Raw genomic sequence first — 288,358 nt, 5'->3', positions numbered from 1 at the left:
GCTAAATTAAATAAGCCAATTCCCAAAACCCAAAGGCCAAATGTTCTCTCTTCTATGCAAATGCTAACATACAATAAGAGGGGGAAGAGAAGAACAGAAGCTTGGTGAATGAGGCAAAGGGGAATGAAGCGAAGGGAGGGGTGGGTGGAATAGAAAAGACAGTGGAAAGAATCAGACGTGACTTTCCTGTGTTCATACCTGAATCCACCAGCAGTGAAACTCCACATCATGTATAACCACCAGAATGGGGTCCCAATATGAATGAGTTCTATTCCATGCATATATAACATGTCAAAATACACTCTACTGTCATGTACACCTAAAAAGAACAAGTAAAAAAAAAAAGTTAAAGAAGGAAAATAAGTCAGGACCAACATAGGAGAGAGGTGAAGGGAGACCCCAGGCACTGGAACAACCAGTCCAGAGAGTTTGCATGAAGATGAAAGAGGTAAGATATTTGATGAAAATGAGCAGGTTGGGAAGGGAACAGAGTTTGGAATTGAATTTGTCACATCCACACTGAAAAGTAAGTGAGTTAGGGGCCTGAGGTTGTAGATCAGTGGTGGAGTGATTACCCGGCAGGCCTATGGCTCCATCCCCAGTAACACACACACACACAAATACACACAGAGCACGCGAGCACACACACACAAATACACACAGAGCGTGTGCGCACGTGTGCACACACACATACACACACACAGAGTTCATTTTAATTTAAGCTACAACTAATGGCTGTAAAATAGACGTAAACTGTAACTTTACAGAGGATGAGGGAGAAGAGTGAAGTTCAAATGTGTGAACGAGAGCTAAATTCTCAACTTTCATAGAAGAAAGAGAATAACTAATGCCTTAAACTGAAAAATAAAGCAACAGCAATACAAGCCTGCATATTAGAGTTTAAAATGTGGCTGGGGGTATAGCTCGGAGCTGGAGTGCTTGCCCAGGATGAGTAAGGCCCTGTGCTCCATCCGCCACATCACACCCACAGAAAAACGGCTATCAAGGAAAATGCCCAGAGGATCAGCCAAAAGAACACAAATGACAGTAGCAAAGGAGAAACTGGGGGAATGGGTGCAGCGAAGTGGCCTGGGGCTTTTTTCCCCCTTCAGTTCCAGTGACTGAACCCAAGGTGCTAGCATGGGCCAAGCAGGCACTCCACCACGGAGCCTCGTCTGCAGCTCTTTATATTTTTATCTGAAACAGAGTCTTGCTAAACTGTCCAAGCTGGTCTCTGGCCTCAAACTTGCCATTCTCCAGCCTCAGCCTCTCTAGTAGCTGGCATTAAGAGTGTGAGCCACAGAGCCCAGTTTCTAGGGTGCTTATTTTTGTGGTGCTGGGGAATTGAACTCGGGGGTGCTTTATCACTAATCTACACTCCTGTACTTTTTCCTCTCTCTTTTTTTCTTCTTCTTTTTTTTTTTTTTTTTTTTGAGACGGTCTCTGTAAATTGCTAAGGGACTTACTGTAGCACTGAGTGGGGCCGGGTGGGTTCTTTTTCTCCCAAATTTGAAGAATGAAATCCACAGACACAAGGTGAGGGCAAAGTTATTAGAGTAACAAACAGAAAGAAAGAGAGTTCCCAGAAGAGAAGGGTCTCAAGAGCAGGTTGCCAACGGTGTCTATTGTCTCGGGGTTTATATGAGTCTTCAGGGTTAAGGAAGTTAGCCCCCTGGCCCAGTCCTGGGTAAGGCGCTCTGCAACCACACAGCTCCCCATGTGCCCTTTGGTCCAATAAGGCTACCTTTTCACAGGGGGTCTGGGCACTAGACAGCAGAGGGCTCACGGTCAGGTAGTTTTTCTGCTTACACAGGAATCATCCGGACCTTGATGAGTCCCGGCCTCTCATGTCTGTAAACAGCCCAGCTGCACAGAAAACTGACTTCAAGGGGCCCACGTTTCCTTTCTGCCTATTTTAACTCTTTCTCCTGCCTCATTACTAAGTTTGGCCTCAAATTTATGAGGCTTTTGCCTCAACCTCTCAAATCACTGTGACTACTAGAACTTCTTTTTTAACTTGATGATTTAATTGAGTTTTAGAGGTAAATGCGTACATATACATACATTTGACAAAAGAGTAAAGCAAAGAAATATGGGGTTCATTTGCAAGAGAAAAAATGGTTATTCTAAACTAAAGAAATGTATTAACATAAAGTTCAGACTCCTTTACTCTATGGCAGCCTCCCATATGTAGGCCAGGGCTTTACCACTGAGCTATATCTCAGCCCTTTTTATTTTCTTTTCAGACAGAATCTGGCTAAGTTATCTGGGCTGGGCTTGAACTTTTTTTTTTTTTTTTTTTTTTTTTTTTAGTTGTAGATGGACATACCTTTATTTTACTTATTTATTTTTACCTGGTGCTAAGGATCAAACCCAGTGCCTCAATGTGCTAGGCAGGCACTATACCACTGTGCTACAACTCCAGCCCTGGTCTTGAACTTTTGCTCTTCCTGCCTCAGCCTCCTGAGTAGCTGGGATTTCAGGTATATACCGCTGCACCCAGCTCATGACACATTTTGAGAAAATTAATACTTACATGAAATATGCACCATGTAAGTCATATAGAAAAGAAGCATACTTACAATGCTTGTTGCAGAGCTTAAAAACATCTTTCTAAAGGCCAGCTTCTAAGAGCTAGGGTTGTGGCTCAGTGGTAGAGTGCTTGCCTAGCATGTGTGAGGCCCTGGGTTGGATTCTCAGCACCACATATCAATAAAGAAATAAAGGCCCTGTTTCCCAGTATGCATATACAATTAGAGTGGTCCTCAGAAGGTTTTTGACTTTGTAAGAAAACTTCTCCTCAAATCTTGTCCTCATCAAGTTAAAAATGAATTTTCAGGATCAGAGCATTAGAAGGGTGAGAAGCACACTCTCCTTTACAACCCCCCAAATGGACTAGAGACACAAGGTTTAGCAAAAAGTGAGGCTTTACGTACAGTCTTGCAGATCAGATGTCTGGGGTGAGCAGGCATTTTATCCCCGAGAGCACAGGTTCTGATTTAACCCTCTGGTTCCTCACTGGCTGAGGACTGTAGGTTTTACTGTCTCCCACTGGGTTATTTAAAGAAATATACCTCTGGTTGTTCCCACCTCCCTTTGTTCTCCTATGGTGGGAAAGCCTTCTGGGATTGAGTGATCCCTCCCAGGTCACTATGCTGGTCAAGCCCTTCACCCTCACCTCTTGTTTGTGGAGGGGCTGTGAGTCTTGACACTCTGCTGTCAACTGCTGGTAACTTTCTCTCCCCTCCATCCAGTTGCCTTTCTTTCACCCCAGTTTGGCATTTAAAGCCAAATCCTGTATTCAGAAAACAGACCATCAGACTTTCTATTTCTCACAGAAGAGCCAGACTTTCTGACTCATCAAAGTCTCCCAGCCAAGTTTTGGACTTGTAGAAACTCATAGCAAATTTGCCAGCCATGCTAGACCACATAGGAAATGAGAGCCTTGGGGTTTTGTTTGTTTGTTTTTGTTTTGTTGGGGTTTTTTTGTTTGATGGATTGATTTGGGGTTTGGGGTTTGGGGTATGGAAAATTGAACCCACAGGGGTGCTCTATCCATTGAACTATATTTCTAGCCCTTTTTACTTTTTATTTTGAGGCAGGGTCTCGCTCAATTGCTAAGGCTGGCCTCAAACTTTCAATCCTCTTGCCTCAGCCTCCTGAGAAACTGAGATTACAGGTGTGCGCCACCACACCCACCTAAGGCAAAAAAAAAAAAAAAAAAAACAAAGGATTTATTGAACCGTTATGGATGCTAGCCAGAAAAAAGGATGAAGCCCAGAGACAAGTTCTCAATTTGGAAATAGGTCCACTAGACCTGGAGCCATGAGGGAGCCAAAATATGGGGAAGGAAAGCATAAGTTATTTCTGTGGAACCTACATGGGCTGCAGATAGCAGGGGCAAGAGAAAGCTCTGCGATAGAAGGCTAGCTCCTAAGGAGAAGGAATCATGCCTCTGGATCGGTTGGGGTTGTAAGCTGGTGCTGGTGTCTCCTAGGCAGCACAATGCCCTCCGAGTTAAGGTTTTAACATGCAGTCAGGACTGTTGAGAGTCTTCTGTTGAGTTTGACCTCTGGCTGTTGACTCAGTAACCTCCTCCCTCCCTCCTCTGGCACTCATAATTTAATATTGAACATCTCAGAATTTTTCTCTTCTCACGTGTTAAGCTGAGCTTTGGGCTCCTTGCTCCCCATCACTCCTCTGAGCTTAGCGACTGGATCTCCCCTCCCTCGGCCACGTTCTGCTGCTGTTTCTTCACATGCGTCACCGCCATCCGCACGGCCTCCCTCATTTCCCTGCAGGCTGCTCTCACTTCCACAGCCCACAGATGCTTACCCGGGACTTCAGGCTGCCTCTCAGACATGCAGCTTCTGGCACAGGACCCAGAAACTACAGGGGACTATTCTCCTTCTCCCCCGAACCCAAAGCTGCCTCTGGGACTGTAAGAACACAACACCTGTTCTGGGGCCCACCTGGTTCCCCACATCCAGGTCTGATAACTCTCCAGTCTCTTCCAACTTAATGCCTCCTGCACAAATTTACAAGGCAACTGGAATCTCTGAAATGTTCGCATTCAGTATGGGAGTCCAAGGGCTAAGTAGGCTAGTTGTTTCGGTGAGTTTCATCATTGGATGATAAGATCTGCTTTCCCTATACACCTCCGTAAGGGTAAAAGAATGCCCATGAGGTAGGCATGGTGGCACACCCCTGTAATCCCAGCAGCTTGGGAGGCTGAAGAAGGAGGATCACAAGTTCAAAACCAGCCTCATCACCTTAATGAAGGCCTAAGCAACTTAGTGAGACGCTGTCTTTATGAATCATAAAAAGGTCCAGGGACGTGGCTTAGTGGTTAAGCACCCCTGAGTTCAATCCCCCAGTTCCCCCCCCCAAAAAAAAAGAATGCCCCTGAGAACTGGACATGGTGGCGCACCCCTGTAATCCCAGCAGCTCAGGAGGCTGAGGCAGGAAGATCGAAAGTTGGAGGCCAGCCTCTGCAACTTAGTGAGGCCCTAAACATCAGTGAGACCCTGTCTCAGAATAAAAATAAAATGGGCTGGAGATATAGCTCAGTAGTAAATGGGTTCAATGAGCAGTACCCACAATAAAAATAAAAACATTTTAAAAAGGGAATACACGCAAGAGGCAGAAGAGAGCCACCAAAGAACTGCACTTCTTTACTGTTGAAAAGATGGACACAGTGTGGGAAAAGCAACCAAGTGTACTGTTTAATTAGGAAAAGGGGAAATTTTCACTTTGGAAGCCGACTGGAGATAAGGTAGAAGGCGCAGGGGACTGTTCAAAGCAGGTCTCTGTGGAAACACCCTTGGGCCTTGGGAATGCACCACTTCAGCACTGGCAGAGATGGGGTAGGCAAGGGGCAAGACCGAGTCAGGACCCTGGGCCTGCGGGCTTCTGCTGTGTTTGGCTCAGGTTAATCACTGACTCAGCCAAAATGAAATAGCTCCTAGAAGTGGAGGAGGGAGGATGTGGGATCCCCGGCTTGGCAGAACTAACCTGCTCCGGTGTGGGGGTTCTCAGCAATGCCCAGCCAGTGTATTTAAAGGCTGCCTGTCCTGGTCTGCAACAGAATATCTGGGAAGACTGGGAAATTCATGAAGAAGAAAAATTTACAGCCTGATGGTTCTAGAGGCTGGGAAGCCCTAGGTCAAGGTTTCTGCATCTAGAAGGGCCTTCTTGCTGCATTGGAACAGGGAAAAAGGGGGAGAAGTGTTTAACACCACCTCTTACGGGGCCCACCTCCCCACACTGTCACCTTAGGGGTCACTTCTGACACGTGGTCATTCAGGGACATATTCAAACCATAGTGCTACCCAAGATTTCCCCCAAGTGACCGAATCACTGTTTCCGTAATGATGGACATCATTACCCCAAAAAAGAGTTCCAAGCAAAGTGTGTTTGACAAAAACAATTTTATCCCAAAACTGAAATAATAACCAAACAACAAATTTTTCTTAGAATCCCACTGAGATGAACAGTGGACTGCAAACTCCGAGGCACCCCATGAAGGTTGCACGCATCCCGGAGTCCCATCTAGGTGTTACCGTCTAGGGGTGCTGGGTTTGTTGTCTCCATTCAGCAAAGGATTGAAGAACAGGACAGAGAGTCAGCAAGCAGAAGAAGTAGGGTTATTCAGAAACACCACGTCTGTTAGAAGAAAAAGTAGGCCCAAATCTCCATCATGCTGGGCTATGCCCCAACTTCCTTACTAAGACTCCTATAGCACAAGAATTAATGTCAAGAATCAATAAATGGGATGGATTCAAACTAAAAATGTTTCTTCTCAGCAAAAGAAGCAATCAGTGAGGTGAACAGAGAGCCTATAATTTGGGAACAAATTTTTACCACATGCACATCAGATAGAGCACTAATCTCTACGATATATAAAGAACTCAAAAATCTTAACACCAAAAAAACAAATAACCCAGGGCTGGGATTGTGGCTCAGTGGTAGAGCACTTGCCTAGCGTGTGTAAGGAACTGGGTTCAATTCTCAGCACCACATAAAAATAAATAAATAAATATCCATCAACAACTAATAAAATATTTAAAAATAAATAAATAAAAAACCCAATCAATAAATGGGCCAAGGAACTGAACAGACACTTCTCAGAAGAAGATACAAATTAATCAACAAATATATTAAAAACTGTTTAACATCTCTAGCAAGTAGAGAAATGCAAATCAAAACTACTGTAAGATTTCATCTCACCCTAGTCAGAATGGCAGCTATTATGAAGACAAACAACAATAAGTGTTGGCAAGGATGTGGGGATAACGGCACATTCATACATTGCTGGTGGGACTGCAAATTTGTGCAGCCAATATGGAAATCGGTATGGAGATTCCTTGGAAAACTGGGAATGGAACCACTTTTGACCAACTATCCCACTCCTCGCTCTATATCCAAAGGACTTAAAAACAGCATACTGCAGGGACACAGCAATGTTTATAGCAGCACAATTCACAATAGCTAAACTGTGGAAACAAACTTGATGCCCTTTAGTAGATGAATGGATAAAGAAATTGTGGTATATATACACAATGGAATACTACTCAGCAATAAAAGACAATAAAATCATGGCATTTGCAAGATGGAGTTGGAGAATATAATGCTAAGTGAAGTTAACCAGTCCCAAAAACCCAAATACCGAATGTTTTCTCTGATTTAAGGATGCTGATTCATAATGTAATGGGGGGAGTATGGAAGGATTCAATGATAGGGCAAAGGGGAAAGGGGGAGGGAGGAGAAAGGAGGGGGCATGGGGGTAGGAAAGATGGTGGAATGAGATGGACATCATTACCCTAAGAAGACATGATGGTGTGACTCTACTTTGTGTACAACCAGAGATATGAACAATTGTGCTCTCTGTGTGTAGAATGAATTGTAATGCATTCTGCTGTCATATATAACAAATTAAAATTTTAAAAATGAAAAATAAAAAAAGAACTTGGGTTACTAAAAAGAGACAGAAATAGAGAGATGGTCTTCTTCAAAGAGAAGGGGCCCCAGAGCTGAGAATTAGGTGGAGAGTTCCAGTTGGTTCTTTTTATGGGCTCTGGCATTTCCTCCTCTCCTCCTCTCCTCGCCAGTCCACACTATTATTGATTGGTGCCCCCTCTGTCCTTAAGTCTGTTTTAGCGTCTCTGTTGGATCCCCCACTTAAGAACCTGAGTACAGAGGTGTCTGTCTAATTGGGTCCCCTGCTTCTGTACCCGGACACTTTTGTCAAGCAGGAAGTTGATCTCACCAGAAGACCCTCTCCCTGCTCCTTTGTTCTGGCCCTGCCCCCAACCTCCTCACTCGCCATCTTGCCCTGAGTGCCTAAGCCCTTCTAGTTCTCCCTCAATACGTCTTCTCAGAGGATACCCCATCTACTGTTGGGAGTTGGGGCAACGACCACTCTAGCTAGTTCAGGCTGACAAGGGGCGTCATTGGACTAACTGGGATACCCTTCCGAGGAAGGTCTATGGCAGGCGGGAAGCAGTCGGTTGGTCTAGAGGCCAACACTGGTGACATACATCGGGGGTCTGTCAAGGGGTCCATGGTAGAAGTCTGGAGGGCTGTCTATTGGGGGCTCCATTTGCAACACCATCTGAAGTTTTGTGGTCTCTATATAAGAGGAAACAAAGCAAAAAAGCAAATCGATAATCCAAGGTCCAAAAATAAGAATAAGCACCAAGTCTGCCAGAGGCCCCAGGAGAGGTTAAAACCATAAGGCAGATTTCACAACTTTGGATAATCCGTTGGACTGTGTCCTTCAGGCCTTTTCCTGAAGATGTCTCATGTATTAGAGTATTATCTCTTCCCAAAGGGGAGAGTTTGTGGAAAGACTTTAAATTCTCCCATTGGGATGCTTGGGGAAGTAGTAGGATGTCCTCAGGAGAAACCCGCCATCTTAATCCTCTATGATCACGTTGGTGTCCTTGAGGTCCAGCTTGTTGAGCCTCTTCCATTGAGTACTGGGGATGTTCAAAGGACAGAAAAGAGTGTTCCCTTAGGAGTGGGGACCCTGTAAAGCAGCTGCCTTGGCTGCTACATCTTCAGGCCTGTTTCCTTTAGCTACTGTGTCCTTTCCCTTCTAATGTCCAGGAAAATCAATAACTGCTACCTGAGAGGGCAGGAATATCGCCTCTGGGAAGCGAAGAATCTCGTTGGTGTGTTTAACAGAAGTGCTGTGGTAGTAAGCAATCCTCTCTCTTTCCAGATAGTTGCATGAGCATGAAGTATGGCAAAGGCATATTTAGAATCAGTAGGAAGTGGCCCCGATTCAAGAACCTCAAAATCTGTCACTATTGCGGATCCAGATCTCCAGGTCCCATCAATTACCGATGAATTCCCATCAGTGTATAGAGTGAGATCGGGATTATCTATAGGATGATCAGACAAATCTGGTCCTGCAGCATAAGTTTCCATTAAAACTTTCTCACGGGACTGGAGAGGTTTTTCCTCTCTCTCAGGTAAGTGGTTGGATTGGGGTCGTGACAAGCCTTTAAGATAATTTCAGGTCCTTCCAAAAAGAGGGCCTGATATTTGAATATATGGCTGTCTGTTAACCAGAGACTATGCTTAGAATTTAGGGTTCCTCCCATGTTATGAGAAGTAAGTACAGTTAGGGACCTTCCCAGAGTAAGTTTATTTGCCTCAGGGACCCATAGTCCCACTGCAACCATGCCTCTGGGACTTGCAGGTCACCCATTGGCCACTTTGTCTAACTCCTTACTTAGGTATCCCACCAGCTGTAGGGTGGCCCCTAATGATTGAATAATCATGCCTAGTGCTATTCCATTCCTTTCTGTAACATATAATTGAAAAGTTGACTGAGTGGGCAGGCTAATAGCTGTTTGGCTTTCCTCGCCTCTGCAGTCCGATTATTAACTGCCCACAAAGCCCCTGTGCTTCCTTAAGGTACTCATAGCGGGGTCTTGCCTTCTCAGCCTATCCAGGGACCCACATTCTACAACATCCAGTTGTTCCCAGAAAGGCCCTCAGTTGTTTTACTGTCTGAGGAAGGGGATATCAGAGTGAGGATTGGATTCTTTCTGGGCCAAAAAGTTTTTGAGTTTCTTCTTCCAGTCTCATGCCCAAGTAAGTAACCTGGGGTAGGCACAACTGAGCCTTCTCTTGGGAGAACTTTAAATCCCCCAGTGGCCAGGAAATTGAGACGAGAGACAGTGCAATCAGACATTATGTTTTCTGAAGAAGGTCATGTACAAACTGAAGGAACACTGTATAGGGTCTGACCATCCATGAGGTCTTGTTCCAGTGCCCATCCAGACAGACGGGGATGGTCTCTAAATCCTTGGGGAAGGAATGTCCAGATAACGGGTCCATCCTTATGGGTAGGATCCTCAAAGGCAAATAGAGGTTTTGGGATCTAAAGGATGCAGAAAAAGGCATCCTTCAAATCTAGGACAGTATAGTAAGCAGTTCCCTTGGGGATTTAGGTAAGGCGAGTATATGGGTTTGGAACAACTGGATGTAAAGGGACCACTGCTTCACTGTACACAGAGGTCTTGAACTAATCTCCATTTATTGGGGCTCTTTGGAACCCCCAGTATAGGAGTACTCCAAGAGCTAGAGTACTCTACCAAAAGTCCCTGTTTCAAACTCAGTATAATAGGTATTAGTCCCTTCCTAGCTTCAGGTTTTTAGGGATACTGCTTTTGGTGAGGAAAGTAGGAAGGATCTTTAAGGTGAATTTCAACAGGGTTGTAGTTCAGGCCCTTCCCACTGTATTGTCATCTGACCAACTGCGGGGTCCACCTCTGACTCTGTTAAGGGCAGCCAGCTACACTCCCCACGTGGCAACCACAATGTGACCCTTAGTTGAGTTATAGGTCTCTTCCTCAGATAGGGGCTGGGGTCTCTGGAACAATGAGAAAGGGGTGACAGAGGTGGACATCCCCCCAGGAGCCAACAAGAGGTCCAGTAAAGTGTCACTCACGGGGCTGGCCCGACATGCCCTGAATGGTTACCGGATCGTGGGACCTAGGTCCAGAAGAGAAGGACAGGACTGAGAATTGTGCTCCCGTGTCCAGAGGAAGTTTATCTGGTGCTCGTCCACAAGGAAGGTTACCCGGGGCTCCTCAAGCTGGACCTCAGTCACGGGAGCCACAGAGGAAGGCCCAGGAGCCGTCACTGGGAACTGGTAGGCAATGGCCCTGATTCCCTCAGGTTCCCAGGACATCTAGCCTTCCAGGGCTTCCCCTGACCCAGAGGACAAGGTGTGGGAGGCGGTCTAATAGGTGGCCCACACCTCTGGGGACAATCCTTTTTGAAGTGGCCTTCTTTCCCAGGAGAGAAACAGGAGGTGGAGGAGGATGCCTGGGCACCGGCTCCTATGGCTGCCATCAATTCTCGGTGTCCTTGGTCCTTGTTCTGCTTTTCGGGGTGTCTATTATAAAAGACTATTGTAGCACTCTGGACTAATTGGTCCAAAGTTTTGTTCTGCAGCCAGTTTTTGGAGCTTCCTCCATATTCTGGAGCAGATTGGGTCAAGAATTCATCTTTAAGAATGGTCTCCTCCATCTGTGCCCTGGGCTCCATATCCCTGTGTTGGCTAAGGGCCTCCCGGAGCCTCTGTAGAAAGGTTCCTGGGGGCTCCGTTCCCCCTTGAATTATGGTGGTCAGTTGGGCATAATTAAATGCTTAACGTGGGCCGTCCTCAGTCCTTCTAACACCCAATACATCAAGTGATGTCTGTCCCTTCATCTTTATCTTGCCAGCATCCCAGTTTGGCTCAGTGACTGACTCCCCTGGGGAGGTCCCCACTCTTGCCAGCCAGGGTTACTTTCCCTCCCGCTGCTCCTGTTTCAACAGCATCTCCAACACCCTTTGTTTTCCCAAGGAAGTTAAAGTTTGACTCAAAAGCAACATAACCTCCTTTCCTGCTAAGTCGTAAAGATTTGATAACTGCTGGAAGGTTTGAAGGTGTTGATCTCGGTTTTCAGTGTAGTTCCCTAGGTCTAGCTTTAGGTCCTTTAATGCAGTTAGTGTAAAAGGGACATGTACCATCTCAGGTGCAAACCCCCACACCCGCATTGCTCTGAGAGGAAATATGCCCTTTGTAGCAGGTTTCCTAGCAACGCTGGGATCATAGGTAAAATTCGTCCCTGGATCAGGAGAACTGGGCTGCAATCCTTTTAAACCTGAACATAAAGGGGAAGCAGTCTTAGGACCTATTTTTCCTTCATTTGGGGCTGAGGGAATTCCCTGTTTAACTGGTAAACGTCTCTTTTTCCTCTGACAATAAGTTTTTCTGTTCTGGGGACTTGGTGTCTGGCTTAGAGCAACAGAGTGCCGCTAGGGTCCGAGAGTCAAGCTTGCAATCCTTTGCTGATTCGGGATGATCCCTTCAATAAAAGAATAATTCTACATAAGGAACTTCACTCCATTTGCCCTCCCATTGGCAGAAAAGGTCTAATTAATTGCGAAATAGTACTATGATTTAGGGTCCCCTCGGGCGGCCACTTTTCTCCATCTCCTAACGGGTACGGAGGCCAGGCCTCAGTGCAAAACAAGATCAAAGGTTTTTTTCTTTAATTGGGGGGGTCCAAATTATCCCAGTTTTTGAGCAGATAGGAGAGGGGTGAGCCTCTTGGGATCTTGGAAGAATTGGATTCCTTATGGGAACAAAAAGAAAGAAGAGAGGTCTTGATGGGGGTCGCCCAATCCTCATCTCACTCTTTTACAAATCCTGAGAGGTGCAGCTCTGGCCTGTCAATTGGGTAGACTGTGTTAGCCCAGAATCTATCGGAGGGGGACCGCGTCCAGGAAGGGACTAGCCCAGCTTACCCATGGCCTGTGGTCCACGTCCCTGATACTTCTTTTTGTAACCCGGATCTCTCTGATGCTTTCTTTCCCAGAAAGCAACTCCTTCCCGCCTTATTCCTGCCGAAGAGGGATTCAGAATTCTCAGGACCACAAGAATCTGGAGTCGCGGCATCTGCCTATGCTGAAGTCTCTGAGATAAGAGAATCCCCTGACCCGGTAACATGGCCTCTCAGCCCACATTTATGTGTCTTTTTTTTTTTTTCTTCTTCTGTGCTGCTATAAATCAACCCTAGGAGACGTCCTGTGGTGGTCATAATAATATCCCCCTTTTCCTTTCTCTTCCTTTTGGAGGGTCCTTAGAGCCACAAGGAAGGGGGGGGTGGTTATTTCTAAAATGTCTCAAAGGACAAGGAGTCTCTCTATTTTGGGGTCTTTTGATCAGGGACAACGATCCTGACCAAAAAGACAAGGTTTCTGCATAAGGTAAAGATGAATAAGGAGCGACCTAGTCTTAACCCACACACGGTGTTCCCAGAAGAAGGAAAAGAAACGTTGCTGATTCTGTCACAGACTGCGGGTCCTGTGACTCGTGTTGTTGCCGAGAGGAGAGAAAGAGAAGAAAACCTTCAGTCTGGGAATTCAGCTGTGCTAGTCCTGGCTGGGAGCTCCCTGGCCTCAGAGAGCCAAGGAAGTGCCAGACGATCAATAGTCTCTTCCCAGGTCTCGACAGCTGTTTAACATGACGGTTATGAACCTTTGAGTCGATGGTTTCAATCCCGGACGAGCCCCCAATTGTTACCATCTCGGGGTGCCAGGTGGTTGTCTCTGTTCAGCAAAGAATTGAAGAACGGGACACAAAGGTAGTAAGCAAGAAGAAGGTTTATTGAAAAGAGACAGAGAGCCGGGCAGGTACAGTAGCCCACACCTGTAATCCCAGCAGCTCGGGAGGCTGAGGCAGGATTGTGAGTTCAAAGCCAGCCTCAGCAAAAGTGAGGCACTAAGCAACTCAGGGAGCCCCTGTCTCTAAATAAAATACGAAATAGGGCTGGGATGTGGCTCAGTGGTCAAGTGCCCCTGAGTTCAATCCCTAGTACCAGAGAGAGAGAGAGAGAGAGAGATACAGAGATTGACTTCTGTGAAGAGAAGGGGCCTCAGAGCTGGGAATCCAGTGGGGGAGCTTGGGTCTGTTCTTTTTATGGTCTCTGGAATCTCCTCCTTTCCTTATCTCCTCCCCTGTCCAGGAGCCCCTCACTATTCTGTCCATGTATCTGTTTTTGTTTTTTTTTTTTATTACATCCCCTCCCTGCTTAGGAACATGAGTACAGAAGTGTCTGTCTGATTGGGTCCCCCTCTTGTGTCCACAAACACTTTTATCAAGCAGGAAGTTGATCTCTGTTCTGGCTCTGCCCCAACCGCCTCACTCGCCATCTTGCCCCGACTGCCTAAGCCCTCCTACATCTCCCTCACATGCACTGGGTAGATCCTCAAGGCCAGATCCCACATCTCCAGGTACTGCCTGGCTTGGAACAGGAGCATCTTCAGAGGGCAAAGCTGCACATCCATCCCCACATCAATATGTGCAGTGCGGACAGCACAGTTTCAGATAGAAGCAATGACCGTTGTGTTTAGCATTGATCACCCACCATCAATGAAATTGGAAACTCACTCTGAAACTCACACTGACTCTGGGTCAAACACATTTATCAGAGGATTCTATCCAAGTTCCCCTCTTCCAGCTCCAAATGACTGGAACAGTGCATGAGGCAAAACTTCTAGAGAAACCAGTAAATAAATGGGGGTTTATTTTCTATCACTGTAACAAAATACCTGATATAATCACATTAACAAGAGAAAAGGTTTATCTTGGTTTATAATTTCAAAGTTTCAGTCCATGGTACTTGGTCCTGTTCCTTTGGGCCTATGGAAGCACAGTACATCATGGTGGGACTTCTTGGTTGGGGAGCCTAGGAAGAGAAGATAAAGAAGAAGGGGCTGTGGTCACACTATCCCCTTCAAGGTCACCCCCACCCCCCACACCTGCATGTTCTAATTTTATTTTACTAGGCTCCACCTCCTAAATGTTCCACTCCTTCAAATAGTGCCCTAAGCTGGTGACCAGGACTTTAACATACGAGCCTTTAGGGACATTCAAGATCCAATCTTCATCAGAAAGCACCAATAACATCAAGGACAAGAGCCAACATCTAACCTTGTACATCTTCCAGTAGCATATCATTGATGGGCTTAGAATAATATTCAATTAAGAAAGAGAGAGTTAATGAACTGTCTGGCCTCTGCGGATTTTCACCACTTTTCATTTGCAGGTGTTGGGAGGGGAGCTTGTCTTTATTTTTGGTGGAGGGATGCAATCTAAGGTTTGCAATCGGCCCCAACCTCTGTTCCCTTCTCTGACCAGGTTCCACGGGGTGAAAGTCTTCTTAAGGTTCCTCATGGAGAGCTGGGCGTGTGGCTCAGTGGTCGAGCTCCATCCTAGCATGCACGAGGCCCTGAGTTGAACCCCAACACCTATTAAAAAGAGGACAAAGAAGGCCTCCAAGAGGTGGTTCAGAGGATCCTGCGCCACCCCATTCCCGGGCTGGGTGGCCTTCTTCATGCCCCAACCTTCGCAGGCATGTAGTTTTCCATGCACAGTTTCCAGGTGAGCTTGGCTCTAGCCAGCAGCACCGGGCCTCTGGCAGCCCAGCCAGCCCCACCCACGACTGGTCTCCACCTGCAGTATCCAAAGCCCCTCCTGGTGTGCTGATTTTTTTTCTCCCTGAAAATCATGTGGTTCTGGAAAACAAACTCTTGTGCTCACCAGGATATTGATAGTGGCTGATCCAAAGCCCACCTAAGGGGTGAAGGCCCAAGGAGCTAACAGGACCAGAGAGAGCCTGACTTAAAGATCAAAGCAACTGAGCTGAACACCTCCCCCACCATACAATCCTGCCGCCGTCTTTTCTGGACTTGCCTTCTCATAAGGGCTTGTTCTTTATCACAAATGTTTTCCCATCGTTAAGATCTTTGAAGGATCCCCCCCCGTCCCCCCCCTTCCAGGACCATCTTGTCTGCACCAAACCTATGCAGTCAGAGAACTGGAGTTTGTCTTTGTGACACCTTTAGAAACTTCACCTCTCAGTCCAGACAGCTGTCCCCAGAGAATCTACTGTTGGCTCCCCACCCCCAGCTTCCAGGGGCAGGAGCATTTCAGCCTCCTCTGGGCCAACCAGGAACTCAGAACTGATCCTCAAAGTCAAAGGGATTTTTGTTTTGTGTTGTGTGGTGGTTTGGGTATTGGGGATTGAACTCAGGGGCTCTTTAGCACTGAGTCACATCCCCAGTCTTTTATTTTTTATTTTGAGACAGGGTCTTGCTAATTTCTTAAGGCCTTGCTGGGGCTTGTCTAGAACTTGCAATCCTTCTGCCTCAGCCTCCCCAATTGCCAGGATTACAGGTGTGTGCCTCTACACTGGGCTCAAAGGCATTTTTTGGAGAAATGATGGGAGGTCAATGTCCCCGGTGGACTCATGGGTTCTTTGGTGAAGAACACTTTCTTCCCTGGAGGACAGAGGTTAAAAGCAGCAAGCATAAGCCATACAGTTGGCCCTCCACAGTCACAGATTCTGCAACTACCAATGGGTTCAGATTGAAAATATTCAGAAAGAAAGTTCCAGAAGGCAAAACTTTAATTTGCTGGACTGAGCACGATGCTGAATCCATGCCGTCTCTCCAGCACTTAGGCGTGACTGTCCTGTACTACATGGTTAGGCCTACAATGGGGTGGCTGGGTCTGCACTGAGCTGTGCTGAACATGGGTACACTTTGTCTTTTGTCATTTTTCCCTAAATACAAGAGTGAAACAACAATTTACATAAGTGATCTAGAGATAATTTAAAGCATGCAGGGGAATGTGTGTAATTTATGTGCAAATACCCTCAGAGAAGGGACTTGAGCATCTGTGGATTTTGGCATCCGTGGGGATTTCTGGAACAATCCCCCTTGGATACCAAAGGTAGACTGTGGTTCATGAAGTGAAAACGCAGCAATGAAGCTACTGCAGTAGGAAAGGGGGACCCCTAACCAGAGCTGGGCTTCTGCATTTCCAGTACTGGGGATTGAACATGGGGGTGCTCTACCACTGAGTGACATCCCGGGGCAGGGGGTGGACAATGTCTCACTAAGTTGCCCAGGTTGGCCTCAAAGTCACGATCGATCGTCATGCCTCAGCCTCCTGAGTGTCTGAGATTGTGGGTGTGGGCTGCTACACCCTGGGTTTTCCAACAGAAGGAGGAGCTCCTATTTTACTTTACACAAAGCCAGGTAACTAGATGCTCCAAAAGGCTACCACAAACCCAAACCAAACAGAACCAAATATAAATATTCAAGAAAAGTAACAACAACAACAACACAAATCTCTGGCTCTCCTTTAGAATCCCACGACTTGGCTTCCATAGCAGGGGAACACTGGGGTCTCAAGGTGGGGAGGAGTCAAACGCTTGGCTGACGTCACAGGCTCTGCAGCGTGGTCACGCCCTCTGGATGAGCATGCACCCATCAGCTAATTGGTAAACTGGGCCTGGAGCTCCCCGTTCCAGCTCCACCGGAGCCTGTAAGCAGTAATGTGGTAGACCTGTGCCCCAAAACAGGGAGTGGCTTCCTAAGAAGATGGCTCTGAACACCAGCCAGCTCCTCCTGCTGTCATGGGCCAGCCCAGGGCTGGGCTGGTCCCAAAGAAAACCGAGCAGTCAGTAAGTTTGGCTGTGGACCTCCCCACCCTCCCCTCTCCACGCTTCTCTCCTCACTTCCCACCACACCCCTCCGGGCTCTCAGCTGCCCGGCCCAGGTCAAGATCTGATCAACAGAAATGAGCACTTGACAATTTAGTGTGAATTTATCTCCAATTGAAATGAAAGCCCTCACTTGTTCTTGACAACTCTTCCCAGCAGCAGAGTGTTGAAGTAAAGGTCATTTCTCTCTCTTCTTTCTCCAAGCATCGTGCTAAGGACTTAATTGCCGGATCTCTGTTCTCCAGACTAAAGGGCTCAGGGGTCACTCCAGTTGAACTGGGCTAACTGGGCTGCAGGAAATAACCACACAAGAGACACAAATACCTTTTTCTTTGGGGTTGCTGTGACTGCTCCTCTGACCTTAAGGGTCTGCAGGAAGAGAGAACATGAGCTGATCCCTTTTATTGAGGAGAAGCTATCCAAATGAGGCAAGGGGTCAGGTTTCAGGGGGCTGAGTCTATCTTCATGATGTCCACTGTCAGCAGGTTGACTGACACCTGGGTAGGCCACACCCAAAGGCACAGTAAGAGAAGGGGACACACACAAGGCACTTCCATGGAAGATTCTATCCTAAACAGGGCAAGGGGTTATATTACAAAGGAACAGGTGAGCGTAGCTCCACCCATGGGCTATAAGGAAGACAAGCCTGGGCAGGAAGACACAAGTCACTCAAACCCTAGAAGAGTAGGGCAGGCTAGCAGCACGTGCGTGCGAGGTTGGTCTCCCACACTTAATAGCATGTTGGGGGTGCTGGGGATATAGATCAGTTGGTAGAGTGCTTACCTTGCATGTACAACACCCCGAGTTCAAACCCCAGCACTGCCAAAAAAACCAACCAAACAAAACCAAGTTGATCAGGGGTGTTGTTTTCAAATTCCAAATCTTGTTCATTAAGGAACACTCATTTTGGAAGAGGGTGACAGCAATAAAAATGACATAGCAAATGAAATTGTATTAGAGTCCTAGAATTATTTGGGAAAGCTAACATAATTTTTTTGTACTAGGAACTGAACCTATTGACATTTATCACTAAGCTACATCTCCAGCACTTTTTTTTTTTTTTTTTTTTTTTTTTTTTTTTTTTTTTTAAAGAGAGAGTGAGAGAGGAGAGAGAGAGTGAGAGAGAGAATTTTTAATATTTATTTTTTAGTTCTCGGCGGACACAACATCTTTGTTGGTATGTGGTGCTGAGGATCGAACCCGGGCCGCACGCATGCCAGGCGAGCGCGCTACCGCTGAGCCACATCTCCAGCCCCAAGGTTTTTTTTTTTTTTTTTTTTTTTTTTTTTTTTTCCAGCACTTTTTAAAAATTTTCATTATTGTTATTATTTTTCATTTTTGAGGCAGGGTCTTGCTAAGTTGCTTAGGGTCTCACTAAATTGCTGAGGCTGGCCTCAAACTTGTGATACTTCTGCCTTGGCCTCTGGAGCCCCTGGAATTCCAGACATGTGCCACTGTGCTGTCCAAATTAAGTACTTTCTAAGTGCCAAGCTTTGAACTTTCTCTGTCATCACATTTGACATTTGCTCCTCATTCCAGATAAAGGAGTAAGTTCAGTGGGTTCAGTTCGCCAATGCTCATCCAACTAGTCAATACTGGAGGAGGCCAAACCTCCTCCAGTAGGAGGTGAGCAAAGGCTAGGTAGGCAGTGTCAAATGACTTCCCCAGCTCACTGCCGACCCTCTGCCTACTAGCTCAGGAAACCGAGCCAGGCAACTAATGTACCAGCCTCCGAGGGTTTTGCTATATAGTAATGCCTCCTGTCCTCTAAACAGCTTTGATCTTTTTATTGGTAGCTTTGAATATGTTGCTTAATGAAAACCATTTAAAAATTCTAAAAAGGCAGGTTATACATTATTAAAAAAATAAATAAATAAACAGGAGTGCAGATCCTAGACAAGAATTCAGGTTTTCCTAACTCAAATCTAGCCATGGTGTACACTTGTAATCCCATCTACTTGAGAGGCTGAGGCAGGAGGATCAAAAGTTTGAGGCCAGCCTGAACAACTCAGTGAGACTCTATCTCAAAATAAAAAGGGCTTAGGAATGTAGCTCAGTGGTAAAGCATACCTCTGATCAAACCCCAGAGCTCAAAACAAAACAAAAAAACAGAAACTTATTTAAAATGAAGTGAAATTTTTCCTTTTCCTTTCTTTTTCTTCTTCTTCTTCTTCTTTTTTTTTTTTTTTTTTTTTTTTTGTAAGCTAAAATAAAGTGATGTGGCTAGTAGCCACTACCCTGAAGAGTCCTGCTCTGGACTATCAGAGACTTTATACATTAGTTCAACATCTTCACTTATAGATGAAGAAACTGAGACTCAGAAAGATGAAGTGAATCTCTGCAAGTTTAGAGCATGCCAGACACTTAGTCTATGTCCCTTGCAAAGCTTATTTTTACTGTTGCTATTCTTTTACTTAAGTGTATGTATTATTTTAAACATCTCTTGCTTAAATGAGGTACAACTTCTGGAAAATGTATGTTGAGAAGTTGCTTCCTTAAAGAGCTCTCTGGTGAGGATTAATCTAAAAACCAACAATCAAACAAGTGCCCACTGTCATCAGGGTCCCCTTTCCAACCAGAGAAGTCCTGCCAGGCAGGCTCCTGGAAGGCTTGTCAATAATCAGAAATCAGTGGCATATCTCCCTCTAGAGGAGCAAAAGTTATTGCAAGGACAGTGACGGTATTCCTATCCCCAAATTAAAACAGGACACAGTAAAATTTGCCTTATGAGATTATGATTCATATAAAAAGCAAACCTGACTTCTGTGGTAACTGGCACCTTAAACCTACTTACTTTATTCATTTTGGTACTAGATACTGATGCCAGGGACTTGCACATGCTGAGCAAGTGCTTTACCACTGAACTACACCCTAGCCCTTTTAAAATTTTTATTTTAGTGCCTTGCTAAATTGCTGAAGCTGGTCTTGAACTTGTGATCCTCCTGCCTCAGTCTCCCAAGTAGCTGGGATTATAGACATGTACCTCCACACCCAGCCATTTTATTTATTTATTTGTTTGTTTGTTTGTTTATTTATTTATTTATTTATTGTGATGCTAGGGATTGAACCCAGGGCCTACCAACTGAGCTACATCCCCAGCCCTTTATTTTACTTTTAATAAACAATTTCTTTTAAAAGATATAATTCTGGTTGGGCATGGTGGTGCATACCATAAATCCCAGCTACTTGAGAGGAAGACTGGGGCAGGAGGTTTGCCAGCCTGGGCAATTTAGAGACCCTGTCTCAAAACGAAAAATAAAAAGGGTTGAGGACATAAAGAGCCCCTGGGTTCACTTAAAGTAGGGGAGGATGAGGTTGTACATCAGTGGCAGACTGCTTGCCTAGCTCCTGGGTTCAATCCCCAGCCAGGCAGAGTGGCACATGCCTATAATCCAAGAGGAGCCTCCTGTAATTCAGGAGGCTGAGGAAAGATTATGAGTTCCAGACCTTTCTAGGAGACTGAGACACTAAAATAAAAAAAAAAGTTAATAATAAAGGTCTTATTTCTAAGTATGAATCTTATATCTACTGATTGATTGTGGTAGTGGATTGACCCCAAGGCCTGTGCATGCTAGGCAAGTGCTCTACTACTGAGTTGTATTCCCCAGTTCTAAATAAGAGAATTTTAAAGAAGACATTGGACCAATTCCTTCAATTTACAGAGGAATAAAATGGCTTACCCAGGCTCCCAGCAGTTTACCAGCAACAGCTGAGAAGGACTTGGACAAGTTGCCCTCAGTAAGCCTGGACAGTGTTTACATGCTGAAGTAGCCTGAGACAGCCAGCCAACATTACTGCCAAGTCCTGATATCACTTAAGGAAAAGCTGGGTTGGGCTGCTCTAAATACCTGCCACACCAACCCCCTGGGGCTGGGCTACTGTTCTATACCCTGTTGAAGAAAAGGAGGATCACAGGTGTCACTGTTAAGAGTTTGTCAGCTTTTAAGGTAAGCAGAGGTCTTGTTTAAACTCAGGAACACCTCTCGAAATCATACAACACATTTTTAAAATTGTTACTCTAGCCAGTTGCAGTGGCACAAACCCAAAGTCCCAGCTATTTGAGAGGCTAAATCCAAGAGATCACTTGAGCCCAGGAGTTCAAGACCCTGTCCCAAACAACCAAAGTCTAACATTGGTAAGTAAAGAGCAAAATGTGCAAATATTTTTTTAAAACTTTCTCATTTTCTCTTCATTGTGGTACTTTGGGATTGAATAATTCATTAGTAAGCTCATTTTTCTGATTGTTTTGGATGATATTCAAATAGTTTTACAAAGTCAAAATGGAAATGATTGTTACTTCCAACTGTTGAAGATATATCAGTTTCATTGGCTTTGATTCCATCCATGCAAAGGGTTCTAATGCGAGGCAGGCTCTGCGACCCCACCAACTCAGGCTGGGCATCTGAAAACATGCACCACTGGTCATGGGGTAGGCTAAAGGGTGCAAACCAACCCATATCACCTAGTTTTCATTTTGATGAACAGTGGTACATTCAATTGACTCAAGACTCGTGTTTATTCAGGAAACACACACATATTATTCACTTAAATATCTCTGAGAGTTTATTATGTTTCAGGCACCAATCTAGGTGCTGGGATACAAATCAGGCCAAAGACAACAATCCCTGCCCTACGGAACTTACATTCTAGTCAGAGGTTAGAAGCAGACGGAAGATATACAATATACGTAAATAAATTCAATGTTAAATTTGTTAGAGCTACAGAAAAGTAATGTAGTGAAAGTATAATAAGCCAAGTGGGGACAGGCGCAGTGAAGCACACCTGTATTCCCAGTAGCCTGGAGGCTGGGGCAGGAGGATGGAGAATTCAAAGCCAGCTTTGGCAACTCAGTAAGACTCTGTCTCAAAGTAAAAAAAAAAGCGTTGGGGATGTGGCTTAATGGTAAAGCATCCTGAGTTCAATTCCCGGTACCAAAAAATAAATAAGTAGAAGTAAATGGGGGCTTTCTGGAAGTGAGCAGACTGCAATTTCAAATGGAATGGGTAGAATAAGTCTCACCAAGAAGGTAACATCATATTTTAAAATGAGGATCAGATTTGGCATCTATCAGCATTTGTTCAACTTCATCCACTGTGTGATTTGAATTTTTGAACCCAAAGGGCATTATTAGTAAGCCCTGTGATAAAACGCTTGAGATAAAAAACTTAAAAAGAGGCAATGTCAGGGCTGGGGTGTAGCTCACTGGTTGAGCGCCTGCCTACCTGCCTGGGTTAATCCTTAGTACTGGAGGCAAGGAAATGTTTACTTTGGTTCAGTTTCAGAGGTTCAGTCCAGGGTCGCTTGCCTCTGTTATTTTGGGGCCTGTGGGGAGCACATGGCAAGGCCAAGTCATTCACCTTATGGTTGCCAGGAAGCAAAGAAACAGAGGAAGGAGCCAGGGTCCCAATATCCCCTTTCAAGGACATGCCCTCAATGACCTGCTTCCTCCCATTATGCAATGCGCCAGCCCCCACAGCTCCATCAGCTGAGGACCAAACCTTCAACACATGGCCTTTGGGAGACATTTAAGATACAAACCGTTAACACTGAGCTAGGCCAGCACCAGAAGGTATTACCATTCTGCTGGCCTTCCTTGCTAGCCCATGGGGTTAAATCTTGATACCTGAGCAAAAGAAGTTTAGTTAAAAAGTGAAATAACAAATACACAGACACTGCGTAATGTAGTACTACTTACAAAATCCCTGTTAAGTGCTCATTATGCTTTATCTCTTTTAAATTAATTTTTTCTTACAGGAACTCTTACACACAAAAATCATGAAAATAGTATAATGACTTCCCACATAATCACTACCTAGCTTTAGCAGTTAATGATCTACCAATTTTGTTATCTATCACCACTTTGTTTTAGAAAGAGGGATGAAGTATTTTAAAGTAATTCCAGATATTCACAATTTAAAAAAATAAGACAATTAAAAAAAATCTAACTACAGTATCATGTATTATACAAACAAACAATTCCCTACTGTCATAATACCTATTTCATTTTCAATTTTCCTTCTTGTATTAAAAAACCATCCCAATTTTTCATAATTTGGCCAGGATCAAAATAAAGTTTATAGCATTTAGATACATGTGCCTTAGACTTCTGCAGCTTTTAAAATAATAGTTCCTCTTTTTCTTTTGGTACTGGAGATTGTACCCAGGGGCTCTTTACTACCAAGCTACATCCCCAGTCTCATTTTTAAAATTTTGAGACAAGGTTTTACTAAGTTGCTTAGGATCTCACTAAGTTGCTAAGGCTGGCCTTGAACTTGAGATCCTCATGCCTCAGTTTTCGGAGTTGCTGGGAATCACAGGCATGAGCCAACACACCCGCCTTTCTTATGGTCTTTCCCTTATTCTGAATTTGGTTGACTGTATCCTCCTAGTAACATGTACCCTGTTCCTGTATCCTATAAACCACTGGCTACATCTAAGTACAGAGGTACCCCTATCTCCACAGTGGTTACAGCATCCTGAATGGGATTAGGATCTGAGAAACTGATGCACCCAACCCCTCTAAAAGGATCTGCAATTCAAGTTAAGTAAAAAACAGACTTCCTTTCCTATTCTTCTAATCCCTGAAACTACTCCACAGTCCTCTTCCAACTCATGGTCAGACACTAACAAAAAGCTTTTTATCCCTGCATTTTCTGATAGTTCCCTTTCCCCTGGCTCTCTAGCAAGTAACCTGTGTCATATCCTCAGGGGCCACTCACTTCCCTTCTGCACTGCAGGCTATCATGCTGCCCCTCCCCCACCTACTTCCTCTGACTCCCAGGGTCTTTCAGTGACTCTCACATCATGCCTATGAGAACACAGATGCCCTTTCCAACCCCAGGCCAGGTGTCTGATTCTCTTGCCTTCAATGTGCTTATCTGTTATTCCACCTCAGTCACTTGTTCCTGACCGATCCCAGCAAGGGCGACCCTCTCTTTGTACTTTTGTACAGCAACTTTAAACCCCTATTCTGACCTCCTGCTTCTCTGGCTTAACACTGGCAATCTTGCTTCTCTAGCTTAGCACTGTAGCAATCAGACTCCAACAATGTTTTGGCCCCAGAGGACCTGCCATCACTTTTCACTGCTGAATTATAGGGCTCCAAGATGACTGCATAATGTGCACAGGCTAAAGGTTCATCTGAAGATAAAAGCTGATCAGTATTTAAGCAGCACTAAAGACATGGAAACCCTATCTCAGAGAATTGGAAATAGCTCTGCTCATGTCAGAAGACCCCCTTGCCCTCCTGAAAAAAAAAGGACTATGTGGCAGTGTGGCTAGTCTCACTTGCACAGGGCTATCTCATGACCACGACCAACCAGCAACCAAAGCAGAAAGATGTGGAGTGGCACAGAAAATTAAAGCAAGCTGGAAACCAAAGTCAATAAATCCACAAATGCAGTCCCGGGTTTCCAAATTCTAATCCAGGGCCTTCCACAATCCCACCAACTGGGATTAAAATCTCTGTAGGCACAGATTTAACAACAATCTCTTCCTTAGGAAACCAGCTTAAACATCTGATACCCAACATTGTAGTTTCCCCTGGATCACTTCTAGAAGTCTTCATATTGAAGGAAATACAAACTCAAAAAGTACAAAAATTAAAAATTCCAGCTGAAATGTCAGGAATATAATAACCCAATCTATTTGAAGGATAGAAGAAGTGGAGTGCTCTGGCTTATGAGCCCCATAGGTGAAAACTTATCCCTTCTATGTGGCCACAAAGTCTTCACAGGTAGCTACACTCAAGTAGAACCTGATCTTGTTGCTGATCCTTACAACTCTTCCATCGTCAACCTCAGAAATCAAAGCAAGTTCTTCTGTTCAAGATCTTTATTAATGTGCATAGACAACTGAAAATTAGAAAACCTGTCAAGGTTTTGAAAATGAAAAGGTTTTGCATCTCTTATTTCATCTCTTCATTTTCTGAGCCAAAAGTTTAATGAGATCACAACCATAAAATTGGATAGGCCAAGAAACAATCTCCCTAGTACAGAATTAAACAGAGTACTCATGGAGAGAAGTTCTCAAAGAACTCTTTGTACCACACTATAAAGTTTTCAACATCTTGAGTCCATCTTCATTAAGTCATAAAGCTGAAGAAAACTTGATGTGAGCCAAGAACCACAGAATCATGCTTGACCAGACTGCAGCAAAAAGCTGCTCCATTTCCTCCCTCATCCCCGCTTCACTCAAAGATCATACTCAGAGGACGGAACCTCCAGACTGAGCAAAGTTCTGTCCCCAAACTGCTTTGTTGATGGAAGAGTGAGAATGACAGCAGCATAGGAAAGTTGTGTGACCTCAGGCTTCAAAGAAATTAACCAGATTTCTCCTAGGAACTTTTAAAAACATCTGCATTATTTGGAGGAATAAGAAATTAGTAAAATATGATAGAAAAAATCAGATACATCTGCAATTGGCAAAATTATGTCCTTAACATTGCACCCAAAGACCCAAACCTCATCCTTCCAAATGGACAGTACAGCCAACAATCCATTAACACCAAAACCCAATGGCCAAGCAATCAAAATTCAATAGTAATCAAAGTCAACAAGTAGGCTGTATCAGTAGTTTTGTTTGCCTACAAATTAGGTTCCTATACCCAAGCCTTCTGATGAGCACGAACAAGGGAAATTTATCTTCAGACAAGTTTGGCAACACTAATATCACTGCTTATCACTCAGTCATAGTCTTCTGGCTCAGAACACAAACGGAAACAGCCACCACAGTGGCAGGTTATCAGAAAAATGGCTCTCAGGTTGGAACGTCCCTGCGCTTCCAAATCTTGATGTTTTATAAGCCATTTCCTCCCAACAGCAATGTAAGACAATGAATTGCTCCCTCAATCCTATTAACTTTTGGTCAAGTGGAATTAATTCCACTGAGAAAGCACATTAGATTGAGCAAAAGGCAGCCTAAGAAATCACCCACTTGATGTGAACAACCATGTTGGAATCATAAGAACGGTAAGATCATGAAGGTGAACTTCCCAAATGTGTGAGTTGCTCAGACTGTTCTTGGATTTTCTTGTTATGTTCACTGTGGACTATTTTAAAGGAGCAACTTTTTTGTTTCACGGAAATTGTGTTTCATATTTTGAACTTTCGGGTCAGGAAGGGAGGATTATTTTGAATATAATAAAATTGGACTTCAATTTTAAGAGCTCCATTGATTCCCCCTCAATAATCCACCATCAAACAAACAGGTACAGGTTTAAGGGGAAACTAACTTTTATATAGAAAGTTTCTGAAAGCAATGTTTAAAATAGCCCTTTTTAATTTAAACATGAAGTATGGAAAAATAAATTTTTGAACCTGATGAATTTCAATATTTGCACAGTGTTGAGATATAAGATTTTTTCTTTCTCTCTCCTATCCCAAGCTTGCTCCACCTACATTTCTTCCCATCAATTAAGTAGCAACTACAATTATCTCAGTGGCTTCTTAGGTCATAAACCCCAAAGTCACCCTTCACTTTCTCTCCTACTCCTCAACTGTTCCCATAGCATATCCAACTCCTTCTCTCCATATCCACTGCTACCATCCTAGACCCAGCCATCAGCATCTCTTACCTGGGTTACCACAACAAACATACCCAACCACCTCCCACCCTTGCTTCCTGATCTGGCTTCAAGAGGCCAGAGTGATCCTTTTAAGACAGAAGTCAGATCATACCATTCCTCTGCTCAAAACTCTCCTATAGCCTTACACTACCTGAACTCATCTACTACTTTCTCCCTGTATCTTCACTTTGTCTGGAATGCTTTTCCCTCCTGACATGCACCTGATTCAGATTCTTTTAAGTACTTGTTCAAATATCACATCTCAATAATATGGCCTACCCGTCCCCACTTCTGTTAGTGCTTGGAATAAAACTCAAGGACTCACACATACTAGGCGAGCTCTACCTCTGAGCTACACACCCCAGCCCCAAAGTCACCCTGCTCCCTTTCCATGTGGTACTAGACAATGAATCCAGGGGCACTTTACCATTGGGCTATATCCCCAGCCCTTTTTATTTTGAAACAGGGTTACTGTTGTCAAGGCTGGCTTTGAACTTGTGATCCTCCTTCCTCAGTCTCCCAAACTTCTGGGATTACAGATATGCACCACCACGCATGACCCAAGAAACCTATTTTGAATTGCAAACCCTCACACCTCCACAGGCTTTCTCTCTCCTATCCAAGAACAGAGTTGCAGTGAACGATTACATCAGTGGTCAACTGAATTTTCTTATGAGCAAAGCTCCCTTTTATATAAAACATGGCCTTATAACCAAATGATTTCAGATATTTTTGGCAAGTATAAAGAAAGCAAAAATGATTTTCCCAAGTTTGTCTAAAGTGCCTTTATACTGACATAAAGGTCATGGAATATTTAAATATTTTATGATACTTCTAAAAACAGATTTGCAAGAGAAAAAATATAAAAATAAAAATGTACCAAGTTCTTCATTAAAATAGTAGCTTAGACAAATCCTCTGTCAGTACCAGACAGTGTCAGTGACTGGATCTAGACATGAGAACTTAGGGCTTTTTACATAATTACAGGAAAAACATTCGAATCAGTCTTCACAAATGGTGCCATAATAACTGCTCGGTTAAAATCAAGAAGCCATCTTCCAGCTGCAGCTCCGAGCTCAGGTGAGAAAGCAGCTGAAGGAAAATGACTACACGATAGAGCTCTCACTCTATTTGCCTTTTTTGGTTTTGGCTGTCTTCTCCTTTCTTTTTTTCACATGTTTAGGGATTTTGTTTTTCCTTTTCTCTCTCTGGGATTCCTTTACCATCTTTTTTCTTTCCTGTAACAAACAAAAATAAACTTCATTCATTTGGAGTATGCATATATGCATATTATTATTACAACTAAATAAAAACTCATGTGAAAGGATAAAAGTGAGTATAGCTTAAAAAATGAAAATGATTATAGGTTGGTGGTGGAACTTTGGGTAAAAATTGTCTTTGAGCTTTAATAGAAATTTAAGACAACCTAACAAATATCTTTGTGGATGTTTCTAAAAGTTTGCAAGGACTTTTCTTTTCAAGCTCCATATTTTAATGGAAATAAACATTGGAAAGAGATGTCTTCTTTATATGCAAGGAGCTCCTAATAGCAGCCTGGTCTCTCTAACCCTCAAAAGCAAAGTTCACACCTAGTTATTGAAAAGTATCATTAGAGTTACTATCAATATTTTCAGTCATCATAGTCTAGCTATATCCTTAACAAAGAGAAATAAGAGCAGCTGTGCTAACACACTGAAGAAAAGGGGAATTAAAGTTCTTGGCCAACCTTCTTATCAATGTCGGGGTCAGTGGGGTGCTTTTTGCAGTGAGCACGGTCTCCCTCCTCTTCAGAGTCTGCGTCAGAGCATTCAGAGCTTCCAGTATCTTCTAAATCAGAACAAGTCTTCTCCTTAACTTTATTTTCTAGGAGTGCCGGAACCTTGAAATTAATATAGATTGATGTAATTCAAAGCCAATTAACATGCTAATACCAGAATTATTTATTTATTTATTATTACTAAACATGCTAATGTTAGAATTTGGATTTCAGCTTTGCAAATAGATCATAAAAAATAATATCTTGTACTAAAACATCAAAATCACAGAATCAACATTAAGGAGAAAGAAGAGAAGAAGACATTCCAGTTGGGCTCAAAAAAAGACCAAGTGAAAGCAGTATGGCTTTACTGGATGACCTAGATCAACAGCAGAACTGTGCTGCTTCTAGCAAATCAACAGCAGAACTGTGCTGCTTCCAGCAAATCAATGTAACAATATAATTTGACCAACATACCTCCCCAGCACTGAGCTGAGATCTGGAAGGATGTGGAACAGGGGTCAAAAATAAATATTTGGATAACTTCACAGTTTCTTTTTTTTTTTATTTTTTTAATATTTATTTTTTAGTTCTCGGCGGACACAACATCTTTGTTTGTATGTGGTGCTGAGGATCGAACCCGGGCCGCACGCATGCCAGGCGAGCGTGCTACCGCTTGAGCCACATCCCCAGCCCACAGTTTCTTTTCTATGAAACACATTTCTAACAATACATTAAAAAATATGAATGACATTTTAAACAGAGAAAATTTCATTTTCCTTGAAATTTAGCACACTTATTTATTTTTGGTTTTCTTTTTTTTTTTTTTTTGAGATTTTGAGACAATCTTCTTTGTCTAGACTGGTCCCCCAACTCCTGGGTTCAAGTGACTGCCTCAGCCTCCCAAGTAGCTAGGAAATAAGGTATGTGACACCATGTCAAGCTTAGCAGATTTTTAAAGCAGCAGGGAGCAGGGGAGTTTCCCCCCACAATTTTTTTATTGGTGCATTATAGTTGCACATAAAGATGGAATCTGCTGTTACATATTTATTCATACATACAATGTAACAATATAATTTGACCAACATACCTCCCCAGCACTTCCGTACTCCCTTACCATCTCCCACTTGGTGGTCCCTTTACCTCTCCTGATCTCCCCTTGATTTTCAGGAGATCCACCTCCCATTTTTCTTTTACTTTTTCCTCTCTAGCCTCCTCAACCCTTGACCTTCTGAGTTTGACTTATTGTATTTAATATGATATCTAGTTCCATCCAATTTCCTGCAAATGACATAATTTCATTTTTCTTTATGGATGAATAAAACTCCATTGTGTACATATACCACATTTTCTTTTGGCTATTGTGAATTGTGCTCTTATAAACTTGGGTATGCATGTAACACTGTGGTAGGATGGTATCACTGTAGTCGGATGACTTTAATTCTTTAGGATAAATACTGAGTGGTATAGCTGGGTCATAAGCCAAGTCTTTTGAGAAACCTCTGACTGATTTCCATAGTGGACGTACTAATTTACAATTCCACCAACTGTGTAAAAGTGTTCCTTTTCCTCCATATCCTCTTCAACATTTATTGTTATTTGTATTCTTGATGACTGTCATTCAGTCTGGTGAGATGAAGTCTTGGTCCAGTTTTGATTTGCATTTCCTAATTGCCAATAATATTGAAAATTTCTTCATATATTTGTTAGCCATCTGTATTTCTTCTTTTGAGAAGCATGTGTTTAATTCATTTGGCCATTTATTAATTGGGTTATTTGTTCTTTTGGTGTGAAGTTTTTGAGTTCTTTATATATTCTAGATACTAATCTAGTCAGAACAGTAGCTGGCAAAGATTTTCTCCCATTCTACAACTTTTCTCTTTACATTCCTAATTGTTTTCTTTGCTGTACACAAGCTTTTACTCTGATGCCGTCTCATATATTAACTATTGTGGCATTATTTCCTGAGCTTTAGGGGTCCTATTAAGCAACTGTCTGTGCCTATACGTTGGAGTGTTGACCCTACATTTTTTTTCTAGGAGTTGAATAGTTTCTGGTTTAATTCTAAGGTCTTTGATCCATTTTAAGTGTTTTTTGCACAGGGTGAAATTTCATTCTTCTACATATGGATAACCAGTTGTCCCACCACCACTTGTTAAAAAGGCTGTCTTTACTCCAATGTTTGTCTCTGTGTCTTCTGTACCACTGTTCTATGTGTCAGTTTTTTTGCCAATACCATTCAGTTTTTGTTACTCTAGCTCTGTAGTGTAACTAGAAGCCAGACATTGTGACCCCTCCAGCACTGCTTTTTTGGCTTAGAACTGCTTTGGCTAGGGCAGGGGTTGTGGCTCAGTGGGAGAGTGCTTGCCTACCATGTGTGAGGCACTGGGTTAGATCCCCAGCACCACATAAAAATAAATAAATAAAATAAGGGTATTGTGTCTATTTACAACTAAAAATAATATTTAAAAAAAAAGAATTGCTTTGGCTATTCTGGGTCTTTTATTCTTTTTTTTATTATTTTTATTTTTTTTTTTTTTTAGTTCTCGGCGGACACAACATCTTTGTTGGTATGTGGTGCTGAGGATCGAACCCAGGCCGCACGCATGCCAGGCGAGCGCACTACCGCTTGAGCCACATCCCCAGCCCCTGGGTCTTTTATTCTTCCAAATAAATTTTAAGACTGTTTTTCCTACTTCTATGAAGAATGATATTGGTATTTTGATGGGGCTTGCATTGAATCTGTATATTGCTTTTGTTTTTTTAACAGTATTAACTCTGCCTACTCATGAACATGGGAGGTCCTTCCATCTTCTGAGGTCCTGAATTTCCTCCTTCAATTTCTATAGTTTTCATTGTAAAGGACTTTCACCTCCTTGCCTAAATTTATTCCCCCCTTTTTCTTTTTGAGGCTATTGTGAATGGATTTTTTTCCTGATTTCTTTCTCAACAGATTTGTTTTGATAAATAAGAAATCTATTGATTTTTATATGTTGATTTTCTAACCTTCTACTTTGACAAATTTGTTTATTAACTACATCAAAATTTTCTGAATCTTCTAGGTATAGAATAACATATTATCTGCCAACAGAGATAATTTGACTTCATCCTTTCCTATCTTTATTACTTTTATGTTCTTCTTTTGCCTAATTGCTCTGGCTAGAATTTCCAGCACCATATTAAATAGAACTGGTAAGAGTAGACAACCCTTGTATTGTCGCAGATTTTAAAGAAAATGTTTTCAGTTTTTTTCCTACTTACTATGAGGCTGGCCTTTGAGTTTTTCCATACATAGCCTTTATGATGTTTAGGTAGGTTCTATCCCTGGTTTTTTCAATGTTTTTATCATGAATGGATGCTGAATTTTGTCAAAGGCCTCTGCATCTATTGAGATAACTAAGAGATTTTTGTATTTAATTCTATTTATGTGATGAATTACGTTTATTGATTTGTGTATATTAAACCATCCTTCTATCTCTAGAGTAAAACCAACTTGGTCATGGTGTACAATCTTTTTAATATGCTGTTGAATTATATTTGGTAATATCTGATTAAGTTATCTGTCTATAGATTTTTTTTTCCTTGATGTATCTTTATATGGTTTTGGTATGAGTGTGACAGTGCCTTCATAAAATGAATTTGAAAGTGTTCCATTCCCTAATGTTTCACGGAATACTTTGAGGCATACTGGCATTAATTCTTCTTTAAAGGTTTGGTAGAATTCAGTTGAGAATCCATCTGGTCCTGGGATTTTCTTTGTTGGAAGGTTTTTAATTACTGCTCCTATCTCATTACAAGTTATTGGGTTGTTCAGGTTTTCTATGTCCTCTCGATTCAGTTTTGGCAGACTGTATTTATCTGGAAATGTATCGTTTCTTCTAGATTTTCCAAAATTAGAGTATGAGTTTTCAAAAATAGTACCTAATGATCTGCTGGACTTCTGTGATGTCTGTGGTTATTTCTCCTTTATCAACTCTAGTTTTATTATTTTGGTTTTTTTTCTCTTTCTCTAATAGAGAGCAATTTTTAAGAGTGAGGTTTTTTGCCAGGTATCCTGACACAATCCCAGCAACTTTGAGGCTAGGGCAGGAGAATTCAAAATTCAAGGCCAGCTTCAGCAATTTAGTGAGGTCCTAAGCAACTTAGTGAGACCCTATCTCAAAAATTAAAACAAATAATAAGGGCTGGGGATGTAGCTCAGTGGTAGAGTATCCTGGGCTTAATCCCATTTCCACCCGCTCCCAAAAGAGCAAGGTTTCCTTTATCAAAAGGTAATCATACAAAAAGATTTTTTAGCAAGTTTTATCAAGCAAAATCTTCATGCTTTGGAATTTAAAATACAACTTTCCCATAGCATCTGGTACATTTATCTCAGAAACAGAAAATACTGGAATTCCTCCAATTCAATTCTTCTCACAGGACAATCAATTTTCAAAAAGTGCACTATGATCCTTCCACTGAAGTCTTTATGTAAGGAAATGAGGGGCGGAGGGGACAGGGTCAAGACCAGTCTGAGCAACTCAATGAGACCCTGTCTAAAAATAAAAAACACCAAAAGGCCTCAGAATGTAGCTCAGTGCTTAAGCACCCATGGGCTCAATCCCCAATATTAGAAAACAAATAAATCCCTGCCTTTATTACTCTCTAAATTAGAATTACTTAATCCCTACCCTTCGAAAATGCAAAATAAAAAGAGCACTACAGGAATCCAGCACAATAAGCCTGCTGAACTCATGAGACTGCTCTTCAGCAAATTACATACTTACAAACACTCTCCACAGTTTTTTAAGTCACTGTAAAAAATACCAAGAAGTGGGCTGGAGATGTGGCTCAGCGGTAGCGCGCTCGCCTGGCGTGCGCGCGGCCCGGGTTCGATCCTCAGCACCACATACCAACAAGGATGTTGTGTCCGCCGAGAACTAAAAAATAAATATTAAAAAAAAAAAAATTCTCTCTCTCTCTCTCCTCTCTCTCTCTTTAAAAAAAAAAAAAATACCAAGAAGCATTTGGCTATCATTAATAACCTCACAAATGAAGAACAGGATACAAAAAAAAAGATAAATGCTTCTCCTAGAACAACAAAACAATTTAAGGAGAGAATGAAAATATAAATAATTTCCAAATTTTAGTATTACGGTTATAAATATCACAAAAAAAATCATTTCTGAAAATGTCTACAGACGAAAATTATTTCATTAAATAGGCCATTTTAAAAGTTTTGATATTACTTTAAGTTTTATATCCTTTAAAAGATTTTTCACAAAAACAAACAGTAACATATGTTCTCCATACCTTCTGAACTCCTGACAAATCTTTCTTCATTCCAGTGACAGTTTGATATAGAATCTTTAAAAAAAAAAAAAAAAAAAAAGAGAGAGAGAGAGGGAGAGAGAGAGAGAATTTTAATATTTTTTATATATATATATACACACACACATATTGCCTTACTAAACACCATGGACTAAATGGTATCTTTTGTGATAATAAAAAAGTACTTAAAATTCACCTCATAGCAACACAGAAAGTATATTACATGAGTAACATGGGTAATATTCTTATCCACCAGATATCTCAAGCCCAGAGGTCAAATCCAACCAGTTATCTGGTAGTTATGAGAGATAAATATTTGCAATCAACCTGACAACAGCAAATAATAACTTTGATTTGAATCCCATTAAGTGAAATGTTATCTTTTCCCCTCAATTCCATTCTTCTTTCATTAATAGATCTATAGTAAAAAAAAAAAAAGGTGGATTTAATTCTTATTAAAGTGTTTTTAATATCACAAATAAAAATCCAGGGACTATTTATTTTCACTTATTATAAAAAGACCTACATATATTTTGCTTCGTAGCTGGCAAAACTTAAAATATTTACTATTTTGATTCTTTAGTAAAAAAATTTTTCTAAAATGTTAAGGAAATATATATGTTAATGATCTAATAAACTTTCATAGCCTAGACTTCTATATGATTCTTTTTTTTCTAATTATAATCTGTTGGACTCATTCAAAAGTGTCACTCCCTCTCAAATATCAATCAAATTCCCTTTATATCCAATATGTAGAGAAGACATGTTCAAAAACATTCAAGATTAGAGGAACTCAATCTGTTTGGGATAGTCCCCTTCTTCTTTAGACCTGCTTGCTATATACAAACCACACTGCTCACATTGTCCTGTTGAGCGTTCATGGCCATGTCCTCTTCCTTCAGCTTCATCATTATATCCATATCCCTCTCATAATTTTTTACTTCATTCAAGGTTCTAGGAATATATGCTCGCTTGAACACCTAAGAGAGGAGATAAGCAAAATAGAAACTATTATTCATATACTTTTCACATTCACTCAGCTTCCTTATCACCATCAAGTCATGGAGGAATCTATTCTCAGACATGCTGTCTAAAAACATTGGTGTTGGGCTGGGGATGTGGCTCAAGCGGTAGAGCACTCGCCTGGCATGCATGCGGCCATACAAAGATGTTGTGTCCGCCAAAAACTAAAAAAAATAAATATTAAAATTCTCTCTCTCTCTCTCTCTAAAACAACAACAAAAAAACCCCACTGGTATTGCATCTGCCATGTGATGTGCCAAAATGTGTTACTAATGAAAAAACACTACATTTTGCATATGATTTATCTTAAGGAAGAATTATAGCTGATTCAAGGTTATCCTTCAAATAACATTTCTCTTGTTGCATCCCAAACAGCTCTTCTGAGTAGGAAGGAAAGGGATGAACTACAGTTAGAAGCACTACCTGGCTGTGCCTTACAAAGGAACATGTTCTTACATGGGAAGATCACCTACCTGGCTTCTACAGTGAAAACAGGTTTAGAACTGCTGAAGAGAGGGTACCTCATATTCAACTATCACATTAAGACCTGCAAGAATTAGGCCTCAGGATGTGACACAAGTGGGAATTCCTTTAGCCAATGCTCTAGCCTCATTCACCACCAAAAATGTCATGAAGGGGCCTCATGAAAGCAATAAATTTAGAGAAGTCTTCAGCTCAAGGTTCAACAACTCCTGAAAGTCCACACTTGATAAAGGCCTTAGACCTGTACGGAATGTCTTCTTTTTCAGAGAGGCTTTGTGAAGGAACCATCTGCCTATAGTTAAACATTATACTTCCTAACACCCACTGGCAAGATGGTGAGATGCCATGTGTTCAGACATGGGTGAGGCTTTACAGGAGCTGCCATGCACACTCAAGACTGACTGGGATTTGGTTTCTCTGGTAGAAGGGCTCTTCCTCTACCACCATGCACAATGCTTACTCCCTGGAGGAAGTCAAATAATCTGGCCTTTCAAAGAGAATTCTTTTCCTTTTCTGACTAATTAAAGCATTCGTATAACCTACTCTGCAGTCTGCTGGAGGCTTACAGGAATGACTTACTTTCTTCATGGAGAAGTTGTCTCATCATTAACCCACATGACAGGTGGGTTAATTTTTCCAGCCTTCTGAACACCAACTGGTAACTGCCTGCCTCGAATTGTTCTTGATTGTGTGCTAATACATACCTTATTGTTAAAGCTACCTTTAATCTTCAGGTTTAGCTTACTATGTGGGGAGGCCAGAAAACACTGCACTATTTATCTGAAAGGATGGATAGCTTTCATGGGTGTACCAACTTTGTGTGCCTCTTCAAGGACAGTAAAATGAGTTCTCATTTCAATTCTGATCTGATTTTTATTGCTGTCCAAGACAACACGAAAAACAATGCAGGGATTTTGCCTTGATTTGTGACTTGGATGCTCACACTTTTTTTTTTTTTTTTAAAGAGAGAGAATTTTTAATATTTATTTTTTAGTTCTCAGCAGACACAACATCTTTGTTGGTATGTGGTGCTGAGGATCGAACCCGGGGCCGCATGCATGCCAGGCGAGCGCGCTACCGCTTGAGCCACATCCCCAGCCTCTCACACCTTTCTATGAGACTTTAAGTCATCCTGAGGAGAGGCCAGCTGTTAGGACAAGTTTCTATGATTGGGTGAATGGAATTAAAATCTGCTCTATTGTTCCCAGAGGACGTCACTTTATAATACCCAGCATGTAGAGTAGAAAATGTTCACAGGGCTTTACAAGAAGCCATGTGCCCTGACACCAATCATGACTGGAGCCAGCAGTGAACCATAATTGGTTTAGAAATCAGAAATACTGTACTGTAGTTTTAACTGCATGTTTCTGATATCTCATAATATTGGGCATGTATTGTTTTGTTTGCCACCTATGTATCCTCTTTGAAAAAACATTTGCTTTTTTTTTTGGGGGGGGGCTATTTTTAATGGGTGTTGGTGAAGTGATTTTCATTAACAAATAGAGATGTATAACAAAAGAAAAAATATCCTGACTTCCTAGACTAAAATAATTTTTATCATAAATATTTAAAATTTATAGTATTTATGAAATATTTAAGTCACTTAAAAATTTATATTTGCAAACTAAAAACAGACTTTTACTTCAAAAAGTTTTCTCCACCTAAGACAACGAGCTAATAACATAGGTTGTCAAGTGGAACAATAAAATGTAATATCAATTATAAGACTCAGTTCAGCTGAATTATGTGCCATGTATCTATTAAAACCATGTTCATTCCTGGGTTCAATACCCAGAAGAACAACAAAAGAGTGGACACTAAAATCAAGTTCATGGTTGGCCAGGCTTTAATCTCAGAGAGTTGAGAGGATGAGGCAGGAGGATCACAAGTCCAAGGTCAACCTCCTCAATTTAGTGAGTATCTGTCTCAAAATGAATAAAAAAAATCAAAAAGACTGGGGATATAGCTCAATGATAGAGCACCCCTGGGTTTAATTTCCTATTGCCACAAAAAGTAAAAAAAATCAAGTTGATTAAAAAATACATATGCCTCCTACAAAAACAAACAAAAACCCTCAAAATACAAGAATTTCCTAACGCTATTAACATATAATAAGTCCTACCTCTTCATCCACATGATCTTGGTTAGACCTTTCTTCCTTGGTCCTTTGAGATGCTACTTCCATGGCCTTTGAGAGAAAATAAAAATAATTTTTCAACCTAGAGACAATGCAACCATTTCTATGGGGTATTTGTTTTTGTGTTTGGTGGTGTTGAAGATTAAACTCAAGGGTGCTCAGAGTTGGGAGCCACATTCCCAGCTCTTCTTAAAAAGTTTTTAGAGCTAGGGTCTCAATAAATTACCAAGGCTGCCTTCAAACTTGTCATCCTTCTGCTTTAGCCTCTCAAGTCACTGGCATTACAGCTGTGCACTACCAAGTTTGGCTATTTCTGATTTAGTAAAAACTTGTTCTGATCTTTTCAGGTGTTACCTGTCCACAGTTATCAAAGTGCTTAGTGACCTAATGGTGCAGGCTCTCTCTCTACCACAGACACTAAAAAAGTTGTCATCAACCCTCAAAGAAACAGAATATACTCTCCTAGCTTTAGAGAATCCCTAAATCCTCTTCTTCAAAAGTAATACTAATCTGGGGTGGGGTTGTAGCTTGGGTGTAGTGCACTTGTTTTGCATGCATGAGGCCTTAGGCTACATCCCCAGCACTGCAAAAAAACAAAAGCAAAAGGACTACTACTTGTAATATAATTTTTGAGTAGCAAAAATATTTACTACAGGAAAACTGAAACCTAAAGAATGAAAGAACCAGCTGGGTACGGTGGCAGGCTACTCAGGAGGCAAGGCAGGAGTGTATCTTGAGTCCAGTAGCAAGGCCAGAATGGGTAACACAGCACCCCCCCCCCAAAAAAAAAAGAAAAAAAAAAAGGAATCATTCCTTAGTTCTGGAGAAGTCTGTCATACAAGAAAGCTGCAATATGGCTCAAAATGATGCTATATTATAGCCACCAAAGAAAGCTCTTTGAGCAAACAACTGCTGAAACTAAGGTGATAAAGATGCTATAAGGTTCTTGGCTTATAAAACTAAAGATCTATTCTCAGATTCTCACCATGGCAGTATGATTTTCTTTTCTTTTCTTTTTCTTTTTTAAGTACAGACACTAAAATCAGTATTGAATTAAAGAATTTAAGAATAAAAATGTGATAAGTTATTTATTCAATTAACATATATGGTCACCTACTGTATGTCATGTACCGATCTGGTGCTGGAAATACACAAATAAAACTCCTGTACCTTAAGAGTTTATAATCTAATAGAGGGTGAAAGAATTAAAAACAAAAAAATTAGTATAGGAAGAAGTAAAGCAGTGACTACTTTCTATTACAGTCACATAATATGAAAATATACCTATGAAAACAATGATTTCTACTGAATTTCTGCACCAGAAAGCATCCTGAACTAGGCAGAACAAGGTGAGCAAAGGGAACAATGAGAAGGCACCCTGGGGAAGAGGAGGATGTGAGAAAGTAGGATCAAACCTGAAAACCTGTGTAGGGATGGATATATGTGCCATGTATTCAAAATCCTGTGATTCAATGTAACAAAAATAAAAACAAACTGGATCACATCAAAATTAAAAACTCCTGTGTATCGAAGGATGCAATTAAGTGAAAAGGCAACCCATGGAATGGGAAAAATATCTGCAAATACCAGAATGTAAAACACCACCTTTACAACTCACCAGCAAAAAATCAAACCCATTTAAAAGTGGGCAAAGAACTTGAATAGACATTGTTCCAAAGAAGATAAACAAATGGGCAACAAACATATGAAAAGATGTGCAACATCACTAATCATTAGGGAAATGTAATCCAAAACAATCCTGAGATACCATTTCACATCCATTTGGATAGCTACTACCAAAAAAGTAAAAAAAAATAATAAGTGTTGGTGAGGATGTAGAGAAACTGGGACCTGTACACTCTTGGTGGAAAGGCAAAACAGTACCGTTGCTACAGTAAAAAAGTATAGTTGTTCCCTAAAAACTTAAAAAATAAAATTATCATAAAATCTAGAAATTCTACTTGTGCCTATGCGTACACAAGAATGAAAAGCACAGTCTTTTGTGTGTGTGTCTTCCAGGGACTGAACTCAGGGGCACTTGACCACTGAGCCACATTCCCAGCCCTACTTTGTATTTTATTTAGAAACAGAGTCTCACTGAGTTGCTTAGTGCCTTGCTTTTGCTGAGGCTAGCTTTGAACTCACAATCCTCCTGCTTCAGCCTTCTCAGCCCCTGGCATTACAGGCGTGAGTCACCAGACCTGGGAAAAAGCAGGGTCTTGAAGACATATTTGTATACTCATGTTCACAGCAGCATATTCACAAATAGCCAAAAGGTGGAAGCAACTCAAGACAGATGAATAGATATATAAAATTTGATGTACCTTCACAGGGAAAGAAATCCTGTCATATGCTACAACGTGGATGAATCTGAAGGACACTATGCTAAGTTAAATAAACTAGTCACAGGAAGACAAGCATCTTATGATTTTACAAAAGCAGCCAAAAGTCACAAGACAAGAAGCAGAATGGTGGCTGCTAGAAGCAGGAGAATTGTTTGTGGATAAAAAAGTTCTGAAGATGGATGGCAACATCTGCACAATGATATGTATGCAGTTAATGCCACTGAAATCTACACTTAAAAGTGGCTAAAATAGTAAACTTTATGTGTACCTTATTACAATTTTAAATAATTCTAAGATTCAGAAATAATGGAAAAGTATCAATGACAAAAAAACCTAACAGGTTTCTTACTAACTACTCAAGAAGGCTGATAATCTATGTAATCCTGTCAGACAATTAGAGTCAAGAAACTTGAATTTACCATTGGGTGTTTTGCTATGTTTTAATTTCCAATCTGGGAAGTCAGGAGGCCGTCAAAATGAATAAATTATACTTAGTAATCCAAGTTCCTCAGAAGTGTCATACAAATGTAAATTACTACTGCTATTTTCAACTTTTCCCCTTTCTCACCCCAGTTTACCTTTGAGAGATAATCATCCATATTCTCAGGTGTAATGGAAGGGTCAGTGATAAATTCAAAGAGCTCCCGCACAGTCATGATAGCAACAGCATGCTTCAAAAAGAAATCTGTTGGAAGGAAAAATGTTAATGATAGACGTATAAGGGAAGTTATCAAATCCAACTACTGTATAGAGAAACAAAGATAAAAAAAACCTACTGTCTCTCAGCAAATGGTTTACATATCACTGCAATGAACAAGATTTTATGCCACCAGTTCAAGTACAAAACATACACATACACACACACACACACACACACACACACAAATTACCCTTTCTACTCACCATTGACATTGGCACAGTCTTTCCTCAAGAACTCCAAGGCATGTGGGTGGTCATGCTCCACAGACTGAGAAACATCAATGATGTACACATCTCCACCATGGTACCTTGTGGGCCAGAAATACAGCAGCTCTGGGGTACTACTACTTAACTATTTTCTGTTTTAATAATTCTATTCTTGGGGCTGGGGCTCAGTGGTAGCGCACGTGCCTGATATGTGTGAGGCACTGGGTTCAATTCTCAGCACCACGTATTAAAAAATAAAGATCTATCAGCAACTAAAAAATATTTTTTAAAAAATTCTATTCTTAAGAGTAAGGGAAATCATTCATAAAATAATCAAGATAGATAAGAAGGGGCTTGAGTAACGAGAGAGAAAAACAGAAAATTTCCAAAGCCCATTAACTCTAAAATGATCTGTCTGTGACTAAGGCCACTGAAAGCAGGACAACATGGTAACTGTTACCACGTGAAAGCCAACTTTACAACTTTATAATTCAGTATGACTTCTGGGATTGGGCTTTGTCTATTGTTTCAAAGAACATGAAATGACTTGGGGGGGGGCGGTCCTAAGAGACAAAACATACTCACAGCATGTTAAATTCACTGAGATCTGCATGGACAAGTCTGGCATCCTGATACATTCTTCTCATGTATTGAATAACTTGCAGATACAACTCCCGAGCCTTAGATTCTGATAACTGGACATTTTTCAAGAGTGGTGCAGGCCTCAGATAAAAATAAAATGAACAAAGATAAATGACCAAGACTAAGATATCCTGCTTCACATTACACTGATACTTCTCTACAACTCATCATGTGAATTGTACGTGGGACAGTTAGTCTCACTACAAATATTCCACTCCAAAGATACTTTTCCCATGCACTGAATAAAACATCCCTCAAAAACAGATTAACTTTGTTCTTCTGAAGCATCTTCAGACTTCAAAAGGTAAGCTGGTAACACATATGCCTAACACAGTGAAAAGGATTCAGGAAAGAACTATTCAAATGGAAAATATTCATATTCTGTATAATTTGAAGCATTTTAAAAAATACAGTTCTGGGTATAAAATTCTAAGGCCTTCTGTATACTTACATATCATCTTTACCAATGAAACCCATGACAAGAACATGACTTCTTAGCATTATTGGTTCTGGACATGGTATCTCTGCTGTGTTTAACCTGTGACATTGTAACAAAAAAAAATGTAAACTGAAAAACTGAAAAGGCATCTAAACAAACTACAACAGCTATAGTCTACAATATCAATACTGCTGTTGGGAAATAACATCCAGACCTCACCATTATGTACCACCAAGAACAACAAAACTCTTGACAACTAAACGATTATATCCTATAGACTTAGAATTGATGAAATATATTAGAGAAGTCTATATTTGTCTTTTTAATTGATCAGCCTAAAAAATGTTTAATACAGGGCTGGGGTTGTGGCTCAGTGAGAGGGTACTAGCCTAGCACAGGTGAGACACTGGGTTCAAACCTCAGCACATTTTTTAAAAAATGAAATAAAGATATTGTGTCCACCTACAACTAAAAATTAAATATTTAAAAAAATGTTTAAAAATGTTTAATATAAATCATTAGATTCTCACCTAAGAGCTAGTTGAACACAAGAAGATTACAGGACTTTCAAAAACAAATAGTACATGTTTAAATTTTCCAATGTATAATACCTTTATATAGCATATAAAAAGTTAAAAGACATTGGAAAAGAAAGAGGGGGGAAAAATTTTTCAAAATTTGCCTCAGTGGTCCCAAAATGGATTGTTACCTAGTGATTTCAGTTATGTGCTATTTCTTTATCTTCATTAATGCAAACAAAGAATATAAAAGCTGGGCAAGATGGTACATACCTATATCCCAGCTACCTGGAAACTGAGGAATAGGACTACTTTAACTAGGAGACAGATCACCTTGGGCTAAATAGTGAGAACTTGTCTCAAAAACAAACCAAAAAAATAAAGACTATGTAAATGTGTCCAAAATTGGAACAAAATCAAAAAAGGAAACAGATACATAGTTGAGAACTTCACAAGATTTGTTAAAACACCAATAACTTATTAAGGAGAACACATTATCATCACCAACTATGTCACTTCCCAGTTTAAAATCCTGTAACAACTCTTTCGTCTTCCTTTGTACAAATTCTAATTGCTTTCATATAGCTTACAAGGCTCTTCAAGCAGGGTGTGGTGGCGCATGCCTGTAATCCCAGTGGCTCAGGAGGCTGAGGCAGAAGGATCTCAAGACTCTTCAAATGATTAGCTTTGATAAATATGAACTGTGGTAGAATGCTTCTTCAACCCATTCTTAGAATACACAACAGGTAATTGCTATTTGTCCAGAAATCTGTTTCTTTTGCTTAGTTCAGCAGACCTAATAAAACTAAACAGCCTCAATGAGTCCTTCCCTTTGGGGAGAACCACACTGAGACCTGCTGGCAGAAAGGCTGACACACACATCCCAGTTACCTGATTAAGTTCCTCATTTCTTTTTCTGCCCATGTTTTCACCATTTTCCTAGGGTTTCCTTTACAATAGCCACGACGAAATCTTGAGGGAAAAAACTATTGGTTATTTCAATCATTCCATTATTCTGTTTCAACATTTTAAAAACCAGAAATTAAAGAAACTGGGGAAAATAAATTTAAGCTCACCTGAATTCCCCGCTTACATACTTATCCCGATCTTTAAACACCAAGATAGAAGTTTTATAAATCTTGATTGCTCTACTTTCCCCATTTATTGTGCTAGCATGGTATACATTGGCCTATTTAAAGTCAAAAACAAAAACAAAAAAGTGTTAAACAACTACTGTGTTTTACTTTTCCAATCTATTTGACTCTAACCTCAAAAGTCAAGTGAAATAACATGCACAAGAAAGATGTGAATTAAAACAGGAAACATCATAAATCTCCTAGATACAGTGACATACCACATTAAAAATTTAGTCAACACCAGGCTGCATATGCCTCAGTAGTCCTAAAATGGATTGTTACCTAGTGACGTCATGGCTGTCTTAGTTTTATATCGTACACTCTACAAAGTTCTCACACCACCACATTTCTCAGAACATATCCCACTGTTAAGTGGCTAATAACTATGAACACAGTAAAATCCAATTTAAATATATGTGAGAAATTATTTCACAATTTTAAGTCTCAAGTATGTGAAAAATATTAAGAGATATTCTTGCAACTAGTAATTCCCACACAATGAGTTGCTAATTGAAAAACACCATGTTTATCTTTTTTGATGTACTTGATGTACATATATAAAGAAAATAATGAGAACAAGTGACTCATTGAAATGAGACTATAAGCCCCCATCTCTATTAGCAATTTATTGGGGCTGGGTAGGTAACCAGGGATTGAACCCAGAGGCATTTAATCACTAAACCACATCCCCAGCCTTTTTTATTTTTTATTTTGAGATAGGTTCTTACTAAGTTGCTTAGTGCCTAGCCAAGTGGCTGAGGCTGGCTTTGAACTTGTAATTCTCCAGCCTCCCCTTCTCAAGCACCTAGGATTACAGGCATGTACCACCACACCCAGTTCCCTATTAGCAATTTTTAAATTAAGACTCAGGATACCACAATAATATGATCATCTAAACTGCTGGGCACAACTAGATTGAAAGATAAAATATAGCAATTATAGTGAGAAAACAGTTTCATATACAATTTCCTTTTTAGCCATAACTACTAATAAAGCCAGTTTCAGAAACATTTATATTAAACTATCCTAACCCTTTTTTCTTTCTTTTTCCCCACCAGTGTTTATGTTCAAATCCAGGGCCTTCTACATGCTAGGCATGCACTCTACCACTGAGTTACACCTCCAGCCCCCTTTTCCTTTCTTTTTAAAGGCACAATTAACATATTAAGTGCCAAAGTTTCATTGTTATTTGAAATAAGAAAACTAACATGAAAATAATCAGTGATCCAAAGAAAAGCTCACTTCTTTTCCTGTGCTAATGCAGCCATTTATTTCTGATATGATTCCTCTAGTCAACATCTTGAATAAAATCATTCTTGTTCTGGGATCCAAAACCTAAAAAGAAATGCAAAAAACACAAAATCTAGAAAGATGGTTCCAAATCTTCCTTATTAACACATGTGAGAATAAACAGAAGAGCCAGGTTATTCTGACTAAGTAAAGGAGAGTCACTGTCATGGGATTTTAATTCACTTTGATTTTTAGTCATTTATATATGAAAAGTGAGGTGACAGCAAAACAAACCAGAGGCATCTAACCAAGAAGTCCATCAAGTCATGGAAACCAAAGCCAACAAGCCTGAGAGAAAAAAATATGGACTCTAGACCAGCATTAGCTAAGAGAAATGCAATGCAAATCACCTAATTTAAAATTTTCTAGCCACTACACATTAAAAGTAAAACGGTGAAATTATTTTAACACATCTTATTTAATCCAATATATCTAAAACACTACCATTTAAATATGTAATCAATATAAAAAGTCATTAAGATATTTAATATCCTTTTTCTTACAATAAGACTTCAAAATCCAGTATGCACTGGAAGACAACTTTAAACCAGGGGGAGTGCTCACTTCATAGCACATATACTAAACCAGGGGTCAGCATCCTAGGCCCTATGGGCCAAATCTTGTCTAAAGCTTGTTTTTCTACAGCCTGAAAGCTAAAAATGGTCTTTACATTTTTAAGCGCTGCTTTTAAAGGCAATTCAATATACACTATAAGTGACCTGCACTGCCTACAGTATTTACTGGCCCTTTAAGAGTCTGAAGACCCCTGCAGACTGTGTAAATCAGGGTAAAGGTCTCCTTCAGAGTCAGAACAGTCAGTCTTGTTGAAAAAGAATTTTAAAGTCCTCTTAAACAAACAGACGGTAAGGAATTTACAGCCTGTTTTTGTCCATCTATGACACTGATGCAGCCCAATATGTTTATACAGTGTCAAGGGAGACCAGCAAGGGGTCCTTATGGCTCAAACAGAACTTTCAGTGCCAGAGAGAGAGTATAAACTGGCCAAACGTCACTAAATACGTCTAAGGGTCTAAACTTTAATGAGGCGACTGGGGTCACACCAGAAACTTAAGGTTAATATAAAAAACACAACCTTGGAAGACTATAGGACTAAATGCAACCATTATAACCGACAGAAGAGTGAAAGGAAAGAAGTGAAGACAGAAGAGTGAAAGGAAAGAAGTGAAGAGCACTAATTTCCATTCTTTCTCTATTGCACAGGTAAAGACAAAAAGGGAAAAACTGGCTGTATATAGGAATCTAAATGAGACCTGCAAAATTAGTAGGTAGACAAGGGATACAGGAAGGAAGGAGCAACACACCAAATGGCTCATGAAACAAACAAACAAAAAAAATAAGAAAAAAGACAAATTAAGACTCAAGCTATATACTCCACCATTCAAAATTAATTTTGAAAGAAAAAAAGCAAAAGATTTTCTAAGTTATTTTACAGTCTTTGAAAATTAAGCCTGCCTTGCCTCTCTGAGCTGGACCATACTTTGCTTTTAAATACAAACACAAATCACACATAATAAACCAGAGGTCAATGAAGAAATAGACCCAGACCCTGTTCCCTCCCAATGGTGGAATTATTTGATTGCACAAATGGTTCTGGATCTCAGAATCATCAGGAGAGGTGCATGATGGGAGGGGTGCATATGTCTTAAACCAAGCCTGGAGGGCAAAGAGACTTCCATTCTAAAATCTATTTGTGTATGGATGGAGAAGGGCGGGAAGGTGGTAATAATAGCAATGTTTTGGTCCTTTTGGTTTTGTTTTTTTTTTTTTAAAGAGAGAGAGAGACAGAGAGAGAGAGAGAATGAATTTTAATATTTATTTTTTAGTTCTCGGCAGACACAACATCCTTGTTTGTAATGTGGTGCTAAGGATTGAACCCAGGCCGCACACATGCCAGGTGAGCGCACTACCCCTTGAGCCACATCCCCAGCCCGTTTTGGTCCTTTTTATCACTTATTTCTTATTGAAAGCATAGGCCAATACTAACATGCAATCATATCCCTCTGCATATGGGAAAGTTAGAGGTTAATTTTCCTCCCTTCTTGCAAAGAAAGAATAACACACACATAATTTCTAATCAAAGAAAAAGATTTTTAATGAGAATTTGAAAGCGTTACCTCTCTTTCTTTCTCCACACAAGCACAGTTGCACTCACACACACACACATGCCCCTAGCTCTGTGGCAGATAATCAACCTATTTGCTAGGAAAAGTTCATAAAATTCCTATACATAGATAACTAGAGTCTGAGAATTCATTTCTAAGAAGGGGAAAACATCACATGGTGGCTTCACAAGGCCACAGCAGGATGACTCTAATGGTCCTATTGTAAAGCGAAATGTCAATCTCAAAACTATAGAGAGTAATTTTAGGTAACATTAGTATTAAGCAAGAAGGATGAAAGCAAACTATAATTCAAAGAGGAAAGAAAGGCTTTTTAAAAAAGAGTTTGCAACACATTTAAATTATACCTGTTCTACAGTTGCTCTGTCTGCCTTATCTTTGATGCGATACCTATGGAAAACAAAAAAGAACAGTTGATACACTCAAAATTCTGTGAAAGAAGCCAAAATAAAGATTTTAAATGTATGTACATCATTTTGTGAAAATTCTTAAGTTTTTCTCATAAGAGATTTCAGGTAAATTTCATTGCAGATTTTTCACTCAGAGAAACTTCCTTTATTTTCCTAAACGTGGGATTCAATACTCGAGGGCAGTACATATGCAGTATGAAAAAGAATCCCCGTGATACAGAAGCATGAAATAAAAGAGCAGCTGGATTAAGATATAAAGTGACAAAACACAGAGTACACTATCTTTCAAATTCTGAATTAGAACAGTACAGAATTAAGTCTTTTATTTATAAAGTTTTCTCTTTAGAGATATCTTTTTACAAAGCCACAAGATCTTTCCATTTCAAGATAGTATTCAAATGCAGACTGATTTTGTTTTAACTCATATATTAAATAACTCAGCCAAGAACACTAACCCACACTAATAAAGAGTCAAATAGAATCAAGATGGTGAAATAATAGGTTAAAACTACAGCGGCTCTCAAAAAAGCTGAGACCTTTTGGTTAAAGCAATAAATCACAGGAAAATGGGGTTTTAAGTTCAGTTCTAACATTGCTAGTTGTAATAGATCAGTTATTTCCCATAACAGTGATCGTATTAGAGTTATCAACAGAGATAGAGCTTAAACAATTAATTGACTTTGAAAACAAAAGTGCAAACCAAAATAGTTCTCAATTATATCATGATTTTGTTTTTAATCTTCCCTTGGATTTTTAAAATTACTTCATGGAAGGAAACAATTTTTAATAAATTCTAAAAAGGGAACATTTTTACACATTTATTCTCAAACTGTTATCCTCGAGAGAGTACATTTGTGAATTTCACAAGATTACAGATTTACCATGTATTTCTTAAGACTCATTTGATATTTTCAATTTACAAAGGTATAGGCTACCCTTATTTATGCCAGAGATAAAAAAGGATATAATTTAATATCCTTTGCAAAATAATTCTTTTACTTAATCTAGAATCTCTCTCTATCACCCGTTTTTTATAATTAAAATACTACTTACATATCTGCTTCCTTTTGTCTAGATTTTTCCGTGACTTTATTTATGACAGAATCAGTAACATTTAGCTTATCTAAAAATACAAAAAAGCCATAATGTAAACAATATGTAAGAGGAAAAGACATTAATCAGACAATCTCTGAATAAGAGATTTCTTTTCCTTCTCTTCTGTTTTCTAAATATTTTATTATAGTTAGGATCTTAGATCTACACAATGAAAAAAAAAATGTAATGTCTTTAAACAACATTACATTTAATGTTAAAATTTTAAAGACTTCGAGAATATATAATGTCTTCAAAAGTAAACTATTTCTTGTATAATAAGCATTGTCACTTTTATCACAATAGCTATAGTTTTTGAGACAGAATTCTATAGAATTCTAAATATAGAAATACTTCAAAAATACTGTATCTGCATATTAAATTCCAGACATTTGTTAATATTTTTGTATATTATAGATAATATAACTGCCACAATTCCAAGTTTAATTCTAAAAAACTTTTTCTCCTGCCTCAGCCTCCCGAGCCTCTGGGATTACAGGCATGCAACACTACGCCCAGAAAGTTATAGGTTCTTGATGGTGATGAGGATCCTTTAATATTCATATTCATTGATTCAGCATTTATTGAATTTATAGGAGAGATACCATGTTATATGTTTTTAAAGAGTCAAGGATCTACAAGAGGAGAAAGATGCTGGGTTTGGTGGCGCATGTCCTTAATCCCAGCCATTCAGCAGGTAAGACAAGAGGTTCGCAAGTTTGAGGCCAAACTAAACAACTTACTAGACTCTGTCTCAAAAATAAAATAAAAAATAGCCAGGGATGTAGCTCAGAGGTAGGGCAACCGTGGGTTTAATCCCCAGCAACCAATCCCCTGAGCACACAAAGAAGTGGTAGTTCAAATCAGCATTGATTCCTTGCATTCACCAACTTAATAATTAACTCTTTCATAAAAACTGTAGTAAAACAAAATGGTATTTTCAACATGCTACTATGAGATGATCCTACTACAAAGTCTAACACAGAACACACAAGAACTTCATATTCCCACAACGAAACTAAAAAAGTAGAAAGTCATGACTTCAAATCACTAACATGTTTTGATTTTAAGTAGTGTTATTGAATTAGCAACACTTGAATATGTTCATTTCAATAAGACTGCATAATACTTTATGGTTTTTGAAGAATTTCTTCACAGTCCAGTGAGGTAATGTATTTTATTAACTCACCTAGATTAATTTTATTTTCAAATTTCCGTAAGACTTTGTCAGCTGGAGTAGACATTCTGGCTGAACTGTAGTTGGAAATCTGTCGATTTGCCTATAATAAAGAAATGTAGAGTCTAGGACACAAGTTGTAAATACAAACCTAAGATTCATCAACACATGCTTTTTTCCTTTGTTCATAGTTAACTATTAGACCATTAATAAGGAAATACATTTAGGAAAAGAAAATATCACCCTTGGGGCCACCACAGATTAATGTGGAGCAGGACCCAATGGCCCCATGAGTGCCACCCCCGGGGGGTGGGGGGGGTAGGGGTGGGGCACTTGCGAAGATTGATACAGCAGGAGTGGGAGCCCTAGCTTTCTTTTTTTAACTTATTTATTAATGTAATTTTTAATTTATATATGACAGCAGAATGTATTACAATTCTTATTAGACATATAGAGCACAATTTTTCATATCTGGTTGTATACATTGTAATGATCATCACATTCCACCATCATTAATTACCCCCTGCCCCCTCCCTTCCCCTCCTACCCCTCTGCCCTATCTATAGAGTTGTCTATTCCTCCGATGCTCCCACTCCCTATCCCACTATGAACCAGCCTCCTTATATCAAAGAAAACATTCAACATTTGGTCTTCTGGGATTGGCTAACTTCATTTAGCATTATCTTCTCTAACTCCATCCGTTTACCTGCAACTGCCATGATTTTATTCTCTTTTATTGTTGAGTAGTTTTCCATTGTGTATATATACCACATTTTTTTTTTATCCATTCATCTATTGAAGGGCATCTAGGTTGGTACCACAGTTTAGCTATTGTGAATTGTGCTGCTATAAACATTGATGTGGCTGTGTCCCTGTAGTATGCTGTTTTTAAGTCCTTTGTGTATAGACTGCTTTTTTAGCTTTCTTAAAAAAGATAGTTCGTTATTAAAAAAAAAGGCATCACAGTCAATGTTCAAACTGCTTAAGGACTCCAATGAATCAATAGAAGATTACCAAGACAAGAACACAGTAAGTATAAAATTTCTTCAGTTATTTTAAAAATGAATGCAATCTGATTTATGAACTATTTTAACAGCCAAAGGAATAATGTTGAGTCTTTTCCCCTTCATCTCTTTCAGTAACCTTAATACACCATTTTAATCTATGGCTCTGAAAACTCCTAACATATTCATTTAGTACTTTCAAGTTAAGAAGTCAGCTCTACATGCCTCAGTAACTTGTTTTTTGCACATGTAGATCATGAATATATTTCAACCTCATTAATATAATCTTATAATCTTCCATTACAATATATGTTATGGCTGCATAGTATCCCAGAGTAAACTTAATCAAGGTTGTTTCTAATGTTCCTGTCCCACAAGCAACCTTGGAGACTCTGACTTCTAAATAAGTTTGGGCACATCCCTAGAAGAACTGCTGCTCAAAACATTTGTAAGCTTTTAAAGTTTTTATCATATACTAGTTAATTATACCTATTAACTGATCATCAATTATGTATTTTGTGTCTTTGTCAGTTTCATAGGTGAGAAGTTGGTATCTCTACATATTTAATCCACATTTCTTAATTTACTAAGAAGTTTGAACATTATTTCTTAATAACTACTGCCTATTCATGTGCTTTTTTTTTTTTTTTTTTTTTTAAAGAGAGAGTGAGAGAGGAGAGAGAGAGAGAAAGAATTTTTAACATTTATTTTTTAGTTCTCGGCGGACACAACATCCCTGTTGGTATGTGGTGCTGAGGATCGAACCCGGGTCGCACGCATACCAGGCGAGCGCGCTACCGCTTGAGCCACATCCCCAGCCCTCATGTGCTTTTTTATGCACATTTTTAAGCTTACAATCTTATGATACTACATATTTATTTATTTACTTATTTAAGTACTGGAGATAGAGCCCAGGGACTCACACATGCTGCAAATGCTTTACACTGAGCTATATCCCAACACTTTTTATTTTTTATTTTGGGACAAGGTTTCACTAAGTTGCGCCCTGATCTGGAACTTAAAATCACCCAGCTCTTATAACACTTTAATAATTTAACATTTTCTGATTATGGAAATAATCCAAACTCAGGAAACTATGAGAAATATGAAAAGATACAGAAAGAGAATCAATCAAGGCTGGGGCTACAGGACAATATAACTTGAAAAAACTCCTTCAGTTATTCAATTCCAGAACCACAAAAAGTCTTTTTAAAAAATACAAACAGGCTGGGGATATAGCTCAGTTGGTAAAGTGCCTGCCTCGTATGCATAAGGCCCTGAATTCAATTCCAAGCAACACACACACACACACACACACACACACCCACGACAAACAGAAGCCAGGCATGGTATCCCATGCCTATAATCCCAGTGACTTGGGAGACTGCAGCAGGAGGATCTTAAATTCAAAGCCAGCCTCAATAAGGTAGTAAGGCCCTAAGCAACTTAGTGAGACTCTGTCTCAAAATAAAAATAAGAAGGGCTGGGAATATGTCTTAGTTTTTAAGCATCTCTGGGTTCACTTCCTAGTTACCTGCCCCAATTAAAAAAAAAAACAAAGTTATACAGAATCATTTAAATACCTGTGGGTTACTCCCTCCATTCCAGACATAACCCTTGGTGAGTTTTCCAACTCCATCATCCCAATCCCAATCACTGTCATCATCATAGTCCTCCTCTTCTTCCTCTTCAACTTTTATCTCACTTTCACTCTTCTTAGTCACATTGTTTTGAAAGTCTTCAAACAGAATGCCATCTTCCGCTTTGATTATCTTCAAATTTACATTTTCACTAGAAATAACAATGTTTTAGCATGTTTACAAATCCTCTACCTGGATTCACGTATGTATTTATTTATAATAGACTAAATAATGCTGATAAATCTGAAACATTCCTCACAACATATCTCCAATAAGTTCCATCTTCCCAAAACTGACTTCTCCTGTGTCTCAGTTCTTTGCAATTGCTTATTCTCCACACCCAAGTCCCACTAGGGAAGGAGTATAGCATGTGATAAACCTGCTCCTGCCTTAGTGAGATTAGAATTTACATTATCTTCTCTTTTAAAATAACTTACTCTGATCAGTGCACCAGACCTGACTATAAAATCATTCATGGAGCTCCTCCAAGATTAGAAAAAAAAAAATCTTTCGAGCAAAATTTGGGAATAAGTCTAAAGCAGTCTTACTTTGAACTCAATACCACTTTGCAACACAAGGAGCTATATTATATTAAGACTAGTGAGACACAAAGAACTTCAAATCACTCTTGTTTATAAAGGGAAAGAATGGGGACTATGTGTGAGTCAAGTTGGCTGAATATAAGACAATAGAAGTAGGGACTGTCAAAAGAGAGAGTCTAGGGGTAAAAGCAGCACAACTAATAGGGCCATCTTTAGCCATGTGAGAATTCAGAACCTGTGTTATTAGATTGTTTTGGTTTTTCAAGAGAAGCCAGAAATATAGATGTTTCTGTAAAATCTTTCATGTCACATTCAATTTTTATAAAATAAAATCCATACCAAACAAAACATGTCTATAGGCCTGAAATTCAATACAGGTATTGCCAGTTTTGATCTTTCATGTAGAGAATAAGGACAGAAATCATATGGACAAACTAGTAATATGCACTACTTAAAAATAGTCACACATGAATTTAAGTAAATTCAGATACCAATCCCAATTTATTAAGTAGCTATGGCCCTGACAGCTCCAAATCCCCATGGGCTTGGGTAGGAACAGAATCCTTCAACACCTATAATTTAGTAGAACTTCATAAATATAATCTACTAATCTATAAATTAATCCTTCAGTTACCAATAACCTAAAGAGGCATGTCAAAGTTAAACTTTGCTCCAGGGCTTCTCAACCTCAGTCAAGTAATTCTTTGCCATGACAGACTGTCTTGTACATGACAGGATATTTAGCAGCATCAATGTCCTCTATGTACCACTTGCCTTTAATGCATACCCCCACCCCCACCCATCCTTGACAGACAAAAATCTCTCTAAAGATTGCCAAAAGTCCCCTGGGAGTAGCAAAATCATCCCCAGTAAAAGAACCCCTGGTTTTATCCTCACAATACCCCATGTGGGTGGTAATTTTTATTTTTTTTTAATGGTACTGGAGATTGAACCCAAAGCTGCTCAACCACTGAGCTACATTCTCAGCCTTATTTATTAATTCTGATAATGGGGACTGAAGCCAGGGACACTTTACCACTGACCTACATCCCCAGGGTTTTTTTGTTTGTTTTTGTTTTTTTTTTTTTGAGGCAGAGTCTCACTAAATTGCTGAGGGACTCACTAATCTGCTGAGTCTGGCCTTGAACTTGCCATTATCCTGCCTCCATCTCCCAAATTGCTAAAATTACAGGTGCATACAGAAGCACACAACTGCCCTTTTATTTTCTAGACAGAATCTTACTGAGTTGCTGAGGATGGCCTTGAACTTGTGATCCTCCTGCCTCAGCTTCCTGAGTAGTTGGGATTATAAGCAAGCACTATTGCCTGGTTTGGTCAGTAAACTAGTGCATTCTCATTACTATCATCTATTCACCAGCAAGCTGCTTTGCTTCTTCCCACTTAAATTCTTCCAAAAGGTCTTCTGTATGTTGATCTGTAATCATAAGACTGAAAAGCCCTTCTCATTTTTTTTATTCATCCTTCCCATATCAGCTTGCTATCTATCACTTGCTCAAAGAAGTCTTCCTTATCGTTCACCCATTTTTCCTCCATACTAATAAATCAATTCTAGTATAAATAATTTGTCTAATTATTTAATACCAGTTTTCCTTGCCAGAATACAAGGTCTACATCAATTAGGATAGTGTTTACCAACACACCCCTATCACCCAACATAACACTAGATCTGACTCACAGAAAATAGTATAAGTTTATTTATTGAAAAATGCCTCAATTGGTCTGGGATCGTGGCTCAGTGGCAGAGTGCTTGCCACGAAAATTCAATCCTAGCACCACATGAAAATATATTGTGTCCATCTACAACTAAAAAAAATTTTTTTTAAATGTCCAAATTAATAATTAAAACCTACATTGTAGGGGGCTGGGGATGTGGCTCAGGCGGTAGCGCGCTTGCCTGGCATGCGTGCCGCCCGGGTTCGATCCTCAGCACCACATACCAACAAAGATGTTGTGTCCGCCGAGAACTAGAAAAATAAATATTAAAAAATTCTCTCTCTCTCTCTCTCTTTCCTCTCTCACTCTCTCTTAAAAAAAAAAAACCTACATTGTAACAAATCCTTATCATAAAAAAAGGAATCCTTTTCTTGAATTTCAAAATAACAGTTTCATTTTCCTTCTGAGTAGGAGTGAGTCTTCACTGCTCCTTCCCTAGAACCCACATCCAATTTATCAATAAACCTGTCATTTCTATCTCCAAATCATATCTCTAAAACTCTAGCTCTGGTGCCCATCTTATTTGAACCTGATTTTTCAAACTGGTCTCTGTTCCATTCTTATTCCCCATGACCATATTCTACACAGCAAAATGACTTCCTTCAAATCATAAATCAAATTACATCATTCCCCTGCAAAAATCCCTCCTCTGGCCTTCTAAAGAGTTTCAAAGATATCTTAACTCCTTGCCATAACTTGTAAGACTCTACATGATCTGGTCCCTTCCCGTTTCTCTTTCTCAACCACTTCCACTGCCTTTCACAACCAAGAGGGATTCCACCAGTGAGACCTATGCACTTGTTCTCTCTGCCTGGAATGATATCCCCTTGTCATTTAAATGTGGACTGTAATCGTTCTCTGACCATTAATTAGCGTATTAACCTATTTCAATAATTTGTATGATACATATCATCATCTTATTGTTTACAAATGGTCTGTTCTCTCCACGTCAAGTTCCATCACAGTGGACCTGGGTTTGTCTTGTTCATGACAATTTCCAGCCAAGGATAAAAACCTGGCCCACAGGAAGTGCTCAATAAATACCTGAGGATGTAGTTACAGTACAAACACCTACGTCTGCCAGTTGCTATCCCCCATTCTGTTTTTCGGCTATGCTGACCGTCCAGGGAACCAGTCTTTGACAAATGCCTCACTGAACTCTGACCTAAAGTAGGAAGACTCGGAGGGATGCAGACGAAGCCGGCTGAAACACCCTATGAACTACAAGCAAGGAGAGAGCAGAATCTGAACAGAGTGGGAGTATTCTACGGCCGCTCACCTGTCGGAGGAATCGGCGTCGTCGAACTGCCCGGGGACCACCCGGCTCATCAGGAGCCGCCGGTAGTCCATGATGGAGGCACCGAGCCCTCGACACCCGCGGAGGCCTTCCGCTCTGCGCCGGGGCGGAAACGGCACAGGAACGGTTTTACCTGCGGCGAATCCAACGGCCTCTCCGCGAACCCCGCCTCGCAAACGGCTCAGAAGCCCTCGCACACACTCGGCTCCGACCACGAGGACCCAGAGCTCTGGCACCCTGCGCCAGAAGCCGACCGGGAAACCCCGCCCCCGGCGGAAGTCCGATCTCACAGGAAGTCCCGCCCCTGTGCCGTACGGAGATCCGGGAGCTCGCTAGGGACGGTGCGCTAGAGGGACAAACTGCATTGTCGGGGGAGGAGGTTGATTCCGCTTTGCGGCTTTCAGCCTGGGGCTTTTCGTTTCTTCCCGCTACTTTGTGGTTATTCTCGTAGAAGGACGCTCCAGTTAGCTCACAGGCTGTTTCCGTGGGAGTCCACGCTCATTCTGGAACTGAGTGGGGTCTACCCCGCGCCGAAGGCGTCGAGCGCGCCGGTGCCCTTCCCCTCCGAGAGTGGCTGGCGCGGGCGGACGTCACACTGGGACGTTCCAGCGCGCCTGGAGCCCGCTGCCTGTTTGCAGAAGCCCTCGGTGGGAAAGGGTGGACAGGGGTTCTTGCTCCCTCAGGGCCAGTGTGGGGGTAGGAAGATCGCAGTTCTTAGCGTGGGTTCCAGAAGTTCTCTGGATCATGGAATTGAGCACACTTAGGTGTCTCACAAAGTTTGGTGCATGGTTTTGAGGTGAAAATGAAATACGTGCTTTTAAAAAGTTGAGGTTTGTCACACGACTGAAAAATATTAAAAAGAGTTTTATAATAAGAGTTTCTTGACATACCATCTACTTTTAAACTGCTTTAGCGTGTCTGCGAAATAGCTCTCCAAACAGTTGAGTAAGTATTTTAAAAATCTAATATAAATATGCTCAGGACAGATGTGGAAGATGGAAAAAGTAGGCCTGACTTAAAAAAAAAATAAACTGGCAGATTGTGCAGCGACCTAGGGGGCATGAACAAAGTTATGTATTTGAAAGTTACCGACTCACCAAGAAAAGAAAAGAGGCCTTTATGGGTTTTGGAATTTGGAAAACAGCAAGATAGGTTTTTCAGATCCCCCTCACCACAGCGCAGGCGGTTTCTATTTGTTTGGAAGACTTAGAAGAAGTGAGGATAAAGTTGGACCTTTCACAAGTCCTATGTGACCTTCCTGGCTTACTGTTTTTATATTTTACTAAGTGATAGCATAAGTTTGAACAGAATCTTCATTAAATTGATCATTAATTCACCAATTCATCAAAATAATTCATCCAGGCAAATAAGTAGTGACTGCATATTGAGAGGATTTGGTAGAAATAAGTCACTGGAATGCAGGATTTATTCAATCGTTATTTACTGTGCAGAAAACAGTGGTCTGCCTATAGTAGGTTGTACATACAGGCATAAGTTGACTTCCCAAAAGGCAATTGTAATCTATAAATAAAAAACACGAACACCCTTGGAACAATGGTGAAGACTAAGGCAGTAGGATGAATTGTGAGAGCGTTGCAGACTTAAAACATAGTAAAGATTTTTAAAAACAGATGAAGGTTTTAAGAGAAGTGAATGCCAGGGCCAGTTGCCAAAGTGGTAGAAAGCATTATCTATTTGCAGGAAAATGAGCCTGATCTGACTAGATTTGGAGGGAATATTGGGTAGGTGATGTCAGTACAGGCTGTGAAAAGCCATGAAACTCAAGTAGAAGAATCAGGACTCAGTGATTTAATATCTTTCCTCCTCCCATCTTCTGGCAGATGAGTATGTCAGGATATGGATCAGAGTGATGGCATAGGGGATGGAATGAAAACATGGGTGATGGAAAAACAATTTTAAAGCAAAAACAGACAGGACTTGGTAACGGTTCAGCTGTGGATAATGAGGTGGATGCCAAGATGCCTCCAAATCTTCAATCACAGGTGCCTGAGAGAATCCATGTGACATAGGGAAGTGAGGAAGGCTTGGTGTTGGTCTTTAAAGTAACAGAGATCCCTTCACTTTCTAGGTCATAGCCTTTAGGGAATTACGGGATAGTAGCAAACAAAGTTATCATGGTATACTTAGACTAAATTTTTAAATTTTCTAATAACCTAAATGGCACTCTTATAACATTTAGGGCAGTGAACTTTGCTGCAAGTATGAGGAAGAGTAGGGGAACCCTTCTTTATTTGCATATATTAATAGATACTAAAATTATATGTGTTCATATAATTTTTATTTGTTTGCTTTTGTTTTTTGAGGAGGCTTTCCATCATTCAGCACAAAGGAACAAGGACTCCGAAAATTTTTGGACATCATCCCTGGCCTTACAAAAAAACAAGTTTTGGTCATTACCACCAGATCCTGTACATTTTGGAGTGGAGACGCCTCATGAAAAATTAGAAAGCATGTCAGAATTGGATGCCTTGAATTTCAGTGGTCTTTCTGAAGATTTAACTCACTCAGATTTTCCCTGCTGTATGGAAACAAGCCTCAGTGCTTCAGACTTGCCTCAGGTGTGCATTGCTTATAGGTTCTGGAGGTTCAGCTTTGTTCAGCATTCGCACTGTCATCCAGATGAACATATCTTCAAAAATATGAAAAATAATAGGAGAATTTCTGGTGGACGCACAAAGGAGGGGAATGCAGCCTGGTTTTCTTAGTCCCTTTAGTGTTTGAAGAGAAAATTTTACACATAAAAGTGTCAGAACTGCTACTTTCTATCCTGCTCATGGAGGCCCAAAAGTGCAGTTAGGGGACAAAGCCACAATTCAGTCACAGAGGCAGGGCATGTGTCTCCCACTGTGTCAGTATGCAGATTTAGTTGTCATTCATAATGACATTGACAGTACCCTCCATGTTCATGGCTCCCATCCTTTATCTTCATGAAAATTCCTAGCACCCTTTCTCATAAAATATCCCAAGATCTTCAGAAGTGTTGTTCTAAGGGTTTGATAATTGCTAACATGAGTATAGAGAAATAATAGGAATGTATTAAGTTAGGCCATATAAAATTGCCTTTTGTAGTTCAAAAATGAACAAATATTGAAAATTTCATGTGATTCAGTTTATAAATTGGCAAAGCCTTTCTAAAGGGATATTTAGAGATATGAAATTAAGAGTTCAACCGCATTTTAAAATTCTGTCTACAACTCCAGGCACCATGACTCACACCTGTAATCCCAGCAGCTCAGGAGACTGAGGCAGTAGGATCAAAAGTTCAAAGCCAGCCTCAGCAACTTAGCAAGGCCCTAATTAGCTTACTGGGACCCTGTCTGTAAATATAAAAATGTCTGGGGATGTGGCTTTGTTTAAGTTCCTCTAGGTTTGATCCCTGCTACAAAAATTAAAATTCTCTCTAGAAAATATTCAGATGTTTATATAATTATCTATAGTAATTAAATATTGGAAACTAAATTTTCATCAATGGGGGGCTAGTGAAATTATCTGCACAGATGTAGAGTTGACCTGTAGCTTTATGTATTATGGTGAGCTTTCGAATACTTTGTGTCTTCAATGACCAGCATTTTTAAAATAATTATTAAAAACTTTCTCATTTTGAAAAAATAGATCATAGAATTTTAGTGTTGATCAAGGTCTAAGATACTATATTCTACATTTGGAAAAACAGATATCTTAAATTACATAAGGAGATCCTCCTTGGATTTCACTGGACATTTTATTCTTTTTAATAAATTTATACACAAAAGGCACATTTTTTTTTTCAGTTAACTGGCCATTTTAATAATGTTTATACCTGGATCAAATAGTGGTTCCATTCCATGTTTTCTGAGGAATCTCCATATACTGCTTTCCAGAGTGGTTGCACCAATTTACAGTCCCATCAGCAATGTATGATTCTACCTTTTTCCCCCACATTCTCGCCAAAACCTATTATTGCTTATATTCTTGATAATTGCCATTCTGACTAGAGTGAGATGAAATCTTAGTTTGCATTTCTCTAATTACTAGAGATGTTAAACATTTTTTTCATGTTTGTCAATTGTACTTCTTTTTATCAGAAATTTATTAATTGCTCAAAATATTACATTGATCTTGACATATATCATACATTTGATTCAAATGGGGTATGAATTCTTATTATTTCCACGTGTACAGATTGCAGGATCACATTGGTTATACAGCCACGTTTATACATACTGCCATACTAGTTAGTGTCTGTTGTATTCTGCTGCCCTTCCTATCCCCTTCCTATCCCCCTCCCCCTCCCCCCTCCCCTCCCCTCACCTTTCCCCTCCTCTCCCCTCCCCTCACCTCTCTCTACCCCATCAACCATAATTCATTTCTCTCTCTCTTTTTTTCCCCTTCCCCTCACATCCTCTTATATGTATTTTAAAAAGCACATTTTAGTTAAAAATAGTACTATCAGAGATGACTAGGATTGAAAGTTATCTGAAATTCTATGAGAAGTAGAATCATAAGAAGATTTGTGAAATATAAACGCAAGTGAATCATGCTTATTTTTTAGATATATTCTTAATACTTTTAAAATGTAATTAGGAGGAATGGTCTAAATTAGTAACAAGTCTAAAAAACAGATTTTAATAAGCTGTATCTGTTTTTATTGTAACTTTCAAGTACATTCAACACATGGGACAGTTCTTAAAAAGTATTACTGAAGGGGCTGGGGTGGTGGCTAGGTGGTAGAGTGCTCACCTAGTACACACAAGGCACTGGGTTTGATCCTCAGCATCACATAAATGTAAAATAAAGATATTGTGTCCACCTAAAACTTAATAATAAATATAAGAAAAAAAGTATTACTGAATAGAAGTTTGTAGTCAACTGACTGTTTTTGGTAGTGCTGAGGTGCTCTACCACTAAGTTACATCTCCAGTTCTTTTTGAGACAGGGTCTTGCTAAGTTGCTTAGAGCCTTGCAATTTGAGGCTGGTTTCTAACTTGGGACCCTACTGCCTTGGCCTCCTGAGTCACTGGGTTAATAAGCACCCACCACCACACCCAGCTAGCTAACTGACTTTAATAAAAGATAAGTGGATGTTTATTAGGGTACAGTTTATATCCACATACTTGATATACTATTTATTTATTTTGGTCTTGGAGACTGAACAGAGGTGCTCTACCACTAAGCTACATCCCCAGTTCTTTTTTATTTTATTTTTGAGATAGGATCTTGCTAGGTTGCTGAGTCTGGCCTTGAACTTGGGATCATCTTGCCTCAGCCTGTCATGTCACTGGAATTATAAGCCACCATGCCTACCATTTGATACACTATGATTAAACCAATATTTTCCTCAAAAATTTAAAATAGTTTCTTTTTATTTTATTTATATTAATTAGTAAACCCTTTCTTAGATAATATTGAAATAACGGAATAGTCCTTTAAATTTCAAAAATTACCATTTAATGGAATCAGATGTCAGCTCATTACTAGAGCTCTGATTTATATATCTTTAATGTTAAAAAAACTAGACTAACAACTACTCTAATGCTATTTAGACAAGATTTAACATCAAAGAATTATCAGTAATATGCATATATATGTACTCTCAAGTATTCTTATGTTTATAGTTACATGATCTGACTTATAAAAACACCAAAATATTGAAATAATAGTAGGCTATTTGTCAGTGTTGTGACTCAGGAAAGATACTAGTGCAAAAAAAAAATTCACCTGTGCAAAAAAAAGCTCATATAATAAGAAAATTATGTAGCAATGAATGTATATCTTTAGAAGTTTACAATGTTTGAAGTGTTAATATTAATGCCCTTTACTTTGAATGCAGAATGAAACAAAAAATGCAAAGAGGGAAAATGAGTCTAAACCCACACTTTCTGAAGATATTTATAGCACACAAGACAGTTTAGGTGGTAAGTATCTCTTTGTTGGCAACATACAAAACAAAAACAATTTTTGTACCTATGATAATAATAATAATAGGTACTATGCTAAGCAGTTTATATACATTTTTTCACTTTATATATATTTATTACATTTAATTTATAAACCTATGAAATAGGAATTTTAAAAAATTCAAACAAGGGCTGTTTTTATCTCCATTTTACAGAGGAAGAGAGTAAGATTCAGTAACTTGCCTAAGGTCATGTAGCTTCAATTAAGCTATGACTCAAGACTATTCTGACCCTAGAATTATAGACTGTACAAGTATCTTAAAAGATATATGTTGATATAACTAAAAATCTCTTATTCTAGCCTTAAATTGATAGATGAAAGCTACAGAGTTAATCATATAATGAGAAACATAGATCACATTTAGTAAAGCAAACCCAAATGCTGTATAGAAAGGTCTTTTTATTTTTAATAATTATGACTAATACTAAAAAGATTTGATTTGTCTCTTTATTTTTAATAATTTTGCATTATTGAAATTATAGAATTCAGTAGGTGCAGTTGTAAGAATAAGAATTAGGAAGGAAAAGAAATTTTTTGTAAATATGTGATTTTTCTACAGAGAAAATTAATAAGAATCTATGAATATTGGAATCAATACAAAAGTTTAGAAAAATTGATGTAAAAGAATAAATGTAAAACAATAAGCAATACAATGTACCAGCATCAACTTATTTAAAAAATAATTTTTAAAAAACTTGCTAGTAGCAGCTCAAACTGAGGTACCTAAGAATAAATCTAAAAAAATGTATAAAGATTTCTCTAGAAGTTATAAAACTTTCCTGGAAGACAAAATATAAATGTTTCATGTTCAGTTTTATGAAGATAAAATTTTACATTTTCCTCAAATATATGAATTAATGCCATTTCATTTTTTTCTAAGTTGGTCCTAACATTCCCATTTAGAAGTGAAAAAAGTTTTTAAAAAATAAAAATAATCACAATTTTGGAAAAGAAGATGTAGGAGACTTGTCCTGCCATATTACAAGATTTATTATAGAAGTTTTAGTAAATTTAACAATATGTTATAGGCAGACAAGCAACACAACAGTGAAATAATAAAAAGTCCAAAAATAGATCCGATTATGAAAAATGGACACTTGGTATCTGATAGAGGTATTATTATAAATCAGAGAAAGAATAGATTAGATCATCAATGGATTAGATAATTCAGTTCTCCTCAAACAATTGACACTTTAAAAAATGTAGGAAATGATTAGAACCTTAACTCACACCAAATACAAAAATAAATTCCACATAGATAAAGACCTACATGTGAACTAAAAAGTTCTAACATCTTAAAAAAAATTAGAAAATGCCATTATGACAATAAGAAAAGAAAATATTTCTTTCTTATTTATTGTTATTATTTTTGTGGTACTGGGGATCAAACCCACGGCTTTGCACATGCTAGGTACTGTACCACTAAACTATGTATTCCCAGCCTTTTTTTGTTGTTGTTCTGGGGATTGAATTCAGGGGCACTTTACCACTGAGCCACATCCCCAGACCTTGTTTGTATTTTATTTAAAGACAGGGTCTCACTGGTTATTTAGGCCTTGCTAAATTGCTGAAGCTAGCCTTGAACTTGAGATCCTCCTGCCTCAGCCTCCTGAGCTGCTGGTATTACAGGCATGCACCACTGTGCCTGGCTCCCAGCCCTTTTTAAAATTTTATTTTGAGACAAAAACTTCCCTAAGTTGCTGAGGCTAGCCTTGAACTTGCAGTCCTCCTTCTTCAGCCTCCCACCTTGCTGGAATTACAGGTGTATGCCACTACACCCAGCTTCTTTCTAATTTTTTTAGACATGTATTAAAAATTGGCAGTATGTCCCACTGAAAAACAGTATAGCATTTCATTTAGAAGTAGTATTCTAGAATCTGAGCTCTGTGACCTTAGGCAAGTGACAACATCTCTTGCATCTCCATTTCTTATTATTGTTTGATCTTATTTACAAATAATATTTGAGTTTCTGGGCTGGGGTTGTGGCTCAGTGGTAGAGTGCTCACCTAGCATGCATGAGGCACTGGGTTCGATCCTCAGCACCCCGTAAATGTAAAATAAAGATGTTATGTCCACCTAAAATTTAAGAATAAATATTTTTTAAAAAATATTGAGTTACAAATAAGATCAAACAAGTTTTTTTAAATATGTTTGCTGTTATTGCTACTCCATGTGATTTTGATCCTTTTGAATCATTTTGTAATTAAAATATTTTAAAATTATAACAGAGAATTTTGAAGATATCTTGGAATTTTTTGTAATGGTGTTTGACCAAAATGATAAAAAATAAAAATCATGCTTTTTCTGTGGCATTTAAGGACTTCTTTCCCCCATGTAAAAAGTTACTGTGTTTAGTTTGCGAGCACAGTCATGCTTGAAATCCATGCAATTGAATAAGGTTGAAAGATATGTAATTTCTAAAAGGCTTCAACAATTTATTTGTTAAGTATAACATTTATCACATGAACTTATGGTCAATCATTCTTCTTTCTTTCTAATGAGATATCAACATTGGAAGTTACTCACAGAAGATTCAAATTGAGCCTATTAACACCTGCATTTCTTCGTTGAGACAATTTGAACCCATTTGCAAATTTCATCAGCTAGAAGCATTTAATGATGAAATGACAACATTTCAAAATCTAACAGAAGGCTTTTCTTACATGGAGGAGCCAGAATTGCAAAGCCATGTGTATAATTATGCAAAAGATACCAATATAAAGCAAGATTTATGTAAGGAAGAAAATCCAATGGAAACTAGCATTTCTGCAAATAAAGACCAGCTTGCTCAAGAGTGTGTCAGACAGTCTCCTCAAAGTCCACATCTACTCCAGTGCAATGGAGAGACACTGCAGTTTGTGGAAAAGTCACTGGCTAAAAGCACGGCTATGGAGTCTGCCCTCAACCCTAGTCAACCTCAGAGCTTTTTGTATAAAGAAGGTGTCCTCAGAAATTATGAAAACCCATTTTTTAAGGAGAATAGCTTTAGGCTGCTTGATCAGAGAGTTAATTATAAAACAGAAGAGGTAAGATTGTTAAAGATAGTAAAGACTGTGGAACATTCAAGGATGTTCAGGTTTTGGTCTGTTTTTAAAAACATATAATTTAGGCTTTTCCAAGTAGCATTAAATATTAAATCAAAGAATTACATAGAGCCTATAGCATTTCATAGGGAAATGAATGTAATATATTTTTATATCATTTGAAACAAACTAGTTGAAACTCATAGTTTGCATTGAGGGAAAAGTTGAGAAAAGGCAGGCATGCAGAAGTATTGACTAAATTATTTGACAAGAAAAGCTTAAGATTTTTCTATATGTTGAACTTTTGTGGACAAGCAAAGAATACTAACTTCTACCAGAGTGAAAACATTATCTTTGGTTTATTGATTCTGGCACACATGTAGTATCCCCAAAGCACTGAAGATACTAGGAGTATAAATTCTACATACTGTCTGAAGAAAAAATAAGAGTTGTAAGACCTTGTGTGGGTAAATAGAATCCAAGCATAATATTAATATATAGTATTAATAGCCCCCCTTTCAGTATGAGTTTGATAAGAAAAGCTGTGACTGTTATTTCATTTATAAGTATGAACAGTGTTTTGTTTTTCATTTATTTGGAAGTAGATGGCTACATTTGAAAAAGGACTTTCCTGGGCTGGGGTTGTAGCTCAGTGATAGAGTACTTGTCTAGCAAGCTTGATCCCCAGCCTTCCCACAATTTTCCCATATTGATTTCTGGATAATAACATTTAAAAAGTCTGCTTAATTAGGGTTTTTCAAGATTGCTCCTTCCTCTTTCTGTTGCATTGTCATTTCTCAACCATTCAACAGATACTCGGGCATCTTTTTTGTACCAGGCCCTGGCCTATATCCTAGTTATGTCCTGGTTACAAACAAACAAGAAATATATTTGGTTCTTGTCCTCATGAAAATAATGTCTTAATAAGGGCTGGGATTGTGGCTCAGCAGTAGAGCGCTTACCTCGCATGTGCGGGGCCCTGGGTTCGATCCTCAGCACTACTTATAAATCAATAAAATAAAGGTATAAAAAAAATCTTAGTAGAAGAGATAAGCAAATAATCACACAAATAAAGGTATTTTTTATCGATGATAAAGAGCTGTATTGAAGTAGAACAATAGGACACTGACGTGGTCAGGGAGTCCAAAAGATGTACCTGAAGAAGTGGTCATTAAGTTCTAAAGAGTGAGTGGTGGGGTCCATTAGCCTACCATGGGTGGAGAAACAGTCACATTCAGGTAACAACATCTACAGAACCCCTGTGGCTGCAGGGAGCCGGGTACTTGCTAGGACTTGAAGGAAGCCCAGTCCAGGAAACCCAGGGTTGCAAGGGCAGGAAGGGTGTGGTGGATACGGACAGAGGAGTGGCAGGTCAGGTGTCCAGGTCATTTAGGTCTCAAAAAGTTACTTGTCTTTATCCCAAGTAATGAAAATTCACTGAGTCAGGGGTCCAGTTGGTCTAATACCACTTGACAGGTATCTTACTGAGTTTTTAATGTCATATTCATTTTAGTGTTTTTTTAACCACAATTTACTGACTATTAACCTCTTCCCTAAAACCTGGGTTGTGGCCATAAAGTCAGTCATGAGGTTTGTTTGCCTACCATTCTCATGGTCACAGAGTTGTAGCATAGTGAGGTGTAATCGTCTATATATGAGGAATTTTAAAATCTATTCAAAAAGGACCTTGTGTTCTTTAGGGAAATTGATACACTTCTTTGTTTTATTCATTTAAAGTCAAAGCATATTATATGTGTTAAGAGAAGTTTGCATGATGGAAAATGGTGAAAGTTTCAAAGTATAATTTTTTGTTTTGTCAAAATAAACACAATATATATCTGTACCATACAACTACTGCTTGTGTTCTGTTGTGCTTTAGGTGCAATACATATATTTAGCAATTCATATTTAGGAGTTAACTTTGTTAAGTAGATATTATTGGAGGTAGGTATTATTATTGTTATTTTATAGTTGAGGAACCAAACTAGTCATTAAGAATTCAAGGCCTGCACATCGATGTTCATAGCAGCACAATTCACAATAGCTAGACTGTGGAACCAACCCAGATGCCCTTCAATAGATGAATGGATAAAAAAAAATGTGTCATTTATACACAATGGAGTACTACACAGCACTAAAAATGACAAAATCATGGAATTTGCAGGGAAATGGATGGCATTAGAGCAGATTATGCTAAGTGAAGCTAGCCAATCCCTAAAAAACAAATGCCAAATGTCTTCTTTGATATAATGAGAGCAACTAAGAACAGAGCAGGGAGGAAGAGCAGAAGGAAAAGATTAACATTAAACAGAGACATGAGGTGGGAGGGAAAGGGAAAGAAAAGGGAAATTGCATGGAAATGGAAAGAGACCCTCATTGTTATACAAAATTACATATAAGAGGTTGTGAGGGGAATGGGAAAAAAAAAACAAGGAGAGAAATGAATTACAGTAGATGGGGTAGAGAGAGAAGATGGGAGGGGAGGGGAGGGGGGATAGTAGAGAATAGGAAAGGTAGCAGAATACGACAGTTACTAATATGGCATTATGTAAAAATGTGGATGTGATTCTGCAATCTTTGTAATGTTTTGAACAACCAATAAAAATAAATAAAAATTAAATTAAATTAAAAAAAAAAAGAATTCAAGGCCTGGGCTGGGGATGTGGCTCAAGCGGTAGCACGCTCGCCTGGCATTTGCGGGGCGCTGGGTTCAATCCTCAGCACCACATAAAAATAAAGATGTTGTGTCCACTGAAAACTAAAAAATAAATATTAAAAAATTCTCTCTCTCTCTCTCTAAAAAAAAAAAAAAGAATTCAAGGCTTGCTCTGACTCCGAAGCTTGGCTGATAAAATGAATGCAATGGAAAGAGGGGGAAGACTCAATCTTGAGAAACTCTAACATTGAGTAAATTTTTAAAATGCTGTTTTCCAGAAATCAGCGTGGGAAAATAAAATTTCCCCCCACTTCTCCCGGTCCTGGGTATCAAATCCAGGGCCTCAAGCAAATGCTCTACCACTGAACTATATCCCTAACCCAATAAAGTTCTTTTTCAAATGATGCCATCTACTTCCGAATAAATCAACAACAACAACAACAAAACCCTCTCATACTTGTAAATGAAATAGCCATAGCTTCTCTTGTCAAACTCATGCTTAAAAGGTGATTTATTGGGATATTTGTACTTTTTTCATATTTTATTTACTATAATTTACAGACTGAAGTTTCTTCAAAAGAAATACAAAATCCTGAGGAGAGTCCTGAGATGTCAGTCAGTCAGCAGGAAGAAGCCATAGCAGGAAATGCGGAAAGCCCAGTGGCTGTCTTAAGTTGGTCTCCAGGCATCTCCAAGAGTGGGGGAAATTCTTGGGAGAACCGCCTGACACCTGACACAGAGCAAAGCTTGGAAGGCTTACAGCCTTTAGAAGAGGACATGGCTTTAAATGAAGCCTTAAGGAAATTGAAATACACAAACAAAACACAGCAGGTGCAGATCCAGGACTTCCAGTGTAAGAACCTGCATTTAGAGAAGAAAGTTAAAGAACTAGAGATGAAGATTACCAAACAGCAGGTGTTCATTGACATCATAAATAAGCTGAAGGAAAACATCGAAGAATTAATTGAAGACAAATACAACATAATCTTAGAAAGGAACGATATTAAGAAGAAATTACAGAATTTGCAAGAGATTTTAGCTAACACCAAAAAACGACTTCAGGAATCCAGGAAAGAGAAGGAAATCTTACAGCTAGAAGTTAAAAAAGTCAAGGTCGGTTATATTCGTTTACAGGAAAGGTGCATTACTGAAATGCAACAAAAAAATAGATCTGTAAATCAGTGTATAGAGATGGACAAAACGTTAAGCAAGAAAGAAGAGGAAGTAAGAAGGCTGCAGCAACTTAAAGGAGAAATGGAGAAAGCTACCACTTCTGCTTTGGACTTGTTGAAAAGGGAAAAAGAGACCAGAGAACAACAGTTCTTGTCTTTACAGGAGGAATTCCAGAAACATGAAAAGGAAAACCTGAAAGAAAAACAGAAATTGAAATTGAGAATTGAGAAATTGATTCCTCAAGTTAAAAATTTGCTATTCACATGTGAAAAAGAAAAGGCCAAGAATTCACAACTCCAGCAGCAGATCAGTGGAGTAAAAAATGAAAATGCAAAACTTCAGCTGCAGGTTTCAAAGAGTGTCCCTAAATTTGAGAGAGCTCAGCTAATGGAGTCATTAGAGGAAATAATGGAGCCAGTTGTTAGCAAGGTACTGATGCAGATTCAGAATCTCCTAACATAAAATTCCAAAAGTCTCTAGTGGTATATTGATTGATGTACATGTAGACATGGTATTATTTATATATAGTATTTGTTTGCAGAAACAGTTATTAACGAAAAAGAGAAACAGGAAAATGCATCACAGGTTTGAAGAAGGTTTTTTTGGCTTATAGGTACTCACCTTAAAGAGTAGCCATTCTTGTCTTCTTCTGAGTATTTTGGTAGAGGTGACATCCTGGGAATTTTGCAGGTACCCATAACCAATCACCTGAAGCATCTCTCAGAAGTTACCTTTGAGAAAGGATTTTCTAAATATGCTCTCAATCCTAAACAGCTATAAAATGAAATAATTGCATGTTTGGTACAAGGTAAAACAAATGTTCTAATTAAAACATCACATATTTATTTTTTAAAATTATAAGGCATTTAAAAATACCATCAGAACCTCATATTAATATGTGTAGAGATGTAGTTTTTTTAAATATCTGCAGTTAAAAAGACTTTTTTAATAGCCAAGAACCTGAAAGCACATCCAAGGAAAAGATAATTTTCACCAACTGGAGCAAATCATAGGCCTACCTTAAAGTATACGAATCTTTACTAAGTGTAGTAAAATCTTAGTAATTCTAACTTCTTAAAAAGCTAATTAAACTAGGGAAATGTATTTTTAAAAATTTGTTATAACAAATATAACTGAGCTGAGCTGATATGTTGCCTTGAAGATGTCCTCAGCTCACTTTCTCATATGAATCTGTAATCAGTCTAAGTGTTTGCAAGTAAATATATATTTTGTTAATGCTAGTGGAGATTGAACCAAGGGCCTCACATACATGAAGCAAGTACTTTACTACTGAGCTACTACCCAGTCCCAAATAATTCTATTTTTAAGAATTCTTGTGTTTTAAAAATTCTAAGATTATCTAAATCAGTGGTTCCAAACTTGGAAGACTTATTAACATACTGCTGGTCCTTGCCACAAGAGTTTCTGATTCAGAAGGTCTGGGATGGGGCTTGAGAATGTGCACTTCCAGCAAGATCCCAAGTCTTAATGCTGCTATCCAGGAATCCCATTTTGAGAACCACTGACATAACAAGATGACCTTAACTTTAGCTCCTAACCAAATCATGATACCTTTTGGATTCATAAACTCTGAATTAGTTTAACTATATAGAGGTTTAACATTGTATACAATTTTTTCTTAAGCTTCCTCTAAAAAAAATCAAGTTCCTTTTGTTATCTTCACTAGTGAATTTATTTAATATCTGAAATTTCATACTGGGCTTTCTTTCAGTTTTGCTTCTCACTAACACTAGGTTTGTTTTTTCAAAGTATAGTTCAGGATCATCTGTGAAAGCAAAAATATTTTGTTAATAATATTAAGACATTATTGCCTTTTTCATTCACTTTTTCAGTATAGGTTTTTCCAGAAGCTATGTGACATGGTATTGTATTTGTTCTCAGGGCTGATTGGGTATGTGAAGCAAATATGGGAATCCTGCTGTCTTATTAATATAACATTAATATATATACATATACTTGCAGAATGGGCTAAGGTTGTAGCTCAGTGGTAAAGAGCTTGCCTAGCATGTTCAAAGCCCTGGGTTCCATCCCAAGGACCACACTCACACAGAGAAAATTGGCAAAAATGTAAAATAACGCCATTCTTTTCAATATTTGTTTTTAATTTTGAAAATATAATTTTAATTAAATATTTATGTTGGTACACATGAAGTGTTATTAGTTAAATCACCAAACAAATATTCTAAAATATTCTTAGTTATAATTTCTAATACACTAAATATTTTTTTAAAGAGAGAGAGAGAGAGAGAATTTTCAATATTTATTTTTCAGTTTTCAGCAGACACAACATCTTTATTTTATTTTTATGTGGTGCTGAGGATCGAACCCAGTGCCCCGCACATGCCAGGCGAGCGCGTTACCGCTTGAGCCACATCCCCAGCCCCTACACTAAATATTGATAGCTAGAAACTACATGATCAAAAGGTTTTGGGGGTCTTCAATAATTTTTAAGAGTACACAAATGCCCCAAGGAAAAAGAGTTTAAGAACATCGCTCAAAGTTTTTAAGAGTGCTATTTTATTTAGCATTTTACTGGGGCTGGGGTTGTGGCTCAGTAGTAGAGTGCTTGCCTAGCATGAGTGAGACACTAGGTTTGATCCTAAGCACCACATAAAAATAAAGATACTGTATTCACCTAAAACTAAAACAAAAATATATTTTTTAAAATTTTACTTAAAAGGTAATTCAGATTCTTTGTCTTTCTTGTGACATATCTGAATTGTGTACATGTAGGATGCTGAGATGATACCTTGTAATTTGTTACTGAATTGCTCACCTTGTGAAGAAGAGGGCTTGAATACTGCAGATCTGAAAACTCCTCAGCTGACCTCCAAAATTCATAGTCTTCTGACTTTGATGGTAGGACTTCTTACATGTCAGGTAATTTTAAAAATCAGATTTTAGTTGGAAAGAAGTATTGGGTTTGGACTATACAAAGAGAGACAATAAAATAAATAAGTTTAGCTCATAATGGACTCTCAACAAGTAGTAGTACATACTCAACAAGTATTTACTAACTTCCTGACATGTCCTTGGAGATAATTATATTTATTGTCCTTGATTTTTATGGATTGACTCATTCAATCCTTATGCCAATCCTTATTAGGCTTTTTCATGAATGTGTAAACTTGCACACGTATTATAATGAACATTAACAGCTTGGCAGTTATATTAATCTGTCCCAGTAACAATGTATGTACAAGTGTGAATCAATATAGGTCCTTCCATATTAACTCTTTATGAGATTTTGTGAAGAGTATTTGAAGAATGGAGTTCAAAATGATTTTATCTCCTTTGGTTTGGCCACTTATTTTGGAAGGGAGAGTTGTTTCATTTATTTTTTTCCTCCTTTTAAGTTGATAAAAAATACTTTAATCTGTTTCTCAAACTCTACTACCCTTAGGACATCACCAATCCTGATGCAGACCATTGCAAAGAAAGTGAGAAAGTTAATGACATAATGCTGCAAAAATTGGAGAGCCTTCATCTTAGGAAGATAGATTTAGATAAAGAGGTATTATATTTATTCTTCATTCTAATATTGTATTAATTTAATGGAAAAAAATGAGGGTCACAGAAAAGTCACTCCTAAAATTCATTTAAGAATTGTTTTAGGAGACCAAATTAGCTTTACAAATTAACTAAGTAGATAAAATGTTCAATATTTGACTTGTTTCTTAAATTTAGTTTCTATTAGAAAATATTCATCTACAAAAATATTTGGTATGATTATTTTTTCAGTTTTACATGGCACTATTAATTACTGAAGAATAGTTTATTTTGATATGGTTGTAGTTTTAAACTTAATCACTTGGAGTAATGGAAACATTAAAAAGAAATAATTTTATTTCTCAGGTGGGAATAAGAGTAAGAGCAGAGGTTTTGGAGTTTCTTCAATTCTCTTGGTATGGTACAATGATTGAGGGATAAGAATAAGAGAGTGAGTTAAATAGGGAAGATGATAACAGGATGTTAAATTGTGCCATTTTTAATCTGAAAGGAATAAAGAAATGACAGTTTTATCTGGCTAAGGGAGTAAAACATTCAGATATGAATTTTGGTTAGCAACAAAGTTTTGCACTTCTTCTCTAAATTAATATGGTAGAAAATATGCTATAGGTATTCTGTGGAATCTCTGTCTTCTAGCTAATCTGTAGAAAAAAAGGATCAAAGAATAGCACAGCCCTGCAGAGGAAATACTAGCCTCCAATTCTGTACACCAGGTCTTCAAAAACCTTAGTTTTGAATTAAGAATGTTATGAAAATACAATCTCAGATATTTATTTTCTTTTGGTGAATTTCTGTGTAACTACCGAAATACTGACAGGTGTCATGATATAATGTCTACAGTTTGATTCAGACAAAGGTGGAAGGAGAAAGAAAGAGGACTGGCTGGGGATAAAAATGATGCATGATTGACCATTAGCTATTAATTGGTTTGTTTTTGATTTTGAAGGACAATTTTTATTATTTTTAGGTACAGAAACTCAGCAGTCTAATGTAGTTTCTTTAGCTTCTGCCTTGTCCATTTGGATCCAGGATGTTGCCTCTCCAGAGATGGTAGATCTTTTTTTTTTTTTTTTTAAAGAGAGAGAGAGAGAGAATTTTTAATATTTATTTTTTAGCTTTCAGCGGACACAACATCTTTCTTTGTATGTGGTGCTGCGGATCCAACCCGGGCCGCACGCATGCCAGGCGAGCCAGGCGAGCTCGATACCACTACCGATTGAGCCACATCCCCAGCCCGAGATCGTAGATCTTATCACATATTATTGTAATTCCACCAGCTTAGCCAGAGCTTTTTGTTTACCTGTGTGAAAGCAACAGTGGTTGGTGCCCATCTTCCTGTGGGCTCCGTGTCCCAGCTTGGCCTTCCTCTTGATGCAGTTAGGGAACTCCTGACTTGTAACACAGGGCAGACAGGAAGAAACCAGCTGGACAGCATCCATGGCCATGTGCAGTCACCACCAGCTGAGCCTTCCTGTTCTTCCCCAGTGCTGTGGTGGAAGGATTAATCACTGCTAGAAGGACTACAGGTTGTCTTTTTAGTGGAAACATCCCTTTTGCCAGTAGCTTTCTTCTCAGCTCAGGCCAACAGTCTGCTTCTTCTTTTGCTTTGTGTCTGGTCTGCATTTGTGGGCAGCCTAAGCAACTGTGCAGCAGGTTGGCAGTTCAAGGCCTGGTGAGCTAGTTAATTGCAGGAGGCACTATGAGCTGCATATAAAGGAGGGCCCTTTGCTGTTACAGCTAGATGTAGTGGGCCATTCGACAAAGTGGGAAAGTGGGTGAGATCCTTTTTGAGCTGGATGTCTGTCCAATGCCAAAGTTCTTAGGACTTTTCTCAAATAAGATTTACCACCTTCTTGGTTCCCTGCTTTTTGCTGATATCACGAATTGGGGCCATTTTCTTCCCCTTGACCTTTTTTTGGCATCCTAAATGGTTGGAGGAGAGAGCCAGTAGCTATTGTTAGTTACATAGGGGCTCACTAAAGTTTTTTCTCTATTTGTTGTAAATAATGGAAATATTTAATAATAAAAAATGAAAATTTGGACAGCTCTACTCACTGATATTTGAAGAGTTTGAATATTGAATATTAAGATTTATTATTGCTATACTGAAGGAACAAATGAACAATTAATAACCATCAATTACAATCCAGACAAAATTGTTGTTTTTTTTTTTTTTTTCCTTTTCTTTTCATTTTTTTCTTGGGCACCAGGTATTGAACCAGAATCTTGCACATGCTAAGCAGATGTTGTATCACTAAGCTATACTCCAGTCCCACTTCTTTTTGCTTTAAAAATTTTAATGAGGGAGGGAGAGGGGATGTGTTGGGGACTGATAATAGCTAAATTATATTGTTATATTGTGTGCAGGAACATTTTGTACAACTATAATGCACCAATAAAAATGTGGAAAGAGAAGAATGAATGGATGAATGTCTCTTAATGGTCAGACGTTAATAACAATTGAATATTAGGATGAGTCCTCCATGACCACCCCTAAATTTAATGATTTGCCAAAGATCTCTCAGGACACAGTGTCCAGTCATACCCACAGCTGTGATTTATTAGGGCAGGAGGCTGCAAAGCAAAATCAGCTAACAGAAAGCCCTCTATGGGAGAGCATAATGTAGGGAATAGACTAAAGCTTCCCAGAGTCCTCAGGAGTCACCAGGAAGCCCCAACAATGAGTTGTGACTACAGGTGTAAAGTGTTATCTACCAAAGAATCTCATTATAAAGAGCCAGCCCTGGGATTGTTGTTTATTTTCTTTTTCTTGTTGGAGCTGTTCACATGGGCACCCTCTGCCTAGCACATACTGAAGTTTCAACTCCCAGCAAGAAAGCAAGTATTCAGTTTAAACCACAAGCTTTGGACAAATAGGTTAGATACAGTGAGCCATTCACATCAGGAAATGGTGGAATCTCCCACACTCCAAGATCCCAGATGCCTTGCTGACAGGCCTACATAAACCTAGCAGTTTTTAGGCCTAAGTGTGAACTCTTTTCCTCTGAAGAGCTGTAAAAACTGCTTATTTTTTCGAGACCAAAAGTTAAACTGTGCAAGGTTTGATGATTTTATCACAAATACTATAGAATGCAGTTTTGTTTTCTCTCCTCTGAAATATAAAATGCTTTTTTTTTTCTTAGCTACTGAAACATAAAGACAGAATTACAACCTTTAGAGAGTTAATTGCTAATGAAAAAGCATTTCAAGATCATCTTATTGAGGTGAGTTTAACACTTACTATGCATTTACTTTAACATACAAAAGTATAATTTCAGATATTTGTGTTCTCTTGGTAAATTTGTTGAATTGAAATCTTCTTGCTTTAAGTTCTGTGCTCTATGATTCCAGCCATTCATCAGTCATCTTTTTGAATTTTAAATTACTAAAGCACATATTGTTAAATGTTCCAAGGATTGTGTAAGTTTTGAAAATGAACACAAATACATTAAATCCCAGGTCACAGATTTTGATTCTGATGAAGCCAAGAATATCCAAGATGTACCTCTCTTATTGGGAGTCAAACTGGATAAGTACCACAGTCTAAATGAGGAGCTTGACTTCTTGGTAAGAAAGACCTTTTGTTGCTTTCCTATCATTTTTATATCCAACACTGCTTTATTCCTAAGTTTAAAAAATTATCAACCTTCAAAAATTTGCTTGTTAAAATGGTCATGTATTGGCACTGTGACAGTATTATTCACCCATAGAATTAATGTATTTTCATGTTCTAGTTTTAAATGTCCAACTTGGTTTCTGTTTAGACTTATCAGATTTACATAAAATGCAAAAAACAAAAAATATATGGATGAGGCATATTTATGTTGGTGTATATGCTACCATAATAGCTGTGTACAATAATCATAATTAGGAAACAATTTTCATAGTTTACTTCAGGTTGCATGAAAAAAATAAAAGGAAAAAAAACAGGGAAATATGTTAGGAAAAAATGAAAATATGACCTTGGTATCTAGAACTATACTGGGTATTAGATGACACTGTGATGACAAATCTAGAATGTGGGGGATTTTAATAAATAAAAATTAGCATGAGAAAAGAGGAAGGGAATAACTGTTACCAACTAAAAGAGACTAGAGAGTTGAAGGACAAATCTACCCAAATGCAATGTGTGAAACCCAACAAAGTAGCTACAAAGATATTTGTAAGATAATAGCAGAAAATAAAATTGAACTCAGTCTGGGTATTAGATGATTAAGATGTTATTGGGGCCAGGTATGGTGGTACAAAACTGTAATCCCAGCAACTCTGGAGGCTGAGGTAAGAGGACTGCAGAAAGCACTGGGCACTGGAGGTGGAGCTGAGTGGTAGAGCACTTGCCTTGCATGTGCAAAGCTCTTATTCACTCCTCAGTGCTAGGAAAAGAAAAAAAGAATCATAGGCCAGAACATGAAATATATTAACTTTTTTTTTTTCTTTCAGTATGGGGATTGAACCCAGTGGTGCTCTGCCACTGAGTTATATCCCCAGTCTTTTCTATTTTATTTTGAGACAGGGTCTTGCTAGGTTGCCCAGGCTGGCGTCAAACTTTCTATCCTCCTGCCTCTGCCTCCCAAGTAACTGGGACTATAGGTGTGCACCACTGTGCCTAGCTAAGCTAAACCTTTTTTTAAAATTGCAGTTATTTATACAAGGGAGAATATTTCTGAACATGGAATCATCAAGAACAACTTACTTCATACAGAAATCAAATATGTCAATGTATTGATTATACATGGAAAAGGAAGGGAAGACTTAGGGCTGATAAATATTTGTATGTACTAAGGTGTTCATTTACTTGCAAAGCTGTTTCATGGTGTAAGATCAGTGAAAAAAATAAAACCCCATTATAATTCCTGCTCATCTGTTCTATGTGTAATCTAATCAGGATCTGATTCATGATTCACTTCATGGTATAACTCGGTTTAACCCATTAAGTCTCAAGTTTTCAATTCTGCAAATATTTCAACAAAGTTGACACAGGTGCCATAAAATAGGTTAGAAATAGTAATCTAGACTTTATGTATCCTTTATATGCATATTTTAAACATTCTAATGACTTCCCTGTTACTTTGCTCAAAAAAATAAAACTCTAAAAATATTTATTTTAAAAGTTAACATAAGTAGTATATTGGTTGCTCAATTTAGGTTTTTATAGATGTCCCATCTAGGACCATGGGACTTATTGAGTTAAGAAAATACTGGAATAAAGTAAAGCTCACTGTCCCCATTAGTTCTTCATGGTGATTTCCAAGTTACTATTTTTACTGATGTTTTTTCTTAGATCACAAAATTGGGAGGTCTTCTGGAGTCAAAAGAAGTTCACTGCAACCGACTCATTGAAGAGAATGATAATTATCAAAAATATTTAGGCAACTTAATAAAAAAGGTACAGATTTTCTTACAGAAATATTTGTCTTTAAAAATTATATGAGATGGGAGTTCATAACCCACTTGAATCTAGTGTATGAAATATGATATGTCAAGAGCTTTGTAATGTTTTGAACAACCAATAAAAAATAAGTAAATAAGTAAATAAATTATATGAGGCTCTGAATTTGATCCCCAGGACCACAATAAACAAATAAACAAACATGACAGATATTCAAATAATAGAATTTTGGAACTAAAAAGGACCCGAGATTTGAGGTAACCCAATAATATTCATCCCATTTACTTCATAATGGCATTATAAAATGCTGCCATTAGCCTTTCAGCAGGAATCTAGCATGTGTATATCCTGCTGTGGGCAAGTTAAAGTTTTTGTATTGCTACTTTGTTTTCAGAATAATTATGAATCTTGCCAACTTAATGTTCTAGTTTACTTTTAAAAAACTGCATTAACTTTAACCACATAGACTGTGATTCTGGCATGTATGAAACTTGTGTGGAAGACAAGTGGGTCGTAGTCAGTTCACTATAGTTGTCCACATTTTGGTACTTCTCTTTTTTGGCATGATGAATAGGCGTGTTATAATTCCATTGTTATTCATAGATCTCAAAATATGAGGTGTTTTGTCTATTGTAAAATTTTCATCCAACAATTGAACTTCAACTGGTAGAAATTTAAAAATGAGTAAAGAAAATTAAAACCAGGCATAGTGATGCACACCTGTAATCCCAGTGACTTGGGAGGCTAAGGTAGGGCAACTTTTGAGGCTAGTCTGGGCAACCTAACAAGATTGTCAGCAACTTTTAGTGAGACCTTGTCTCAAAATTAAAAAAATAAAATAAAATAAAAGAACCAGGGCTGGAGTTGTGGCTCAGTGGTAGAGTGCTTGCCTAGCACGTGTGAGACACTGGGTTCGATTATCAGCACCGCATATAAATAAATAAAGATCCACCAAAAACTAATAAAGTTTTTAAAAAAATGTTAAAAAATAAAAGGACTGGAAATCTATCTCAGTGGTTCAATCCCTGGTACTAAATAAATAAATAAACCAGAATTTATCAAAGAATAACTGCTTACCTTATTTTTTCAAGGTTACTTCATATGAAGAAATTATCAAATGTGCTGATCAAAGGCTTGAGATATCCCACTTCCAAATAGCACAGTAAGTTTATAAAACTCAATTTTTAATTTTATGAATATTTACTAATATTTGATTTCACTCTCTAGCTTCTAAATTAATTTTCCTTGACTACTATAAAGAGGAAACATGCAATTTTATAAATCAGACCCTTCTTCATTAATATAGCTAGTCTGCTTAACCTGTGTTCCATCATCCTATATATAGGACACCTGTAAAATTTTAGTTGAGCAATTTTATATGTGTCCCATAAAATTTTATAGGTTTTTATACATGCTCTGTATATCAAACAACGGGACAAAATGGGTTTTAACAAGACTATTTGAACAAGGTTGAATAGCCAGATTTTCATTTTCCTGTCATAGAACTGCTTTTGGTTTTAAGGGAATTAGTGAGAAACATCTAGCAATTTTAGAGTATATCATCATAGTATTCAAATAAAATAACTAACAATGCTTAGCATTTATTCACAAAAAGATATTGAATGCAAACCATATATGTATAGTACCAAATCAACTCATCAGAACTAATTCAGCATAAAAGTCTCCAAAACTAATATTCTTAAATTTTGCAGCTTTCCACTGACTTATTATTCTTACTTCTAATATGCTTCTCCCTCTGTCCTTCCCCCAATTTCATTTATCTCGACATAACAAAAGGTCTATTCTTAGAAAGCACTCCCCCTACCCCCAAATTATGAGCTTCCTATTGGAGTTTTCCCCATAAAATAACAGAAATGTGGGTACTGGTAGCTTGAAAAGTTAGCTTTTGTTTTTCACTGTTGTTTCTAAGCAGAGTCAATAGTAAACAATTTTCCCGTTTTTTTCCCACACTAATGCAGGTAAGTTTTAAGGATGGAAAGAATATTTTATACTCAAGAAATAAAGTTAAGGGGCTGGGGATGTGGCTCAAGCAGTAGCGTGCTTGCCTGGCATGTGTGCGTCCCAGGTTCAATCCTCAGCACCACATACAAACAAAGATGTTGTGTCCGCCAAAAACTAAAAAATAAATATTAAAATTCTCTTTCTCTCTCTCTCTTTAAAAAAAGAAAAAAGAAATAAAGTTAAACTCTTCCTCAGCTTATAACCAAGAAAATTCAGCCAATGTTCAATAATGAAATATCAAAATAAAAAATAAGATTTAAAAAACAGCATCAAACTAGCCGTGGTAGTGCATTTCCGTAATCCCAGTGATTCAGAAAGCTACGTCAGGAGGATTGCAAGTTAGACATCAGCCTCAGCAATTTAGCTAGGCCCTAAGTAATTTAGTGAGACCTTGTCTCAAAATAAAGAATAAAAAGGGCTAGGGATGTGGCTCAGTACCTGGGTTCAATACCTGGTACCAAAACAAAACAAACCACCAAACAGTATCAAACTATCATTTTGGCCATGTTGCTTTACCCACCCCCTAGTTTTTTGTTTTGTTTTGTTTTGTTTTTATGGGGGTGGTACCAGGGATTGAATTCAGGAGCTCTTCACCTCTAAGAAACACGTCCCCACCCCCGGCTTTTTTTTGAGACAGGGTCGTGCTAAGTTGCTTAAGGTCTCACTGAGTTGCTAAGGCTGGCTATGAATTTGTAGTCCTCTTGCCTCAGCCTCCCAAGTGCTGGGTTTACAAGCATGTGCTACTGTGCCCAGCTACCCTAGTTACTTTTAAAATTAAAAAAAAAATTAAATGTATGTTTCAGTTGAGTGATTAACCCAGTTTGTGTTGATGAAGAAACGTGGCATCTGAGTTCTACAAGCTTTATTAAAAGAAGGGTCAAGTATGACTGTTTATTAGGAACCTCTTGAATGTGTTTAAAAAATAACAGTGTCTAGGCCCTATCCTAAAACTCCATTGCACTAAAATGCTAGATGGAACCTGGGCATTAATATATTTCACAAGCTGTCCAAATAATTCTAGTGTCTGGACAGATTGATTACTACTGCCCGATATCATGTGAGTCGATTTGCTTAAATGATCACTGTTGTAATACATTTTTTAAACCAAATATGTCCATGATGATATATTTTGTTTTAGTGAATTTGCTTTGGTATCATTAAAAAGCATATGCTGCTTCAAAAATTATGAAATATATAATCAGAGCAGTGTTCTTTAACTTGGCTTTAGTTTGTTAATTCTGTTAAACTTTAGCAGTATTTGAGGTATTATTCTCCAAATACATTCATTGACTATGCTGTAATTTTTCAATTCACATGCCTTGGACTTTAGATATGGCTGTTTACCTACAAAATCCACTAATGAATTTAATTCCCCACCCCCCCAGTGCTAGGAATTGAACCCAGGAGCACTCTGCCACTGAGCCATCATCCTCAGGCCTTTTTAAATAGCAAGGTAGCTAAGTTGCTCAGATTGGCCTTGAACTTGTGATCCTCCTACCTCAACCCTCAAGTAGCTGGTGAAAGTGGAGTGACTCCCCCAAGACAGAAATTCATCCAAGAGATCTTATTGGGGGGCTGCCTGAGGGGAAGAAAGGAGAGGAGAAGAAGCTTGTGTGAGACTGCAAGCTTCAGCTTAAGAATGGTTGCTTTGGCGATGTGGCGGGTGCTGATTGGCAGGGTGACTCAGGAACAGGCTAATGGACACTGTGTCCCGAGAGGATTGGTCGAGAAAACTTTTGACTTTGGTGTCCTTTGGCTTGGTGCCCTTCGGCTTGGCGCCCTTTGGAGAGGAGGGGGAGGGGTAATGGATTATGTGATGTTCTTCTCCAGAGATGGAAACTTAACTTCAGTGGGGAGTTAAGTTTCGACGGGGGAAATAAAACCAAAAGGCAAGGTCTCCCACACACCCAACAGCTAGGATTACAAGAGTGTACCTCTGTGCCCAACTGAATTTTTTTTTTTTTTTTAAAGAGAGAGTGAGAGAGGAGGGAGAGAGAGAGATAATTTTTTTTTTCAATATTTACTTTTTAGTTTTCGGCGGACACAACATCTTTGTTGGTATGTGGTGCTGAGGATCGAACCCGGGCCGCACGCATGTCAGGCGAGCGCGCTACCGCTTGAGCCACATCCCCAGCCCAGCCCAACTGAAATTTGATTTCTCTTTTTTAGTTGTCAATGGACCTTTATTATTTATTTATTTATATGTGGTGCTGAGAATTAAACCCAGTGCCTCACACATGCAAGCACTCTACCACTGAGCTACAACTCCAGACCCTGAAATTAGATGTTTTTTTAAAAAGACTAATATATATGTATATTATGTATGTGTATGTACACACACACACACACACACACACACAGTAAAGTTTATTTATTTATTTGTTTATTTATTTATTTATTTATTTATTTTGTGTTAGGGATTGAACCCAGGGGTACTTTACTACTGAATCACATCCCTAGTCCTTTTTATTTTTTCAGTTTTTATTTTGAGACAGGGTCTTGGTAAGTAGCTGATGATCTGATGTTCACTAAAGTTTACTTTGTATATGTAACCACACTGATCTTTCTGATGTTAAATCTGATCCTGCCAGTTTACATCTTAAAACACTTTGATTTGACAGTAAGTTTCCATCATTTTTAGGTGAAAACAAAAATCCTTTACATGGCCTACAAGTTCCTTCATTATCAGGCTCATCTCACTAACCCCTAGCTTACTGTTAACCATACTGACGTTAGCCTGTGTTGTTCTGCTTAAAGTGGTCAGGCTCACCACCTCAGTTCTATCTCTGCTGTCCTTTAGATCTCTGCTCAAATATCATTTCCTTAGAGGTGCATTCAATATTGTGAGTCTGAGTCAGGTAGTTTTTCCACAATACTACTAAAGTTCAAGTGGCCATGCTTTCTCTGTTAACACCTGTGGTCAGGTCTCTTTCACGTGTGGAAATCTGCTGCATACCTTCATGTTTCTAGAACCTCTCCCTATGAAATTGGAGACTTATTCACTTCCCATTACAACTATCCTGGTGAGAGGTGGATCCTCTAACAAAAATGTCCCAGCTCCAGCATGATTCCTCACTCCTCAATACTTTAGAATGTATCTCTGAAGAACAAGGACCTTTTCTCACACAACCATAATGCAATGATTAAATGCAGATCATTTAACAATCATTTGATATCATTTACTATAAGAATAACAATTGAGGGGCTGGGGATGTGGCTCAGGTGGTAGCATGCCCACCTGGCATGCGTGGGGCGCTGGGTTCGATCCTTAGCACCACATAAAAGTAAAATAAAGTTGTTGTGTTCACTGAAAATTAAAAATTAAATATTAAAAAAATTCTCTCTCTCTCAAAAAAGAATAACAATTGATATATTAAAACTCAACTATATAAAATGTAATTATAAGTTGGTTATAAGTTTATATTCAAATTTCACTCATTGTTCCAATAATCTCCTTTCTAGCAGTTTTTTTTCTAAGTCCTAGAGCAAATTCAAGATCCTTTATTGCATTTAGTTGTTGTGTCTAACTCTGATCTGAAATATTTCCTTAGCCTTTTTGTTTCTTTTCTTGGCATTGGCAGTCTTAAAGATCTCACATCATTTGTTTTATAGAATGTTCAAGTGAGGTGTGTTCCTTAAGTAACTGATCTGTTAATACCACAAAGAAAGCACTTGTTTTTTTTTGTACCAGGAATTAAACCCAGAGGTGCTTAACCACTGAGTTGTATTCCTAGCCCTTTTTATATTTTATTTAGAGACAGGGTCTCACTAAGTTGCTTAGGGCCTTAATAAGTTGCTGAGGCTGGCTTTGCACTTGTGATCTTCCTGCCTCAGCCTCCTAGGCTTCTGGGATTACAGGTGTGCGCCATTACACCTGGCTTAAGAGAGCACATATTGACACCAGTGTCCTCTGGTGTGGTACAGTGGGTGATACAAACATTGCTTACATTAACTTGCTACCCAAATTGCATAACCTGAATAGACTCTTGAGGAAACTACCAGACTTTCTTCACTTTCAGAATAAAGTCCCCATTGGGTCACAGGTGATCAAGAGCTCTCATGACCTTTGTTTCTCATCACATCTGCTGTATGGCAGACATTGTGGCTATCCACACACTATCTTTCCCCCTTGGCTTCTCTACTTTTGTGTAGGTGGCTCTTGGGGAAGCTGAGCCCTCCCCAGCTCAGGGAGTGAGCCACAGTTAGTCCATGTCTCATGTGGCAGCACTATTCTACTTGCTGCTCATTGGTGTTGGGATGGATATGTGACCCATTTCTGTCGGTCAAGACTCAATAATAAGTTTTGTGGGGAGCTTTTGGGGAAAAGTATGCTCCTTGATTTAAAAAAAAAAAGGATGCCTACATCGTTTTACTACATTGAAGATGGTTGTAGGAAGACATGATTAATGCTATGGCAACTGTCTTCCACAAGGCCAAAGACGAAAGGAGCCCGGGAAGGTAGAGACCTGGGTCTTCCACACTGTACTAATTCTGAAACCATCTATTACTGCAGGGGGTGGTGTGGGGTGCAGGATTGTTAGATGTCCTACTGTTTGAGACAACTGTCACCTGCAGTCAAGCACACTTTTGTCTGATGCACCCTGCCTATTTCCTCCCTTACTCCCACTTTCCATTCCTATGTGCTCTCTCTCCCCTCTGAGCCTAACTCCTATTTATTCTTAGGCTTCAGCAAAGACATAACTTCCTCCAGACACCTTCAAAGGTACAAAAACAATGAAGTGGAAAAAGGGTAGTCTTTTCACAACTGGAAATAACTATTCCCCTTCCCGCACAAAAAAACCCAACTTTATATTTATACCCTATACCTCATACAAAATTAATTCAAAATTTATAATTGACCTAAATATAAACACTAAAACTTTAATACTTCTATAAAAAAGATAGATATTTTCTGTAATCTTGGGTTTGATAACAAATGCTTAGACATGTCACTAAAAGCATAATTCATAAGAAAATCCAACTTTATCAATTCAAAACTGTTCTTCAAAAAGGCATTGTTAAGAGATGAAAAGACACTCATTTCACATACTTTCCTGACCCTTCTTTTTTTTTTTCTTCCTGACCCTTCTTTAGGCTATTGAATTTACAATGTGCTCCTGTAGATTAGAATTTCATCTTCTCCAAGAGTCTGTTGACTGTTTACCTTCTACAGCAGGCTGAAGAATAGCCCTGAAACAAACCCAAATCCTAATCCCTAGAACCAGCAAATGTTACCTTATATGGCAAAAGAGACTTTGTAGATGTAATTATGTTGGGATCTTGAGATGCGGAGTTTGTCTTAGATTATCTGAGTGGGCCCTAAATGCAATCACAAATGTCTTAAGAGGAGGAAGCTGAGAGAGATTTGATTAAAAAAAAAAAAAAAAAAAAAAAAAAAAAGAGGCCTTGTAATGAGGGAAGCAGGGGAAAAGGTGACATGAGTGGAACCAAGAGTAGTGAGGACCACCTGCCTAGCTACACAAGGCAAGGCAAAGCACAGGCAGCATATCCCTGCCCACAGGCAGCATACCCCCTCCAAGGCAGCATATCCTGCCCGCACCTCGATTTCAGCCGGGTGAAACTGATTTGGGGCCTCTGACGTCCAGAACCATAAGAAAATAATTGAGTGCTGCTTTCGGCCACCCAGTTTGTGTTTATCTGTTGCACCAGTCAGGAAACTTATACATCCTTCTGGACCCGAAGGTGGGTTCAGGGAGGAGACGGTCTTAACGGAATTTTCCCTCCTACCAGCAACAAGGGAGCCCATTGCTACATCTCTCACTAAACCATAAAGACAGAACACAAATAACTCTCTAGCAGCCCAGCCAAGTGCCGACTGTCCTGGAACACCATCACACTTTTTTCCGGGTAAAGCAGTTCATAGGGCTGGGGATGTGGCTCAAGCGGTAGCGCGCTCGCCTGGCATGCGTGCGGCCCGGGTTCGATCCTCAGCACCACATACCAACAAAGATGTTGTGTCCACCGAGAACTAAAAAATAAATATTAAAATTCTCTCTCTCTCTCTCTCTCTCTCTCTCTCTCTCTCCTCTCTCTAAAAAAATAAATAAATAAATAAATAAAGCAGTTCATAGCTCAGGGGTTTTATTTTTAACATGCAATCCTAGGAGCATGTGGGTTTACACATACAGAGGGGTCAGTTCTCTACCCACTGTGCAAACAAACAGCAGAAAACCTAAATGTCACTTTAAATATTTGCTACTATCTACTTTTCTTCTTTACCCCCAGAACCTATAAAGGGAAAAATTGATTACATAATTGAAGTTGCTAGGAAAGAACCCCAAGTACCTATATGGTGAGAAGGACAGATAATGTGTAGATAACTAGACTATAATTTGAATTTATCTACTCAGATCCTCCAGTGAATCTTAAGAAAATATTAATCTAGAAGAGTCCACTTCAGTAAAAAAAAAAAAAAAAAAAAAAAAAATTCAATTGTTTTTCTTTCAGTTTAGAAGAGAGAAATAAACATCTGGAAGATTTAATGAGAAGGCCCAGAGAGAGAGCCAGAAAACTGAGGTAAGTTTTCCGTTCTTTAAAAATCAATAGTAATGTCTTGTTCCCCCGCCCCCCCCCCGACTTTGGTACCAGGCATTGCACTCCAGAGCACTCAGCCACTGAGCCTCATTCCCAGCCCTTTATTGCATTTTATTTAGAGGCAGGGTTTCACTGAATTGCTTAGGGCCTCACTAAAAAATTTGCTGAGGCTGACTTTGAACTTGCAATCCTCCCACCTCATCCTCCTGAGCCATAGGCATGCACTACCATGCTGAGCTAATAATAATGTCTTTAGCTTTAAAAAAGTGTGTGTGTGTGTGTGTGTGTGTGTATTTATACACATGTATATAATACATTTCTAAAAACTTTTCCACGTCTCGATTTAAGATAAATTATAGGAAAATTCTTAATATTTTGCAATGATTTTAAAATAATCGCCTGATAAATTGTTTAGCATTTTTTAATTTATATGTGACAGTGGAATGCATTATAATTCTTATTACACATATAGAGCACAATTTTTCATATCTCTGGTTATATACAAAGTATGTTCACACCAATTCGTGTCTTCATACATGTACTTTGGATAATAATGTCCATCACATTCCACCATCACTTCTAACCCCATGCCCCCTCCCTTCCCTTCCCACCCCTCTGCCCTATCTAGAGATTGTATAGTCTCCCATGCTCCCTCTCCCTACCCCACTATGAATCAGCCTCCTTATATCAGAGGAAACATTCAGCATTACCATCACTTCTAACCCCATGCCCCCTCCCTTCCCTTCCCACCCCTCTGCCCTATCTAGAGATTGTATAGTCTCCCATGCTCCCTCTCCCTACCCCACTATGAATCAGCCTCCTTATATCAGAGGAAACATTCAGCATTTGGTTTTTTGGGATTGGCTAACTTCTCTTAGTATTATCTTCTCTAATTCCATCCATTTACCTGAAAATGCCATGATTTTATTCTCTTTTTGCTGAGTAATATTCCATTGTATGTGATATATATATATATCTCACTTTTTTTGTCCATTCATCTATTGAAGGGCATCTAGATTGGTTCCACAGTTTAGCTATTGTGAATTGTGCTGCTATAAACATTGATGTGGCTGTGTCCTTGTAAAGTATTCTGTTTTTAAGTCCTTTAGCTATAGACCAAGGAGTGGGATAGCTGGGTCAAATGGTGGTTCCATTCCCAATTTTCCAAAAAATCTTCATACTGCTTTCCATATTGGCTGCACCAATTTGCAGTCCCACCTGCAGTGTTTGAATGTACCTTTTCCCCCATATTCTCGCCAACACTTATTGTTGTTTTTCTTCATAATAGCTGCCATTCTGACTAGACTGAGATGAAATCTTAGAGTAGTTTTGATTTGCATTTATCTAATTGCTAGCGATGATGAACTTTTTTTCATATATTTGTTGATTGATTGTATATCATCTTCTGAGAAGTGTCTATTCAGATCCTTGGACAACTTATTGATTTATTTATTTTTTGGTGTTTAGCTTTTTGAGCTCTTTATGTGATAAATATTTTTTTTATAGAACCTGAATTGGAAAGAGATTTCCTGCTCTCAAGAATATATGTTTGCCTCTTAGGAATGTACTAAGATTTTGCCTGCAAAAAAAATTGCTTAAAAGCAAGGCGTGGTGGCATACACCTGTAATCCCAGCAACTCTAGAGGCTGAGGCTGGGGGATGTTGAGTTCAAAGCCAGCCTTAGCAAAAGCGAGGTACTAAGCAACTCAGTGAGACCCTGTCTCTAAATAACATACAAGATAGGGCTGGGGATGTGGCTCAGTGGTTGAGGAGTGCCCCTGAGTTCAATCCCTTGTACAAAAAAAACAAACAAACAAACAAACAAAAAAAAAACCTGTTTATTTTGCTATATATTTTATGGCTAGTTATTTTCTTACACTAACATTAAATCTTATGATCTGTTATTTTATTATTATTTGGACTTCAAGGGGATTTACCATTGAGCTACATCCCCCAGTCCTTTTTATTTCGCTGTAGGATCTCACTAAATTTTGCCAAGACTGGCCTCCAGTTTGCAATCCTGTTGCCTCAGCTTTCTGAATGGCTGGAATTACAGGCGTGCAACACTGCACCCAGCTATAATCTGTTATTTTAGACTTGTTTCAGAATCTGATGCTATAAGTTATATGCAGAAACCCATTCAGGGTTGATTAAGAACATAGTGAGATGTTAAAAAAGGACTAATCCTGGCCCAGTTCCTTGGGTGCTAATAAAACAATTGCAGACTCCCAAAGTCAGAGTAGGTTTTCCACATGTGCAGAGTTTCCAAAGGAAATTATTTTGAAGAACCCATTGGGCTTGCTGTGTATCCATTCCATATAAATGACAAGTTTCCCTGAGTGAAAAAGCTTAGGTAGAAGTAGGAGACAAAAATTAAATTTGCATTAGAATTTTTAAATTTAAATTTATTTTTTAGCTGGTTCATACAAACTTAACAATTGTACATATTTATGGGGTACTATGAGATGTATTGATACATGTGCACGTCATGTAATATTTTTAAATCAGGGTAAGCTTATCTACCTCCTCAAACATTTGTCATTGCTTTATAGTGAACTCCTATATGATCTAGCAGTATCACAGTTGGTGTTAAACAAAATCCTTCTTTCTAGCTTTCTTTTTTTTTTTAATTTTGTAATATTTATTTTTTAGTTATTGGCGGACACAACATCTTTGTTGGTATGTGGTGCTGAGGATCGAACCCGGGCCGCACGCATGCCAGGCGAGCGCGCTACCGCTTGAGCCACATCCTTAGCCCTCTTTCTAGCTCTCTGAAATACACAGTACTTTGTTGTGTGTAGTCACCCTACTATGTAATACTAGCACACCACAGCTACTTACTCCTGTCCAACTATAATTTAGTATCCATTGATCAACCTTTCCCGTTGCCTTCTCCCACTTATTCCTCCTAGCCTCTGGTAATCGCATTCTACTCTCAACTGCCATGAAATCAACTTTTTTAGATTCCACATGTGAGTGAGATCATGCAGTACTTGTAACCTAATGATCTCCAGTTCCATCCCTGTTGTCACAAATGACAGGCTTTTATTCTTTTATTTGGCCAAATGGTATTCTGTTGTATGTATACCACATTTTCTTTATCCATTCATCAGTTGAGGGACATTTAGATTGTTTTCTTTCTTTTTTCTTTTTTGGTACAGGGGATTGAATCAGGGGTCTTTAACCACTGAGAAACATCCCTACCCTCCTTTTTTTTTTTTGTATTGTATTAGAGATACGGTCTAACTGAGTTGCTAACTGCCTTGCTAAGTTACTGAGACTGGCTTTGAACTCTCAGTCCTCCTGCCTCAGCCTCCGGAATCCTGGGATTATAGGAGTGGGCTACTGCTCCCAGCTTCTTTTCTTGATTGTTGTGAATAGCACTGCAGTGAACTTGGGTGCGCAGATGTCTCTTCGACATACTGATTGCATTTCCTCTGGATGTTTACCCAGTGGTGGTATTGCTAGATCATATGGTAGTTCACTTTTAACTTTTTGAGGAACTTTCCATACTGTTTTCCACTAACAGTCTGCAAGGGTTCCCTTTTCTCTGACCAGCACTTGTTGTCTTTTGTCTTTTGGATAATAACTAAAGTTGTGTTTTGATTATGTCCTGAGACATGTTTGCTCAGCATACCATGTGTAAATACAACTGTTCTAAAAATCAAAACCTCTGAGCAGATTTAGACTAGCTGTTTGCAAAGTGCTAAGTTAAGTATGATTTTTTTTTTTTTTTTTTTTTTTTTTTACCCACTGCATTGCTGGGAATCAAACCTGGCCCTTGGGCATACTAGACAAGTGCTCTACCACTGAATTACACCCCCAGCCTAATATGAAAGAATGTGATCTGATGCTAAATCACAAATGCTTAGTAAATGCTAATTTAAACAGAATATGGGTCTTCTATGAATTATAGAGAGAAACTATGGAATTTTTTCTAAAACTTTTAAAATAATAAAATTTGCATATAAACTCACATTTTTTTACCAGTCAAGGTATTTGTTTATGTGCTGGGGTTGTAGCTCAGTGGTAGAGCACTTGCTTAGCATGTGAGGCACTGGGTTTGATCCTCAGCACCACATAAAAATAAATTTTTTAAAAAAAGGTATTGCATTCATCTATTTAAAATTTTTTTTTAAATATATTTGTTTACTTATGGTCTATTTTCACAATGGATTGAAGGCCCATATGCATGGGTATAAACTGGCCTTGAATCAAGGGGGTGGTGACATGGGGCAAAAGAGCTCTCTAGCCTTTTCTAAGTGGTCAGGCCATGTGTTTTTAAAAACCTCAGATCTTGGCAGCCTTCAGCCATCACCATTTCCATAGGCTCTTAGTGACTGATTGACCTCAGTACACTCAGCATGCAAAGGAGCTTTAGACTTTCTCTGCATCATCTCAAAATTATGATGCTACTCTTGCTAATTGTACTGAGAATGGTGGAAAATCAAGATATGAAAAGGGGTACTTTAATAGTCTCAATGTCTAATTTTTGCCTCTAGTTCATCACTTTCAAAGAAATTCATTAGGTTTGCAAATCATGGCAGGAACCTTTTCCTAAATAAATCTATGGGAATGTTAAATGTAATTGAGACTCTGATTTAATATTTCTATTCAAGTTTATTAAGAATGATCTATGACAATTCAATATTATATATTGAAAATTTTAATCTTTTAGGGTCTCATAGCTCTGTCCTAAATGGCATATTTTCCTTGCAAGTGAGTAAGAAAATATGCTACATAGAGAACATAGTGAAAAAATGTCATTATTTTTGTCCTTCCCCATTTTTTACATTCTTTTCTTTCCTACAGAACAAGATTAGAAAATCATCCGAAGTCCATGACCTTGGTAGGTCATCTTGATAGTCATTATAAAAAAAAATACATTTGGCCGGGTGTGTTGGTGCACACCTAATCCTAGCAGCTCAGGAGGCTGAGGCTGGGGGATATCAAGTTCAAAGCCAGCCTCAGCAAAAGCGAGGCACTAAGCAACTCAGTGAGACCCTGTCTCTAAATAAAATACAAAATAGAGATGAGGGTGTGGCTTAGTGGTCGAGTGTCCCTGAGTTCCATCCCCCATACAAAAAAAAAAAAATATGATCAAGACCCTCCCCTACCTAAAAAGCCCTTGGATGGTTTCCAACTGCACATCTCAGGTCCTCGGCAACCTAGCTCTCACCTTCCTCTCCAATTTTATCATGCTTTGCTTTCTCCTCCTCCTCATTTCTATACACCATATCTAACTACCTGCAGTTTTATAAACATGCTGTTATTTCTGTGCCTTCCTGTTACTGACCATGCTGCTTTTCCCCACTTGGTATGTTCTTCTCCAGCTACTTTTCTTCTGCTTTTTTCAGTTCTCTCCTTACGAGCATCTGCCAGCTCATGCTCCATCTTCTCTAAGAAGCCATTTCTTCTCTATTACATGGAACTGGCTAGCTTCCTCCCAGGTGCCCACACCGTACCTATTGGCACAATAGCTTCTATAGCATAATATTACTGTTCTCTGCTTACATGACCCTTGACTTGACTAGAACTTTTTTAGTGCAGGAATTGTCTCATATTTGTTTCGGTATTCCCCAAGCACCTGTCACTTAGTAGGTACCTAACTAGGAGTGAGTGAGAATTAAATTTGGGACCCAGACCAATGCTACACTTGCTAGAATCATGCCTAATACTCCGCTGCTGCCCCTGTCCTGCCCCAGGCCATGGGCATGTTTCATGAATACTGTGGCTTCTTTGTGACATAGCTTTGTGGAAGAGGGCAATGATCAATAGGTCACATCTCTCATTGCAACACAGCTTTTCTAATAGTTGAATTATGGGGGCACCAATAAATACCATTAATTCTGCAGCACTGTGCTGTAAGTCACTTCATCAGTTATTCAGACTAATGCTTCTGTTCCTTTTCTACATTCTCTGCCACTGGCAACCAAATCAAGAAAGATGAAACTCCACCCACCTTGTTTTTCATAGTGTTCCTCAGTGGGAGAAGGATTGAAATAAAACCAAAAGTATTAATTAAAATATAGCCTGGGTACTTTTTGTGGAGTTCATCTGTAGGCTTTCTTCACAGCTCTCTCCCCTAGGTAACCAAGAATTTGCTGTTCAGAAGTCCTGTCACTAAATGCCTTTCCCCAAAGCTTATAAAACATTTTTTCTTTTCACTTTTAGATGCCAAATATTTTTAAAGGAAATAGAAATTATTTATTTTAAACAAGATTAAGCACTAGTCATTTTCATCAGCTACTCCAGGAAGAATTATTACTAAGTATACTACTCCAGCTAATCATACATATGATGTATTAAAATCTATATACACAATGAAATTTTGCATTCCAAAAAAATGTGATTACTTTTCTTCTCATTTCTTCTTGTGACCTATCAAATACATTCTACTTCAACACAGATGAATGCAGTGGCTCTTTTGCCAAATATTCTCACAGAATACCCTTCCATGTTATCAAGGGCTTAGTGATGCACAAAGATTTACTAACAGATTTCACATCAGCTGTCTATTGTGCTAAAGACGTCTCTCCGTCTTGGCTGGAAGGCTCTTCTACCACAAACTTGATTTAAAAGGACACTACTCTAAGATCATTTGGAATTAGTCTCAGATAAAAAGAAAACTGGTCCCTAAGGCCTAGCCTTTATAATTTCTACCTTAACACAGTTTTGAGGAATTGGTTCTGAATTTCAACAAAGGAGCCAGAGACAACTGATTTTGTGAAATGTACCAGAAATAAAAAAAAAAAAAAACAAAAAAAAAAAACCATGTATTATCCTTTTGATAAAACTCAGAACCAGGCTGAAATTATGGCTATTAATCAAAATTAATTTACCTTGAATGGAAAGGAAGAAATTATTTTATCTCACAAAAGTTAGCGTTATGCTTAAATTATGTACAAAAGGAAAATATATGTAGAGTATATAACCAATTCTGATAGAAATGCTGTATAAATAAAAGCTATTATTGTTATTTTTGAAAATTGTGTGAGATAGGTCTTATATGAATTTGGACACAGAACGTTTGATAATTTCTCAAATTCAAAAAGTTGGAATACTTGGGTAGGGAGATGGCCTGCTAGGGCCTCACCTGGGAGTCCAGACCCTGCAGTCACATGGCCCTGCATGGTGGGTGGAACTGACCCAGGGTTTGGAGGGCTCTGGGCCCTGAGGTGAAAGAGGAGGGGAGGCCCAGGCAGTGCTGGGTCAACTAGGAATGGCATATTCAGCAATTGAGTTAATTTATTTTAAGGAAATATGTGTCTTATTTTTTAGTTTTCGGTGGACACAACATCTTTATTTTATTTTTATGTGGTGCTGAGGATCGAACCCAACGCCCTGCGCATGCCAGGGAAGCGCGCTACCGCTTGAGCCACATCCCCAGCCCATGAAATATCTGTCCTAATGGTTAAAACATAAACTGATTAAATTTGACTTTTTAAAAAAAGCATATAAAAAGTTGGAACATAACTAGTAACAAATTAAACCATGTAGAAATATACAATGAATTGAGCAATATGTAGCAATAACTGTTTAATTTCAGAAAATTAAACATTGAAAACTTTGAAGTGATTCAAGCTGTGAAAAGAGACATTTCTTATTATTCATCAGTTTCATGGGATCCTGTAGGGAAAACTAAAATATGATAGGAGAAAGGCAACTATTAAGATAAAGATAATTAAGTCTAGTTGGGCACAGTGGCATACACGTCTAATTTCAGCGACTTGGGAGGCTGAGGTAGGAGAATTGCAAGTTCGAGGCAGCCTTCACAATTTAGCGAGGCCCTAAGCAACTTAGCAATACTCTATCTCAAATTAAACAGTTAAAAGGGCTGGGGATGTAGCTGAGTGATAAAGTGCTTCTGGGATAAATCCCTAGTACCCACATAAAAATAAAATAAGATAAAACAGTTAAGCAGCCGGGATGTTGCTCAGTGGTAGAATATCCCAGTATTGTGGTGGGGAGGGGGATAGCTAAGTCTGGAATCTGCACACAAGTGGGATGAAATAGGTGGAAAGAAAGCAGTAACCCAGATTGTCTACAAATAGAGCTCTGTGAACAAATACTGATTTAATGTGTATTATGAAACATCTATGTTCTCTTACCTACAGGTTATTTCAAAATGAACGGGCCTCCCTTGCACGGCTTAAGGATGCAAAGTCTACGTCAGTCTTTCAATAAACGCTTAATGACTTTCAAAAACTATGTCACAGGCTCTATGTTAGCTGCCAAGGACATGACAAAAAATGATGTGAACTTTACAAGTAGTATCTAACCTATTGGGGAGATAAGTGAACTGTTCTAGAACCATGTCTAAAACCCAAGTTCTTCATAGGGCAAGAGATGAGGATATGATCATGAAGATCATTAAATGTCAAGCTAAGAAACTAAACTTGATCCTGATGAGAAGCACTGAGAGATTTTAAGTGGAGAAGTGATGTGCTCAGGTATGCATTTTTAAAAGATCACCCCAACACAGTGACATGACATGAAGGGATAGGTTGATGGTGGAGATATGGGATCAGGAGCATCCGTGAGGCAAGGCACAAACTGAGCCAAGAATTAAGACTGCCATGGACATAAAGAGGGAGATACGGGTACAATGTGATTTCAGAGGTAAAATGAAAAGGATTTAGCGATTGATTAGCTATGGAAATAAGGAGATCAGGATCCAGGAAGTCTAGCAGAGTTCTGGGTGGATGGTAGCCACTTTAAAGGGTAAAGACACGGGATAGTGGGTTTGCAGGGAGAGGTCTGAAGAGTTCGAGGTTGCTTCAAACATTCATATGGAGGTATTAAATAAGCAGATATTTTCTAAGAAGGTTCCAGTGGTGGGGGATGAGACTGAGGTAAAGGAGAGAGCAGGGATGGATGAATTAAGGTCTCAGAGAAGAAAAGGGACCAGGTTCCACAGCAAAGCCTAAGGACAGGGACATCTCTGAGGTTGGAAGATAGGAACTCAGGATGGGCATGTTCAGGGTAACTGTGAGCTGTGGTAAGTTGAAGGAGCCCATGGCTGAAAGCTTCACTCCATTCTTGTAGTAAGGAGGCTCACAGGAGAGGGGAGATTGGAAATGGATGCTGCTTCTGCCTTCACAGAGCGAAGCATTGGCTCTCACTGTGGATTACAAGAGTGCATGATTTCTTTTCCCCTTGAGGTTCCAGTGTGCTTCTCAGCTTTCTGGCCCTTCTGTCTAGTCTCTTGTCCCCTTGATTCTGACTCATCACCTCTATGTCCATAATGACTTGCTCCGTGAAATAGTTTTACCCTCTCGCACCTTTACTTTATAAATCTTATACGTTAGTCAGCTTTCCATCACTGTGACCAAACACCTGACAAAAACAACTTGAGGAAAGATTTATTTTGGCTTACAGTTCCAGAGATTTAGTCTGTGGTTGGCCAACTCCATTGCTCTGGGCCTGAGGACAGACAGACATCATGCCCGCCGAAGGCCATGGTGGAGGAATGCTGTTAGCTCCTGCAGCCAGGAAGCACAGAGGGAGAAAGGGGCCAAGAAGAAGACAAACCCCCAGAGTAGGCCCCTGTGACCTGCTTCCTCTAATTAGGTCCCATTTCTCAGAGCCCTTGTGATTCAATCACTTCCCAAACATCCCACCTCTGAACCTTTCCGCATTGGGGATCATGCTTTAAATACATGAGCTTTGGGGGGACATAATAAACCATAATACCTTTTTTTAAAAAATTCCTCTTGCAAACCTCTATTCTTCCAGAGATCATGGATCTTCTCTTTTCGCTCCCCATTATACTGAAAGAGTTTACAAAGCCCTCAGACATATTGTCTTAATAGGCTATCTAAGCTCAGTGTGCTTCATGATAACCATTGTCCTATAACTGAGTTACATCTGTCTTTATAACTTTTATCTTAAAGGCTGAATAATAATTCATGGAAAAATTATCATGCACACCAAGCTGTGTAGTCCATCATTCATTCATTGCCTTCCATGCTCTGGCTCCTAATGACTTGTGTGCCTTTTCCCAACTTGCTTCCTTTTTCCTTGTTTCCTTCCTGCTTATTAAATGTCCTTCTCCACCCCCATCACCCAGTTCTTCATTTTAAAACTATTTATATCCTTTAAGGCTTAGTTTAAATATTATCTGAGCTGGACATAATGGCATTTGCCTGTAATACTATGGATTTGGGAGACTGAGGCAGGCAGATTACAAGTTTGAATCCATCTTGGCAATTTAGCAAGACCCTCAGCAGCTTAGATAACACTGTCTCAAAATTAAAACTAAAAAGTACTGAGGAGGTAGCACTAAAAAAAAATCTGAAAGTAATATCTCTCTTTTATTTTTTGTCTTAACTTTCTAATGGCACTTAGCACTTTCTCCCCTAAAGTATAGTATGCGGGAAATAGTATGGAATAGGAAAAGAACACTTGACATGGAATTATAAGAAATGGAGACCACTACCCTTTTGAGGGTGACACATACCCCTGCCATTCCCTAGGAATACGTTTCCTCTTCTCCTCTTGGGACCCTTGTACCTACTTCTTTTCAGCTGGCCTCCATGCCCAGTTCCTAACAGCATCTAGTCTGGCCTCTGGAGCACATGGACCACATTGGCCCCTCTCACCAGTGCATTCTTTCTCATTGTGGTAAAGGAATGTCCTTCAGGGACTTAGCAGAACACGTGCAGGCCTACCCTGAGCAGCCAGGCAGAGCGGGCCCATTGAGATGGAAGGGAAACCAACTGAAGGTAGCTGTCGTTGAGCCTAGAGAGTCAGGTGTTAGAGGAGGCAGGGGTAGGAAAGGTTTACATGAGGATCATTAGATTTAGCAAGTCTTAGTGGAGGGTTAAAAATAAAAGCTCAGTTGGAGTAGGCTGAGAAGAAAATTGAGAGGTAGGAGAGTGAGGTTTTACTGTGTTAGGGAGCAAAGAAATGAGAGGCCAAGGAGAGTTTTATTTTTTCATGACAGGCAATATTATAGTATATTTGTATGTTGATGGAAGTGATGGAGTAGAAAACTAGAACTTATTGTGAGATAAAGAAGAGAAGGCTATTTTCAGAATCACTTGTCTTTGAGCAGGAAATGGGATCCAAACCGCAAATGGTTGCTGGACTTTGATAGGCCAATAAACAATATTTTATTGTAACAGAAAGAAAGGCAGAGCCTGCGGGTACAGAGGCAGGTAGGTGGTGAGTTTTGTGGTGAGTGATCTGATGGTTGTGACTTCCCCTATTCTCTTCAGTGAAGTTTGAGCTGGGGAAAGAATGAAGGAAGGACCTCCTTCTAAATGGGAGGCAACCTGGAGAACCAGCACCCTCCTTTTTTTTTTTTTTTAACCAACACTCCCTTAAAAGTTATCCTTATTTTCTGTTTCCTTTTCCCCTTTACATAAGGATTACAGAAGAATTTTTCCCTCAATGATATAGTACAAAAAAATAAATAAATAAAAGAACGAAAATTCTTTTTTAAGCCCTTGCTAGGTGAAAGGACATTTAACTCTTTTCTTGAACATAGTAAACATAACATTTTTTTTTTGCCATTTTTCATTTCTCACTAGGTGTGTTAGTTTAACTTTCTGTCACTCTAACAAAATACCTGAGATAAACAACTTAAAAGGAAGAAAGGTTAATTTTGGCTCACGGTTTCAGAGGTTTCCGGCCATGGTGGCTTGGCTCCATCACTCTGGGCCTTGTTGACATGGCTTCCTGGCTGCCAAGCTGTGCAGCCAGCCTACTGGTGGTCCCTGCCAAGGAGCAGCAGCAGAACAGGGCAGCAGCGAAGCAGCAGAGTGGCATCCAGGTGGCTTGGAGTGAGAGAGGCAAGCACAGCCTGTGGCCAAGTGGACCTGCATAGCCAGCCAGCACTGAGGCGAGCTGAGGAGCACCAACCTGTCATCCTTTGGCAGCCAGGCCTGGCACTATACAGGATGCCTGTGCAGAAACCTGCTCCAGGCAGCACTGCAGCTCCATCCGATGACTCAACCTCCCACTTCCTGATCTGCCATGAGAAAATGGAGGTGAGGCAGACTTGAATGGAAATTGGGACTCAAACATTGACTATTAGCATTAGTGAGCTTCCAAGCCCTAATCAGCATAAATTTGGACCAATAGCAGTGAATTACGTGCTATATAAACCCCTAGACTAGCACACATGGAGGGAGAAAACCTGCTATCAGGTACCCTTATGCACTGCAAGAGTTCTGCTCCTGTTTCTTTTTTTCAACAGTCTTATATCCACTCATCCTGGTCTATGGATTTCATTCTTCAAATTCATGAGACAAGAACCCAGAAAGAAGAAGAAATTGACTAGTGAGCTGCTGTGGTCTGCTGCAACATTGCAGGCATAGCCCACCAGTAAGAGCTGTAACGTTTCTTGGCTACAGAGGCCTGCAGCCTTACACAGACCCCACCCACCAGCAGAAGCAGAGAATTCAGTTCATCTCAAAATTCTAGTTTCATTGTGGTAAGGAGAATATCATGGCAGGGAGTGTGTAGTGGAACAAGCTGCTCACCTAACAGTAGTCAGGAAGCAGAGAAAGATAGGAAAAGACTGGGGATCCCAATATCCCCTCGAAGGCCACACCCTCAATGACCTAAGTTCCGAAAGTCCTCAGGCCCCACCTCCTAAAGTTTCCAAGACCTCCCAGTATCTCCACAGGCTGGCAACCAAAATCCTGTAGCATATAGGCGGTAGGGACACTTCAGATCCAAATCATATTATTAGGTTTACAATAAAAACTGGGTTGTAAATTTATGGAGGAAAGATGTGATTATATTAATGCCCCACCTTCACTGACTAAACAAGAATTTTCTGAGTTCCCATTGGGTGTCAGGCACTCTTTTATAACAATAAGAGACATAAAGCCTCTTGGTTGCCAAGTGTTTGCAGGCAGAAGACAGAAAAGAGACACTGTGAACTAGAAACTGTGTGGGAGGATAACGAGCTATGAAAAGGGGGCACAGTGGGGGATTGAGAGTGTGGGACCTGGGAGACTTACACTTTTAAAGCAGGAGGTCAGGGTAGCCTCAGTAAGAAAATGACAACTGAGTAAAGATTTGAAGGTCATGCAGTTACCTGGGGAGAATGCAAAGAACAAAACTATGCTCAATAAACACATTTGTTAATAATCCTCTGCTCTTACAAATTTGGAAAGAATAAAATTATGAAAGTGGAGAATCAACGATGGATTTGACTGAAATGTGAAACATTCTTAGAAAACAGATACCATTGCAGAGATAGGTGCACAGGGGAGACAGAGAACACAAGGGGAAATATTCAGTAGGACATAAATTAGTAGGTGTAATTCTTAATTCCAATTCCTCTTGGAATAGTCCAACAGCAGGGAAGAGTTCTAGGTGGGCACTGATGCAAAGTGCTTATATGGGGACAGTGTAGATCATAATTACGTAGAATTTGTGAGCACTCAGATCTGGGTGACTATTTTACTTCCCTGAAATATATGTTACTGCTTTTTATACTGACTGAACAGTCACACAGATCTTTTTGTTTTCATTTGTATATTTTGTTTTCCCTAAGTTCATCACATCAGTAACATCCAGAGTAGAAAACACTTTATTGGTTGCTGCATCTTTTGTAGCTGGCAATCTAAAATTCAAGTCCCAAGTTAGGCATGGTGGTTCATACCTGTGACTCTGGTATGCGCTTGCCTGCTATAGGATAGTAAGTTCCAGGCCAGCCTGAGCAACTTAGGGACCTGTCTCAAAAAAAAAAAAAAAAATGGCTAAGGATGTAGCTCAGTGGTAGATGATAGAGCATCTTGGGTTCAATCCTCAGTACAAAAACTAACAACAGGGCTGGGGGTGTGGCTCAGTGGTAAAGTGCTCGCCTAGCACGTGTGAGGTACTGGGTTTGATCCCCAGCACCACATAAAAAAATTTTAAAAATAAAAAAAAAACCTAAATAAACAAAACTAACAAGAACAAAACTGTCAAACCTTCCGAGCACAGGCAGATCTGAACATAAACAAAACAGAAAGCGGGGAGGGAGATTCTTCCTGTCAGTGGAGAATTCAGGAAGATAGAGCACCACAACAAACTGGGTCATCAGTCTTGGGGGCCTTGCACTGAGTGGCAGCTTTGTTAGCTGTGCAAAGAGGCAAAATGGGGGATACCCTTGTAATAGCACTACCACAAGTAGCCAGTTGCACTGGTGTCCGGGCAGAGCGGCTGAGTTGATTCATCCCAGCACTATCAGGTTGACGTTAGCAGATGGAAATAGTAGCAGCAGTCACAAGCTGCCTTTACAAGGACCTCAGAACTGTGAGATCTTAAGCTGAGACAATACAGGAGTACAACAGCAGATGCCCTGTAAAAGCTTGCATCTGCCACTTGCTAGCTTTGTGTGTGTGTGTGTGGGGGGGGGCGTGCGCTGAGGAGTGAACCCAGGAATACCACTGAGATACATCCCCAGCCCTTTGAATGTTTGATTTTGAGACAGTCTTGCCAAGTTGCTCAGGAATTCACTGAATTGCTGACACTGTCCTGGAATTTGTGATTCTCTTGCCTCAGCCTCCCAAATCACTGGGATTACAGGTGTGTGCCACCATGCCCAGCCCAGTTGCTAGCTTTTTGAAGACCCAGTACGTTATTAATTTCTCTATTTTCTCCTCAGTAAATGATAATATGCAGCTCATGGAAATGTTCAGAAGATTAATGAATTCATGGATGAAAGCATAGGTCTAAGGAAAAGTAACTGACAATATAATAAAAACCAAGAGCTAACTTACTCTCTTCATCATCTATATGACATCTCACATTGGTCCAGTCCAAAATACCTGGTATTTTGATCCAATGCAAGAAATGACATTAAAAAAAAAAAAAGAACAGATTATCACAGCAACCCAAATCCGACATAGTGGATAGAGAAACTAAAGAAAATTGTAGAGTCATCTTTTAAAGCTTCATAACTGTCATTACTTTCTATAGAAGAGGGTGTGGGCAGATAGGGGGCAGATTTTCCACTGTATATTTCTCTTTGAACAGTGTTACCCTCACCCAGTTGTCCCTTCTTTTAAAAATTACACAGGCAGTTCATGTTCCTTACATCATCGTTACTTAGAGTTATGCAAAATCCTTATCGCGCCTTGCACCAAGCTGATCCTCATTCAAATAACTAAGCACTAACCACGCTAATTGAGATCCAGGCCCGGGCAAACCGCAAGGCGCCGGTCCTGACTGCCGCGAGCAGCTGACTCTCGCGGGAACCCGAGGCCCAGGCAATAGGTCACGTGACCCCGCGGGGGCTGGTACTCTCCGCCTCTCGGCTGTAGCAGCCACGTTGCGGCGTTCGGCAGTCAGGGGAGGGGTGTGGCGAAGGCCCGTGCGCGTTACGTGCGCCGCCCCGCCCCTGACGGAGCCCGGATGAAGAGTAACGCCATTACCGCCGGAGCCGCCGAGAGCACTTGCGGACTGGGACTGGACACTGGACCGGCCGCACCATGAGACTCCTCCCCCGCCTGCTTCTGCTGCTCTTGCTGGTATTCCCCGCCACCGTTTTGCTCCGAGGCGGCCCGGGAGGTGAGGCGCGGGGAGTGGGCGGCGGGGTTGGCAGTTCAGGAGACGCCAGCGACAAGTTTGAAGTTGGAGGCGGCGGAGCTCGGGCTCCTGGGGACCGCGTCCACCTCGCCGGCCTCCCTCCCCTTGCTCCCCAATCCCCGGCTCGTGGTAGGCGGCTGGCGCGCGTGCAGAGTTCACACCCCGCCTGAGCCTTGGTCCCTTCCGCGCGGAGGGCCGTGCCGGAGCGACCTTGCTCCTGCGGGCGGGACCCACGCCTGCAGAGGTGGCCGGAGCTGGAGGGTGTGCGGCCGAAGTCGCAGGCTTGGGGCGGCGGGTGCTGCGCCCGCAGAGCGCTGCAGCCCGGTTTTATTTCTTTCGGCCGCCTCCCGCGCCGCTCCACCCCCAACCTCTAGCTCTTGGGCTGACGTGTCTTTAGCTTCCACGCTAGGAGTCCTCCTTAATTCATTTGCTGAAACTCCTGTTTTCTGCACACCCATGCTGTTAGAGCATCGTTTTTCTGGTCCTCTGTCTTCCCTTATCCGCATCTGATCCCTGTGTGTTATCGGGAGGCTTGATTTCCGAAAAACTCCGCATCCTCACCCAGTTGTCAGCCTCTGGTCTAGGTGGACTGCAGAATCCCTACGGAATCTCTCATTCAATGGCTTTTCTTCTTTCTTTCTTTCTTTCTCTCTCTTTTTCTCTCCTTCTCTTTCTTCCTTCCATTTTTCCTTTCTACTTTTTGTTGGTTGGAAATCTCGTCTTGTGCTGGGGGACGAGAGTGGACTTTGAGCCCTACTCTCCCCCACCCCAATTTATATAGGTTTATTCATTTCAACAGTTAAAAAACTTGGGTGAAAAAACTTAGATGGCAGAACCTAAAAATGTGGAATCTTGGCTTCTTGCCTTGGTATTATGAACTTCGGTGTCCAACTTGTAAAGTGAAAGAATTAGTCTAAGTGGTTACTGGAACCCGTTCCATAAGTTAAACTCTGGCCTAATGAATGATGATGTCCAGTGCCCACAAGCTGTTTGGCAAAGAAGAGTGAAGGGACTGGTTTCTGTTTAGTGGCTTGTATAACTTTAAACTACTACTATGTCCAGAGAGTTTGTTTGTTTGTTTGTTTGTTTGTTTTAACTGAAAATGACTTGTAAAATTAGGAAGGTACCATTTTAGCAGTAGGAACTCAAGGAGGTGAAAAAAACTTGCAATGTATAGTACTTAATAAATACCATTTTTCCTGGATATTGCACATGTTTCCCTTTCCACATTTTTTCCCCCTCAACTGAACTGCCACATCATCATTCTTTCTGCTGGAAGAGTTTCAGGAACTTTGAAATGCTTTTGAGGGTCTTGCCAGAAATAGATACATTATGACTTACTTAGAATACTTTTGCCTACAAAATTGATTTATAATTTCTTGGCATTATGAGTTCACATAACTTTTGCTTATAATATTTAAAAGTATCTTAAAATATGTTCAAAGCCATATGCAAAAATAATTGGACTCTTTCTTTGCTCTCAACCCTTAAGTTAGAATATGTTTTTACTAAACAATTTGTTTTGTGCAAGCTAGTTTTTTTTTTTTTTTTTTTTTTTTTTTGGTACTAGGCATTGAACTCAGGGGCACTTGACCTCTGAGCCACGTCCCCAGCCCTATATTGTATTTTTTTTTTTTTTGGAGACGGGTCTCACTGAGTTGCTTAGTGCCTCACTTTTGCTGAGGCTGGCTTTGAACTCCCACTCCTCCTGCCTTAGCCTCCTGAGCCACTTGCGCCACTGTGCCTGGCACAAGCTAGTTTTTATCATAGGGGAAGATACAGGTATTAGTCATTTTTAGTTACTTGTTAGTAGATTCTAAGAGTTTTAGCTGTTGTCACCTCTGATGTTTCTTGCCTAGATATTGAGAATGTTGTTTTCTTTTAAACCTGAATGTTTTTTGTTGTTTTATTTTATATGGTTAATGACAGGGATTAAATTTAGGGGAGTTTCTTTTCTTTGCACCAAACTTATTATTATTATTTTTTATTTGCTTAACCAGATTGCTTGAAGTTCTTCCTCTGGGATTCAGGGGATCTTCAATTTCTGCAGTTCATTTTCTAGCTATTGGGTGCTTTTTAAAATTAAACAGTATTTTCTATTAAAATTAACAACCAGTTAAGAATACTAGTAAAATAATACAAGTATTTTTAGATATAGTATAATTTGTCATCATTCAAGTGGCTGGGGGATTAAGTTACTCCAGAGTGGAACATTTTGTTGCTTATACCAAATATTTTAAAAAGTTAGTATTCCAGGTGAAGGATAATTGTTTACTTTGTATTTTATCATTAGGCTCATTAGCAGTGGCACAGGATCTTACAGAGGATGAAGAAACAGTGGAAGATTCAATAATTGAAGATGAAGACGATGAAGCTGAGGTAGAAGAAGATGAACCCACAGATTTGGTTAGTGTTATACTATTTAATACAACGTTTGGTATTAAAATTTTTACTGTCAGTGGTTTGTTATTATGATCAAAATGGATTGAAGTTGGGTGAATAGGAGCTTGTCATTGAGGATAGAGCATATGTATTGAATTGGGAAGGAGACATGACACACTTAAAGAATGATTCAGGATCATACCAACGGGCATGAATTTAGGAAGCTAAATGTAGTGGGACTAGCAGTGGACCAGGAGTGGACAAATTTGGGGTCCATGGTGTTTAGCCTTCAGGCTTCTCTTTCTGGATCTCAGTTTTCTCGCTTTCATTCAATAAGCAGTCATTGAGTCTCATGTAGTGAGTCTGTGCTGTTCTGGATGCCTCTTTGGACAGACGAGATATGTGTGTTGGTGGGATGAGGTAAGGAACAGATGATAAATAATATGTAAAATATGTCCTGTAAAGAGTAAGGGGGTTAGAGAAGATGTTTTAGTTGTCTAGCCATGAATTTTTTTACTGTATAATTACAGTAAAACAGAATGGCAGGCTGGAATCATGATCATTGCAGCATGCTTCTGGATAATTTAATTTCCTCTTTGGGACTATTGTAGTCCTATTGTATAGGATAGATTTTTTGTGTGTGTGTGTTTATATGGTGTTGAACCCAGGGCCTTCTGCATGCAAGGCAAGCAGTCTACCAACTGAACTATATCCCTAGCCTGAGATTTTTTGTTAATATATATGTTTTTTAGTTGTAGGTAGACACAATACTTTTATTTGATTTTTGTATGGTGCTGAGGATTGAACCCAGTGCCTTACACATACTAGGCAAGCATTCTACAACTGAGCCATAATCCCAGCCCAGATTTTTTACATAGATATTTTGTTGTTTTGTTTTTCTTTTTGGTACTGGGAATGAACCCAGGAGTGCTCTGCCACTGAGCTACATCCTCAGACCTTTTTTATATTTTATTTAGACATAGGATCTCGCTAAGTTGCTGAGGCTGCCCTTAAATTCATAATCCTCCTGGCTCAGCCTCCCAAGCTACTGGGATTACAGGTGTGTACCACTGAACCCAGCTTTTTTTTTTTTTTAGATGTACATGATAGTGTGTTGTATTTTGACATATATACATGGAGTGCAATCTATTACAGGTTTGATCCCATTCTTATTGTTGAACATGATGTGGAGTTACACTGGTCGTGTATTCATATATAAGTATAGGAAAGTTATATCTGATTCATTCTGCTGTCTTTCCTGTTCCCATTGCGCCCAGCATAGGTTTTTTTTTCCTTTCTCATGCTATGCACCTAAAACTTTTCATGACTCTAAATGTTGTAATTTCCTTCTGAGGTTGAACCACCAATTTCCTATTTTCCTGCTATTTTAATATCAAAGTAATTAACCTTAAATACAGATTTCTTCTTTGATTTCATTTTTATGGGGTATATCTTTCACGTAATCTAATCTTAAGTGATTTATTTTTATTTGTATTTAAAAATTTTTTGGTACTGGGGATTTAAGCAAGGGGCGCTGAACTATAACTCCAGTAATTTCCTTTTTTTTTTTTTTTTTTTTGTAACTTTGAGACAGTATCTCACTAAGCTGCCCATGATAGCCACTCACTGTCTTCCTCACTCTCCCAAGCAGCTGGAATTAGAGAGGCATGTGCCACCACGTCTGGTTCTTCTTGAAGAAAGACTACCCTATACAGTTTCTTTCTTTTCACATTTGTTCTCTACTATGGTCTGGTCCCATATATCTAGTGAAACTATTCTTACTAAGGTCACCAGCAATCTGATGGCCAAAATCCTGGGCAGAATTAGGTATGATATTTGAACTCTTTTTAGCATTTTCTGAGTATACTTTCCTTGAATCCTTTAATGTTGGCTTTGGTTAGAATCCTCTCAGTGTTCCTTTACCAGTTTCTGCTTTTTGATCTTTCTGTTACCTTCTCTTTCTCTTCCTACTCCTGTAATGTTCGTGAAACCTTTTTTTAACTACTACCACCCTTTATTAGTGATTTTCTAGCCTCATTTCTGAGCACCATACTGATATCTCCAGCTCTTCACAGGATAGCAGTGTCTGGGTGCTCCATTAAGTACCTCAAATTTTATATGTCCACAAAGGAAGTCAGCACTTAACATCCATCCTACTTCATATTCCTAGTTTGATAGACTCTGGTGATTTGAGCTGTTGTCTTGTTAACTTCTTCCATTTCATTTTAGTCTGCAACCCATTAATCATATCTTAGATGTAATTGTTCTTAGTTCTTTCTCAGGTACATTTTTTCCACTTTATTCCTACAGTTTATGGTTTTTCCTACCTGGGGGTCTTTTTTTTCCCCCTGAGATGCTATTTTTTTTTTTTTTTTAAAGAGAGAGTGAGAGAGGAGAGAGAGAGAGAGAGAGAGAGAGAGAGAGAGAGAGAGAGAGAGAGAAAGAGAATTTTTTAATATTTATTCTTTAGTTCTCGGCGGACACAACATCTTTGTTGGTATGTGGTGCTGAGGATTGAACCTGGGCCGCACGCATGCCAGGCGAGTGCGCTACCGCTTGAGCCACATCCCCAGCCCCTCTGAGATGCTATTTTGCCTGGGTTGATGTTAAATTCTTGGACTCAAACGATTCTCCTGTCTCAGCTTCCTGTGTAGCTGGGACTTTCTTGAGGGGTCTCTTTTCCCAAAAGTAAAAACTTTTAAATAAATGGTATCATTAAAAATATTTAAAATTCAATACAGTTCCTCATTCATTGAAAGGTTTGAGTGCCTTCTCATCTACAAAATGTTTAAAGCTAGTGAACAATGACACCCGTAAGCATCTCAGTTTATGATTGTTCAACTGAAGACATGGTGCTTCTCTCAGGTTTAACATTTTAAATATTAAATTTATTCACATTTTCAGTGAGATACAGTTTTATCATAAAAATCCCATTTTAAGTATACAATCTGATTTTTAGTAAATTAACCAAGTTTTAAGACACTTCCAGTTTTAGGATATTTCTATCACCCCAATAAGATCCTTGATCACTTACTCTTTCTCTTCTCTTTTTCTTGCACTGGAGAGTTAACCCAGAGGTGCTTTACCATGGAGCTATATCCCTAGATGTTTTTATTTTTTATTTTTTTATTTTGAGACAGGATCTCACTTGAGTTGCTGAGGCTAGCCTTGAACTTGGAATCCTTCTTTCTCAGCCTCCCAAATCACTAGAATTATAGGCTTGTGCCCCCACACCTGGCTCACTCTAAAACGTTTCTTTCAAATTATGTGGCTGAATCTTTTTTTTTTTTTAAATGTTTTTTAGTTATAGTTGGACACGATACCTTTATATATTTGTTTATTTTTATGTGGTGCTGAGGATTGAGCCCAGAGCCCCACACATGCTAGGCAAGCGCTCTACCGCTCAGCCCCAGCCCCAGCCCCAGCCCCATGTGACTGATTCTTAGGGGGAAATTTTCCTTTTAATTAGAATGGAAATTGTTGTAGACTATTAACAAGATCCACAGGGATGGGCAAAATTTGGCTCCAGAATAGACATAACCTTGCTTATTCATTTATTTTCTGTGACTGCTTTCATGCTATAACCTTGAGCATTTTCAAGAGGGATTTTATGGTTTGCAAAGCTTTATTTACTATTTAGTTTTTTTACAGGAAGTTAGCTTACCAACCCTTGATCCAGAATCTTGCAGTTCAAAGTGTGGTCAGAATACTAGTAGTCTTGGCATTTCCTTGATGCTTTTATTAGAATTAAAGAATTTCAGGATTCTCACTAGACCCTGAGTCAGATCTGTCAGACTCCTTGGGAATTGGTATGAACATTTAGATGCACTGTTTAAGTTAACTAAAGAGATACACATCCCACTAATACTGACAAAGCCATGAAGAAGCAGTATTTTGTCCCAAATCTGATAAAGTGTCTATATGTAAGTGATCTCCCCCACCCCTAGTAATTTCTTTTTAATGTTTTCTTTCTTAGGCAGAAGATAAAGAGGAAGAAGATGTATCTGGTGAACCTGAAGCATCACCAAGTGCAGATACAACTATCCTGTTTGTGAAAGGAGAAGGTAATACAGAATTGCTAGTTTTCAATTCAGATGTGAATTTTTAAATGCCAAGTCTGGTTCTTTTTTTTTTTTTTAAGGGAGGGGAGAGAGCATTGGTGTAATACTTAAGGTCTTTTTTTAATCTCCTTTTATATAAGGAGTATTGTGCAAACAAGTATTTTGGAAAAAAATCTCATATATATGGGTACCAATACCTGTATAGTGGTATTGCAGGTATTTTAACTAAGGGGAATAATAAATCCTGCCTAGTTTAACTAGAAGTTAGATTTCCCTTTTAAAGATATTGGTTTTTTAAAAAAATATTTTATTTTCAGTTGTAGTTATGCACAATATCTTTATTTTATTTATTTATTTTAATTTTTTTTTAAGAGAGAATTTTAATATTTATTTTTTAGTTTTCGGCGGACACAACATCTTTGTATGAGGTGCTGAGGATCGAACCTGGGCCGCACGCATGCCAGGCGAGCGCGCTACTGCTTGAGCCACATCCCCAGCCCCAATTTTATTTATTTATTTTTATATGGTGCTGACGATTGAACCCAGGGCCTCACACATGCTAGGAAAGCACTATACTGCTGAGCCACAACCCCAGCCCAAAGATATTGTCTTTAAAATTCTTTCAAACTACCTCGGCAAAGTAATTTTGCTATATTTTGAGTGTGTAAATATTAGTGAAAATATTGTAGCTTTTGATTAGTCCTTGGTTAGAACCTAGATAACTGTGCTATATTTTAAAATCTTTCCAAGTAGGTCTTGGTTAGAGCCTAGGTTTCTTTAAAAGAAAATACAGATCGAGTATCCCTTACCTGTAATATTTAGAACCGGAAGTTTTTTTGGATTTTCGAATATTTTTGTGTATATATAACGAGGTATCTTAGGGATGGAACCAAGGTCAAAACATGAAATCCATTTGTTCCATATACACCTAAAGGTGATGTTATATAGTTCTTTTAGTGCACTGGTATTTTAACTATAATCCATCACTTGAGTATCAGTTGTGGAATTTTCTACTTGTAATGTCATATTGGCACTCAAGTTTCAGATTTTGGAGCATTTCCAGTTTTTGAATTAGGGATGTTCAACCTATAAATGTGTAATGCCTGATGTTTATTGAAGATAGCGTGGTAGGCACTGTTCTCAATATTTCACAAATATTATTTAATCCTAACAAACCCTAGGGTTACCCAGTTCATAAATAGATCATGGAGACCATATTCAAATCTAGATCTGTCTGACTGCACGACTTATGTCATACTGGATGAAGCTTAACTTGATTGACAATAACATGATAATTTAACACTTAATATTGAAAATGTGTTCTGTTTTATACTCATGTGTTATAACTTCCACCTACAGGCTACAAAAAGTATAAGTGATTTTTAAAAATTTATTTTTGTAGCTGATTTACCTTCAAATTTGCATTTTTGACTACTTATGTAATTGGATAGGAATTCAAAAGTGCAATTTTTTTTTTGTTCTAGTACTAACACAAGTGTTCCAATGAACCTCTTAGATTTTTTTCTTTGTCATTTTTCACTTTACTTGTATAGGTACTCAGTTGTATAACTCCCTACACAATAATCTTGCTACCAGAAGGACCCAACTTTTTCTTAGACCACAGAATTTGGATATTATCTGGTCTGAAGTCAAAATGCTCAGTTCAGCTCCCAAGTTGGAGTGCCCAAGTGTAGACAAAAGAGTGTCAGCGTACACTCTAGCTCTAGTTTTTCACTAATTAGCATGTGCTGGAGTGCTCTCTGGAAAAGGATTCTGAAACCAAGTCTGAATACAGCAGGAAAGTGTGCCAGCGTCCATTAGTAATGTGTGTTGCATTTGTACTCTGAATATGTTCTAATTTTTTTGTCTTTTTTTGTTTCTCAGATTTTCCAGCAAATAACATAGTGAAGTTCTTGGTAGGCTTTACAAACAAGGGTACAGAAGATTTTATTGTGGAATCCCTAGATGCCTCATTTCGTTATCCTCAGGACTACCAGTTTTATATCCAGAATTTCACAGCTCTGCCTCTGAACACTGTAGTGCCACCCCAGAGACAGGCCACTTTTGAGTATTCCTTCATTCCTGCAGAGCCCATGGGTGGACGACCCTTTGGTCTGGTCATCAATCTGAACTACAAAGACTTGAATGTAAGTCCTTCTAAACCTTTTTACTTTTTACTTTTTTTTTTAAAGGTTAGAGATTGTTGGGGATAATTAACATTGTTAAATATTTTTCTGTACAGGTGCCTATTTTGTGGTTGAAACCATGGTAGGCACCAAGGTCATGAATGTAAATTCGCACATGTATCTTGGAGTCTATAATTTGCAGGAGAGGTGGTTGAAAACAGTGATGAAACTGCTGAGTGACCCGTACTAGAGGTGTCTTTGTGTTTAGGTACTGTCGCATGAGTGTGGTAGTGACTTGATCTGGATCCTAGAAGGAAGAAGCAATACGCCACACAATAGTCTATTACTTATTTAGAGGTTAATATATGTAATTTGCTCCTGTCGTTGCCTAATTTTTGGCCCATTTTACTACTTCTACTTTTTTTGTAGCTGGTTTTTCATCATTTTATATATTCAGACAAAATAAAACCAGCTCTCTCTTTTGGTGGGGGAGGGGGTGATATAGGGACTTGAACCCCAGGGTACTTTACCACTGAGCTATATTCCCAGCCCCCCTTTTTTGATACCAGGGATTGAACTCAGGGGCATTTGACCACTGAGCCGCATCCCCAGCCCTATTTTGTAGTTTGTTTTATTCAGACAGGGTCTCACTGAGTTGCTTAGTTCCTCGCAGTTCCTGAAGCTGGCTTTGAATTCATAATTCTCCTGTCTCAGCTTCCCAAGCTGCTAGGATTACTGATGTACGTCACTGCGTCCTGCTCCCAGCCCTTTTTATTTCAATTTTTTCTTCTCTCTTTCTTCCTACTACTAGGGATTGAATCCAGGGGTAGTTTACCACTGAGCTATATCCCTAGTCTTTTATTTTTGAAATAGGATGTCACCAAATTGCTGAGTCTGCCCTCAAACTTTTGATCCTCCTGCCTCTGCCTCCCCAGTTGCTCAGATCACAGGTGTGCACCTCCACATCTAGCTTATAGCCAGATAGTTTTAGCAGCAGGGTTTATGGGTTGGCTTTAATTTATGAGAACCAAATGTCCTGAATATAAGCTGATGTTTTATGATATGTATTTTTATGTATATTCAGTGACTGAACAAGAAACACTAAAATTTTACTTTTGGCGGTTGACTTCTTGGTGAAAACTGTTCTTCAGAGAACACATATGAACAATTTCCCTTTCAAAGTTTTCTCCTTAGAAGTTGTTCATGATTTTCATTATCCTAGTGTTAACATGTTTACCTGAGTTAAATTTCTTGTGCTACAATTAAAATTTTCATTTTTTTTTAATATTTATTTTTCAGGTGTAGATGGACACAACACAATGCCTTTATTTTTATGTGGTGCTGAGGATTGAACCCGGGTCCCGCCTGTGCTAGGCGAGCGTTCCACCACTAAGCCACAGTCCCAGCCCCTAAATTTTTCATTTTTAGAGTTATTTAGTAGAAAGTAGGAAAGTTTTTTCATTTTTTTAAAAATACTTTTTAGTTGTCAATGTACCTTTATTTATTTATTTATATGCAGTGCTGAGATCGAATCTAGTGCCTCTACACATGCTAGGCACTGATCCATAACCCCAGCCCCCGTTTTTTCATTCTTTGTTTTCAAAATATGATACTAAGTTTCCTGATCTTTATAATTATGTAGTTTGAAAATTATCGATTTTATCATATTTTTAAATAGAACTACATCCAGTTGGTAAAGTGTAGTTTCAGTTTCATTTTGAGTGCACATTGAAAGGCCTTGAAATAAAATTACGTAATTAGTATTTAGCAATAAGTGGTTTTGAAAGTATACTACCTGTGTATAGAGCATTGAACACTGAGAACAGCTGTCTATGACCCATTGATTTTTCAAGACCATAACAAGAAAATATTTTGATTCTGAAAATCAGCAACCCATTTATTTTGAAGGAATTGGTTTTCATCCCATTGTAAGTTTAGAACATAATTTTGACTTTTGTTCAGGTCTGTGTGATCTGCCACTGCAGCTACTGTTCTACATTTTCATGCTTCCATCTGTGTGTTGGAGGATTGCAGAAAAACTTGAGCTGCAGGTATCAGAATACTCTGTGAGTTTTGTTTGTTTCTGCAAGTTTTATCTCATTTTTACTCTTTCCTTGGCCCTTGTGCCATCTCCCCACTCCTCAAAGAAAGTGGAGGATAACAGAGCTTGAGGCATTTTTATTTTATGGAAGAAATTGAAATCAGAATGTTGAGTCCCTGGCATTGAATAGTGCAAGTATATGATTTTGTAAAGTCTTTCCTTCTAGATGATGAGAGAGCTATAAGAAATCTGTTACAGAGTACCAGTTTTAAAAAATCTTATGAGAGTTCCTTCTCTCGATGCATTTCAAATTTTTGTGATTTTTTTTTTTTAATGTTTATTCTTTACAGGGCAATGTATTCCAAGATGCTGTCTTCAATCAAACGGTTACAGTTATTGAAAGAGAAGATGGGTTAGATGGAGAAACGTAAGTGAAAGTTGTAGAACTTGATCTCTCAAGGCAGGACTAGAGGGCATGTTCTGATTTCAAAGTATTGTTTTTAATGGTCAAAATGGAATGGACTATACAGATTTGGTGAAATCTTTACTGTATAGATCCATACTGTATGTGATTCTTATATGTATAATACCAAGCTAGGAAAGATGATTCAAACTGACGAAAAATCCTTTAAAAGGTAGTAGTTGGCTTTCTGTCGTAAATTCTTTTCTACTCCATGCTTTCTGAAGCTGATCATTAGCCAAAGCTAAGATATATGCCTCTAAAATTACTGACTTTTTGTAAATTATATTTTATCTTGAAAAATATGTTCTTTTTGAATGGTGAATCATTTCTTATTTCTTACATATGTTGACCTAAAGTAATTTTTAAACCCAGTTGCACAGAATAAACTAAAATTATGAAATGTGTTAGAATTATAGTTGTAATTAGCTGTGGTATTTCTTATGAATTACAGCCAATTTATGTTTTTTCTTTTATGCCAGAATCTTTATGTATATGTTCCTTGCTGGTCTTGGACTTCTGGTTGTTATTGGCCTTCATCAACTCCTAGAATCTAGAAAGGTAATTAATGTTTGAACAACTCCTTTTTTTTTGTACTGGGGATTGAACTCAGGGTCACTCAACCACTGTGCCACATCCCCAGCCCTGTTTTGTATTTTATTTACAGACAGGGTCTCACTTGTTGCTTAGTGTCTCACTTTTCCTGAGGCTGAATTTGAACTCGAGATCCTTTTGTCACTACCTCCTCAATCGCTAGGATTACAGGCATGCGCCACTGCGCCAACAGCTTGAACAACTCTCAAAGCCATTCTTTAAAAGTTGTTACAGTACTAAGTTAAGCTTGATCTAATTCTTCATGACTTCCTACTCTCACTGTAGATTAGAGTTACAGCTTCATTGTACCTTTTTAAAATGAAACCCAAAGGTGAAACTTTGGATATGTGACTTGAGTTTGTTGAGACTTTCAGACATGCACACAATTAGTGTCCTTTGTCTACATCCTTTAGTGTGACCTGTATACCTGTACTATCTTTTTTTTTGTTTTTGTTTTTGTTTTTGTTTTTTTGCAGTATTGGGGATTAAACCCAGGGCTACTTTACTACTTATCTATAACCTCAGCCCTTTTTTATTTTTTATTGAGAAAGGGTCTTGCTAGTTGCTGAGTCTAGCCTTGAACTTGATATCCTCCTGCCTCAGCTTCCTGATAAACTGGGATCACAGATACGTGCTACTACACCTGGAAATTATTTTCACTGTGAATTACCCTAGAATTTTTATTCCTGAAATTCAGAAAGTTTTTTTTTTTTACCTAGAATTACACTTTTTCATGATTTTTTTTTTTTTTTTAGTTTTTTTTAGTTGTAGATGGATACAATACTTTTTATTTATTCGTTGCTGAGGATCAAACATAGTGCCTCACATGTGCAAGGCAAGCGCTCTGCCACTGAGCTACAATCCTAGCCCCTTTCATGTTTTATCTGAAACCAACTCAACTTTTTATTTTCACTTCATTATTCTTAATTGTGGGGCTTATTCTTAGTGAATGAGTTCTTTCATTTGATAAAGAATGAATTTGACTATATTTATCCTATTGATCAAACATCTACTTAATTAAGCGTAACACTGAAGTACCCACCCCCATCATGGTTCTCTCTGGATTTGGTGGCTAACCTTCCATCATGTCTCTCCCCTTTTTCCTCATTCACTCTCTCTCTCACTTCTCTTCTTCCCACACCAGCAGGAAAACCCATCCCATTCTTTTAGTGGGAATGCATTACATCATTTGTGTCAAATACTGTAATATAATCCTTTAGGCCCTAAACAGATGCTCTCCATTTTCAGAGTGTTTATAACTATCTTTGTCTTGTTTTCATAACAGTTGGATTTTTGCTGTACATTCACATATTTGGTATAACTAACTACAGTTTGCTTTTTCATTTAAACAAAGCCATTTTCAGTTATTCTTTGTATTGAGAATTAACTTATGATCTAAACAAATAATACTGCTTATAGATAATGAGGTTTTACTTGTTTAGTTGTATCTAGCTTACAATGTCAGATAGCCTTTTTGCAACTTTTTAGTAATTATTCTGAATTTCATTGGCCAGAAATTTATTCTTTGATTTTGATTCCTAAGTGGAAAGAAAATCATTGTATAAGTAGACATTCTTGTTTTGTCCACCAGTAGTATAACACATAGTTTTATAGCAAGGATAAAAGTCTTTTATTTTTATTATTTGTAGTACTGAGAGTTGAACCCAGTGGCACTTCGACACTGAGCTACATCTCCCAGACCTTTTTAACTCTTTATTTTGAGACAAGGTCTCCATAATTTGTTGAGGCTGACCTTGAGCCTCCTGAGTGGTGAGGATTATAGGTGTGTACCACTGCACCCAGTTAATTCTTTATATTAATGCTAGACATGATTTTACTCTTCTAGTGAATAAAATATTTGTTAGGAGTATGTTTTAACACTGGAAAAGAACATAATTTATTTACTAAGATCAGATGAAATTTTTTGATTGTGTTTTAAAAATTAGAATAAGCAACATAATGGAACTCTTTTGAAATACATTTCTCTTAGCGCAAGAGACCCATACAGAAAGTAGAAATGGGTACATCAAGTCAGAATGATGTTGACATGAGTTGGATTCCTCAAGAAACTTTGAATCAAATCAGTAAGTAGTCTTACAAACTTGGTGGGAAGTATTTCTCTTAAATGAAAATTAAATATTTTAGATTTAGCAAAAAAATATGTGGTAATACTACTTAGCATTTGTCTTTTCCATTGTGTAGAATCTAGAACAATGACTAATGAAGACTTTGAACATTTATTGTTTTTAGTATTTTTTTATACTTTCATTTAGAAATGCCTCCAAACCTGCAGTTTATTTACAAATGTGTGAATTCTTTACATTCCTAATCTTTTTCCTGTCTCTTTTCTTTCCTGTTGCTTCAGTGCAGAGTAGAAGAGGTGAGGCAATTAATTTTTCTAATGCTGTTTGCTAGAGTTTTGGGGGCTCTTGTATAGCGTATGAACGCTTTATAGCAAATTTGATGAGTAATGGAACAGTTTTCTAGTACTAAATTTTATTGGAAAAACCACTCACTAAACCTAAAATACTACCTGATAGTTTAACCTAACAGATCTTATTACATAGGCAGTTTGTTAAAATAACTATTTAATGAAGGAATTTTTTCCCTCCAGGTGAAGGACTTTTAAGAAGCATTTATTAGAAAGCAGTATGGCCTCATTGCACAGTTTTAGATTGTACAGTAGTGAAAAAGTCAGCTCCTGGCTTTACAAATCCCATTTTCAACAAATGATTGGTGTTAAGTTCACATTTGTATTATAGGTATTTTCTGTACATATGTTTCTATGAGTGTTCAGTACAGGTGGTTTTTCACTCTTTAAAAAAAATGCTAATAAATACCCTTATGTGTAAATTCATAGGACGACTTCTTGAATGTAGAATCAATAGGTCTCAGGTTATGTGCATTTTAATTTTTGTAGAAAATGTCCTATTTTCATTCCAAAAGTTAGTACTAATTTATATTCTCAGGGCTGTGTCCTCCAGTTTCACTAATCTTTCTTGAGTATTAAATGTTATGAGTGTTTTAATTTATCATTAAAGAATGAGGTTCAACTTTTTTATACATGGTATTTACTGACTTTAGTTTTTAGTTCCTTTTTTGTTTGTTTGTTTTTTGTTTTCCTTTGCTTGTTCAAGTCCTTAGTTTTAAAAATTGAATTGGCTCTCTGTGAGCTATCGCTCTCTATTCCAAATATAATTACCATATGACAGGTACTTTATTAAAAGTGAATACAAAATCTCAAGAGCTTGGTAGGATCTTCTAGGAAAGGAGGAAATCACTCCCAGGAACAGTCGACCTTTGTTTGGAGACTTGAACAGTTGGAGAAGGACTCTTCAAGGTTTTTTGTGCTATGCTAAATATTTTTGCCCTATCTTCTAGGCAAAAAGTAGCCATCAGACACTTTAAAGTAGATGAATAACAATTTTATGTTTTAAAAAGAATTTATGATAGCTTTGTGGAGGACAGCTGGCTACAGGAGCTACTGAAAGCCGAGATGCCAGTTGATGATTTCAGGAATGTACAGGAGAAATAATTAGGGCCTAAACTGAGGCAGAAGTGTTGAAAGATGTGCAGCATTGAGGACTTTTGATGATGCTGTTTTTGTTTGTTTTTGACTGTTGTGAGAAGGTGGAACCATTAATGTCCCATTGTCTGAGGGAGCAGCCAGAACACGTAGGATGGACAGGAATGAGTTTGGATTAGATGTGTTGGATAGGGGCTTGGAGGTGTGGCTCAATGAGAGTGTGTTTGCTTGGCATACACAAATACACAAGGCCCTGGGTTTGATCCTGGAAAAAAAAGACATGCTGAGTGGGAAGATCCTTAGAAATTCCTGGGTAAGGCAGTGCAGGAAGTGTTTAGAAGTTGCATAAATGAGTCCGGATTTAGAGACATAGAGAAATGATAACATAGGTCAATTCATAGGAGTAAATAATTTCTGTAAGGACTAATTGCTCATCATCCTGACACTCAGTATGTAGCTTGAAGTAGAGACCATAGCCTATTTATAGTTTATTAGATTTACTTATGAAATCTTTATATTTAAAATACACATTATCTATAAACAGTTAATTCAAAATGTCTTCTGCAGAATTAACTATCTCCTTTTTAAAAAAATAAAAGTTAATTAAAAAGTTATGTAATCCCAGTTATTTGGAAGGCTGGGACAAGAGGATCGCAAATTAAAGGCCAGCCAGGGCAGCTTAGTGGTAAACACTTGCCTTGCATGTTCAAGGCCCTGGGTTCTATCCCCAGCACTGGGGGAAAAAAAGAAAAACAAAAGCAAAAAACTGTTAAAGTCATAAAAATGGTTATGAAGCCACCACCTCCCAAAAAAAGTTTTTTTTATGTTACAAATAGATTGGGGAGTTGGTTTCATTGTACCTTTCTCCTAAACATCATCCATGAACTTAAAAGCTAAGAATTATTTCCCTGTGAAGCAAAATTTAATCTTGTATAATAGGAAGTAGGCAAAGTAGGTTTGTATCATTCACGTGTTTCCCAAGTGAGACTTGGTACTCAAAAGATGGTTGGCTTTAAGGTCACTAAAATTATTTACTTTTTTGAGATAGGGTCTCACTATATTGCCCAGGGTGGCCTTGAATTCTTAAAATAAAGTGATCTTCCTGTCACTACCTCCTGAATAGTTGGGCTGTAGGCGCACGTCACTGTGTCTGACAAAATACCATCACTTTTCAGGAAGTAACCATTTTATTTCATATAATGCCAGTTTGTGTTGAGATTTCTTCATTTAATTCAAATAATCCTTTACAACTTTTTGTTGTTGATTTTGATTTCATCAGGAAGATGAATTGCATCTAGTTTTTAAGTCTCTTACGTGCTTTTTAATTTATAATAGTGCCCAAAGTGCTTCTCCGAACAGTGTGTACATATCCCTGGGAAGTCTTGCGTGGAGGCAGGTTTGGACTCACTCAGTAACTCTTGGGTGGGGCCTCAGCTTTCCTGTGCCTGACAAGCCCCCAGCAATTCGGTGCTGCTGGTTCATACTGAGTAAAGAGGCTCTGAAAAGTCCTTCCTTCTAGAGTTGTCTCATAGTTTTCTCCAAGCATCTTTTAGCTAACATTTGTTGAAACTGGTAGCTAAGTCTGTTAAGTCTGGTTAACTTTAACTTCCTCATTTTTATCCCATAAGCAATTCTTCTTGCATCTCATGAAGCAGTACAACATCTGATTGCCCCACCGTGAGTGATGTTAAAGTGAGCGTAGGCTCTGGGTGCCAGCCTCAGGATCTTTCATAAGAAAGATGTGTCACAAGAGGTAGAATTAATGATTTTCAATTGTAATTTCTTCTATTTTAACTAATTGCCAAACTTTTATAAAGTAGCACTTTCATCAGCTGGAACTGTAGTCACCAATGTCCATTGGAAAGATAGGGTAAATGCTTAGTACTTCTCTTTAAACAATACTCAAAGAAAAAAGTTAGTATAAAAGCCACCCAAATGGTGACAGAAAGTTTTCCTCATTTTCTTTTTTAAAAAAATTACTGTATATAAACTTGGATTTTCGTGAAATCAGTATGTCTCAGTTAGCACGTACTTAAACTGAAATTCTTAGTTTTTAGCTCTTGGGATCCCTTTTAAATTGCTGTCAGTCTTAACCTTTTGACCTTCAAATGACTGGTTACCTACTGGTCCCCATGGAAATCCAAATTTATTCTGTACATTTTCTGCTCAAGATACAGAGCTGGTTGTGTCTTCAAAGACCCCTGAATGATACTAGAAACTAAAATGCTGGGATGTCATTAATTTTTGGCTTCTTGTTTCAGATGAAAATCTTTTAAAAATCATGTATTCATACAGATATGTTCAACTCAGTTTTAACCAATATTTTTATTTTCAACTCCAGGTTTTTTTCTTTTTTAGCTGTAGATGGACATAATATCTTTATTTATTTTTATGTGGTGCTGAGAATCAAACCCAGTGCCTCACACATGGGAGGCAAGCGCTCTACCACTGAGTTACAACCCCAGCCCCTCAACTCAATTTTAACCAATATTTTTATTTGATTTTGTACTTGAATTTTTTTTCCTTCCTCTTATGCTTAATTCTTTAGCGCCCTGACTCTCAAACACAAGCATTCCTTGGAATAACCAGGAGGGCTTGTTCAGCACAGATTGTTGAGTCTCCCATCCCTAGAGTTTCCAATTGAGCAGGTATAGGGTGAGACCCAAGAATCTGAGCATCTAAGTTCTCAGGTGATCTTGATGGAGCTGTGCAGGACCATCCTTTGAGAGCCACTATGGTAGAAGATGGTTTTAGAGTAAAGAACTTGAGCCAAATTGCAGATAGCTTAGGAAAAACAGCTATTTCTTTCAAAGTTGGGACATGAACTTTATATACTTGAGGACAGAATAAAGAAAACCAAGAGAAAATTGTGAAGAACGTGGAACAGAGCATGTGTTTGGAAGTAAGAGACACCCTAAGCTTTGAGGGCTTAGCTTTGCAGAGGAGCAGTCTGACACCTCAGGGTTCAAGAGCCTGAGAGGTGAGAGAACTCTCCTCTCATCACAGTGTAAGAGTCTTGGAAGCAATTCGAACCCAATACTAAGCAGGTTTTTCCTGATAAAATTTTGTTTGGGGTTAGGGTGCTTCTTCCCCAAAGTTTTTTGTTTTGTTTTTTAAACTATAAAGTGACAGGTTAGCTAATTTTCATAAAGTATGGGATTTTTGCTTAATAATTGTATTTTAAGTCTACATAAGGAAACCTGAATCAGAAACTTTTGAGAATGTAGCCTTATGTAATTTAGCTTAATGCTATGGGTCAAAACCCAGGGCCTTGAGCATCTAGGGCACAAGCCATTGATACACACCAGTAGTTCCAGCTCCTTGGAAGGCTCAGGCAGGAGGATCACGTATAAGGCCAGCATAGGCAACTTAGACTCTGTCTCCAAATAAAGACAGTGGGATTTAGCTCAGTGATAGAGCACCTGTAGGTTCAGTCCCCAGTGGATCAAAAGAAAATGAAAGACTAACAGAAGGTATGTCTAGTCTTTCTTTTTTTAAAGAAATTTCTACCACCAGTATTTTTTAAAAAGAAAGAGGGCTGGGGCTGTAGCTCAGTGGCATAGCACTTGCCTAGCATGTGTTGAGGCCCTGGGTTTAAACCTCAGCACCACATAAAAATAAACAAACAAAATAAAGCATTCTGTCCATCTACAACTACAAAAATTAAAAAAAATTAAAAAAAGAAAATTTTAGATGATTTTTCTTACTGACTCAAAATAGAAGTACTCAAAACATGTTTATTTTCTCTTAAGTAAATGCTACTAAGAATCTAGTATAAGAAATAAAGGAAGAGATTTTTAAAAATATGCTTATGTGAATGGAATGGCTTTACATTGAATACTAATTTCCTTTTATCTGATGGCTCATTCCAGATAAATTTGTATAATTGCAAAAAATTATGTAAACTGCAGGACTGCATTTATAAATTTAGTTTTTTTGGTAGCGAGGATTGAACCCAGGAACTCAGTGACATCCCCAGCCCTCTTTTGTATTTTATTTAGAGACAGGGTCTCACTGAGTTGCTTAGCGCCTCACCATTGCTGAAGCTGGCTTTGAACTCGTGATCCTCCTGTTGCAGCCTCCCGAGCCACTGGGTTTACAGGTGTGCTCCACCGCACCCAGCTGTATTTTTAAGAGTTTATTTGTGCATGAACATGTTAAATTGTAGAATTCAGGATTCTTGCATGGTGTCTGCAATGGTATAGTTACCAATATCAGATATTTTTTTCCTCAAAAAAAATGTTGCAAATTTTCATTTTAACTGGAGTAACCCTTGAAGGATTGTCTTACAGGTTATTTTAAAAGCTTGTAGCTAGGTAAGAGATTGTACCATAGATGTTATCCTTGCATGGATGTGTGTTTTGAACTGGTGATGAAGTTGAAGGAAGTGCTTTTGCCGGTCTTTTTGCATGTAGTATAAGTAAGCTGGCAAGCTTAAGATATTCTCTCTCTCTCTCTTTTTTTTTTTCCCCCCCAGATAAAGCTTCACCAAGAAGGCTGCCCAGGAAGCGGGCACAGAAGAGATCAGTGGGATCTGATGAGTAAATGTTCCTTTGTGCAACAATTCAGTCTGTACTTACCCTGCCCTAATGTTTTTCGGCCTGATGGGAATTAGTGCAGAGAAGCCATATCACCATAGAAGGCAACTACTACTTATGTGTGGACTGAGCAATCAGAGTCAGTGGCGATAATATTGCTGAAAATGCACTGCATTCGTTTTTCTAAAGTAACAAATTTTGGGGTTTTTTTGGAAACCATTAAAATCTATGTGTGCGTGTGTATGTATGTGAGCAGTTGGTCTTACCAGAATCATTGTTGAACTGCCTGAAGTATGCCTTTAGAATACTAAGTATAATGCCATCTTTCTTCCTTTTAGATACTTTTTGATTTTTATCCCCAAATACAATGAATATTTGCCTCCAATATAATTGTAGATACCCTACCTTGAACTGTTTTAAGTGAAGAAATAATTTGTTTCTTCCATGGAATTGCTCAAATCCCAACTGATGGCACAAATTAGCATTTTGGTTGTGGTTGCCCTCTTATAATTAGTATTCTAAAGGCACAAGCAGGAGATGCTGCTTTTTTAGCAGTAGAATTGTTTTGGGTATTTTTATGTTGTTTACTATAATGCATACCTTAAGGAAACTTCCCATATGGATTCAAGGAATTTTCGTTATCTCTTGAGCAACAAAATTGTGAAACATGAAAATTCTGATATTGATATATGAATCCTAATCCTACCCATTTTTTAACAAAAAGGAAATAGTACATTTGTGCAAACTGAGGGAGAGATCTGGAATGATCTTAGACACACTTAGGTTTTTTGGTTTTGTTTTTGTGGTCCTAGGATTCAAACCCAGGGCCTTGTGCTTGCTAATAAGCAACTGCTGTACCACTGTGCTACAGCCCCAGCCCTTGTTTTATTTGGTTTTTTAAAAAGGAAATTTTGCTCTTCTTAGTAAAAGTACCCTTTCTTAAGAAATACTGCCTTGTTCTGCAGATCAAGCAGATCAAAGTGTAGGAACAGATATATTCCAACTCATCTTAATCTCCAAAAACATGAACTGGAAATTTTTAAAGCAGTCACACAGTTGTTTGTTATATAATATTTGGGGGATTTTGATTATTTTGTACCTTTTTTTTGGGGGGGGGGTTAATTCGGAAAATTCCAAAAGTTTAAGCACTTAGGACCTCAGAACCAAAATTAAGTTGGACTTCATAAAATCCTTTAGGGACAAAAAGACTGAGAAAATAAAATCCTTTTAGTAGGATTTTATGTAGTAAATTAAGTTTTGGCACTATTGTCAGACTATAAAGGATAAATTAAAAGTTACTATGAACAAATCCCCCCCTTCCCCTGATCCCCCTTTCTGTCTTTAAGCCACATATTCCCACATATTTTTTATAACCAAATAGTAAATGAAATTTTAGTGGCTCCTTAATTCCTGACTTCTGTGTTCACTCTCATCATCTTCAATATAATCCCCCAACACACACACACACTCATGCCCACACATACAAAAAAAGAAATGATAATAAAAGAAAAAATATACAAACAAATCTTTTTCAAGCTGTTTTAAGTATTTAAACATCTGAGCCAAAACCAGTGACGTTAGAAGTTATTGTTTAATTGTTGATCATTTTGCAAGTAGGGACTGAGATGTCGCATTACCTATATTGGCATTGCTGGACTATAAACTTTCTAAACCTTTAATATGAAGTGTTTGAGTATTTAATTGGGATGTATGTTCAGTAGTTTATTTTGAAAAGTTTTGTGAGGTCTAAGTAACTTGTAATATAGGAAACTGTTCTTCCTCTCAAGGAAAATTTTCCAGAATATTTTTGTTACTATCTAAGTTTGTGAAACTACTAGAACATAATGCAGTAAGGTGTAATTACAAAATTTTAAATGACCTCTAGAGAGTATTACTGAATATGTAGGCAGTACAAAACCATACAGAGTTACAGCTGCCGGCCCTTCTCACTCCGAAGTAATTTGCCTTATATACCAGCCCTTCCATTTCTGAGGTTCAAATTAGTGCCCTAGAAATGTAGAATGTATTATTTGTTATGTTTTATTTTTTATTATAGATTGGTAACAGTTGAAATCTCTTAAATCCTTAGATGCCAGGGCTCTACCATAGCATCAGTAAGTATTTAGCAGAAACTAACTCCATAATGAATGGAATTCGATTCCACACATGGTTTGTTCAAGCACACTTAATAAGTAGCCTATTTTTAAATGTCTTTTTTAAATGTAAATACTTGGATGAGTTTTCTTTGTTTTAATATATTCATTTGCTATACCAATCATGGTTTCAGAATTTACTTTATGAACAGTTTGGTTTCAGAATCCGTAATATGAACTTAAGCCTCTCGTCTGTTAAATCTGCCACCTCCATGTGTGGGAATGTGCTCACTAAGCATAGAGCTTGCTGTGGTTGTGTAGCTTTATTATTCTAGTTATGGTCTAGCCAAGTTAGGGGCAGTTAGGGCTGGTCCTCAAAGCTTTGCCTGAGGAGAGGAAAGGTAAATGGGGCCTCAGAGAAGCCTACTGGGCGATGGTAGAAATCAGAAGGCAAGAAGCATTGACATGATGTTAATGAAGTTTTTAATCTTAAGTAGCTTTAGAAAGTGACTTTGAGAGGCAGAAAAGGTATATTTAGACCTTAAGAAAATAAATAGAGCTGTTGCCTTAAATGTGCATTTATGCCAGGTGTGGTGGTACACTCTTGTTATCCTGGCATTATCACAAGTTCAAGGCCAGCCTGGGCAACTTGGTGAGACTCTGTCTCAATAAATAAAAAGGACTGGGAAGTAGCACAGTGGTTAAATGCCCTGTTTTTAATCTCAGTACAACCCCTAAAGGAAAAAAAAGGTGTATTTGTAGCACATATGCCTAGAATTGTATTTTGGCTAAGTTGAGAAGTAAATAATATAATATTGAAATCTTGAATGACTTATTTTGGAGGTATAGTAGATGATATTATAATATGCAAGGCTCATATGTTATTATTTTGCAGTACAGGGATATCCAAACCCTGAGTATGAAGAGAGATTTGCTTGGATAGTGCATTTAAATAATGAACAAAAAAAATTTTTTTGAGACAAGGTTTCATCATATTAACTCAGGCTGGCCTCAACTACTAGGTTCCCCTGCTTTGGCCTCTGGAGTAACTGGAACTACAGATGTACACCATTGCACCTGGCATGAGTAATTTTTTAACTCAAGACATCGTCTCTTGCCAAGATTTTGATAGGCTATACTTTTGAATTTTCAGTCTTTACTTCCAAAATTAGATGTTGGTATAAACTTAGGGACATTTCTAGATACAATTGAAGTTACTTTCATGGTTTTGAATGGCATTATTCATAGCTATAGAGCTAAAGTCTGTACATTTTCTCTAATTAAAATCCTATTTTCTTTGAACTACCATTTCCAGCTTAGTGAAGAACAAGATCCTTGTTATTCGGGTAAGTGGACTGTTAGGTTTCACTGTTAGTCTGATCTGTATATGAGAACATCACCCTTAAAGGATTTTTCTGCCTTTTGCTGCTAGGGATTGAATCCAGGTGCATTCTATTCCTGAGCTACATCTCCAGCCCTTTTTATTTTTTATTTTGAGACAGGATCTCACTGCATTGCCAAAGCTGCTTCTAACTTGCCATCCTCTTGCTACAGCCTCCCGAGTAGGTGGGATTATGTGTGTGCACCACTGCACCCAGCCTCTCAGAGGATATTTAGGAAGAAAGAACAATATGAACTGACTTGCAGACATCTAAACAATTGCTTGAATTTTGCTTTGAATTGTATGAATGTTGCTAACTAATATTTATATGATTTTATCCTTTTTTGATTAGACAAAAGCTTGAATTCTTAATGGTACTAAATTATATCACCTGATGTTCTGGGAATTTTTGGTTGGTTGGGTTTGTTTGTTTTAGGTTTGGGAATTTTTAAGAACAGAGTTTGAGGGATGGAGTTGTGGCTTAGTGGTAGAGCGCTTGCCTGTCACACGTGTGGACACTGTGTTCCATCCTCAGCGTCACACAAGTAAAGATATCATGTCCATCTACAACTAAAAAACAAAACAAAACAAAACAAAAAAAAGCATGGCTGGGTATGGTGGTATGTGTCTATAATCCCAGTTTCTTTGGCGGCTGAGTTAGGAGATCACAAGTTGAAGCTCAGACTGGGCAACTTGGCAAGACCCTGTCCCAAAATAAAAAAGTCTGACAATGTGATAGAGTAATAGAGTGCCCCTGGGCTCACTCCCCAGTACCTCAAATAAATAGAGTGCTTAGGTTTGGACACCATGTGTAGATGCTTTTCAAGGAAGCAGAAAGAGAAGGGAACTCATAAAGTTATCAATTATTGTTTCAGAGTTGTCTTTTTTCTAAAACTCAATGTTCTTTCTCTATTCCTTGTGTAAGTTGGAAATTTTATAAAACCAAGCATTTGGACATCTTAAAAATACTTGTTTTTCAGGGCTGGGGTTGTGGCTCAGCGGTAGAGTGCTTGCCTAACATGTGTGAGGCCCTGGGTTCGATCCTCAGTACCACATAAAAGTAAATAAATAAGATGAAGTTATTTTGTCCAATTACCACTAAAAAATAAATATTAGAAAAAAAGAATTTAAAAATTAAATTCTTGTTTTTCAGAATCCAGCAACCAGAAAGTTCCTAGGACCTTGCTACTGAATATACATAAATGCATACATAAATGTTTGCCTGCTGTACAGCAGTGTACACATTCCATTCAGTGCCAGAGCACCATAAAACCCCAGTCTTCTACACTGTTTTAAATTGATTTGTTGTGGTATGTATATATAGTTATTTGAAATTGACATTTTATTTTTATGATAAATCAGTTACAGTACCCTGTTTATTACAAGACATACCTCTTTAAAGTAAAGACTGCTTCCCTGCTAAACAGAAGGATAGTCTTTAAAAACATCTTCTGCAAGAGAGGTCTAAAAAGTTGATTGGGTTTTAAGCTGTGAAGGGTTGAAAGATATCTGCATTAAGATGAAAGTAGGGTGTCTGCTTGGGTGGTACAACCAAGTAGCACTAGATCTGTGGTTCCAGCTTAAGGCTTCTTTCTAGTTTCTTTTTCTTCAGTTATTGATTTAGGCACAGTGGAATATTTAAAAAAAAATCAGTATATTGTACCTGAAAAACACAGTGTAGCTTTCATCTCTAAATCATAGTCAATTGTGTCTTGTTTGTACCTCTGCTGGCCCTTACGCACACTTATGGACGATTCATCTTCCCTGATGGTAAACTGAGCCCTATATTTTGTTTGTATTTTTTTATCCCTAGTTTCTAGTTCATAATTATGTGGAAATCCATTACAAGTGTTAAAAGAAACAACAGGAATCTCTGGGCTAGTTTTCACTTGCATTCTTCCCTGTGATTATAATGGCTTATAAATATTCCTGGTGATAATCCAGTAGTGTCATTGGCAGTTTCATCATGAGTTTGAAATCGTGGTATGGTGTAGTCTTTTATATGTTGAGATATCTTAAAATGTCATAATTGTATGGTTCCATTAACCTTCAGTCCCCTGCTTAGTACAGTATTATTAAATGAATATAGCCCAGTGGTGCACACCTGTAATCCCAGTGACTTGGGAGGCTAAGGCAGGAGGATCGCCAGCCTTTACAACTTAGTGAGACCCTGTCTCAAATTTTTAAAAAAGAGCTGGGGATGTAGCTCAGTGGCAAAGTACCCCTAGATTCAATCCCTAGTATCAGGGGGAAAAAAAGTTATTTAATGGTTTGTTCTTTAATGCTAATTGTTTAGTAAAAGAAAAGAATGAACAAACTTCATGTTACACTGCCTTGATTCAGATCCCAGTCCCCTCTTAGTTATAGGCAAGTTGTATAACTTAACTATGTCGGTGTCAGGTGCTGTCTGGTACCTGCCTCCTAGGGTTGTATGTCAAGTACTTAAACACTACCTAGTATGGGGTAAGCCGTGGGTGATTACTCTTATTGTTGTAAAGCACTGTGTTAAAGCAACACCCCATGAAGCACAGGAGTCAAGCTATATGTAGTATATGGCACTTTGGGGACTTCAGTGTGTAGTAAGAAGTACATTCTACTAAGTATTCAAGCTAATGTTCTTTTTTGGCTAAAGGGTAAAAGTTGTGAGATGGGTGTGTAACATGGCTCGCATTGTAGATTTCGTAATGAACCAGATAGTAAGGCTGGCAAGGGGCATCTTTGTACTCAATCTGTTAGAGCCTGTACGTCTGGTGGGTTCCTTTTCAGAATGTTTGAAGAGGCTACCTATTTTCCACTGATGCTCTTGGTGTTCAACTGATCTCAGAATTTCTTTCAGTATCAGACTGAGCCTCCCAGAGACAGTCTTATTTCTGAATAAATTGTTTCCAGAAGTCATACTGGTCTGTTAACCTGCCTTAAATTTGTCAAAACAGGTGCTTACAGTCAAAAGGCACTTTGGGAAGGATGATGAGCGATTCCTTAGGCCAGGAGAGTGTTCAGGGTGAGCTGTCCAACACTTGCTCTGTGCTCCTTCATATATTTTCACAGTGTCCTCTCAGCTCCCCTAGAGGACCCTCTTGTTCCCCAGGAGCCCTGCAGCTCCCATTCTTCACAGGGGGTCGGTCTCAGCGGGGGTTGGCATGAGGAGGCCTGGGCTGGGCTGTGGCGCACAGTAGCCTCACCACATTCTAGCTGCAGCTTGGGCCTTGCTTGGTGCTTCATAGACCTCAAGAGGCTTTCTGAATTTTTTCTGCTGACACAATCCAGAGTCAAAAGACACATTTGCAAATACTTTGGACAAGTTTGTAAAGACCTGTTGCCATGATTCATGATAGAAAGTAGAAAGCTGTTGACCCCAAGTACACATGAGAACGGGTTTCATCCCCTGGGTCTCCTGAGCAGTTTGTTCAGAGCTGTGTGCTTTTTAAGGTCATGTGTTGAATACTTTGGCCTGTGACCTTTTCATACGGATGTACTCGTAGGTTTGACTGTTCAGGTCAAGGGCAAGCTGCAGTGGGGACATCAGACCAAGAGTAGCTGCTCACTGCTCGGTACAAGGCCAGGTCCACAGGCAGGACGGTGGCTGATGTCCACTCTAATGGCAGCAGGAGGCTGTTGTCCTGTTTTCTTAGTTGAAGTCCACCTGAGTAGCAGACAACTGGTATGTTCCAAGGCCCCTGCCAAGAAGTCCTCATGTTTCAGGAACCACTAGGGAGAGTGACGGCCACCTGGCTGACAGCACCCTCAGTCCCATCTCAAGGAGCAGCCCTGCGTGAGCACTCGTGGTCCTGTCCACACACAAGGACTGTGCTGTGTGGCCACGCTCCCAGCGTGCACAGAGCTGTGAGTCTTGATGGCTGAGCCTCCTCTTCATTGTCACCAGCTCCTGTTCCTCACAGGTTCCAGGTGGTTCTTTCTCTCCATTACGTAAGCCTTCTTCCCCCAACCCTCATCTCTGGCTCCTTTCCTTTGTGCCCACTGAAATGGAAATCTTCCTGAGTCTTCAGGATTCTCCGTCTCCATCTGCATCCCTGCCTCGTTTTTCCCCCCGTTTCTCAAAATATCTCCTTTTGATATTTGGCCTCTTTTTGTTAGGCTTGAAGTTCCTTCTGATTCAGCTTCTGCCCCCCAAAGCCTGCTCTTGGATCTCATGGCACCCTGCTTGCCCCAGAATCTTCTTCACTCTCCTTCCTCCACTCATGCATTTCACCCACTGACCCCCAGACTCATCCTCACTTCCAGGACCCTGATCTCAGCCCCCATTTCTCTGAGTGATTTGTTGCCTAGCCTGGAACTCAGGTTTGCTCTTCTGTTCGGTGCTCTGCCCCGAACAGCTGGCTGTCCTCTCATTACTTCAGTCCTCATGTTTTAGCTCTAAATTACTCTATTTCATGCCATTCAAACCACCTGTGAGACATTTTCACTTAAAGTCTATTATAACCCAAAACAACACAGATGTTCACTTAAATCTCCCCGTCCGACCTGGTGCCATGGCTCTCCACTTCTCCAACTTTGAATCCTAGAGACCTAAATATGGTATTTAATAAATGATTACTAATTCTAGCTGTGCTGTTAATTAAAATTAGATTTCAGTTCTCTCCCCTTTAAAATCTAAGAAATAAGAACTTTAAAGAAATCTAAATTTATTCAGTTTGGGCAAAATCTTACCTCTGTTCAAAATACCTTTATCTTTCCTGATTCACTGAAGAGGTCTTGGATTTGCTATTTTAATTTTAGCACTTGCATACTTGAAATGTGTCCTGGCAGCATAGTTTAATCAGGGTTATTGTAAAACAGGGTGAGGTTTCTTGTAATTATGTCAGAAAATGTCATTTGGGTATCATTTGGGTTTTGTCAATGAAAGTAGGAATAAGGAATCCATAGAATTATTGTGCAGCTTGAGAAATATTTCTGCTCTTTGAGTATCTGGAAAAGTCTGGTAAACCTAAGGTATAAGTGAGTGCCCTTCTTTCTTGTTATTTCTGACGTACTGCTGAACTGCTCCACTGTTCTATCAAAGGCATCTGTTTATACATATCCTGTAATTAAAGCTGATCTTGAGTGTCCACGTGCAGTATGACATGTTCCCTAAAGTGCCAGCACATATTATTGCTTGGGCTTAAAGATGAGAAGCACAAAAGGGAATCTAAAATACTAAACAAAGAAGTTACAATTTAAATTTCCCCTTGGAAAGTATAAGAAAAGGTTTACACACTTTCTGCATATAAAATTTCGCCATTTCAAACAAGACTGGTGATGTACAGTCAAGGTGACTCCACATGAGTTTCACATGTGCATTTGGACTGTCGACTCTTTAGGTAATGGTCATAAGTGACTCCCTTGCTTCTCCCAGTCATACTGAGTTTGGGTGCCTCCAGTTGCATCCACTTCATATTCTGACCAGTTAAACATTCTGAGCACGCAGAGCAGGGGCTGTGATCGAGTTCTCTGCCTAGATAACTCAGAAAGGCAATAGTAACCTAGATTTCCTTCAAGAATTGTTCTGAGCAGTAGAACTGTGTTCTTCGAAGAAAAAGTGACTTTTGATTAGAGGCTGTGCAAATTGGAGAATCAGTCTTTGTAACTCTGTAATGTTTTTGGTCTTCTGCTGGAAAGAAAAAAATGCTTCGAAGAATGAAAAAAAAATCAGGACAGTAAGAAGCAGCCTTTTTCTGTCTTCTCTACAGTGCTTGAAACACTCAGTATTTCGGATTAATCCGAAGCCTAATTAAAGAAATATACCAAAATGCTAAAGCAATTTTTGTGCTAGCGTGGTGAATCTTTTTCCTTTTCAAAATGTTTGTAATGTGCTTATATTTTATATTGGAAGCAATAAATGAGAATGTTAAATTTATCTGAGCCTCTGACAATGAGTATAATAATCACAGTGGTTATGGGCAGTTTTCCTGTAGCCAAAAAGAAAATGAGCCACTTTTAAAAATAGAAAACCCTTGGAGGAGCCAGTGTGGTGGAGCGCACCTATAATCTCAGCGGTGTGGAGGCTGAGGCAGGAGGATCGTGAGCTCAAAGCCAGCCTCAGAAAACACAAGGCACTAAGCAACTCAGTGAGACCCTGTCTCTAAATAAAATATAAAATAGGGCTGGGGATGTGGCTCTGTGGATGAGTGCTCCTGAGTTCAATCCCTGGTAGCCCACCCCCCCCCAAAAAAACCTTGGAGGTAGTTTTTTCCCCGCAGATTCTTGTCTGTCTTTTCCCTCTGCTCTGAGCTGGGTGGTGCGAGGCCAAGCTCGCTGCTGCACCCCTGTCCCACAGGAGCCTGAGCCTGCCCGGCTGAAAAACCTTCCTGGGCTTCCACCCTCTGTAGGCTCTGGTCTTCCCCTTCTTTGCCCCCACCTGTACCCACCCCTCATCCGCTAGCACCACACTCAGCAGCGGCTCCCTTGGCTGTCATCCCCTCTGCCTGGGCTCAGCCCCGCTTCCCTGGCTGTCTGCCTCCCGCCTCCCCAGCCGAGGCTCCCCATGGAGGCACCATCTGAGCCTAGGAGTCACACAGCCAGCTTTGTTGCCCTCATCCACTTGCCTCTGCCCTTGCATTGTGAAATGTGAGCTTTAAGACAAGAATTGTTCAAGTCACCAGATTGTCAAGTCTTAAAACAGTACTGGTTGCTGTTCAATAAATGTGAATTCTAAAATCATCACAGCCACACACAGTGAAATGGGTACATCCTCACTTTGCAAATAAGGAAGTTTGCAAAAAAAAAAAAATTGCAGAAAATCCCCAAAACAACAAGGAAAACCTCAGTTATTAGGTGGCAGAACTGAGATTCGAACACAGGTTTGTCTTGTCTGGAGCCTTCACGTGGTTAGGCTGCCTCCCTCCTAACATGTAGTTTTTTCCAGACCTCCCAATTCACTGAAAACCAGGAGGAAGGTAGGAGTTGAGTCCCCCACGCTGGGATTCCCAGATGCACAAACTCAAGTTGGAATTTCCAGACTCACCAGTGCACCTGGGGGATTCTGTGCCAAAATGAGCCTGGAATGGCATTTTGGTTGTATATTGCAGCTTGGCCAAGAGGCATCTCCCAAGATGAGAACTAAGAAAACTGGCAACAGAGTGTGCAGGAGTGGTTTGTGTGCAGTTCCATTGTGAGTTCTCTGAGCTGAAGTTAGTTGCTGAGGCTGACCTTGAACTTGAAATTCTCTGCCTCAACCATGCCTGACTATAAAAAAGGAAGCAAAACAATAGGAGATAACAGCTGCAGCTTCAAAATGAAAAGTTAGTTCCTAAATTGTGAGCGAAATGTAATCTCAAATATTTTTTCCTTGAATGCATAATGCCAAGCTTACCAAATGATACCAAGTGGAAACAACTAAGTAACCTCTGACAGGTGCACAGATCTGCCCACTGGCCATAGCAAGAACCCCTGGAGGAGAGAGAGCAAACAAAACTGCTGGTAGAAGTTCAAGTCCCCTTCAAGTACTGTTTGGAGTCGGAAGACTAGCTATATCTTAAATATATTTAAAAACGTATCACTAAGTTTCTTATAAGGGGATAATTAGTTACTGGTGTCAGCGGTGTTTGGTTTCTTAATTTTGAGTCAGTAGTATCTCTCCACTGCAGGAATTCTCCACGGGATCCACAAATCTTAACTAGCGTCCAGGCTCTCTTGATGGCTGGCTTCACGGGTGTGTTCTGCTGCCATCTACTGCCCACAGGTGGCACAGCACAGTGGTTAGCAGTGACTTAACCCATTCCCAGGATTGTCCTTTGGTGTTTGCCAGAAAGTAGGAGAATTCCAGAAAGAAGAAAGACCGTTAGGATGAGCTGGCTCCTAAAACTAACTGCCTCATCCAGCCGGCCACGCCCACCCGCCTGCAGGCCTGTGCGTCAGCCCACCCCAGAGCACACATCACAGTGCAGCGCAAAATCCTGCTTTGCTGAGATGTCAGTGAAATGATCTTGGATTTTTAAGTTATTTGAATGGTTTGCATCAGTAGAAAGATGAATGCTTTAAGAGACCCTGTCCCGGGGCTGGGGATGTGGCTCAAGCGGTATTGCGCTCGCCTGGCATGCGTGCGGCCCAGGTTCGATCCTCAGCACCACATACCAACAAAGATGTTGTGTCCGCCGAGAACTAAAAAATAAATAAATATTTAAAAAAAGAGAGAGACCCTGTCCCCTTGGGTCACCTTCAAAGCTGGTCAGCCACACTTAGAATGTGCTCTGGAGAGAAACAATCTTAGGGCAGACAACACTGATCACCCCCTTCCTCCACGACCATGCCTGTATACACACGTGCTGGTCCCGGATGAACAGATCACATTTTCACATACTGGACGTTAGTGTCAGATGGTGGTTAATAACTACTGGGGTTAGTGCTTGTTTGAATCAAGACTCGCCCACATACTGCCTGGGTAAGTCTAGGCAAGTCACCACGAATCTCAGCCTGTTTCTGTTGCTGTAACATGGGGACAGTAGTAACTGGAGTGGCTTGTTAATCCAATGAATATTTATGAATTGCTTGCTATTTGTCAAGTGTTCACTTTTTATTATTGATTTTGGTACTGGGGATTGAACCCAAGGGTGTTTCACCACTGAGCTGCATCTCCGTGCCTGGCTAAAGATACTGCGTGAAAAAAAAAAGCTGGCATCAATGCCTGACACCCCCGCCCCCAACGCCTTTCTAGTTTTCACTAGAAGGAATGTTTATCTCCTGACGTATGCAGTGTTCACTCATCAGCCTGCTAAAAACCTTTCTCACCAGACCCCCCCCCACACACACACACATCTGTGAACCTGTATTTGAAAGGCTTGGTCCTCCTTCATTTTCCCCCTACTCAATGGAGCCTCATAGAATATTAGATCCTTTTCCGCTCAAAAGCATGATGATTGGGTGTTCACACTGTTGTATGAGATGTGCCTTTCTTTAACTTTGTAACAAAGTCAGCCCATTACCTGTCTATGTGAAAGAATCTTAAACGTCATCTAGTCCAGCTGTGCCCAATGCAGGACTGGATACTGTAACACCCTGTGTGGACATCACCTGGCCTTCCCATCTTTGAACAATTTAACCATTAATTCATCTTATACCCAAATCAACTTCCTTGTTAAGTCCTAGTTGTGCTCTACAGATCTTAGAAAAAGGTTTGCTCTCCCTTAGGACAGCTCTTTATATATTTGAAGAGAGTTGTCACTTCCTTTGTCAAAAATCATCTTTTAGGGCTGGGGTGTATCTCAGTGAAGGAGTGTGTTTGTCTAGCATGTGTGAGGCTCTGGGTTCCATCCCCAGCATCACCAAAAAAAAAAAAAAAAAGGATTCAGAGCTGGATGTGGTGGCTGATGCTGTTAATTCCAGTAACTTAGGAGGCTGAGGCAGGAGGATCACAAGTTAGAGACCAACCTTAGCAACTTAGCAAGAACCTATCTCAAAAAATAAATAGGGCTGGAGTGGTAGAGTGCTTGTCTAGCATATGTGAGACCCTTGGAAGGGCCTAAATCATGGCTTGAGATGAAAGATGAAAATAATCTCCATAAAGTCTCCGCCCCCCAAATGCATTGCTTCAACGGTGAGTTCTTTTTCTTATTCAGCGTTTGCAAGCTGAGTTACCATAACCTTGGGAGGGGAAAAGGGTTGGGCTGGCTCATGTGCCAAGTTTGGGGTGCCGGCTGCTCCCCGGGAGGCTCTGGGCCCCCCTGATGGCCCCACCGAGCTGCTCCGCCCTGCTCACACCCAGGAAGCCCTGAGCTGCCACACAGGACAGCACACACATGCCAGCAGCCAGCCGCTGGGTCGAGCTGCTCCTTAATGTCAGCATTTTTTCTTTTGTACCAGGGATTGAACCCAGGGACACTTTACCACTGAACCACATTCCCAGCCCTTTCAGTTTTTAGATTTTGAGACCCTAAGTTGCTTAGGGTGTTGTTATGTTATTGAGGCTGGCCTCCAACTTTCGATCCTCCTGCCTCAGTCTCCTGAATCCCTGGGATTACAGCCATGTGCTCCTGCACCTGGTTTAAGTCTCAACCTTATACAGAACCCCCTTTTCTTGATATTTCTTGTGTGAGAAACAAATTGGAACTTGGGAGTGGAGCCCAGGGGCCTGCATGCTGGGCAGGAGGCACCCCCTCCCGCCCCTCCTGACATTTTATTAGCTCTCCACTTGATACCACTTTTTTACAGATGAGGAAATTTAGGAAAGAAGCTGGGACAGAGACACAGGCAGGCTGACCCCAGGGGTCCCCCATGCACCCTGCTGTGGCTCAGGGATCTCTCCAGGGAGTGCCACCCAGACGCACAGTCCACTTCCCCAGGGCATCTCGAACTCAGAACAGGAGCTGGCCGGTTCCCTGTTCTCAACCACTTCCTCCTGTATTTCTCTCGGGTGGAACCATCATTTCCACAAGAAACTCCCTGGTGGCAGGTCCCCTCCCTCCCCCTTCTCCTAACTCTTAAATCCAGCTCTTCTTCATCCTGTTAACCATCCACGTGCTGAGGTGGAGCTGTGGGGAGACTCCTGGCGTAAGCCTGCCTGTGTCCACGTCCCAGCTTCCTTTCTTACACTCCCTGTCACCAGGGCTCTGCAGAAGAGGCGCCTGCACGTCGAGGGAGCCCTTGCCAGGTGCCAGCAGCCCCTGCCTACAGCACTGTGACCCACACTCCCAAATGCCCGTCTAGTTCCCTCCAAGCCCGCCCAGCCCAACCTGCCACTGTGGTCACCAAAATGGCATCCTGCCCCGTTGCTCTCCCCAGCGGAGAACCTTCCAGTGGTTCCCGACAGGTGGCAGGAGGAAGGCCACCAGTCCCTCGTCTGAACGTCTGAACGTGTAGTTCGTGTGATATCCACCTCACTCCCCACGCCTCTGCCCTCCCCCTGGAGGGATGATCCCAACACCTGCCCTTGAAACACCCAATTTGGGGGTAACCCTTCATTTTGATACAATGTTAGACTTACAGAAAACTTTGCAAAATAGTGCAAATTCTCCTTACTCTTCACCTTCACCCAGATCACCGTGGGTATTTTGCATTGGCATGCATATGCGCACGCGCACACACACATACACACACACATGCACCATGTATAAATATTTTCTTCTGAGCTATTTGATAGTGAATTTCAGACATATTGTGCCCTTTTATCCCTAAATACATCAGCATGTCTTCAAAGAACACGAATGCTCTTACATCATCAAATTATAGTTATCAAAATTAGAAAACATTCATGCGATATTTTCTAATCTACAGGCTATGATCAGATGTCACTAACTGTCCCAGGAATGCTCCTTACAGCTCTTTTGTTCTGAGTTGTCACATCACCCTATTTCCTCTTACGTGACACTGCGTTTTTAAAGAGTTGAAGCTTGTTGTTTTGCAGAACATCCCCCAGTTAGAGTTTGCGTGGTGTTTTTTCAGAATAATACGCAGTCTTCCTGCTCGGCGGGAACAGCCCAGAAACAATGCTGGGCCCTTCTCAGCAAATCGACGGGCCACATGCTGCTGCTGGGTTGTCCCACTCTGGGTGATAAGAACACTCAGGACTATTTTCCTTCAACTTCAGTTTTCGTTTCACCTTCTAAGGAAGCCTTCTTGGCCCTTCCACTCCAGTTAGGTCAGGTGTCCATTCCCTGAGGCCCAGGGGCGGAGTCCATTCACACTGACCCAGGCAGCATGTGTGTCCCCACGTCCCTCGACTGTAAGGCCCACCTCTTGCTCAGTAGAGTGGCCTGAGCAAGAGGCACTTAAAACGTGTTTTTTCAGTGAATGAGTGAGAGAGAACGTGCGGGAGCTGGTACAGTTTACAGAGCAGCCGTGTGTCTGTCTGTGCTTCCTCTCTGCTTTTATCCGTGAAGCATGGCAGACGGGGGTGTGGCGGGGGTGGGCTTCTGTTTGTGCCAGATTGTCACCGAAAGCATGCAAGTCTGACCCCGTCTCGGTTCAGAAGCATGGTATTTAGCCTTCCTTTGCGGGGTGACTGGGCCAATTCTAGAGCTTTCCACGAGTTTCTTGGTGGGAGGAGAGTGGGAGTGGGGGACACTCTGGGCTTTTGGTGGTGTGAAGTGTTGGGACTCCGCAGAGCACATGGAGAGACTTTCATAGTGAGCTGGCCTCCGCCCTGCAGCCTCTGTGGAGCCCGTGTGTCACACCAGGGAGGGAAGTGGCCCCAGGGACACCCCGCAGCCTCTCACATCACTGTCCCCTCTGCTCTTTCAGACGCAGGAGGAAGGAGACGCACTGAGGCCTCGGGGCTCCTCAGCTCCGCTGCTCAAGTCCCCGGTGCAGGCTGCACCCTTGGCCTTGGAGGCTTCTGGAAGAGCCCTGGACGCGGTTCCGGAAGCCTGGCCGTCTCTTCTGTCCTGTTTTGCTCTTTGTGAGACGTAGGCCAGCGCTGGCCTGCTCAACCGGATCCTCATGTGGGTCCCTCTGAAGTCACCGCTGGGAATGGCTGTCGCTGGGCTTTGTGGCTGATGAACAACAGCTGTTGAGCGTTGGTCCTGGGTGGTGATTTCCCGGGAAACCAGGCCTCCGCTGCCAGCCAGGAGGACGGGAGACGTGGGTCCCCGTCAGCCACGACTGGTGACCTGGGCGCCCCAAGCTGTAGGCTCATTCAGGGCAGCTCGCTCTCACCTGGTGACACAGATGGCAGCTGGGGAGGAGCCAGGGGGCCGGGTGTGAAGCGAGCTAGAGCAGCCCTGTGACAGGACAGTCACAACACACACCTTAGCAGCTTCCAGTTCCCTGTGAGGGACATGCTCAAAGATGAGTGTCCTCAGGAGCTGGCGGGGAGCCGTCTCAAGGTGGAGTGGTCCCCCGCCAGCAGGGCCTCCGTGGAGGTGGCGCTGGGCCCCCCCAGCCGGGCTCCTGGATTCCCATCTCTGTGTTGGTGCCCTAATGGCCCCTGGGGTCTCCTGTTGTGCTGAATTGAGTGGAATTGCCTTGAATCAAATTGGACTAAAATAAATTGAATTGAAAGGCCTACAAATAGGTATGAATGTCCCCGTGGAGTGCCAGGCCCTGGGGGGTCAGAGCTGAAGGAGGCATCCCTGGTCACACCGCTGGGCTGTGAGGGTGCTGTGCACTTGCAGTGAGAGCACATTCAGGGGCGATGGGTGGGGGAGGGGAGGGAGGAGTAGGGAGGCGGGGGGGGGGGGTGACCTTGGAGTACTGAGTGGGGAAAGAGAAAGCAAGGGTAGGAAGTAGCACTGCCGTGGAGGAAAGGCAGGGACCAAAGAGAGGTGACGCCGGCTTACCTGTGCCTGTCCACGTCCACACAGAGGAGAACGCCCCCACCCAGCCTGCGACCCCCAGCATGGAGACCCCAGGAAGTGCCCCCGCCACACCTACTCAGAATCCCAGGCAGATGGCCCAGGAACTTGCATTTTGAAAGACACTGTAAAGTGAATTCAAAGACCCAGATGGCCTGGGGGACAGGGGGGAACCCGGATCCCAACCTGTGTCCAGTAACTCACTGTCACACTTCCTTGCACACCAGAACCACCTGGAGGGGCTTGTCGAAACTGCTGGGCTACACCCCCAGATTGCTGCTGCTGCTGAGAGGGATCCACACAGACAGGAGGAAGCCCAGGGGCTCTTCTGGGGAGCCCTGAGATTTGAGAGATGCACCTTTCTTACGGATGCACCCAACCTAGGTTCTAAGCCCTCCCCTCCAGACAGAAGGTGCTCTGGACATGGAGCCTTGCCCAGTGCCCTGGATCTGAAGGAGGGTGAGCCTGGGTCCTTGGTTTCTTGGGGCATCTGGGGCCCCTTACCCCAGGTGATGCCCTCCCAAGCTGCCCTGCAGAGGTCATGACCCTGAGGCCACTCAGCACGTCTGGGGACCCAAGCTTCCTGCAAACTGTAGGGACTGCTGTTCATTCTTGGGCCGGTCACTGCTTGGATCCGCAGCCCACAAGAGCTGAAATAAAGCCCCACTTGAAGTGGTAAGTCTGTGGGTGCTGGCGCCCCCTTCCCGCCATCAAGGAGCTGGTACTGTGCCCCAAACAAAAGACACAAGCACACCAGTTGTCAAGTCTCGCCTGGCAGGTCTAGCTCCTGGGACTACTCACAGGCCCAACCTGGCCCCGTCAGGGTCCTGGAGGGAGGAAAGCACAGGTTCATTTGAACAGGGACACGGGATGTAGCTGTAAGGGATTCGAGTAGGCAAGGCCTGGATGTAGGAGTAAAGAGAAGTCTAAGTCACCCAGGCCAAGAGCTGCAGGGAGCTCCCTCCCCAGGGCCGAGCTCAGCCCTTGCCTGAGAGCACTGCTGGGCCCACATGGGGCCTGCTGGGAGTCTGTCTCTAGGGTGTCAGGTGGCTGATTGTGCAAGGGACAGCACCTTCCTGCAGGAAATAGGCTGCAACCACTGAGGAGGGGTGCAGGGGGAGGCGCTGGGCACAGCAGGGCCTGGGGCTGGGGCATCCACGTGCAGTGCCGGAGCGGACCAAGCTGGCGCACGAGAACCTTCCTCTTGCAGTGCTTGCCACTGTCCACCGGAAGGGAAGATATCCAGAGGAGCTGGATCCATTGTCTCAGAGCAGACAATGAAGTGTGTGAACTTGGAGCCACTTGACAATTGGCATGATTCCCAAAGATTGGCTCTTCACTCGGGAGCCCAGGGCGTGGGAGTTGTCAAAGCTACTCTTCCAGCCCAACTCAAGGGCTCCCCTGTCAAGTCCCTTAACACTCTAGACACCAAATGACTTGCTCAAGGTCATACAGCTGGGTGGGGTCGTGAGCAACTATAGCTTGCTCTCCACAGCCCCCTGCTCTGTCTCTCAGGAAGCCCTTTTGTCATTAAATTGGGCCAGGAGACTGATAGTACCGGAGCTGAAAACCCTGTTTGTTTGTTTGTTTGTTTGTTTATTCTGGTACCAGAGATGGAACCAGGAACACTTTACCACTGAGCTTCATCCCTGGTCTTTTTTTTTTTTTTTTTTTTTTTTTGAGACAGAGTCCTGCTAAGTTGCTTAGGACCTTCCTGAGTTGCTGAGGTTGGCCTCAAGCTTGAGATCCTCCTGCCTCAGCTTCCTGAGTTGCTAGGATTACAGGTGCGCACCATTGCACCTGGCCAAAAAACAACAACAAAAAATATTTAAAATGAATAATCCCAGCACAGGAGAGCTCACAACACAGGTGTCTAGTATGAGGACAGGGAGTTTCCTGACATTCCAACAAACAAAACAGAACCCTTTCTCCTTCCTTTGAAATCTGTGAACTCTTTAAGTCAAATGTGAGGAGCAGACAGTGTAAGTGATATACCCCCTTCTACACTCAGTGTAGCCATTGGAGGTACCTAGCAAAGACTGGTTGCTTTGGTTCATAACTTGGCTGGCACAGTCCTTGGATCTTGTCCCATGTGTTCCCTTCCTGGAAAATTTCATAGTAGAGGTGGTAACAGTCCCTAACACCTGTGTATCTTACCCTTGGCTTTTTGCTTTACAAGAAGCAGCCCACAAGACTCCAGAATGAAGAAACTCTTCCTCGATACACACATTCAGAAAACCAAACTGGGGCGGTGTATCAGTCAGCCGCACCACCCTGTAACAAGGCGCTGCAGATTGAGAGACACCACACATTTATCTTCTCGATTCTGGTGATGGAGGTGTGGGCAGGGCTGGTTTCTCTTGGCCTCTCTCCTGGACCGGGAGACACCTGCTTTCTCCCTGTGTCCTCACATGGTCATTCCTCTGTGTCTGTATCCTAATCTCTTCTTATAAGGACCCCAGTCATATTGTGACACTAGGGACCACCCATATGAGCTCATTTTAATATCTACCTCTTCAAAGACCTCTCTCCAGACACAGTCACATTTGGAGGTACTGTGGGTTAGGATTTCAACAAACAAATGGGGAGACACAGTTCAGTCCTAAACAGACAGTATTTTCTTTGTTATAAAAACTTGACTTTTTTTTTCTTCCCTTTTTGCAGTGCTGGGGACCGAACTTTGCAGATGCTAGGCAAATGCTCCTCCTCTGAGCTAAATCTCCAGCCCATAAACTTGAATTTATATATAGTTTATGGCTTTTAATAATTTAAGAGATACCATCTCTGGTTTAAGCTGCCCTTCCTAACATCATGATCCAATTCATTTTGTATTCAAATAAACATGAGATGTGTAGTCTTTCACATTTGAAAATATGTGAAATCCCTTCCACTTTTGGAATTCCAAGCCAGTTCTTGGTGGGCCACTCTCTAGTATCAATAAAAAGTTGAGGGCTGGGGATGTGGCTCAAGCGGTAGCGCGCTCGCCTGGCATGCGTGCGGCCCGGGTTCGATCCTCAGCACCACATACCAACAAAGATGTTGTGTCCGCCAAATACTAAAAAACAAATATTAAAATTCTCTCTCTCCCTCTCTCTCACTCTTTCTTTAGAATAAATAAATAAATAAATAAATAAATAAATAAATAAATAAATAAATAAAAATAAAAAGTTGAACTCAGAGCTGGGCGCGGTTGTTCATGCCCACAGCTTGAGCCCAGGGTTTGAGGCCATCCTGGGCAACAGCAATATTGCCCTTGAAAAAACTTTAAACAAGTAAACAAACACCAAACATTGAACTCAGCACCTGGCATGTGGGGTGATCATGAAGAGGATCGTGTGCAACGACCCTGGGACACAAAATGAACTGTCATGGACCAACATTCCCCCCGCATCTGCTGGTGACTTGAGCCCACTGAGGGTCTGACGCCAGAGGGAGAAGGGCTGGCGCCACCTCCTGGAGAGATGAGGAATGTTCCGCTGAAGCCAGTGACACGTCCACAGAGCGATTCCAGGAATCACCAACAGAGGGCGCCAACATCAGGCGTCACATCAAGCTGGTCACACCCCAAACTGCAGCGTGGGTTCCCCTGTTGCCCACTTCCCACTGACCTTTAGAAAAGGACGAATTCGAGCCTGACATTGCCTTTGTGGATGACAATTTTGCAAAAAGGGTAAACTCATTTAGATAGGTTAGTTAGGGAGACCATGAATCATTAAAAAATAGGCAAAAACTAAGACTTTTCTTTTCCCAGCTTTGCAAGATGATGATGGATGATGTGGTTGGAGTCATCTCTTTTAACAGGGCTGTATGGCCCCCATTCATCCCTGGAAATAGGAGACAGAGGGTCTACCTCAGTGAAGTCTAACCTGCCTGTGGGGGCCTTGGATGCTCCCAGGTGACATGAGCAGCCAGGGCAGGGGACCTCCCCCTTGGAGGAGAAGCACTTGGGACATGAGAGCTGCAGAACACCTCTGTGAGGTGCAAGGGAAGTCTCTGTTGGAAACGTGCAGATCCACTGGGCTCCGGGAAAAACAAAACAAAACAAAGCCGTCACCCACCACACCGGCCTGCTTTGAGCATGAGCCAAAACCTGCTGTCCCCACCCACTGTCCAGACCACACTCCGTCCTGTAAGGACTGGGCTCTGTCCCAGTCTATGAAAAGTCCGAGCTGCTAAAATAGATAAGGTGCTAAGTTTGGGGAATGGGACGCAGAAAAGAATAATTGTGCCTTGGTGGTCTGTCGGGCTGTGTCTCTCTAGTGGGAGTCACAGCACTTAAATATGTAAATAAAGACAACTGTGCTCCAGGGTGCGGGGAGTGCCAAGTACGAGAAGGGTAGAGGCTGAGGAGTCAGGGAGGGCCTTCAGGAGGCCGCGAGGAGACCCAAAAGGCAGAGCCAGGATTTGGGACAACAGAGAGAACTCAGAAGAGGGCTAAAGAGGGGACAGATGGCTCACACATGTCTGGGAGTGTCAGCCAGCTGGGGCCCAGGGTCCACTGAGGGTGGGCATCCTGGGCACTGCTTGTGGAGTCGGGGCTGGCCTGGGGTGTGGTCTCAGGCATGGCTGAACCGGGTGTGGTCATTCAGGCACGTGGTCCATCAGGAGACAGGGTGAGTCTGGCCAGGTTTGGAGGGCCGCTGGAGGTTGGTGTTTGAGGAGGATCACTGGGTGGGAACCGGCTTCAGTGTGTCCTGTGGTCCTGTGGTGACGGTGGGTGCAGTTCCGAATCCCCTGCCCCTGCCCTCCGAGAGGCCTCAATCTGGAGTGGACAGACTTCTCTAGGGACAAGAGAATGTGCCCATGGTTTCCTGCTGCTTCTGGCAGGCAGGACACAGGCCCTGTGTTGCTCTGCCCCCCTGAGGCCCCCAAGGAAGCTATTTCCGATCCCATTTTCTGCTGAGGCAGGACCGGGGTGGAGGCCACAGAGGAAATCACTCTCAGGGCCCTGGGACTGGTTGACTCTGTCCTCAGCTAGGCCCATGGGTGGAAATCCCCTGCTCCAGCTCCCTGGAGCTCCCTGGCCTGGGTCCCAGTCGTCTGCCCCTCTGGAGGCAGCTGGCTTTCTCATGAGTCTCCCTTTTCTGGAACCGTCCAAATCCCCAGAAGCCCTGTTCTGAGACCTAGCAAGGCTGACCAGATGTGCTTGCCCAGGGATCCCAGAGCCCCTGCTGTGCCACCCTGCGGAGAGAAGGGCCTGGCTGGGCCTGGTCTCATCTGTTGTTTTGCCTGCAAAGGAGCCTCAGCAGCGTTTTCCTCTGCTCTCCAGCCGGGCTCTGCCTTTGGCCTGCATCTCATTAGGGGGGCCACTGAGGTGGCTAAGCTGGGTCAACATCGGGGTGAGCTGCTGGGGCCACCATCACTGCCCCATGGGGGACCCTACGTGACCAGGAAAGTGATGCGAAGACAGGAGCGGGTGGCGGCCAGCACTAGCCCTGGAGTATCTGGATCTGTATGTGTGCAGGTCACTGTTTCTGGACTTTTCCATGGTGTAGGCCAACACACTCTCAGTTTGGGTCTGAGAAGCTGATCTGAGGTTTTTTTGTTGTTGTTGTTGTTACTTGCCGGGTTTCTGTTCTTGTGACTGAAAGGCTCAGGGGTCACTCCAGGAAAACTGGGCTAACTGGGCTGCGCAAAATAACCCCACAAGAGACACAAATACCTTTTTCTTTGGGGTCACTGTAACGGCTTCTCTGACCTTAAGGGTCCGCAGGAAGAGAGCGAGCAAGAGCACGTGCTGACCCCTTTTATTGAGGAGAAGCTTTTCAAATGAGGCAAGGGGTCAGGTTTCAGGGGGGCTGAGTCTATCTTCATGATGTCCACTGTCAGCAGGTTGACTGACACCTGGGCAGGCCACACCCAAGGGCACAGTAAGAGGAGGGGACACACACAAGGCACTTCCATGGAAGATTCTATCCTAAACAGGGCCAGGGCTTATATTACAAAGGAACAGGTGAGCTTAGCTGTAGCAAGACACACCCATGCACGAGACCCTGACCCTCGCACCCAAGAAGGGTGCCACATTTCTGCCACTGAGCGCCTCAGCACCCAGCTGGGGACTGTGACCCAGTCACGTGTAAGGTTGGCCTCCCACCGTTACTTGCTAGCCAAGGCTTCCAAGAGGCCTGTCCAGCCACACGGAGCCTGCAGTCTCCTGACCCATCTCCCTTCCCGGGCTGCCATCTGCTCCCGTGCCAGGCTACATGGCAGATGTGTGGATGGACCCACGTCTCCACCCTCCTTCACCCAGCAGGGCCCCGCGTGACTCTGCCACTTCCCACCAGCACTCCCTCCTGCCTGGAGGGCGTTGATCACTGGCTTCCTGTCTCCTGCTGTTGAAAGAACATTCTAGAGCTCAGCGATCAGATGGGCTCAAGAACCTTGGCGACTCCTGCCTTCAGTCAGAGCCCTCCCTACTCACCGACCCACGCCCCAGGCGCTGTGAGGGTTCAGGCAGTGCCACCCCACTTCCAGCTACAGCTCACACCACCAGGACCAGTCCCTCCCTGAGTCCCTGGCCCAGCCTTGCTCCTCAAGTCCCTCCAGGCGCCTCTCCCCATGAACTTGGGCTGAGTCCCTGCCGGCAGTGCCTTTCCCTCTGACACCTCACACGCTGCGCTTTGGCCCCATGGAGCCATGTCCTTGTGTCCCAGGGTCACCTGCCACACATTTCCTCTTCTGAGCTTCTGGAGGGCAGAGCCTGTTCCCTCACCTTGGATTTGCTCCCAGGCTGAGCTTGGTACCTGCACAGGTCGGGGCTCAGCGGACATGTGCTGTAGGTGAAGGGACAGAAGCCCAGACCGCGACACCTCCGGCTCCCCAGCTTACGCCCACCCCGCTGGCCTCTTACCAGAGGGTTCCAGGATGCCCCAGAGCCCTGTTCCTCACCCACTCACAGGGCCCTCTGACTCCATCTTCCCCTCCCTCCCTCCCTCCCTCCCTCATAGGCAGCTGCGGGTTCACTCTGCCATTTTCCAGCAAGATGCGAACCTTGGAGAATCAGGACTTTGGTGTAACTTGGGTGGAGGGGTCAGCTAGGAAAGCAAGGCAGGTAGGAATGATCCGGAGCATTCCAGAGGACCAGGGCAAGACAGGGGGCGAAGCTCTGCCCCCCGCCTGGCTCCTTTGGGGATCTCCCTTCTGGGGCCAGAGGAAGGGTCCCCTTGGGTGAGTATGGCAGGGCAGGGGTGTGGGGGCTGCGGGGGGGCTGAGCTCAGAGCCTTGGAGCCCAGTGCCTGCCACCCAGCAGCCCCACTGAGCCCCGGGCAGGGCGTGGCCCAGGGTTTGTGTGAAGTTACCTGGAAACCAGGTCCAGTCACACGTGCCAGCCCCATGGCACCCCCCCAGTTCTGTTCATGAAGCTGGGTTGCTGTTTCAGGGAAGCCACAAATACAGCCATCCCCAGAGCCAGGGACGAGCAGGAGGACAGGCACCCCCAAGGACATTAATGACCAGGAAACAAAGCATCCTGGGTTCTGAACAGGTGAGGGCCTCAGAGACAGGAGGATGCAGGGTGCCAGGTGAACAGCAGGGAGACCAAATAGGACTAAGGATGTCAGGAAAGGGAGCTCCGAGCTGAGAACAGGATTGGCTTCCTGCAGTGTGACCTGCTCTATTGCCCAGTAAGCCCAGACTGGGGAGGGGCCCTGTGCTTGAAGTGCAAGGCTTCACGGGCGCCATCTTGAAGTCCTCAATGGATGTTATCTTTGAACTGGGCTTGGTAAGCAGAGTTTGATGGACAATGGGATGTGCACAGAGGCTTGGAGCTTTAGCTCACATGTGGTCCTGCCTCCCTGGGATGGGTCTGGGGTGCCCACTCTCTCCACCTTGCCTGGTGATTGCAGGCCCCTTGGTCCCTGGTGGAGACCTGGGCATGGATGTAGGAAGCACCAGGTATGGGTATGGGTGAGCCCCTGAGCACTGTGGGCATTTGCCTATGGCTTCCCCATGCTTGTGTGGTCTTACAAATTAAAAACACCAGGACTTTTGAGAGAGAAATATAGACCAAGGGAAAAGTTGTTTTCCTGCCTTTTTGGAACAGAGCTTTACACATTCATTTTGTATCGGGTCCTGCACATTATGTAGCCAGCCCTGGTTGATGGACTATTAGAAGTGAGGGTGGCCCAGCGTCTCAAGAAGTTGGGTCAGGTGGAGCCACGTGCTTCTGGAGTTGATGCCGAAGTTGAGTCCAGCCACAGCTTCTTAGAAACAATCAAGAACGTGAAGAGAGAGCCGGCAGAATGGGAGAAAATCTTATCTCCTGCAGCTCAGGTAGAGCATTAATCTCCAGGATCTATAAAGAGCTCAAAAAACTTAACACCAAAAAACCAATAACTCAATCAATGGGCAAAGGAACTGAGCAGGGACTTCACAGAAGAAGAAATAAGAATGGTCATCGAATACATGAAAAAATGTCCAACATCACTAATAATTAGAGAAATGCAAATTAAAACTACACTGAGATTTCATCTCACTCCAATCAGAACGGCAATTATCAAGAATAAAAGTAACGGGCTGGGGATGTGCCTCAAGCGGTAGCGCGCTCGCCTGGCATGCGTGTGGCCCGGGTTCGATCCTCAGCACCACATACCAACAAAGATGTTGTGTCTGCCAAGAACTAAAAAATAAATATTTAAAATTCTCTCTCCTCTCTCTCTCTCTCTCTCTCTCTCTCTCTCTCTCTCTCTCTCTCTCTTTCTTAAAAAAAAAAGAATAAAAGTAACAATAAATGTTGGTGAGGATGTGGAGGAAACAGTATATTCTTACATTGCTGGTGGGACTGCAAATTGGTACAACTGCTCTGGAAAGCTATATAGAGATTCCTCAGAAAACTTGGAATGGAACCACCATTTGACCCAGCTATCCCTCTCCTCGGCATATACCCAAAGGACTTAAAATCAGCATACTACAGGGACACAGCCACATCAATATTTATAGCAGCTCAATTCACAATAGCTAAGCTATGGCACCAACCTAGATGCCCTACAACAGATTAATGGATAAATATTACTCAGCCTTAAAGAAGAATGAAATCATGGCATTTTTCAGTAAATGGATGGAACTGGAGAATATCATGGTAAGTGAAATAAGCCAGTCCCCAAAACCCAAAGGTGGAATGTTCTCTCTGATATGTGGGCGCTGACCCACAACAAGGGAGGGTAGGGAGGGGAGAATCTAAGTTCACTGGATGAGACAGAGGAACGAAGGGAAAGGGGCCGGGGGATGGGAATAGGGAAGACAGTAGAATGCACCAGGCATAACTGTCCTGTCCTTATCCACGATGCACGACCAGTGTCACTCCACATCATGTGCAGCCACAGAATGGGACCTCAATTAGGATAAGTCATACTCCGTGTATGTATAATATGTCAAAATACACTCTACCGTTGGGTCTGGGGAGGTAGCTCAGTTGGTAGAGTGCTTGCCTCACATGCACAAAGCCCTGGGTTCAATCCCCAGCGCCTCACACACACTCCACTATCATGTGTATCTGAAAAGAACAAATTCAAACCTTTTAAAAGAAGTTGCCTTCAGGAGGGTGGGGCCTGGTCCCGGGGTGAGATAGGACCCTCCCTGTGTTCGGATGCTGGGAAAGAGGCCAGATGGGTGCTCCAAGGTTCTGGCACGTTCACGTTTCCTAGACTTCAGAGAGTTGTCCCAGCCAAAACCACGTCCCCGTTTGCAAGCCATCTGCCTTCGTGTTCCCCTGAGGGGCAGCTAGAGGCCCACTCACCCCTGCACCTGCCTGCAGGTCAGTCAACTGCAGACGGGAAATATCTTTAAAAATTGCATCTGTACCAAACATCCCAAACTTCTTGTTATCATTTTCCCTGAAAAATGCAGCTTGACACCTGTTTACATTTGCCTTGTTTTCAGTATCATAAGCCATCGAGAGAGGATTTGGAGTGTGCTGAGGATATGGTGGGTTCCAGACAAATACTATGGAATTTCTTCCCCCTCCCCCTCCTCCCCCTCTCTCCCTCCTCCTCCTCCCCCCTCTCCCTCCTCCTCCTCCTCCCCCTCTCTCCCTCCTCCTCCCCCTCCTCCTCCTCCTCCTCCCCCTCCTCCTCTTCCTCCTTCTTTTTTTTTTTTGTTAATGGGGATTAAAGGGGCACTCTACCACTGAACCACATCCTCAGCTCTTTCATCTTTTATTTTGAGTCTTGCTAAGAGGCTGAGACTGGCCTTGAACTTGTGATCTTCCTGCCTCAACTTGTGGAGTGGCTGGGATCACAGGCCTGCACTACCACCGGCAGTTACAGCATTTTACACGTGGAACTTGAGCTTCCTGGGATTTGGGTGAGGTGGCGCTGGGGTGGGGGGTGGAGCCAACTCCCTTGGTACCAAAGGAGACTGAGAGGTGAGATCTGGGACTGCCTGTAACTTGGGGAGCTGTGGCCTCTCCCCGGCTTCAGAATTCTCTGAGAATTCAATAAAAAGTTTGTATGGCCGGGTCCCACCCCCAAGACCCTGAATCAGTAGGTCTGAAAGTGAGTTTTCCACAAGGAACCCGGTGTGTGTGTGTGTGTGTGTGTGTGTGTGTGAACGCCTCTTAGTGGCTGGGTGAGCAGGTGGGTTGTCCACACCGAGGGTTGTCCCTGACAGGAGGGAGAAGAGTCTCGGAGGCTGTGCCCTCATGGGGAAGGGCTGAGCCATCCCTCAATGCCCACCAACCCACTGAATCCTGCCCCTGAGTTCTGTTCATTTGTCACACAGCAAAAGAGAAGCCAGAATTTGTGAGTGACCGTGAGAATAGATGGACAGGGCCGAGGCACGTCTGCCTCCGTGGTTCATAGAGGCTGCCTGCTCCTACCTTTCAGAACTGCCCTTTTGGTGGACAAAACCTCCACCTCAGACACCCCATAGCATCCATGCTGTGGGCCTTCTGTTTTAGGATTTGCTGGTGGGCAGTTTCATCTGAAGAGGGCCCATTACTACCTGGCTGACCCCGGCAAGGCATTTGAACCCTTATCTCTTCTCTGAGGGAGGACTAAGACCAGGGATTGAATCCAGAGGTGCTCTACCTCTGAGCCACATCCTCAGCCCTTTTTATTGTGAGACAGGGTCTCACTAAGTTACTCAAGGCCTCGCTAAGTTGCTGAGGCTGGCCTCCAACTTGTGATCCTCTTGCCTCAGCCTCCTGAGTTGCTGGCATTACGAGCGTGCACCACCACACCCAGCTGGAACTTTTATGGTCTCAGCTCACTGGGCTTGGGTGAAGACAAGACACAAAAACCTCCCTTTACATTTTTCTACCACTTCTAAATTTCCCCCACTGAGCAGCCTCACTTTAATGTAGAAGCCCCATAGAAGAGCTGTTAGGGCCGCGCTCCGTGGGACTTCCTGTAATCCCAGTGACCCAGGAGGATTGCAAGGTCCAGGCCAGAATGGGCAACTTGGTGAGACCCTTCCTCAAAATTAAAAATAAGAAAAAAGAGCTGGGGATGTACTCAGTGTCCAGTCCTTAGCACCCCAGGGTCAGTCCTTAGTACTCCTCCCCCCCAAAAAGAGCCAGGCTAGTCCCACGGGGAGGCAGGGCCGGGGAGCCCTGCAGCCCTGGCTGGCCTCCTGGCCTGGGAAGCAGACGCCACTGTGCCCACTAATTCCTGCCTGAGAGCAGGCTGCCCCGGGGCCAGCCTATCACGTCCACGTTGGGCTGCGGCTTCCTTCTCTTAAAGTAAGACGGGAAAGGAGTGACCACTTGTTCCTTATTTAGGACGTGGGCTTGGCGGCCTAGACATGGAGGGACTGTGTTGTTGTTGCTAACGAGCAGCCTTCAATTATAAGTTTAAAATAAACCCGTCCCCCTCCCTGGTTCCCGGCCTCCCTGGGGTGCTGGTCATGGAAAGAGACAGGGCCCAGCTGCCCGGGGCCTGCGGCTCTGCACCAGGCTGAGGCCAGCGGGCAGCCTCGGCCTAGAGCCAGCAGGAGGCCCCTCTGGCTCCTCCGGAGGAGCCGCTGGAGTCCATAAACATGGCCAACGGCAGGAACCACAGACAGGACCTCTGGGTGACTTGTGGGATGTGGCTGCCTCTGCCAGGGGCTGAGGGGGGGACTGTGGAGGGCTCAGGGTCTGCACCCTCTAAAGCCACGTCAGGGTTCCATGATCCTCCTCTTGAGGCTGGGATCAGGAATGTTTCCCAAAGGCCCAAGGTTTGCAAGTGTGGGCTGAGGTGCTCCTGGGAGAGGGTGAGGCCCTTAAGAGGCGGGGCCTAGTGGAAGGAAGTTAGGTCATTGGAGGCGTGCCTTTGAAGGAGCTACTGGGACCCGGTCTCTTTTGTTTCCTAGCTGCCATGCCATGAGAACTTCCTCACCACACATGACTGCCATGATGTGCTGTCACAGGCCCCACAACCCAGGGACCAATTGACCATGGACTAAAACCTCTGAAACTCTGAGCAAAAACAAACCTCTTTATAAGTCGTTTTCTTTTCTCAGGAGTTTTGTTACAGTAACAGGATGCTGACTGACACAGATGGAGTGTCTCTTTAACAGTTGTCGGCAGTTTTTTTCTGGGTTCATCTTCTGAACTGCTTGGGGCTCTAGACCAGAGCTTCCCCAATTTTAATGTGCTCACGAATCCCCTGGAGCTGACTCAGCACGTGTGTGTGTGTGTGTGTGTGTGTGTGTGTGTGTGTGTGTGTGCCTGAGGTTCTCATTTTTAGCCCACTCCCAGGGGATGTGGGTGCTGTGGGCCCCCAGATCCCACCCAGGACAGTGAGCCTCCTCCTGGTGCCAGGTCTACCGGGTGGCTCCTCTCACCAGGAGGCTGTGACAGGCCTGGCTTCAAGGGGGACTGAGCAGAGTGGGGATGTCTGATAAGCATCAGGGCCTGAGGCAGCCCTGAGGGACACTGAGGGCCATGCTTTGAGTGGGAAGGTGACTGGGCCACAGAGCCAGAGGAGGCAGTGACACCTGAGGGGTCTTAGAGGGCAGAGGCGGACCTCCCACCAGCGCCTGCTCCGACTGCTCCCCTGAACACGGGTGTGTCCCCGGAGGGTCAGGACAAGGACGCCTCCTGCCCCGTTAGCTCACCTCGTCTACCCGGCATCCGGCCAGGCAGGCTCTGAGGCTCCCCCCTCTTAGGGCTGGGGACTTACAAGGCCCTTGGCCAGGACAGAGGCTGGAGACCGGCTCTGGGCCCCCTCCCCAGCTGCCCGTGAGGACCTGAGTGTGGGATCCCTTTACCAGGGTCCCCCTCCACCTGGACAGATCCCTGAGCTGCCCCAAGCCGGGGCCTCTGTGAAGGTCAAGTTCTCTCTCACGTGTGATGGTCTTTCCACCCATGAGAGGTCCCCAAAGGAGTCCTCTTACAGGGACAGAAGCAGAATGGGGGTGTTAGGGGTGGGTGGGCCGGGGGAAGTGGGGCATTAGTGTTCAGTGGGTGCAGAGCCTCAGTCTGGGTCGAAGAGAACGTTCTGGTTTGGATGGTGGAGATGTCTGCCACCGAATTGTAGGATTAAAAAGGCTAAGACGGTAAATTTTATCACAAACACCAAGATGTGCTATTCTGGCGGCTTGAACTACCAAGGACCCACCAGAACAGCTTGGCTTGGACATAAATCTACAGGTACAGAGTGGCTGGTGGTCACCTGTGGGCCAAAAACACTGCAGTGGTTTGGATGATGTCCCCCAAAATGTGTGTTAAATAAAGGCTTGGTCACCAGCCTGTGTCACTCTTGGTAGGTGGAGGAAAACTTAAGATTAAGAGGTACGGCCTGGCGGGAGTTCTTTAGGTCACGGGTGGGGGGGGTGGGGGGTGGTTCTTTGAAGGTGATATTGGGACCCCAGCCTTTTCTTTTTTTTTTGGTACTGGGGTTTGAACCCAGGGGCACTCCACCCCTGAGCCATATCCCCAGCCCTTTTTGTATTTTATTTAGAGACAGGGTCTCACTGAGTTGCTTCGGGCCTTGCTAAGTTGCTGAGGCTGGCTTTGAACTCGCGATCCTCCTGCCTCGCTCTCTCAAACTGCTGGGATTTCAGACAGACACCACCAAGCTCAGCCTGGAATCAGCCTGGACTCCTCCCGACCAGAAACAGCAAGGACATTTGCTTAGCATCAACAGCAGCCTCCTTTCCAGGTAACAGGAGGCAGAACTGTAGATACGTCCAGTCTTTTCATTCCTCAATGCCTCTCCCAGGTCACCCTGACCCTGGGGACTGTGCTCTCTCTGCACAGCCAGGTGGCTGGGGTCTGGGCTACAGTGCCGTGTTTATCACACCCCACAAGCCCTTGGTCTTCAGGGACCAGGCTTGCAGCCAAATTCTGTCAGGACAGTGACTTCACGCTCACCGCAAGGGCAAATGTCTGCTACCTTCTCAGCCGAGGGCTGTCCCTGTGCAAGTGCTTGTTCATGATCTCCCCCGCCCGGAGTTCTGTGGGTGTCAGGGCCTGGTGGGGGCAGGGTGTGTGGCCCAGAGAGGAGCCTGGAAGGCTCGGGGACCACAGGGCTATAATCAGCTGTGATCTGGCAGAAGTACAGGGCACTCTCCCATCTAATCCCAGCCACATGGGGGGCTAAGGAGCGAGGATGGCAAATTTGAGGCCAGCTTCGGCTACTTGATGAGATCCTACCTCCAAATTCAAGGCTGAGAATGTAGCTTGGTGGTACAGCATCCCTGGGTTCAACCCCCACCCCCAAAATAGAAATGAAACAGAAACAAAAAACTGCAACAGGATGGTCAGAGTGTGCAGCCCATCTACCGCCAGCTCCCCTGACAGCTCCCCCTGGGGTTGCTTTTAAAGAAACACTCCCGAGGCAGCAGGTCCAGGACTTCACCTGTTGCCACTTTGCAGTGACACATGCCCCACCACGTGGGCTTTGACCAGCCCTGGAGTCACTGTCCCCTTCCCTGGCTAAAACCCGCTTGCCCTGCTGTATTCTGAGCTCCCAGAGCTCTCCTTCCGTCGGGTGTGGACTCGATCCTGTGCAACTGGGTTGGGGGAGAGGAAAAGAGTTATGGAGGCCCAGCAGAGAGACCGTGGCTCAGCTGTGGATAACCGACGGTGGGGAGCGGTTGCCAGGGTCCCCCCAGCTCTCGCCGTCACCGCGGACTTCCCACCTGTCCACATTCTCTCCAGGCAGTGCCCACAGCTTCGGCCAAGTGGCTTTTCCAAAAGTCGCTCCTGTGGCACAAGGCTTCCCGCAGATGGCCCACGTGGGCAGCAAGCAGCCTGCGACTTCCTGGAGGCACCTGATACCTGTGACCCGCGTGGAGCAGGCGGTAGGTTTGGGGACAGGATTAGAGCAAATCACAGGACAGCGGGACGGGCAAACTGCCGTTTTTAAAATATAACATTTATTGCTTAGATGGTTTGATACAGAACAGCTTTCTTTTCATTCTGAATTTGGAAGTTCTATACAACTGAGTACAAAGAGGAACAAAAAGTACCAAAACCAAACTTGTGATTCTCTGTTCATGTGGCATAAACCAGTTTTGTACATAACATGTAGCAGCAGTTTTTTAAGTTCCCTTTAGAAAAATATGAAATCTACACATTTATTATTGTTTCCTGTTTAATGCATGGGCTGAAATCACTAGGATCAACTTCCTTCTTGAAGAAAGAGAGGAGAGGAAAGAGACGAACGTATGATGAATCTGTCTGAAACTGGCATCCGGCTGCCACGTAGCTTCCCCAGAGCTGCGTGGAAGACAGCCCTGGGGTCTTTGTTTCTTTTGTTCACGCAGCCAGGTGTTTCATGTAGTGATTGAATCTCAGCATTGTGTCCATTAATCACAGAGAAAGAAAAAAAAAACTTGCACCTCAAAAAACTTTTCAGAAGATCCATATATATATATATATATATATATATATATATATATATATATATGTAAAAGCCCTGAGAGAAGGAGAAAGAGAATCAAACAAAATGTATAGGAACAAATTAGCTGGACATGCAAACTAAGCTATGATTCACCCAGCGTTTACACAAATCACAAATTTCACAGTTTAATATAGGGGAAAGGGGGGCAGAACAACAAACAAATAATACACTTGTCAAACTCACTAATAAAATGTGGCAAGACCTTATCGACTACGAGGGTACAGATCAAGGCTAAATAAAGCTTTAGATCAATAGTGATTATTGCGAGCTGCAGCCCCGGCGACCTGCGTGGCGGGGGGCTGACCCCTGCTACATCTCACCGCAGCGTAGTTTAGTCATGGCTTCTCCCCACAATATTGCGAGTTTAGTGTGGAGAGCTGCAAAGAAAAACAAAACACAAGGAACCCCAAATAATAATAACGACAAAAATAACAATAACAGCTGTAATAATAAAAAAAGAACAACTAAGGGATGCATGAACTGGTTTCAACTTAGAAGGCCAAGGGATCATTGGTTCTGATCTGCATTCATCTCTACAGTCAATAAAACCGCATTTTAAACTGGTTCATATATCCCAATACAGTTAAAAATCATATATACCTCAACGATTTTCCTTTCACATGCAAAGATATCACTTTTTATTTTTTCAAGAATATCCACCTTCCTTTGATGTCAGGGTGGTTGGGTCTTAGCTACTGGAAACTGAAATGGAAACAAAAGGGCATGTGTCTCTGTGCAAGGTTTAAGCCAAGGAAGAGCCCGTGGAGCCACAAGGGGCCAGCGGGGAGAGGCCCAGTGGAGGGGCACCTCCCCAGGGAAAGGCCAGAGGCTCCACAGGGTGCAGCAAGCAGGGGCCCCCGGCAGCAGTACGGCTCGGGTGTCCTTAGGGGCTCGGCTCAAGGGCAGGATGCTGGACACAAGGTCAGCGCTATAGGACCTATCGTTTTCACTGCAGTGAGGGAAGTCTGTTGTCTGCACAGAATGCTCACGAATAAAAGGAATCCCACCTTTTTGCACCCAGCGGTTCGGGCCTCTTAAGGAACTAGTGACACCACATGGGTCTTTAAGCACCAACCCCACATCGCAGGAAGGTAAATAGAAATCTCTCCTCTTAACCCTTGCATGTAGTTTTATTACCAGTAGTAGTACTTCCTCACTTTTTAATGACAGTAGCACAGCCGGGGACAAGGCTTGGACTGGGCTTAGCAGGAAGACTGGGATACTTTGCTCACAAGTGACAGGACTGTCACCACCTGGCTTCCTCAAAAACCACCCCTGTGGCGCCCCCGGGCCTGGCCCGGTGTCTTGGATGCCTGTTCCCTGCCGCATGTGCAGCCTTGCTCTCCCCGATCCGAGCCTTCCTCAGCTGTGTTCCGGGGGCCGGCCCCTGCTGGAGTCTGCAGCTGCGGAAGAAAGGCCTGTCTGAGTACAGTAGAGAGCTGTCACCGGAGCGTGCCCAGGAACCGGCAGGGGCAGGTTCTGTGGGGACCTGGGGGTGGCCACGCAGGTCTCCCAGGACAAATATTGCCCACTTGTTTCTGCTGACTGCAGAGCCCAGCAAACTGATGAACTAATAATAATAATAATATTAATATTAATAATAATAATAACATATACCTAATGGGAAGGGGGAAAATCAAATAGACAACATCCAGGTACGTTTTCCATAGGTTAAGTTGTTGGGGAGGTAACTCTTCTCTGTAGATTAAGAATGGATGTCTTGGAACTTGAATAGTAACTATTTCTAAGGTGGAAAGAGTAGAAACAAATATGAGGTTGAAGCTAGAGATCTTTCCTGATTTTGGCTTGAGCCGCCTTGGAAACCTTCATCGACCACATTTCCTAATAACAAGGACCAGATCGGCTCCACCACGGAGCAAATAGGGAAAAAGAAAGAAAAAGGAAGGTCTTTGAGAAATCACATCACATCCATCTTCCCTCTGGTTATTTACATGAAATTATGAAATTCACATCATTTTCTTCCAGTTATTGGCTACGGGTATCCCAGGGCGTTTTTCTCCTCCTGTTCCAGCTCACAGAACAAACAGGACTGTCACAGATTCACAGAAACAAGCTCACACACATCGATACAAAGGGTAACATTAATGCTTAAATGAAGAGGTCCTCCCCAGACAATTCTTTAAAATATCTGTCTTGTTAAAGTCGTTTTGGGCAAACACAACCCCCATGGGACACGGAGGCTCCGTAAGTAGTTAAGGCACTGGAATCGGCACGTGCTGCGGCCTGCAGGGCGCCCGCAAGGCTATGGCACAGGGCCGGTGGCCCGCTCGGCTCCTCCTGCCTCCCGCTGGCTCCTCCCGACAGCCGAAGGACAATGACGAAATCTCCTGAAATGCAGCTCTGAGACGCTGGGCTCCGCTGGCTTGTCTGTGCGAGGGCGAGGCAGGATGTCACTCCATCCCCAGCAGCTGGGAGGTGGCCTCGGCCGGGGCCAGCGCGGGGTGGGCAGGCCTTTTGCCGCACAGCTCCAGCAGGTCTTGCACCAGGGCTTCTGGGCCCTCGGGGTCGGGGTCGCCCGCTGCCTGCTCCTTGGGGGCCGGCCGGCCCTTCTCCTCCCGGTGGCCGCAGTCCTTCCCGGCGCTGGCCAAGCTCTCTTTGCGGCTCCGGGTGATGGCAACGTGGTTGCTGGTGCTGGGAGCCGACTCGGCCTCATTCTCTGAGACTGGGTTGTTGCCGCTATGGGTGGACTCGTCCTCGCTGTCCTCCTCGGGCCGCTCATCCTTGTCACTGTCCTTGCCGTGGTGCTTGCCGTGCCGCGCTTTCTGGTGGATCCGCTGGTGCCGGACCAGGCTGTGCTTGAGGGTGAAGGTCCGCTCGCAGGTCTGACACTTGTAGGGCCTTTCCCCTGAGAAGGGAGAAGAAATCCGTCTGTTAGCCCAAGGCCACTGCCCTGCCTCCCCGACGGCAGTCAGGACAGCGCACCCAGGGCCAGGACTCCCCCACTCAGGGACAGCCCTCCTGTTGGGCGCAGGGGACACAGGAGTTCCAGGGGCCGCATCCCCTCCCCTTTCCTCTCAGCCCAGGAGTTCTACAGCTGATCCCGAAACCAAGATCCTAGAAGCAGAAGCCTCGGATATGAAGTCTGAACTGGCCCAGGGAAAAGCATCTCGTGGAAGGCCAGGATGGTCCTCTCCGGGGCCCATGGGGACAGCAGCTCCGCCTAAGTCAAAGCACAGATCTCTGTGTTCCAAGGTGGAATTTCCCAAAGGCTCAGAGACCCAGCGGCCAACAGCTGAGAACAGCACCTGTCAGCAGCCCAGAACCTCGCCCTGCTGAGAGCCGGGCCCGGGGCTCTTGGCTGCGAGCACAGGGCCCAGCGGACGGTGCGGAGGCTGGCTGGGTGCGGGTGGCCCGCGGGCGCAGCTGGGAAGGGAGGAAGGTGGAGACCCACAGGGCCTGGCAGGGTTTCTCTGGGAGGGAAGGACGGATGGCCCTGCCCAGGTCACCTCACTCTCCTACACTCTCCCAGGGGCCTGGGGCTCTGACTCTGTCACTGCTCTGGGACCGAGGTGGGTCCCCCCATCTCCCCTTGGTGGCCCGGGCCCTCCTCACCTGTGTGGGACCTCATGTGCCTGGTGAGGTCCTGCAGGGACCAGAAGCGCTTGCTGCACACGCTGCAGACCTTCTTCCTCTTGTCCGCCTTGCTGGCCGTGCTCCTGGGGGAGTCCGTCTTTGGTTTCTTGTCATCGTCGCTTTTCTCTGAGGACCTCTTCTCGGCTGTGCCCTCCCCGTCAGAGGGGCCCTCTGTCTCCTCGTTCTGCTTCTCCTCGGAGGCCTCCCTGGTGCCTGGGGCTGGCTCCACTTCAGGGGGTTCAGTGGGCTTCTCTTCAGGCTCAGAGGCAGGGGCAGATGGCGGCCTCTCGGCTGCTCCGCCAGCACCCTCTCCCTCCGCAGGCTGCGTCTCCTCCTCATCCTTGGGCTCCTGGTGGCCGTGAGCCTTCCGGTGGCGGCTCAGGGTGCCCAGGAACTTGAAGCTCTTCCCGCAGGTGTCACAGGCGTGCTTCTGGTCCTGCTGGGCAGAGCCCTGGCTGCCCACGGGGCCCGCCTCACCCTGCAGCTTGAAGTCCATCAGCTTGCTGGCCAAGTCGAGGTCCAGGCTCTTGTTGCTGGCCGTGTCTTCCTCCGGCCCGTCGGCGTCCCCAGTGCTCACCTCCACGCCACACTCTTCCTCCAGCTTCTGCTTCTCCTCTGCCCCTTCCTCTTCCCCCTTCCCAGGGGAGGCTGCCTCTGCCTTGGCCTCCTCCACAGGAGGATCCGCTGCAGCCTGGCTGAGCTCCACGGCTCCCTCTGATGGCAGCTGCTCCTTGTCCCGTGCAGTGAGGTCCAGCACCTCACCTGCCACCGCCAGTGTTTCCGAGTCTGACTGGCTATCTGTGTGAGCAAGCACAGCAGGGAAGGGGCTCAGATGGGATGCACAAAGCACGTGCCTTTGAAGGGCTCTACTGGGACGTGGCTGGATCCACCCTGGTGACCTGGGCCCCAAGCTCAGTGAGGATTTCTCATCCCCAATCCTCGTCACCCCTGACATCCCTCATGAGGGCCAACATGAACCTGGAGACTTAAGGAGGGCGAACCAGCCTCCACATCCCTGCAGGAGGTTCCCAGGGCTGGCTGTGTCTGGACCTCCTGGCCTCCACTGCCCCGCCCCAGGAAGGTGAGTGACTCAGGCAGTGTAGACAAAGGGCTGCAAGATAGGAGAGGGTGCATTCCAGAGACTGGTGGCACTAGGGAAGTTGAGGAAGCCAAGTTGTAAGTTATCTTTCCAGTGCAAAGAAATTATATGAACATGCATCACACACAGGACCACCCTCCCAATCCTCTCAAACGTGGTCTCTGATGAGTCCCATGGAGAACGACCCTGAGCGTGAATTCTGTGTTTATAGCGCACACCCTCTCGCCTGCCAGCTCATCTCTAGGTAGAGGTCAGAGGCAAAAGGAGACATGCACACCTGCAGCACCGGAGGGTGGAGAGACATTCCGCAGGGGAGGACCACCTTCATGCCAGGAGAGCAATCGAGGAAGGCAGGAGGCCCTGAGGGGCTGTGGGGGCGGGTGCGAGTGGGGACAGGGAATTGTGGGTTGCAGGCATCTCACACTTCCTGCCTCTTGCTTGTTCCCATTTGTCCTTTCTCCACAGCAAAACTAGACGGGGAAAGTCCACTGGCTTGACCTTCTGAAGAGAGAGCACTGTGGCAACTGTAATGACGCCCAGCAGGTCAGAACTGAATGAGGACCTATGTGCTGTGACAGTGAGGCAGAAGCTGGCAGGGCCTACCGGTCAGGTGGAGATTCCTGTCCAGTTCATCACTGTAAGCACTCAGAGGTGCCTCGGAGTCAGACAGACGGAACCCGCTGTTCCCAGCACATGGGAGGTTCACGCCCTCAACACGCCCGTCTCCGACCACAGTGCTTGAACTGAGCAAAGATTCATGCACCTAACCTGATTCTTGCTTGCTGGGGCCAGCCACCCCACAATGTTACCCCAGGCCCTTCACTCCTCTTCAATGTCACACGTCCCATTATCTGCCATCAAGGTGTTCCTGGGGCTGGGATAAGGAGCTGGTACTGCCTCTCCCAATATTCTCAGAGATGATACCTGCTCTTCACACCCCTGGAGTTTGGGGCTCACCTGCAACCATCTCTGTGACATTCTACCCACGAGACTGCCTTGGTTTTACTCCGACTGCTGTTGGGTATCAAGACATGTCAGAGGGGAACATGATTCATGTTTTTTTTTTTTTACCAGAACTAGGACTTCTGAGAGATGCACACCAGCGTTAGGGCGCATTTCAAGGAAAACTCAGATGCTCATTTTCTGGAAATATTTGAATAGAGAGCATCTCCAGAATGGATTTTGGATAAACTCTACAACAAAAATGCAGCGCGCTTAACTTATTTGTTGGCTTTGTGGGTAATCTGTTTAAAAAAGGTTTGATTTCTAGTTACTTCCACTTTGCTCCAGTATATCCTACACTATTTCTCTTATTTTTTTTCAGTAAAAAAAAAAATTTAAAGAAAGGGCCTTGTGGGGCTGGGGTTGTGGCTCAGTGGTAGAGCGCTTGCCTAGCATGTGTGAGGCACTGGGTCCAGTCCCTGGCATCACGTAAAATAAAGATGTTGTATCCATCTACAACAAAACAAAATAAAACAAAAAAAAAAAAAAAAGAAAAGAAAAGAAAGGGTCTTGCTCCTCGCCATGTTGCCCAGGCTGATCTTTAATTGTGGGCTCAAAGAATCCTCAACCTCGGCCTCCTGAGCGGCTGGGCCCGTGGGCACATACCACATCCTGTGCAAGAATGAACTGCACAGAACATATTTCAGAAGATAGACCCAGAAAAAAAATCAAAATGAATTCTGAAACACTAAGACCACACCACTCCACTCCCAGGTCCTTCCTTAGGGTGGATAATGGAAGGAGAACTCTGCTCACTTCCTCTTTGAACAAAGGAGGTGTGGCTGTCTTCCACCAAACTTCCGCTAGGGGGAGTGTTTTAGCCCCTCAAGTTCCAAGCAACTTTTGATTCTTGGGAACAACAGACTTAACCTGTTCACATGCCACTAATATCCACCTCGAAAGGCCAGGTCCTATTTTGACCCTCTTCAACACTCACATTGCCAAATACAGGTGGCCGAGCTGATGGCTTTGTATAAGCAATGCTACTTTAAAAGCAAGCACTGATTTTCTGCCACCCATCTGTCCCTCTTCTCTGTGGTGGGGGTGCGGGCAGTGGGAAAAAGCTGAAGAAATCCTGATAGGCAAGGAACCCACAGCTCCCCTTGCGGGACAGCGCACACCTTCCTAGGTGCTCCAGTTAAGGATCTCCTGCTCCTGGAAATGAAACGCTACCTGACGAGGCAGACACGATCATCTAAATAATTAATCTGATGGGTAGAGCTGTTCTGTCTGCGCTTCGCCTGATGATTGGGATCAACACTGCGGCCCAGTCCACGGGGACACATGGGATTTTGGGGTTGGCAAACGTACTACCACTAAGGGAAACGTTTAAAAACGTTCATGTTTATAGTCCTACCCGGCTGCCTGTACCATGGCTCTTCTAGACAGCGCCCAAGGAGGACCAAGGAGGGCATCCTTCAAGGGCAAAGGGGGCCAGGCACCTCTGCCCAGCAGAGTGCAGTTTCAGTTTCAAATTCAATACAGCCCTCTGAAGGGAGAGCCGCTCCCCACACTATAGCATTTTTAGCACCATTTTGGGGAAAATATCTGAGGTGCATTTTCACGAAAAATCTTATGGGACTGAAAAAGTCACATGGACATTGGGAAATATTAGAGATTTTAAGAAAATGCAGTCTAGGCATATAAACTTAGAAACCTCGAGAACTTCCTGGGTAATTTCCTGACTTTAAAATAGTCTGTTTCTCAAAAGTCTCACTTTAACTGCCCAGGAGGGAGCCCGCCAAACCCGCATCATGCCCCCCGGTTTGTAAATCTCTCCTTGAAGTCCCTGGACTGTGTGCCTCCCTGACCTGCTTTCTTTCCCTCCTGAATCTCAGTTTCTTCTCACCATGAAATGTGACCACAATTAAACCAGACCTATAACTTCTCTCGGCTGGTTTCACATTACAACATTCGGTGACTTTTCTTTTCCCAGAAGTTTTGTCCCTTTACAGAAAATCTATACAACTTCTGGGGCAGGGCCTTGAAAAACCAAAACTTGTCACTGTGAACTTAAAGCCAAACGCGCCCAGAGGCCAACCTTTGGTGCTGAAGCAAAGCTCGGAGTGTGCATCTTGATTCAGCTTTGTATCTGGGGATCCACAGCCACCCCTGGGGTCAACAGCATCCCAGGGTTTTCCTTCCGTATGGGAGGGACGCTGGGTGCAAAGCGAGCCCGTGGCACACGGTGAGGACTCTAAGACTTGGTAAAACACGGGGACCCAGCTCCCGCCCCTTCACCAGCTGTCTTCCCTCCTTCGGAACTGGTGTGGAAAGGATCACATGCTGCTTTGTAAACCAGGCTGCCAGAAAACGTTCTGGACCGACAGGTGCCCTGGCAGCCGAGGGTTAAACATTAACAGGAAGGTCTGCAGGAAAGCGAGCTCTGTGGGCAGCCTGGCGGGCCTCCTGCCACTTGGGCAGCAAGTAGACCATCCTCGGCTCACAGGGCTCTTCAGGGGCAGGGTGCTGTGGGCATCATAAAGCTTTCTTTACTCAGGACCTCGGTAAACTGTGTGGAAATGGAGTCTGGGGAACGGAGTCAGCAAAACCAGCACTTGGCTACCCGTCGGGGTCTGAACTGGAGGAAGGGCTGGGCAGGTCAAGGGCGCTTGGAATCTCTCTCGGGCTGGGTGGGAGGTATGTGGAAGGCAGGGCCGGTTCCCCCCAGTGGGATCAGTTCTCGACCTGGAAATGGTGCCCACTCACTCCACTGTGCCCCATTCCCTCTGACCCCGAGATAAGGACTAATAGTGTGGGTTGCCTCCTATGCCACCTGTACAGACCCCCTCACGCTCAAGGCGTGAAGAGAAGCCACAGGCACAATTAAACTCCAGAAAAACAGAGCTGGGGGAACCACCTTGGCTTGGCTTCAAGCAGTGGGGGATCTGGAGACGGCAAGCACTGAAGGTCTGCAGAACCGAATCCAGTATTCACACCACCCTCACTGCTCCTTTTGTAAGTCGTGGTGACCTGCAGTAGCCTATTGTCGTTTGTTCTGGGGGTGGTGCACCCCAGCAGCCTGGGACGATGGAGGGCATTGGACTGAGGACTGGACTGAGGACGTGGGTAAATACAGAAGCCGAGGGAGAAGGGTGGCGGAAGCTGAGTGGGCAGCTGTTAATTGCTCTGTAGGGTCTGGGGAGGAGCACACGTCAGCACAGAGAGTCACACCGGGTTCAGGTCAGGCAGAGACGTGATTAAAGAAAGGACATGCAGAGTGCTTCTCAAACAAGGACAGTCTTCTACTGGAAGAGAGTTACTGAAAAGAAAAACACCCCACCTCGCCCCCCCCGAAGGGCTCAGCACCCCCAGTTCCTATAATAATACACGGATGTCCCAGTAAGCCCCTCCCTGCTCCGGGATGCTGCGGAGGCTGGGGCTCCCCAAACCTTTAAGGTTTCACATTCCTTTTAGAGGTGTTCATACCCAGAGCTACAAAAACTGTACACCTCCCACAGATCCCACCGCCCAGCACTAGGAACAAAGGCCACCTTCTGCTAAGAGGGTGTCCATCTTCCCTAGCCACTTCCACAAGTCACCTAGGGGCACTGCCATTGGTTCCCGAATTCCCTGGGCTCCTGGCTCCGTCGTCTCGTAGTCTAGGCCCCTCTGACCCAGGAGCCGCGCTCCTAGTCCTCAGCACGCCCTGAGCTGGCTGCGGCTGTCGGCGGAGCCCGGAGCAGCGCCCTCCGCTCTCCTCCTCTCTGGTTCTCCATCACCTGGAGGCACTACCTGTGCTATCATGGGATCCAACATCACTCTCTTTTGGGGGGATAAGCCCGTTTCTTCTCAGGGAACAGGTGGTAACTCCGTGTTTGCGCAACTGGTGGCGTTCACAGTTAGATTTGGTAGAAAAGAAGGCATCGCATTTTTGACAAGGGAAGGGTTTCTGACCTGAAGCAGGAAAAAAAATATATATTTATCTGGCTTTCTAATGCAATAAAAAAGAAAAATCGCTTTTGATTTATTCTCTTGGGATTACTGGCATTTGCTCTCCCCCACCCTCCACCCCTTCCTTTTAATAAACAAAATTCATTAAAAACAAAACACTGAGAAATACCAATGACTAGAATGATAATGATAAATTTCCCTCATGTGAGTGAACTGGAATGAGCTATTGTCTTCAAAATACTAAAAGAAATTCAACAGTGAAACCAAGATATATACGTTTAAATAAAGTGATGGCATTAGCATTAAAATTATTAAATAATGACAACAAAAAATAAGAATGAAGGGATTTCAGACCCTGGTAAGACAACACCTGTATTAAACCACAAAGAAAACACAAGTGATTTCTAGCTTGGAGAATAATACAGATGCTGGGGACCCCAAGAGGACGAGGAGACAGGCTCGGGCCTCCAGGAGGGTTCCCGAATCCCTGGGTCACCTCAGGGACCCATGGGAGAAGTCAGGGAGTGCCCCGTTCACACAGCAGGTCCCCATTCTAGCCACAGGTGGCTGTGGCTTCCCATGGGGGCCAGGAGCAGTGCATCTTCCTAGGACCCCACCTGTGCGACTTATTGGGACGTACTGCAGTGACTTCTGCCCAACGTCACTGTGGTCCTCATGGGCAGAGCCTGGAGGTCTTCTTGTCCCATTAAAGATTCTTTGCTCCCCCTGGTCTGAACTCTGGCTTGGAAATACGTGAGTGACCAACACACATAAGCAAGTCTGCTCACCCCACAGATGCGCAGCAGAGGACCCCCCCTCCCAAGTCCCAGCTCTACAAATGGGCAAATGGCTGAGAGGAGAGGCCCTCCTTCCCTCCCCAGGGGAGTCTCTGCTTTGGTCGGCCCATCCTCTCCTTTTATTTGGATTCCTTTTGTACTGTAAACACCACGTTGCAAAATGCAAGTGAAGCTCCTGATACCGTCCCATGTTTGTGTGGATGAATGGGAGGGCAAGGGCTGGTGGAGTAGGGGTGAGAAAGGGGAGGAAGAGAGGAGAAAGGGGAACAGGAAGAGGGGAGGAAGGACAGAGAAAGAGGAGGAGGGAGGGAGTTAGAGGGGAGGGAAAAGGACAGAGGAGGAGGGAAGGATGGAGAGGAATGAGAAGTCCAGTAGGGAGAGAAACGGGTGTGGGGGGAGAGTGAGAAAGAAGGGGTGGGACAGGAAGAGGAGGAGGAGAATGATGGAGGAGGAGAATGATGAAGGAGGAGAAAGGGGAAGGATGAGGTGGACGAGGCAGGCTTCAGGAGAGAACAAATGGAGGTTCATCCTTTGCAACGTCGCTAATTTCTTCTTTCTCCCCCAGTCACACACTGTAGATCCTAGTGTCCAACCTCATAGTGGAAAAGATGTCAGGTACTGAACCTTGGGACGGCCAGGGCCAAACACAAGCGTCCAGGCCTGCAGGAAGAGCCGCTAGTACAGCTCCCTGGAGACACAAATCACAGACCTTTGGCCTTCGGTTTAGATTAGTGTTGTAATGTCCACTGAGCCTGGGCTGGGGCAGTGCTCAGGGTCAGGGGCTTGCTGGAGTGCTCAGTAAGGCCTGGCACCTGGGGTGAGCGGAAGGGCCGCAGGTTTCCCAGGACAAGGAAGGGGCAGCACCACTGGCACTGCCAGGCTGCACAACTCCAGGTGACGCTGTTCCCAGGGCATGAAGACATGTGGCCAGCAAGACTGAAGCAGCAGTGTGGCCAAACTTGTGTGCCAGGAGTGATCCAATACATTTATTCCTTTTTGAGCTCAAAGACTTTAAGACAATGCTTCCAAATCTCCTTTGGAGCTGGTTATGAACACAGACAGGCTGGGGGTGTAGCTCCGTGGTGGAGCCCTGCCTAAGACGTGCAAGTCCCTATGGGAAACCCAGGAAGGGCTGAATCAGAAATCCAGGATACGGTACGTATACTTTTGGGGAGCCACACAAAATAGTGGAGAACCCATCAATTGCTCAGAAGAGCCCTTCTTTTTGCAAGTGCTTTTTGCTAAACGTATATTAAAAAAACCCCACATTATTATTTTTTTTTAAATCATGCTTTTTTGCAACTAGTTGTAAAGTACTGGTGCATCTTCCAAATTATTTCTTGCTATTCATTAAGAATTGAATATAATATTTAAGGATTTCAAGTAGGAATAAAATACTGCTCCTTTAACATTTTATGTCAAAAGGCAGTATGGAGTCAAGTACAGTGGTGCACACCTGTAACCCCAGCTTAGGAGGCTGAAGTAGGAGGATCACAAGGCCAGCCTCTCAATTTCATGAGGCCCTTTCTTAAAATACAAATAAAAAGGTCTGGGAATGTAGCTTGGTGGTAGAGCACTCCTAGGTTCAATCCTCAGGACCAGAAAACAAAACACAAGCAAAAAAACAAAACAAACAGAAACACCTCACATTTCATTTCATTGCAAATGTCCTTCTATTTTAAATAGCAGTGGTCTCTATGGATTGCAGAAATATTGAGCCCTTTTAGTATTTTAAGACAGGTTTTTAAAACACTTTTGGCTGGTCACCTACAGTGGAAAGTTTCACATGATTCGATTAATGTGGTAACTGCCCCACGTTACTACTTTAGAAGGGGAGTTTGTAAGAACATCTGTAACGACAGTGAATCCCCCTGGTACCCAAGGGTCATCCCTCACCCCCAACCCCAACCCCAGGCCAGTCATCCTCTGCACAGACCAGCTCAGAAAGGAAGAGACCCGTTGCGTGGAATGGTCTTCTCCAGAAGGCACCGGGGCAATCACGACCAGGGAGAGCGAGTTGGCCAAGGAGATCAGGACCTTGGCCATCAGGACCAAGACCACAGATCTGGGAATATTTCTGTTCACTTCCCAAAGGAAACCAGGGTTCTGAGGGGAGGTCGGGACCTGGATGGCAAACCCCGCAGCTGCCTTTCTTTCTGTAACAAGACAACACAGCTCGAGGCCCCTGGTTCCCGCCGCAACTCCTCTACCCTCGAGGCGAAGGTGCCTTCCTTTTGGTACTTTTCCCTCTACATTTGGCAGAGGTGTAAAATCAAATAAAAATAAAAAGGGCCGGGGATGTGGCCCTTGGTGGTAGAGCACGCCTCGGTTCCACCCCCAGGACTGGATTGAAGGTAAGGACATCTGGAGTTCAGGGTGCCTTGCGCACTCGCATGAGGACATCGTATTCACCTGAACTCTTGATGCTGGCTGCCCGATAGTGGAGAGGAGGGTCTCGGGTGGGAAGAGCCCTGAGGTGGCCAGGAAAAGGAGCTTGAAGCACCAGTGACAAGGCGAGCAAGCCAGACAATCTCAGGGTCGAGAGCTGGAGGGAACTTGGACATCACCCGGTCCCCAGCCTGTCCCTGGGCGATGAGGAACCAGAGCAAAGGGAAGGAGGAAGAAACGAGGGCAGAGACAAGAGGGACTGGCTGTGTTTCCTGGCACAGTCCTCCACCAGCTGCTTAAGGGCACAGGATGAGAGGCTCACCAGGGGCGGTGCTGTTCTCTGAGGAGGTGAGGAGTTCAGGGAGAGAAAGGTTAAGGAACCAGGAACTGTCCCCATCAGCAGGAAGCTCCGGGCTGGGAGAAAGCCAGAGAGGGACAGGAGGAAGAGGGCAGGTGTGTGGAGAACAAGGCAGGGACATGGAAGATGCCAGCTTCCTCCTCAGATGCAGTTCCTAGAGGCTGATCCGGGAGAGGCGAAGCCGCAGCGCTGTGATAGTGCGGGCAGCTGGCAGGTGGATCCCCTATTGGAACACCATTCTCGGAATAAAAACTATCAGCTTTAATACTACACTTAAAAACAGAACCTTCCCTGTCACACCTCCTTTGTTTACAGGGTTGCTGCTGAGTCTTAAGTATATGCCTCAAGCCATGTTTTCAAGTTTTGGAGGGAGCCTAAGAAGCCAGGGAGCTACGTGACTCTGATGGACAGCAGAGCTGCCGACCAGGGGAATTTCAGGTCTGTGGGAAGACGATTCCCCCGTCTTTTTCCAGGTCTAAAGCTCGATGAGTGGGAAATGTTCTCACACAGCACCAGACATAGCAGAGTGCTCAACATGGCGTGATTTAGTCAGGTGATGCTGAGGCCATCCCTGGACGGTGAGTAGTGGTGCCCAGGAAAGGAAAGGAAGTGAGCGGACGCCAGCGGGCACCAATATTTACATGGGGTACAACACAATTCTGCAGTCACTGAGGTTTTAATCCACAGCATTCCGATGCCCAGCTGTGCTCTCCCTGTCTCACACCACTTCCCAGGCTTCTTCATGCAGGCATGTGCAGACAGGCCGGCACAGCAGGGCCTCCACGAGGGCACCGGCAGGCCATGGCGATCATGGGTGGCTGCAGGGAACGGTGGCTCTGGTGTGGCGCTCTGGCCACACTTTACCACCCACAGGACTGCTGGCGAGTGACTTAGCTTCCCTAAGCCTCGACTTCCTCATGTCATGAACACTAGCTCTCAGAGGCTTCTCTGACTGGATGTCAGAGACTGGCCCCAAAGAGACACCTCTAATTAAGGTTATCGGCAACTCTGAATGGAGAAGTAGCAGAATGTTTATATCTACATCCATCCTACCTGGTCTCGAATATGTCTTACATCTTCCTTGCTCAGGCTCAGATGCTTCCAAATTTTATTTTTGTACTGGGAACTGAACCAAGTACATTCCACTAAGCTAGGTCTCCAGTCCTTTTTATTTTAATTTATTTATTTTTGGTACTGGGGATTGAACTCAGGGGCAGTTGATCACTGAGCCACATCCCCAGCTTTGTTTTGTATTTTTTTAGAGACAGGGTCTGGCTTTTGCAGAGGCTGGCTTTGAACTCCCCATCCTCCTACCTCCTCCCGAGTGGATGGGACTAGAGGCGAACGCCACTGTGCCTGGCCTTTTTATTTTAAGACAGGGTCCTATTAAGTTCCCAAGGCTGGCTCAAACTTGTGATCCTCTTGCCTCAGCCTCCCAGGTTACTGGGATTATGAGTATGCACCACTCCACCTGGCTCACATGCTACCAAATTTTAAGCCGATGATGGCATTCTGGCATTCAAAAGCCAGGCAATCACAGTGCTGGATTCTGAAGTGGGGCTGGGTATCAGGCATCTACTCCAGCACAACTCTTGAAAGGAAATTCTGGCTGCTCCAGCTTCTCAGGGAAATCGCCAATTTACTGGGAATAGAAATGTCTGGGGATAAATGGCCTCAACACATTTAGAGGAAAATGTGCACAGTGTCTATTGAGCATGGGACTGTCATCAGAAAATGATGGGAGGCTGTTGATGGCAGGGGCAGAGGAGAGAGGGGAGGAGGGGCCAGAACCAAACCGACCACCAGCTCCAGACCATCTGCTCTTTGAAAAACTGTAACAGAAATACTCACTTCTCCAAAGATTCTGCAGGCAACAAAGAGGTGTCACCCAAAAAAAGGGCAGCAGAAGACACTTCTGCGTGGGGGCACTTCTTTGAAACGCTTCCTCCTGAGAACTGTTACTCAGTTTGTTTGGCTTAAACTATTTCAGTGGAAAGAAAATGAGGACTGAAAAGGCAGCGTGTACTTTATGAATCTAGAAATTCCGGTTCTACGGAGCCCTCCCTGAACAACACTGCGGACTTCCTGGATTCGAGGCCCTAGCATCCCAGGAAGAGATACTGCAGCTCTGTGGCAATCTCTGGAGATTGGCACCTCCAAGAGACCCCAATCCTTTCAGTCACGCCTCCTAGGCCCCCCCCCCCCCCACTAGCCTCTGCGTACTTTCCTGGTTTGCAGGGCTGCTTTATGAACTCTTTCCTGCTGCTCCACCTCACGTGCGGGACACCAGCCCTACGTGGTGTTTCCCCCTGGCCAGAGAGCATGGCTCACACCAGTTCCCACGAAGTTACCCTCACCAGACTGTTAGAAACCTCCTAAACACAGGACTCCCAGTTAAAATGTGAACATCAGACCAACAAATAATTTTTCATCTATCCCAAATACTACAGGGAAACACCCTCAACATCGTTTGTTGTTGTTCTGAAATTCAAATTTAACTGCTGGCTTATAATTCATCCAGCAATCCTGTACCATACATACAATATCAGTTGATCTTTGATCCTATTAATATTTGGGTTTTGAACCCCCAAAGGTTAAGGACCTCATTCAATTTACTATTAGTTCAATGACATAAGTCCTGCAAGAATTTCTGGAAAATTTTAATTGAGAGTTGTGTGATCATTTGAATACTTTGCTAATTTTAGTGTTATTTAGAATATTAATCATACTTGGGATGTTTCCCTGTGACAGTTGACAATTTTAGTATCAATGAAACAAAAAATTCTATCACCGTCCACCACTGATTTTCAAAATAGATAGGGGAAGGTGCAGCCAGCTTGATGAACTGAGAGGAAATGACCAGGTCACCTTTTGCAGTACTTCCCTTTATAGAGATACGTGGCCAAAAGAACTCAGATTGTTCAAAATTTAAAAAGCTGCACCGAGGATGCCAGGCTGGAATTTCTGATGTCACAACACTGAGCTCATTATGCCCCAATACCTTAATACAAAGTCCCACTTCTCTGGAGCCACCTCCCCTGCTTAACCCAGCAAATTATCTCAAAACCTTCTTGGGAAGGGCTGGGAGGAGGGAAGTGAGGGGACCAATGGGCACATGACCACGCTGCACTGGACACTTCTCACCAGCAGCCCTCAGAGGGGCTCAGATCATGGGCACAGGTCACTATGGTTACTAAGAATATCAGGGAAACTCAGGGACCCCCAGCAAGCCTGTGGCTTCTAACAGGAGAATCAAGGAATGAATGGAGCATGAGAAAAGGCTCCTCCACTTTTGACCTCCATCCCTTGATCCCCCACTTGGCCTCCCTGCCAGGAGGTAGGCCTCACCACCTGGCGCGTCCAGTGGGCCCTCTTACCAGTGTGTGTGAGCATGTGCCTCTGGAGGGAGCTGGCCCAAGGGAAGACCCGAGGACAGTGGGGACAGTTGATCTTCTGCAGGCAGTTGGCATAGGAGTTCCGCTTTGCCCTCAGCAGCTTTTCTTCCGGAGGGCTACCCTGCTCTTCATCACTGGGCCCATGGTGGTCAGAGGGGGCTCCAGCCACCTCGTCCTGAGTGTCGTCCTCTGCAGTCTGCAGAAATGGACTGAACTTGTTGGTGTCCGTGGTGGCCAGCATCTTTTCAATGCTGGCAAACTCCCCACTCGAGTCCAGGTCCACCCCACCACTGTTGGCATGGGGCCGGCTCCTCAGCCCCCTTTTCCGGCCCCTCTTCTTGGATGAGCCAGCTGGCCCCTGCTCAGTGGGTGAGGCTGCCTCTGGGCTGCTCACTGTAGGGGGTGGGTCGCTGGATTCTTTTGGGCCTGTGGTGTCAGCGGGGGTGGCAGCAGCTTTGGGTATGGTGCCTCCTAAGTTGTCTGCAGCCACAGCGTTACTGCTGGTGCTTGAAGGGCCTGGGTCGGCCACCTTGGTTTTCAGCAGAGTGGGGGCCGAAGACACGGATGAGATGATCTGGGCAATGGAGGCCAGTGGAGGCAGCTCTTCTGTCACTGGGGGCTTTGGCAAGAGCAGGGGGGGTTTGGGCCGCAATGGCCGCAGCAAGGCTGAACTGCTCAGGAGGGCCGAGTTGCTTAAGAGGGCGGAGCTTCCCAAGAGGGGAGGGTTGCTGACCAGAGCTGAGGAGTAGATGGGGACGGCCAGCTGAACAGAGCCCTGGAGGGGCTGAGCATGGGGTTCCCGGGCTGCAGCTGGGGTGGCAGCCACCACTGTGGCTGTGGGGTTTTCCAGGATTCCGCTAGGCCCCAGGGTCACTGGCAGAGTAGGGCAGGGTGGGCAGGGAGACAGCTGCTCACTGCTCCCCACCTCCTGCTCCAGCTTCTTGGCTTCACTGGGAGCAGCCACGTCCTTGTCTCCTTTCCTGAAGTTCTTGGGGATGGACAGGTCAATGGGCTCCATGGAGCAGTCATAGGGGACCAAGGAAGAAGGGCTCAGAAAGGAGGACACGTTTTCCTGCTTCACCTGGACCAAGGCCAGGCCCTTCTGAGAAAAGTCCAGGGGCTCATTGAAGTCTACGGCGAAGGTGCTGGCGGGCTCCAGCTTGACCGCCACGTGGGGAAGGGGGGGCTGGGCGGCGCCCCCGTGAAGAAAGCCGTTTTGGGGCTCCAGGAAGGCGGCAATGGGCTTGCAGTCACTGAAGGCCACACAGCCGCTCTCCTCTTCCCTTCCCGAGGCCTCGGCGGGCACCTCCGCAGGGCCCAGGCCGCCATCCACGGCCAGCACGTAGCTCTCGATGTCGTGCTCCGGCACGTGCAGGTGCTGCTTGAGGATGTGGTGGATGCAGTTGCGCTTGGCCGCGAAGGCGGCGCTGCACTCCTTGCACTCGAAGGGCTTGCGGCCTTTGTGGCAGCCGCCCAGGCCTCGGCCGCAGTGCGTGCGCATGTGGATGCGCAGCGCGCGGTAGTGCTTCAGGTCCTCTCCGCACAGCCGGCACACCGTGTCGGGGGCACAGAAGGCGTCCACCAGCTCGGCCGCACTGCTGCTCACATACTCGATGTTCTTTTCGATGTCCTTGCGGGTGGCCTTGAGGTGCTTCTTGCGCAGGTGCCGCTCGCAGTTGGCTTTGACCGTGAAGGGGTAGTGGCAGATCTTGCAGATGTAGGGTCGCTCCCCGCTGTGCGTGCGCAGGTGGCGGATGAGAGCGGCCTTGTCGGCAGCGATGTAGTCGCAGATGTTGCACTGATAGGGTGAAATGCCCAGGTGGGAGCGCACGTGGGCACGCAGGACTCCCGAGAAGGCAAACACCTGGTTGCAGAAGCGGCAGGGGTATAGCACCTTGCGCATGGCAGGGGTCTTCTTGCCACTGGGCCCTGTCATGATGGCCTTCAGATCCCCCTCTGTGATCTCTTGCTTGATCTTGGCCTCCATGCTCAGGGGCAGCAGGGCCTCAATGATGCTGTCCTGCTCCAGCTGCGTCTTCATCTCGGGCTGGCCTGGCAGTTCTACCCGGGGCTGCTGCAGGAAGAGCTGGGTGGCCGTGTTTGGCTGGGCCCCCGACTTGGACTGCAGCAGGTGGGCGTTGGAGGCGGCCTCCACTGAGCCCTTGAGGAGCTTCAGGGGTGGTGGGGGGAGGCTGGGGCTGATGCATCCTGGGGAGGCCTGCTGGGTGTTGATGAGAGGAGGGGGTGTAGAGGTGGCCACCACCGTCCGGGGTGTGACCAGGGGCTTTGGCTTCAGAGGGGGCATGTGCTTGAAAATTGCTTGCAGAGGGGTGGCAGGGGCCTTGGAGAGAGGTGGAAGACTGATTTGTGGGGGAGCCGAGGCTGCCATCTTCAGAATTTGCTGAATGTCTGCCAACTCGATGGCTGACTCTCCTGAGATGGGCTTGACCACAATACTACTATCTGGCTGGATGATAAAGCCCTTCTGGAAGGGCTGTAAGGTCAGATGCTTCATGCTCTCCTTGGTAGCTGGAAGGACTGTGAGAGAACCACCTAGGGAAGCAGCTTCGAAAGGAGACAGACTCAGCACGTTGGTGCAGCCAGGGTCCTGAGGTAGCTGACACTTGAGTGTCTGGAGCTGTATTGCTTGGTTGTCATCGGGCAGGGGCTCCTCAGTGGGCACAGGCTTGATGTCTTTGGTGTGCTGCAGGCCCAGCAAGGTCAGGAAGGCCTTCTGGTCCAGAACATCACCAGCCAGGGTCTTGGCCTGCAGCTTTTCCCGTCCCTGGTCCGAGGCAATGTGGGTCTGCTTGTGCAGAATGAGGGACGAGAGCATGGGGAACGCCTTGTCACAGGTGTCACAGACGAAACGGTGCTGCTCGCTGATGCACCTTCGTAGGTTTGTTTCACACCAGGCCTATGTAGAATCCACCAGCAAAAGCAAGGGAACAAAGGTAAAGAGTCAAAAATTATCACTAAGGGAGATTCGAGAAGTATCTGCTGTGTAACTGTCCCAGTACGCAGTCTTTCTCTCTGAATAGATAAGGAGCTGATCTTCCCCTGATGGCTAACCGGGACCTGAGTTAGGAAAACTACAAAGCATCTAAAGAATCGTGTTTGCCTGACGAAAGACACCGTCACCAGGGAGATACTGAAGTACAGTGAAATAGCACCACCTTGCAGGTAGAATTCTTTATCTTTTTTAAAAAAACTGGTGCCTCACAAAAGTAATGTGACAGAAGCCAGAGAACTGGTTACCTTTGTGATTGTGACAGAGGGAACCCTGCGTGAGAGGGGCAGGAGGGGTGACAACTGGGGGCACTAGTGGTGTACACAGAGGGAACAATCCACTGAATTGAGGCCTGTGCACAGGAAGAGCCTCACTGTTGCTGCAAGCACTCTCCCACTGAGCTGCACCCTCCACCCTCCTCCCTCATTTCTCACAGAACCTACCCAGTTTTAGAAATACTTAGCTTTGATGCAGAAACAAGAATTAAAACAAATTCAAATTACAACAGGGCTTGGGTGGGGGTGGTGAACAATTTACAACTTTAAATTCCAAAGCCCCAAGAATGGGCTGATGAAATGGAATACAGAAAGGGTCAAGTGGAGTTTTCAGAGAAAAGGTGTTCTAAAAAAGATAAAAATCCAACAGACAACGTTTCTGAAAAAGGGACCCTCAGGATAAGGGAGCTTAATCCAACTAAGCAGACCATGGAGGCAGCCACTGATTCAACAGGCTGCTCAGTATACCTGAGAAATGCGAGAGAACTTTCTACAGGAGAAGTCAGTGAATCCTAAGTCATGGAAGCCAGCAGGAATCGAAGGATTGTTCTGGATGAAAGGCCTTCCCATTGCGTCCCTGGGAAGCTGTTTGTGGACAAGTGCGTTGTGGCGCAGCAGTCCTCGGTGTGTTCGAAAGGTGACACAGCAAATGTCACATCTAGGGAGAAGAGAGGGACAAAGATACAAAGAGGTAGCTCAGTCAGTTTCCACTTGTCTGTTGGCTTCATGATGTCTTTTGTTGCTTCATTGCAACTCAACACAATACAAATAAGACACCAAGAAGCCAGTGTGCTTGTGGTTAACAACAAAAAAACTCTTCTGTTTATTTTTAAAAATTATATTCTACTAACCCTGGACACCAAATCTTTGCAGGCAGTACAAGATGTCTCTTTGACCAAACATCTCATCTTCAGAAGACAGCCGGGACCCTAAGGCCACTGCTGCAGACCTGAGTCATGCAACGTCAAGGATTACTTCAGAGGTGCTGTTCCTCCCTCTGCTCAATGGGTTCTAATTATTGTAAATATTTAAAAGGCAAAAAGATACATTTATGCAGTGCCTAGAGCAACTGTAGCAGCATCCTTGGGGACAATCTCCCCAGCAAGATTCCTGATAAGGATAATATAATTCAATTCCCTAACCGAATTGGTAGCAAGGAATAATAATTGCTTATTAAATTCTACTACTGCATTCATTATCTGAAAAACAACTGTAGTTCCCACATACTGAGTCCACACTAAGTGTAAGACCTGCCAGGACAGTGCATACACCACGGCAAGGCAATGGGTTTTACCATCCTCTTCTTACAGATGGAAACACAGAGGCTTAAAAATGTTAATCAACTGACCGAAGTCACAGAGCCAAGAAGCAAGACAAAATGTAAGGCCAAGTTCTTACTCCCACCCTTGCCTATCACAAGACTATCTCCTTTCCTTGAAAGAGTCCCACGAATACAACCTACTTAAACATTGTGGCCAGGGCTGAGATTGTAGCTCAGCCGTAGAGCGCTTGCCTAGCATGTGTGAGGCTCTGGGTTCAATTGTCAGCACCACATAAAAACAAAACAAAACAACAACAACAACAACAAAAATAGGGCTAGGGATATAGCTCAGTTGGTTGAATGCTTGCCTTGCACGCACAAGGCCCTGGGTTTAATCCCCACCACCATAAACAAACAAATAAACAAACAAAGGTATTGTGTCCATCTACAACTTTAAAAACATTTTTTTTTAATTAAACTGTGGCCCTTAAAAATAAAACAAAGGAAAAATAAATCATGATCCTTAATTTTAGAAGCAATCTTTGACATCCTACAATGTTCTGGCTACTCAGATGCAAAGCAAACGCCATTTTCTAAGACTGTCTCTACTTTTCACACAGTGTTGTCTTCTGGGTCTTCACTGAGAACCATATTAAAAATGATACAATAATTATATTATCAACATCTCCTAGATCAATACTAAATACAGCCACTGAGACACATGTTACTATTTAAATAGAAATTTAATAAAGTTTCGTCATTCACTTTAGCCTCCTTTCCAAGGCTCAACTGCATGGGGCCATACAGCTATGGCATATTTCTTGAAGGCAAAAAGTTCTGCATGCCAAGCATCATTACACGTACAGACACCTTTGCCAACCTTCTAAAGTAGGTCTTACTACCACTGTGCTACATAGAGGTAAGGCAACTGGCTCCTGTTTACACTGCATACACTTTAATGGAAAGTTTTCTTGCTATGAAATTCTTCTCTGGAAATAAAGAGATAATGAAATCACCCACGAAGCAGCTGAGCTCTCTTTGATGAAGCGTTGAAAGGAAGAAGTGCCAAGTATGTGCAGCTCTGCTTGCTTTATCACTTGGTGGCGGAACGGGGTCCTGTTGTATATCCACCTCTCTTCTCTCCTCTGCTAACTTGTGGACACCTCCCTAGCAAGATTCCTGTCATTGTTCAACTACATTTAGAATACTGGGTTCCTAGGAGCCATTCAAAGCACAATGATCCCTTTGAGGTGAGTCTCTGAGCTGCCCAGCTGCAGTCAAGGCCCCAGGGAAGAACTGGATTCAGATAACCCAAAACAGCTTTAGGGACTGAAGCTGTCACACCATGGGCCCAGATGGTGTGGCTGGCACCTCGAAGGTTAGGCAGGTCCTAGGGGATAGGCTATGATCCGCAGGAACCATTCCTCACCCAAGTGCCCAGAATCACAGGTTAGAAAACAGAGTTAAGTAGGGAAATTGCATGGGCACACTGCTCAGGGCCAGGGTCTTCTGGCTGGAACACATTCCATGTTCTCGGCTACGGACACAGAGGGAACAGTAACCTTGGAGGCTGCTGAGAACCTTTGTCCTATACTACCACACTGGAAATCGAAGTCCTGACTTCAGATCTTCCAGGTTCAAGTTCAACTGCACATGATCACCGATCCATCACCTTGGCACTCGTCAGCTGGGAGCTCTGCACTAGACTAAGGATCAAAGAAATATCTGAATGGGGAAAACTGACCTCTAACCAGACATTTGATATTATTAAGAAATTACTGTTTAGAAATTATCTGGGTTGGGGAAGAGATGACACAAAATTGACTGTGAGTTGTTAATTCCTGAAATTGGGTGAGGGATACGTGGGGGTTCATTATATTATTTTCTCTACTTTTGTATACATCTGAGAAATCCCTTATACATTCAAGAGACAGAACTACCTTACTGCAAACAGCTAATTGGCTGACTTTTTCTACTTTCTTCAGTTTTGACAACACCTAGACCACCATCTGCAACAGGTGTGTTTGAGTGTGGGGGCTCCACTGATAAAACTACAGAAGGAAAGTCCCTACACTGAGTCCCTCTGTGGCACTCACAATGTGAAGGAGCCCATTTCCCCAGCAAGACCATGTTTCTTCCTGTACACCTACTGACCAACCGGAGCTTTGGAAAGAAGTGTGTTTGTATGTCTGTGCACACACAGGGGTGGGAGTCAGGGTCTCAAGGGAAGTGCCAAACCCAAGGCTCAGGAAAACTACAGACTTGGGATTTATACTCAGGGAAAGCTGGGCACTTGAGCCTATGACACAATCTGGTCTGGTACTTTGTGAACTGGAGATAGTTCAGGGGAGACAGAGGGGATGAAAGTTAGGTTTGCCTTCCCTGAAAGGTGAGAAAATGAGGAGAGAAGCAAGCTGTAAGCAAGTGTAGTGGGGATCCTGCCACCCAGCAGATCAGGCAGGTGTTCCCACCTGAGTCTACAATATAACTTGCTCTTCCTGCATGCAGAAAATAGTATTTACTATAGATATTTTGTGCAAACTATTTGCAGTGCTTTATTTTTATTTATTTATTTGTTCTACTTAGTTGTACATGATTGGCAGTGTTTTAAATTAGGTTTTACTAGTGTTAGGCACTGTCCTGGTTGCTGAGATGTTGCAACACCTAAACGAGCTCATTTCAACCTAAGCAAAATGAGATAAACAGCATTAGTAAACATCACAGCAGAAAGCCTAGCGTTTCTACCCAGCTCACCTTTACCTGTGAAGCCAGCAGGGTTCACTCTTTGCAGAGAAGGGCTTTTTATTCAAAGCCAGGTAGAGAGAGCTCATAAAAGAATTTATATACATCTTAAGTATTTAACTTAAAATATATATACACACATATATGTCTGAAACACAACTTTAAATAAATCAGAACAAAACAGTGATTCTGATTATTTTTGTGTTCTGTACTTGTGAACGTCTACGTTGCTAAAATTTATTTGCAAATCCAAAATTGATACTTGTAATGATTTTGTGGTCATTTGCAGATATGTACAAAGCAGTGAAAATCTTGAGTTGCCCAATATACACATTCCTAGCTGAGGTTGAAGGACACTACTTTGCCTTCTTGTTCAACTCTCATGCTATAAATAAATGTCCTTTGTGCTATTTCATGCCATGTTCTTCACATTTTTGTGCTTTTCATTAGTGATTTCAGTGTTACAATGGCCCCCTCGTGTGGTCCTGAAGTGCTGTTTTGTGTTCTTGAGAACGAGAGGTTATGATGTGCTTGCTTTATGGAGAAAAACGTGTGTATTGCATGTATTAGAAAAGCATGAGTTATTGTTGTGTTGGCTGTGAGTTCAATGTAGGAATCAGTAATACATATTAAAGAATGTACTTCAAACAGAAACACACACACACACACACACACACACACACACACACACACAAAACAAGGTTCTGCACTGATTAGTTGATGAAAATAGGACTGGAGGTACCAAGGAACCCTGTATTTCCCCTAGGGAACAATGGTTGAGTATTTGCTACTTCTGTGTTTGGAGTGACCTTACAGAACCCAACTATCTCAACTAAGCATCCGGGCCCTCTATACCCAAAGGTTCTGCATGTAGATTCAATCAAAAACCAAATTAAAATATTTTGGGAAAAATTCATCTGCACTGAACATGCACATAGATTTTGAGTCATTGTTCTCTAAAGAATACAGTATAATAAGTATTTATACAACATTTACATGTGTTAGGTATTATAAGTCATCTAGAGAAGATTTAAAGTATAAGAAAGGATGTATACAGGTTCTATGCAAATGCTACACCATTCAATACAAGGGACTTGGGCATCTGTGGACTTTGGTATCTTCAGGTGTCCTGGAACCTAGCTCTCATGGACACTGACAGACAACTGCACGTTCACTGGCTAGTCCTTCTACAGAAGGCCAAAGGTTTATGCTTGAGTCTAGTTCCATTTCATCATTAGTGCATGAATCATCCTCATAATACATCTTTTTAAAAAAATATTTATTTTTTAGTTATAGGTGGACACAATATTTTTATTTTTATGTGGTACTGAGGATGAAATCCAGTGTCTCACGCATGCTAGGCGAGCACTCTACCTCTTAGGCACGACCCCAGCCCCCATAATACATCTTCGATTTACAGTTTTAGTTCATTTAATTGGAGCAAGGATTTAGATGTTTCGAACCAAGATAGAGCATAATCCCAAATTTCTATGATTATCTCGTGTAACTGTTTATAGGTAGTTGACCTACCTAAATTTGACAGCAATTAAAAAAATACTGTCCAATCTGCACTGTCAATAAGACTTTTTCAACTTGGTTTCCAGAGACTACTATTTTTCTAAACAATAATTCACTGGCTTATACAAATAAAATTGAATTATAGTAAATTATGTAAGTAATTTACTTACATAAGTAAGTAGGTTTAGTAAGAAATAACAGTGGTTCTTAGTGGCATGTGAGCCAGCTATGAAAGGCAAAGAGGTGGGCCTGAGAAGTGGGATGGAACCCTGTAATACTTCACTTTAAAAAGAATTTATTTTTAATTGACAAATAAAAATTGTATATTAGTAAAAAGCTTTTAAGCATTAATCTGTTGTTTAACTGAGAAATGTGTATATACTATAGACATAAATATATATGCATTTACACATATATTTGCATGTACATATAACGTGTCAGGTAAATAGAAATTCTTATGGGGAGATAAACAAAAGTTCTATTTTTTTTTCTTGCTATGCCTTTGAGATTTCTCTGAACATACCCTATTTTTGAGACTACTATACTAATGTATAGTCCCTCTGTTGGCCATGAATATTCACTGTGAGTGGCATCAATAGGTAGGTTTTATAAAAGAAATGGAGAGTGGCTTTTAATGTGACAATGATAATTTACTGTATGACAGCCATAAATTTTTAATAACATTGATTTTTACATATCTGTCTTCTCCATTCTCTTTCAAATCCCTCCCCTTTCTGGTCAGTTTCAAACAGCGGGCACTCAATAAACTCAAAGTAAAAAGTACCCAGCACCAACCACAAGCTCTATGTCCCAGTGGAAGGCAGTGTGGAGCACTGTGGGGAGGGGTGGGTATCAGGGACACCAGGGTGCAGGGACAGAGTTAGGAGTACTTCAGGTTGTGTGACCTTGGACAACTTACTTACATCTGCTTTTCGGCTGCCTGCTATGGAAAACTTCCCAAACACACCAGAGATAAGAATGACCTCGTGACCTTGTTAAAAGAAGCAGATTCCTGGATGCCACCCCAGACCTCCTGAAGTCAGAGGATGAGCCCAGGAATTGGCTTATGAAAAAGCACCCCAGGTGATTCTTACAGTTGGACAAGTTTGAAAAACAAATTAGAGTTAAGAATTTGCTTCCAGAATCAAGAGTCTGAAAATATCTTAACAGTTTCCTTTCTCACCTGTGATAGCAGGATCTTTGGGGTTACTTTGAATATCAGATAACAAAATGCTTTGAGAACTTCAAGGTACCATTTCACAGTTTTTAACCATTATTTTAACTTGTTAGGGGAGAAAAAAGAAATCAGGAAAAGGTGATGTGCTGGCGTGTGTGGGCAAATATGAAAATGCAGGGAAAATTGAGTTTTAATTTCAAATGGATGTGTCCTTTCTTTTCACTCAAAAACTTCACAAGTTGCCCTCAGTTTAATCTGGAGACTTGTGGGAAGAAACAAGGGTTTTTTAATGTCAGTCCTCTGTCCTATACCTCCTGCTTCCTCATTCCCTGCCACCCTCCTGAAGCCCAGCTTTCCAGCCTGCACACCCACATGAAGCCTTCTAAGTCTAAGTCAAGGTCTAGGCCTGTTTCTTTCTTTCTTTTTTTTTTTTTTTTTTTTTTTTTTGAGATGGGGTTCTCACTATGTTGCACAGACTGATTTCCAACTCCTGGACTTAAGATATCTTCCTGCCTCAGCCTCCCAAGTAGCTGATGACCACAGGGGTACCACACCCCTGCCCCCTTCTATTTCACTTCTGAAGATACAGAATGTCATCTCACAATCAAGTTGCTGAAAAAAGGTGGAGGGTGGGGTGGGGAGACATGCTGCTTTGAAACCAGAAGCACACTGTGAGGCTGGTTAAAAGGAAGAAACACCCACAGAAAAACACTTGCCTCCCTGTCTCAGACTCTGCACCTGTTGGTAGATCTTAAATAAAACCAGCGTGGAAAACCATCACCCAGAAACATTTGGATAGGCCGTTATCAAGCAGACACTCGGGTCATGGAGCCTGCCCAAGGCCCCAGGAAGAACATTTTGCAACCTTGTTTCAAAGAAGCACTTCAAGGACAGTGGAGGTCATTGTAAATCTGTGGACCCTGCTACAGGATGCAGAGCTGCTGCAGGCACTGCTCTTAGGATATTTGCAAACCTGGCTCGGATTTGTCCATCTTCTCAAGGCTATCACCTCTGGGGGACCACCATAGGGGGGCGGCCCCCAGGATTCTGTTCTCCACCCCCACTCCCTGCCCTGTTTTTGAGATATCTCCTCTCTGTCAGGAATTCGTATAGAGAACGACTGCAAAAGTATTTAAATGGGGTAGAACTGCACTTGAAGAATCGCCACAGAGGGGACATAGGGGGCTGTGGGACAATTTCACTTTGCAAGAGATTTTTGACAGTGTGCCCAGAAGGAAATTTTACACATCTGATAGTCTTCCTTCTGATTTTCTGACAGTAGCAGTGTCCCAAGCTGGAAAGTGAGAGTAACTTTTACAAATGAAAACCAGTGGAAACAACTTTATTGCCACTAAGATAAATGAAGGAAAGCACATTTCTTTGTAGAATCTAAAGAAGTTAACAAGAGTTCACAGACAAAACCTTTGTTTTCTTTTAAAATCATATTGAAATAGGTTACTTTGAGGAACATCAGTCAGTGGGAAAGCCTCCAAAGGGCAGTTTGGGAAGGATTAGACATCCCCCTGCTCTAACAGGAGTGGCTCCTATAGCTGGGTGTGGGGTTCTTAGAGAGGGCTGTGGTGTGGGGGTATGCAGAGTCAGGGGCTCTCTGGAACAGAGAGGAAGCAGCTGCCTGCAGCTTATCTCCTCTTCTGGCTTCCCTTAGCACCACTTGAGTATCACTGAAGGGTACTGGGTAGGTGTGAAGCAGAGATAAGAGGGCCTGGGGGTCTCAAGGGCAGGAAGCGCCTCCCAGTAGTTGGGAGGGGTAGGTGAGCCCAGTTTTGATCATGGTTTAGGAATATAAAGTCACAGAGGCTACCAACCCTTGAGGCCATGATCCTTTGATATGCGCTCAGAGTGTCTTTTGGTTGTCAGGTACAGAGGGAGAACGGAGAACGGGCTGTATGGGCTGGGTGTATAGGTCAGTGGTAGAGCTCTTGCCTAGCAGGCATGAAGTCCTGGGTTTGATCCCCAGCATTACAAAAAACAAAACTAAATCATATTCATAGCCCCTCTGTTTTCATCTTTAAAAAAAATGCCTAAATAGGGAGGGCCCTGTGGTATCTGTTTTTTTTTTTTTTTGACAGCAAAATGTCCTTGTAAAAAGACATAATATCCTTCTTCTGTTTAGTTTTAAAAAGAAAGCAGTTTAAGCCTGTAATCCCAGTGGCTCGGCAGGTTGAGGCAGGAGGATCACAAGTTCAAAGCCAGCCTCAGCAAAAGCAAGGCGCTAAGCAACTCAGTGAGACTCTGTCTCTAAATAAAATACAAAATAGGGCTGGGGGTGTGGCTCAGTGGTGGAGTGCCCCCCCCCCAGTTCAATCCCTGGTACAAAAAACAAACAAACAAACAAAACAGTTTAATGCCAGGCTGGGATAGAAAATGTGATGTGATAAATGTGCTATTATGGTGTGGACATTCACTGTAGGGAGTAAAGGTAAAAGAACAAGCCCAAAATAGACCCAGCAGGTTTGGTGGTTCATAGTAGGACCAATAGTTGCTTATCAGAAACGACTATCACCATGAGAGGCACTGGCCCTGAAATACCAACCTAGAATTTATAACCACTGACTGAAGTGGTTTTCCAAATAATCTTCGGGAAACACCTGAAATGGAGGGGGAGCATGCACACGTGGCATGGATCAAGAGCCAAGCCCGAGGGCTGGGGGAGCAGTTCTGGGTTGGCAGCTTGTTTGGCATGTGAGAGACCCTGTGTTGGATCCCATGCACCTCCCAGACGAAACAAAACAGAAACAAACAATACCCCGACCCCAAGAATCAAGTTTGAAGGTAAATTTTTCAGCAATGCGATTTGTGAACATGGAAAACAGGGCACTTAGAAGTCCTTTTCATCTTCTTTTTCTCAACCTGAGGCTAAATGATTTTGGGATCAGCTTCCCTCGTGCCTGATTCATCTGGTCACCTTAACTCTCCAGAACAAGATGAAAATCCTGAAGTCAACAGAAAAGGCCAACAGAGCCGCCCAAGGACACACACCACCTAGGATTTCCTGTGGCATCTTCACTGAGCTGTCATTCCACAGGGCCTACCACGCGGCATCGCCCTCCCTTCCCAGTTGGCGATAAAGGGTTAATTTTTTATTTTTTACTAACTACACAAAGCACATTTTCAAAAGACTATTGGCAAATTTCAAATATTGGGAAACTCTTTCTTTAGAATCTCAGATTTCCCCAAGAAACTAAGAAAAGTAATGTGTGGCTCTGTTACTTAAAGGCGTCAAGTCCCTTCAAGCTTCTAAATATCAGCCTTTCGACACAGTTTACAAGGATTACAAAATCTGGGATGCAGGACTCAAACCAAATTTATACAGCCACTCAGTTGCCCAATCTTTACAAAAGCAAAACTAGATAAAAGTGGTTCTTTATGACAATAAAGAGTAAAGAACAAATTGCTTTCATGTTCCCTGTCAAGTCAACAGTATTTGGGAGAAGCCCTGGAATCTGACTCCTCAATTTCACTGGAATGGGATAACCAAAGAAATGCCACAACAGATCATTGCTCTAAACATTGGAGGGCTTAAAATGTTAAAGAAGACACGTAGCTGGTTGTGGTGGCGCACACCTATAATCCCAGAGTCTCAGGAAGCTGAAGCTAGAAGATCACAAGTTCGAGGCCAGTCTCAGTGACCTAGCGAGTCTGTGTTTCAAAATAAAAAACTAAGATCCAGGGATGCAGATTAGTAGTACAGCATCCCTGGGTTCAATCTCCAATATCTCAAAAGGATTTTTTAAAAATTAGAAAATTTAAAAGACTCATGTTCTAAATAATAGTATCAAAAGAGAAACTTATTTAGTATTTGGTACAGTTCAGAACTAGATTATCTCTTTATCCTCACACCAGTTTTTAGTCTTAATAAAAAAATTTTTTTTTTTAAGTTCTTGGGCTTCCCATATGTTAGGTAAATACTCTATTATGGAGCTACACCCCCAGTCCCTCACAGGTCTTCAAATCTATTTTCCAGATGGGGAAACTGAGCCTCCCCTGGCCTGAGGTCCCAGACTGCCAGGCAGCAGTGCAGAATGGAGCTGTCTGCTACTGTTTACTCAGAGGGCAGTTATTTGCAGATGCCCCAGCTTCTTACAGGACCTGCATCACATCCGTGAAGCCCGGACGCAGGCTGCTAGTAGCATTTCCTAACACTGACACTCCCTACTCCCAGCAACCCCATCAGCAGAACCTGAGAAATACCTGCTGAGAGGCTGCAACTCAGCCAGCCACTTCCCTAAGATATTGAATTCCTTGCTCATTACAGTGTTTTAATCGAGAAACTGGCATTCCTTTTAAAGGGATTTCATGCTTCATTTTTCCTGTTCTGTCTCCAGAGGCCAGCAGGGGTAAGTGCAAACAATCTCTCCTGCGGAGCCCCACCCGGCTCAGACATTCTTCTCTCCTCAGCCCACCCTTCCCAGCCCATCCCAGGGCAAGAGAACTGACATCCACAGCTGCACTAATCTCTCCCAGTTGCTGTGAGCAGCAGCGATGGGCCTGGCGGGGCAGCTTCCCCTCCCCATGTCCCAGGAACCCGCCCAGGCTGTCCTCTGGGACCAAGCCAGCTTGGCGTGAAGCATGGGGCAGAGCTTGAGGGCTTTTACCACGGGCAGTGTGGAGTGAGCACGGAAGCCTGGTGAGCCTGCTGGTCATCCTGCCCCAGGAGCCGCCAACTGCCGGACTAGCTATTCTCCCGTCACAGGCTCTCCTTCCATCCCAGATGCCAGCATAGTTTTAAATGTGTGTCCACTGGTTGAGCCTTGGACCCCTGGACTCTTAAATTTAAGATGCTGACAGATTTGGTTTTACCTTTAGCCTATGTTTAAGATGACATTTGACATGTGTGGGACCAATGCTACATGAAGAATGAGTTTCTCAGCAGGTGGGGGACATGCAGGGAGGACATGATCATTTCTCCCACAGTCGAGAATGCAGAAGTTTCTGCCATATCCTTCCCAGTGGCCCCACCGCCAAGACACATGGCAAGGAGTGGCCCTCCTGGCTATAGCAGTTCTCACCTCCCCACCTCACCCCCACAGGGCTGTGGGTACCTGCCAGAACCCCCTTGGGCTTCCAATGGATTCCCAACCTTAACATCACCTCAGAGGCAACCAAGATTAATAAAGTGGACCATCCAGGCAAGATGGCACAGAATGTGATCCCAGGAACTTGGGAGGTTGAGGCTGGAGGATCATAAGCTCAAGGTCAGCTCAGGTAACTTAGTGAGACCCTGTCTCAAAATAAAACATAAAAAGGGCTGGGGTTGGGGGGGTGTTGGGGCTGTGGCTGAGTGGTAGAATGCCTGCCTTGCATGTGTGAAGCACTGGGTTCAATCCTCAGCACCACATAAAAATAAAGATATTGTGTCCATCTATAACTTTAAAAAAAAGGGGGGGGGGCTGGGAGGTGTAACTTAGTGGTAGAGCACCCCTGGGTTCAATCCCTAGTGCCACCAAAATAAATAAATAAAAAGTAACGTTGACCAGACTGACGAGGGCCTTGACCTGGAGAGAAATTAGTGAATATCATAACACCTGATACGCTCAAAGGAGAAACTTGAAACTTTATACCAACCTATCCCTCTGCTTGGCCGAGAGGCAAACGTGCCTTCTTGGTCCTGAATTCATCTCCTTGTTTCTGACTAGCCCATGGCCTCTGTCTTGAACAGTACCATTTTCCTCAAGTCTGATAGATGCCTGGCACTAACTTGAGGATTCAGTCATTTGTTGGGTACATTTTAACTGAAATAATGTTAAAATTACTTATTACCTGATCTCTTTTAATCAAGAAGCCACATGAGATTATACAATAACCTGGGCCAAGCTTCACCTTTGGCAGCAGCTTCCTCAACATGGGAACTATCCAGCTCATCCAGCTATTGCCCCCCTGGCCCACCCCAGGACAAGAGTCTTTCACACATGAGGCCGGGGCTTGCTGCCCTCCCTACTTATCTTACCTGCTCTGCAGGTTGCTGAGCACTTGACATGTGGCTGGTTTGTCCTGAGAGGGGCTGTGACAGCACCACATGCACCGATTTCAAAGACTTGGCATATGACAGGAGACAGCGAAATGTCTTAATGAGAATTCTTACAATGACTTTATGCTGACATTCTGTTTTGACTATATGGGTATAGTCAACTAAAGCATTATTAATTTCACCTGTTGCTTTTTTGTTTTCCCCCTTGGTGCTGGGGGCTGAACCCAGGACCTCACACATGCTAAGCACATGCTCCACCACTGAGCTATACTCCCAGCCCTCGCTTTACTAGAAAATTTCAAAGGACACATGGGGCTCACATTCCACTTCTGCTGCATGGTGCTGGATGTTTCCTCCAGCTGACTTCATTCCCAGCAGTGGATGGCCTGCTGCTCCGCTCTATTCTAACCACCAAGCCAGGTATTCAATGTCCAGCAATATCCCCACACCAGCGACGGCCCCTTTGTATCCATCTACTCTTTGAACACCCACTCCCTCACCTCGGATTCCAAATGCACCCAGGAAGCTCTACACCACCTCTTCCTCTGCCTTCCCTGCCTCATCTGGGAAGCTGTATAGAAAGGGTCATCAGCAATACCTGACCCCGAGAGCTGGAATCTACCATGGGCTTTGTATCTCCCTTTTGTTCAATGCTAACACTTCGTTAATACGAAACACTGCAGAAGGGAAGAAAATGAACTCAGTGTTTACATGAGTTTGGATTTCCAACACTTTATTAAGGAACAACGGGCACCTTGCCAGATTAGTGGGAGGGGAGTGGGGTAGGGGCTGGAGAGAGAGAAACCAACAGCTGTTTTGAGTTACAGACTTTCTGTCTAAACTGGTAGCATCCCACTGTGGCTGTTGCCTTTGGGGTTTGAAAATGAAGTTGGTGTCTATTTTAGTTCTGGGTTAAAAAGCAGTCTTTCCCACCAGCTACCGTCACAGTTCACAGCCTGGCTAGTCCTCACTGGCCCATGCCTGCCCCCAAGGCCTCCTCTGATAGCAGGCTATTATGTGGAACAGCAGAGCAGAGAGGAGAAAGGGAAATTAACAATGTTCTGTAATCAACTCCTTTTTGGTTTCCAGATGCCAGCCCCACCCCATCTAGCAACAGTTACTAGATAGTGCCATCAGGCAGGAGCTAGACTGCTCACCCTGCACAAAGGACGTCAGGTCACCTCTTCTTACCAGCAACCCTAAGGCCAGTCATTGTGGGGCCAGGGATAAAGGCCTGCCAAGACTCTACCAGGCAAAGACACTTCTTTAGCTAACCACTAATCAAACAAAGGGCATTATCACTGAACAGGTGAGGTTAACTGGATCCGCAGGGCTGGAGATTCAACCTCATAGCCTGTCTATGCCACCCGCCTTGGAGCCATAGGGGGTGATCATCCATCAAATTGTGACTGCACATGGACTACATGACCAGTGTCCAGTGCAATTCCCACTTCCACCCCCTCTGAGGATGCCTGCCTCTCCCTTGAGAAGGTCCTGGTCTGCAGGCCACTCCACAAGATCCACACCCTCATCCACAACAGCACTTCAGCAGAGGATAGCTCATCTTTCTCTCTCACTGCTATGCACTTTGTCCAAGCCCTGGGCTGTCCAGAAATCTCTTCAGAGCCAGATTATTTTTTCCTATAACATAGAATTATCTAGAAGGGGCAAATGGACAGTTCCTATGATGCTCTCTAATCACAAAATAAAATAGGAAGTGAAATAAAACACATAAAGGAGCACAGAGATGAGCTGTGACTTCATGGCGCTGCGTAACAAAAATGCTGAACGGGAGTTGGGGTCTCAAGTGCTATTCCTGCTCTGCCCACAACTCTCCTTATGAGGCTTGTCTGCCAACTTCATATCCTTCATCTAGAGAAGGATTTTAATATTCTCCACCTACCACAAGCCCACATCCTAGGGATGCTATGGACATTAATGAAACCATAAAGTCAAGTTCCTCAATCTCAGAATGAGGGGGCTTACAAAAGGAAGAACCAGATGTGTTCTCAATGGTTAAGAGAGTTTTTAGAATGACAGACCTAAAGGGAATAAAGGGTTGACCTGGTTCCCCAGCCTTCCTTCAATCTGAAGGATGAGGAAACTGAACTTACACATGAGCAGAGACAGGCCTGACAACCAGCCCATGGCTGCTTCAACACATTGGCCAATTTTCTAAGACTGGGGAGTTCCATAAAGATATTTTATAGTATTTCAATTGCTCTCCATAAATTCTTTCCTCTTCATCCCCTGGAATATATGTCAAACTAATGCAATTAGGACAACGATATTCAACATGGCTTTTAGTTAGCCCCGCACAGAGGTCTTCAGCTGGCTCGGACCTTTTCAATCCTAGGTCACAACTTAATACATGTTTGTGGGAAGAAAATCTGGTCCATGTATTAGGCAAACAGATGCCCAAATTCCTGTACTCTCAAGGTGTCTTTCTCACGTTGTAACCACATAGGGGTCTGCCCTCTGCTCTTGGAAGAACACCCTCAGCTGTGTGTGACTTCCGGGATGGGCTACCTTCAAGCCTCCCAACTACAGAAGAGGTTCCCACACAGCTCTTTGTTCTTTTCAAAGCTTAAGATCAATGATAATAATAGTTTGAGGAAAAATCCCTACACCTATCTGCTTACAAAATAACGGGACTTTTTGCCTGATGAAGAGTCATCAGAGATGGTAGCAAAAGACAGACAAGTTTCCCCTAAATTCCGATGGAAAATTATATCAATGTCCATGTTTTCTGCCTCACAAAGTTGAGAATCAGAAACCCTGCAGCTAAGCAAGATTTAAAACTAAAGCTGAATGAGAACAACTGCCTGCCGCTGTTTCACTGGAACAAGAAGGCTTTACTTCTTTGTACTCAGTAGAAGTCTTTCTTACCCTACAATGCTTTCTCAGGGTTTTTTTGCTATGGGTTGAACTTTTCTGAACACCTAGTATGTGCCAGCATTGTGCCAGGGGCATGTATCACATGGGTTATCCCTGCCCTGACCACATATCCATATATGGCCAATAATCTTGTGGGTTGCAACACCTTTTTTTGAAGAAAATATGTCTGTTGTCCAAAAGCTCCTGTGACAGGAGACTCCCCGGTGGCTGGAGGGCTCATTGGTGATTACTCAAGGGGCCTTGCTAGGAGCAAAAGAGGCAGAGTGAACACACCCTGTGACTACAGCCACCTTCTCCCTGAAGATCCTCAGCCCGACCTCTTCCCTACACCTTGCGTGTTTCTTAACTACCTTATTAATGTCATCTACTCAAGTTCAATCACTGAGCTCAGTTTAAAGTAATGAGAAATAAGAATGTAATATGCTAGGAGTAGGAATGAAAAACAGCCTCCCAGACCACAGGTCTAGTTCATCTTTCCTCCTACCTTAGTGGGTTATCTGAATGGGTCTCCATGTGGGTCTCCAGTCCATACTTGCAAACAAATTCCTTGAAGCATATTGGGCAGTGAAAGACTTCATCGGCCTTCTTCTCCAAGTCACCTGACTGCCCGTCTTCTACCATCTTAGGGAAAAGCAGAAAGTGAAGTCATAAAGGTGTTCTCTCATGGGGACTGCTCCAGAAAAGAGGCCATCACCAACCCAGGGACTTCTAAAAGGGATGTGGACCTCACTCCACTATTAAGAATGTGACTCCACTGATTCCTACATTCACACAAGACATACCCACCACCTACCCGCCTGTGCCCTCACTCACTCCCCGGTTGTCTCATCTACTCAACAAGTACTCATGGAGCACCTAGTATCTGCCAAGCACTAGGAATGAGTGAGGACAAGAGTCCCTAATAAGATAAAGCTTCATTTTAGCTATAAAAACAACATAAAAAGTGTGAAAATAATTCTGGGAGCTCTTTGTTTCATCCCTAGGCTAGTTGAGGGGGTCCAAAGAGGAAACACACACAGGTACTCTTTTCTTAGACACTTTAGAAAATACTGTGGGAAAACATAGGTCGAAAAGCCTAGGATGGATGTCTGCCCAGTCCCTAGACTGTGAAAATAAAGACGAGAGGTAGATCTGCAAAAGCCCCCCGTGAGGAGACCGTGTGTGCCAGGGCCCAGAGGACCTTTTTAGCTGGTGCTGGGTCTTCTCTCTCCGACTCGGCATCATGACTCAGCTTCCTCTTGGAGGACAGCCGCCTGCGCTTCAGAGGGGACGGAGGGGCTGCAGCTGTGGCACTGTTGGGGTCCTTCTCATGAATCTTCATGTGTCTGAAAGGGAGATACACACTGAAGGTGTGACGTGACGACAACAAATATCTAGTTCACTTATTTCTTCTAAATTTTAGATTTTGTATCTGGGCCTTGGTCTTGGATTTTATCTTTTTTTGTGTGGTGCTGAGGATGGAACCCAGAACTTTACTTGTGGGAGGCAGGTGTTCTGCTACTGAGTTATAGCCCTACTCCCCGAATTTTCATTAGTTAAGCATGTGGAATACAATTTGTACAGTGGCTTCTATCTTTCCAAAGCTTTATAATCTCCTTGACCCTTCAAGCTCCTGTAATGCTATCCAGAAGCAGGGCTGTGTCTCACTGCTTGGTGGACGACATTCATGAACTTGACGGGCATTAGTGACATAGAAACAACTAGCTGGTGACTGGTTTTATGTACTCAGGCAAAAAATACTATTTTAGGACACATAATTCTGCAGAATAAAAAATTCCCAGGTTCCTAAACTTCCACTAGTTCACAAACTAAGCCATAACTCCATATTGACCCACAGAAGGCATCCTAGTTGTACTGTCTTTCTTCTGCTTCTGGAAGCATCTTGGGGTACAAATTTGAACTGTGCTGACAAAGCACATGTCCAGAGTGCTTAAGACCTGAAATCTTTTCCATGTTGTTCAAGGTCTTATGTGGATTTACAGATGATGAGAATAGGTGGACAGTGCAGTAAATTACATGTTGCAACTCTTGTATCTAGATACACATATAATATGAAAGTGAGGTTTTATATATATTTTATATGTGTTTGTTCCATTAAAAGGGGTCTTATGGATGAGGATCTGATTTAAATGACCTTATTTCCTTATTTATTGTGGTGCTAGGGATTGAACCCAGGGCCTTGTGCAAGGCAAGGCAAGCACTCTATCAACTGAGCTATATCCCCAGCCCTTATTATTGACCCAGCCCTTAATAAATGACCTTATTTTATCAGGTTCTAAAACAAATATCGTAAGAAGAAGGTCCCAAGATACAGAGGAAAAGAAAGAATGGCATTACAAACAAATAGTCTCAATTCTTTTTTTTTTTTTTTTTTTTTAATAAAAAGGGTTTCAGTTTGCTAATGACAATCATACTCATCATCTGAATGGGGTTAAACTGTGCCAGATGTAGGAATGTAGCTGCAGCTTTTTACAAATAGCTATTTTATAAGATGATTTTACTTGAGAATTTCCTTCCACTCCCTCCCCTGTGCTGGGGATTGGATCCAGGGCCTCATGCACACTAGGCAAATGCTCTACTACTGAGCTATACGTCCAGTCCTTATAAAATTTAAGAACTTCTTAAGAAGAATGTGAAAAGACAGCAAAGCTCTCATGCACTCCCCTGTCACACTTCTGAAAACCATCTCAGCTCACCTTTTTGTTGTGCCTTCTTTAGAGGAGTGAGTCTGTGGGGTGAAAAGGCCAAGCAGCTTGTGAATCACGGCTGCTAGTGCCAATGATCAAGATGGCCAATCGGATGCAGCATTTCTCCCACACAGGTTCTGCCCTACAGCAGCAGAAATCCCCTTTTCTAAAGTTTGTGAATATAGATGCTACAGTTTGCTTTAGACTTCTCTCACTCTGCTCCTTAGACACACTCTAGAATCAACCCCCTGCCTAGACTCTGCCCTGACAAAGCAGCACCAGTCCTACAGCTATCCGCCAGCTGGAACTGCTAAAGATGGATCCTGACCTTGAGGACAGGGGACTCAGGAAAGGAAGCCAAACCTGTTTTCTTAGGGGGAATCCATGTGGTGGAGTAAAAAAATCTAGTGGGAGAAAATGGATGAGAATCACAATCACGCTTATAGCCACAAAATTCCTTACCCAAATTATTAGGGAAGGATTCTTTTTTATTTAGTTCTCAGTCACCTAAAGACTTGAAGAAGTTAACAGACACAAATAGCTCTGTTAAGTACAAAAGTGATTGTGATTTGACAAGAACATCCCTTAACATCAAAGTTTGAAGGAAAAAAAAAAAAAGTGGCTTCTTTCAGCATTTATTATATGGTTCATCCCAATTTTATATATTTAAGAAAAAAGCATCTAAGAATTGAGGAAGTATGATAACACTGAAGGATATAAATTATTATTCAAATTTGCCATTTCAATAACTTATTCAAAATCAATTTAATTTAACAAAAACAATACCCTTTTTACCAATAGAGTGAGAATATTATTAATTAGAGAATGACGACTATACACAGTTCACTGGCACACTTCAGGCTCCATATTCTCAATTACATGATACATATACACACAGAAATATAAAAGGATGCTTTATTATTTTGTCCTTGGGATTTATGAGAGAAGCTAGTTTGACAGGGAGAAGAAGGGCTAAACCCAGCACTCAGTGAGGGTTTAGCAGAACCTTCACACACACTGTTATTTCCATTTTGCAAATACAGTGGTGATGTATAGAGAATCTGTAATTTTCAGTTAGAATCAAGTTTTCAACAATTGGGGCCTTTCTCCTACTCCAGATGGCCTCCAAAGGCCACATCAGTCAGTTAACTTGGTTCTGGATCACTGGCTGGAATCTCAGGGCCATAACCCAGGCACTTCCTCTGTGGGTGATGGTGGCCCAAGGTGAAATAGTTGGCATTAAATGACAAAATTCTATCAGGAGACAGAGCAGGTGAAGAGCCCACAGGACTGCAGAAAACTTGGTCCTAGTCTAAAACCCTGGGGTGGCCCTTGAATAGCATGATGGCTGCAGTGAAAGGGTTAGGACAGGCAGTCCTACTGGCCCCATGAAACTGAAGAACACAACCATCTACTCTAGCTCTCTGAGTCCTGCTGGAGCCTCAGGTTCAAAACACAAGCACAGCCCCAGTCTAGGATGAAATGTCTGGTTGCTGGCCACAACATGGTGGGTGAGTCCCTGGTTGGTTTCTCCAGAGACATGATGACCAATAGAAGAATTTAGTCAATGGCCTGAGAGGTCCACAGAGGTCCAATTGACTGGACGTGATCTGCAGTTACAGATTCCCTCCACCCCAACCCTGCTCCGATTCCTTAGCCTCCAACAACATGGACAGCAACTTGAGCTGTTCATTTTCTCCCTAAGGTTTTCAGGAAGCAGGGCGAGAGTCATCATGATGAGCCAGTAATGAGCCTGCCCCTTAGGGTAACCAGACAGAGAAAAGGGGTGGAAGGAAAGAGCAAACACTATTTCCTGTGGTTAGAAGGCTGGGGTCTAGGCTGGGGCTGTAGCTCAGTGGTTGGGAACTTGTCTTGCATGTGTGAGGCACTGGTTCAATCCTCAGCACCACATTAAAAAATAAATAAATAAAACAAAGATATTGTGTCCATCTGCAACAACAACAATAACAAAAAGAAAAAAAGAGGTGGTGGCTGGGGTCTGTTTTCCTCTTAGGTCTTATTTCCAGGGTTAATCTGCCCGATTCTCATTATCTGAGACTCAATGAAGACAAGCCCTGAGCTGGAAAGGAGCTAAGATAGGACCCAGTCATGCATTTGGCACAGAAAGTCCCTCTGCACAGCATACGAGAGCACCACCTAGTTGTGTTTGAATGCTTCCAACAACAAGGACGTCTCCATTTTCACCAGTTGTTCTCACTGTAAAAGACAGTCTTCCACATATGGAGTCAGATAGGAATTCCACCCTTTAAGTATCTATCAGTTGTCAGGGGGAACACAACCTATACTCTTCCGATAGCACATGAGGACTACTGCATTTCTCCAAAGTTCTCTTCTCAAAATTAAACAATTCCAGGCCCCCAAGTGCCACCTGCAAATCTGTTGGAATATACTGCTCACTAACCTCAGGATACCCTCCAGTCTGCAGACATCCTTCATCCACATCTGGATCACACTGGATCCTGCATAGACATGGTCTGAGAGCTCAGAGCACAGAGACAATGACCTCCAGAGATGACATAACACAGCTTGGGATGGTTCTGCTGAGTGTGTTGTTGTTTGGCACTGGAAATTGAACCCAGGGGCACTTTACCACTGAGCCGTATCACTAGTTCTTTTCAAATTTTGAGACAGGGTCTCCCTAAGTTGCTGAAGTTCTCACTAAAATTACTGTGGCTGGCCTTGAATTTGTGACCATCCTGCCTCAGCTTCCCAAGCCACTGGGATTACAAGCATATACTACCAGACCCAGTTGAAAGCGATATTACATCCCCAGTTCCTATGAACCAAGTTTTGTCAACTAGAATGCCCATGATTCCTTCATTCAAACTGTTATCAAAACCATGTCTTTTCATTTTCCCTTTTAGCAAATGTGATGGAGTCTTAAGATATGCAATGTTAATGAGAGTGAGAATTGTTAACTAACCACCTTTCTGCAAAGTGGCTAAGCAATAAGGACCAGACTTTTAAATGTATACGTCCTTTGTCCCAGTAACTCCACTTAACGAAATTTGTCTTAAGGACTAATAACTGGGCAAGTCATTTTATAATGATAATTCACAGATGGATACCCTATGCAAACACTGACAACTACAGGGTGACCCACCAGCAGGTTGTGGGATTTGAGACTGTTCACAGTGCTCTTCTTGCTGCCTATTGTTCATTCCCTACCCAGCAGCCAGCAGGCTCCTAAAAGAGGTCATGGCATACCACTTCCTGCTTCAACTTTTCCGACAGGACTGTTTTCAGAATTAAATCTTGCCTCCACTTATTTCCTGGGCCTCACTGGTGAGCATCCTAGCCGTGAGCATCCTAGCCTCTTTATCCCAAGGCCCTTTCAGGTTTTACTTCCTTCAAAAACACACAGCAGAAAGGGAAGAGATTGTGTATTTCCCTTTTTGACCCCTTGCCCCCAATCAAGTTAGTTCTATTATCTTGAACCTAGTTTGTCTCTTGTTCTCTGCACTAGCCTGTGGAGGCACACAGTAGGTGGTGGACAAATATCCACCAAATGGCAAGAAGAAGAAACAAATGAATATATTGAATTACAGAATAATAAATGAAGAAAAGGAGAACAAAGCATATGCAGAAACCGTTCCACTGGAAGCACCACTATGTCATATATCCTTAGGTTCCTTATAATTTACGTCACTGGAATTTAATGCGAACAAACCTGATATCTGTGGAGTAACTAGTAATATTCAAGTACCCCATAAGCTATTTTTGTCTCTTAACAGAATTTGTGCTCATTCATTCAAAACAGTTATCTATACATACAGTAGAGAGAGGTCAATGTAAAAATGGTCAAAGTACACTTTTGCATAAAATTCTAGAATTTTCATTCAGAGGCAGGTTACTTCAGCAATAGGAACCAGGCATGTTGGTGCATGCCTGTAATTCTAGCACCTTAGGAGGCTGAGGCAGGAGGAGGATCTTAAGTTTGAGGCCAGGTTCAGCAACTTAGTAAGACCCTGCCATGAATAAATAAATAAATGAACCTAAACAAACAAATAAATAAAGCAAGCTGGGAATGTGACTCAGTGGTAGCACTCCCTTGGATTCAATCCCTAGTACTTTAATAAAACAAAACCAAACCTGACAAACTTAACAAAACCAGTAAGAATCCTGCCACACTGTGTCTAAGGAAGGAATTTTATCAGCACTTTGGGAGTCAAGAGAAGTTTCCTGCCATCCATAACACCTAGACAGGCTTTCACAGTGATGAACAAAAAATATCTTGGATGTTTTTAAAATCACGGAATAAAAATCTGAGTACCTTTTTAATACTGATAGTGCAAATTTTGAATTCAGGGGTGGATATTGATTTTCGACTTAACATTTTTCTTCCTGTAAGTGTAATCATGTCTTCTAAAATTTGAGATAAAATTAATTCATTTATAGCTACTGGAGACTGAGCCCAGGGTTTTGTGCATGGAAGGCAAGCACTCTACCACTGAACTACATCCCCATAGTAAGGTGGGATGTCCATCGGCATACTGAAGAGAAAGATCAAACTTAAACCAAACAGATCCTGCATGCGAGAGTTGAATGCCAGTCAAGTAACTCCAGGGAGAAACACCAATCCCTTAAACACACTCCTTACCTCCCTGAACATCCTCCTTTCCAGTTTCAAATATAGATACTTCCTGCTGACTTTCCTAAGGCATGGGAATCCTGAGACCTGGGATGGGAATCAACTCTTAGCCATGTAAGCACTGGCTTGATCTGAGTAGCAAGCAGGAATCTGGAGGGAAGATGTTATATTTATAGCATAAAGAGAATGTGTGATGGCAGTGGAGCCACAGGGTTCACTTCCCATGTCTTTGAGCTGTGATGCATTTTGGATGTTAGATTCTGATTCTGCCACCTAGTAACCACAGTGACTCGTTACTTAGGCTACCTCAGTTTCAATTTGCACATCTGTGAAGTGGGGGATGATACTGCCATTCTCTTAGAGCACTGCTTTCCAACCATGGGCCTCTGACCAGCAGCATCAGCATCATCTCTGGCTTGTTACAAATGCAAAGCCTGCAGACTAGAGGCCTAGAGCAGGGCCTGGCAATATGGGTTTCCATTTCTTGCTTGCTCAAGTGTAAGAACCATGAGATCCAAGGGAAATTCTTACACCCTTGATACTAACTGCAGGTTTGGTTAACCATCTGACTAGGATGTCCATAGATTTTGGATTCATGCATCAAACCTCTCTCAGACTCATCTTCCAATATACCAGTAGTCTCTAAATTTACCAGGCATAAACACTTAGCAAAGCAAGTGGGGAAATTCAACTTTCTTAAAATCCCTTTAGTGGAAAAGTCCTTCAGGGAAACCCTCAGCAAGTTTAAATGTATCCCAAACTAAGGATTGCCTAGTTGAAGAGGCATTCTTTGAGCCTTCCCATGTCTAATTTACATGTGAAGGTTAAAGCTCAGGAGAGATCTAGACACTTCCAGTACCTGCAAACTTTCCACTCTTAATTTCCTCATAGGCTTATTAATGGAGAAGTTGAATGATTTGATCCTCTGAGTGAATGGCACAAGGAAGGTCACTCCATGAGTACACACAACTCTACACAGAGGGCACTCTGCACTGCTGAGTTGCCAAACAGAAGGCAACCAGTTCAAACAGGTTCTAGCAGCCTGGTTATAGATACATACTCATGTATACTGACGATAGCTTTTCTTGTCCAACAATGCCTTGTGATAAATCAAGAGGGAATGAGTGAGATTAAGAAGCATCACAGCTCTACAATACACATTTCTGGCCAAAGAAAAGTACATCTTCACAAAGATTTGTGTTTATGTTTTCATAGCAAATACCTAGGAGAGGAGTTTAGGGTAGAGAGGTGTGAGTGATACTCATTATGTCAATCAATTCTGTGCAAACAATGGGGCACAAAGTCAGAGTGGAGGAGGGTTATGGGGAGAGGGATGGCAAGGCATCAACAGCGAATCCCAGTGGGCCCCACCTGTCAGTGCAAAGGCACCTTCTAGTCATTCAGGTGTTGTTCACGTCCAGTCATGCTTGTCCAGGAGGCAGGTCACATCGGCTGTGCCAGGGTGTGGAAGAAGGTTTGTCGATGCGTAAGCATAAGCAACTGTGCTGACCTAACAGCCAACCCTCTCAGAAAAGTCTAGAAGTCATCCGGGCATGAGGTACAAATCTGCTGTCTGCGGGCTTGCCGTGGGAACACCTTAGCTCGCCTGCTCCCAAGGATGCTTGGGTGAAATGCCCTTGACACTGTACCTACCCCACCACAGGCCAGTGGTGTTATGGACAGCAGAGGCTGTGACAAAGAGGAGCCCTACACCTAGCCTTGATACTGGAATTTCTTCCTGTTGTTTCCACTCAGGGAGACGTCTGTACAGGCCACATCCTCCACGGCATAGACTTCCTCCTTGAGACAACACACCCAGGAGTAGAGGGCTTCTCTTACCTAAGACTGGCACTCTGAAGGCACCAGTGTAAGGACAGACTTCAAACAAAGAGACCTTAGTTCAAAGCAGGTGCACACCAGCGTTTAGCCTCAAGTCCTTATTAACAAACACTGCTGGGTGCTCGGTAGCTCCTCTGCTTTCCAGCCCAGGGCTCCTTTCTAACCCTGGGTTCTGAGGTCCTAGTCTTTCTGGTTGGACCACTATCTCTATCTCCTGTCTCAGGTTCCTTGCAGTGTTTGGAGAGGGCAGCTCCTTTTACTTATTTATTCCCCCCTTCTCCCCGCCACTTTGTGCGGCAGTTCCTTTTCCATCTTGGTCCTGGGTAAGATCCCTGTGTATTCTTTGTACAAACACTACCTCATTGATGAACTGGGCTGGACTTTCAATAACTGAAGAGTATTCTTCCTCAATGTCCCAGCCATCCTTTTAGGGGAAGAAGGGTACCTTTGGCTCCTAAATTCCTTTCTCTATTGACCTGGAAGCTGTGGACTGAGGGACAGTGACCTCTCGCTATTGACTGTCTACATAGGAAAGAGACACACTCCCTTCATAACTGCCACTCTAACTCTCTCCTTCCCTCCTGACTTTCACATCGAGTTGGAGGGGCTTGGCGGGCAGCCCAGGTACATGGGTATCAACCTTTAAATAACCTTTACTCTAGACACTAGTCCTAACTGCCAGACCTTTGATTCAGTTCACCCTAAACCATCTCGTACTTCTTTCTCTTAGTGACAATAATTTCTCAGTTGTTACACCCTGCATACACGATTTGCTATCTCTACACCTTCACCACAGATTCGGCTGGGCAAGGTGGTGCTGCATCTGTAATCCCAGCAACTTGAGAGGCTAAGGAGGAGGATTCCAACTTCCAGGCCAACCTCAACAACTTACTGAGGCCTTGTCTCAAAAGAAAAAAATAGAAGGAGCTAGGGATGCAGCTCAGTGGCAAAACATCCCTGGGTTCAATCCACAGACGAAAACAACAACAAACAGATTCTTGAAAAGCAAATCAAAGACTTCAGAGGTAGGAATGAGAACTCTTTTTTCATGGTGACAAAGCTGAACCTTCCTGGCTTATGCTTTCCCTATGTAAATCCAGAGAAACAGTCCACAAAGAATGCCACCATATCTCACCTGATAGTGCCTAAACATTCCCAGGGCAACCATCATGATACAACAAACTCCTCTTTTCTAAGTTAAACCCCCTTGATTTCTTCAACCTCCCCATAAATCCTAGAGTCCAAATCTCACATCCACAGCCAGCCCTGTACCAGAAGTGACTCCCACCTTAGGTGATGGGGTCCCAAATGACGTCACCACTCCCAAAGTGGCCACACTGACCCAGAGCCATTACCTTTGAGGGAAGTCATCACCAGTCTCACTATGGAGAATGTCTTCCTATGGCAACCACTAAAAAAAACAGTGTATGACCAACCTACATCTAAGCTTCATGGTGGAATGGAAATGCTGAAGTTACTGAGGCCATTTCTCACAATCTTGCAGGGTTTTACTTTAAGCTTCTTCAAGATGGCTGAACCCTGACATTCACTTCTGTCTCCCTTTTGCAGAGAAAGAAGAGAGGAAGGTCTTCCTAGTAAGACAGGGCCAAGTTGCTGTCAGTCCTTAGTCCCAACAGAAAAGTGGAAGTCCCAGATGTGGGTGCAGGAAGGGGCATCACCACGGGGGCATCTGTTATACTGGGCTAGCAGGGGTTAGTGAGAGACACCTGAGAAGGAAAGGGGACCCCACCTCAGGAGACAACGTACAACTTACGAATCGAAAGAGAAATATCACTTGCCAAAACCAACAAGGCAACGGAGCCCCTTCTCAGAGAATGCAGAGTTTACAGTCACCTTTCTTCTCAAGTGCTACTGGATGCAGGATGCACATGATCTCTGCTTTCAAGAGATGACAGAATCCAACAACGTGTTCCATGGGAGGAGCAGCTCACTGTTCGACCAACAGCAGCCCAGGGAGGGAGGAGACCAGGAGGAATAGCTGAGGGTCACAGCTAGGCCCCCAGTATCACAGACCTCAGTTTTCCTGCCTATAAAATTGGAATAACAATCCTCCTGAGTGAGCTGGGTTATATAAGCATGAAAAATAATAACAAAGTGCTGACACCACATACCAACGAGCCCATTATGCAACAGAATAAGGAAACACAAAATCTCTCTCCACTGAAGGAATAACCCCTCCATGAAGGATCTTATAGCCCTAAAAGAAGTGGAGAAAGGCCAACAGGTGTGCACACACACACACCAAAGGAGACTGGGAACCCGTGTCACAAATACTCAGGCTAAGGTCTCCTGCTTCTTGTTCACTATTCCTTTTTAGGAGGAATGGATTTTTTTTTTGGGGGGGGGGTGTAGATGTTGCTGCTAATCGCCTCCTTTAACAAATCAGAAAAACGTCTTGACAGCGAGTGGGCACGTCTGGATGTTTGCTAGCACCAGCTTGTTTCAGCCCAAACAGGTTGAACAGGTTGGATATTTAAACAAAGGCGGAAAAATGCAAGGTCTAAAGCCCAACGAGGTGCTGCCCTGGAAATGAGGCTCCTCCTCCTCGATTTTGCTAGTTTCACATTATAAAACTAAGCTGGATACACATTCAGGATCTGTTCAAAGTTCTCAGGACATCAGGTCAATAACGCGGTAGGAGAGGAGACGGGGTGTGTCGGTGGCTCTCCATTTCTTCTCCTGCCCCCAAATCCATTCCTGCCCACTGTGACCTAATTTTCAGCTCTCGTAACTGCCAGGCTGATCAAGTGTGGGCAGGCACGATGCTCCAGATTCTGATGCCATCCGCCAGTTCTACCTGGGAAGGCAGAGCTTTTGAAATATTCAACAAGATACGTCAAAAACACTACACTGACTAGTTTTGCATTTGCTTCATTTTCAAAAAGAAATGAAGAGACCAACACTACCTCTGCCAGAATAGACACAAGCCTAAGTTATCAACAGTAACATCTAGTCAGTCCAATGATGAAAAATGAATTATGAACCAGACTGTGGTGACAGGACAAAAAGGCCTGACTGCTGTTTAACACATCCAGGTGCGTGGACTGTTTTATAAGAGTGCTCTTTTTTTTGCAATGACCGAACTCCAACTCATCTTTCAGAAAGAAAGAAGAAATAAGCAATAGGCACAAGTACGTTTTTAACTGTTCTTTGAGAAATATAAAATTAGCCATGCTGATTGTTAAGGGGTATTACAGAAGGAAAAATCCAAACATGAAAAATAAATGTTCTGAAGAACGTCAAGTCAAGTCAAGTCTAGCAAACCCAAAATAGGCTACATGAGAGACTGTCAATTAATATCAACTTTCAGCTTTGGTGTTTTCTTATGTTTTTTTTAGCTTACTTGAATAATGAAATTATGTGACAAGTCACTCTTGCCTGTGTCTACCCTTTTCTTTAGAAAATACTGGTGGCTTTCTACTCTGCAGATTTCTAAAGTGCAAAGTAAAAATTCTAAAAATGGACCCCAGAAAATAGTGCAAATGAAAATCCACACCAAAACCCAGAAACATCACATTAAAACGGGAGGAGGTATTCAAATAATACCTGCAGAATTCATAAATGGAAATTTAGATATGTGGCACACAGCTGCTCTACAAGTACTGTTATCAGACTCGATTCTGTGGCCTGTTACTACCATTGTTAAAGGGCACAGAAGGGGCTACTGAGTTAAGTGTCTTAATGGAGAACAGAAATATGGGAACAATTTGTTGAGCACCTAATGTGAGCTGGAAATTTAGCATTTAATTCTCTTAATAGATCGTGAGTAAAACTATCTGCATTAAAGATGAAGAAATTGATGCTGTAAATGGGTAATAATGAGTGTAATGCATTCCTCTACTGTCATGTATGTAAAAAATTAATTAATTAAAAAAGATGAATAAATTGAGACTTTTTTCACCATTCCATGGAGAATCCTTCATCAGCTATGGCCAAAAAGGAATAAAAATGACCAGAGACCTCAAAAGCATCACAGAAAATGACATCTTTATTTACATTACTACTGAGGTGAAAATAAAAGCACGTGGGTCTCAAGTCCGGCCAATGAGATATTAAGAAAGGCTAAAAATGTTTATCTTAAATTAATAATCAAACAATAAACATATTTAGAAAAAACTTCATGATGCTATTGGGGGAACTGGTAACATAGACATTTTTCTGTGATTAACAGATTTGTAAATGCTCATTCTCTGGGAAAATGATGGGTCATTTAATGATGTGGACTCTCAGGAAAGTGAAAAGCACACTAAGTGTAATGATTATAGAATGGGGTATCATACTTAAATTCTATGTATACACACACACAGACACACACACACAGTTTGAAGACAGCCTGGGCAAGAATGTGAGACCTTGTATCAAAATAGAGAGCAGGTGGGGAGAAACATTTCAAAGGAAATAAAGTGTTCACACAGTCCTGGGCAGGGTGACTCACAGATTTTTATCCTGCAACTAAGTTCTTGCCACATGAACTGCTCCGATACTTTTTCTCCTGCAGGGGAACATGGTGGCAGGGTGACAGGCAACCAGGTGATTAAGAGACTCATTTTGCGATGGGACTGGATGAACCTTAAAGTGGTCACCTCCACCCTTGAGAAGCAGCAAGTACCAAGATTATTCCAGAATGTCCTCAGAATCTAGTAAGACCATGCTGGATAGTCACAGGGCTCTTCCTCTGGTTGAGCACTCAGGGTAAAGAAATGACTGTCCCCTGCTCTTGGAGATACTGTGCTACCTCTGCCCCTTCTCCTGTTTAACACTGGCCACCTGTTCCAGACACCCAAGTTCAGTTGTGCATGCCAAGGAATAGCTTAGCCTAAGCATCTAAGAGTAGCATGCTAAATTCAGAGCCCCTGGGTCTCATTTGTCATGGAGTAGGTCACATTTCTGTGCAGCAAAGATTTTCTTCAAGCATAGTAAGAACACATAAGCCTCTGTTTCTGAAGTCTATCTGTCATCCAGCAGCATCTCAGGGCCTATGTCTCCTATATTTAGCAACAGTAAAACTGTGCCCATCGCATTAAGAAACAAAGACTATGACAAAGCAAGTAGATGATGTTCCAGGGATATTTCTTCCTTGTTTTCACCTTTCTAATGATGGCTGAAATGAGAACACATCCCTGTTCTTTAAAGAATAAATGGACAAGATGGTGATGAAAGCTTGCCTGATGCCAGGGTCTTCAGCAAGTCCTTAAGTCTAACACAAAACCACATCTCTCTTTATAGCTTCAAAGTCTGTGGTCTGCAAAATGAGGAACAATGGGGAAATTAATTTTCTATTTTTTCCAAGGCAATTATGGTCTGCCAATTTTTTATTTTTAAATACCGATTTTAGAGACAGAATTTAATCCAAGTGAGGTCTGTTTCCATCTCTCTTTCAAGTATCACTTCTTCATAGCTCTGCAGCCCAGCACTTTCTGGAACAAATTTTGCAAATTGCAAAGCTCGATGCCCTTTTTCCTACACTGAGCTCCCCCGGAGGGCGTGCTCTGGCTCAGTTTCCCAAGTTTGTTTTGGAAGACAAGCACCACTCAATCCAAATATTCAACGTGGGAGCAGCTGATAAAAAGTTCTGGGAAGTTAGAAGCTGGATCCATAGTGATGTTTCCATGAAACATGTTTTGTACTTGATGGCAACCTATTACACCGCTCAGGAACGAAGCTGTGGTTAAAAAGATTTGGAATAAAGGATTTCCAAACCTCAAAAACATAAGAATCCGCAGACAGGGAAGTGGCAACTAAAAAAACTGTACCAGATATGGCAACATATTAAAAGGTTTCTCATCAAAATTTCTCATAATGAGGGGCTGGGGTTATAATATAGCTAGCTCAGTTGGTAGAGTGCTTCCCTCACATGCACAAGGTCCTGGGTTCAATCCTCAGCACCACCAAAAAAAAAAAAAAAAAAAAAAAAATCTCATGAGTTGGAATTAGCACTACTTTACTCCCTGTTTACTAAAATATCATTATTTTTAAACACATTATGCTAGGCGTGGAGGCACATATCTGTACTTTCAGTTACTCAGAGGGCTATGGCAACGGGATCATCTGAGCCCAGGAGTTTGAAGCCAATCTGAGCTTTGCAATGAGACCTTGTCTCAAAAATAAATATACAGATAGACAAATAAATAAAATACCATGTAAGGTGCTGAGGCTGTGGCTCAGCAGTAGCACACTTGCCTGGCATGTGTGAGACCCTGGGTTCAATTCTCAGCACCGCATATAAATAAATAAAATAAAGGTCTACCAACAACCAAAACCAAAATAAAATAAAAATACCATGTAAATTTACTTAATAAAAAAATGTATAAGAAATAAAAAGTAATAGGCTTTATCAGTGCTTCAAAGCGACTGATCACTCACGACATTCTATGACATTCATTTTCCTTTATTAATGTAACAATCCTACTGAGGATTTTCTTTATAAAAGTAAGATAAAGGAGACTCTACAAAAAAGACTAATTAGGCTTAGAAACAAGGATAACCAACACGTACTCATCCAAGGACCAGGGAGTAGAATGGGGTGGGTGCTCAAGAGCACCTCAATACCAGCTAAGAATAGCCTGAAACTTGGAAAGAATGCAGTCCTAGCAGTCCATGTTGTGAGATGTATAATGAGGCCCTCTGAGTATCTCAGCAACAAAAATTCTGGGGTGTAGCCTGAATTAGCCTCCCACAGCAAACAGTGGAGGGAGGGCCAGGCTCAGCAAGACTGCACTCCTGGAGGGCACACCACACACATCCATGTGGACAGCCTCCAGAGCAGAGCAGAGCCGAGCAGAAGTGAGGGAAGGGGGAACTGTGTGGTCCCTAAGACAGTGGGATCAAGCCCCCGGAGAGATGGAAACCTAGAAACCCACACTACAGGGAATCAAATCACGGCAGAGACTGTACCCTCAGGGAAGAGACTAAAAACCAGAGCATGGACATGTCAGAGGAAAGAGGCACAGCTGAGGGAGGGACTAGAGCAAGTCACAGACAAGATGGAAGCGACACCTGGGTGTGGGCTCCTGGAAGCTGTGGCAGAGTCCTCTCACCCCGGGAGCCCCAGGTGCTCCTCTACACCAGCTGCTGCTGACAGGCCTTGGGAAGTGGGAGCAGTGGACGGGAAGTGGGAAAAGAACCTTGGTCTTGAGCCCCAAACTCAGCCGACTGACTTCCCTCCATGCTCTTCAGAGCCTGGGCTTTCATTATTCTTTTTGATTCCTGCACACACGTCCCAGGGAGTTTTGGCTCCTGATTAATGTAACGCAGGTATGTGGTAGGGAGAGATCACAGCTCACTACTGCAGCCTCTGATTCTGGAATGGATCCACCAGGGCAAATAAATCTAACTCCACTCTCTCTGGCACATTTTTGTAAGTGTTTTCACATTTCTATAATTTTTCCAAAAGTACAGTTCCACTGACAAAGGAAGGTGGTAATGGCTTTACTGTGATTAACAGAAACCATTCTTGTAACCCCATCTGTAATTTTCTGCAGAAATGATAATAAATATAGTGTGATAGCCTCAAATAGTTCCAAATAAGTTCTATTAATTACAGATTAACAAGAGTGAAAAGGAAACAAAAAAAATTTTTTAAGCTTCTCATTTTCTGGAATTACATAAATGTTTCCCTCAGTATATTTTTCCGTCTAAGCACATACAACAATAATATTAGTAAACATTTATATATACTATTTAACAAGTATTATCCTAAGTACTTTGCTTGTATTGATTCATTTATTTAAAGACACAATAGTCCTGCAAAGTAGGCATGGATAATACTAGCTTTTACAGATGAAGTAACTGAGACAGAGAAGTCTAGTAACATGTCTATGATCACACAGCTGATAGAGCAACACACACACACACACACACACACACACACACACACGTCAGTGTTTTTCTTTTTCTTTCTTTTTTTTAAACAAAGAGTCACTACAGTGTTTTCAGCTCTTATGGACTAAAAAGCCTTCCATCCAGGACAGATCCACAGTATACTATAAGCCTTCAGAACCTTTTCACAACCATTATTTCACTTGTGACCAAGTTCTAAATGAGGTATTACTAACCCATTTTGTTAAAGTGTCAAAACATTAGGAGATTTCCACAAAGTTCTGCAGAATTTGAACTAGGATTCAGCCTCCAACAATTTAATCCTCTTTTCCCAATCAAGATGTCTTGCTGGGGCTGGGATTGTGGCTCAGCGTAGAGCGCTCCGCCTAGCACGGGTACAACCTGGTTTGATTCTCAGCATCACATAAAAATAAAAGCATTGTGTTGTGTCCATCTACAAAAAAAGATATTCTCTCTCTTTCTCTCCCTCTCAAAAAAAAAGATGTCTTGCAATAAAAAATAAAATAAAATAAAAATCTCCAATTATTAGACATCCTGAAGGCCTACGTTTTAAAAGATCTATAAACAATTCTAATATATAGTGTTATAAATGAGAAATGTACCTTAGGATAATATCCAAGGCTATGCTATAAAAATTCAAGATCACCTCTAAGTCCATCCACATATTCCTAAACAACACAGGAACCCCAAAGCTGTTCCATGTCTGACCACACACGAGTGGACCATGCTTCCAGGATGACAGAAATAGTTTAACATTGAAAATAACACTCTGACAACATGGAATGATGTTGAGAATGAGGTCAAGAGTGACAGGAATGGGCTGGGGCGATAGCTCAGTGGTAGAGCGCTCGCCTCACATGTGGAAGGCACTGGGTTCGATCCTCAGCACCACATAAAAATAAGATAAAGGTATTGTGTCCATCTACAACTAAAAAAAAATTTAAAAAATTTAAAAAAAAAGAGTGACAGGAGTGCTTTTTTCTCACATGCAGTGACATGAACACTCTCTTCCTTAATTCTCACATAGTAAGTAAACACGTGGCCTCTGAAGCCAGAGAGCCTGTACTCATCTCTCAGCACTGCGTGATGCTTTGATTCTTTCCTCTTCTGCAAAATGGGATGATCACTTAACAAATCTTCAAGGTAGAGCACATAAAAATACATGGAGATCAACAAGGAAATGGAAGACTTGAACAGGCTATAAACCAACCTGACCTAACAGCACATCCATACACTCCACCCAACAGCAACAGAACACACATCATTCTCAAACAGACGTGGAACATTCCCGAGGAGAGACCATATGCTATGTAATAAAACAAGCTCCAATAAACTTACAAGGATTGAATTTATGCAAAAACATGTTCCTCAAGTATAAAGGAATGAAATTAGAGATCAATAACAGGAAGAAATCTGGGAAGTCACAAATCTGTAGAAGCCGAACACGCCTGAATAACCAATGTGTCAAAGAAGAAATCACAAGGGAAACTACAAAATACGTTGAGCTGAATGAAAAACACAACCTACAAAAACTTATGGGATGTAAGGAAAGCCAAGGTTATAGGGTAATACACAGCTGTAAATGCCTGTATTAAAAACAAAGTTCTCAGAGCAGTGGCACACACCTGTAATCCCAGCAGCTTGGGAGGCTGAGGCATGAGGATTGCAAGTTCAAAGCCAGACTCAGCAAAAAGCAAGGTGCTAAGCAACTCAGTGAGACCCTGTCTGTAAATAAAATACAAAATAGGGCTGGGGATGTGGCTCAGTATTTGAGTGCCCCTGAGTTCGATTCCTGGTACCCCCTCCAAAAAAATAAAAACAAACATCATCATCAACAACAACAACAACAGAAACCCCACAAAGTTCTTAGTTCCTCTCTTCTCTGAGAGGAATCACATCTCTTCCTCCTTTCCCCTTTCCTATCTCTTCTAATAAATTCACACCTATTACTTTGAGTGACATGCCTGGAAAAAAGAAAGTTCTCAAAACAAGAATCTAATCTTATTCTTTATAATACTGGAAAAAGAAGAGCCAACAAAATCTAAAGCAAGAAGAAGGGGGAAATAATAATGTTTAAGGCAGAAAATAATGAAATGGAGAACAAAAAAACAACAGTAGAAAATCAATGAAAGCAAACACTGGTTCTTTGAAAAGATCAATGAAACTGACAAATGTTTAGCTAGAATGACTAAAGGAAAAAAAGAATCAAATCACTGAAATCACGAAGAGGACAATACCACTGACTTTCCAGAACAGAAGGATACCTGGCTGCTAGATCAGTGATTGTTTTCAATGAAATGGCCAAATTTTCTAGAAAAAAACAAATGAATCAAGGAAAAAAAGAAAAAGAAAAACTGAACAGATCTATAATAAGCAAAGAGATTATATTAAGAAAAGCCCAGGTGGCTTCACTGGTGAACTCTACCAAACATTTAAGAATTAATGCCAGCTTATCACAAACTTTTCCAAAAAACATTGGAGGAGGGAATACATCTTACTTAGCTCGATGTACGAGGCCAGTATTATCCTGGTACCAAAACCAGATAACGACAGCACAAAAGGGCTACGCTGCCATGAATACAAACACTAAATGCTAGCAAACCCAATTCATCAACACTTGAAAATTTGTACACTATGACCCTGATAGGACTTATCCTAGGAAAAATTAGTTTAACCTATAGAATAGAATAGAACAAAACAGAAAGCAAAAATGGCTGGGCACAATGATGCATTCAGTGTCTGCAAGCTCAGTGTCTCAGGAGGCTGAGGCAGGAAGATGTCAAGTTTGAGGTCAACTGAGCCACTTAGCAAGACCCTGAGCAAGTTAGTGAGACTCTGTCTCAAAACATAAAAGGGCTGGGGATGCAGCTCAGTGGTAAAACACCCTGGAGTTGGAAGGAAGGAAGGAAGGAAGGAAGGAAGGAAGGAAGGAAGGAAGGAAGGAAGGGAGGGATGAAAAGGGAAGAGGAGGGAAGAAAAGGGGAGGGAGAGGAGGGAAGGGGATGCAAAAAAAATCATTTGACAGAATCCAATACCCTTTCATCATAAATATACTTAACAACCTAGGAATAGAAAGGAACTTCCTCCAACTTTAAAGGCATTCATGAAAACCCTACAACTAACACACATTTAGTAGGAGAAGACTAAATGCTTTCTTTATCCTAAGATTAAAACTGTGATAAAACCACCCACACTCTTCACTTTACTTAACATTATACTGAAGGTCCAGTCAGGTCAAATAGGCACAAAAAAGAAATAAATATATCCAGATAGGAAAGGAAGAAGTAATTTTGCAAGTGTCATAATCTTATATATATAAAATCCTAAGTAATCCACTAAAAAACCATAAGAATGAATAAATGAGGTTAGTGAGGTTGCAGGAAACAAGGTCAATATATAAATTTGAACTGTATACCTACACACTAGCAATGAACATTTGAGAAATTAAATTAGAAAACAATTCCACTTATGATAACCCCATAAAATAAAATAGAAGTAACAAAATAAATATAAAACTCATACTCTAAAAACCAGAAGATATTATTGAAAAAAAACAAAACAGGAAGATCTAAATAAATGGAAAAACATCCCATGTAATTGTACCAAAAGACATAATATGGTTCAAAGGGCAAAGAGAATGACCCTTCAGGAATGATATTTACATGGGAAATAAAAGCAAAACACTTTGTAAAAGTTTCTTTAAAATATTCATACTTTTCTTGAAGTCATACTATACCTCACTTCTAGCTTAGACTGAGAAATCCATAGGCTTTAAATTATTATAGCATTACTCAGAAATGTAAATAATATTTATCAATTGCTTACCAAGGGCTAAGAATTATGCACTAAATTCATTATCTCCTAATCCCCATCCTAACTGTAGTAAGCAGACACTACGAAAAATCTCATTTTGGGGTGGGAGGTACTGCTCAAGGGTAGAGTTCTTGCTTAGCATTGTGTGAGGCCCTGGGTAAATGAGGAGACTGAGGTACCAAGAAATTCAGTAACTTGCACAAGGACAGAAAGTTTACAAGTGACAGTGGAGACCTGAATTCATGTATGCAATATTTAAAATCAGGAAACTTAGTGACATACAAATACATCCCCCCAAGTGTATCATCAGTGGCTTATAAAATGAGTCTAGATAGAATAAACTGGACCATTCATCTTAGTAATTATATACAATCAAATATAACTAGTGTATCAATTATATTATGGTAATGTAAGGTTTTCTTTTGAAATAAGTATATTAAAATGTAACTTTTTTTTGAAAAAGAAGGATATTGATTAGAAAGGAATATAGAAAAAAAGTTTTATTTTCTAAGAAAGTGAAATTTCTGAGTCTCCTTTCTCCCCTTTTTTAGTTTCAATGTTCCTACAATGTCTGTATAAAAATGGTAAGCCTTTAAAAATTCTTTGTCTAAATTACTCAAAACAATGCAATCACTCTAAGAAGAGTAAGCCAGTCTCCCACTGGCTGAATATTTTAATATGCCCACACCTGAATAAGCATGCTTCTCACTCAGGAAGTAATTTCCTGACATTTATCACATTTTCTTTATCTCCATTTTATCCTATCTTTCCTGAAACTCCAGGATCAGGTCACCTATTTAAATAGGGTAGGCACGTGCAAATATTTTTCAAAGGGCAGGGTTATGTGAATGTGTCTCCCTGGGGGTCCTGCTATATATATGTACACTGCCCACCTGGGGCACTGAAACAAACTCCAATTGGCAGCAGGGTGTGGTGGCACATGTCTGTAATCCCAGCTGCTTGGGAGACCAAGGCAGGAGGATTGCAAGTTTGAGGCCAGTTTGGGTAATTTAGTAAAATCCTGTCTCAAAATAAAATAAGGGTTGGGGATATAGCTTAGTAGTAGAGTGCTTGCCTAGCATGAGGTCTTGGTCAATCCCTAGTACAAGAGGAAGAGAAAAAAGAAAGGAAGAAATAAAACAAACTTCAACTGGCCCAGGGGAATGAACCTTGAATAGCTATGGTTGCGTGTTGTTTCTCATAGCCAGACATGCCTGACACCCCAAGAAGGTAAAGAAAACCATTTCTAGCTTTTCTCTTGGGCAACCTAACTTTAGAACTTTCTCAGCCCGCAGGTAAGTCCTCCATGGCTCAGAGGCAACATCTCTGAGGCAAAAGGTGTCTCACCCACCTGTGCATATTCCCGTTGGTGGTGAAAGACTGGCCACACACAGTACATTTGTAAGGCCTTTCGCCCGAGTGCACCAGCATGTGGCGATCCAGGGAGCTGGCCGAACTCAGGGACTTCCCGCAGATGCTGCATGAGTGGTCAGCTCCTCCAGTGTCTGTGTTGTGCTGCAGAAAATAATCACCACAGTAGTCACTTGACAAGATGGGCAAAACCTCAGACATCTAGAGCTTTATAAAAACCAATGAAGCTTCTTGGCCATTTCTTTTTGTTTTAACTATCTTTCTAAAGGGTCCAAATGTATCATCAGAAACATGGACAAATAATATTTTGTTGGAACTTCTTGTGTTCCTGTTTTGAAAAGCAGTTCTGCAAGGCTCAGAGAAAGATGAAGTCTTTGCAGGCTTTCTTTGAAACATATAGATTAACTGACCACATATATTAACTTTATGGGCAGAAGGACTCAGCTACACAGTAAATGAGTGAAATAGGGTTGTCTCAGAGAGTCAATATCCCCTCAAGTTTGATATTGCGATATTGCAGGCCTGCTGTCAGAGAAAGAAAAATGAGCCCTACAGAGTAGAGTTTTGGCCTCTCAAATATGGCAAAGAGGATTTCTACACAAACCCAAGTAACTCTAGTAACTTGTTATTCAGCAGCATGTTTATGACTTTAACTGATTATCATTCCCATCAATCCAATACCCATCAAGAGTCTTGTTTCTTTTATCCTTTTCCCTTATCAGCCATGGCAAATGAGGGAAAGGATAAAAGAAAAAGATCCCAAACTAAGCAAATTCACAACTGAATGAGATAAACTTAGAGCAATAAAGAAAAGGAAAGACATCTACGACCTCAATGTATCACAAGGAACTCAAATCATATTGACAAGTCACATACGATGAAAAGTCTTCTGTTAATATAAGTGGGCAGTTAGCTAAATTTTATTAAATTCTGAAGTTATTCTGTGTTGATCTGGGCTCTGCCAAAGTAACATGAACACACAAAAATTACTTCATAATTGCCCCAAAGATTGTAAAATATTAAATCAAACTTAGGCACTGTTCACATTTCACCCATTAGAATCAAATCATCTCATCACCTTGTTAATGAAGAATAATTTAGAACAAAAATACAAAAGTAGCAGCTAACCTGACGAATGTGCATAGTCAACTGGTGCTGGGTAGTGCAAATCTTTTCACACAGGGGGCAGTTGTAGGAAGACTTCTCCTCTTTCATTTCCTAAAAGAGATTAAAACAAAGTATGAATTTCAAATCATAGTAAACCAGTGCCTTCTATTTCTGTCATAAGCCCCTGTGTCTTTAGAGCTGGCTGTAAGTAGCCGAGAGCAGCGGACCAGAGCCTGTCTAGGTGTCAGCGTGAGCAGGTCACCCCCCTTGCCCTCAGTTTCCCTGTTTGTAATTGGGGAAAAATAAGAGTATCAATCACATCATGTTGTGGTGTGGATTAAATTCATAAACTTAAAATAAAATTAAAGCACTGAAATAGTGCTTGGTACAGAGTAAGTGCTTATTAAACAGCAGTGTTGGGCTGGGGATGTGGCTCAAGCGGTAGCGCGCTCGCCTGGCATGCGTGCGGCCCGGGTTCGATCCTCAGCACCACATACCAACAAAGATGTTGTGTCCGCCGAGAACTAAAAAATAAATATTAAAAAAAAATTCTCTCTCTCTCTCTCCTCTCTCTCTCTTTAAAAAAAAAAAAAAATTAAACAGCAGTGTTTTGTTACATGGATACTATTTCACTGTCAGTGATGGTGAAATAATAAAAACCCACCCTAACACAGGCAGGAGCCCTTAGTGCCTGGCTATGTACCCTACAGGCATTAACACAACTCCTCTGACCCATGCTAGCATCTGCATGACACTGTTTGTAAATAAGAAATAGGAAAAAAAATGCTGTCCATGTTAGAACTTTGATAGGAATGACAGTGTAAACTGGAGACTTCCACAGAGACGACATGGAGCAGCTTACTATTTGGTGAAGTCTTGTCTTATGTTCCTCAAAACATATATGACAAGCTTCCTTTGAGAAAATCATTTTACTTTATTAAGGAAATTTAAATTTGCTAACCCTTTTTATAGCTCCTCTTTCCAAGTAATCCAAGGAAAGCTATTAGGAGTGCCTACCTATCATGGTCTCCTTACTCACACAGTCCCTAGGCACCACGGGTCTCTGTCTCACAAGTAAGTGGATCCAGACTTGGACACCTCTCCAGGGAATCGGAAATTGGAATGCTCAGGGAAGGTCATCAGTGGGACCTGGGGAGCTTTGTAAAATAACACATTTCTAGAGCAGACTCTCAACATGCTAGATCAGAATCATTGTGAGGGAGGGAGGGAGGAAGGGAGGTGAAACCTAGGAATCTGTTGGTTTTATAAGCTTCTCTGAAGATACTGACATGTACCTGGGTGTTGCCAAGTTAGGTGATCAGGAGCACTTTGAGAATTCATGTAGAGCTGGGACCACACCTAACACTGTGGCATGTTCAAGCCACGAGAAATCAATTAAGAAGTCAGTGCTAACTGGAGAGGGAGGTCAGGCAGCCTCTGAGATAAAGGTATGGGGTGGGGAGGGGGAAGAAAGAGAGAGAACATGAACACACATGCGCAAGTGCTCTAGAGAGGCCAGACACTCTGGCCAGGCTGTGCGTCATTTCCTGTCCTTGAGCATCTTTCAATAGACCTCTTTTACTTGAAGTGAGATTCAGCTGAGTTTCTGCAAATACCAATTATTGAACACTTACTATGTGGAAACTCTGAATATACAGAAACATAAAGTTTCTTTTTTTGCCCCCTATAGCTGCTAAGAGACACTATTATGGACCCCATTTTCTAGATGAGGAAACTAGAGTACAGAGGGGCAAGTAACCTGCCCTAAACTGGAGGACAATTAAGAAGTAGACAAGGATTAAAACTCAGGTCAGCTGCTCTACAGCCCATGCCCTAAACCACAATGCTATATAAAGTTTGACCAAAAAAAAAAAGAACCCCAAGGCACAGAAAGGAAACACCCTGTGGTTGCTCATGAGAGATGGTGAAAATAAAAGTTACCCTGTGCACTATAAAAACAAATGGCACCATAAACCAGATGGGTGGAGTGAATGAATGAATGCATGATGATGTCTAGTCTGTAGTTGCCTTTTCTCTCACTTCTTTTCAGAAACTAGAAAGTCTCATTCTAAGCAAGATGACCCTTCTTCAATCTGTGGAAGTGGGTCTGAGAACTATGTAAGTCGGCCACATATTTCTCACACTCACATTTAAAAAGATTAAGGATGTGAATTCTATAAGGAAGTCGAATACCCCAGAAACCAAACAAGTCCTGGTCTCACCAAGTTACTCAGGTACTTCTAAGTCCTCTCAAAGGCATAATTGGGGATGGGGGTCATGTCTTCTCAGCCAGTTCTACAATCATTCAGACTTGAGCTGGCCAAGGACCTCCATAAAAACAAAAAACCCCAAAAGCAGCAAAAGAAGAGCACTTTCTATAATGATGAGGGATGCCTCACATCCAGGCCAAAATTAGGATCAAGTAAAACCTCTGGAGCAGTTCTGTTAAATTATTAGATAAGCCAAGCTGCAGCCAGACTCAGTGTCACATGATACAGTCCCAGCGACTGGGTAGGCTGAGGCAAGAGGAGTTTGGGACCATCTTGGATAACAGTAAGAGCCCAGCTCATCATCAACACTACCACTAACTACCACCACTACCACCACCACCACCACCAACAACAACAACAACAATTACAAAAAAAGAGCAGGAGGAAGAAAAAACAAACTAACCAGACTCATGAGGAGACAGTTTCTTTTTTTATTTTTTTTTTAATTTTTTCTTGCATCTGGCTTGAAATAGATACCAGATACACTGTGTGCAGCTTGTGCAGCTGACTGATAATGACTCTAAGGTTGATCATTAACTGCTGCCAAACCTGAGGCTGGCAATGCTGCCATGTAGACCATAATACAAGTTCATGAAATCTCAGGTGGGCTGTGGGCTCAGATTTAACCTTCAAAACTAAACTAAACAGAAAAGAGATCACTGTGATGCTGGAAACGGCCTATTGGAGGATTTTGAATCCAATTATTATGACTGTGCTGGTGGAAGAAGCACACTTCCTGAGCTGAAAGATAAAATTAGCAGCTAATGTGATAACTAACCATTCCATAATGAAACAATCTGGCACCCTTGTCAGCATCCGGCTGTGCCTAATCTGTCCTGGAACTCTGCTCACGAGGATGGGACTTTTCCTGGCTCCCTCTCTCCGGCCTCTCTATCCAGTTCACAGGTAAGGAGGCTGCTTCCTTCTTCCCTATACTCTCTTCCCATTGCATTTTGTTCCCTTAATTAGGCACTGTATTTAGCAGGCTACCTCTGGCCCGGAACTCTCTTGGAAAAATAAAGTCAGTGCACCGGATTCCTAGAGGAGAAAGGAAGCGAAGACAAGTGGCCCAGTTACACCTGCACTTTCACCTCCTCCGAACAACAAGCGCCACTCAGCATGCAGGAATGGGAGGAGTCGTGGGTATCTTCCATGGCTCTAACAGCTATTTCTGAACAACTGGGAAGAAACTGGAGCCTGGCCCTGGACCAGCTCTGCCTGGCCCTGGGGGTGGGGGTGTTGCTGTGCTACTTGAGGAAAAGCTCTGGCCTATACTTGACTCATTCCTGAGCAGAGAAGGATGAAGACAATGACCTTATCTGTCTTATTCATCCCAAAATGCCTGGTACCAGGCACAGCAGCTAGCTAGAAGTAGAAGCTGGTAAACACTGTTACATGAGTTGATGAATGGAGAGACGGACAGATAGATGAAGAGATGGACAGGCACATGAAAATGGAAGTAAACCTTTTCTTCCCAGAGCTAGCGCTCCTTCTTGACTCAGGCCACAGTCATACAGGCTGAGTATTTTCTCAGGTACCCATAGAAGAGAGGCACACGAAGGCAAGGGAGAAAAAGAGAAAGAAAGGTGTCAGTGCTCCGACCCTCAAACACCACTGAGCGATGCCGACCAGGCTTCAGCCCTGAGCCAGCTGTGAAGAAGTGCGTTCCCACACACCTGGAGGGAGCTGGGGCTGGCATCACATTTCCTGGAGGGTAAGTTGCATTAAAATCTTAATTAAGGTTCTACTACTGAGAAGTTATAGAAAACCAGATAGATGTGATCAGAGAATTCTGTGTAGGAACAGCTGTCGTAAGATTACTAATTAAAAAAGAAAATTTTTAAAAAGCCCAGTGGGCTTGCTCTCTTGTCCATCCCTGGGCTCCTAGATAAACTCAGAAGACAGCCTTCTTTCTGAAGGTTTAGTATAAACCCATAAAACCAAAAATTCACACCATATGGATCCAGAGGAGAACAGAGACTCATTCGTCCTCTGCCTCCCTCCTTTGTATATCTACACCATGTTTCTACTGTGGCAGCACAACTTTTCAAAAGTGTCCCATTTGTCCATAAATTAAAAGATTCATCTTATTTCCCAATGGAGGAGATTAGGACTTTTATAACAGCAATCATACCTCCCAATCTTTGTCTACCCATTTACTTTTTCCCACTTCTCCTGATCCTTTGTCAAGAGGACTAAACAGAATCTTAAGTGGAATTCTCTGGAGTCAAATTCTGTGCATTTTGAAAACTGGAAAGTTGAACAGCAGCCCCTATACAAACAGGACTTATTTGCCACCTAATCTGAAGATGTTTAAAAAAAAAAAAAATCAAGGAGTTGGCTTTGAAAGTTCAATTAACCAACTGTGCGAATAAGGAAAGAAACCACATCACAGCCGAGAAATCAGTCAAGTTCACTGCCTTGATCATGTGAAGAAAGACTGAGTTTAAATCAAATCATGGGGCAAAGAATAAGGGTGCTTTCACAACACTGACACCAAAGCAAAGAAAATTTCTTCTATGAAAGGAAACTGACATAAGCTATGAAAAATTTGCTCCTGAAAAATGATTAGGCCTCTGGGTGTATCTGTTGAATTCAGAACACATTCAAGGTTTTGTCTTAGGGAGCTGGGAAACTTCCTCCAACATTCTCAGACGGAACCCATCCAGATGCTACCACCCAATGTACTTGAAGCCTACCTGGTTCCTTCTGCCAATCCTATTTGGTCCTGGAGGCTTCACCGGGGACTTGATGCCCTGGGGGCTCCCTCCATTCTCTGTGACGTTCCCTACACTCATTACTGCTGACATCATGGTGTTGATGGAAGACAGGTCCGGGCCTTCCAAGCCAACAGGCGAACTTGACGTCATTGGGACAGGAGTTTATGCTTCTAAGAAGCCTCTGTCATAGAACTGAAAACCAGAAATTGCTGATATTATCAAGGGAAGTTGAGACTTTCCTCATAGCCAAGTGTAACTGGCCATGGTTACATGAACTACAAGCTGGGTCAAACACAAACACCCTCCTTCTAGTTCAAGCCCATACTCATGTGGTGCCAATGATGATTTAAGCTTTCATCTAATGACACTTTGGCTTTCTGAAGATTCACCACTGATCTTGCTTCCTTTCTGAGAGCATGTCACAGACAGGACTCCAAGTGACCTGAGGAAGGTTTCTTTGCCTTTCCTAATCTTTGTAAGCAGAGGTGGGAAAGGCTAAGCCAACAACAAGAAACCCCAGAAGCTGCCATTTGGCTGGCTGTCATCCTCCACAGAACCATATATTTGTTTTCTGTGACATAAAGGCTCTAGACCGAAATATACGGGATGAGAAACTTCAGGTTTCATTTAATTCCATTGCTGCAATAAAGTAAGTTTAATGGGCAACCCAAATTCTGTGAGAGATTAGAGAAACTAACCCTGTCAGGATTATGACCAAATTTCAAATCAACATAAAATAGCCTGTTTCTTCAAGTACTACACCTATACCCCAGATAACAGAAAGAATAAAACCCCACCCCTGTGGCTAATTACCTCCATTTTTTGCCAACTGATAAACCGTGAAATTTCCCCCTGCGAGAACTACCATCCACACGCAGGAAGAAATGGCTCCGTGTTTACTTCTTTTTTCCTCTACGGGCTATCACTGGTTGACACTGGAGGGAAACAGAGGTAGAAAGATTCAGGGAATATCTATTTGCTTTCTGAAGCTCATATTTATACACCAAATTTTCTTTCAAACTGCGCCCCAGTTCCTTACAAGGAGCTTCAGACCCCAACTTGACCCACCTTGTGTCTCAACCTGAAATTGACCAAAGACAAAACAATTAAGGAATTCACTAAAAGGTCGGAGTCAAGACGGTACTAGGCCAGACCTAAACAAAGCTTGGTAACCTGAAAAGAATGACCAAAGGGAAAGTAATGCCCCTTTTATACCAGGATTTACTTCTTCAGGATGGATGTATTCTTTGCCACTAGAAGGCCCATGGCGATAGGTGTAGTCAGTAATGAGTCCATACATAAAATGTAGTCCTCATTTTATCTGGGAAGAATATTTTATACTCTATAGCTGAATCCCTACTGGTAATATTATCTTAGTACCTTCTTATTCTATGGTTAAAATTAATACATTTCAGAGGGTCATAGCAGCAGCCTAAGATCAAGCTCATAATCTTAGCTGAAGAGGCTGCTTAAAAACAACATAAGAAAGAACATGATTTCATGTGGTTTTCTCCACCAACTTTAGGGGCTCTGACAGGTGGTCGAGTGGTCTACCCGGAGCAGCTCCAGATAAGCAGCCTTCCAGCAACAAAGCAGGAAAGGGGATAGAACTTTATTAAGTGGCTTCTATCTGCTAAATCTCTAACTGAAATCCTACCAAAAGGGCCAATGACAATCTTAGAAATTTCCTTGTCAAGAGATAAAACGTGCTTTAGTTGCTTTTGTTTTAATATGTTCTCTAAAAGATCAAGTATTGAAAATTAACCTTGAAATTCATACATTATTAATAGTATTTGCAGTGTGACCTTTGGGAGGTAATTAGCCAAGGTCATGAGGGTGGAACACCCACAATTACATTAGTGGCTTTACAAGAAGAGGAAGAGAGAACTGAGCATGCACACTTGCTCCGTCTGGCCATGTGATATTCTCTGTGGTGTTATGATGCAGCACGAAGGCCAAGAAAGTGCCACGCCCTTGGAACTTCCCAGCCTTCAGAATTCTGAGCCAAATAAACTTTTATTCTTTATAAATTACCTGGTCTCGGGGATTCTGTTATAACAACAGAAAACAACCTAAGACAACTGTTAGTAGATATTCTAAATATAACCAAATAGTAGGAAAAAGGAGTAAATGCAAAAGCATACAATTTAAGACTCCTGATCCAGTCTCACCTCCCACATCTTTTCCAAAAAAGAGAGGAAAAACCAAACTGTTTCCCCATGCCAATATCCATTTAAATCTATTAAAAATTATGCTTCTTACTTCCTGTTTTTGTCTTTAATGGGGTAATTTCTCCTTAGGGGAAAAAATATGCAAACACAGTATGTATATACAAGTGTATACACACATACCACTCTTCTTTCTTTTTTTCATACTGGGGGTTGAACTCAAGGGCAGTTTACCACTGAGTCATACCCTTAATCTTTTTTTTTTTTTAATTTTTTTTAGTTGTTGGTGGACACAATACCTTTATTTGTTAATTTTTATGTGAGGCTGAGAATCAAACCCAGTGCCTCACATATGCTAGGCAAGCACTCTACCACTGAACCACATCCCCAGTCCCATCCTTTCTTTTTTTTTATTTTGAGATAGGATCTTGTTAAATTGCTGAGGCTGGCCTTGAATTAGCAATCTTCCACCCTCAGTCTCCCAGATTGATGGGATCACAGGCGTGTGCCTCCACACCTGATACATTTTTCTTAATCGTTAACAAAAGTATCATCATTTCCCTAGAATTTTTGTAATTAATCAGTATGTAATATGTATTGGGTTCAGAAATAGATGCTTCCAGTACTGAATTCACCACATTGTGTAAAATAACTGCTAGAAATCTATCTTTATAGTAATTATGTTGTATCAATAAAAAGAATATGAACCTTCCTACCAATTTATATGAAGAGTATGGAAGATAATCTCACTTTTGTCCTATCAGTAAATTTAGAAAAGAAAACTGGTAGAGCTGACTCAAATCTGTGAAGTTCGAGTAAACATCTTTGTGACTAAATGACCAACAAGCAAAATGACAAAAATGTGTTCTCTAAACAGATCCAAACTGCTAGTGAGAATTTTTTCAGTCATTATGATATCAAAGATACATTCTTGCAAACTAGGTCTGAAATAGAAAATGCCTAGCAAGAGTCATTACAGTTAATTAGCACAAGAGCTGAACGCTGCAAGGACTTAGCCACTGGAAAAGGAGAAAAGCCATGCTTTCAGATTAACTATAAACTTGCTTCTCCTTCTTCTGGACAGGAAGACTTTGGCCAATTCCCTCCCTTCCTGAGCCACTGAGCTCCATCTCCAGCCTTTCTTATTTTTTAAAATTTTGAGACATGGCCTCACTAAGTTGCTGAGGCTGCCCTTGAACTTGCAATCCTCCTGCTTCAGCCTTCTGAGTGGCTGAGATTACAGGTGTACACCACCACTCCTGGCTTGGCCAAATTTATTTCCTTCTTGAAGATAAAATATAAGTGTTAATGCTGCATGTGAATAACACCAAGATCCCCTCCATTTACTTCTTTTTCCTAATTTTGATAATTAATTGATTTTGCTGTGCTAAGATTGAACCCAGGGCCTCAAGTATATGATAAAGCAAGCACCTGACTATTGAATTACACCCCCAGCCCCCTTTTCCTATTTTAATGTAAGTAAACAGCAATACAATTAATAGAATGGAATACTTGGCTATGCTGGTTGAAAGGAAAAAAAGGATCATTGGATCCACCCTGGGAAGATGTTTCAAAAGCAAATAACAACCTGTCCCTTGGATTTTACAAGCTAGATTTTACTCTAGTTTATTCTTGAGTCTTAGACTTGAGTTCTCCTTTGAGAGTATGGAATGAGGCACAGGAAAGATGCTGGTGCTAAACACAATGTAGTTCACTGTTCCATATTAGAAAAAAATCCCCAAGGCTGGGGTTGTGGCTTAGCTGTAGAGCCCTCACCTAGCACATCTCTGGGTTTGATCCTCAACACTACGTAAAAATAAATAAATACAATAAAGGTATTGTGTCCTAAATTTTATTTACAACTAAAAAATAAATATTAAAAAAAAAGAAAAAAATCCTCCTTAACATTAAGGCTCGTTATGATACCTTTTTTTTTTTTTCTTCAAATAAAACAGTTTATTAAAGACAATGTTCAGCTGGGTTGTAGCTCCTGCCTGCAATGCCAAGTACCTGGCCCAGGTCCAATGCAGGGAGCCACCTTCCCAAGCAGGTCTCAGCAATGGCTAAGCCTCTGGCAGCTCCCCACACTCCCAGTCTCCCTTGGGGGCCCTTTGGAAAGGGGGAATCAAGGCACAGGGAACCCAGGAAACACTGAAAAGTCTGTAAATCTCTGAATTCCCTCTGTAGCTGAGGGTTAGGATTGGACATTTCCCCAATTGGAACAGGAAACTCAAACCTACTGGCCACTAGAAATTAGGCATATTAGGGGGGAGTCTTAGTAGGGTCCATGAGACCAGGATTCTCAACCCCTGGCCTTCTCACTGAATATGCTGGTCTTCATGTGAACAATTAGCTGAGGCCAGGGTGGGCATGCTCTAGGCTGTAATCCCCAGAGGACTGCAGCAATAGTAGGCGAGCCTGGACAATTTAACCAGACTCTCTCCAAGGGCTGGGATGTGGCTACACGATTAGCACCACTGGGTTCAATTGCAGGAACCAAAGGAGGAAGAATTAGCTTACTCTGGGGGCATGAAGCCTTATTGAGGGCTGGACATTGGTGCAGAAGTCACAGGTTCCCAGAGGCCGCCTCAGACAGCATCTTTACGGTACTTTAACTAGATGCAAGGTAGCCAGTTCATTCTACCTACCCCCTACCCAATGCCCCACAGTACAATGGAATAACCCAAACTAATATACCTAAATTTGCTGATGCTTGATATCATGGAATAAAAGATATTTTAATAGTTTATGGTCTTTTGGTAAAACACTTTTCCTTTTATGGATATTTATAGCCCTAGAATTTTCATAAAAATAATCACTGGCCCCACTCTAGTGCCATCCCCTTCAACTGGAATCAGAGAGGACTAGGACCCCAGATGAAGTTCCCAAGACACATGTGTGATCTACAACACCAAGTAGACTAGCCTGGTGTGCCAGTCTTTAACCCACAGACCAAACTGCGGGGTGGGAAAAAGGAGAGAAGAGAGGAATCTGGTTTGAGCATCCTCAGCTTTCTCATCCCACATCACAGGATCAACAGATCAAGAAAAAAATAGCAAGGTGCACTCATAAGTTTAAACTGATTTTGCACTAAGTCTCAGGATGTCCTGGAAAAGAGGGAACACAACTGGGAAGGAAGCTGGAAGAAGGGAGAGCATGGGAAGACTCAACACTGACCGTTACTGTAAATAAAGGAAAATCTGTGCTGTTTAACTGACCTGTTTTTCTCGTCTTATCAAGTCAAGACCTCCTTATTGAGAAGCTGGCACCGGTTGGGCCCAAATGTGGGCAGGGTCACACCTCAAAGTCACCACTTCTGGAGCACAGAGTTGGAGCAACCTGCAAAAACAAGAGAAGTTGATGTGAAAGGGAGCTAAGACAAGAAGCAATCCATTTTCTGTATAATCTCCTCTATTCAACAACGCCAGAAATCACAAACTGGGACAAGAGCACATTTCCCATGCCCTGCCTACAGTTACAAGTAATCTGTACAGCGATTCCACCCAGAGTTGACCTGGTAGCATCTAAACAAGTGTGGCTACAGCCGAGTCCACTTCCACAGGTCCCCCACCCACCACCACCACACCAAGCATGTTCCAGCAATGGCGAGGGCAACACCACAAGAGAGGGGCTCAGACGGCTGGCTGTGACTGTTGGAGGAGCTTTGGCAATCCTAATGCATGTTAATAGTAGAAGCTGATGGTGCTTTGACTTGAAGGAAATAGAAAAACAGGATAGCAGTCAATGCTATAGAAACAGGAAAAAAGAAGCAATAAAATAAGAAATAGGTAATGAACAGAGCCTTCAAGTTGAGACTATCTCATATTTTCCCAAACAAGAAGTGCTGTAACTCACGTCAAACAGGACCAAATGCGCACCTTTTCTTTTCTGGAGTAAGATGTGGAAAATGTCTCTAATTACACACACCCTTCACGAACTTGAGAAAGTCTTCTCCAGGGTGCTAAGGCCTTGAAAAGTCCCAAGCTGGGACAATGTTGTGTTTGGACCTCAACAGTCAGAGAAAGCTGGAATATGGCATTTCCCAGAACGACAGCATCTGGTATGTTTGTCTCTGGCTCTTAACAGCATCTCTCAGCTAAGCTAAAGAGTGCAAAACTGGGAGAAGATTCAAAAAGTTAATAAGGCTGGGGATATAGCATATAGAGCACCTGCCCAGCATGCAAAAGGCTCTGGGTTCAATCCCCAGCACCACATTAAAAAGAAAGAAATCTCTGTGCACATGAATCCCAGCATAGCAGAAAAGGGGGCAGGGGGCGCAGCAGCAAAATAAACCCCATGCGGATAGCACTTGTCTAAAAGCAATTGCGGGGCACATTTTTTCACTTTCATCCCTTTTTTGAAGAGTCTAGAGAAAAGCTGTCCAAGTGTGCCACACAGCTATCGTCTTCAGTCTTCCTCAAGCTGTCCACAGATAGCTCCTTAACCACCCTCGGCAGGCAAAAGCCTGGGCTAGGCTGCTCTGCTGCGGTGGGTAAGAAAGCTCACCAGCTTTTTTTTTTTTTTTAATCAGAAACAACTCCTGAGTGATTTCTGATACCATGATGCTCCCCCAAATTTTTAAAACCTCTCTGCTTCAATTCTCCATCTTCTTTGTGTTATTCTCTTTTGAAAAGTTACTTGGATTCTAAAGTATCAAGAAACAAGGAAGGTGGTGCATGCCTGTAATCCCAGCAGCTCTGGAGGCTGAGGCAGGTTAAACTCAGCCTCATCAACTTAGCAAGCCCTAAGCAACGTAACAAGACCCTGCCTCAAAATAAAAAATAAAAAGGGGGCTGGGGCTCAGCCGTAGCGCACTTGCCTGGCATGTGTGAGGCACCACATATAGATAAATAAAATAAAGGTCTATCAACGACAAAAAAACCACACACACTCTACACTCAACATTTTCATTCAGATTCAGGAGGATCAGGGACTCCAGAAATATCCTGGAAAAGCAAGGGAAGAATTCTTGTTTTACTTGATATATGAGCCCCACTTCCTCTAAACCATGGATCGGCTAATTTTGTTAAAAGTTATACAGATTTCGGAAATACACAAACCATTCTTTCAGATGATCTCTACCTATATAAACTTATGGATATCCAAGGAGAAATTAAGCATGATTTTTTAATAAGTATTTTAAAAAGCAAGCAAACTTTCCCTATTTTTAATTCATTTTTACATTAACTGGGGCTTGGGAGTATAGATCAATGATACAGCACTTGCCCAGCATGGTGAGGTCCTAGGTTCCATTTCCAGAGCCCCCCAAAATAAAAGAGAAATAGAAGGAAAAAGTACACGTAGTTGGGGGAGGGGAAGGCACATTTTATTAGTAAGGAAGTCTGGGAAGGAGTAAGTAGCCCACAGGTTTTTTTTCTCCCAGAAACTGTCAAGATATCCACATAAATTCTTCATATAATTAAAAGACACACACATATATATTCACACAATATGTTTCAGAGTCAGAGAAACATTTATGGAATGAACATTCTCCAGAATATAATTAAGACTGCCATTAAAATTTAGTCCTGCTTCCTCTTCTCATTTAAGTACTTACCAAAAAAAAAAAAAATCACCAGTTTCCCCTCAAACACAGAGAGAGAACCAAAGGATCCTTTTGGAGCAAAAAGGCCAAGCTTAGACTTGACCTTGAAACTCCATCCTCTGACCTTGGGTGTAAATGATTTGAATATCAAGAATGTCTTCAATTAAGTTGAATAACAGAGTCAATACCTTGTTTGTTTTGGGTTCCCTTAGGCCTAAGGGACTCACAGAACTTGTAGAATGGAAAAGTACAAAACAGTTTTTGGAAGAAATTTCAAGACACCTCTTACCTCCATCACAACTGCCTCAGGAGAAAAAATGAAAACAAAACAAAACAAACAAACAAGACCAGTTATGGTCTAAATGATGACTCTGGTTGGTGAGAGGCGGCTAAGAAGGCTGGGATGTTTGGGGGATGGTCCGGGATGCTGAATTTCTGGATTTTCATTCCCACCAGCTTTTTGCAAAGCCAAGGAGGCAGGATGTCTGGGAGAGGGCAGAGGTCCCTCTGGGAGGAGGAGGGGCAAGGGAAGGCCAGCCCCCAGCCCCTGAGGAGATAAGGGACAATGCTATGTAAAACCAGAAGAGAAGATTAAGGAGCCTGTCTCCAGGTCCAGTGAGATAGCAATGAAGAGATGAGAGATAAAAGGGAAGATGGTTTAGAAGCAAAGAGCGGCATCCCAGCTTCTGAAAACTCCAGGGTTTTTGAAGTGAAATCTAAAATCTGTCCTCAGACCCCCAGGAAATACGGAATACGCTGAGATGCCCACAATGTTGGCAGAGATCCTGGGCTTTACAACACTTGACCTGCACGGCTGCAGCGCTGAGCCTCCTCCATGTTCATAAATACTTGGGGTGGGATGGCTGATGCATGGTTGTGTTCCAGCACAGCTGATGAGTTCAGGCCAGCCAGGACAGGCTCAAAGAGTTTGAATTAAGAGGAGTACAGACATCAGAATGGTCTGAGCTACTAGGGCACTTGACCAACAGCAAAGACATCTCCTGAAGGGTGGACTTGGCTGGGGACAGAATCAAACCAGACTAGCTGTGCCACCACAGCCTAGCCTGCTCTCCCTCTGCCTGCAAAGCCTGAGGCCAAACTGTCTTTTTCTAACCAGGATGGACTTGCATGTGCTCTGAAGGCTGAGACAGCTGGGATGACGGCTCCAGGAAGTTGATGTGTTTCTTGGCTTAGGGTGCATGCTATGCCTTGGATAGGGCGGTAACCCATGAAAGTCACCCTCCCCTCCCTGCCCACAGCTGGCACCGGCTTTGGTAAAAGGGAGCCTTACTGTGTCATATAATGCCTTTCAGAATTTGAGCAGACCCTGCACAACTGGGCACTGTGAATGCTCCAGCCAGCTCTGCATCTTCTCCCCTTGGCTAAGTATGGACTGCTGCGAAGAGGTGGGGAAGGTACCCGACGGCAGAGGCCATGTTCAAGAGTGAAGTGTGGAGGTAAAAGGGTGGGGGTGGAGTGTCAATCCCAGGATTTAAGGTGTGAATGTGGACCTACTTTTGGGTTGTCTCCTGAGCTTCAAAACACTTCCCCATTCCCATCCCTCAAGACTATAAGGAGTAGTCAGACTTTAAACTGGTACTCAAGGCTCTTCATGCTCTGGCAACAGCCGGCCTTTCGCCCTGTGGTCCACCAGTCCCCGTGATTATCTCTTTGCTCAGTTCTTTCCCCTTGAACTTCCCCATCTTCTTGGCTACTATGCACCTGGCACTTCCCCGACCCCTAATAACCCAGGGCTCTTGGTTCCAAACCCCAAGACACAAGGACCTTTAATTCCACCATCACACTAAATATTCAGAGCTAACAAATTCTGAGCAGTCTGTACCACACACCAAGTCTACTGCCTTGTTTATTCCGATAGCAACAATGCTGTGAAGATAATCTCATTGTATAGATGAGAAAACTAAAGTTACTTGTCTCCAAAATTGTAGGGCTGTTAAGTAGGAGAACCAAGTGAATCCTCTTTCTGAACTCCATTAAGTTTCTTTTGAACAAAATGTGTGGCCCTTGGCATGGGGCTCGACAGCACAGATGTGCTCCCTTAATCATGTCTCTGGCTTCTCTAAATCTTGGTCTGAATCATTTTTGTTCCTTTAAATGCTCAGCACCTGGCCTTCCATTCATGCCTGCTGTCCCCTACTCTATGGCAAGAGGCAGGTCGGGATTTCACCTCTATGAAAAAGAAACGTTCCCTCCGCCGTGCAAAGGGACAGGGAGAGGTTTTCACATTCTATACCCTGTGGTTCTAAAGTAGCCAAGCCAAGGAGGCGGGAAGAAGCCCTGAGGCTCAGCCTAGGATACCAAACAGCCCAGTCTTGTCCAGTGGCTGATGACACAAGCCCACCAGGTCACTTCTGCTTCCATGAAAATCATGTACAGACTTGGAGCAAGAGGAGCCGTGCTCAGGTCCAGGGGTGTGGGGGAGGAGGTTTGAGACCATAAGCCACAAGCCAACAAATGGCATATGTCAGAAGAAGTGGGGGACAGGAGTTGGGGGGCAAGTGCCTAGACTGCACAGATGAAAACTAGGCAAACACATGCATAGGACACCTTACCACCAGCCTTATCTTGTCAGCAAGAAGTTAACTGCAGCTGACCTGTCAACACAGCCACCCTAAAGAACACCCATGCCACTTGATCCACAATGTGGTCCATCCCAATAAACCCACCCTAAGGTGGAAATGCACTGAATGCACCCCATGTGCTAAACATCAAAATTTAAAAGCACAGCATACAGTTCAGTGCCTGTGCTCTCTCCTTATGATGGCATGGCTGATTGGGAGCCAGGCAAGAGAGACATCCCGAGAGAGGACTGAACCCCATACGGCTATCCTGGGAGAAGAGACAAATTCAAAATTCCAAATGTGGTTTCTAATGAATGTGTACCATTTTCATGCCATTAAGAAATAAAAAAAAAATTGTACAAGTAAAAAAAAAAATTAGGTTGGGGACCATCTGTAGTAACTTCATAGCCCTTCATGGGAAATGGAGATTCTCCAGCTCCATCCCAAATCCATATAATCAGAAACCCTTAGGGTGGCAGGCCCAACAATCTGTGTGTTCCCAGCTCTGCACTGAGAACCACCTCAGGAAGGGTAACAGCAAATCTCCCTTCCAAGAGCTGTTGATCCACCATGTCCCGGGCAAAAACTGAGGCAGTGCAGCAGAGACTCAGATTCCAATTCCAGTTTTGGCTCTACTTACCATAACAAAAACAAATTAATAAATAAGAGAGGGGAAAGGGATTCATCTCTGCAAGACCTATTTCTACCTTCCTCAGGAACAAGGACATGTTGGATATGAGCTTCAGACAGAGCAGAACCAGTCTGCACTTAGCCTGGGCCTTCACAAGATCCTGAAACCCATCTCTCCAGCAAATGGCACTCTTTGAGCCTGAGCTACTCCCTGAAAAGTTCCTTTGAGGGTTCTGTGGATTGGCCTCCACACTTGAGCCCTTTGGTCAGGATTTCTAGTGGCCCTGGGCACCCTCCCTCTCTCTCTCCAGTGAGGCTCCTGGGCAGTAAGGAATGTGCAAAACAAAGGGCACAGGGAAAGGGAGCAGTTAGGGAGGATGAAGGCAACCCTAAGCCTCCCTCCTCCAGCCTTAAAAACAGCTTAAGATCTAGTGCAACGTGCTTCTTCATGGAACCCAGGAAAAGGAGGAGGAAAGAGATCATTTCTACCCTCTGTGGCTGCTGCTCCATACTATGATTAGATTTCCGGTGCCCGAGTGGTCTTGATGGGGAACATTTCACCAGGAATAACACAAGGAGTGTCCATGGTCCTTAGGTAAAGGAACACTTGTTCCCCTTAAAAAATAAAAATCACATGGACATTTTCACTGCTGCATTAAATTTGACTTGAGAGAGAAGCACGGTGTTGACTGGGAAGACAAGACCTGTGTCTAGCAGCTTCATCTGTCAAATGAAACTGAGCATTTAAAGCGTGAACTGCTGGGGCTGGGCACTGAGCTCAGTGGCAGAGTGCCTGCGTTTAGCATAGGCGAGGCCCAAGGTTCCATAAAAGAAAATAGAGCAAAAATGCGAACTCCTGGAAAGGTGGATTATCTGGTAGGTGCTGAACCACGGTGTCCCCCACAGCCGTCCTCCTGGCACCCCCTGCAGGGATCTTGGCGTCTTCGGAGGAAGGAAACAGGGCCGAGACCCCACCACGGCCTCTGTGTTGGTCCATGATGGCTGGGAAGAAGCTGACGCCACTTCTTGCAGCTCTTCTCCTGGGAGTGTGCCTTACTGACAGAGTCTAACTACTGCCAGATTTGAGAGGCCAAGCTGCAGCTGCCACCTGGCAGTCATTTGTCACAATGTGCCCTGCTCCCCTGGGAAGGGTACGCGGGCGGCTCTTGGCACCCAGCTGTGGGAAGAGCAAGTCCCTGGCCCTTTCCACAAGCAGGCCAGACTTCTTCTAAACACTGTTTTTCTGTTTGGCCACCAGGACCTGGTGTTTCATCACTTTCTTGCCTAACTTATCAGAAACCTTTATCATTCTCTACTCTGCTTAAGGCAGCTGGGGGTGTGGGGAGTGAGTGACCAAGGTGACCTGAGTCTAAACACGGCAGTGCCCATACTGGGCAGAAGAGGCAGAGGGAGACAAGGTCCCCTCACCTATCCCCAGGACAGGGGGTTAAATTTAGTGGTTTTACCCATCCCACCTTAAGATCTAATCTGGGGTTGGGGCTGGGGCTCAGCGGAGGAGTGCTCGCCTAGCACGCGTAAGGCGCTGGGTTTGATCCTCGGCTCCATATAAAAATAAACAAATAAAGGTGTTGTGTCCAACTAAAATATTAAAAAAAAGAGATCTAATCTGTTGACTTGTCAGGTAGATACAGATCTAGGAAAGGATGGGAAGGAGCCTCCACAACCAACTTGGGTTGAGGAATTTTAAAGGTGAAAAAGAGTTTTTTGCTATAAGTAACAGATAACAGGATTAAAGTGAGAATGTATCAGATGTCTGATGTATCCAGTTATTTTTCTTCCAGAGAATAACTAGAGGGCATTAACTATGGGACACAAACTCTTGTGTCAGAAATGTGTCAAGGACATTACATATATCTAATCCTTTCCCAAATCCTGCAGGTAATGATCAGTTTATCTGCTGGATTCTACACTGCCCTTACAGGGTAGGGTCAGACTCTAGCTTGGGGTTGTCTGACTCCAAAATTCTCATATACCACAAAGATCATTGAAAACCTTTTAGAGAAAGGCAATGGACAAAATACAGGTTTGGAACACCAAGTCAGGGGGAGAATAAGAAATGGCTGAAGTAAATGGAGACGCTCCATTCATTAAGAGAAAGAACCAGAGACACACAAGAGCCAAGTTGCAGCCCGAGAAGAGGGCCACACATCCATCCCGTGAGGCCTCTGGGGCAGGAATGAGGTCTGGGTGGGAGAAACAGAGAAACCAAGCTGGGACTCTGTAACTCATTAAACCAGGACTTTAAACATGCAGAATAGCCTTCAGACAGAATGTGGCCCACTAAGGTGATGAGCTTGCTGCCCTAGAGGTATTCAAGGAGGGGAGTAACCATTAGTCACAAATGTTATACTACAACAACAACAACAAATTTTCTGTAGTAGGTGAGAGACCAGGTTAGATGACTCTTCTGACTGCTAGATTCTGTACTTCTGAGAGGATGAATCTTCTATCAGAATTTTGTCAAATTCTTCTGAATGTACAGAGAGAATAAACCATAATCACTGAAAGAACAGACGATGTGGAGTCTTAAATCTTGGCCCGGAAGCTCAGGTGGCAGGTCCTTAACTTTTTGAACCTCAGTTCTCCCATCTGAGAAGTGAAGCTGATTTATTAAAACACTTGGCAAACAGTATAGCACCATCGAGTCTGGGATACTGATGCTATGCTATTTCCTTCCCAACATTCCAGGTTATGCCCTAGGCTGTCCCCCCCACCCCCCTACTTTCCTCAATTTGCCTACCTAGCTTCCCCTATCGGACTGCCAAATCTTTAAGGGCAGGAACCTAAAAATTTTGACAATTTTTGTAAAAAAAAAAAAAAAAAAAAAAAAAGATTCCTGTCCTAGCCCACAAGTCAGAAAATTAAAAATAAATATAAGCTGGCTTATCACAAATGCAATCCTACTGACAGTAACAAGCAGAACAGCTGTTGACACTCTCCATGCTGCATGGTGAGCAGGAAATAAAACCCAAGTGTGCTGCTGAAACAAATCCTGGTCGGTTCCACATTACATTTGCTTAATAGAGGAAGTACACACTACTGACTCCTCCAAAGATGGGGTTCTTTCTTCCTGGTATTCCCCAACACACTTCTGCTGTCCCAGCTGTAGCACCTGAATCTGATGCTGCTGATACCCAGTCTCTCAGGCAACTGGACTGTAGTCATTGCATTGTTCTCAACACTTCTCTGAAGTGGAGCTAAATATCTTTAGTCACATTTATAGCTTTTGGAAAGAAGCTGGGGTAAAGTTCAGTAGCAGTTTGCATAGAGTTTTAGGCAATATCCTGCAACTCTTTCACAGGCCCTGAGGTTGAGGCTGGCCTCTCTGACACGCTGGAGAAAGGGTACAGCAGAAACAGGAATCTCTCTTCTTCCCAAGGAGGAGTTGTGTGCAAGCTAAAAACCTCAGAGCAGGTGGTTAACCTCTGACTGGGCTGCACATTCCCAGAATTGAGGGCAGTTGCAGGATGACACTCCTTGGAAAACCAAAATGACTTTGTGGAAGACAAAAGTGTTTGAATTGCTCCTCTCCTGACAGCTTTGAGAAGACAGTGAAAGGGGGAGGTCGCATCTTTCCTCGCCCATTGGAAAAGTGGTCAGCTGTGGTCAAAATTTCACAGTGGGTAATCAGACATTACCAACTGTCAGCTGAGAATGACTATGCCTGGGGAACTGACATACCCCAGCTCCCAGAAACCTGATGGGTGGCCCTCTGAGCATGGAATGGATGACCTTTCTTTCCCCCAACTCCCCTCTTGCCTCCAACAAAAGTATTTACCACTGCATCTGTGAAGGCAAACGAATACTCTGAGATATAAGTGGCTGAAAAGTGTTTATCGCAAGTCAACCAACCAAAAACAACTGGCAAGCAAATGGTTTTACTTAAACTGAATAAACCAAGAATGACTACAGGGCAGGATAGACCACTCCTGAGGTCCATGTCCAGTTGGCAAGAGAAGGTGGCATGTTCTGTGCACAAACAGGCTGGACCAGCAGAGGCAGGGGCTTGGGGGCAATTAGCTTGCTCTGGCCCTGACATGCTGGGAGGGTGATTAGTTCATGGCAATTGTACTCCCTGGGGGTCTAATTGCACTGATGCTTCACTAACATAAATGCCTGACACCCCCGTCCCCATGTCCCTCCCCAGAGGCTGAAACAAGCCTCAAGTTCCCAAAGCACATTGGTTCATTTGCCTTGGATTGAGCTCCTATCAGGCACTGGAAGCATCCAGGTTCTTAAATGTGGGCTCTTGATTTACAAGACTCACCCTAAACAGACAACCCCTTCGCAAGCCCCAAAACTTACCCCAAGTATTACAGAGAATAGGAAGAAAAACGCCAAATGGAAGATAACCCTTGAAGGACAGGTCCCTTCCCTTAAACCTCTCATACCTGAGTAATAACTTGGCCAGTACCAGAAGCACACTTAAGAGGAGACAGGTGCCCCGACACCACTTACAGAACTGTGAGATTTCCAGCCAACTGGGACATGGCTGCTTGCTTGCCTGCCTACCTCCCTGCCCAGTCTGAGGATGGATGAATACTTCAATACAGCTCCCATGGCCCAGACACACTGACAAAGACCACCTTTGTGACACGCAGATTTGGATGCCCAAGCTGATCCCCATTTACTGTATGCAGTACGTAATGTGAGCATTCCCAGTCAGAAGGACTGGCCTCTGCCAATACTTCCATGACATGAAATTGTTTTAGCTTGTGTGTCACTCAGTTCTGCTTCTCAAATAAGAGTTCTTCAACACACTCAGTCCTAAAGCTGAGGCACCTCTTGCTCACCCTCTTTCATTTGCTTGAATGCATGTGATGAAGTCAGCCTTCTGTTGTTCAAAAAGAACATCCCTACTCTTTTATCTTCCCTTAACAGTTTGCCATCCAGCCATAGGAGGGGCTTAGCCTCCAACAGTCCACACTTTTATCTCCTGCTGACCATTTGGAGCCAAGGGCCACACTTCCTGCAGCTCTCCTGGAGGGGCCGTGTGAATTTTTTCAAATACTTGCCTCCGTGGCTGTGGCACAGTGGCCTGAGCAACAGCTGCATCCATTTCAGCTCCAACTTTTAACAGCCACCCAGTCCAATGGACCAGCACTCCCCGAGCCTCAGTGTGGGAGGGGTGCGGTGCTTCCCAGAAAAGAACTTACCGTGCAGGTTCACTTACGCATTTACCTTCTGTCTGCAACAAACACAAGCACCTTCTTCATCAAAGTCCAGAAAACCCAGTAAGTTAGTAGCAGTAGCTCAAGTGTAGTTTACACTAATGTACTTGCCATAATGTCCTTTAACACTAGGAAGCAGAGCAGTATAGCACAGGATTGCTTCCACGTGCGTGACCCATAATGCCCTGGACCCTTCACCTGTGGGGGGGAGCCAGATTTCAATCTTTGACATCTCTCTTGGTCCTAACTCTGCACCTGAGACTTAACTATTGGGTCTCAAAACTGGGTGTTTTGAGTTCTGGGCTCAAAAGAACTTCTACCTGCTAGCTGCTAGAACCTTCTTATGAATACACAGGACTGAGGATGGCAGCAAACCCCACTTATTTATGCGCAAAATCATGGTGATTATAAGGCTGTTTGAGTCATTTACAGGATGGGATGAACAGCAGGAACTCACCCATCAGGCCCCTGACTCCCTGCCATATGAGGTAGGAGTTCATTTTCTGGGCATCAGCACACATGAAGATAATGGGTTCAGAAGATGATAAAATTAGATGTTTACAAAAATACTGTCAGAGAGAATTCTTACTTTGGGGTATAAGAATTTGCTTCAAAATCAATTAAAGAAAAACTGCCTTGCCCAAATACCCCTTAACAACTCTCACAATCTCAGTTAAGAGGGCTGGGTGAGGGAAAAGAGATGGGGACAATAAGGGAGGCCAGGCCAAAGAGAAAGGGGTGGGGAATGAGTGACAGAGCAAGTTATTTACAAGCTGAGTACATAATACCAATTTCTATGCTAATATTCCAGAATGCAGCCAGTATTCTTTTAGGTGTTTTTTTTTTTTTTTTTTTTAATGAGGCTAGATAACAGACTAAGACAGAATGTGAGGCCAGAGGAGCCATGCTGCTCTGAGTACAACCTAGGACATAGCCTTTGAGACGGCCCCTCTCCTATGGCCACAGGACCCAGCCTGTCAGAGACCATGGGAGAACAGGCGCCAGCTAACTGGCTGTCTCACCAGCCAAACAGCAGACACTTCAGCATCCTCAATTTCCTCCCAGCCATGAAGTCAGGAACAACCTGTACAGACAAAGAAAACAGAAAACTTGCGAAACAATGGCATCTACCGGCTCACTGAACATGCCTGAGGAAACTTTATCAAAGCCTTGAAGATGCTTCATTACAATTCTGGAAAGAAAATGAAGTCCACTACACCCAGGCACACGCATGCTCATACAAACTCAATTTCATGCTCTGCCGGCACCACAACTAAAACGCAGAAGTCAAAGTGTAATGCAAGAGAATGGCATCAGTTACTTAACCAGTTTAGAATTGTAACTAACAGTTCCATAAAGTACAATAGAAGTCTCAGAAATCCTGGTGCATTCCCAATCTGAACAAAGAATTTTCCCAAGGAAAACAAAGCAAAACAACAAAGTAAAGGTCTAAAAGATTATATAATTGGCTACCTGCAAGAAAGTCAGGGATTTAAGAAAAAAACTTACCATCTCTTTAATCTTTAGAGTGATCCCTTAATTCTGTGCTTTGGCTAAGGTAAGAATAATCCTTTTAAGGATCCCTCCATGAAAAAAGAACTACTAATTGTGATGATGACTTTTTTTGGTATTCTCCTAGCCAAGACTCAGAAGTTCAAAAAAGTACCACATTAATGGTTCTAAAACTATATTCTGTTTAATCCAAATTTATAGTCAAATATTATTATTCACAATCACAGTGTTAGGTAAACATTCCTAAGGTATTTTTTTGTTGTTGTTTGTTTTGTTTGTTTTTTGATTGTAGAAAGAGAAAACAATGGAACATACTAATGTTGGGCTTTAAAACTTCCAGTGTCTTTTGTACTTATGTATCATTTCTTAAATCCCAACCACATATCTCACTAAAAAATGTCTTTTCAGTTTGCTGTAGTTGGAATTACAGGTCAGAGTACGTCTGATCCAAAACATTAAGAGACGGCGCAGAAAAGTGTGCCTTTTCTTCAAGGTGTTAAAATTAGTTGCTTAAAATATCCTATACTGTTTTTGTGCCCTAGATATAGGACAAGTTGTGGTATCAGTGTGGAAACCTGAGATATGATGATGGTCATGTTCAGGCACTAGAGTCCACTGAGGTTCCAAAAAGGTGCAAGGCACTGAGCTCCTGGCTTGGGCTGAGGCAGAGTAGAGACAAGGAGCAAAACTCCAACCCAAGGGAAAGGGGAGTGTGGGCCAAACACTTTAAAGCTATGGGCTCACCAGGGTAAGAGTCACCCAGCTTAAGGGCAGTAGGGCGAAAGCAAACATGAGCTTGAGGAAAGGACCCCGCTTTAAGGCACATGCAAAAACTGGAACACAGCTTGGAGAAAGAATGAGTTCTTAAATGCTACTGGGCAGTAGCTCAGTGGTAGAGCATTTGCTTAGCATGCCAAAGGCCCCAGGTTCGATTCCAAGTACTGAAAAAAAGAAAAAGAGAGAGTTACCTAGCACATGACAATTGCATTTCATTATAATTTGTTTCCTAAATTCATTCTTTATTTTCTAATTTACAAAAGCCCCCTTTTAAAATGAGATGATAAAGACAGTAGATGATTGCATTTACATGCCCTTACTTGGCAAAAGAAAAAAAATGTAACCCCATGTCTGACTGCAAACGTTTTACATTGTTTCTAGCCCATGGAAACCACCCCCCTGGGAGCTATCAGAGTATACCAGCACATTTTGAGAAAGAAGGGAGAGTGGACTGGGGGAAATGGCAAGGATGGGGCTGGCAGAAGGATCCCGAGGTCAAGGTTCCATCAGAGAGGGATGAACTTTATCCTGCCACTGTGAAACCTACTAACCCCTCCCCCGCTTAAAAAGTTAGGACGAGGTGGGCGCAGTGGTGCACGCCTGTAATCCCAGCAACTCAGGAGGCCCAGGCAGAAGGATCAAGAGTTCAAAGCCAAGGCTAGGGTTGTGGCTCTGCAGTGGAGCGCTTGCCTAGCATATGCGAGGCCCTGGGTTGGATCCTCAGTGTCGCATAAAAATAAATAAATAAATATTGTGTTCATCTACAACTAAAAAATCAACATTAAAAAAAAAAAAAAGAGTTCAAAGCCAGACTCAGCAATCTAGTGAAGCCCTCAGCAACTTAGAGAGACCCTGTCTCAAAAACAAAGGCTGGGGATGTGGTTCAGTGGTTAGGATGAAATAATCCTACCCAATTTTAAAAAGCTTTTGGCAGCAGTTTTAAAAATGGGTGACTAGGGGCACATAACCCAATTAGGAGGTGACTATGAGAGTTGAAAGACAGACAAGAAGAGGCACTGTCTGGGTGGGGGGTATCACAGAGGAAGAACAGAGAGGAGACAGGACATCCTGGCTGCGAAGGCCAGGACAGTGTCCAGAATGACCCTGGGCTGCTTGCATGGAGCAACACAGTGGATGACAAGGCAGTTAACAGAGATGGAGAAATGCCTCGCGCAGGAAAGAGTAAAGAGCACACAGCAGGATTAAGAAAGGAGCTTTGTTTTAAAGAAAACTTGTCTACAAACATCCCCAGCCAGAAAAGAGCAGATGAGAAAAGCAGATCTGGGAGGAGGTGGATAAGGAGCACAAGTGGGCTCTGGGATACAGGAAGATAAATGCTTGGGAATAAATGAAACATGTAACATAAGCAGCCATTTAACATGTGACTGAGGCTAGGAGCCTAGCTCAGTGGTACAGCCCTGCAAGCCCAAGGCCCTGGGTTCTACCCCAGCATGGCAAAAACAAACAAATAAAAGGAAGGAATGTACTAATCGTTAAATTGTGTTCCACACATGAAACTGACCATCATGACTTGCTGATATAGGGGAAAGTGCTTAAAGAGACTTAACTTACAGAAGGTTATAAGCTCACAGAAAACTTCACCCAATGTAAAATGACTAAGGTGTCTCCAAAGAAAAACAAAATCCATCTCTCTCTCTCTCTCTCTCTCTCTCTCTCTCTATCTGGCCAAATTGTGAACTAAAACCAGAGCCTAGCACATGGTAGGCAAGCACTGATCTATATCCCTTTCATTTTATTGTGAGACAGGGTCTCACTAAGTTGCTCAGGTTGGCCTTGAACTTGTTATCCGCCTTCCTTAGCTGGGATTATAAGAATGAGCCACTGGGCCCAGCAGATTCTTTTCTCTAAAGGCTATCAAATAAAACAGGTTAGATCCTGCATCAAACATTTTATTGAAATGACACAATCTCTAGTAGTGCGGTTCAGTTGGTGGACATGTCCTTTATCTATGTTGTCTAATATGGCAGTCACTAGCCACAATGTGAAATGTGGCTTATATGAATAAGGAATTAAACTTTTGAAATTTTTAGTTAAATCTAACTTAAATTTAAACCACTACACGTGGGCTGGTGATATAACTCAGTGGTAGAGGACCTGCTTAGCATGCACAAAGCTCTGGATTCTATCTTAGCACCATAATAAAACACACACACACATACACACACACACACACACAAACAAACCAGATACAGCCAGGCACCATGACACATGGCTATAATCCCCAGAGATGGGGAATCTCAAGGAGGAGGATTCCAAGTTCAAAGCCAGCCTCAGCTACTTAGTGAGGCCCTAAGCAACTTAGTGAGACCCTATTTCAAAATAAAAAATAAAAAAGGTTGGGGATGTAGCTCAGTGGTAAGATAATCCTGGGTTCGACCCAACGTACCAAAACAAAACCAGCTACACATGACGAGTGGCTGTTTCATTGGATAGCTTAGGTCTTTACTCCAGTTTCTTTTCATTACTACACAGTAGTTCTTAATTTGTTTGCTTCTAGGGTTTTTAGACCCTGAGGCAGGAAGAAAGACAGTATAGTATGTTTTGCCTACAGGCATGGGAGGGGAATTTGCAGTCCCAGAAGTATTTTATTTTGCTTAGTATTTTTAAGTTTCAGCATATAGAGCAAAATAACCCATTAGACCAACAAGAGAAGGTTATCTCCTAAACAGTCTGACCTCTTCCAGATGAGTCATCCCCACCCTGCCTCATCTACTCAAAACCTGCTTGAACATGGTCCACCTGAAACATGAAGGTCAATATGTGAAAACACAGGAAAATGTTTATAATGCTACGTCATGTTTAAAAAGCAGGCTGGAAAAAAAATAAAAATAAAAAGCATGTTGGGGGCTTGAAATGTAGCTCAATGGTAAAGTACTAGTCTAGCATACTTGAAGTCCTGGGTTCCATGTTCATTACACACACATCCGTACACACAAGTCAGATTGGTATGTTTAAGCATTCTGTGCTATGATAGCATATTTACAGATGAAACCTAGAAAAGATCACCTAAAATGAAGTATGTGTCATGACAATATGGTGATTTCTAAAAATACAATTTTGATGTCTCTGTTAATCATTCGAATTTCTTAAAAAACATACAAAGAAGAAAATAATCAAGAGTCAAACCTTTTTAAAATGTGGACTGCTCCCTGTCCTCCCTTCCCCAACTTATGTATCTTTTGTCAGAAACATGCCTGGCAGAGTAGGCATTAGTTTACCTCACTAATGTGCTGAAAGCCTACTATGGGCTAAACTGAACAGACAGCATGCTCAGGTTGATAGCCACAATTAAGTAGACAAGCACAAAGGCCAGACCCTTGAAAACTTACAAGAAATTTACAAGGTATTCATTCTTCATAGAAAGAGGCATAAATTTGACCAGATTATCCAAAGAATCTGTGATTCTCAGAACTACAGCAGTGGTCTGAGCCTCAGCAGACTAGATTCTACCTTTGGAGAGCTAAAGTTGTTTTGGTGGCCTTCGGGATGGAACCCAGGGCCTTAAGCTTGCTAGGCTTGACTCTATTACTGGCAATACCAGACCTTCTAACCTTCCCTTTTCTTGTGAAGATAGAATGACATAATGACAGAATTCACTTAAGCAGTATGGACACATAAATGACAACAACTCAATAAGTTAGTCCAATCAGTTTCCAAAACTATCCCCCATACATGCTGTAAACGTGATCATTTTGAAACAGAACTCATCTTCCTGGAAAGGAAGGGGTGGGGAGAGATCACGGTGGGCCCCATCTACGTCACTGTCTTTGTGTGGTTTTGTCCCCACTTCAGTTATTCCAGGAATGATTGCTGGAATTCCAGTTAGTTTCTTTATGGCAACTATTAGGTTAAAACTTGGAGTGTATATTGTAGCCAACTCTAGGCCATCAAAGGCGCGTGAGGTTTTCTGAAAGAGCACCTCAGGTAGGTGTAAATGTGGTTCCCACACGATCAATTGCTGTGAATCTCAAAGGAGTCATGGAGTAGGGTGGTCTAATGGACTATGTTTATTTTTCAATTAATAAAAGGTAATAGGGGACTTAGTGAGACTTTTAAATAAAAACCAGGAACTAAAGCTGAGTCCCCCTAAGCATGGAACAGTTCTGTTTAAACTGCAATGCATAACTGGCTATAATGGGAAAAATTACATCAACTATAAAGTTTAAGAATCACGACAAGGGGAGTAGTGGATGGGTGAGCTGGCTCAGTCCTTGTCTTCTCCCGTTTCCTCTGAAGATAAAAACTGATCATCCACCCCGACCCCGCCCGGGCCTTTAAGCTATCAAGAGGTTAAAAAAGTCTGGGGGAAAAAATATGGGACCCGTGATCCCACTTCCAATGACTTGGGGTAAAATACTCTAAGGCCCTCAAATATTTCTTGATGATAAAAATGCATGTTAGTTACCTCAATTAGCAATTACTGGCCCAGTACTAAACTGGGGCAGGGGGCAAGGAGATGACCTATGAGCTCACCATCTAGGTGAGAAGGGAAAAAAAGAGAGAGAGAGAGAGAAGCACAAAAAGGTAAGAGGATTAAGTGCTGCCCATTGAGTACTAATTTTCTGTCCAGAAAGAGCAGAGACCAGCGTAGATGGGCAGAGTGGACGTGGAGGGCCATGGAGGTAGGAAAGAGGCTGGAAGGAGCTGAGACCCGAAAAGGACCAGGTGCTGCTGAGGGCAGGGATGATTACAGAGGGTGTGTAAATTATGGGGCGCTGGGAATGTTGGGGTTGGGTCTGGGCACTGGGGGGTGTGGGCTCAGTGTAGGCTGAGAAAGGTGATGTAAGAGTTTTCAAGAAACCTGTTTGAACATGGTACCGTACTGCAGGGAAGGAAGACAGACTAGAAAAGGCAACAGAGGAAATAGGAAGGGAAAGGCAAACCAGAACAACTTTCAAAGAAAGGGAAGCTCCTGGGGCAGCTGAAGAGACCAACCCCTTGATGAGCATATGGAGGAAGAGACCACGTCTCTCTTGCCACAGGAAGCAGAATGGTGACTGGGGAAAGTTTCCAATGGTTAAGGGGACTGGGATAAGTTCTTTTTTTAGAGACTCTGAATGTGGATAAAATGAGGAGGGGTCCAGAAGGTCATGGTAGTGAAATCAGTTGATAAGTGTGTTGGGGATGGATTCCTCAGAGGAAGGTCCTGTGCCGCTGAGCTAATGAGACTCAAGCATGGGACACGAAGAACACCCTGATTTAGTCACAAGGGATAGGAAGAAGGGCTGGCAGGATGGAGGTCCTCAGGAGGGAGAAGAATGGCCTCCAGATAAGAGGGAACACATTAGCAGCCAGTGGGCGGTGCCTGTCGCCTGAGTCAGGAAGATGAAAGAGCAAAGAGGAATCCTGGAGGGGGTGCCCAAGGATGGCCTTTGCGGAATCCTGCACACACAGAGGCATTCAAATAGAGTCCTCAACAGGAATCTCCAGAAAATAGGCCGTGGTCCAATGCTTCAAGGAGGAAGAAGAAAAGGGGAAATTGATGGTAGGAACAAGGACCCCAGGGAGCTGGTGGAGGCAGTCAGAGATGTAAGTCTCCCTCCTCACCCCGGCTCCTGGCTCTGCAATAGCCCCAGAAAAGGAAGCTAAACAGAGAGGGAGACCATTAGTTAGCTTAGGTATTTACAGCCACATGACCATAGGTGTTCTCCCTTGAGAACAGGTCCAGGGAGCAGTGAAGTGGCACTCTGGAATCCCCTTCTCCTACTTGGGGTGCCTGTGGAATCCCGTTTCCGATTCGGAATGACTGGCCAATGAGAAGGAATGTTCATACCACACCATTTCAAATGGCTGCATCTCACATTCTAGCTGTAAGAGGCAAGCCTATTACTTTTTCCCAAAGGATGCCTGAGGATTCAAAATACAAATACCAAGGGCACCAGGTCTCCCAGAGGGGAGAATACATTTTCCAGGTGCCAATCTGAAATGGCTTTCACATTTTGCAGCTCTAACCCAGATGTGGCTCCATGCAAAATGCACTAGGAGACCAGCAAGAGGACTGGCAGGGCTTCCTTGTTAAGAGGCACAAGACCACCAAGAGCACTCTGTCCCTATGCTGTTCTCACAGGTTCAGCTAGTCAGGGCAACAAAAGTGTGATTCAATTAGTGTGAGTTCAGTTGCTCTTTTTTAGGTCAGTTCTTTCTTCTTTTGTTTAGATATGACTTGAGATTTCCTTCCATCATCTACACCTCTGGTGGAGTACCTAAGCAAATTAAACCATTTAAAGTGATGAAGGAAGTGGATGGAGCTTTAAAGCAACTTATGCAAACAGCCTTCTCTCTCTCCTTCCACCATGATATCTCTGTACTGGTCTAAACAACCAAGACAAGCAACTGTGTTTCTCAAAGGAAAATTCTAGACTCTCCATCTGCATGTCAAAACCTCATGGTTAAGCCCTGGCTTGGAGAAAACTAAAAATTTTAGCAACTCAGGGATGAAATGTTATATTAAGGGCTATACAAAGCATAGCAGCTGTTCCCAGCCAACATGAAACCCGAAAGGGGTGATGCTATCTTTATCCTCTACCTAGAGTCAAAGCTGGTACTCTCCCGGGCAGAGCTGCCAAGGAGCCTTTTCAGCTCTAGTCTGCTGAACACAAGAGACAAAGCAGGCAAGAAAGCACACAGGCCAGCAAAGGCCACCTAAACAACAGACACAACAGATTCACTTGGAAGAAAAGGCAATTAATAATTACAAACTGTAAATAAAGATACAAGGAAACAAGCAGTTCTAAATGTCATTTGTAAAATATTATTTGATCAGTTCAAAATTAAAGTCGGTCTAAGGTCTAACTCTACTTAGACTTCCCAAATGGAAGGTAGAAAACCCTTTTAACTCGTTTTTTGGAAGGAAAAACACATTTTCTCTAATAAAACTCATGTCTGGCTCATAAAGACTTAACAGAAACCTTGTTCAGAGCCCCCGATGGAATTGGGCCTCCGATGAGCACCTCAGGGAGGACAGATGGATGAAGGAAAATGAAAGGGCAGAAGAATCAAAAGGGAAGATGATGAGAACAGGGCCTCTCCCTTGAGTCTGGAGATTGCACATAGGTTAACTGAAGAAAATGTTCTTGTAGCACGACTATCTCACTGAGAAACCACTTCCCACTAGCTCCCTGGTTCTGACCCTAACAACCCTGTTCTATTTATTGTTCAGTTTTAAATGAAGGGGCAACTGCTGCCTAGCTGTGCACCTCCAAGATTGGCCAACACTGTCACCAGCCCACCACACATGTAAACCACCAACGAATGAAACTCGTGGTGAGGGGGCTTAACTTAAAATGTGAACTGTAACCAGCACACCACACTTCCTGCTGATTCTCACAGACTATCTCCATTCAAGAAAAAGTGAAAAAATGACCACAGGGCCTAGTGGGTGGCCACCCAAAGATCAGCAGGTAGAACCACACAAGAGTTACAGAGTAGATTCTGGAGCCACATCACCTGGGTTCAAATCCTGCCTCTACCACTTGCCAAGTGTGGTAAGTGGCCTGACCTTGTGGGCACTGCCTTTAAACAGTGACAGAAATTCTCTCTGCCTCAGTTTCCTAAACTGAGGATCATAACAATACACACTTTATACAGTTGTTGTGGGAAATAGATGAGTCACATTTATAAGGTGCTTAAACATTATCTGGAACATTTAGTACAACCTCCTACATGCTTGCTATTATCATATATGTCCTCCTGAGCACATGTCCTGCACATACACACTAACAAGTATGTATCATTACTTCAGACTTAATTCACCTACCATGAGTCCAACAGGTGCTAAAGACATTTGATTCACCTATGTTTTGGAATGTACCTAGAGAGATTGGTATAAAATATTTCTGAACTCTACCTCCACAGCTTTTGCATGTGTATGTGTGTGTGTGGTGCTAGGGATAGAATCAGGGTCTTGCAAATGCCAGTCTAGCACTCTACTGTTGAGCCACACCAGAGAGAGAGGGGGGGGAGGGGGAGAGGGGGAGAGGGAGGGAGGAGGGAGGGAGGGAGAGAGAGGGAGGGAGGGAGGGGAGAATGAATATCAGTATGTATATACAATTTTTTTTGTTTGGTTTTTTTGGTACCAGGGATTGAACACAGGGGCACTTAACTATTGTGCCACATCCTCAGCCCTTTTAATTTTTATTTTAAGATAGTTGCTGAGGCTGGCTTTGAACTTGTGATCAGTTCAAAGCCTCAGCTTTCTGAGCTACTGGAATTATAAGCAGGTACCACTGTATCCAGCCCTCCAGAGTTTCTGATAAAACCCGAAAAGGGCTTAAGAATCTGTTTCCTCCAAGTCCCAGGTGAGGCTGATGCTGCTGGTTTGGGGACCACACTTTGAGAACCACTGCTGAATGGCATAGTTAATTCATTAAGATCCACTCTTTAGGCCTAAAACTTACATAGTTTATTTAGGTGTACAGTAAACCTTCCAGAAATGCAATGAGAAAGGAGAGTAAAGGAGTGGTTCACTGATCAGAGAATATCCTTACCAAGTTTTTTTTTTTTTTTTTTTTTTTTAAACTCAGGGGCACTTCACCACCGAGTTATACCCCCAGCACCAAATTTTTTATTTTGAGACAGGGTCTCACAAAGCTGCTGAGGTTGGCCTTAAACTTATGATCCTCCTCCTGCCTCAGCCTCCTAAGCTGCTGGGATAACAGGTGTGCACCACAGCACCTGGCTATCCTTATGTTCTTTTGCATCTCTCTCAGCACCCCTTTCCCTCTGGAGTCAGGCAGCCCACACGCCTAGTTCTAGGCCAATAGGCTGTGGTCACAAGTGACACTCATCACTTCCAGGCTGAAGCTATTACGTGTGAGATCTGTGCTAACTCTTTCTTGCTGTGTCCATCTGGAATCATTTGTAATGGCAGGGGTAGCTGTAAGAGGGCAGCAGCCTGGTTCCCTGAGCCACTTTTTAGGAGCTGCTAGCCCAACTAAAGATTTCATATGAACAAGTAATGGTGTTTTATGGGTTGAGCCTCTTAGATTTCAAGGTTTACTTGATACCTCAGCATCATTTAGCTTAACCTGACTTAGACAAAGCCTAGTTTCACCATCAGTTTAACCTATCAAATGCATAGAAAAGGTATTTTATAATCAGCCAGGATTTCTATCTTGTTCTCATAAACTTCCATTTACCAAAACAGATTTTTTAACCTCCCTTTTTGAGTGTTTCTCATCAAATATAAAAGTTCCTTAGTGGCATATGATTAGGAAACAATTGCTAATAATTAAGAAACCTCAATATGCTAAGAAGTATTAACAACGTGAACGATAAATACACTGAAGAATTTGGAACCTGGGCATGATGGCACGCACCTGCAATCACAGCGACTTGGGGAGGCTGATGTTGGAAGAGTGCAACTATCCAAGGGGAGGGGGAGTCCTGGAATTAATCTCCGGTTGCTAGAGTGTATGTATCTGTGTGTGTATGAATGTATGTGTGTGAGTGTGTGTATTCCCACTACTGGAATCCTTTGACTTTAATCAGTTTCTGTAGAGTAGAACAAGAGTACAGGGTTTTGACTTTATTTAATCATGTGTGAATTGATTACCTTTTTCTCTGGGTAAAAATAGGTTATCTCATCAACACTTAACTACTGAACTACTTTAAATAAAAATCATAGTTTCTAGCTAACCTAGGTGCATTTTGCAATTTAACATGCAGGCAATAAGCTATGCAATTTAACATGCAGGCAATAAGCTATTCACAGTATACTATCTACCGGTGGATAAGGCAAGAGGATCATAAGCTTGAGGCCAGCCTCAGCAGTTTAATGAGGCCCTAAGCAACTTAGAAAGACCTGGTCTCAAAAATAGAAAATAAAAAGGGCTAAGGATGTAGCTCATGGTAAAGCAATCCTAGGTTCAATCCCCAGTAGGAAAAAAAAAAAAAAAAAGTATACTATCTACCAGATTATGTGGAATGGAACACAAAAAAAGATTCTCTGTCTACAGAGAGCAGGAGGCCTTTTGTACACATGCACAAGACTCATTTTTTTTTTTCAGAGTGGAAAGTAGAGGCTTTATTAAAGGACAGCAGAAAAGACTTCTCCCAGAGGAAGAAGGGGACCCAAGAGATGGAATCCGACACAAGACTCATTTATTAAGAAGCTCAATGCTCTGTGGTCCCATCCAGCACTGGCAAAGCTCAACCCTGAAATGATAGGACCTTGTTGCATCAGTGCTTCTTTTGAGGGCCCCTTGAACACCTCATTCTCTGGGCATATCATATTCTAGCTCTTTAGGTACTTGCACGTGACATTCCCCAAAAAGGTCAACACTCATGTAATCCATCTGGTCACATATTATAACTCAGCTGTAAAATCAGAATGGAAAATAATAAAAAGGCCCCAATACTTAAAGTTGAATTTCTCTAATTTTTTAAAAATAGTAACTATGAGTAGATAATTTAAGTGAGTAGATTTTCTTTTCTTCGTGTTTTTCAGAAAACATAAAAAAAAAAAAAGTTACTTAAAAATAAAGAAAACCTAGACTAGTGTAATGGTGCACTCCTGTAGTCCCAGTTACTGGGAGGCTATGACAGAACAACTCCAGCCCAGGAGATGAGGACCAGCCTGGGGACCATAGTGAAACCCTATCTTAAAAAAGAATAACCAACCTCCGAAATTAACAGTAGTAAGAGCTTACTTTAAAAAAAAAAAAAATCACAGGAATTACTTATATTAGGGAGACCAATGAAGTCTCCATATATCCCCCCAAACCAGACTATTCTTTATTTTTCATAAGGAACTAACAGGAGGGGACATTTCTCTTAGAATACTGGCAATAACAGGAATGATGTACAATTAGATAAGTTGATTTATTATAAAAGCTTAACTAAAAAAAACTTGGGATCACATCTTGCTAGTACTCAATTCCCTATTACTCAGTCAGGTGATTTTATAATCTTTATCCTGTCTCCTCAAATCAGAGTTCTTGCATGTGTGCCTGCAAGAGAGGAATACAATGGATCATACAATGTTCAGAAAGCGGAAGCCATGTAAAAGCAATGACATGCAGTTTCTATGATGTGACTTGCTCAGTTCATTTCTCCATAGTCATGTTCACCACAAGAGAGAGTCAAGCTTAAATAAATTCCTGGGAGTTTACAAATGGTATCCTTTATATAGCCAAAATCCCCTTTCCATTTACTTACGCCCAAAGAGGTGTGTGATTTCATACATGGTCCACATGCCAGTAACTTCTCTGAGAAGGCTTAACAAGATGATCCACTGTCCCTATCCCCAACCTGGCCATGACAGCTTCCCCTGGGCTCCTCAGGAAACTGCTGATCCCCACTGGCATCCCTCCTGTTGCCTCCTCAAGCTCCACCAACTCGACCTAATAAATCTCAGACCATTCATGTGTCCTGTCTCTACAAAATGCAACTGTTATGCATATATTACAGTCATGACCAAAACCAGTTCTTGGCTAAATGATTCCTAAGCCAGCACATGCCACCCACTTTGACGTTCCTCCTCTCCACGGACTACTCAGCACAGAGACTGCCGGCGCTTGCTGTTCCTGGGGGCTGGTTGGTAGATCATATGACTGCTGAAATCCCTAGGATAAAAGCAGCCATTGTCCACTTTTCCTTGAAATCTCAAAATCCTGGATAAGACCAGCAATCAAGTAACACTTCAATCCTCCAACAATCTTAAATCAATTGATCAAATTCTTCTCGTTGGGTTTTTACTTCCGTCCTTATAACTAACATGCTGTGTAAAACAAAAGTAATTTTGGTCAGCTTTTACAGTAGACTGACATTTACTTTCTATAGAGAAGATTAGGATTTTGTGAAGGGGAAAAAAAACAATGGATGCTATGTACTGAGATGCTAATAATTGTCCAACACATTTCTGCAGTGTCTCTGAAGTGCTCCAGGCACTTTAAAGGGCATCAGAACACCAACTGGAAGCATGCACCCTCCTGCTCTCTCCACGGTGACTCCAGTGGCACACAAGTTTTTGGTGCCTATGATTTACAGAGGCTGATCTCCAAGCAGCCAGTGACTGTTCCATTCTGTGCCCAGGATCTCTACCTCCAACACTGGGATCTCTAACAACTGTCGCTGAGGCACAGCCTTCCCAGTAGTTGTGCACATCGGCTAAAACTGAGTTGCACTGTAACCAGCTACAGATCACTTGGGCAAGGTTGTCACAAATCTTGACCCACATCTTCTACCACTCAGCCACACTCTGCAAGTCCCCTCTGTGCTGTCCCCATCCCAAAGAGTCAACTTGTAAACCTGCTACTTGCTTCTTGGGAAGTCTTGGTTTTTATTACTTTTCCATCTGCCCTGAGAGTCTAAATCCAGAAAACTAGTTCCTATTGTGTATATACAATTCATATGCATTTTCCCTGCCCGACAGTGTCAAAAACATGTATTCTGTAAGAGAATACTCTCCACCATCATTGGCAGTAATCATGAATTCTAGTTTTCAAATTTCAAATCTAATTAAATTCTCACAGGAACAACTCCTAAGCTACAAAAACAAACAAACAAACAAACAAACAAAAAACCCCACCAAAACAACACCATAAACCTATTTGAATTAGGAAGGGAAAAGTTTTTAGCAGGCTTATGCACAGGTTAATAATGCATCACAGCAAATCTAACTATAAAAGAAATCTGATACTATTAAGAGTTAATATGCAAGTATTGAAGATGTAGCTATGAGTCTGATTATTGAAACCTGGGTCAGTACTTATGCAGATCAAATCAAAATGCCTTTGGAGAACCATTAGCAGGTATTAGCAACTTTGGATAGTTTTTAACCCTAGGATTTCTATAAAAATGTCCATACTGGATATCAAGGGAGACTATGATGTATCACCATGGAGTGCTCAAATGTTCTCTACCTGTAAAATAGGAGCTACTGAGAATAAAATTGGCAAATAACATTAAAGCAAACAACCCCCCCCCCCCGCAAATCTGACAATTGTATTTTGGTTCCAAGTTAGTATCACATTTCTCCTGGCCAAAAAAAGAGAAAGAAAACAGAAAAGCAAATCATGTGGACATGATTCCATATAACTCGTTCAATTTTAGACACTAGCCAGAATATCTAGTAGAATATAGACAAACTCATAAAAGCAGACCAAGTGACCACTTGAGTCCCTTCCAGACTAAGACTGCATCCTTTGTAGAATAAGTCTTCAGGTGGGATGTGGGGGCGGGACACTCTTTCCTTCCAATTCACATTAGATGGCTTAAAGTCAACCACCTAATGATGATGGTACTTGGACATCACTTGAATCTATTAAGAAACAGCTTTTTTCCTACGGTCCAAGTAAAATAAACTTTTACTTTATATCTGACTACACTTGAAAGATAATTCTAATACTTCATGTTTTCTCACAGAGTAGCTGCACATTGCTGAGAATAGGGGAGGGGGACTCAGAAATTAAAGTTCTGTATAAAACCCTAAGTGTTAATCATTTTTAAAAGTATCTTTTAAACTTCCTAAGAGTATGGTGAATCAACATGTGATTAATTTAACCTATGGGGGGAATGACTCAAAACCATCACTTCACAATGAATAATTAGTAACAAGGCTGCCTTTGGAAACTAGTCAATATTCTTCTACTTCAGCATTGCCCCTATACCCTCAGTTGGCAGTGCTTTTATTTTTAATTGAAATTTTTATTGAGATCACTGTGGATGCCCATGCAGATGTGAGAAAGAACACAGAGGGCTCCTCTGTCCAGTTTCCTTAATTTCCCCTGGTGGTAACTAGCCATTCCTGTCCCATCCCCTGACATGCTTCTTGTTTGTCATTAATTTATCTCCTACCGATGGCTCTTTTCCACCCTCAACCCCCAATTCTGGCCTCTAATTTGGAGCTGACTGAGAAATGTGAGACATAAGATGGTCAGTCACTTGTACAGTAGGAATAAACAGAGTGTAGGCTTAAAGGATCAACACAAATCAAGGGTAGGAGTATTAGCATCAGTATTTCCTATCACCTTTGTGACTTTTGAAACGTTTATTTTATATACCTCCCCCCAAATAATGTGTATCCCACTAGCTCTTACATGCACATCGACTCAATATTCTGGACCTAAGGATGCCCAAATAAGTGACCCCCACATAAGTGGTGTACACCTTGAGTCAACTGCACACTAGCAAATCAGCTGCTATTCATATTGTTATTTGTCCTCTGGCAGGTCCCAGTATGATTCTGAACATTATTCATCAAATTCTCTTCAGGGTTTAGAAATAAATACAAATACCTCTAAAAAAAAAAATCCAAAACATTGTCTTCCCTCAAAAAAACTGATTTTTTAAAGAAAATATTAACTTATCAGTCACTTGTACTACTCAGAACAAATCAATTATATAAACTGATGAAATAAAAATATGATAAAGACATTACAAATATGCTCGAGAGACTTCAGTGAGTAAGAAAAAGTGTCACTTTGTTCTTCTACTGCATTAGGAACTTCTCAAACAAAGAAGCTTGATGGAGACAGACACAGAGAGGCTTATCAGCTTAGGAAAGGGGAAGGATGGTACAATTAACTGTCACACAGATATAATTCACTCTGCTGAGGCCATCGAGAGAAAACAAGGCAAAGAAAGCGCCTGTCTTGTCTTTTTACATAGTACCCGAATATCCCACTCATAAGCCATCTTCTCCTCAAGGTTTACCCACCTACATGGCCTAAGAGGAAAGGCATCAGGCCTGGAGGGCGGTGGGCAGCAAAAGGAAGGAAAAGGAAACAGAGGGGAAAGGAAAAAGACTTCTTATCTGGACCACAAATGCCTCACCCTGCTCACTCCAAGCTGAAATGCAGTCCCCAGGGTATTCCAAGGGGGGGGAAAAAAAAACAAAAACAAAAGTGCATTTCTTTCTCATTACTGTCTCCTCCCCACTCCACAGACCCAGCTCTGCCAAGTGGAAACCGGCGGCCACGGGTTCCACAGAGCTAGCTGCCTGCCCTGCCCTGGCCATCTGAAGGTGATGCATGATAAACATACTCAGCAGCTCAGAAAGGGCTGGGACAAGAGACACAAAGCACACACGTAAGTCCCTGGAGACAGGGCCACCAATAAATAATACACATTACAGGGAACAGCGCACCCTCCAAAAGTCAGAAGGTGCTCTAGTAGCAGACAGTGGGAGACCAGAACCATAAAACACAAAACACACGTGATAACGATACAAACAGAAACAAGGCTCGAATCCTAAAACAGATGCACACCAACTCAGTTTCTCCTGCATGACAATACAGTTCTTTAGCTTTCAGAGGGCAAACTCAACAGTGTAAAGATAGAAAAAGAGTTCCTTTTCCTCTCACCTCCTGCCCTCCAAAAGGAGGTAAGTACAATAGAAAGCACCTAGTGAGTCTGCTTCTGAGGCCAAAGGAGCTGTGTGTTAGCAACGTTCCCTTGCGATGGTGTCCTAGTGAGCTCCAGCATGACTATATATGGTGTGCTTATGGAGTGGACGGATGAAAACACCATGCACAACTTATATCAGACCCAACTAGCTTTTAAAGAGTTTGGTTCCTCCACATTAGGGCCCCCAGACATGCCACAAGTCAGAGCTAACTGCTAATGCTCACTGGCACCCCGGTGGCAGCCACTCCAGCGCACCACCCTCCACGGCTGTCTGTACGCACACTTCCTTCTCCCTCCCCGCCTCCACTTTCCCCCCTCCCAAGCCATCCACCCCACAGTCCCACAGAGGCATAAATGCACACTCAAGAATGCTGCTGCTGAATGGGGCCTATGTTACATGACAGAGGGCACCGTCGCCTGCTGGAGAAACAGCTGGCCAGGCAGAGTCCCACAGCCGGCTGCCGGCCTGCTCGCGCAGCCTCCTCATCTGCACAAAGTATTTTATTCACATCAAAGGAAAGCCAGACACTGAAATGAGGAGGGGGGAGTGTGCGAGAGTGTGTGTGATCTCTGAAGATGTTTTAAAATCTCGGGAAAAGTGGGGGCAGCAGAGGAGGAGGAAGAGAGGGAGAGAGAGAGAAAGACTTCATCACTGGCTTTAACAGTCTTGCCCAACCTGTTCTGCGGTATGTTCTGTTAACTCCTTTCTGGCAAATGGATGCAAACTGCAACCCCTTCTTCCCTCCTCCTTTCGTACACCATACTGGCGATTAAAGTAAAACGTATAGAGAAGACTCCCAAAGAAAACAGCTAAACCCATTCCTCGCTGAAATGAAACTCATAATTTTGATCACATTAGCTGAGACCTGGACTCTCGGCTACTGGAGCTATCATCTCAATGGAAACTGCCAACCTGCTCCTGCTGTCCCCCAGCTCTTCTCCTTCCCCACTAAAATGGGTAACTCAGGGTTAGGTTGAGCTAGGTCCAGTTTTCATACACTCCAACAAATACTATGTGAGAAAGAATGACAAAATTATTTTTTCTTCTTTTCTGCTTGCCATTAGGCATTTACAGGGTTAATGGGCAGACTTCAGACCAGAAATGTACCTGCTTAGCAACAGAAGCATCAACTAAGCCACACTGGTTGTTCTGACACAGGAAAAACAGTTTCTACCTGGTGAAAATTCCTGGTGATGTTTCAGTTGCCATTTTAAGTAATACACCTAATTAATCACACAAGAAACTACAGCAAAGGGAGAAAAGACCAATGAGACTTCACACAGTTTAAAGGTGTAGATCAAATCCAAGCATCAAAATGTGGGATAACATATAGGTAAAACACGCTCTGAAAATGAGAATGGATTCAGGGCTAAGAAACCTGTTCCTGGATGATACATTCGAAGAAGAGCTTGCCTACCCTCTGCCCCAACTTCTTGCTTATGTTTGCTTTGCCTTCACATCAACTCTAAGGATTCTTCAGGTAATGGGAGTTCTACTCTTTACAAAAAGAGATCTTCCTCTCCACACAGTAAAGTGAAGAGCACAGATCTCAAACATCGGACTCTTTCCCCTTAAGCATGTTTGTATGTACCCATTTTAGCAAAAGCCAAGTGCAACCCAGGGTCTCCATAACTTCTTTGAAAGACATCAAATAAATATATCTACCTGAAGATTTACATATGGAAATCTTAATTTTCAGCAAATGACTGCTTCATTTTTGGAATCTCCAGGATATCAAGGGATGTGGAGTTGATTGCTGTAGGACACTTAGTGCTATTTTAACAGAAATTCTTCTCCTCAGCCAAAGCAGGGCTGATAACAGTTAGAATGAACAATTTGGCCCAGTTGCTGAATATTTAAAACACAGAAGAAAAAGATTTTAAGACTCTTTTAACTAAAATACTGTGAAATGAACTGTAAAGAAGGAATTGTGCCCACAGAGATAACAGATCACAATATCTATTATAATTAATTACATAGGGCCAAAAATGTACATGTGAAAGAGAAAAAAAACACTAATAAAAATTCTAACAAAAATAGTATCACTTTTGGAGGAAACCCTGGTTCAGGAGAAAAGAAAAAGGATAAAGTTGTCTACAAATACTTCAGAATACCACATTACAGAGTTTAGTTTTTGACAGATTCATTTAAATTATTTTTTCAATTAATAATTTTCTTATTATGGCATAGGTGACAAATAATTTGTCAGGCTGGCAGTGCAGCTCAGTGGTATAGCACTAAGCCCTGGGCTCAATCCTTAGACTACCAAAAAAAGTACATGTTTACAGTGTACACAAGATGTTCTGATGTACAAATGTGTTGTGAAATAGTTCCATCAAGCTAATTAACACATCACATCATATACACATTTCTTGTTTGAGAACATTTAAGATCAATCTTAAATTCTTAACTGAATACTTGATGACAAAGAGATGATGTGTAAGGTCAAAAAGAAAGAAATATAAGACCTAGAAAACAGTAGTAAAACTTCACAATTTCAAGCCAATTTAAAATAAAACTATAGTCACATGTCTGAGGTTTTTTTTTTTTATGCACATGTACATAACTAAGGCACAAAATCAACCTCTTCTTTCAATACTTACACTTATTCAGGACTGCCAACCCAACAGTTTGAACAAATTAAGGGCTTATTTCTGAAACTTACATGTGAAAAATGTAAATTGGGTCAAAGAAACTCTAGTGTGAACAAAATGGTGGTATTTAAGGCAAAAATTTGGCCTATGCAAAAAAAAAAAAAAAAAAGGCCACAGCGATGTTCACTGGTCTTGGGCAGAGTGGGCTGCAGAGGCCAGTTGTATCTAACAGTTGTGCTCTAAACAACAAATGGTGCATTCATAAACTGCAAAAGCAAAGGCTGTTCAGAGGCTGTAAAGTCTGTACCCGACATGATGAGCGGCTGACTTTCCTGTTGTTCCACAGTGAAGGAGGGAAAAAAGGACTGAATTCAGTTAGAACAGGCTGTCACCTCAGCTGTGGCAAAACTGTACAGATAAAGAGGCCCCAAGTACCATTTACTCTCTTCTAACAGGAGCTGGGTCTAATGATAATTGAGTCAACACCTCCACATAAGATAATACTACAAGTGGCCGAGTGGGTGGGTGAGGGGGGGACATAAGAAACCCGAATGTGCACTCTCCCTTACCCTTCTTAAAAATCATCCCAAAACCCACAGCCGCAGATCAAGGTATTAAACATCCATAGCCCAATTACCTATGACACTGCTTTTCCATTCCCTTAACAAAAGAAACATCTGGTACCAGCTACTGAGCATCCTTGATAATTTTGTAAGAGCTTCAACTTCTTAAAAAATTAATTAGTGGCACTGACATCTGCCAATGCCATGGGCCTATCAAGGTCATAGCACAGGTAGCTCCATACCTCATTTAATAGAGAACAGCTTTGCAAGTTAAGTATCAGATGGGAGAATTTGGCGATTTATCATTTCTTAACCCTTTCAACGGTATTTTCCCAAAAAATTCTAGAGGTTGAAACATATTCTTTTGTTTCATCAGAAGTTTCCAACAGAAATGGGCAGGTTACCTGTTTCTAGCCTTTACCCAGACAAGATGGATCAGACTCTCCTGGAGTGGGCCCTGGCTTCTGCAGTGTAGAAAAGCTTTCACCCTGGTAAAGGATCACTGTTTTGAGAAAACTGATCACCAAAGGCAGCACAGCAAAAGAGGACAAGTTCCAAAAGTAGAGAGGCCAGGCCCTGCCTTGTAAGTCACTGACATGGTTCTGGGGTGCAACAGTGCCCTGCAATGAGTGTGTTGGGTGGGGGGACCCTGGGGGCAGTCAGTGACCCTGGCTTCAGCATGGGTCTGAGTCACATGAACTGCAGAGGTGGCAACTTACAGAGCACATGCCTGGAGGTGGTCAAGGCTGACCTCATGGACTGTCTGTGGGTAAGGCAAGGCACACTTAACAAGAAGCCGCAGAGCCATGAGGCCTCTGACCATGAGTAGCAGTGCTGACGGTATCCCCACTGGTGGTGCACTTCAAGTACAGAACATCAAGAAACGACCCAGCTGAATGGGCTCATTTTTATAATTAAACTGATCCTGGAAAAGGAGAGACTTGAAACAGAGCAGTGAGACAAATCAAGCGGGCTCCGCTTTCAGGAGACAGGCACAGGGTTCTGAGCACAGGACGGTGGGCGACAGCGCCTGCCTGACACCCGGGAAGATGTAAACCCAGCAGCCCTGCAGCTGGTTCGGCTGTTTTGGCCCTCTGCCTCCATTCTCTCTCTGGAAAGCAGACACGTCCCCCTTCCAGGCTGGGCCACATGGCTGGGGCCATTCTCCAGCCTCTCCTTGTGGAGGCTGCTCCGCGGGGCTCCTCCAGCAGCAAGGGCGATCACCCTCCTGTCACATAGGCCTTGGCTGGGCGCTTCTGAGCCTCATGCTGCTTCCACTCCAAAACCGTCAGCAGGGAGGCCAAATGTTCTAACCGACTTATTCTGGGGGGTGAATACACAACACGCGCGGGCAAGCCAATGCCTATGCAGAACTTCCGAAAACTGAAAAATGGTAGAGCTGAAAGTCCTCAAATTAGCAAAGTAATAATAATAAAATACAAGGGGACTAGCTCGGGGTGCACACGTCTTCTAATCTCTCCCTGAGGGGATTTTTTTTTTTTAAGTTCAGTGGCTAAACGAGCTCCTGAAAACCCTTGGTCGTTAGGCTGCTGCTCCAGCGGCCACAGGGTGCCGTGCCCCTCTCTGGAGGAACAGAGCGCGTCGTCGAGCTCTGGGGCAGAGACGCCGCGCGGGGGAAGGCCGTCAAGGGCCGGCTCGCCCCGCCCCCAGCGATCAGCCAGCCAATCGGGGCCTGCCGCCCTGACTGACGGCCCAGCTGCCCACTCGCGGGAGCCGAGAAGGGGCGGGCGGTGGAGCAGGTCCCGCTGCAGCAGAACCCGCTGACCCAGGGCAGTGTCCACCATCGGCCGTCTGTTACCTCTGACCGGGAGGGCACGGACAAACCCTCGAGGGCCAGGACACCGCGGCTCCCGCAGCTGTGCGAACCCACGTCTGCTCAGTGCCTTCTCGGTGCACAATGGCTGTGAGGCCCGGCCCGGCTCGGCGCCGACTGTCTTCCTCTGGTACCTCCCCGGGAACCCCAGGCCACAGACCTGCTCCCTCTTTCCACAGGCCCCTGGCCCGGAGCGCTGGGTCAACCAGGCAAGCAACTGGGCCGAGAGCACAGGATCTAAATGCACTTCTGAAGCCTAAACTCTGTGCTTCCAAGCAGGGGAGCCACCCTACAGAAAACTCCCGTGTAGCAGCTTTAGAGCTGGCTCCCACAGTCATGGCAGACCCACCAGCCAGCCAGGGAGAAAAGAGAAGAAAACCATGACCAGGGCCCACTGCTTAGTGTCAGTGCTTCCATACCTGCTGGACTGGAAAGGCAAGCAGACAATTCTTACTGTCAATAATGTCTAAAAGTTGCATATCCTTTTCACTAAAAATAAGCACATTTCTATTTTCGAAAATGATACAGGCAAAAGTTTTGGAATATTACACGATACCCAAAACTTGCATGCTTATTCTATATTTGGCAATATTTCATTATAGCACTTGGTTTATGAGTTACTGTGCTAACTGCGGAAACCAAACTGACCAGCACAAGGAAATCCCGAATTATCTTTGAGAAAGGGGAAAAAAAAAGGAAATCCCTGTAACACTGAAAAGAATCTCCAGTATCACCATGATAAATGTTACATTACTTTTTCATTGGGCCTTGAGCACTTTTCATCCTAGAAGGATGCCCTGAAGAGTGATTTTTTTCCCCTCTTAATGACAAGAAAAAGAAGAAAAAATCTTGAAATCTCTTGCGTTGCCACTCAGATGGAGCATCTGAACCCATCTGTTAAACAATACACAAAAGCAGAGGCAAAGCAGCCCGAACAAAGAGAGGCAATTTACTAAGCGTTGATACTCATGTCTTTCTCCTAAATTCTCAATAATTAAAAAAATAAAAAAAAAATCAACATCCATGTGACCTTGGACTCTCTCATTTTCATCTGTCTCTTGCAGTACACACTCTTTGCTAACCATTCAGCACACTGCAAGCCCTGATAAAAGTAGTTAATGTTTACTGAAACCTGCGCATGAACTGTACTAAACCCGATAGGAGTGAAAAGGCAAAGTTCTGTTAACAGCATCCATATACTATAAAAAAAAAAAAAAAGCTGGGGTGGGGGGTGGGCCAAGAAGGAATTTTTTTTTTAATTAGAACCTAAAATTTCTCACTGATGTGAAATACACATTTCCAAAATTTAATGAATTAAGTCAATATATATCACCATGAAAAGATGCTTTTGGTATATTTTGTTATCTCTGGAAATTTGACACAAATTTTTAAGTTTTTTTTAACAGAATTTAAAACTAAAATGTATTTATATTTCATGTTTTCTCATACTTTTTTGAAGACTATTTACCTAATCAATAACTGACTTTATACTCTAAAGCATTTACCTTAATAGCTATATGTAGGTTACAGCTGAAGAACTATTCCATGAAAAAATAAACTTAACATTTCAATGGTTATCATCTAAATACTATTCCTCCCTTTAGTTTTCCAAATGTAAAAACAGTTAACCTCGGTCTAATCAGATTTTTAATTCTAACATCTTACTATTAAACTCACTGTAAATATATTGAATTCAATATCAGGACTTCCCAATATTGTTTTTCCTCCCACTTCTATACTATCCCTTTTTCTCTAATAACCTTAGTTAAAATAAAATGTCAACGTACTCATATACACAGACACAGACTGTATCCAGAACAGGATGCTCTCAAGGTGTTTAAAGCCAACTTTCTCTCTCCCCCATCCCCCCTTGCTTAAAGAGTAGCAATAGAATCAGTCACCTTGGAAACAAACATCACCCAGTGTTTGCAGAACAAACAATGGTACCTTTTCAGCCAGTACCAGGCAGGCAGGGCAAGGGGTAGCCAAGCAATTCTGGGCCCTACAGCAGTGCTAACATATTACATTCATCCAGTGCACCAAAAAGTAGTTCAGTACTAAAAATGAAGTGCTCTCCCATGTGTGAACCTTTGGCTAGAAACTCATACAAAGTGAGGTTTAAGTCAAGTAAGGCTACCCTGAGTTAGAAAAAAAGTCTTTTATTACTTTTGGAATTGTTTTAGATGCCTCATGAATAAGGTAAGCTACACTCTTGTCACTGAGGATTACCTTCTCCAAAAACTAGGAAGAAGTTGCTTTAAAAATTTTTTTCCTCTAATTACTCCTGCCAAACCATCGTGTCATTTTTCTTTTAATATGCCACCATATACTGGTTTTAAAAATATATGTTGCTTGGCACTTTAATCCACATATGAATTTCTAGTATTGATAAAGAAATCTGACTGTAACCTAGAAAATTAAATGACAATTTCTAGAACTCTTAAAAAAAACCAAAAAACAGTGCTCAAGAGATACTTTATATGGGCCTTGGATATAGCAATAACTACTTTTCGACCTTGGATAACAGCAATGACTAAAGTTTTTTACTGAAAACTTAAAAAAACGAATCAATTTTGAGTAGTTCAAGGCTTAGGGGAGATTTTGGTTGTTACTGTTTTTAAAAATCCCAAATGGGTAGTTAATTTAAAAAATATACACGTGCTCCTCAGATCCTTCAGAATGAAATTTTTAAATGTCCAACGAAAGTAACAGTTTCCTCCTTAGTTTGGGTGTGTGCCGAAGTTTTCCTTCCCACCAATTAAGAAAGAAGGCTGGGCCCAACTGAATTATTTGGACAGGAGTTTGATGTCAGTTAAATACCACAGTAACTGGCATTTTCTATCACCTCCAGACTAAGGCACAAATGCCTAATTAACATGGACCAACATGCAGCTTAAACTGGAAAAGTGCCTGTCCTTTTTCTTTCTTTCTTTCTTTTTTTTTCCCCCCTCAAAGATTTAGGTCTTTAACATCCTTGAGTTAGAGTGCACAAAGGGTGTCTAATGCCATCTGACTGAGGTGTAAAAGTCTAATTAACTAATGCTTTTTTGCAGCGACAGTAAATCAGTTAACATTATTAATCTTCCTGTCCGGGCATAAGAGAGTGAGGAGAGCCATTGAAACAGAGCTAAACGCTTAGACTAGGTACCCTTGAAAACGAAAAGGAATTCTGGAAGTGATGACTGATGACACTGAAAACTACTGAGAAATACTGAAAAATCCAGCCCCTCGGCCTTGCACCAGGCAGCTACTTGAATCGCTGAGGCTACAGCTCTAGAGTAGAGGAAGAGGAGGAGCCAGGCCAGGGCAGAGACTCCCATCACCCATCCTTTCCTTCCAACGCCCCGGGCAGGAGAGCACAATGTGGAGCCTTCCGTGCCTTCATCTAATACTGCACCTTTCCAAGTCATTTCTTTAGTACAACAAACAGAAATTACTACCTGCAGTGGTTTGAACAAATGACTCCAACAGCTGGGCCAGTTAAGCTAGTTTCAGTAAACCAACAACTCTCTTAACATTTGGCTTCTTAGTTTTGCTCATATATCAGGCATCCCAAAACATACATACATATTATATTCACACTAGCAACCACGAATTTATCAGATGCACCCCCTGAATGCCAAAATCTGATGAGAAAATGCCATCAGCCAGTTTCTGAACCATGCCTTGGTCTGTACAGAGACGATGGCAGTTAACAGCCCCTCCAGGTGACCTTCCAGGATTTCAACTCCCTATCCTTGCCCCCCTCCACACTGCACCCCAGGGGGCAGGGAGGAGGCATCAGCTGGAGCCCTACTCTCTTCTCCCCTTGCAGCTCCTGCCCTGGGACATGACTGCCCACCTCCTGACAGTGGCTAAATGTGACGAGTCAGCTCTGGGCTTTGGGGAAGGAACTCCCAGTGCTGAGCCACTCCTGGCCCCAGATCCAGGGTGATGACCCCAAGTGCAACAGCTTCCTCCATCTTCTGGAAGAACATCTCAAAGGGGCAGAGCTGGGAAAGGAAGTGAAAGGAGGAGGCCAGGTGCGGAGGCTTTATCTTTCCCCCTCAGGTTTCTGTTTCACTGTCCCCTCTTGAAGGAGGATGTGAACTGATGCAGACTTTTTAAACAAAATTCTAAGGGCAACACAAGTTTGATTAAGAACAACCTTTTAAAAGTCACCTAGTAATACAGAACCCTTGAAAGCATCATGTCCAGAATTCAGTCCCTTCTTAATAGATATCTATGCACTCTTTGTGGGTTTAGATGTGTTTAGGACTGTTATTCATGACTTTGGGCACTACTCCCCCTACAAATCACCTCTTTTTTCTATTCAAGAAGTTATCTGGGTGTGAAGCTCACCCACAGTACAAAAGTGAAGGGTTACTGGTCCCACTGTACAGATGGCCAGAGCCCTTTAACTGAGACTGGCTGGCCCTCTAGACACCTGTCACCTCTCCCACCAGGTCTACTTCATTAAAGCAATTCTCCCTGCCTATGTTTAGCATTTGCAAAAATTATATATAAACAAAATGATCTTTTAAAAGTGGTACTGGCTTCCCAAACTCTATTCTTTCCCAAGATCAACTGATAAATACTGTCTACCTTGCTTTGCTAAGAAACTGCTGATGATTCCCTAGAGCAACTTGAAAAAGCTATAAAAATTTCAAAGAAAGGCAAATTAAATGTTTTTGGAAAATATACAGATAGTAACTAAAATAGTAAACAAAATACCTGCTCCTAGCGAGAGCTCAGAAAAAGGTAGGACTTGGAGATGCTTTTCCTGGAGACAACAACACAGAAACATCAGCAATGAGTCAGCTCCTCCCCCACCAGCATCCTGGGCAGTTAAGCAGCGCAAGGAAGCTGTTGTGAGAAACCAAGAATGCAGAGAGAAGCAGCATCCCTGGTAAGTAACCATAACTATTTGTCCAGCACCTCATTTTAATAAGAGGAACAGACAACCATAAGAGAATGAAGAGAAGGTTTCTGAGAAAGGTTCAATTGGCCAGATGGTCTTTAAGTTGCTGCCCTGCCTTAAAGTAATTTTTCAAGATGCCTAGAAATTCTCTAGATTTATGATACTTTTATGGAAAGGACAATAACTTCTGTCTTCATTATGGTTTTTCTGTTTGCTGGTACAGATTAGAAAGAAAGGAAATACTACCTAGAGGCATCATTATGTCACCTTGCAAGAATATGATACAAGAAATATATTCTGTCCATTTTAGAGATGGAAAAACCAAGGCACAAAGGACATCATTTCATTAACTGTAATCAAGGTTGGACTTGGAGCTAACAAATGCAGCCCTCTCTAAGAGGTCATGGTGAATAATTAAAAGGGCCAAGGGGAGTATGTGCAGGGCCCTGTTGAAATGTTTCTGACAGTCTGGCTGACTGATTCAGTTCACTTCTCCAAGTCCATGCTTTCTTCTGAAACAGAGGTGGTGTTGGGGCTACACTGGGAACTGTTCCATCTATGAGCAGGTGGAAACAAAATGCCTCTTCCTAGCTTGTGGGATACAGTGGCCTTCAGCTCCTCTCTGACTCTAGTCATTCCTGGAGTCAGTGACTTCTACTTGCAGCTAGTAACTGATCTAATCATCATTTTCCTGACATTAGACCTTAGTTATTCACATGTAGGACCAGTCTTCTAGGGCAGAGCCCTCCAGGGAGTTATTTCAAGGTATTCCCAAGCATCTAAGAACCAAGTAAATTTACACATATATGTATTATTATCTTGCAAGTGTATGAGAACACTGCTATAGTTAATAAAAGATAAATTCCACTAAAATGTTATTAAGAGTTTTTTGTTGTTATAGCTCCCCAACAGATCCTAAACATATAATTAAAATTGTTTGATCTCGACTTTTTGTTTTGAACATTAAAAGAGACTCTTATATTTGGAAAGGTTTGAGAATAAGTACTCTAGGATATCTAAATAGCATGACATTGATTACAGCAAAATATACCACTAAAATAAAAACCAGAAATAAGGAATATGTTGCACCATATGGAATATCCACAACATAGTGCCTTAGGTAAAATGAAAAACTTCTCAAGAGAGTCTGACCCTGTATTTATTTATTTATTTGTTTATTTATTTATGCAAGGCTAGAGTTCAAACCCAGGACCTCATTACATCCCCAGCCCCAAGTGTGAACCTTTAGAACTTTTTTTTTTAACTGCTCAATTTGTTCTGCCTTGTTTTGCTTTTTAAATAATCTACTTATTTATTGCTTTGCTGAGGACTGAACCCAAGGGTCTCCTTCATGACAGGCAAGTTCTCTACCATTGAACTATATCCTCAGTCCCATCATTCACTGTTGAATCTCACTTGTACCACGAAAGGTCGTATGCTATCCAAAATACAAACACATTTAGTTAGTTCAGTATTTTCTTCTGTAAAGTAGATCAATTTCTAGCTGAATGGGTGATGTATACCAGTAATTCCAGCATTTGGGGAGACCAAGGCAAGGATTACAAATTAGAGGCTAGTCTCAGCAATTTAGCAAGACTCTGTCTCAAAATAAAAAAGCAAGAGGTATAGGGATATATCTAAATGGCAAAATGCCCCTGGGTTTAATTCCTGGTTCCTCGATAAATAAATAAATTGCTGATTAACTCCACAGTCATAATTTAATCCTAGATTGGTTTCATTTAACCTAGGAAAATCTTTTCTCCCCTCTCTCAATGAGTGCCCAAGGGATGTCAAATAATTAAAACATTAGCTCATGACCACCCTCCCCCCAATTATGCCAAATGACAATGTGGTTTTTATGTCAAAGAATATTTGAATACACCAGAAAAGACCTGTCATATTATATTAAATTTTGAAAAGACGGATGTAATTTTAAAGGCATGTGTAAAAAAAAAAAATTTTTAATTGTCCATACCAGATAGAAGAAGATATACAGTAAAGCATAAACGATGGTGATCTGGGACCTGTGAGAGTAAATAATTCTACTTTCTTTTCCTTTTAGTTCATTTAAATTTTTCCTCAGTGAATGAGTCATAGGTGCAACAAAGTAATAAAATTTTTAATGGGGAAAAAAAGTTTTGATCCTTAGGACTATTTCCTTGGTGATCTCTGAGTAACGGGATGACAGGTTATTTTGATTTTCTCATGGGCCTTCCTATCATCTACAGTGAATGCGGACGTTCTATAGTGGGAATGTTTACACGGGAGTGATTCTGATTTGCCGGCTTGTGGTAATAATGATATAATCTGCTCACTAACACCCTGACAGGAGGATAACTGTGTCTCCACCACACAAGTGTATAGACGAGGCCCCTGAGGACAAGACCTCAGGCTCCTGGCTCGGCAGGATGCAGACATCTAAGGTAATCCACCACCCAAGTACACCACTCCACACCCCGCTCTGCCTGCCCCCCCATGCAGGCCTCATCTTCCTCACCTGTCAATCACGGGAGGGTAAGGAAAGTAAATGAACCATGGACCCTAGGGCCCTTCCCAGCTCAAGCCTCTGTGATTATAAACAAAGATGCAAACGTAGCTTAATCAAATCTTGCCAGTCCTAACCAGCATCCCCGGGTAGATCTGAACTGATTTTTCCAATCTGACTATTTGTATTACCATTTGTATTACCTAATAGTAAAGCAAAGATAGGAACATTCGATTATTTGAATCTGCTTTTAAAAGTTCCTGTGGATCTGATTCAAATGTATGATATGTCAAGATCATTGTACTTTCATGTGTAACTAATTAAAACAAATTAAAAAATTAAAGAAAATGAAAAGAAAAAAGTTTCTGTGGCTAGCAAATTTCTACCTTTACTAATTAATCTATGGAACAATTCTGCCTGAAATGAAGGCGCAGGACAATGAATGGCTCTAATCATGACAAATACAAGACTGCTTACTGACATTGGCGCTATGCCTGATGCTGAGTATTGATATGTTTTACATCATGCCGTATAATCCCACAACATAGATCTGATTGCATCCATTTTACACGTGTAAAAAAAGATCTGTTCAGAAAAAAGACCTGAGAGAGGACAGGCAGAAATTGTTTTCACCCATGATGTGTGCCTGCTGAGTCACCCAACCATTCCATCTCAAGGTCTCCACCTGCCAACCAGGTTAAATAACCCCTGCCTCATTCATTCCTTCAGCCAGCATGTACCAGGCACTATGGTAGGTGTGCGGCAGGTAGGGATGTATCAGTGAATACAAATGTTTAAAAAGAACAAAAAGACTACATGGAGCTTACACTCTAGTATAAAAACAAGATTTTTCTAGATTTTAGGCAAAAAAAGTGCCTAATACTTAGCGCTAAATAATCATTACCTGCCTTCTCCCAACTCCCTTTAACAATGGAAAAAGCAGTAGAAAACACAACCAACAAAAGCCATCAGCTTTGACAGCCCCCAAGAAGAAAAATTTTTGCTTAATAAACATATGCAGAAGAGCAGAAACTAAGAGTACACATGTACTGGAGTACACTAGCCTGGATTTGAATTTCGACTCACTGGCTGAAGTGACCTTGGGCTAGTTAAGTACACTAAGTCCCAGCTTCCTCATCTGTAATATGGAAATAACAATGACATCATAAAGTAGAGGCAAACATTAAATGAGATGAAGTACAGAAAGTGAGGGTTAAGGTGTCTTCTATACCTTCAGAGTACATGGAATGATTAGTACAATCTCCCCAAAGCCTACCTTCCATATCTGCAAAATGACAAAGATCATACCAACTTGATAGGGTTGTGGTGAACGCTGCAGAGAAAATGCTCAGAAAGTGTTCAGTGTGACTGGTGTATGATGGCACTTATTTATTTCATAAAAATGACTAGAGAATGGGCAGCAGGCAGGGATGGCATCCTTTAGCAATGGACCCCATGGCCAGAGCTCATAAAAGCCTTCCCTGGGAAGAGCACTGTGCTCCTGGTACCAGGCGCCAGGCAGCTTCCCCGCAGAGCAGGATCAGATGCAGGTGGTTGTGAAATGACAAATGCAACTGAATCTGAGTCACCAGGGATGACGTCCAGAGTGTGTGGATTAGGTCGGCCCTGGCTCCGGTTGCCTCTCTTTTAGGCACTTCCAGCTTTACCAGAGGGCTAAAGAGAGCAAAGGAGAGCAGTGGAAGGGGATTTACTACTACTTTGCAGGTTTTTAAAGGAAGGAGTGTTGGCTAGGGAGGATCAAAATGATCTGGGGGGAATTATCAGTAAAAGCTATACATCCAGACTTGCTCTTGTCCCAGTTAGGTCAGATGAAAGGACCCTTCTCTACTTGAGGACGGAGGCAGAAACCCCAGCATCCAAAATTTCAGCGTGACTCCAAAACTGGGCCAGGGAAGGAAAGTCAGGAGATGAGCTCAAGTGCTGCTGCTATAACACATGGGGGGCCACAGGCAAGTCCACAGTGCTCTGGGCCTGTCATCCTAAAGGACCAGCAACTCTACTCAACACCACACCTCTCAGGACATGGACGAGCAGGAAAGCTTTGAGGCGTACCTTCAGGAAGGCCACTGTATTATATACAAGCCCCTTCCCAACATTGTAAACACCATACGTCATTTAAGTAAATGAGCTCCCCAAAAGGAATCTCCCCCAGGCCAATGGGGGGGGGCAAACTGGAACCTGGGCATCCAGCTGCAAGGCCACACCTTTCCTACCATAGGACATCATCTGTTTCAAAGGTGGCTCACCTAGAATTGGAGCTATGAAGTCAAATATTAAGCCAGAGGATGTGATTCAGCTTTTCAACACGTTTGTGGCTATAAAGAAATAAAGCTTCCTTGTGTGCAAATCAGGGAAGTGGCTCTAGGCAGTTCAGAGATCCTGAGCATGGCCACTAGGTTCATCCTGTACCAGCTGCCCTGGGATGCACTCTCTGCCTCAGGCCAAAAGCAGGGAGTGAAGGGGACACTGTGGCCATCAAAGCACAGTTGCAAAAACCCCACTCTCCCTTTTGAGGATGTGGCCAAGGTCTCAGCAGGCCAACCTGTCACTTCTCTGCTCAAAAACAAAGGACTCCCCACCACTTACAGAAGGAAAGGTGGACTTCTGCCCTACCCCACCCTGGCCCCACGTAAACCTCCAACCCTATCATCTTCTAGTACATCATCTTCAACACCAAATTACACCCTGAACTGCAAACCAACCTGCCCTCTCCGGCTGGGACCTCAGCCCCTGCTTGTGCTTTTCCAGGAAGCACAGACCCAGTCCTGTGAGCTTCCGTGAGCCCTGGCCTTCCCATGGGAACTTGGCACAGGGTCCACGTGGGCTGCAAATTCCTTTCACAAGGTAAACTCCCCAAAGGCAAGAACCACCATGTTCCACGTGCCTAAACCAAGTGTCCTGGATACAGAAGTTGCTCAACTGAGGCGCTATTTCAGACTGAAGTTGGAGGCAATCAAATATCATGGGATGCTCAAACCTAAGCAAGATGAAAAGAATCAAGACAAATGAGTTGAGTCAAGGGGTAGGAATTTTCCAGGTACCAAGGTGGAGGGAATTTATCTACAACTACAACAACAACAACAAAAAACAATCCTTGAGCTGGGGGTGTAGCTTAGTGGTAAAGCATTCACCTAGGACCTGGGTTTAATCCCTAGCACCATCCAAAAAAAAAAAAAAAAGACTGTCTTGTAAGACTATGGAAATGTGGAAATGGGCCACGAGGCTTCCTGGCTGACTTCACTAAGTGTATGATCTCAGAAATATCAAACATCTCAAAGCCTCACTTCCTTATCTTTAAAAAGAGGAGAAAGGTAGCTAAGCCTCTATCTGGTGGTTGTGACCATTACACATGGACATAAATCGTGTTTTCCTTCCCCCAACAGCATGTAACCAGGCAGGTCACACATGCAAAAGGAATCCAATGAGCAACACTTCTAGACGCTTCCCTATCCCAAAGCCTGGTCCCCCAATGACCCTCTTCAGCTTACCAGAATTTCATTTTCTCCTGCACAATTCTAGCTCCAATGAGAAAACAGATTTTTAAAAAATTAGCAGGGAAAAAAAAAAAGATTGTCAGGAATATGTAAAAATCACAAAATATATCAATCCATTTTAGGTGGTGTGAAATGATTAAAGTTTGTATTCTACCCAACCCACCAAATTTACAGGGGGCCTACCCACATTTTTCACAACCCTTTCAGCCGGATCCTTTAGTCTGTGAGTACAAGCTATGAAATGTATAAAGTCAGACTCATAAAAAAACTTAATATTTCCTCCCCAGAGGAGAGAAGGCCCTGAAAACCTAGGCGTACAAGGGAATACTGTCTCTATAATAATTACTAAGTCACTGCTATCTGACTTTGGGGCCTGCTATCTGACTTTTTTCACATCCACTCCAATTTTTTTTTAATATTTATTTTTTAGGTGTAGATGGACACAACACAATGCCTTTATTTTTATGTGGTGCTGAGGATTGAACCGGGTCCCGCCCGTGCTAGGCAAGCGCTCTACCGCTGAGCCACAACCCCAGCCTGCACTCCAATTTTTTAAGCCTTGGACACATGCTCTCCCCTTGCTGGTCCCTTCACCAATACCTAGGGAGGTGGATCCAAGCAGAATATGGGAGAATCTGCAGGGCAGGGCTGCTACCTGGCTGAGGTCGTGTTATGCAGCTGAGCAGGTTGCTGGCAACAGCTGTAAGACAGCCCCATCTTATGAACAAATTCTGTTTCCACGAGAAGCTTCCAGCCCCCAAAGTTTTTTCCCATTGGATCATCAAGATTGCAAATTAGCTATCTGCTTGCTCCCACTCCTAGCCTGCATTTGCTCCAGCTGACATACAAACAAAAGATTATAATGAATAAGTCATCCTCATTTGACTCCCAGGGTTCACCTACTAATATTTTTGAAGGAAAAGAAATGAGCTTCCTCTAAAGACTTCTGCTTTCCGATGAGCTAAAATAATTGAAATTAGTAAAATACAATTAAGGAAGTTTAAACATTGTCTAATTGAATTCTATTCTGCTGCAAATAAATATTCCTACCATCTTTCAATCATTCTTATTATTTTTTTCAGGCTGGGCAAGTACTCTACTGCTGAGCTACACCCCCTGTCCTTAACTGTCACTTAACACTCTGCTTCAGAAGGCAGCTCACAAGCCCGGGGCTTCACAATTTCTTAAAATCAAAAAAGGGAAGAAATTATTCCATTAAAGAGGGCACCAGATTTCTAAGGCAGAGCATCCACTTTCCCGAGGAAAAAGCCATTTTACAGCGCACATCCCAAAGTCACAATGGCTCCGGGTTCACAAAGATGGGACATATCACAGATATCCTTGGTCATATCACAGGGCCTGGCCTAACTGATACCACCGGGAACTTCCCTGAAGAAAGCTCGCTGAAACTCCAAAGCATTTATTTCTTTATTAACTTATATCATAAATCTCCTCAGGAACTTTACGCTTCAAAAAAGCTACAGATGGGCTGTCCAAAAGACTGCTTGTTATACGTTTGTCACCAGAACATGGTTACTCAACGGGTAACTGATGCCAATTTTGGTATTTATAAGATGATCATCTAGTAAGTTATATTTATAACAAACTTATTACATGTTCAGATCCACACTTCTGCTTAGATCCTAGTGAGAAGAGGACCTCTGAGTTATTAGTGTAATACCCTAAAAGTTAATTTTTCCAAATTTAAACTCCAAAATTTAAGCTATTTAAAAAGTTCTTTTCAGCATCTTCTCACCAAGCTATTTCATTTTTAAAAGCAAGCAGAGGCAAGGTCTCTGTCCCACCCCTACTCCCACCCCACTTAGTTCACTTGATCAAACACAGGACTGGAAAACAGAGTGTGGGGTTTATCTAGGTCCCAGTTGATGCAGGAACATCCATGTTCCCAAGCAAGAGATGGAAAATCATATTCTCCCCAATGTGGGTAAAGGACCAGCGTTACCTGGGGCCTAATGGGATGTGCAGGTTACATCTGTCAGGATTGACACCATAAAAGAGAAAAGTTTTGCGGATCTGCGGGGGCTTACACCTGAGCTTGTGACGAATCGTAAGGATGACGTCAGAGAAAAGCATTTTACAAACCCAGCATAAGACTTTCTTGAGAGAACATCTTAAAGGAGGGGATCCCAACTCAGACACATGGGGACAGTTGGTCAGCCAGTGAGGCAGCAGCCCCATCTCTAGGAAGCAGGAGCCCTAACTAAGAGATGGCCACTGCTGAGCACTTCCAGCACTCTCTGGTGGAACTCTGAGAGTCAGACCACACACTGCCGCCCCTAGAAGCAGAAAGCACAGGACAGCTGCACCCCAGCTTCTACTCTACACCAACTGAGGGCAAAGTGCATCTCTTTCTGGTTCCAAGAAGATTCTGTCTGCCATGAAAAGGAAAAGGGGGGGGATGGGAAAATGGAGGAACTGTGAGTGGGCAAAGGGGAGGGAAAGGAGGGGAGGGGGCATGATGCAGGAAAGATGGTGGAACAACATGGTCATCATTACCCTAGGTACGTGCAGGACTGCACATACGGTGCGGCACTACATGGTGTATAATCAGTACACAATCGGATAAATGGAAAGCTGCGCTGCAATCGTGTACAGTGAATCAAAATGCATTCTGCTGCCATATATACCTATTTAGAAATAAATTAATTAATTAAAAAAAAGAAAAGAAAAACTTAACTCAGTGAACCCCCCAGGACTGCCTGGGGGCAAATACCAAGTCCACTGTCACCAGGTGTTTAAACACCAGATAGACAATCATTTCATGGGACAAGTTCTACTTCTCGTGGAATGGGTTAAATCTGAGCCTCTGGCACCCAAAGATCTAGGAGGGAGCCCAGCGCACAATGCTTTTTTTCTTTACAGAGGTTTTTTTGTTTTGTTTTGTTTTTCTGAATGAACTTTGTTTTCACACAGATTACTGGTAAAGCAAAATACTGATGTAACTCTAAGACATTAAGGGTGTCAGGTGACCACTAAGGTCCTGTATGTGGTTCTAGTTAAGAAATAAGTTGGAAAAGCAGGTCAAGAAGCAATGTGATACTAAGTAAGGGACCTGAGCAACTGCAAGAGTCCTGGCTTGATTCTCTTCCCATGAGCCCTTGGCTCACAGGTCCAACACATAAAGCATCACTAAAATGAACAAAAACGTGGAGATGGGAATGTGGCTCAGTGGTAGAGTGCTTGCCTGGCATGTATGAGGTCCTAGATTTGATCACCAAAACCACAAAAAAATAAATAAAATTAAATAAAAAAAGCTTAAATGCTTTTAAGATTTAGGTGCACATTTCATCTGAAAACCATTCAAAAGCTCAGGCTAGCCGGGCACGGTGGTGCACACCTGTAATCCCAGCAGCTTTAGGGGCTGAGGCAGGAGGATCATAAGTTCAAAGCCAGCCTCAGCAATGATGAAGCACTAAGCAACTCAGTGAGACCCTGTCTCTAAATAAAATACAAAATAGGGCTGGGATGTGGCTCAGTGGTCATGCCCCTGAGTTCAATCCCCAATACCAAAACAAAAACAAAAAGCTGAGGCCATCTCCAAGAACCCTTTCCTTTTCTCTTTAGCATCAGGAAATATTAATAATTGACAATTATTCTTATCATTCAATGCTGGGGATTGAACCCAGGGGTTCTTATCACTGAACTACATCCCTAGTTCTTTTTATTTTGAAACAGGGTCTCACTAAATTGCCTAAGCTGGCCTTGAACTTGTGATCCTCTTGCCTTGAGCTGCCAAATTGCAGGGATTACAGGCATGTGCCACCATGCCAGGCAGCATCAGGAAATTAAAAGGAAAGAAAGAAAAGGTGGAGAGAAGGAAGAAGGAAGCCATTCGTTTTGCTCCCAGAGACAAGAATAAAACTTCCACTTCTCACTATTATATAAGTACCTTTCATGTTTCATCCAGGCCAGATACATACTTTTTAACCAAATACAACATAATAGAAGCATAAAAAAATGCTTTTAAAAAATTGAAAACATAAGCATAAAACTCAAGGGAACAAATCTCATTCATAAACTCTGCTTTATCCCACATTCTAATCTCAGAGAGTTACAAAAGCCAGAGACCTGGAAGTCATCTCCTTCTTCCCCCATCCTGCGCATCCAATCACCTAGTCCTTCCTCCTCTTAAATCTCTATTAAATCCACCCAAGTTCCCCACTGCTGCTGCCACCACACTTCAAGCCACCAACGGTTTTCAAATCCCAGCCTTCTAGCTAATCTTTATGCAAACAGAAGGTCAAACAGCGTCTCCTTTAACCCTGGTCTATTCTCCACTGTGGGTAGGAGTGATCTTTAAAAATGCAAATCTCATCATGCCCTCCACAGCCCCATACTTTCACAGTGTCCCAGAGTTCTTAAGAACTGCCAGCAACATGGTCTTCTTTCCCCCACCCACCTCACCATCGGTGCCATCTGTTTGTTCTGTTCTTCCTCCAGACACACCAGGCTTCTCTCACTACCCTGGACACATCCCCGCTTCCAACCTCTGGGCCTTTGTACAAGCTGTTCTCTGAAGTACTCTTTTCTTCCTCTCACCATCCTTCAGGTATTAGCTCAAATGTCACTTCCACAGGATGCCTTCTTTGAGCTGCTACCCAGAATCCTCCACTACAGAGCTTCCTTCCCCTGCCTCCCAGCATTCTCTGCCAGGATGCCTTCCTCTACCTGCTTCCCAGCATCCTCCACTCCTGACACATGGAGAGGCTAAACTTCATATCCTAAGTTCATGTCACGTTAACTTTTAGCACTCAGCACAGTCATACGTGACCTGTTGTGGAACATGTCTCTTTATATGCAATGTATCCTCTATGCGGCTAGCAACTGTCTCTCCTTCCCTTACTAGTAAGTAGCCTTAGTGCTTATCATAGTGTCTTCACCTAGTACATATTCAAATATTTATTAAATAAATAAAAATCCATTTTTTGTGGGGGTGTACTGGGGGTTGAATTCAGGGGCACTCCAATCACTGAGCCACATCCCCAGCCCTATTTTGTATTTTATTTGGAGACAAGGTCTCTCTGAGTTGACTAGCACCTCACTTTTGCTGAGGCTGGCTTTGAACTCATGATCCTCCTGCCTCAACCTCCTGAACCACTGGGATTACAGGCACGCACCCTGGTACCTAGCTAAAAACCCATTTATAAATAATAATAATAATAATAACACCATGGGACTGGCAAGCTTGGCTATGGAAAACTGCTTGTTTTCCAAAAAGAGACCTAATCTGATGTGGAACTGGAGACACCTAGCATACCATAAGAAAAAGGGTAAAACCTTACGAAGTTCTTGAACAACAAATGGTCCTCAGAAACCTTATTTTCATGACTTAAATACAAATTGAAGGGGCTGAAGGGCTAGCTCATTGGTGTGGTAAAACACTTGCCTGCCGCCTATAAGACACTGGTTTCAGCCCCAGCACCATAAAAATATAAATACAAATCAAATTCAGAGATGTGTAAGTTAAACCTCCTCTAAATTAAACTTGTTTTCAAATTTGAAATAGAATGCTTTAACCAAATACGTAAAAAAAATTTAACTAACCAAGTCATGGAAAAACTACGTAGGATGAACAGTTTTATAAAATTATCCAGCAAAACAATTAAAAGTCCTATAGTCAAAGAGAAAACAACTTTTTAAAAAAAAAATCAATTTTCTATATCAGAGAAGAAAATAAACAAACTTCCTTCTTCCTTCGAAATAAGATTAAGTTAAAATATCATAACTGAATGCACCTGCCAAAACTAAGCCTAAACACTAACCAGCAGGTAAGTACTTATTAAAGAATATTTAAAGTTCGTGTGTTGAGGTGGGGGGGGGGGTGCTAGAGACTGAACCCAGGGCCTCACACATTTTAGGCAGCAGCAATAATGAACATATAGTCAACTGGGATTTCATCCACCCCATTCTCCTGGCATCTTCCCTATTTCTGAAAATAAATGTATCACTTTTAAAAGAAAATTAAGGAAAGGTTTTGAGATGATCTTGCATATTCAGAGACATGTTTCACAACAAAGCCTCGGCATAAAGGGAGCTCTCCTAAAAATCTATAAATGATTCTCTTTATAAATATGATCTACAATCAACTTTCCTCAAGCATGTATATTGCACGCACACATTCACACATATGCAAATAAAGGAAGATTTAAACTCTGTAGATTTCTGGTTTGGCATTTTGTTTTAAATCCAAAGAGTAACGGGGGAAAAAAAAGTTAAATTATACACACATCAACACTCCTATTAACTCATACCACTAATGAAACAAAACTCTAACTAAGGAGAGAAAATGGGCCCACACATTGGAGTTCTGAAATGATTTTGGTCTTTGATCTGGGTGCCCATCCCTCCTATTTAATGTAAACTTCAAACCAAGAGCCTTGGAAAGTGATTATAATTAGTAAAGGCCCCAGTGTGACAGCTTTTAGTGCAACCAGGCATTAACAAAGTTTTTCTTTTTTTCCCCCTCTTTAAATGAAGCTGAGCCAACTTTTATTTTAGGATTTCTAAAATTCAAAAGTCTTTCCCACCAGTGTGCACCAAATCTTTGCATGATGGGTGTGCTGAAAACAACTCTTTACATCCATTTCCTTCGCTGAATTTATAGTGCTATTTGGGCCTCGGCTTCCAAATTACATGTGGCTCTTCTCCAACAGCTCTCCTTGTGTCTGAGGAATCCACACACAGTGCTGAGCGAGCACCAACTACGGAGTCGGTGGGCTAGGTGCAAGGGATGCAAGAAGGCTCTGCTCAGAACGCTGGGGCAACATGCTAGAGACGAACTGCAGCAGAGAAGCCCGACAGATGCGGAGAAAGTTATTCTGGAGGAGGGCAGAATACTCCCCAGAAGAGGTGGCATGGGGATTTGGAAAAAGGGTAAGAAAGGCTCTTTGCTAGGGAAGGGGACCGGGACACAGCAGCATGAACAGTAAGCACAAAAGCAGACAGAAATGACTCCGAGTGGCAGTGGTGGAGGAGAGGGTGGCGAGGGCTGGGACTAGACGTTCAGCTTGGAAGCAGCCAATAAAGATCCTGAGTGACAAGGAAGGAGCTTGGGTTTCTTTCCATAGACAACAGGGAGCCAAGAGATGTTTTTAAGTCGGCAAACAACATGCGCAGCTCTAGTTTTTGAGGACGAGGACTCTGGCAGAAGGAGTGCGGATGAACTAACTGCAGGCGGAGGAACTGGTGGCAGGAAGTCAACTCAGGAGGCATCTGCCACACGGCGAGGGTTTCAGCAGAACGTTAGGCTGCGAGACAGTCCAGGACAGGGGTGAGGTTCCTGGCCTAGAGGACTGGGTGGACGTGTGCTTGAGATCACTTTTCAGAAGGGAGGGAGACGACTTTCACTTTTACAAGTACCTGCAGGGGGAGGTACCTGAAGGTTCTCGCTTGTTGTAAGTTGTAAGTGGAGATAGAGCCAGGAGTCGCCCCATAGTTGAGAAGAGAGGGCAGAGAAGCACCAGGATGCAGAGTGACAGGGCTCAGCTTCCAGGATGCAGAGTGACACAGCCGAGCTATGGCAGTGAGCACCCCCAGCAGTCAGTCCACTCGTGCAAGGAGGAGAGAGAGAGAGCTGTCTTCAAGAGCTACCTGTGTCCGTAAGGTTAAGAGGGAGGCAGGCCTTGGGGGGCAACAGTCTGCCCAACGCAGGCAGCCCTTCCTTTTCTGGAATTCTGTTCCCCTTTTCCTTCTACTCTAGTTTCCTCTATGTCTCCTTCCTATGTTGGGGGCGGGAGTGAAGGATGAGACCAAGGCAAGAATATAAAAATAATTACTGCCTCCTTCCCCATCCCTTCCAGCCACCGTGCAACTCTCCACTGGCTCTTAAGAGGAGACCACTGAACAGAAGACCTTGCTCACAGGCGCTGTCAAGAAGGGCAGATAGTTATGTAAGAAATTTGCAAAAACTTGAGGAAACAAAATAAGGGAGACCATGAGTACAAAAACATCAAGCAAGTAGGGGCTAGTTCAAACACTTAAAAGTATACTCCACATAACTCAAAACTCCAGGGAGAACTGGCGGATGACAGCACCAGAGCAAGTCTCCTTAATGACTCGAGAAGTGACTCGGAAAGCTGAGCCACCTATCAGAACAGCTTCCTGGTGCCAGGGAATCTGGTTTGTTTTAGAAGCAGACGAGTTCTAGAATTTTAATTTACTAACAGGGTTTCCAAACATTACGGTTTTCCCCAACCCCCCCAGTTTTCTGTGAAACCTTGCACTTACCAACCAAGGTACCTTACAGGCATGTAATAAGACCTTACTTGCTTTATGGAACTTCAGATTTCAAAATAAAATGCATGCAATACAGGGAGAACCTCAAGTCTACTTGTAGGTATGACAGGCCACCACTACTATGCTGTTTTTTTTTTTTTAAACAGTGCTCCTGCATGCTGGGCAAGCTTCACCCTGCGACCTGCTACTGCACTTTTAAAGCAGACTTTCTAACCTTGGAGGACATCTGGGGCTGAATAATCTATTGGAGGTGGGGGAATGTATCCTGTGCTCCACAAGAGGCAGAACAGCATCTCTGGTCTCTCCTTAGTAACAACTGTCCCCTCCCAGATCAGGACACTCCACAATGTCTCCAGACGCACGGCTAAATGCCCCCTGGGGAAGAGCCACCAAGTTGACAACCACTCCTTTAAATAGTGAGTTCTAAGTTTGCCACTGGCTTTTTCCTTAAAACTCATTCCTAAGCAAATCTCATTAAGAAGAATTTACTAGTTCTGTTTGCTCTCCACCCTGGAGGCAAAAAGAAAGGACTACATTTCCCCCATTTGAACACAAACTCCTGGGCAAATTCTGCCTAACATAATTGAGTTGGGTAAAATTCTGGAAAAGGAAATCCAGAGTGGATACCCACAAGGCTTCCTGAGCTCAAAATACACCACTTTTTTTCCATATATAGATTTTGACTTTCTGGAACATTAATTTTATCCTTCCAACAATCCCGTAAGGTAGAAAAGCTCCTGGATGGGCTGGAATGTGGCTCAGTGGCAGAGCACTTGCCTAGAATGCACCAGGCCCTGGGTTCCATTCCCAGCACAGGTTGAGGCTGGGGGTGGGGGTGGGGAGTGACGTGTAGAAAAGAGAAAAGCTACCGAAATAATGTATATAATCACATTCATCAATAGCAATGCTGCCAAAAGCTAAGGAGTTCCCTTACACCTTCAAATGCAACAGGGAGTTAATTTCAAAAAGTTCTTATTTTAAAACCACACACACAGAGAAAAACAGAGTGCATACGTTTAATGCTAAGTCCTCTGAGGCCAAGCTGATTCTAAAGAGCAGCTGTTGTACAGTCGGGCTGGACTTAGGAGTTCTGAGTCTGGCTTGACTTCTTACCAGCCCATGGGTAGATCAAGGCATAGCAGTAAAATAAAGCTGCTCTGGGCTCAAACTCAGAACTTTTGCTAACGGCCTTCACAAAAGCAGGTTGAAACTAACTCTGTCCAAGAAGGTACGGGGAAAAGTAATTCAACCAGCAGACTCAAAACGTTTTTATAACAATCCTACTCTACAGTCTCAGGGAGGGCGGGTGGTGGAATACCAAGCAAGCTCAGGGGAAAAACAAATAGAGCATTTAAAAGCTTTATCTAATTACCCCCACTGAGACTTTTTCTCTACAGTCTGGCCGTCTGACAAAGCCAGTGGGGGTTTTCATTCTCTCTCCACCCAGTGACTTCCACCCGCCCTCAAGCAGTCTTCCAGCCTCAGGTGAATCCCCGCAGGAGCAGCCAGTGCCCAGTCCCAGGACTTAACAGAGGTTTTCAAATTCTCTTGGCGTTACTGGCTTGAATCACACAGAGCAAACAGTCTCCACCCTCTCCCATTGCTTTGTCTGAGCACCTATTCACAGGCAGCCACCTTTACTGATGGACAGACAACGACGTGCCCTGCAGTCCCATCAAAAGCAAGATGCACCCGGTCACTGGAAGGACAGCGCCCTGCCCCCTCCTTTCCATCTCTGCCCCACCCGCCGCTGCCAAGGAGCAGAGTGCAATCTCCAGCCACGCTCGGCTGCCCTTCAGGCCACGTTGGACACCCAGGCAAGGGGACGAGAGAAACTGGGGGAAGCTGGGCTGATGACACTGCCTACCGAAGGCTGCTAGCTAGGAAAAGCTCCTCCCCACCTTCCTCATTCTTCCACCTCACTGTAAAGAAAACACCAGCGGATGGTTTCCCTCTCTGTAGTCTGCCTTCCATGTGGGAGTGAGGGAAATTAAAAGTAAGTGATGCATTTCAGAAAGCACATCATGAGCCTCCCTCTGGGTTTCAGATGGTACACCTTTTACCTCTGATTTACGAGGTCCCCCCAGGGTGTGGCAGGCACTATCTGACCCCTGCGTTTTGAAGAAGGCCCTGACTATTCCTACCCCAAAATCACTTTCTGAGAAAGAGAGAGAAGAAACAGCACACTTATTTACCCATTTCCTAATTATATTTGGATGTAAAAAAATATGACTCAACAATGTGTGTTCAACAGGTCAGATGTACACAAATGACCTTGAGACACGGAAACTTCTACCTTCACACTAGGGCTGCGTTCAATCAAGGTGATGGTTACCAACCCTGGCTTCAGATTTCTACCTTTTATCTTGCTGCAAACATACTTAAAACACATTTATGGTAGAAATGTAATGCAAACCACAATTGTTATTGTTTTCTAACATTTGCTCAGTTCCTCTGAAGAGATTCTGAACCTAATACAATTCTTTTTTAAAAGGTAGGTATGAATTGGACTGAATAAACTGAGCCAGAGAGGTGGGGTAACATGGAGGTGGGGACATATGGAGGCCTAATCTAAGAGTGGTAATCTCAGTGAAGGGGGAGAGAAAGCTATTGTCCCCTTATCAGGTGAGACTATACTGCATAGTTTCTATTGATACTATGCTGCATTTCTTTTGAGCGCATATCTGTTTAATGAAGAATATAAGTAAGGCATCACTTTATGGATTATGTAGACTTTCCAAAACAAAAAGTCTTATTAACATGTGAGAAAAGGTGCAGTTACATACAGGGAATGCTTAACCTGAACACATTTGGTAACAGAAACGAAGTCACCTCAGACAAGCTGCCATTTGACACCACAGGGTTAGGTCAAAGAAAACTGAACTTCAATTAAACACATTACAAAAGAAAGATTGTTTAAATATGACAACAAAAACAAAATCAACATTAACATTCTACCTTTCTAAGTCAAAGGACCTGGAGAGTTCAGAAATTGATTAAATCCAGTAAATAATGTAAAACAGGGAAGGACTCCCTTTCAAAAATGCTTCGGTTAATTTTAGCATCCTTCTGTTTAGCTGCTTAGCAACCCTTATCCTATGACCTTCTAAGCACCACCTACTTTTCAGAAGGATAATGAATAGAAACATCAAAAGGATTCACTTCTAACTGCATCTAGAGAGCAGGTTTAACCAATTTTTATATTAGTCAACTTTATATTAATTATGTCATGTAAACCCCTAAAAGGACAGAATTTTTCAACTTCATTAAACAGAAAATTTCCTTAGCTGAAGCTGATATCATTATATTAGCAAGTGAGCATACAGATAGCAAGCAAAGACCTCCAAACTGACCCAGGAAGTGAACTCACACAACAGTTCAAAATTAAAGAGTTAAAAATGAGGGGTCTCCTAACAGCAGCTACGTATTGCCTGCCTTAAAGCAGGTAACCAATAAACAGTTGTTGATCAGATGCAGGATGAATAAAGTTAGGCTTCATTTTCCTCCTTCAATATTCGGTACCTGTGTTGGATGCCGGAAGAAATCTAAAATAAAAAGACCCTTCAATCAAAAGGTCACTTGTTGGATGGTGTACATGCCTAGGAAGGGATGTTCCACCTGTACCAGCTGAGTCAGAGGCACGATCATCACGTAACAAACACTAGTCTGTCATGAGGCTGGACAGTCTGAATTTCTGATGAGAAATAAAATGGTATGTGGGAAAATGCAGAGAATGATATTCCATACAACAGTAAGCATCAGCAGCATTTCTTAAGATTATCACATATCCAGCAAATCCTTTTTAAAAAACAAAGCATTCTAAAAGCCAACCAGTTCAGCAGTATTTTTAAGAATGATAGGACAGTGCAAGTTCATTAACCTAAAATGAAGAAAGAGAAATAAATCAATCAATCAAAGAGCTCCTCTCTCCCTTTCTTCTGTAAAAAGGGGAAAGGTATTTTTTTTCACACATTTAAAACTTGATTAAAGCCACTGAAATGTTTAATTCATCAGTGTAACCAAAGCTCAAAACACATCAAAGCAGAACCCATCAACGGGTACCCAGAAGTCTCCCTACAAAGGGCAGAAGTAAAAAACAACAACAACAAAAAAAAAAACAATGGTCCACTTTGCATATATTATTTAGAGTATTTCAAATTCATTCCTTCAAAAGTTCTGTGGATTCTTGAAGGAAGCAGAGTTTTTTAAAAGAGGCTTTAGTCAAGCCTCTAACTCAAACTTCCGGGTTAAATTATGTCTTGGAAACCATACCTGCCTACTCCGAAAAGCACCAAATCTAGAGGATGCTTTTCACGGGTGTGAACAAAAACACATTCTTTTCTTTGCCGCTCTCATTTCCCCAACTTTCTCTTCAATTAACTTTTTTTTTTCAGAACACACTTGTACACAAGTACAGATATTAACTGGTGAAAAAAAAAAAGGATCTAAAAAATACGGGAATGCACATCAGCCACACCATCTCCTTTCAAGACAGAAATACCTTGCAATTTCCAGCATCCCAATTCAACAGGCAAACTTTCTTTCCCTTGGCTTTTCAAGAGCTAAGCTCAAACCTAGACTCAAAAACAAGAACTAGGGTGAATTGTTCTTCTGATGAAAAATCCTTAGACAGGTTTTTCAGCATACCCAAGAGTTCCATTTCTTTATTCACCCCTTTACTTCTCTCCACCACCACCACCATCACTACTTAGCATCCCCAAAAGAAGAAGAAAAAAAAACCTCCAAAGTGCCCCGAATGTGTGCTGCTGCTGGCTCTGAAGCCGTGTAGAATTTCGTAATGGAATGTGAACTGCTCGTCCGGATCTGGGCTCACGTTCTATCTCCTAACCAGTAAGGAGCAAGGGAGGGCAAATCTGCTGAGCAAGGAGAAATACTTTCCTCCTCTTTTATAACCCATCACGGATGCACCGCGAATGAGGGACGCTGGCTGCTGCACGCGGCGCCTGTCAAGCGGCCCCGTAGCCAGTCGGGCCTGCGACCCGTGGGGTCCCCGCACCCCCAGACCCCCGCCCCGCCGGGACCCGGGCTCGGTCACCGCGCCCGACACTCACGCGCGGCGGGGGAGCGGGTCACATCCTCGAAGCGACCCTGGCCGGGTCCAGAAAACACGCCGCTTCCCAGGGAGGGGGCTGGCGACGGGAAGGACCTCCCCTGCTCCTTAGCAACCATTAAGGTCGCAGTTTCCTAAGAGACCGCGAGCGGGGAGGGGGCGCCGGGAACTGGGCTCGAGCGCGGGGGGTGGAGGACCAGGCCCCCTGGCCCCGCACCCCGCCCCGCCCGCCCGGGCCTCCCCCGCCCGCCCCCCCGCTGGGCGCTGCGGGCCGGGATGGGAGGAGGAAGCGAAGCCCCAGAACTTGCGAAAAATTGGTCCAGCCGGCGGCGGACAAAAGTTTCCGAGCGCGCTCCACAGCTGGGCGGCGGAGCGGGGCCGGGCGGCGGGCCCCGCCTCGGATGCTCCCGGCCTCCTTCCTGTGCTCGTGACGGCGCCGGGCCCGAGCCCCCCCGCCCCGCGATGCAGGCTCGATCCTCACCGAGGTCTCCCACGAAACCACGTACCCCGCCAACGGAAGAACAAGGGAACAATACGCGCCGCCACGGCCCGGTCCCCTCCTTCCCCGGTCCCCCGGGGCGGTGGTCGGCGGGACCCCCACCGCGAGCCGAGAACTCGCGGGGACGCGGGATTGCCCGCGGCCCCCTCCCGGCCGGCGCCGTCCTCCCGAGAGGATCAAAGTCCGCAGAGCAGGGCGCGGCGGATGCTCCCACCGAGCAGCCCCGGTCTAGCACCCCGGGGCCAAGCACCCCGGGCAGGCACCCCCAAGCGGGCACCCCCGGATACCTTGCGGCGGCGGCGGCGGGCGGGCGGGCGCCGTCATCTCCGTGCTTCCCGGCCCGAGAGGGACTCGAAAGTATGTAGGAGAAAAGTTTCCCCTCCCACATGGGGGGGAGGATGTCGGGGGAGAGAGGGCGGAAGATGGAGAGCTGCGCTGGGAAGATGTTTCTGGCCGGCGGTGCGTGCACCATCCGAGTCCCCGCGGTGCTGGTTAAAAATAAACTAGGCGGCGCGGGTCGGGCCGGATTCCTGCGCTCGGACGGCTAATATGGATGCGCATCAGGTCCTGCTGGCGGGGCGCTGCGGCGGCTCGCGCTGGGAGCTGGTTGGCAGAGCCGGCAGCTCGGGAAGGGGAAAGGAGCGGAGGAAGGGGAGGAGGGGGAGGAGGAGGAGGAGGAGCGGCCGGGCTCCGAGCCGGAGGGGAGAGGGCTGCCGGGCTCATCCCCGGCTGGCCCCACCGCCCCCAGCGCGTGCTGCGCGGCGTGGGGTGCGCGGGTCCTCCGCTCCGGGAGACGCCGAGTTTCAAAAGTACAACGCACTCTGCAGACTTCACCCTCCCCATCCCCAAAAAGTTCTTTAAAAGGTCGCTCCCGGCTGTGCCCCGGACATCTCGCTGCCACCCAAGGACCGCGAGCCGGAACCCGGGACGCGTACTTACGGCCCGGCAGGGCGCTCGACTCCCAGGCATGATGCGGTGGGGACCGGTGGGCTTCGGGGAGAGAACGAAGAGAGATGCAAACTTGTTCCGGAAAAGGAATCAAAATGGCGTTTCTGGATGTGCAAAGTTCATCAACTCCGCAGTCACTTCCCCTCCTCCTCTTCTCCCTCAGGGAGGGAGGTGGGCGAGGAGCTGGCGACCCCAGCGCCCCAGCCGTCGTCCCGGCCCCCGCCTCGGCCCCCCGCCCCGCTTCCTCGCCCGCACGCTCGGAGACTCGCTCTCCCCCTCTCACCCTGATAAGTAGACACATCACGTGTTGCTCCTGCGAGTCTCCAGGGGACGTGTTACTGAGCGGCCGCGGCGGCGGCGGCGGCGGCTCGGGCGGGGGGGGGAGGACCGCGGTACCCGCTTGTCCCTACCGCCGCCCCCGCCCCGATTTTAGCGGGGTGACCGCCTGGGCCATCCCGGGATGGATGGAGGTGGAGTCCCCACCCCACCCCCACCGCAGCCCCAGGTTTGCCCCACGCCCTCCGGAGGCGCCCGGGGCCAGGGGAGGGCCCGCCGCCCGAGGGGAAGGGTCTGGGCTGGCGCAGCTGATCGCGAGCCCACCCCGCCCGGCGCTCACCCGCGGCCACCTTCTCCAGCCACCGCGCCCCCTCCCCTCCAGCCTTGAGTGCCGGCGGCTCCCGGTCCCCGGGTTTCCATCACTTTACTTCATGGTTTGTTTCACTATTTTAACGGAGGAGGGGGAAAGGCGGCGACGCCCGGGGGCAGCGAGAGGGGCACCTCGGAGGCCGGGGAGGGTAACGTGGCGGAGGGGGAGCCCCACCGGCGCGGCGCCTCCTCCACGCGGTCCTCGCTCTGCATCCAGGTGGGGCGAGTCGAGGATGGATGGGCAGGAGATTAAGGCACTGGCGCGTTTCCCCGCCCCCAGCTCCACGCGCTCGCGCTGCCCGGTCGGTCCTTCCAACCTGAGGCTGCGCCAGCGTTCGCTCTCCGTCTAACCAACGCCGCGCGCCTCCACTCGGGTCACCCACCCGGCCCGACGCCCCGCAGAAGGATGCTTCAGCGGAGGCTCCTGGTCGCCGACGGAGCCGGGGATGGCGGAGGCGCCTACCGCCACCGTGTCCCCACCCCGCCATGGAACGGCTGATGCTGTGTCATCCACGTCGCCCTCCAAGGCGTCAGGGAAGCCACAGGCAATATCTCTTTTCTCTCAGAGGGCTCCTGTTTCAACTCTGAAAAACAGGGGCCCTCCTCGGAGCCGCTCTCCATCCCTGCGGCTCGTGCCGCCACCTCGCACTTCGCCCGGGCTCTCTGGGCCCGAGTTATCAGAGAGCCCAGGGAAACCAGGCCTGGCCGTGCTTCCTCTATAACGCAGCTGACATGTTTCCAACTGGTGATACTCTGCCTACTGAGGCTCCCAAGGGGGCCAGCTCTCTGGGCCTTTGGACACATCTTCAGAAAGATCAAGATGATCGTGGTTGTTGAAAATGAACCCCCTTCCCCCGCCCCCCATAAAGATGAAAGAACACAGAACAGGACTGTAGAGTTATGCATCTGAGACTACTGAGGCAAGATGATGTTACACATGCAGAGAGCGGGCGACTCCGCCTTTAGTCTGACCTTTGACCCTGGCTCCACCCACCAGCTCCTCCAAGAACCCTGGAACACCCTACAAGGTTATTAGCCCCATGGTGGGTTTGAATTTGAGGCCTTCCTTCAGCCAAACTCTATAGTTTTCAAGGCTGCAGGCAGAAGTGTCGGCCTCAGGATAGACTCATGGATGGGTCTTGACCAAGAAAGAACTCTCTAGAACCAAAGAAAAGCAGTTGGACCATTTACCCCTGGCTTGAGATAAGTAGGCTAAACCACTGCCCAAGAGGGAACCGATTCAGCTGGCTGTTTCTCTGACTTCCAGTGATTAAAAATAAGTTTTCAGAACCTGTTAGGTTTCCCAGGGTCTACTGTTGACTGAGGAAAACTCTATTCAGAGAGATTTTAGCAGTTGCGTTTTTCTAAGCTTTATGCCCTCACCTCCCAACCCCTGTTCCCAAGTGTTATTATCAAATGCTTTTTTTGAAGACTGGCCTGCCCTGCCCTGGAGGAAATGGGCAGTGGGCAGGTCTCTAAACAGGAGTCACCATTCACACAGTCATCACGGAATTGGTGTCTCGTGCTTCCAATTTGTAACCTGTTCCAATGAGAGGGCAGAGGAAAGGCCAGGTGGGCAATTTTGCTTTATTTACTTGCCTGCTTCTGATTTTCCTGGTCTTCTCATTCAGTGATAGGTTTTGACTAGAAACAATATCAAAGGTGGAGTTTTACTTGTAATTTAGTTTATTCTGCAAAATACATTCAAACCTCCAAAGCTAAGTCGGATTTTCATGACAGATCACCATCTCTATTATACTGGCAGCTAAAAAAAGAAAGTTGTTTTATTAAAAGTTACTTTTTAAAAATTGGATTCCAGTGATACTGGGTTCTGTGTTCCTCCTCCTCCTTTGTAGCTAATTAATAAACTTGGAAGTCAAGCCACCTGTTCAGAGGTTTGTTTGTTCATATTTCATATAAACTACTTATCCAACAAATATTTACGGAATTATGCTATCAAAACCACAGCGACATGCCACTTCACATCTACTAAGATGGCTATCACCAAAAACAGAGACAATAAGTGTTGGCAAGGATAAGGCAAAATTGGAACCCTCATACCTCTGAGGTGGGAAAGTGAACGGGTCCAGCCTTTTGTGTGTAGGGCAGGGGAAGTGCTGGGGATTGAACCCAGCGATGCTCTAACACTGAGGTACATACCCAGTCCTTACTTATTTTGGGACAGGGTTTCATTAAGTTATTCAGGCTGGCCTTGAACTTGTGATTCTCCTGTCCAGGCTTCCTAGTAGCTAGAATTACAAGCATAGGCCACTGCACCTGGTAGGTGTAGCCATGTAAAAAAAAAAAAAAATCTCTTGGAAGATCTTTAAAATGTTAAACATAGAATTATTCTATGACCCAGAAATTCCACTCCTAGGTTCATAATGCTAGAAATTAAAATAAATGTTCACAGGAAAACTTGTATACAGATGCTCATAGAATTATTATTATTATTATTATTATTATTTTGGGGATTAAAGCCAGGGGTGCTTTACCACTCATTGAACAACATTCCCTGTCCTATTTATTTATTTATTTATTTATTTTTAGGCAGGCCCTTGCTAAATTGCTGAGACTGGCCTTGAGCTTGTGATCTTCCTGCCACAACCTCCTGAATCTCTGGGATTATAAGCATGCACCACCATGCCTGGCAGGAGCATTATTCATAATAGCTAAAAAAAAATATTCAAGACCCGTTTATTGGTGAATGGGCCAAAAAAATGTGGTGTAATCATACCCATTATTCAGCCACAAAAAGACATGAAGTACTGACACATGGAACAACATGGATGAACCTCGAAAACATTATGCCAAATGAAATGTCAGACCCCAGAGGACAAATAATACAATTTCATTTATATGAAATATCCAGAATAGGAGACGGAAAGTAAATAAACAATTACCTAGGGCCAAAGGTTTGGGGGAAATGGGGACATTCTGCTAACACAAATGGGGTTTCTTTTGAGGATGATAAAAATGTTCAAATACTGATCATGGTTATGATTGCACAACTCTACATATACTTAAAAAAATCCCTCTATCTTCAAAGAGATAAAAGAAAGCTCCACAAAAGAGAAAGCAATGAAACTGAACATGGAAAACGGTAGAAATTTAGGAAATGGGGAGTAGGATTCAAAACATCAGATTGGCTGGGCATGGTGGTGCACGCCTTAAATCCCAGCAGCTTGGGAGGCCAAGGCAGGAAGATTGCAAGTTCAAAGCCAGCCTCAGCAACTTATTGAGGCCTTAAGTATCTCAGTGAGATTCTGTCATAAAATATAAAAAGGGCTGGGGATGTGGCTCAGTGGTTGAGTGCCCCGGGATTCAATCTCTGGTACCAAAAACAAAAAACAATCAGGTCAATCGAAGCAACAAAATACATACATATACATGTCTGCACACACATTATACATATAGCAGAAGCAATGGCAAGGTTATAATTATGTGTCCTTTCCTGAGATCAGTAAGGATTTTAGCATGGCTGGATTATCACATATACAGAATAGGGCTGGGGATGTAGTTCAGTGGTAGAATGCTTGCCAAGCATGTGCAAGGCTCTGGGTTTGATCCCCAGCAGCCAAAATAAAATACAACCAAATAAATAAACAGTGGTGGACAAGTGATGAGTCTAAAGTGAGGGCCACACCACAAGGCATTCGAAAATTGATCTCAGGCACCCAGGGTGGGGACTAGAGGGACTAGAGAAGGAAGGATCATGAACCACTTCAGAGATGGGCTGGGGTTGTGGCTCAGCGGTAGAGCCCTTGCTTAGCAAGTGAGAGGCACTCAATTCAATTTTCAGCACCGCATATAAATGAATAAAACATCCATAAACATCTAAGCAAATATTAAAAAAAAAAAAAAAACATGTCAGGGAAAGAATTGACAGAAAAGCAACTGGTAGACAAGGGATGGGGATGGGAAAGGGGAGGTGAGGAAGTCAGGGCCTGGAGGATTCCTAGCCAGCTGTCCAAGAGAAGGCCAAAAGGGGGGAAATCAGAAGTGGGAGCCCTTGGAGGTGGAAGGTGACAGAGTAGGTGACATTGAGCCTTGAGGTAGAAATAAATGGCTGTGCTGTAGAAAAGGACCCCCAAAGGAAAAGGACGTGGTGTTGGAGAGGGCTGCTTGGATGAGGTGACATGATCTGTTGAATTGCACAAGATGGGAAGGTGTCCCCCAAGCAGAGAGGAGTGGGCGGGGGGTGCCAGACAGAGGGGACAGGGAGCAGCCAGCACAAGGGCACAGAGGCATAAAACAAGGTCAGTTTCCTAGACGGCAAATACCTCCCTCTGTGGTAGCAGCGGAGGGGGAGAAGGGGAGGCAGCAAGAGATGGGGCTGGAGCCATGGCCAGGGGGCCCGGATGGCTCTCAAGAACACCACACACCTGGAAGCCGACTTGGACTCCATCCAACAGTGAGGCAATGAAAGGGCTTACGGAGTTGAAGAGGGAAGACGGCCTCCCCTGTGGCACTGCGGAGAACAGTCTGGAAGATGACAAGATGAAACAGGAAGGCTCCTTAGAAATGAATACAGAGTTAGCTCCCAAAGGAAAGACTGGCAGGCTGCAGAGGTGGGGGCGGTGAGTGGATTTCCGACACAACTGGGCCAGAGAAACCACAGAACCTGACCAATTGAACACAGGAGAACGCGAAGCCCATTCCTACAGAGCATTCCAACAGGTGTGCCACCAAAAGACAGGAAGGCAGCGTTAGAGTGACAGATGGCAGTGGTGAAGCACTGGGACATCTGGACAGAGGAACCTAAGGGAGGAGAAGGGAGAGATGGAATCCACTGGGCTTGGTCCCAGCTGACTCCATAGGGAGCCACTAGGGAGTTCAGAAGAGTGAGTCCCTCATCTGGGGCTAGGGCCACTGGACAGATTCACCAGCAGCATGAATCTTGCGGAGGGAGAGTGATGTGTGGAAGACGACAGAATGCCTGGCTCAGGACAAGGCCCTGGAGAGGCAAGGGACAGAAAAAGCTGGCAACCCTGAGCCCAGGGAAGGGCCCCTGATCCTGTGGGTGAGCAAGAGGGAGTGACCAGGGTTTCCTTACTTTTTTTTTTTTTTTTTCTAAAGGCTGCAGATCAGCCAAGGAGGTGAGTGTAAGTTTCCAAAGCAAAAGGTTTACACGGAGAGAAATGGATGCAAGTTGCTAAAAAGGGGGGGGGGAGTGTGGAAAAAGGTGGGTTCACGTGAGCATGGATGGCAAGAGCCAGGGAGCAAGGGGTTAAACAGTGCGGAGCAGAAGAGGAAGTGAAGGCAGCGTGCTCCGTGGAGAAGTCAAGTGAGAAAAGGAAGGGAGAGACAGGAAAGTAACAACCACCATGATAATGATAATAGCAGCCAACAGTCACTGGACGCTCATCCCGCGCCAGGCACCCAGCCAAGGGCCTTCCACGTAAGATCTTGCTTCATCCTCTCCACCCTCCTGTCAGGTAGGTGCCATCAGGGTGCCCACTTTACAATGGAGAAACTGAAGCACAGAGAGAACTACCCAGCATCCCTCAGCTGGCAAGTGGGAGAGAGGAGACGCAGACCAGGCAGCTGACCCCGGTGGGGGGCACTTTTACTATTGCCCGCACCATTATTGATAGCCAGCTGAGAATTAATGAGTTATCTAATTTTTAAACAATGCCGACTTTCCAGGTGCAGTGACACACATTTGTAATCCCAGCAGCTCCGGAGGAGGTTGAGGTGGGAGGATGATGAGTTCAAAGCCAGCCTCAACAATTTAAGGAGAGCCCTAAGCAACTTAGCGAGACTCTGTCCCAAAATAAAATATAAAAACGGGCTGAGAGTGTGGCTCAGTGGTTAAGCACCCTTGGGTTCAAC

General features: G+C 42.8%; 4 protein-coding genes and 1 non-coding gene across 5 annotated transcripts; 3 read left to right on the top strand and 2 right to left on the bottom strand.

Moving 5' to 3' along the window:
• Positions 1 to 21,530: 21,530 nt before the first annotated feature.
• Riok1 (RIO kinase 1) lies at positions 21,531 to 55,928 on the bottom strand. The gene is made up of 17 exons (XM_026384582.2): positions 55,651 to 55,928; positions 52,039 to 52,246; positions 49,464 to 49,554; positions 48,236 to 48,305; positions 47,120 to 47,162; positions 44,584 to 44,676; positions 43,282 to 43,394; positions 43,097 to 43,177; positions 41,700 to 41,786; positions 41,192 to 41,329; positions 40,604 to 40,707; positions 40,279 to 40,385; positions 37,341 to 37,406; positions 34,573 to 34,692; positions 33,695 to 33,748; positions 28,373 to 28,525; positions 21,531 to 27,884 (listed from the first exon to the last, which is right to left on the bottom strand). Exons 1-17 carry the CDS (start codon positions 55,719 to 55,721, stop codon positions 27,774 to 27,776), a joined length of 1,710 nt encoding a protein of 569 aa, XP_026240367.2. The 5' UTR covers positions 55,722 to 55,928; the 3' UTR covers positions 21,531 to 27,773.
• A 105-nt stretch (positions 55,929 to 56,033) lies between these two features.
• Positions 56,034 to 85,961, top strand: Cage1 (cancer antigen 1). Its single transcript, XM_077801866.1, has 12 exons — positions 56,034 to 56,613; positions 57,993 to 58,247; positions 61,499 to 61,583; positions 64,129 to 64,652; positions 67,867 to 68,907; positions 71,233 to 71,379; positions 71,903 to 72,013; positions 75,153 to 75,233; positions 75,469 to 75,576; positions 77,291 to 77,395; positions 78,490 to 78,560; positions 85,889 to 85,961. The coding sequence occupies exons 2-12, from the start codon at positions 58,140 to 58,142 to the stop codon at positions 85,959 to 85,961; spliced, it is 2,454 nt and encodes an 817-aa protein (XP_077657992.1). The 5' UTR covers positions 56,034 to 56,613; positions 57,993 to 58,139.
• A 15,375-nt stretch (positions 85,962 to 101,336) lies between these two features.
• On the top strand, positions 101,337 to 137,688 carry Ssr1 (signal sequence receptor subunit 1). The gene is made up of 9 exons (XM_026384619.2): positions 101,337 to 101,491; positions 103,803 to 103,915; positions 107,868 to 107,955; positions 109,837 to 110,099; positions 112,470 to 112,546; positions 113,062 to 113,140; positions 115,164 to 115,257; positions 121,177 to 121,240; positions 136,883 to 137,688. Exons 1-9 carry the CDS (start codon positions 101,413 to 101,415, stop codon positions 136,905 to 136,907), a joined length of 882 nt encoding a protein of 293 aa, XP_026240404.1. The 5' UTR covers positions 101,337 to 101,412; the 3' UTR covers positions 136,908 to 137,688.
• LOC113179893 (small nucleolar RNA U13) lies at positions 133,537 to 133,643 on the top strand. Its single transcript, XR_003300394.1, has one exon. It is a non-coding gene; the product is annotated as a small nucleolar RNA U13 (small nucleolar RNA).
• Positions 137,689 to 154,785: 17,097 nt separating the features above from the next.
• Positions 154,786 to 282,068, bottom strand: Rreb1 (ras responsive element binding protein 1). The gene is made up of 13 exons (XM_077801772.1): positions 281,870 to 282,068; positions 222,824 to 222,944; positions 218,251 to 218,372; positions 217,417 to 217,629; positions 212,469 to 212,558; positions 211,321 to 211,484; positions 190,339 to 190,483; positions 189,643 to 189,779; positions 174,042 to 174,231; positions 170,271 to 173,205; positions 163,192 to 163,353; positions 157,335 to 158,153; positions 154,786 to 156,627 (listed from the first exon to the last, which is right to left on the bottom strand). Exons 4-13 carry the CDS (start codon positions 217,585 to 217,587, stop codon positions 156,173 to 156,175), a joined length of 5,268 nt encoding a protein of 1,755 aa, XP_077657898.1. The 5' UTR covers positions 217,588 to 217,629; positions 218,251 to 218,372; positions 222,824 to 222,944; positions 281,870 to 282,068; the 3' UTR covers positions 154,786 to 156,172.
• Between the last annotated feature and the right edge of the window lie 6,290 nt (positions 282,069 to 288,358).

The sequence above is a fragment of the Urocitellus parryii genome, chromosome 8, assembly GCF_045843805.1.
Source record: "Urocitellus parryii isolate mUroPar1 chromosome 8, mUroPar1.hap1, whole genome shotgun sequence".
NCBI lineage: Eukaryota > Metazoa > Chordata > Mammalia > Rodentia > Sciuridae > Urocitellus > Urocitellus parryii.
The sequence above is the reverse complement of the archived record's forward strand: the minus strand, read 5'-3'. Positions and strand labels throughout refer to the sequence as shown.

What these genes read in the sequence shown, in the direction of transcription:
- Rreb1 (XM_077801772.1), bottom strand. Translation starts at nt 217,587, where the DNA reads ATGACGTCAAGTTCGCCTGTTGGCTTGGAAGGCCCGGACCTGTCTTCC. An exon ending in TGACTATGCACATTCGTCAG is followed by an intron (nt 211,485 to 212,468) that starts GTTAGCTGCTAC and finishes TATTTTCTGCAG; the next exon opens with CACAACACAGACACTGGAGG. An exon ending in ACCAACGGGAATATGCACAG is followed by an intron (nt 190,484 to 211,320) that starts GTGGGTGAGACA and finishes TCTCCCTTTCAG; the next exon opens with ACACATGAAGATTCATGAGA.
- Ssr1 (XM_026384619.2), top strand. Translation starts at nt 101,413, where the DNA reads ATGAGACTCCTCCCCCGCCTGCTTCTGCTGCTCTTGCTGGTATTCCCC. An exon ending in CCTGTTTGTGAAAGGAGAAG is followed by an intron (nt 107,956 to 109,836) that starts GTAATACAGAAT and finishes TTTGTTTCTCAG; the next exon opens with ATTTTCCAGCAAATAACATA. An exon ending in AGATCAGTGGGATCTGATGA is followed by an intron (nt 121,241 to 136,882) that starts GTAAATGTTCCT and finishes CTGCTCTTTCAG; the next exon opens with ACGCAGGAGGAAGGAGACGC.
- Riok1 (XM_026384582.2), bottom strand. Translation starts at nt 55,721, where the DNA reads ATGGACTACCGGCGGCTCCTGATGAGCCGGGTGGTCCCCGGGCAGTTC. An exon ending in GCATTAGCACAGGAAAAGAA is followed by an intron (nt 43,395 to 44,583) that starts GTGAGCTTTTCT and finishes GACTTTAAATAG; the next exon opens with GCCAATGTATACCATGCTAG. An exon ending in TATGTAAGCGGGGAATTCAG is followed by an intron (nt 43,178 to 43,281) that starts GTGAGCTTAAAT and finishes TTTTCCCTCAAG; the next exon opens with ATTTCGTCGTGGCTATTGTA.
- Cage1 (XM_077801866.1), top strand. Translation starts at nt 58,140, where the DNA reads ATGTCAGAATTGGATGCCTTGAATTTCAGTGGTCTTTCTGAAGATTTA. An exon ending in CACACAAGACAGTTTAGGTG is followed by an intron (nt 61,584 to 64,128) that starts GTAAGTATCTCT and finishes CTTTCTAATGAG; the next exon opens with ATATCAACATTGGAAGTTAC. An exon ending in TGGAGCCAGTTGTTAGCAAG is followed by an intron (nt 68,908 to 71,232) that starts GTACTGATGCAG and finishes GTGTACATGTAG; the next exon opens with GATGCTGAGATGATACCTTG.